Source organism: Opisthocomus hoazin, chromosome 23 (genome assembly GCF_030867145.1).
Source record: "Opisthocomus hoazin isolate bOpiHoa1 chromosome 23, bOpiHoa1.hap1, whole genome shotgun sequence".
Classification (NCBI taxonomy): Eukaryota; Metazoa; Chordata; class Aves; order Opisthocomiformes; family Opisthocomidae; genus Opisthocomus; species Opisthocomus hoazin.
Window position 1 is genome coordinate 6,335,053 of NC_134436.1, and position 243,793 is coordinate 6,578,845.

At 43.0% G+C, this 243,793-nt stretch overlaps 4 protein-coding genes across 9 annotated transcripts; all 4 read right to left on the reverse strand.

The window, feature by feature from the left end:
• Positions 1–18,447: 18,447 nt before the first annotated feature.
• On the reverse strand, positions 18,448–21,073 carry TLX3 (T cell leukemia homeobox 3). The gene is made up of 3 exons (XM_075442146.1): positions 20,659–21,073; positions 20,036–20,279; positions 18,448–18,658 (listed from the first exon to the last, which is right to left on the reverse strand). Exons 1-3 carry the CDS (start codon positions 21,071–21,073, stop codon positions 18,448–18,450), a joined length of 870 nt encoding a protein of 289 aa, XP_075298261.1.
• Positions 21,074–30,583: 9,510 nt separating this feature from the next.
• RANBP17 (RAN binding protein 17) lies at positions 30,584–191,747 on the reverse strand. 3 transcript variants are annotated; one of them, XM_075441994.1, is made up of 29 exons: positions 191,662–191,740; positions 190,797–190,886; positions 187,860–188,006; positions 186,823–186,913; positions 185,455–185,621; positions 181,980–182,045; positions 181,357–181,461; positions 178,509–178,674; positions 176,796–176,869; positions 176,215–176,334; positions 175,818–175,964; positions 174,499–174,671; positions 171,571–171,764; positions 167,400–167,505; positions 165,680–165,815; positions 109,632–109,705; positions 100,231–100,311; positions 94,947–95,010; positions 94,751–94,859; positions 89,588–89,691; positions 83,413–83,501; positions 77,137–77,244; positions 74,538–74,620; positions 64,668–64,882; positions 63,345–63,483; positions 56,688–56,854; positions 38,152–38,250; positions 34,127–34,254; positions 30,584–31,155 (listed from the first exon to the last, which is right to left on the reverse strand). In XM_075441994.1, the coding sequence occupies exons 1-29, from the start codon at positions 191,677–191,679 to the stop codon at positions 31,059–31,061; spliced, it is 3,357 nt and encodes a 1,118-aa protein (XP_075298109.1). In that variant the 5' UTR covers positions 191,680–191,740; the 3' UTR covers positions 30,584–31,058. The 3 variants fall into 3 exon arrangements, with proteins under 3 accessions (XP_075298109.1, XP_075298110.1, XP_075298111.1); XM_075441995.1 differs by lacking the exon at positions 190,797–190,886 and having other exon boundaries at positions 191,662–191,747; XM_075441996.1 differs by lacking the exon at positions 191,662–191,740 and having other exon boundaries at positions 189,795–190,878.
• A 5,166-nt stretch (positions 191,748–196,913) lies between these two features.
• LOC104334684 (kazal-type serine protease inhibitor domain-containing protein 1) lies at positions 196,914–207,083 on the reverse strand. Of its 3 annotated transcripts, none has more exons than XM_075442042.1 (5): positions 206,907–207,083; positions 205,326–205,814; positions 199,818–199,978; positions 198,299–198,443; positions 196,914–197,399 (listed from the first exon to the last, which is right to left on the reverse strand). In XM_075442042.1, exons 2-5 carry the CDS (start codon positions 205,780–205,782, stop codon positions 197,272–197,274), a joined length of 891 nt encoding a protein of 296 aa, XP_075298157.1. In that variant the 5' UTR covers positions 205,783–205,814; positions 206,907–207,083; the 3' UTR covers positions 196,914–197,271. The 3 variants fall into 3 exon arrangements, with proteins under 3 accessions (XP_075298157.1, XP_075298158.1, XP_009938644.2); XM_075442043.1 differs by lacking the exon at positions 206,907–207,083 and adding an exon at positions 205,992–206,087; XM_009940342.2 differs by lacking the exon at positions 206,907–207,083 and having other exon boundaries at positions 205,326–206,090.
• An 8,241-nt stretch (positions 207,084–215,324) lies between these two features.
• On the reverse strand, positions 215,325–243,436 carry GABRP (gamma-aminobutyric acid type A receptor subunit pi). Of its 2 annotated transcripts, XR_012766088.1 has the most exons (12): positions 243,193–243,436; positions 242,926–243,052; positions 230,583–230,672; positions 229,063–229,175; positions 226,770–226,837; positions 225,351–225,568; positions 224,386–224,468; positions 221,583–221,720; positions 220,123–220,275; positions 219,374–219,567; positions 217,788–218,390; positions 215,325–215,355 (listed from the first exon to the last, which is right to left on the reverse strand). XR_012766088.1 is itself a non-coding variant. In XM_075442014.1 (11 exons), the coding sequence occupies exons 3-11, from the start codon at positions 230,636–230,638 to the stop codon at positions 218,076–218,078; spliced, it is 1,338 nt and encodes a 445-aa protein (XP_075298129.1). In that variant the 5' UTR covers positions 230,639–230,672; positions 242,926–243,052; positions 243,193–243,436; the 3' UTR covers positions 216,322–218,075. The 2 variants fall into 2 exon arrangements, 1 of the variants encoding a protein (XP_075298129.1); XM_075442014.1 differs by lacking the exon at positions 215,325–215,355 and having other exon boundaries at positions 216,322–218,390.
• Positions 243,437–243,793: the final 357 nt, after the last annotated feature.

Below are 243,793 nucleotides of genomic sequence, written 5' to 3' on the forward strand. Positions count from 1 at the left end.
GCGGCTGAGATGTAGACGCAGCTCTGGGCAGGCAGCTGCCCAGCTTGCTCCAGCACCCAGCTTACCACTGACCTGTGCTCCCCCTCCAGCCACGGCCAGAGGCAACCCCCAGCTCTGCAGGGGATGTGCTGATGCTGAAGAGATACCCGTCCTCTCGTGCCACGTGTCAGAACATCACCCACAACAAAGTTTTCCACCAAAACTAAAGTACTGGCCAAACGAGCAGAGGTCGGGACCCATGCTTGAATGACTGGTACAGCCAGAAATATCTGGTCACTGTTGGGGCAGAAGTGAGGTGGTTTTCCATTTTTAACACTTGTATCCTTTTAAAAGCTTTCATTTGCCGAAACCTAATATTAATAACGATGGCAGATCCTACTTTCCTTGAGGTAATGCCAATTTTAATGCATTTTTTTTTACATAGCTATAGTATTATTGAGGAACAAGTAGTAAGTGATAGATACTTTAATGTAATAGGAGTCAATATGTATTTATATGTGCTTTATGACTTAATCAATATTGCTACATTAGCAAGAATAAATATGGTGTTTCCTTTTCTGGCCTTGGAAAGAACAAATAAGGAAAGTCACATTATGAAGTTTAGGAATGAATAAAATCTCCGCATTTCCCAGACAATTCAGTAAATCTCTGACATTCATTTGTTCTCCAGGGCACAGCAAGTACCTCCCTGCACAGGGTGCTGAGCAAGCGGCACCCAGAGAATCCGCTTGGGACTTCAGTTCAGGTTTTTCCACAGATAGCTCCCTAAAAGTAATTTAAGAGAAGGAAACAGGCGCCAGCACAGAGTCTACATCCACTTCAGCATCCCGAATCTCAAGAGGAAGGGCTTCGCACCCTGAGCAATGAAGGGGCTTACCACTGAAGAGCAAGAGGAGTTCACAGCTCGCATTACCCCCACGCTTCTGCAATCAGCACCCTCCCGAGCTGCGCATAGCCCCACACCCTAGCAAAAGGGAAGGAGAAAGCGCTCCTGATTTAATACAGCTCAACACATTCACTGCTGCAAAAGGCATAGGCTGTGACAGGCATGGGACATCCATTTTTATCACAGACAGAAACTTTTCCACCAGTTATTTGTTCTGGGGTACTGGCCTTACCCAATGCGGCAAAGAAGCCCAGCCACCCCAGCAAGACGTCCTACCACGTCAATCCTACACGTCCTACATATTCATCCTACACATCCTACATATTCATCCTATGGCTGCAGGCCTTTGGCTGGAGCAAACCTGCTGGGAAAGCTCATCCCCAGCTCCTCCCTGCACTTGCTGCCCCCGAGTCAGAGTCACGCTCCCGGCTCCTCCTTGGGTGCCTACCCCATATAACAAGTTAACTTTGCATGGTGCAATGCCAGGTCACCTTGCTCCTGATGGACCAACGCAGGGAGCAAGAGCTACCATGCGCAAGTTGAGTCTGAGCGCCTTGATGGGATGCGGGACAAGACTGGCTTCTGATATTTGCTTTGAGTATCCCCAGACTGTGCCAGAAGAGAAAAGCCCATTCCTGTCACTACTGCTGGGAGCCAAATCCAGGCAGCATCTGAGAAAAAAAGCAAAGATCACAGCGATTGTTCCTGCCCCCAAACCCCCAAATCCCAGCAAGCAATATGCATTTCTGCTAGGACTGCCACGAACGCTGGCACTTCTGGGTGGAACAGAGTATTTAGCGCTTTGCCTTACTCATGATCTGCCATCTGGGATCTAATGAGGCGGACACAGAGTGATACTGGTCTAAAGAAACCGCACTGGGAAGCAGCTTACAGTTCAGCCTTCTCTAATGGCACTGAAAATGGCCCAAGCTCCACCTCTTCAAGCTCCTGTTTCCAACACCACACTTCAGGTCTCAAAGACCCCAGTGAGACTCCTAGCCAGGTACACTCCAGGGAGTCTAAGGCAGGTTCTTAATTTATCTCACCTGACGAACGATTCTCAGAGCGGGGCTTGTGTCCCTCGATGTCACCCAGCACACCTCCTCCCCCTGCCACACCACCCACGCGGTTGCTCACTTAAAAACCTCATTCCAACACTAGAAGAGTTCTATCTGAGACGGACGATTCAGTGCCTTCCATCACCAGCACTCACCCGACCAGCAGCAATCAGCCCAACTCAACAAGGACGCATCCGTCTTCGCTTCTGGTCGGTCGCAGGCCCAGCCTTCAGCAGAGACCGTCCCTGTGCTACGTGAGGCTGAGCTGCAAGGTGAACCTGAGATGTCTGTGACCTGAGATACCATTTGATGTGCTCCTCTAGAGGTGTAACCTCTGGAAATTCAGTTACTGCTTATTACTTCTACCTTTGGATGGAGCCAAGCTGGTTCTGTCTCCATCCTCCACCGTTGGCCTTCTGAGCTGCTCAAAACATGGACTTTTTTCCCAGAGCTGGGCTAAAAGGTTGTGCCAGCAGTGGTGAAGCTCCTGCGAGACCCGCCTTGGGCCAGCTGCCGTGTGCATCTCCCAGGCAGGAGCTGCCTGCTCACACCCCAGTGTCACCAACTGAATTAAACGCAGCCTCTTCCACTGCGACGGGCTTCTCCATCTCCTCCCGTCCCGCCAGGATTACCCCCACGGCTATCCTCTCGCCATTCTGGGTTTACTCTGGTTTCCGTGGGGTCAGAGCCTGCCCTTGCAGATCACTGAGCCGGGACTCACAGAAGGACAGGAGCAGGAAAAAAAAAAAATCTCCTCTACCCTCAATTTGGAGAGTTTGGCAGCATTTGTTTATTTTTAACGGATCGCCGCCGCCACATTTCAGACCTTTTCCTGTTGTGATCGTTAGAACTTTTAACTGGATCATAAATCTTTTATTAACGTTTGGTATTATACTAATTAAAACTGTTCCATATATGTATTATTAATTTCTCCAGCATTTCTTGCGAGGGTGACGTTTTTAGCTGGCTTAGCAGAATGCACCATAGTAAATAAGGAGAAACTCATTTCCAGGCAATTAGGCTTGCAGAAAAATAAGTTTCTTAATGGAGGGCACGATCATTACAAAATTTACCTAAATAAACAGGGTTTCTTAATGGTAACTCTTCAAGCTAAGTAAACAGATTGGTGTGGTAATGTCCTAAGCAATACTTAAATGTAACTGTTTAATAAATTGGTAAATTACTCATTTCATCTTAGAACAAAATGGTAATACTGTAGTAATAACCTAGTATATATTCTGTAAATATGAAGCATTATCGCTTTAGCTCTGAAGAAATCACCACAGTGATATGTCAGCATTGATCTAAAACTGCAGCATTTTATCTCAAGTTTATTACCCATTTTTGAGAATCGCTGAGATTTTCAGAGCATAATGGCAATAAAAGAAGAATTTAAAAAGCGCTTAAATGTGCATAAGTTAATCAGAGGTATCCTCGGGGGGAAAAGGAAATTTGGTAAAACATGAATTATAAGCATCATTTAAACTTACTTTGGACACTAGAGATAATAAATGGCACCATAATTTAGAAATAGCTTTTAACATCAATGACTGTAAGTAGCACTTTACTGTTCATAAGAATTGCAAAGCAACGGTGCTGAGGCCAATTTTATTAGCCATTTTTTTCTTTATAAAAGCAATCCAACCATTTCCAAACTGAGCAGACAGGAACAAGAGTTACGCGTTAATATGCAAAATGCATTTGAGTTTTTTTTTAAAATAGCCAGCAATAAATTTGCCAAAAGATACAGTCTGGAGACAACTGAATCATCACTGAAGAAGAATAAAGCTTTCTCAGGGTTTACATATTTGGGAAGAGCAGATAGGAGGAGAAGGAGGGAGAGAGGCTCCTTCCTCCATCCCTATTTACTGGGGAATGTCGCGGCACTCCCGAGGCGAAGGGGAGCAGCAGTAAATCAGCGGCAGGCAGCGCCGGAGGAACAAGGCTTCTCCTTGCTAACTTTTCGCGACGGACGAAGCGTCCGAGGATCACAGCGGTCCACACAATGCCCCATTAACACGCCTCGTCCCAGTGACAGAGCGGCCCGCAGCGCATCCGTCAGAGCTATCAGTTATCAGCCCTCGCGCCATAAATGTTGGCCGGACAAGAGCCCCTTTGACCGCGTTCTCTGCGGGGGGGAGCTGCCTGGCTGCGGGGTTGGGGGGACGCCGCATCCGAGCCCGGGGAGCAGCCACCCGGCCCCCCAGGTACCTGGCTGCAGCGTCATCTCCTGCCGCCCACCTCCCCGGGGCCGGCCGGTGGGCAGCCAGCAGAACAGATGCGAGCACAGGCTTCACCCTGGCAGTGCCGTGCGCGCTCACGGAATCTGCAAACCAACCCAGCTCAAGAATTAAAATTTATTTTAATTGTTTTCAGACTAATCCGGTGACTCGAGAGTAAGGGAGATTAATATTCTCGAGACTTTCCGTGTCTGAAGCGTCCTAGATCCTTGACACATGAAGTAGCCCTGCTGAGCAGAATGGGTCGTTAACTCTGAAACTCACGAGAAGGCAAATATCTATATTTTAATTATTTCACTCCTGGCCACTTTAGCATAATCAAGATCTAACTACAGTAGTTATCCCACACTGCCAAACCGACTCCTCTATGCTTTCATGGCTGCTGGGAGCCTCAGCTCTCCAGTTTGTCCCCCAGTAGCTGCTGGGACGTGACGTGGTTATGCACCATCCCTAAGATAAAATAAGAACAAGGTTACTTCTATTATTTCCCGGTGAAACAAATTTAAGCCAGACTGGTAACAGACTGTTGCTGATTTTGTGTCGGTGCTGGGAAGATTAACTCACCCACCAAAAGAGGAGCCTCAGCACAGAAACTGCGGCTGCACAACAGAATACGTAAGACAGGGGGAAGCGTCACACTGATTCACGAGAGCATCCTCTGCTCCAGGACTTCGCCTCGGCCTCCAGCGCGGCACATCTCCAGCGGGAGAGACCCCTCTGGAAGTTAAGAGAGAGGACGGGAGCACTTCGCGCTAGGTTGAACAAAGGGAAAAGCAGGAGGTGAAGCAAACCTGAGTTTCCTCTGTAGGACTCTGAAATGGCAGCGTCGAGCAAACAAGTGTGTCACCGGTTCTGACGGTGAGAAGCTAAAATTTTACAAATTCATACAAAAAAAAAAAAGAACCCACAAACCAAAAATGGGAGCAAGAGATCCATTTTTACTGTGATTGGGCACTTAAATTTCAAATCGATTTGCCATCATCAGGAATGTTTCATTCAAGACTGGATCACTTTTTAGTTAACATCTCTTAGCTGAAATAAGGCTTTATTCAGGAGAAACATAATACCTGTGTTATTAGGCACTGAATTAAGATGAACTTGCCAAGGAACAACTGTATTTTCATTTACCCTTCATAGTTAAAAGCAAATCTTTGAATACCTTAGGCTGAATTTTTTAAGCATCCACTTAAATCTTCCTGTTCTAAGTGGACATCTTAAAACACCAGGGGTAGGTACCAAAAAAATTCTGAGATTCTCTGAAATCTGGCAACACATTTGTAATTAGAGAACGTGAGTGCTGTGCTCCGTGAGCCGGGAAAGCTCAGCTGAAGGAGTGAGCCTTGCAGCCCGTTTTAAGACTGGTTTAAGACTGGAAGCTGGGGGGGACGGGAGGACGGACAGACAGGCTTCCCAGCGATGCCGTGCGTCCCCCGGAAAGGTGCTGCACCACCGGCAGCTCCCAGCAGCAGCAACGCCCGTGAAACCAGCTCTGCCGTACCGTGTCTGGCACCAAAACGAGCAACGTGGAGCCTGGCTTCTGCATGACGACAGCGACGTTTCCAGCCACCCTTTTTTCCTTCCACATCAGTGGATATTTTGGCTTCTCGCTCCAGAAGCGAGCCTGCTGTTTTACTGCAGCTACAGAACCAGTATCTCTGCGTTCAGGTCCGTGTTTACTCACTGCGTCTGTAAGCGGTACAGACCGAAGGGATGATCACCAGCGCTGCACTCGAGTGGCACACAAAGCCCACGCTGGGGGAGGTAGGTGCAAGCCTAGCCAGCCAAAAACGTACAGCTCAGTCCGACCTCGTCGCTAGATCTGCAGTCCCGCTGCCTCTCCCGGCTCCCCACGTACGGCTGTCAGTCTAGACGAGCGTTTGCAATCAGGAAAACTAAATGCATGCAGTTATGAAGATGAGAACTCAAACCAGAAACGCGCGCTGAAGCATTTGGCAACCGACGGGACAGTTAAACGGTACCCGCGAGCCAGATTTTCAGTAAATCAGAACGGCTCCACGAATGCTCTGCCCCAGCGTACGAGCAATTATCGAGCGGCTCAGAAAACAGACTCGTGCAGCAAACGTCAGCACGCAGCGAGTTCCTCGTGCTGCCCCGAATCAGGCAGACCCTGTTGTTCCAAGCTGGCACTTACAGAGGGAAAGGAGCAAAAAAAAGCCCTGTTGGCTCTCCCTGAGTCACAGCAGGGCCGATCAGAAGTGAACGGCCCGAGTTTATTGGTGTTATTCTGAATTGACTTTGGCCTCTAAGCCACAGCTGACTGTTGTGGGGGTCCTTACTCAGCCCAGACACGGGAGGCTGGATCCTCAACTGCTTTCAGTTGCGCTCAGTCCATTCGCTCCCCGGCAAGAACGCTGCCAGTTCCGATCAAACCCCATTGTACGATCATGACATTTGGGCAGCACAAGCCAAGTGCGGAGAGCAGCTGAGCTCTCCCCCTGCCTGGTGGGTTCAGGAAGAGTTACAGGTGTAGGATTTGGCTTGGCTGCTTTATTTTTGACTCATCTGTTTTCATCCATGTTTGAGCCTTCCATGACACACTGCTAAATTCCAGACACAGAAATTATCTTAAAAACAGATTTATCCTTTTGTAACGAAGAAAAAAGATAACGTATTGCTCTCTAACCAAGTGAAGTCTATGCAAGGTAAAAGCACAACCCTTCCGCAACTCCTTTCAGAGCCCCTCTCCGACACGCACCCCATCAGTGGGTGCCAGCCCCATGCCCTACCTGGGCCAGCACACCAGCCATCCCTCCCCGGCACCGGGATGCAGCGGAGCATCCGGGCGGCCCCGGGATGCAGCGGAGCATCCATGCGGCCCCGGGGGACGGGCGCACAGGCTGCCGAGCAGGTGGCTGCGCACGCTGCCTCTCCCACCTGCTGCCCCGTGCCGAGCTACAGTGAACTTGTCAGGCCGTGCTACTGTCACCGAGCGCAGATGTCGGCTGGGCAGCCATCGCCCCGCTTCGCCCGGGCGCGCTCCGGCCTCTCGCCGCCAGGCGCTGCCGGGGCCGTTGGTGGGAGCTGCTGTTCAGAGGGGCATTCGCCCGGGATTCCTCACGCAGCGTTTCTCCTCCTGCCGCCCACCGCCTGCTGCTGTTTGTGTAACCACCGCTTTCTCCGCTCTGCGGGGCTTTGGAGTCGTTCTGGCCGTGTTTTAGTACGTTTGCTGGCTTCTGGCTTGCTCAGTGACATGGTGGTTTCACCACGGAGCTGTCCCAGCGCTCACTGTCTGATGGGACCCCAAAACACGACGCACAGAACCCGCTCCCTTTTGCCCCTCTGCACAGGCTCACCCCAAACCGTCTCCAATCCCAGGGCAGTACCTGGCTGCTTGCTCACATGCAGCCCCACTGCACTGCGGTTTCAAACACAAAAAGATTTCTTTTCCACCCGAAAGTCCAGCAGAGTCTCACAGCAGAGCTTGCTGCTGCTCCGGGCTGCCCCGCGGCCCTCCCCCACCGCTGCGGCTCTGCACAGCCCTTCCCTGCTCTCTGCCAGCCGTTCCCATCACTCCCACCTCCAGCTTTGCCTTGTGTTTCCATTCCTGGATTCCTCCCTCCTTCTCAGGCTTCTGTGCATGGACAGAGGTCTGGGATGTCTCCTCTTGCTGATCTTCCCTGCATCTCTCCTGCTTGCTGCACTTCCACCACTCCCTCCCCTCCAGCCCCACCAGCTCTGGCTCCATCCACCCTCCATCCGTCCGAGCTTTCCCGCCTCACTCACCATGCCGTGACCAACACGGCCAGAGTGTGAATCACACCTCAAATGCCTTTCTGCCTCTGCCCCGCTGATCACAGAATCACAGAACGGTAGGGGTTGCCAGGGACCTCTGTGGGTCACCCAGCCCAACCCCCTGCCCAAGCAGGGTCACCCAGAGCAGGCTGCACAGGACCTTGTCCAGGCAGGTCTGGAATATCTCCAGAGAAGGAGACTCCACAACCTCCCTGGGCAGCCTGTGCCAGGGCTCCATCACCCTCAGAGTGAAGAAGTTCTTCCTCATGTTCAGACGGAACTTCCTCTGCTTCAGTTTGTGCCCATTGCCCCTTGTCCTGTCGCTGGGCACCACTGAAAAGAGCTTGGCCCCATCCTCCTGACACCCACCCTTCAGATATTTGTAAGTATATATTAGGTCCCCTTGCAGCCTTCTCTTCTCCAGGCTGAACAAGCCCAGCTCCCTCAGCCTCTCCTCGTAGGAGAGATGCTCCAGTCCCCTCATCCTCCTTGTAGCCCTCCGCTGGACTCTCTCCAGTAGCTCCTCATCTTTCTTGAACTGGGGAGCCCAGAACTGGACGCAGTGCTGCAGATGGGGCCTCACTAGGGCAGAGTAGCCCTCAACCTGCTGCCCACACTCCTTTTAATGCACGCCAGGATCCCATTGGCCTTCTTGGCAGCCAGGGCACACTGCTGGCTCATGGTCAACCTGTCACCCACCAGCACTCCCAGTCCCTCTCCACAGAGCTGCTCTCCAGCAGGTCCGCCCCAAGCCTGTACTGGTGCCTGGGGTTGTTCCTCCCCAGGTGCAGGACCCTGCACTGGACCTTGTTGAACTTCATCAGGTTCCTCTCTGCCCAACTCTCCAGCCTATCCAGGTCACGCTGACTGGCAGCACAGCCTTCTGGTGCATCCACCACTCCTCCCAGTTTGGTGTCATCAGCAAACTTGCTGAGGGTACATTCTAACTCTTCATCCAGGTCATTGATGAAGAAGTTGAACAAGACTGGGCCGAGTACTGACCCCTGGGGGACACCACTAGCTGCAGGCTTCCAACTAGACTCAGCACCGCTGATGACAACCCTCTGAGCTCTGCCATTCAGCCAGTTCTCAATCCAACTCACCGACCACTCATCCAGCCCACACTTCCTGAGCTGACGGCCATAGCTGATTTCAAGTAATAAAAGACTCAAGACTGAGGCAGGTCATCTTTTTTCCACGTGACATAGGAAGGGACACAGGCTGCTTTATTTTCCCTACCTTATTCAGTACGGCAGTGAAGAGAGTGCGGTGATTTTACCCCAACCCCCCATACAGCAGCACTATATCCTCTCCCCTCTGAGCACCTGGCAGAGATCGAAACGGAGAAGGGCAACTTCATGAAGATCAATGTAGGAAAGCCACAAGCCTGACAAGGCAGAAAAAAAGCCCCTAAAACCCTACAATTTCTGCCCTTGATGAGTTTAGAGGAGGACCACGTTTCCGATCTCCAAAAAGGTCCTGCAAGTGTTTTTGGTTTTTTTTCCTGAACGCTTCACTTATTCCAGGTACTCAAACATATTTCAGCCCTGGAGGGGTGGAAAGGGCTTTTTTCCTGCTTGTGCTCTCAGGCACAATCGCCTCTTGCCGCACGGGGATGTAGCATGAGGCATGTACGCACTAGGCTTGATAACTCTAAAAAAGACGTTTCAGAGTGAACCCACTAACCCTGACGTGCCAGATCAGGCACAGAAAACCTCCGTACCCACCAGCCCCACGCTCGCCGTCGGCCTCCTGCTGACTAAGGGGGTCCGATTCAAGTTCAGAGCATTCCTGACGAACAGTCTGAGGACACGGGAACCTCCGCAGCTCGTGAGGAGCTGGAAGCGATGCCGGGGACAACAGCTGCTCCGCTGGAGTGCCGAAACGGCAAAGCTCCCCAGCGCAACGCGACAGCTTCAGCGAGCGAGTCCCCGACTGTGCAAACGGCTTTCAGAATCAATTACCCATCTCAGCCTCTTCTGGGCAAGACGCAACATCCCACTCGTTCTTTTTCTGCAGCCCCACCGAAAGAAGACAGGGCGACGCCAGGATGCCATTTTAGCAGTGAAAGGCGAAGGGAGCTCTTGGCTCCCCGCGGACAGCAGACCTGCGTCTGCGCAGAGGGGAAAGCTGGGAGCAGGGGGCTCAGCAGCTGCCAAAGGACTGACGGAAAATCACGGCTGAGGAGCTGCCCGAGACCGGAGAGACACGGGCTGTGACCTGAGAGAGGGCAACACGCGCCGCAGCCAGGACCAGGGAGGCAACATGGAGACAGGGCGCCTGCAGAAGACACAGATGCCATGGAGAGGAGAAAGCGTGGTTTAAGGAGCTCCAGGAGAAGCGCAGCCGAGCACTGCTCTGAAGGTCCGTTCAGGAGCACCGATCAGGAGAATCTGTGAAGCATGTGCAGGACTGCAGCTCCCCAGACCTATTTTCAGGTGCCGGAACCGAAACGAGAGGAGTTACCAACAGCTCTCTGCTGCCTACGAAGGAACCAGCTCCTACACATCCGCCTCGCAGATGGCCACGCTCCGCTGGTGCACCCACCTGCCCGCCCGAGCGCGAACCTCCAGGGTGTAAACGGCGTAACACCAGAGATGTGACTAAAAGGCTCAAAGGAGCACTGTTGTCTCCTCGCAGACCCACAGCTCTGTGACAGCTAAAGCATCCCTGTCCTCTCTGCCTCACATCTGCTCCCGGAGCCGGTGCTGGGCGCCCGTTTGGAGGGGATGGGCGAAGGGGTCTGCGGACAGCAGGCTTCACCTCAGGCCACTCCCGCAACGCCTTTTACAGAATCACAGAATGTTCGGGGTTGGAAGGGACCTCTGTGGGTCACCCAGCCCAACCCCCTGCCCAAGCAGGGTCACCCAGAGCAGGCTGCACAGGACCTTGTCCAGGCAGGTCTGGAATATCTCCAGAGAAGGAGACTCCACAACCTCCCTGGGCAGCCTGTGCCAGGGCTCCATCACCCTCAGAGTGAAGAAGTTCTTCCTCATGTTCAGATGGAACTTCCTCTGCTTCAGTTTGTGCCCATTGCCCCTTGTCCTGTCGCTGGGCACCACTGAAAAGAGTTTTGTCTGCACCCAGAAACATTCTCTGCTGTGGCAAAACTCCCCGTTTTCCCCATTCCCAAGGAAAACAGAGCTCACGCCACGGCTACCTGCAGCGATGGGGCGGTGGAAGGGAAGACATCCTGCTCCCCCATGCAGCCCCGGCCCCTCCTCGCAAGGTGCTGGTGCAGCGAGGGCTGCGGCACACGCTGAGCCCAACGCCGGCACCCTCGGTGCTCTCGCTCCTTCCCCTCAGTCCAAGGGAAAGATTTGAAGGCTTCTTTAATTATTAACTGCTTTGCTTTGTTTTCCCCTCTCCGCTTGAGAGCACGGGCTCTTTGGAGGCCGGAGAGCGGCTTCACGGAGCGCCAGCCCTGACGGGACCGGCCGCGGGACCGGCACCAGCCGTCCCAGGCTGCTCCCATTATCATTAATGGGAACGACGCGTGCAGCTGAGCGAGGGAAGAGAGTCTAATGCCTTTATGTTCTGCCACCAATTAAGTACTCGGGGTCGTGTCCTCAGCTGATGCAAAGTAGATGAGATCCACGGAACTTAATGGATCTCTGCTGGTTTACACCAGACGCGGAGCTGGCCCCTCTCTCGCTCGTATCAAAACGGCCGAAGCGCTCCAGCCGCCCGCGCGTTTAACAGCTTCGTGCTCCGGCCAGGCTCCGCTACCACCCCAGTCCGTAAACCACAAGCTTCATTAACTAATAGGTAGTTTTTCCAAGTGAAGCTTCACGGTGGTGTTTTGGGCACGGCTGCCCTCGGGGCGGGCGGGGAATCCTGCGCAGACGAAGCGCAGCGGAGGGGAGGCATCGCCGGGCTGCCGGGGGGCTCAGCCCCTGAGCGGGCTGGGGGGCTCTGCGCCTGCCGCCCCGTGGAAGTGCCTGGCAGCTGAGCACCCTGAAACTCCAGCTGAGGCTTTTCTCTGGCAAACATGGAGCTGATTTTAACGGCGTGATGGGCCTCCTGGATTTTAGCAAGGCTGCCGAGCTGTGCAGAGGCAAGCCTGGTGCAGGTGTCTGTCGAGAGAGGCCCAGTGCGAACGCTGGGCATCGCCCGGCTGTAAAGCGGTACCTGAACACGCAGAGTGTTCTGGCACGGGGCAAGCAGGGTGGTCTGGAAGGACAGGATAACGGCTCCCCTAGTTTGTTTCCAGCTGTCCGTAACTCCTCGTTGCGCAGAAAAATGGTGTGACGCTGGGCCACATCCTTCCCTTCCCTGCTGTTCCCTCTGAACACCCAGGGGTCTCAAACACCCCAGCCCAGTGAAGGGGCTAAGCCTGAGAAGCATGTCAGATTAAATGATAAATAAAATATTATTTCTGCAATCATAGATAATTTACTGTCATATTCAAATTCAGCTTCCCAGACTGGTACACGTTAGCTTCAGCAGGCACGCGGCTTGCTCCTTGTCTTCCTCCTGTAACTGGGCTGTATAAAGAACACTCTGCATTTCTGCCACCAGAAGGAATAAAAAGCTGTGTGCCGTGCAGAACTGGGGGGGGAGGGAAGCACGACAGCCTACTAACACAAATGTTCTCAGCGAGGAACGTAATATGGACAGCTCTTACAGAGACAGTTCTTGTGCAATAACTTAAACAGTACAGATTACTACTTGGGGAAATAAAAGACAACATAACTTTGAAACTTGAAAAGCTCTTTCTTCGTTGTAATCAATTGCAATAATCCATGTCAGTGATTTAGATGAAGATCAACTTTACCTTTCTTTGCTGATGACACAAAACTAAGAGCAATAAAAAACTTAAGTGCATTTGCGCACAGCTAATGGATTGGATGTGGCATGTGCCAATGGAAGTCGGTATGTATAATGCAGCACGCACTGGATGCCAAATTAATGGGATCATTTGGGCATTCTGGAACACTTGTGGCATCGAGCTTAAGTCATTTAAGGAGCCTGGCAAGGGTTGACGACCTTCCATTTTCGAAACACTGAAGAAGCCCAGCAATACCGTAGGCAAACCATGATAATGAATTTTACCCCCTCCATCCAGCTGCTATAGAGTCCAAAGCTGGAAGACAATAAAACCACGACAATGAGTCCTTGCCTGGTGTCCCTAATAACAAAATACGTAAAAATACAGCTTCAGCTGGACAGGGCGCCGAAGGCTCAGGCACACAGATGACAGACCGGACACTGCCAGCCGTGCACGGGCAGTCCGACCCTCCTGCTAAGCTCGAGGACCTGCACCGGGCCGCGGGGCTCGCACCAGTTTGCCATGGCATCTGCTGCCCACCTGGATTAGTTCCCGAAGGGAGCCGGTCATAGCACCCACGCAAATGCACCTTGCCACAGAACACACGTACCTGGAGAGGTGCAGAGGTTCGCTTGGACAGCTCAGACGAGTGACAGAGGGGACAGCAACAGCGGGGTCTAATCCCCGTGGTCCTCTCTCGGGGCAGAGCGGTGACGAAGGACCCAGCAAACACCACATGCTGGTAATAACGAAGGTCCCGCTCCCACTGACTCTCACGTGTGAAGGCGTGTGATGCTCCACAGCGAAGCGGAAACACTCCGCTGGACCCCCAGCAGGTAAACACTTGCAGGCTCAGGCTGGGAAGCTCACTGAGGATCAACACGGTACCGTCATGTCCGTACAGATACTCCAGTTGTTACTGGGAGATTCACAATCCAGAGGTAGATTTCACTTTTTAAAATTTTATTTTATCCTTTAATTTTGAAGAATGGCCTAAGGTCTGGATTGGTGAGGGCGTGGCAAGCTCAGGCCCCTACTCAGTGGCGCACAGCACCCGGGCATCCAGCACCGCAGCAGTTCACCGGGCTCAGACCACCCGCCGCAGCGCGCAGCAGCACATCGCTCCCCCAGAAGTGCCGAAACACTCATCTGTGCCGCCTAAAGAGCGCGAGACCCACCTCAAACGTCTCTGCTCCGCACTCCCCAGCACCCCCCTCTCCGGGCACGTCCTACAGAGGACGCGTCGACACTTCCGAACGCGCAACGCAGAGGTGCCTCTAGGCAGCTAGCGCCTGTTTTCCACCATAAGCTGGAAATTCTACTTCAGAAATCTTTAAGAAAGAATATTTTATCTCTTACCCTTAAACTGAATTCACGGGAGTAAAATGTCTAAATACCATTACTGCTCTAACCTTAACAGCAGATTTTTAGGAGATCTGAAATGCCCAGAAATGCAGAGACCCCCCCAAAAAAAGGGGGAAAAGCACTTAGGTGCCAAACTGCCACCAACTGTACGATAGCCCTGCCCGTCAAAGCTAACTGGGTGCCTCCAGGAGACAAATTCAGACCCTCAAAAACAAGCGGGCACCCAGCAGAAATATTTATTCCGTTGCTGTGAGTCAGGAAAAAGTCAGGAGCTTAACGGACTGGAGGGAGCGGGCAAGGGAAACACACAGCACTGCAGGGAAATGCCCCAAGTAACAGCCTAAAGCAAATGGTGCGCTTACCCCCTCTCCCACAAACACCCACCCGCACAGAAGGCAAACGCTTTCACCCACCCGAACCAACTTGCTCAGGCCACGTAAGAGGAGGGATTCTACGAACTGGGGAGCACCAGGCGCTCACCTGGGCGAGTCACGGCCCTTAAACCATTCCTCATCAGCGGTGGGGATGATTGGCGTGCAGAAATACATGCCTCAAGGAAAATTCATAGGCGTGAGGTGTAAATCTCTGTATTATTTATGTTAGCTATAAATGAGCTAAATTATGATCTAGCTGAGCATAACACTTTTGTAAACCAAAGCTTTGAATATTGTGTAGTTTGCATGTTTAACAGGCCTGGGCTTTCATCATGGAGTGGAGAAGGAGAGCTAACAACCCATTGATTTTAAGGCCCATTTAGGAAAAGAATTGCCTGTACAGATCTGATCACCATGCATTACTTCGTAACATCTAATACCCTGGGCACAAAATAATGCTGAGAGAAGCAAATTACGGAGCCATTTTTATCCTGAGAGGGCTCATGCGAGCGCGGTACGGGGGCTGCTTTGGGTTTGGGCTTAAAGCGAAGTCAAGAGGGGCCCCGAGGAAGCGGTCCAGGCTCCTCCACGTGGCTCTGGTTACCCCGAGCTCTGCCTTGCACGTCCACCCACGCCGCTGCTCGGCCCGAGGTGGGAAATCACTTATGCACGTCATTAAGCAAAGTTCAGAAAGCCATTCGCTCAAAGTTAAGTCCGCTGATAATCCTTAACTCTTGTTGCCTTTTTCCATCCCCATTCAGCATACACGAGTTTTCCTGGGCTTAAAACTTCCAGAGAGGAGGGAACGTGAGCACACAGCGTGGGCTTTCCGGAGCGCACATGCACAGAGACAGCATTTCACTTGCGGATTTAAGACTGCTTCGGAAAGAACACCCAAATGCTAAGAATTATCAATTCCATGGCAGCATCAAGCACCAGCATATTAAAACGTGGCTTGGTGGGATGTGCAGCATCCTCAGCGCTCTCAGGCCACGCCGTTATCACCAGGCTCACACCGCCCACGCTCAGATGACTCCCCGTGACTTAGCCGTGCTGCGATACAGTTACAGGGGCTGCTGCTGCCCTCACGCTGCCCGCACACCACTGCTCTTTTTCCTCTGCTAAGTGGAGCGCTCTCAGGAGTCTCCCACGGAGGTAAGGGACTCTAGCAGCGAGCGGGAGCATGGGGATAAGCCACGCTCCCCCACAACTAGCCAGAACCCCTGCTGCAAGCAGGCTGACGCCAAACTGCTGCCCATACGCGACAGCCTGACTCCAGTTGTCCACCACACAGCCTAAGCACAGCACGTGGATCAGGACACCAGCCAGCCCGGCCCCAAAAGGTGCCCTCTCCTCCACAGGGCACCCGCATCCCCCAGGATTTACGGCCCTTAGGACGGACAGGCTCAAGCCAGAAGGTCTAAAGTGCGCACAAGCCCCCGCGGGCAGCTTGGTCTGCGGATGGACCTTCCGAGGCACACAGCAGGGCCCACCGGACAGCCCCGTCACACTGAGACAGGCTGCCAGGGAACACCGCTGTCGACCGCAGAGAGGGAAATGCACGTGTGCTCCCACCCATGTTTCTCTGAGGTTCCTGTAAACGCAGCGGTGGGTTTACCGGACAGAGTAATTGGAGGTAACCCTCCCCTTCTGTCCCCTTCAGCACGACCGCTCACATCAGCACCCCTGTACCACCCAGGCACCCTCGACGCCGATGCACAAGGCACCCCATCTCCCTCGTACTGGGCACATCCCAAAACCCAGAGGCCAGCTCCTCCGAAACAGAGCCCCCAGCCGTGACCCCAGCGAGCCCACGCGTGCAGCTCCCGGTAGATACGCCCCGCTATCCGGTGGCGATTCAGGTGGCTGAGATGGAAGCCACTGGTTTCTGAGATCCAGCTGCCTGCAGCGTGCCCCACGGGCGAGGGGAGCCCGAGCCCTGCCTGGGCCGTCACTGCCAAGTTCAGACCTGCCGGTGCTGCTTCCGCAACCGGGCTGCGCACGCTGTGCGGCTTCGCGCTGGATCCTGGCCCGCCACGGCGCCGGTCGCTGCGATGCGCAGCATCGTCACGCTCTCTGCGAACGCGCAGCGCTCCGGCTGACGGCAGGCTGGGAAGGCAGGGATACAGAAGTTTACGGTCACGGGGCGCTCGAACAGCTAAAGAACAAGGCTGGCTCGAAAATAACGCGGGTTAGAGATGTTAGGGGGACAGACAAAGCGCAAAATGGGATGGGGTGCCCGTTTATTCCGCCCCCTGCCCCGGCGTTATCTGGAGCGTGACTGTTCCACGCCGCAGTGTTTTCCCCCGGCTGCTCTGCCCACGGCGGGCACCTCGCCCCGCTCCCCCCCGCGCTGCCTGTGGTGCCGGGGCCGCATCCCGGGCACCGGGGGCACCGGGACCGGCCGAGCCACGGCGGCTGCGGGGCTCAGCGTGGGGCCACGCACGGCGTGTGCCCGCACCCCGGCCGGGGATACATTTCCCCGTTATCCCCGCCCCCCGCCCAGTGTTTCCCAGCCCGTATTCCTGGCTGGCGAACGTTAACCGGGCGAGCAGCCGCCCGGTCCCAGCACCATCGCGACACGCGCGACAGGATTCGGCCCCGCTTTCGGATCGCCGCAGCCTTGCCCCGACAACCCGAATCCCGGCTGCGACCCGAGCCGGCGCTCAGCAGCGGAACGCGCCCCCCAGACCCCCTTTGCCGGGCCGGGGGAACGGCGCTGGGGGTCTGCAGGCTCCCGGTGACCGGGGGGGCCCGCGGCGGGGGTGGGGGTGGAGGGGGGCAAACAGCATCCCCGCGGCTTCCAACACCGCCACGCTGGCGGCTTCCCCCATCGCCCGGACGCGCAGAGTTTGGTCTTAAAAATAACACACACACACCCCCCCCGGGTTATTCCTACGCGGCCACACGCCGCCCCGCAGCCCACGCGTGTGCGGGAAAACGAAAAGCGCGGGGCTCGGTACCGAGGGGGGGAAAAAAACCAGCGGGGTCCCGGGCGGCCGCTCCCACGCCGTGTTTCCCCCCCCCGTCCCACCCCCGGGGCTGCTCCCGGCCGCTCCCCCCCCGGCCCCGGCTCCTCACCTCCCTCCCTCCGTCGGTCCGTCCGTCCGTCCGTCGGTCCCCCGGCTGCCGCCCACCCCGCAGCGGCCCGGGCTCGGCTCTCCCCCGGCTCGGCAGGCAGGCAGGCAGCGGAGAGGCGTTGTTTGGTTTTTGTTTTTTTTTTTTTTTAAAGAAAAAAACCCGTTTATTTACACGTCTCGGCAAGTACAAAGTATTATACATGGTCTGCGTCAACCCCAAATCTTCTTTATTATGAAACATAAGGCGCTTTCTCTAGAGTGGGTGGCGGGGGGAGAGGGTGCGGGGGCTGTTTCGGGGCGCTGAAGCTCGCCGGCTGGGAAAGCGAGGGCGAAACCGAGCGCGGGTTGCCTGGAAGGAGCCCTTATTACTACGGTGAATAAATTACAGCTGACATTAACTTCACCTGGGACAGATGGAAGCCACCGCTTTTCAGCTCGATGGGGTTTCCTCAGCTAATGAGTCGTCGCCGGCTCCTCTCGGTCCCCTCCGCTCAGCGATATAGGGAGGTTTATTATTATTATTATTATTTTTTAAACTATCCTCAGAACAGGAAGGAGGAAAAAAAAAAAGAAAAAAAATAGCCTTTTGTTCCAAAGCCAACACAAAATACCTCTGTTCAGATTTCGATATAAATAATCGAGGCTTTATATAACTCCATATTAATAGTGCCCAAAATCTCGATGCATAAATAAATTAAATTATTAACACTTCTTACAAAAAGTGACATTTTTTCTTCCCTTCCTAGCGGAACATCGACACGAATATACAAAGCGGAGCGAGGGCAGCGCCCGGCGGCTCCGCTCCGCGCCGGCCCCCGGGCAGCCCCGCTCGCCGCCCCCCGCGCCCGCCCCGTCGGGGGGCCGGGGTCGGTGGGGGGGGGGATGGGGGGGCAGTCCGCTGCGCTGCCGGCGCGCTGGGCTCAGACGAGCGAGGTGACCGGGGGGATCTTGGCGGTCTCCTCCTCCCAGGGCTGCAGGTTCTGGAGGGCGAAGAGGGACGAGTTGTGCAGGCAGAGCGGGTCGGGCTGGATCGACTCGTTCAGAGACTTCTGGAAGGCGTCGTGCTGCAGCTGCAGCATCAGCCGGCTGGCCTGCTGCCGCTCGGCCTCCCGCTCCTCCGCCGTCTGTCGCCTGCCGGGGGACACGCTCAGCCCCGGCGGCCGGCCACCCGCCCACCCACGGCCGCCAGCGGGGGGGGGGGGGTCCCGCCCGGAGGGAAGCGCCTGCGGACCCCCCATCCCGCTTCCCCGCCGGCCCGGCTTCCCAACGCCCCCCCCGCTGTCGCCGTGTCCCCTCCGGCGGCTCGCGAGCCATTCCCCCGGTTTCCGAATCGCCCCTCGGTTTGCCCAGCGGTCCCTCAGTTTTCCCAACGATCTCCTCGTTTTTCCCAACGATCTCCCGGTTTTTCCTACCGATCCCTCGGTTTTTCCTATGATCCCTCGTTTTTTTTTTTTTCCAGCGATCCCCCGTTTTTTTCCAACGATTCCCCGGTTTATCAAACAATCCCTCGGTTTTTTTCAAATGATCCCTTGCTTTTTTTCCAATGATTCCCCTTTTTTCAACGATCCCTCGGGTTTGGTTTTTTTTTTTCCAACGATTCCCCGTTTTTCCAGCGATCCCTCGGGGTTTTTTTTTCCAACTATTTCCCCGTTTTATCAAATGATCCCTCGTTTTTTTCCAACAATCCCTCGTTTTTTTCCAACGATTCCCCATTTTATCAAACAATCCCTCGTTTTTTTTCCAACGGTTCCCCGTTTTATCGAACATTCCCTCATTTTTTCCAAGGGATCCCCGTTTTCTCCAACAGTTCCCCGTTTTTTCCAGCAGTTCCCCGTTTTTTCCAAGTTTCCTGTTTTTTTCCAACAATCCCTCATTTTTTCCCAAAGATTCCCCGTTTTTCCTAGCAGTTCCTCAATTTTTCCAACAGTTCCCCGTTTTTCCCAACAGTCCCTCGTTTTTTTCCAACGATTCCCCGCTTTATCAAACAATTTCTCCTTTTCTCCAACGATCCCCCGTTTTTTCCAGCAGTTCCCCATTTTTTCCAACAATCCCTCGGTTTTTTCTCCAACAATTCCCCGCTTTTCCCCAAGCTACCCATTTTTTCGAACAGTTCCCCGTTTTTTTCCGACAGTTCCCTGTTTTTCCAACAGTTCCCCCTTTTTTCCAAGGATCCCTCGTTTTTTTCCAACAGTTCCTCGTTTCTTCCAACAATTCCCCGTTTTTTCCAACAGTCCCTCATTTTTCCCAACATTTCCCCCTTTTTCGAATGGGGGCTATAAAACCCGAAAATATAAAACCCCCAAACCAATAATAACAATAACAATAATAATAATAATAATAATAGTAATAGTAATAATAACAACGGGATAGCAATAAAACCCCCCGCCCCGAGCGCGCTGCTGCCGGGAGCCGGCGGGGCCCGGCCGGGGCTCCCGGGGGGGGGGGCCGGGGGAAGCCGGGCCGGGGGAGGGGGCCCGGACGGGGCGGCCCCGGGGGCGCGGGACTCACCGCCACTTGGTGCGCCGGTTCTGGAACCAGGTCTTCACCTGGGCGTCCGTCATCTTGAGGGACTTGGCGAGGGCAGCGCGCTCGGCCGAGGCCAGGTACTTCTGCCGGTGGAAGCGCTTCTCCAGCTCGCAGATCTGCACCCGGGAGAAGGAGGTCCGCGGCTTCTTGCGCTTCGGCGGGGTCCGGTTCTGGTAGGGGTGCCCGATCCGCCGCGTCACCGTGAAGGGCGTCAGGGCCGCCGCCGCTGCCCGGGTGGGAAGCACGAGGAGGGGGGCGTCAGCCCCGCGGCCGCACGGTGCCGGCCGCACCCCGAACACCCCTCCCGGGGCCGCGGCTCTGCCCGACGGCCCCCCACCCCCGTCGGGACTGGGTCTCCCCGGGGTCCCGCTCCCGCGCCTCACCGAGAGGTGCGGGGCCCGGCCGCCCCCCCGGGGCACCCCGCCGCTTCTCGGGCCGCGGGCGACGGGCAACGTCCGGCGGGCCGCCCGCGCTTCGATTCCCGCGGCTGCTCCCGCCGATATTTCGTTTGCCGCAATTATTCTCCGCCCGCCGGCTCGCTGCCGGTCGGGGGTCGGGGCGGGGGGTGCCGCGGGCCGGCTGCGGCGCCCGCCCCGCTGCCTTACCCGTGAAGCGGTCCTTGACGAAGCGCCTGCTGCTCTCCATCCAGGGGAAGTTGAGGCCGCCCAGGCCGGGGACGGCGGGCACGGCCGGGATGGCGCCGGAGATGGGCGGCGGCACGGCGCCGGGGATGGGCCGGTGCGCCGGCACCCGGATCACGCCGGCCGGGGCCAGGCTGAGGTTGACGCCGTACGATGCCGAGTCCTCGAAGGGCGCGGCGATGGCGGGGAAGGGGGCCGGCAGCGCCGGGTAGGGCCCGCCGCCGCGCCCGCCCAGGAAGGCCGCGCCGTCGGGGCCCCGGGGGGGCGGCGGGGGAGCCGCGCTCTCCTGCTCGGGGCCGTTGAGGATCTGGTCGATGCCGAAGCTGATGGGCTCGTGCGGGTGCGGGTGCGGGCCCTGCGCGCCCGCCGGCGGATCCATCCTCCCGCCCTCCTCCTCCTCCTCCTCGGCCGCCGCTATAAGCCCGCCGCCGCTCCGCGCCCCGCCGGCCGGGCCGGCCCCGCCGCGCGCCCACACCAAACTTTGCCGAGCGCGCGCCGCCCCGTCATCTCCTCGGGGCCGCCGCGCGCCCCGCGCCGCGTGCGCCCCCCGCGCCACCCCCCCCACCCCTCCCCGCACACCCCCACCCCCACCCCCCCCCCCACGCCTCCGTCGCCATTGGCCGCCGCCGCCCGGCCTCTGCGCTCCCATTGGTTCCCGCCGCTCGGCACCGGCTACCGCGCCCGGGCGCGGGGGGCCCCGCCGCCGCCCCCCCCCCCCCCCCCCCCCGCCGCCGCGGTGACATCACTGGGGCGCGCGAACAATGGGGCGGCGGGCGGGGCCGGGGCGGGGGGCGCGGGGGGCCCCGACGGCCGGCCCGACGTGCCCCCCCCCCCCGAGCCCCCCGCTCCCCACCCCACGCCGGCCCCGGCCGCGCTCGGACGGCGGGGCCGAGCGCCCGCCCCGACGGGGTCCCGGTGCCGGGCGGGCGGGCTCGGCGCTCCCCGACGGCAGACCGGGGCCGACGGCGTTAGAAATCAAATAACGCGCGGCCGCATTTACTTAGCTCCCCGCCGGCGGAGGGAAATGAAAACGGGGAATAGAATTTCCCCGTTAATGGGATGTAATGGCATTTGGGCCGCACCTGCCGGGACGCCGGCTCCGTTCCTCCCTAAGCCCCGGGAGCCGTTACCGCCGCGCCGTCCCCGGGGCGGACCCACCCCCCCCGCACCCCCCGCACCCCGCAGGCACCGGTCCCGCCCGGCCCGACGGCTGAAGTTTCCCGGCGCGTCCCTGCCGTCGGGTGGGGGGGGGGGGGCTTCCCCGGCTGACGGCCCGCAGGGACCCCCGCTAACACGGCCGGTAACGGGGGGAGAGGGAGGGGGGGGTGTCCCGGCCAGACCGTGTCCGCTCGGTGCGGCGGGGGGCGAGCGGAGCCGCCCTCAGACCCCCCGCCCCCGGAGCGCAGCTAATCCGATTGCTGCCATCCCGGCAAGATGGTGCGGGGCCGCCCGCGGCCACCGGGAAGGGAGAGCCCGCGGGGAACGGGAGGAAACGAGGGGGGGAGGGGAAGGGAAGGAGGGGGGAAACAAAAAAAAAAATCAAACAAAAAAACACCAAACGAAAAAAAAAAAACTAAAACACAAAAAAAAGGCGACCGGGGGAGGCCGGCGAGGTAAATAAATAAAGAAGGTGACACCCGGTCCCGACTCGGGGCGGGCTTTGTTAGAGAAAATTGCGGCCTGATCTGCATAATGGGAGCCGGGGCTGCCCAAGGCGATCTTTTTATTGCGCGTGTGGCTGCTGTTATCAATTTTGCGAACGATTTCACAGGGAGCCTGGCAGACTCGGGCTGGAATAATATGCAAAGATGAGCTCTGAATAATGAATGATGTGCTTTTAAACCAATTCCAAAGTGTCTGTGATAGTACAATATGAAAAGGGGTGGTAAGTAATAGTATATTTAAAAGGCGCTAGTATGTTTTTATTACTATATTTAAAAAGATATCTATATTATTTTTGTGAAATGGATAATATATCACGGAGTCTTTGATAATCAGCTAAACAATACATTTTTCTTTGGGAAAACTCTCCCGGTTTTACACAGTTAAATATAGAGTATCGGCGTACAGCGTAACGCTCGGCTACCTTATTAAATATTAACTCTATTTTAATATTAGCTTTTAAATTTAATATGTTGACGTTCTGCAGTTTTACTTTAATTACGTTTTATAATTAATAACCCGGGACGTATGGCAGCCTTAAACGCGGCTCTCCCGCGGCCGCCTCGCCTCCCCCCGCCCCGCTCCGGACCCGCACCCCCGCCCCGCACCCCGCACCCCGCCTTCCCGAGCCCCGCGTCCCGTCGGGCCGGGCCGGGCCGCGCCGCCGGGCCCCGCTCCCGGTCCCCTCCGGGACACCTCCCCCGTCCGCCCGACGCGGGGCGAGCGGAGCTGCGGCCCCGACGGGGCGGCCCGGGCCGGTCCCCCGCTCCCCCCCGGCACGACGCGGAGCTGCGGCCCCCGGCAGCGCCCGCGGTGCGGGGCTGGACTCGCCCACCCGACCCCGGGCTACCCCGTGCCGTCGGGGAGCCAGACCCCGCTCCGGGCTGGCCCCACGGGGAGGGGGGAGGCAGCGGGATCCCCGGGCAGGCGCGGGGTGCCGGCAGCCCATCCCCGCAGCAGCCCCCCCGCACCGGGGCACAAACAGCCCTGCACACGCCGGGGCTCCGGGTGGGACACGGGCACAGCACGGCACAGCCTTTGCATGGCGTGGCATGGCCTTCGTGGCACAGCATGGCACAGCATGGCACAGAATCACAGAATCCCAGCATGGTAGGGGTTGGCAGGGACCTCTGTGGGTCACCCAGCGCAACCCTCTGCCCAAGCAGGGTCACCCAGAGCAGGCTGCACAGGACCTTGTCCAGGCAGGGTTTGAATATCTCCAGAGAAGGAGACTCCACAGCCTCCCTGGGCAGCCTGTTCCAGGGCTCCATCACCCTCAGAGGGAAGAAGTTCTTCCTCATGTTCAGACGGAACTTCCTCTGCTTCAGTTTGTGCCCGTTGCCCCTTGTCCTGTCGCTGGGCACCACTGAAAAGAGTCTGGCCCCATCCTCCTGACACCCACCCTGCAGATATTTTTAAACTAAGGTCCCCTCGGAGCCTTCTCTTCTCCAGCCTGGACAAGCCCAGCTCCCTCAGCCTCTCCTCATAGGAGAGATGAACATGGCATGGCACAGCATGGCACAGCCTTTCCATGGCACAGCACAGCACGAGGCCAGCCTGCGAGCGCCCGCCGCAGGGGTGCCTCCAAGCCAGGCAGAGGGGCTGGGGCCGGCTGGCCAGTGCCTGGCTGGGCAGGGGGGCACGGGTAGCCCCACAGCACCGGTGGGTCAGCCACCGGGGCCACGCGGGCAGGGGAGGCCGGGAAGGGCGAGCTTGGGGCGGGGGGAGGCTGCTGTGGGGCGAGAGGTGGAACATGGCCGTTCCTGTAAAGCTCAGCGCGTTGTACAAGGACTGACCGAGGCGCAGTGCCGGGTGCGCGTGCCGGCAGCGAGGAGCACGGCCACGCTGCGGCACGGCTCCTTCTGCCGAGCTGCCCGAGCGGGGCCACGCGCTGGCGTGATGCTGGAGCGTGCTGCGCCCAGCTACCTGCAAAGGTGTGGGGGGACGTAGCTAAGAGGGGAAAAAAGCACCTTAACTCCATGGAAAAGGGGTGACCGCCTCCCCAGCGCCGCTGGGCAGAAAGGCCGCCCACCCAGTTTGTCGCTGGGGACAGAGGCGCAGCACCTTGCTTACCCGTCCCCGAAACCCAGAGCCGCTGCCGGGCCTGGCTGCCGTGGGGGGACGTGCCGCAGCCCGCCGTGGTCACCGGGTTTGGTCACCGAGAGCCCACGCACTGCTCGGCCCCGGGAACGTCTGTGGGCTTGAGACATGGAGGGCTCTGCAGGGAGGGAGCCCTTGCAGGACCTGCACCCTCGAGGACCCGCACCCGCCACCTGCCCGCCAGCGGCTAATGCCACCGGTCAGCTTTTCCACGCTTCCCGCAGGATGAGATAAGAACAACACGTGATGAAATACGCACTCAGCCCAACCCCGAACGCCTCTGCCCTGCACGAGCGAGGCAGCTCCAGCACCTCCTTCCGCTGCACCACCGGACGTTGCTGCACCTGCGGCCGGGGCAGGTTTGCCGGCGGTGACCTCGGCTGTGCCACCGGCACGTGCTCCGTGTCCGCGGCTGGGCCCACAGGCTGCACCACGAAGGGGAAGCAACGGAGCCAGCACCGTTCCTGGAAAGCAGAGGAGCGACGGGGATGGTCCCTCTTCCGGGCATGTCCCAGCGCCAGGGAAGAGAAAAACCCCATCGGGAGGGCGGCAGTGCCGGGACGTTCTTTGGTGCCTGGGGGTTGCGAGGATGGGGTGGTGGCATGGGCTGGCAGAGGAACTTCAGCTCCTTCCCACCAAGGGGCTGTGGAGGTTCCCCGAGGACGGGCACACCACACGGGAGCTGGGACGAGCGTTCCCCATTCGGACCAGACCCAGCACTGAGCAGCTGGGGACCAAACAGCGGAGGACCACCCCCCCCCCCCACCCCCCCCCAATCATCCTGCCATCATCTTGGGGCCAGTGATGGATGGCACAGCAGGGACCCAAAGCCACCCACAGATTTAAACCTGGCTGCACCCCAGGAGGGTCCCGTGCCACCCGTGCCAGCCCCGGCACAAGGCAGAGCCCCCCAGGGATGGGCTCAGCCCCACGGGCCGGGGGGTGCGCAGCCCCAACACAGCACCCCTCCACGCAGCCCAGCCGCTCCGCTGTAAAGTAGCCCAGTTAAATGTTTACTGTCAAAATTCAGTGTGGGCCAAATGATCCATTACACCTTTCTTTAATATATAAAAATATTTACCATTAATTATTTTTATAACGAGGCATTAACATGGCAGATGCTCTCGCAGGGGACCCGGGGCAGGGAGCCCCGTTCGGATGCGCGAGGCGATGCCAGCCCCCCTGCACCCGCTCGAGGGCTGAGCGGAGAAACCACCTTGGGACTAGGAGCCATCCAACCCCCTCCCGCCTTCGAGCAGCCTGAAAAACCTGCGCGTGCTGCGGCCATGCCCGGGACGTGCCTCTGCCGTCCCGCGGCTGCGGTGCCCGACGGTGCCCATGGAGCCCATCCCGGGACACGGCAGCAGCAGATTCGCCTGTGACAATGCTGTGGGCATCCAGGCTCGGGGTCTTCAGCGAGCCCAAGGCGGTCGAGGGGCTGGGTCGCACCCGAAGCCGCAGAGCATGTGCTCCCGCAGCCGAGCGCTGGCCCTCGTGTGCCCCGAGGAGCTCCGCGGGGCGTGAGCCAGCCCGCTGCGTCGGCTCCGCTGCCCTTCTGCGTGTCCAGCTCCGCTCGGCTGCCCCTTCCCCGACCCTGCCCACCCCGGCACGCTGTCCTGCCCGTCTCGGGGCCCGGGAGCTCCGGTTCCTCCAAAAGCTCCTTCCTTCGGGGCCTGGGACGGGCGATGATCACGGTGATCCTCACCCAAGGCGCTGCCCGACAGCCGGGAGCCGGCGCGTGGAGGCAGAGGGGTTTGGCCGGTGTCTGCCCTACAGCTCGGGGCTGCAGCGGCGGCGTCGCACTGCTGCGGAAAAATCCTCTTTTTTTAAAGGAAGCTCAAGGCCGCGTCAGCTCTCGCGTATCAAACTCTGCCGTTGTCCTCAGGCTCTCCTTTAGCACGCAGGGATTCACCGGCCGGGCACTGCTGGGGCCCGAGCCTGCCGTGAGCTGCCGCTGATGCCAGCGCCCAGCACCAGGGTGCGGGAGGCACCGGCGGCCGCGGGGACGTGCCGTCCTCCGAAGGCATCGCCCGTCACTTCGGGTTTTATCTCTTCCCGCAGGGTGACGGGGAACGGCGATGTCTCGCCGCTTGAGAAAGCAGCAGCAGATGCTGAGATGTTTTCGCTGTAGCTCCTGGCGTTGGCAGCGGATCTCAGAGCGGGCAGGGCCAGTCCTGTTCTCCACAGCCTTCTCCAGACGGATGCTGCTGCATAAACCCAACACGGTGCTGAGCGATTCGCCCATCACTGCTTACGTCCGACTCGCGGGGACGTCAGCACGGCAGAGGACCCAGGCCAAGGCACTGCCCTGGCTGCCACGTTCCCATGCAGCAGAGACCCCCTCCCCATCCGAAGCCGCTCGGGGCGCGTGCCCACAGCCCTGCCTTCGTGGGCAGGTCGAAGGTCGATCCCCTCTGCCCCTTGCTTTGGGCTCGGGAGGGCTGCACCCTCCCAGCTGGGGCTGCGGGGAGCTTCACCCCACCGCAGGCAGAAAGGGGGGCCGGGGGGCTGAGGTCCCCCCTCGTCAGCCCTTTCCCCACCAGCCAAGGCAGCTTTCCCGTCCTGCTCTGCGGAGGCTGGCCGGCTCCGCACGACGCCCTACACCTCCTTGTCCTCCGCGTCCCCATGAACCGGGTGGGAGCAGCCGAGGGCTGCTCACCCAGCAGACGGTTAACGGTGGCTCGCAGGCTGCGGCAGAGGCCTCGGTGCTTTCAGCTGACATTTCAAAGCACATCTTTATCGGGTTGGTAACCTTAACTGTTGTATTCAAAAAGCTGAAACTTTTAGCTCAGCATCTATGCGCTGGTCCCCGAACGCCTGAGACTAGACGAGATGGGGAGGGTACGAGGGAAGCGCTGGGGAAGGACCCTCCGCTGAAAGCGAACGCAGAGGCTGATGGGCAGATGGGGCTCAGTTTCCTCCTGCCATCTCTGATAAAATCAGGCTGTAGCGAAGCCGACGGGGAGCGTCCCAGTACCGCGGACAAACCCTGAAAGCTGCAAAGACGTGGGGTCTGCCCAGCCCCAGGCCGAAGGGGGAGGCCGGGAGGTAGCGCAGGTCTGTGCGTATGCCCGGGAAAGCAGCTGGTGTTTCAGCGCAGCTTCCTTCCCTCTTTTATTCTTATTTTATACACCAACAAGCAGCTGCTGCTAGATTTTTCTACTAAATATGACTTTTGTAGGGCAAATTACATTAGGATGGATGCCGCAGGTATCCATTAAGGTTTATTTATCGTGATAGTGTTTGGATCTCACGCTTATAAATAACTTATGTTATGGCTTTTGTTTGTAGAAATGTAACTTACATACTTTATTATGCTTTCTGTAAACCTCAAAAAGAACCTTGTCAAAGAAGCGCCTCTTAACAGCAGCCTAAACTACGGTACATAAAATCTACACTAACATTATTTTTTAATACGGCAAGGAAGCGCGTTATCCCTCTATAGTTTGAAAGGTTCGCTGTCATCATAAACTCGTCCTACAATAAAACATTAACAAGTCTGAGGAACTACTCTGTAAGGTGCGCACACGCCGGCGGCTGCGTTTCTCCAAAGCCTCCTCCTGCGAGCAGGGCGAGCTGCTGCAGCTTTGGGCTCTCCCCAGCGAGCTGCCCGTGCCTGGTCCGCCACGCCAGCCGGCCCGGCGGAAGGCTGCTCTCGGGGCCGTTCGCTCGCCCCGCAGAGGGGCAGACGCTTACCCGAGGTTCAGCGGCCGGCGCTTCTCCCCATAGCAATATAAAATGCACTTGGGGGAGCATCAGACCTATTTTACAGTCCCAAGCTGTTTGTGTTGTCAGATGGGCAGGCAGGGGTTTCCCGAGATGAAACCACTCAGGGTCCGAGCGACGTCTTTGTTCCGACGTTTCCCATGCCACGGTTCAATTACTTTTTCCAAAGGAGACTCCCCCCGCAGCAATAACGTCTTTTTAAAAAACATATAAGGCACGTGCTTTGTAAACACACGAGGACAAGGGGCAACGGGCACAAACTGAAGCAGAGGAAGTTCCGTCTGAACATGAGGAAGAACTTCTTCCCTCTGAGGGTGACGGAGCCCTGGCCCAGCTGCCCAGGGAGGCTGTGGAGTCTCCTTCTCTGGAGATATTCCAGACCTGCCTGGACAAGGTCCTGTGCAGCCTGCTCTGGGTGACCCTGCTTGGGCAGGGGGTTGGGCTGGGTGACCCACAGAGGGCCCTTCCAACCCCAACCATTCTGTGATTCTGTGAAACTCTGGGCTGTACCCACTTGGACAGCGCCCTTTTCCAAAGCTGCCAGTATAGACTCTCCACAAAGAATCCGGAGTCATAAAACACACTCGTCATTTGCTACGCTCCCCATCTCCTAACCTGAAAACTAACCCGTTTACACCACCAGCTACCTGGACTCAGATCCTGCTGTCAGTTGTTAACCAGGGTTGAAACGCTGTGCAAATACGCGTCTCGAGTTTGCCCGGTTTGCGAGATGCTCTTCAGAACCTCGCTTGTAACAAGGGACGTGTTGGAAGGGAAATTCCGGGAACGCACTCGAGCGCTGCGGGCAGTCAGTACCCGTGTAGTAACGCGAGCCCTGCAGTCCGCGTGCCGAGTTACGGGGCAGACGGTCCCCTCCCCTCCAACTCGCCGAGCCTCAGCTCCCAGCAGAGCAGCTGATTTACCCAGTGAACGGGCTCGTTCGTGCGCACGCGCTGACGGTGCGCAGCCACTACCACTGCGCGACAACGAAAACGGAGTCACAGAACCCATCAGCTTTCAGCCCAGCCCTCGATGCCAACGCACGGAGCTGCGAGGCTGCGGCAGGGTTTATACAGCCCGAAGGGAGCCGGCGCTGCTGGGCACCGCGCCCGGCACCCATCGGCACGGGGACGCGGAGAAACCTCTCCCCACGCCCAGCTCACACGCAGACCTGCGCACGCCTCGGGAGCTCGGTCCTGCCGCTCTTCCAGTCAGCCTTGGCAGCGCAGGTTCCCGTCTCCCCTAAGGACCAAAACAGGCAATGAGTGACCGCGCTCCTCCACACGCGTCTGGCTGCCGGGAACCATCGGACACTTTCCACAAAGTCTTCAAACCTCAGCCCACACATAGAGACACCCCAACTCTGCAGCCCCTCCGTCAGCCCAACTGATTATTCTCTGAAGTGCTCAGCACTCCTGGAAATCAGACCCCTTGGCCGCAGGTTAAATACTTTCTCCAGCTGAGCTTAAGCGCAAACAGAAAACTGAACAAAACGACCTCCCTTCAGATTTAGTTCCTGCCATTTAACGACGTGCAGGCAAGCAACAGTTGCAAAGCAAAAACTGGAACAAAGCTATAAGAAATACGGGTATGAACTTTTCCTCCCTGTTGGCCGCAATTAAAGATTCCTATTCTTATCCAAACAGTGGTAAAATACTACTAAATGTGCAAATGTAAGCAAGGATGAAAAACACACGAAAACAATTAATTACGTAAGGAAAAAAAGAAGAAAAAGCTCAAGCCAATTCAAAACCAATACCAATAGTTTCTAATTGCATGTAATAGCTCTTCTACATAATAAACTAATTGGCTTATTGCTTAAATTGTTCTAATTTTTATCAGATCTTGCTTCTGTTAATTTGCCTGTTTCCCCAGCCCACACAGCACCTCCTGCCCCCCCCAGCACTCCATCCAGGGGTCCCATCCCCCCCCCAACCAGGCTGGCGAGGGCGAGCTTTGGACTGGAGGGGGGATTTGGTGCTGGTACACACCGCACTCTTCACCATCTCGGAGAAGCAAAGGGAAATCTGCTGAGTTTGCTCTTTCAGAGGCACGCGTTCATCGTGCCACACGCCGTTTGAACACGGGCCCCAAGTCTCTGTAACTATCTGCTCGCTTTTTTTTGTACTGGTGGATACGTTTTATTCTTCTCAAACAGTGCTTTAACAACTGTATCTTCTTCTGTGCTTTTTTCAATTTCCAAAGACCTGGAAAATGTATACTTCTGAAATTAAAGTATCATCAGTAATTCATTAAGGCTTGCTCCATCACCTCTGATTTTATTACATGCAACGTTCTCAATTTTCTGGCTATACTTCAAGCCTAGAATGCTCATTTTTAGTCTTCTGCTTTGTTGCCCACATTGTCATTAACCGCCAGTGCTGAAAAGAAATATATAACATTTTGTAGAAAAATAGTAATTTTATTATTTCAAAAAGATGTCACATAAAATTTGTGCTGGCTTTCATCTCATTTCCAAACAAATATGACCTCAGAGTGAGCCTGGAGTTTTTAACTGATGAGATATTACTTACTGTTACGTGCAGAACTGAGAATCATTAACTGATACAAGTTTAGAAGGAATGCATATTTATTATGTTCTTTGGTTAAGTACTGTTTCTACACCGCTTCATAAAGATAAAATAACAGTATAATAAATTTCGATAAGAAAGGCTGAAAACGCCCTTCAAACTAGGGCTGATTTTCCACTGTTTTTGCTATTATAAATCCTTACATTTAGGCCAGAGAGATAAAAAGGCAGAAGATATCTTAAAAAAATAGTTTTCTCAAGGGTCGAAAATCTATCCAACAACAGAACAGGGTCCCCAAACTTTCCGAGTCGGTTTATTGCCAGTGCTGCGTTCCCAAGGCCACCGTCAACTCATCATATCCAAACTGCCGGGATCCGAGGCCCCTTCGCTGCGCAGAGCTTCGGCCATGTCTCTTCGGAAGACCGACATATTCTGAGTGAACCTGGCAAAAAGAGAACCCAGACGCTTGGTTAAAGGATGCGCGATGCTGACAGATGTATTTCAAGAATCGGTAAAACGAGTGTCTATAATGTCAATTAAATTGAAAGAGAAATAGAGGAAAGCTCCCAAACGAAATCACTGGGTGCCCTCAAAAACCAGCCCTATAAAATAACAATGAGCACACAAACGTGTATGGGGAGCATTATGAACTCTGCCTGCCAACAGTGTGAAACATTTAAAAAGTCATCTGGGAAACGAATGCAACAAGAAACCTTTCCTTCTCACGTGACTCCGAACATGTCCTTCCTCCCCAACCTCCAGCCAAGGGCTCTTGGGGACGCTGTCCAGATGGCCACCAAGGCCAGGCTCTCCCAGACCCACCTTCCTCCCTCCTGAGCGGTGTCAGAGTCCAGCCTGCCCCTCAGCGAAATGCCGCACTGTCACCCATCTGGCACAGAATGCAGTCACAGAAACATTCCCCACCAGTTCTCTACCGGCAGGTGCAGGACGTGGAGTCCGTCCGGTGGCATCACGCCTGAGACTGAACCACCACTCTGCCTCAGCTTGCGTGGCAGCACCAAGCTGATCTACCCCCATGGCCGGTCCTTGCGTGAAACGAAGAGTTCAACTGCTGTTTATCACAACTCGTCTATGTCTGTCAGAAACCCAAACAACCAAAATCCCCACAAAAATGATTTAGAATGTCAGAAACATAGACTGCGCCCTGCATTCAGGGTTTTTCAAATGTTCTTTTTTTTTTTGTTGCCTCAATGCTCTTCGCTTTGATCGTGTCGGACTTTGCTGGCAAACCATAGCCAGGCTAATAAAGCTTCCCAAAGAACGGCTCTTCTGGGCTCCCTCCTGCAAAGGACCGGTGGCCAGGTGGCCTGCCAAGCTGGTGGGATCTCAGCAAAGGTCTCGCTGCAGGACCCGGGGTAATAATCCTTCCTGCCTGCCTCCACCGTGCTTTACGGGTACGTGCAGCAGCAGTGTGGCAAACCGGGGCTTGCTGCATGTGGCAATACAGGATGCAATTATGAGGTCATTTTTTATTCTATTCATAATTTTTTACGTTTGTGCTTATTTCCTTACTAATGGAAATTGATTTCTGCCCAATTTTAAACAATCACAGTTAAAAGAAACTTCCTGTTCCACAGAATAAATCTGAGAAGGATTACAAATCAAGAGCTGAAAACAGAAAAGCCATCGTATTAACTCCTGCTGCTCGCTGGGGAAGCGATGGCTTGAAAGTCTTCCCAGGTGAGAGGGGCGGATGCTGCCGAGACAGACGAGCTGCTCGTTGGACCGAGTTAGCTCTGTCCCCCTCACACCTCACCCATCCCTCCCTGCCTGCCCCGCCACACCACTGTCCGAGTGCTCCGCAGCACTCTGAGACGACAATCCCCTCCAAATCCACGGATGTTTGAATCTAACGCTTCCCAAACCTGATCTCTGCCGGCAGCCCAAGCGATGGAAGCCTCTGTCCACGCCCGGAACAGGGAGAGCAGAGCGAGCAGAGCGCTGGACTCCCCGTGCTGCCCACCCACCACCCCTCCTGCCTGCCTGGAGGGGACAGGGAGCCGGCCCACCTTCCCCAGCCCCAGGCTGGACCCTCTGACCAGCCCCTTTCTGTCCGTTAGGTCTGCAGCTCTCAGAGAAAACGCACAGCAAAGTATAATGACGTTATCTTAAGGGCTTCTTGCCTTCAATAATTATAAATAGATACGAAACTCAGAAATGATCTAGTTAGAAGAACAAGTTTTACTCAGTTTTTACTTTTTTTTAAATCCTGAAGGACTGTTGAGTCAAAGAACCCCCCCTTGGCATTTACAGCTCTAAGGTCAGACGACGTGCCACAGGCTGCCACTGTCAGCTCCGTTTTTCTGTTTTAACGGGCGTTCTCTTCCTTCCCGCTGGCTCGCTGCCTTTTGCCCAGGTTTTCTGCTGATCCATCATACATCAGAAGTTTGACAGAAAGCCTGTCTGATTTATTAGTGCCTTGGATGTGATCTCTGCACTCCTCTGGGTCTGCTTCCAAATTCCCCTGTGTCTGGCTATCATCCACAGCCAGGCCACAAGGAACTTACACTTTTAATGCCAGAATTTAATAGGAGAATGAAACAAAACTGTGGAGACCATAATTAAAACTATTTAAGAATTAAACAAGTTGAACATAATTTTCATGCCAACAGAAGAAGCTGGATAAATCAGATCACCAAATGGTTTTAGCCATCAATTCTCTCCAAGCCCCTTTCCAGTTTGTTTCAACCTTTCCAGGAAGACCCACCGTCTGGACTTAGGTGGTGTCGCTGCACCTTCAAGGTTTGCTTTGGTTGAATAATGCACACAGAATGAAAAATGCACCTAGTTAGTAACAAAAAGTTTGTCTGAACATGAAACACAGACAGACTCGCCGTTTCTTTGGTGGAGGCTTCCATTCTATTTTTCAAATGAAGGCAAGACTGTGTGAATTTTTGATTTATGTAAAATAAAAAAAAAAAAATCCTTGCCTCGTTTGTCTACACTGTGTCAGTGGCCCCACCGGACCCCTTCTCGTTCTGGCAGTTCACCAGCAGTTGCTTAACCCCAACAAAGAGTACAGCACTTCTGGATGCTGAAAAGCAAGTGTTTTATCAGAGGGGCTTAGGGTTGGAAAACAGAATCTCTGAAGCTCACCTCCTGAAATGGCGTAGTTTTCCCCAAGAGAAAAAGCAGCAGCTGCAGCCTGGCAAGCCTTGACTTTGGGATTAAATTAGGAAATACATTTCTGACCAGGAAAATACATAATTATCAGATGTTCAGGCTCTAACTGGTAAGTCTAGGGATGAACTCTTTGACAGGGTATTACCTTCCTTTCAAAAGGAACTGCAGTTCAAGGATACCTGGAATACTTCCTATGTTCCATTTTTTTTCCAGTTAAAGTTTCCATTTGTCATTTATTCTTTCAGCTTACTTATGTGTTGCGGACTTACCTGTCTCTGTTCTTCACCAAAAGGTTTTGCTCAACTCTTTCCATGAGGTTCCTGAAGCACTGATCAAGGACTTCACGTTTGTTTTCAGGCTGGCTGGTTATTAAGGTCGCCCTTAGTTCACTGAAGTACTATGACAGAAAAGCGGAGAACGTTAAAAACAAGGTTTGGAAATTTAAATCCAGAGTTACTCATCTGAATCTGGAACACTCTTGAGCAGCTGCTTCACCCCTTGCCCTCCGGGAGAGGAGTTTGGCAAACAGCACGCAGAGGTCTAGCTGCACCGGGCTTCAGAGGCTGCGTCCCTGCAGCGCACCAGCTTCAGCCGTCCAGCACGACTGCAGTGCAGTGCTAACCACTGGTGGGCCTCTCACCAGCGGGTGCTGGCCGCCTAACCAGTTCCAACACAGCCAGCCACCTAGGAGAGGCAGCAGAAATAGCCCCGATGACTTCTCAAGTCCTCAGAACGGTGCAAATTTGCACACTTTGTTGTGGGCTCTGATCACTTCAGTGCTGTGACGAGACAAGACTCACCTTCATTTTTTTAGAAGCTAAGTAATCTGTATGATTTTCTATATTACTATTCCCATTATATTCTGGCAGATCTATAGACTAGTTAAAATAGAACTTTTTATCACCTTAGGAAAATTTTGGTTTAGTCTAGAAATACGGAGCAGGAGGGGTTCTCTAGTGTTATCCACTACCCTACTACTACAGCCAAGCAAGTCACATAATGTTTAGTCTTTATTATATCGGCTGTGTCAGTCAAAGTCTTATGGCCTTGGGCGTAAGCACATCCATGGCAGAAGGACTAATACAGCCAATTATTCAGAGGAGAACGAACCATCCTGACAAACCTGCGCCCAAGTACCTGGCAAAGCTTCTGAGCAGTCTGATATTGCAGTCAAGAGGAATATTGACAGTATTCCCCAAACTTCAGGTGTATAACAAGATAACTTGTTAAAGGTAGGCTGAAAATCAGATTTCAGTATGCAAAATTGCGTAGACTTTTGAAGTTACTGTAACTTGTAGGGTGTCATACAGAGTGTCAGAAAGCACAAAAGTCTGGGAGTTGTTTGCCAGACTTTTTTTTAAAACCTTTCATGCTTTTAAACCTGTTTAAACCTTAAACAAATCTCAAATTAAACACACATCTTTTCCATAAAAATCACAGCTCTTCTGTACACACGAAGAACATATGGGATAACAAAAGAAAATGTACTAAAACCATCACACTAACGCTAAGCCCTGACAACTCCACAGGATTCTAGGAAGTGTCTGCTTTAATGTCTGCTGGGCATATTATGCTTGCCCTCAACCCAGTTCCTCTCAAACCAGAAACATCCTGCGTGACGCATCTCTGCTGACCACTGCAGCAGTACTGGAAGCGAAGGCAGCAGCTGATCAAACAGCTGGGTCTCGAACTACTTAGGACCTCAAAACTGAAAATCACCTGGGAGCTGGTGGAAAAGATGAAATACCTGCCCGCAACAAAGACATTCCCAGAAGCCCTGTCTCAAGGTGACAAATGCAGAATTCAACGCAGAGGCGGCCACAACCCCAACATCTTGTCCAGCGTCCACAAGTTGTTTTTAGACATGAGGCATTCCAAGAACAGCTTCAGTTGTTTCCATAACGGAAAGCATTAACAGCATGCTCAAGTAACAGCAAGGAATAACATCTCTGCCGACCGTTGATGAGTACGGCATCCCACGGCATCTCCGTTTCAACACTACGGAGCTGTTCTGAGCCCTGGGGTTTCCAGGGCTTCTCTGCAATAACATCACTTTTGCCTCTACACTCGAATGCCTGTGTTCTTTGGTTGAAGGACAACAGCAAAAAAGAGACAAGGCTGCTACATTATCAGGATACAGAGGGCTTTTTCTGCCAGCCTCTTGCCCCTAGGATTTAAATTAATCTTGCCGCTGCACTTCCGTATGGGAACAGCGTCAGGAGCCACCTGCAACCACCCCATTTCATACTAAGCTGATGCCGTCTCAGAAGATTTAGCATTGCTTTAGGGTGGACTCTGAGTATGATTCCTGTTTTGCCATAACTACCCCTGTTGGTGCAAGCATGTATAAATCCCAATTTTGCCGAGTCCCAAAGTAAACCTGATGCTTTCCCTTTGAGATGAATTATAGGCAAAGAAGATCTCATTAAAACAAAAGAAGAAGAGAACAAGCTGTAAAACATGGTAAATGTGTGCTTGCTATCTCAGGAACCGCAGAGACAGAGACCCTACCTGAAGGAACCCATTTCCAATAAACAAACCAGCAGTGCGCTGAAATGAGCCAAGAAAAGGTGACTTTTACAGCCATATATAAGTACGTGTCCCACTTTTCTGAACATGAAATAAATTACCTTCATGCAAAAGGGGCAATACAAATATTGTAAATCCTATTTCCTGTTCTCCATCCTTCCAAAAGAAATGTAAGGCTTGTTCGTAAGTAAAGGTGCTTGTACATATCCATGTCTACTAAGCAAAACACATAATCACTAGAACTAGTCTAATTTCAGTAAAAAGAATATTCTGCCACTCACAAATTTATTCCTTATGATTTACAGCTCCACGGTTTTATCTTCAAGTGAAATATTTAATTTCTTCTTATACTGAAGCATCAAAACCACATAATTAATATGTAGTCAGGCTAATACTTAAATGCTATAAATCAGAAGCATTATATAAACAAAAGTGTCGTCTTGAACAAGATTGGGAATGCACAAAACTACTTATTTCCCACTTTTATAATGATGCAGTGACTCAGAGCAGATAGAAAATGATTAGTTTTCCTTCCAAAGTAGGAAATATTGCTTCCATCTGTAAAGTATAATATTGTGATGTCATAAAGTTTTCCTAAACACTGAATTTGCCCTTATTCCCTCTCAATCATTTTAAAAGAACTGCTCTCTCTTATAGAGCTTGGATTTAAATCACAATAACACACCAAGAAGATGAATGACAGTGCTATTGGATATGGCTAAAATTGGATCCTTCAGCACAGGTGAATGATGAGACAGCGCTTCTCTTCTTGATATATTTTCTTCTTCTATTAGTTTCCTTCCATAGCTGGGATTTCAGTTTGAATTTTAATGTATGCAGTTGCCGCTAATCTTAGTGTCTTATTTTTTTCTAGCACCCTCTTATTGTATAGACAATTCATTCTCCAAAGCAGTAATACACTGAGGCTTGTGACTGCCCAAGAGATAAAGCAATTCAGAATAAAGTTAGAGCTGGCTCTGAAGTATGACGAATACAACAGGTCAATATCTTCAGAAACAATGCCTTGCCATACAAAAAATGCACACATTTAGATCAACTCGCATTCATTTACCCAGATGGTTTCCATTTCAGACAATATTGTCTCTATTAAGTCACCAGGGAAACACGATGGGTATATCCAAATTCATAGTTTCAGATTTTATTGAAAGGGCAAATTGCAGAGTATTTCCTGGTTTACAGAATTTGCCACAGATGCACACAATCCAAACTGCAATCAATGCGAGTAACTTAACCGTAAGCGCTCAGATAATACCCCCCAAAGCCAGTTGTTCCTGTGAAACCTTTCAGAAAAAGAAATTGGTTAACTGTTCTTCTAGGAAGCAATTTTTCTGATGTGATTTCCACAGTGTTCTTGTTTCATATTTCTATCTAAAAGCCAGACGAGCTCGCATAACTTCTATTCTTGCTTAATTCTGGAAAAGTGAAGACATAGAATTTAATCAAAAAACGGTTAACGACACCCTTGCTCAACCTAAGGTTGGGTGTACAAGCTGGGGAAAGGTTTGAGAGGATTTTTCATCACAACGAAGCCACTCAGCCTCTGTGAACTACTCTGTAAAATACTCACACAGCACATGAGCTGAACCCTACTCTCCACTCCTAGCGTGGACATAATGGAGCGACGTCCCAAGGAAAGAGATGGGGGATTTGAAGGGCAACAGGCAGCTCTGTTCTACATGAAATAATTATTTCAACTATTTGCGCACGTGAAGCGTGGATATGGTGGCATTTCTTAAATACTCACTTTCTCATTGAGAAGTATAAGTCCAAGCAGCGGTCTTGACACAGACCACTGGTTTCTGCAGTCTTCAAAAATGATGGTGTTCATCAGGATTGACATCATCTGAAAGAAAATTCAGACAGTTTACATGAATATGGATACTGTTGTTACATTGTGTGATGTGGCGAGAAGCAAAAATTAACAAAACCTTTACTGACCATGCTGAAATAACCGAGATTTCATATATGACCACGGTATTACAAAAGTCATTCTTCCAAACAAATATTTCCATAACCAAAACTCCCAGGTGAAGAAAGTTAAAGAAAACGAAATGTCAAAGCTCGGCTCTGAAGAAAAAGTTGAAGTTAAAACAAGTATGAATTGAGATTTAGAGCTGTGCTAATTTAAGGTACGGGCTTTGACTTTACTACAGGGACTTGCCCTGTTGTCACACTACTTCTAGGAGAGCAATACATGTGTGGCCAGTAATCTATATTAGTTTCAGATTAATCCCTAGCTGCTCTGCAAGATTCTGGTTTTCTCACATCCACCTTTCCTCGTGCATGAGACTGCAAGGCATTTGAAGGGAGCACTCCCTGTTTTGATGAAGGCAATACTGATTACAGCAAGAAGCCTACAAATCTACACCATTTCCACTGCAGTTACAAATCCAGCCGCTGAGTTTAGCCATTGGACTTTGCTTCTGTGACTTACTTTATGGAGCTCTACAGCAGGGACAAAGCCACTTCATCAACTTTACAAAGCACTGAGATCTATCAACTCATACAATTAAGTTCTATTGGCACCCAAACAGAAGCTACATAATTCACTTTGCTCGTTGGCTGGCACGTCACCAGAGCCTTCAGCTAATGCCACACGGAGCGCTCTGCCTCTGAGGCCTCTTCTGGTCTTGCTGTGCTTCTGTGTCTCTGGTGTGTCTAGCTAGGGAGGGTAGGACTTATTTTAGGGACCGGCACAATTTTTGTAAAAAGAAATTACAAAATAACTATAGAATCCACTTAAAGATAAAATGCTCTAAGATATCCTTGAGATACGTTAGTCCAAAATGCCAAAGGCCACAACATACACGAACCTAAAAACATTACTCAGAGATTAAACAGGGTGAAAATTTGTAAAATGTCACCAGTAAGTAGTTTGACTCACATTTATAAAATATCTACACCCTAAAACCAAACATAGAGGAAGTAGAAAATCATTAAATCCTTTCTTCTAGGCCAATGAGCAGCTATGAGCAGGGTCTCCAGAGAGCTGCCACTCTGCAAACTAGCCTGTAATAACTGACCAAGGCGAAGTCAAACAGCGTGTTTCACTAAATGAAAAAGATGAATCCTCGCACTACAAATCACCTGGAACAGAGATATCCACAAATCATTCGAGCTCTCAGGTTAGGAACACACGGTCTGGCGTGGGAAAGGCCAATTCTTCACCTGACTTGACAGTTTATGTATCAGGCAAACTATTTTCCATTACTCGCAGGACAAAACCAGTTCTATAAGGCTTTGGAACCAATGTAAACAATCCAAACCCTCTGCACAAGTACTGACAGGGGATTGTATTCCAAACATGAACAGTAATTTACAACTTCTTAGAATTCATTCATTTCCAGGTTTTCTTCTCCGTAGCTTGCAACAAAGCCGGCTGTTAGGACATTTTTTTTAAGTAATTAAACAAACTCACTCAAGCTGTGATTTAGTCAGAGCACCACGACTGACATACGCGTGTTTCCTGGAAAAAGTGCTGTGCACGTAGAGAGGCTTTCAACGTGATGCTCAATCTAAAGAGGGCACGCGCAGAGACAAGTTCACACCTGACCCAGAGGAGAAGTGCCATCTCTTCAAGCTCCAGCTTTATCAAACAACTCCTGAGCATGTCCTTAAAGTCTCTACCCCAGAATTGCTATTAAATTGCCAATGAACTAAAAAGCACATATTTTAGGAAAGTTTTGGGCCTAAATATGGAAGAAGACCAAAACGTCCACAATTCACCTGGGAAGCTCTTATTTGTCTCTGCGCAGCAGCAGTACAGACAGTGCTGAAATAAACAGGGAATATGATGAGCATTACAACTCATAAAAACAAAGCCATCTAAAGCAATCCAAAGCAGTAACGATTAATTGTGTGCTTTGATATTGGCCAACCAGGACAGGCAACGGTGAAAGCCTCCCTCGCGCTCCCAAGCTTTTCCTCTGGCAAGATCCTACTGTCAACCATTTTTAATTCCACTTCTGACTGTAAGAATTAATGAAAGAGAACCCTTTTAGAAATCATTGGACGGGCAGGGAACAACACTGTGTTCAAGAGTCAGCTAGGTCTCGTACCTGGACATGTGCGTGTCTGGTTTCTTCACGGCTCAACCCATTCCTTTCAGTTCCACGAGACAGCTGCAGAACCGCCAAGCTCTAATGCTTTCCCACACAGTTGCCTCTGTTCAAAGGAACTGCTGGGACTAGTGGTACCACCGCACTGATACGACCAAGGCCAACACCTGCCCCGGGCTCTCTGCAACAGTGATTAATGCCTCTCGTGAAGTTACGTAAGGTTACTACTCGCAGAGGTGCACAATTTGGAATCCTATTCTGCTGTCTTTGCAGACGTCTTAGACATCCCGTTTCTTGCAAAGATTAAAAGAAGTAGTAATCAAGGTGTTCGGCTCAGCATTAAGAGTTGCGTGCATAAAACTGGGGAAAACCCATCTATCACATCAAGATCTCTGCTGGAGGTTGTCAGGAGTGCATTATGGCACAGGCAGAAGACAATCAGCAATCATTGAGTCTCATTCCACCAAGATGAATGGCACCAAAATCCCTGGTAAGAGCCTGAAACTTCCCTTTTCCTGTTTTCCACGTTTCTCCCTCACAACTATTGCTGCTGCTTTGTTTCACTCCGTAGCTTTGGTTTCCTGTGCGACTTCTGCAGGAGGCTACCGCGAGCTGTTCGCATGCCAGCTCCTTCTTTGTCTTACAGTGCTGCCGACACAACCCGAGAGCGGTCGCACCCGCAAACGAGCGCTGGGAGACCACTCCTGCTGGAAAGAACTTCGTTCTGAGGGAGCCAGCCTGCACGGGTCCATCTGCAAGGCAACCGAGCTGGCCTAGACAAGGCTCCTGCTACTTTACAATGAAGCTTTGCCTCAGCAAACAGCACATTTACTGGTGATGTACCAGACTTTAACTCCTTCTTGGGCAGAGGTATCAGGCGTTCATTTAATTTCATTAATTCTCCCTCTCCCGCCTCTCTACTATTTTCACGTAATATAGAACAGCTTCTTCCCACCTTGACAAGTGACATCTGCAGCCTCCTCCTTCAGACCTCATGTGATCAGTGATTTGGCTCTGCTGTAATCAGGAGAAACAGGTCGACCCAGCCAGGAAATAATTTCTAGACACTTTACACACAGCTCCGTATATATACAAACCCATTTTTATTGCTCCCTTGAGTTGCTCAGGTCATGAAGGAACTGAAACTCTTTAAGCTTCTGAGGGAGGCTCTGAAATAACGTGCCTTCTTCGTATATCATTTGCTGACACACATTTACACGCACTTGTATACATGATGGCAACTGGTACAGTAATGTCGTGGTTTAATCCGGCAGCCGGCAACTAAGCACTAGAGAGCCACTTGCTCACCTCTCTCCCCACAGTGGGATGGGGAGGAGAAAAGGAGAAACGGAGAAACTCGTGGGCTGAGATAAAGACGGTTTAACACAACAACAAAGTAAATACTAACACTACTACTATTAATGATAATAATGAATATGCAAAACAAACTATATACAATTTTTCTCACCACCCGATGACTGATTCTCAGCCAGTCCCTGAGCAGCAATCACAGAACCCGGAAAATCATGGATTTTGCAAAACTCCTGGAACAGATGGAACTCCTGGAAAAGTTCGAACTCTCAGGCAAGAGAGGATGTGAACCCATGGAAACGAGAGAGGAGGATTCCTGCCCCTGGGCCAACCCTCCTTATAAAGTGAGTGTGGTGTCTGTGGTATGGAATATTTCCATGGGCTAGCTTGGCTAGCTGTCTGGCTGTTCTCCCTCCCAGCTCCTGCACACCTGCTCAGTAGCTGAATAAGAGAAATTGGAAAAAAGTCCCTGATTTCATAGCAACAGCTAAGAATATCAGCATTACCAACGTTCTTCTTGTACTAAATCCAAAACACAGCAGCTACTGGGAAGAAAATGAACTCTATTCCAGCCAAAACCAGGACAAGAAACGATAACCGCAACTTTCTGAAGATGAGATCTTGCTCAGTAACACCTACAAACGAAGGGATGGCTGCAGTTATGCGGCCAGCACCGGTGCCCCAGAGCAACCCTGCCCACTCCCAGGCCATCAGCTGGACCCAGGCACACGAGCAAGCGTTCAGCTGCCAACAGCAGCAGCACTGTCCGCATTTTTACTTCACTTCTTTCGAGAACTGCAGAGCGCTTCCCAGATGTTAGTTAGCTTCAAAGCACGCCGCTGAGATACATCAGCATTACCGTCACATTTTCCAGAGGGGCTGACTGAGGAACCAAGTCTGTACGGAAAGCCGTTGTGATACAGACCTGGGGCATCTCCTCAGCTTCCTCTGCTCCTTCCAGCCATCGCCAAGCCCTGGCCGTGCTGTTGCTAGAGACCTGCTGTCCCTCTTACCGGGCAGCAGAAGCAGCTGGTGGGGTTCAGGTGGACGTGCCTGTACAGCGTGCAGGTGTCAGAGGGAAACCCATGCTATGGTACACCCTCCTTGCTCCCCTTTGCCAGAAGTCTCATCATCTAATTGGAGACCACAAAGCCACTCAATGGCAAAACAAAGCACAGAGCACAGAAGCAGAACTGATCAAACGTACGGAATTTTTGATTTCTAGGTGGAAAATACCACACTGGTAGAAAGTGAAACGCTTTGCTTCAGGAAAATGACTTCCCAGATGCTGGCACAGACCCCTAGAGCGGAGCGGCACTCCCGCAGCCGGGGCAGCTGCCGGAGGCGTGGGGCAGGCTCCAGCCCTCCCGCTGACTCAGGCAGAAAACAAGGTCTCAAGGTGGGGAGAGACACTAAAAAGGAAGGGGGCAGGGGAACAGATAATCTATGTCCTACTTAGTTCAAAACAGCAACCTTGCTGCTCTTCTCATCTTGAACACATCACTTTATCTGGTTCAATAAATGTTTCTCCTGACACATTTGTTCTCTACAAAAGGAACTATTGACAGAACAGGCAAGAACAAAGAACTGTTCTTCCAATAAATTAATTTTTCAGAGCTTCTCCTCCTTCAAAGCCTCTTTCTTTCCTGGGTGGAGGAGGAAGATGCTGGTCCAGATAACCCTCATTATGAAAACTAATTCTAAAGGAAGTTGGAAAAGAAGCTTCCTTTCCATTAAAAAGACTTTTTTTGCTGCTCCATGTTATCAATAAAGAGCACTTGCATCATTGCAGGTCCCATAACTCGTTTCTCTCTCCAATATGTTGGGATGAGTATTTTATTCTGCTGCAGCTAATCATATTTTACCATAAAGAATGTTATATTAATACCAAGGAGAGCAGTATGTATTCCGTTATAAAGGATTTAGAACAGTCAAGAACACGCACAGCTTTTAACCAAAGACTTTGCTGGTAATAACACTCCTTTTTTCCATTCAGATCTGAAAAAGATTCAGATTTTTTCATTGTTTAGCATATGAAGTTTGGTGGGTTTTTATAGCTCTAGCTTCAGACCATCCGCTCTTAATTTAGGAGCTGTGATTACTAATTTAAATGTTCTTTGGAGTTCTCAGTTCTTTCATCATCAAGTCTTCCTCTATCAATAGATGGATCATCATTTACTAGTAATACTAGGAAGATTTAAATGCTCCAAGATTATTAAATACCTTAAATTTTAATCTGTTGTTTTAAAATATTTATTTTACCAGAAAGCCTAACTTTCACATTGGTATTTTGCACGTTCAGAGCTAAAATTTCCAGATGAAATAAGACAACTAAAGCCTTTATTTATTATGGAAGTGAGAACCAGTCCATTATTCCTGAACTAAAAATATCTAGCTGCCAGAAACAGCAAATCAGTTGAGATTTGCAATATATGAGAGTTTCAGAATCAGGCCTCTGGTCGCCCTGCCTCACGGAATCACATTAGGCCAACACAGAGCTCTGAACAAGCTGTTGGGGAGCAGCAGAAGCGCGGCAGGCTGGCGCTGCGGCCGACGTGGGCAGCCTCCACCTCCGGCACCGAACAACAGGCCGCGTCCCACCGCAGCAGCTTTCCTTCTGGACACCCTCGCAGCTCTCTCCCGTCCTGCTGCTAATTTTTGTTGCATGTAGAGGAGGCGTTGTGGAAGGAGGGCGGGCGGGAGAGAGAGAAGAGGGCATCAGTCAGAAGACACAGGCAGCCCATGAAACCGGGCTAAGGCAACCACAGAGCTCTTTCCAACGGCCGCTCTCCAAGCCACCCTCAGACCAAGCTTTTCCTTCAGCCTGTATAGCCTAGATTGCTCCAGATTTCTGTCCACAGCATACAGCATTTCACCCTATTTATACCTACTTCCACTATATATATTTAAATAAACATTAATAACTAAAATGTCATGACTCAGCTGCTGAAGCTTAAAACAGTGAGGGACTCAATCTTGTATCTCCATTTGGAACAGCTCAATTGGGTCTGGCCTTTTTGCTTCCTTTTATGAAAAATTAAGATATAAATGGCTGAAAAAAATCCAGTCTTGGTGTCAGGACAAGGCACCTGGGGACGCACTGAACACCGTCAACTAGTATATGCCTGCAGCTGATGGACTGAGATATGATTTAAGTGTAACTTTCACAGGGTATTCCTATCAGTCGTATGCTATGTCCTGCTGGGAGAGTCCTTTCTCCCAGTGTTCAGAAGGAATGGAAAAGGGATGGATACAGATCTGAATAAGAAACAGTTCCAGGGAGCGTGGAGCTTGGTAATGCCCTGGATATGTCTTTAGAACTGGACAAACGGCTGAGCATGGGAGATTTACTTGAAGTAGGTCCCAATCAGAGCCAGCAGATATAATCGTAAGGTAAGATTGCACTAACTTCTGTCAAACCTGACTTTGTATCTGAAAGAGAAACATGAGTGCACACTCAAAAAGACACATTTAGGATGACAGCTTCATGCTAACAACAGGCACCTGCAACACGCCCATTAAATTTACTACCCCAGATCCACTGTAGCTTTCTATATTTTTCCCACTGTTAAAATAAACTGTTGTACATTAATAGCACAACAACATAGACACCAGTAGTCCAAAGTGGACTTCCCAAAGCTAAGGCTTACTTTCATCATTCCCCACCCAGAGCCAGCAGTGAGCTGCCTTTCAAGCAGTCAGCGGCATCCCAAAGCAGATGTTCTTGCTGCGCTGGGGAGTAACCGCAGCACAGCTGGAACACGGCAGCAGCTCCACCCGGCACACGAGCTACTCGCAGCCAAAGATTTTGCCCTATGCTGCTGTGTTTTCAAACAGTAATTTTAGTATCTTCTCTCTAATCTGAGGGCATATTCTAACACGACAGAACACGTCCTTTTCAAATTACAGTTGCATCTGAATTTTTATGTGAAGGCCTGTAATACTCGGGTCCAGTCTTGCCTATCAGAACTGGGTCTGTCTATCCTAAGGAGGACCGTACTCCTGGGTGAGCTGGCATCCATCAGGGATGGAGAAGAGATGCCAGCTGACTGCTACAGAGTCACCTACAGAAAAGCAGTAAGTCTCATGGGACGGAGCAGCTTTGCCTAGTCTAAGGGTTGGCTACATTAAATACTGGAAGGGGAACAGTTAACTGCAGCAACACTGAAAATGCCTCATGAATGAAATACCTCTTCTTTCTGCAGGGAGGAGGGGACACGTTTCATTAATTATTACCTTCCAGGGTGTGCTGACTTGCTTCTGTCTGTGCTGAATTTCATGTAAACCCTCTGTTGAATGTCACATACCCAAATACAAAATCTAGCACTTCAGGCAGCGTATGAGTATCTGGTGTAGCTGACAGATGTTTACAAACTTGTGTATCTGCACAGCTTCTTTTTGCCTATCCATCTGTGCTCCCTGATAGACAGCAAATTATTCCACCTCAGGCTGGAATAATTTAAGACTGTGACATCAAGCCTCAATCTGCATTTTTTTAGCTGGTAGCATTCAGAGATTTTCAGTTACAGATACTAGAGCATCACTTTAAATTAACCTAAGCTGTTTATTTAAGATTCATCCCTTTCTAAACAAGTGGCTGTAACTATACAATGTTACAGCTGTTTTTAAAGATGACAGAACTGTGATTTAACTAAAACTTTTGGAATGCACAACCTGCCATAATTTGTAACACAAACTTCAGGTCGATTTGGTGTAGGAGAAGGCTGAGCTCTTTAAAAACCTTATAAAAAATAATACACATTCCCCTCTGCTTTTAGCGGTATATGAAGAAGCAGCTAGGTTAGGTCCTTGTAAACCCAGTTAGTCTTATCTCAGAAGATGATCCTTAAGCATTTTTTCCAGTCCACATGGTGAGAGCCTCTCGCTTTCCTGCACAGCCAGCACTCTTATCCGAGAGGTGACACGGGATGAAGTCGGTGTCTACTACCAGCATCTTCAACCTAATGACTAGTTACAGATTATTTAACGCTCTTGGGAGGAGAGAACAGCAGTTTCACCCACACCAATGCCTTCCACCAAGAGTCTATCGACACGAACGTAAATGGCCCTATGCCTAAATCTTTCAGTCTTCCCCTTAACTAACACTAGGACCTACAGCGTGCGTCATCTTTAAATCCCTCAAGCTTGAGCCGTTACCCTTCTCCAGCTCCTGAGGCATTCACCAGTGCCTTCCCTTGTATCAAGTGCTGGGAGTTGATGCACAGAAACATCTGGGCAATGTTCAGTGTTGCACCAGGATTTCAGCACAGGAACTGGTATCTTTGCCTGCTGGATCATTAGTTTTCCGAAATCTCTGTTACAGGAAGGCCTTCCAAAATGTCAGTCAACTGGGGAGGGAAGACAAGGTCAGAAAATGCTATTACTGGAAAAATAAAATCATTTAGTCTGAAATCAATTTGAAACTAATCTCCACGTTAACCTACAGAAACGTTCCAGAAATGTAAAAAGATGCACACGGAGGGAAAGGCTGAGCGCGAGATCAGCTTTAAATCCCCTGTCCAAGGAACTTCAAGGTATCTCACACTGAGCGTGCGCTTACCCCCAGCTTGCACCAGACTCACGCTGACACTGAGTGGAAGCGCGCTCAGTGCAGCCCGCAGCGACGCAAACCCCACGCGCCAAGGAGCGGTCCTTAGGCTGGGCTTGAGCCTGCACTCACCTTCAAGTCGGGTCCAGCCTGGCATCTACCACATAATCCACCGGCCTTGCAGCAGCGCTGAGATCTTTGGACCCCTCTTCCAAGAGCCCTGCTGCTGCTTGCCACAAGGCAGCTGGGATCTGCAGGCAGCGTGAGCGCAGGCTCCGACCGCGGGGATGTCTGCCAGCAGCAGACCCAGAGGCATCCCCCACACAGCAACAGTAACCAGCAGCACAGACAAAATTAGAATCAGGGTAATTATTTTACCTGTATTTACCCTAGTTTAGCACCGATATGGAGATAATTGGGAGGGACAGGGAGGCGGGCTGGGCTTTTACACCACACCTGCAGGAAATCAGTGTGAGAAACCCAGAAGCTTGGCTCTAACCACTATGCAAGGACTGTCCATAAAGCAAAGGGACCTACTCCGTTCTACTGGGGCAGAGCAGCATACCAGCACAGAACTTAAAAAGCCTAATCCAAGTATTAATTACTGATTGCCTAACAGATTTCAAGCCTCTTCTGGTTTCAAACTGTTCCTAAATTGATTCTAATTTCTTCTGTGGAACAATTAAAAGTATTTTTGTTATCCCAATGAACTGAACTGTAACCAAAGCTATTGCAAATAAACATAAAAGACAGATGATGAAGATGGTAATAAGAATATTGCTACTGTGTCCTGAATAGTGACCAACACTTCTTAGTGAATATCATCTTTCACAACAACAACAAAGGATAAGAGCACAAGGCTATTTCATGCAGTCATCAAAACAAAATGCACTGAATATTATATTTCATACTAAATACATTACCCTGGCAGTTTGACACTCAACATTTCAATAGATATTGCGTCTCTCTAACATTCTGCCTGAATTTCTGCAGATGGACTTTTAAGTATCAATGGAAGATTACTTTACTTGTCACACTAAAAAGATTTTAAAGAATGGTTGCACACACTTCGTTTTTAATTTTTTTTTATTTCTTTTTCTTTTTAAAGGGAAACGAATCACGAATTCAGAAACACGGTTATACTGAAAGGTCAAATCCCATGTTGTGTACTCGTCCTTTATGCATAGTGCTCTTTCAATAGCTAAACCGTCTCTTCTCTGATGTGCCCAGCAAAGCATTGAGAGGATCTGCTCAAGTTAAACTACGCTAACCTGAACTAGGCTGAGATCACTGGAGATAAACTAACAGTGTTCCCAAATTCATCAACCTGTTGTGATACTGTTTGTTTTTTTTTTAAAATGTATTTTATTTTTGAACTGTGCAGGATCCTGGAGACATGTAAACACACAAGAATCTCAATTTTCAGTAAAAGAAAACACAAAACCCCAAACAAGTAAGCACCAGGGAAAAAACGAATCCCATCAAACTAAGTTTCTGGATCTCACAATTTCAGAAAACACCCTGAGCACAAAGGTATCTCCTAGGATCACAAACAAACAAGAACGACAGCGATTTAATAGCCTCGGAAAACACAGGGATTTTGAGGTTCCAATCCAGAGTCCTGAAAAGCGGAAATCTGTCAAGGTTAAGTAGGACACATTATTGCGTGTACGCCAGTCATTAGAAGTTTTCGGCGACGCCACAGCCCTTTTCACCTGACACGTCCTCTCCGTTCGCGGAAAATGAGCCCTGACTAGGTCAGAACGCCGCAGCAATTGCCTCATCGAACACTGGATCTCTACACAAGCAGCATCTCACTCGCTATCAGCTTCGACGGGCCACTGCTATCATATCTAACAGCAATTAACATCCTTGTAAGCCACTGTTATTCTAGAATTTTAAATTTGCTTTTTTTTCTTTTTAAATGGGGGAAGAGGAGGGTGTTTGTTCACTGCGAGCGAGTTTCATTACTCACATGGCAAATCTGCCAGTAGCAGATCATGGAATGGATTGTTACCTTTCCCTATCCATTTTGTAAAGATATTGCTTTCTTTCCAGACTGCAAGCATCACTTCTAACTGGATTTTGAATTATAATGTGAACTTTACAAAATTATTGGTGCTATTCATATCACTAGTTAGATTCTAGGGAATGGCAATATTTTTTTGCCCTTCCCTAAACCAGCACCTCTTAGTGTTTTATATAAAACAACCGCGGCCAGCAGAAATCGAACATTTCCAAGTAATGTAAAGTATTACATTGCACCGAGTAAACAAGGAATAAAACATTTTTATACTTCTCCTTAACTTATTTGCTTTTGGAAAATATTTATGCAGCGTAGAAGACACGAGGTTATTGAGAAATACAGCCAGTTTCTCTTCTTTAATTGAAACATTTATGCTTTCTGTTCTGCTAGCAAAAAGCAATGAACAGTAATAATGCAAGATAAATATACAAGAAACTTATAGATACGATTGTAAAACAACATCATCCTAATGCTTTCATTTAATTACCCTGAAATGTATTCTATTTAATATTCATTACTCAAAAGCCAATTTAAAAGGGAAAGAGGTGAAGGGACTTATTCAGAAAGACGGACTGTCATTCACTGCAATAGTTATCTAATATACAGAAGTTAATAAAGCAGATTAATCTACAAGTCCCTTTAAGCCATCACTGAGTTTAGAACAACTGCCTCTTTGACCTCTAACCCTCCCGCTGCGCACCAGTAGCAGGTGCCAGCTGCACTAAAACGATGGCTGACGCGTTTTAAGGCAAAGTCTTTTCTTACTTTGCTTCTGACCAGCAGCTGACCCTGTAGGACGATTGTTTCATGTGCTGGCCTAAAGGCTACATAAACCAGTAAGGGATGAACAAAAGCATACATACACCAGCTGCCTAGCCCGAGGGTGCACATCCAACACTGACACCTCCAGCGGTCCGTGCCGCAAGCCGACTCGCCGCTTTTTGTTTCCATACATGAATCCTCCACAATACTTGTTACTCCGCGGAACTAAACTTCTCTCCACCCCCAGAACTGTTTGTGTAAACTACAGCACAGCTTGGATGATTAAGAGGAGCTTCCCAATTTGATTTAGCACCATTATTAAGAGCGTGAAATCTTCAGACTCATCACTAATGATGATGTATTTTAACATTAAAAGTCTTAAAATTAAATTACTCGATTCACATGACAACGAATCACAACAAGGCTTTAAACAAAGCAGAATTAGAGAAGACACTAAGCTCATTAATATTTCTTGATTTCTTAATTGACAGCACTCATAGTGAGAGCTATAGGTTTAGCAATATACTTGCGACCGAGGCTGCTGCTGCCTTTATACGTGTGCAGGAAGAAGTACGTATAAAAGAGAAGCAACCATGTTTTCCATGAAGATAAGGTGGCTTTGACATCGCTATTTTGCTGATACAAATTACACAACCACAAAAACAATCAAGAGTAATGATTAAATGCAGTTATGTACATGGGAGACTACTAGTGCAAATGTTAACATATTTAAATGGGTTCCCTTCATTAAAAAAATTATATATGATATTAAACCATCAATCAAATCGAAACACTAGAGTCTAAACGTATTGTCACTGGTTAAAATAAATGACTCTGAGACTGAATTTTGGCTCGCTCAATATGGTGCCTTTTCTGTTGCTTAGCCACCCAAGTCTCTGCTGGCCCGGGCTACAGCTGGTATATCTCCATCCCTTTCAATTAATAAAGAAAGTTATGATAGTATTGGATAACGTTTTTAAATTGTGCTAAGAGGCTGAAAACAGATGTCCCAGGGAAAATCCCTCTCACTGCTGGTATCAAACCTTTCAAGGCTCAAGCCAGCAAAAGCTGAGCGCTCTGGTCCCGACTCAGCTGAGCCTTTACACACACCTCATTTCAGGCACAGGAACCACCGCACCTGTGGGTTTGATCAGCTCTTCAGATTAAGCACATGCTCACATACGTGGCTCAACGGGCTCAGGTACTCAGCATCTTGCACAACTGCCCTCTGCCAGTACAATTCAGACTCCTTTTTGCGAACTGCTTATATGCAAGTGCTTCTGCACGGGCTACGGAGCGTGCATTATAAACACATCCCCTCGACTGGTTTTTATTTCAATTACTGCGCATAACTCCACACTAGCTGTATATGGCACTGAGGTTTATCTGAAAAACAAAAACATCACTGTTTTTATTACATAAAAGGGGAAAAAGGAAAGTAGCAATTTACAATGCGTTTTTATTTTAGAAACACCACTTGATTTTTCATTGCAACTGGCATCTTAATTTTCTGTTTCACATTTGCTACGCAGTGCTGCTGCGGTGCTTCATTTCGCGCACCTTCGTCACTCGGTGAAGCTCTTAAGTCACAAGCGCTCGGCTCCACCGAGCAGCCTGGTGACGTTCGACCTACACCGCTGAGCCACGCACCCCGCTGTCACCACAGTACTGCCCATCCCATCCTGCTCCCTTGTGCAGCTCTGCCACGCTCGCTATCACCCACGCCCTCAAAGCTCTTTGTTCACCTTCCCACCTGCCCACTGCAACGCTCCTTTCCCACAGAGCCCTCCCCAGCCCACGCGCTCCACCGCGTTCCCCTACGGCAATGCACGCCAGCTCTTCCCACGTCCCTGCCGCGGCGTTCCCCACCCACTGCCCCCAGAAATGGTGGACCCTCAGGAGGGCTCAGCACAGGCACAACATCATATGCCAGGCACCCAGCCCAGTGCTCTGCTGGCTGGCCGTGTGGAGGCATCCCGTGCCGCTCCACCGCCGGGCAGGCCAAACCGCGCTTGCTGCCGCGCTGACACCAGCGAGTCCCAGACTGCTCCGGCTGCACGCTGTGTCTTGGGGCAGGATCTACTCCAAACACTGGTACAATGTTCAAACTCACCCCAGACCCCTCCTTACTCTTATCCACGCAATCCTCCTGAAAATAACGCGCAGGACGTAACCACCACGCAATACCCTTCCTTGTTCTTTGCGCAAATCTCCAAGCAGTGCCCAGGAAAGGAAGTGAACACTGCAATGTCACCAAAATCCCACACCAACCATTTACCCCCTTCCACATCCAGCACAGAATTATTTCAGAGACGGCTGCGCAAGCAGAGTTCTTTACTTATCGTGCACGGCTCTTACAAATATTTGTCAGAACTATGGGTGAAAGATGCTACAAAACTGATTGATTTTTGGAAAAAACTAACATGAATAGCACTTAACCACACCAAAACTGAACTAAGAGCCTAATGTGTACAATTCAGCAAGATATGCATTAACAGAAGATAAAGGTAGCATCTTAAAACCAAAAATTACACTTTCATGTATAAAGCAGAGCAAACACTGGCTTCACTTGTCAATCCTGCAATAACAGCATAGAAAAGTAGGAGCCTTTTAAAATTATTTATTAACGTACTTACAATACAACATAATGCAACAGCAATAGTTGAATGTAATAAACTTCCTATCGCTGTCTACCCACGGATCTCAGCGTGCTTTGCCCCTGTTCACTCAGTCCAGCTGCCAGACGCCACGGCGCAGCAGCAGTCTGCAGAGGAAGCTCAGGCCGAGCAGCTCGCGGGGGACCAAAGCCCGCGGCACAGCACCAAGCAGGGCCGGAGCCGGCAGCCACCTTGCACCTGCCGTGCTCCCAAACGTCGGGAAGTTGTTTCACCCCTGTGCTCCTGTCCCTGGACGGTCACATCAACCTGCCGAAAACACAGAGCTGCTACAGGACGCATGTCAGCAAGCAAAACGCCAATTAACAGGGCTTAATTAGACGATTCTGCTACTCCCGGGGCTGCGGCAGCCGAGAGCTGCACCCGGCGGCCGAACCGCCCCAGGTAAGAGCGAGAGGGCCCTGAGTCCACCAGTCCGCCCCGCCTGCAGGACGGCTCTCCCGGGCGGGCGGCCGGGGGTCCCGCACCGGGCCCTGCCCGCGGGGGACGCGGCCGGGCCCGGGCCCTCTCCGCTGCCGCGCGGCCGGCAGGGGGCGGCGCTCCCCCCCCCCGCAGGCCCGCTGCCCGCCCGGCCCCGCCCGGCCCCGCGCGGGAGGGGCCGCGCCGCTGCCCACCCCCCAGGCCCGGGAGAGCCCGGCCGGGGGCAGCGGGGAGGCGGCGGGGCCGGGGCTATCGCGTAGCTCCCCGCGCACGGCAGGAGCGGGGTCGGGCGGCTCCTCCGCCGGCCGCGCCGCGAGTTCGGAGCCGGCGTGGAGGAGCCGCTCCAACCCGCGGCTGCAGTCAGCGCCGCGGCGGTCCCGCGCCAAGCCCCGACGCTCCCGGTAGGGATCAGGGCCCAGCTTTTCAGCGCCGTTAAGCAATTTGTAACCCATTCCTCTTAACAGGGTTACGCATTACCCGGCCGACACAGATGTCTTGAAAACCGAAACCGCTGGTTACGGAGCGCACCCTTGTTCATTAGCCTCCATGATAGTCAAATCATCTCTAAAACCAGCGTTTAATGGCCAGCCGATGAATGATCAATGTCTCACTTTTCATCCGAGTGTGAAAGTGAGAATAATCTAATAGGCTGTCGTCCCCCTGGTGAAACGCGGGGCCCTGGGTTCCGCTCCTCTTCAGGGCTGATTTATAACCCGGTGGAAACCTGATGTAAACATATGATCAATGAGCCCCATCATTGCTGATAACGACCCCCAGCCGGCCCACTCCCTCATCGCCAAAGCCATCCCTTTAGGCTATTAGCTTCGCCCAGCTAATCCTCTCCACTGCTCCTGCCTGCTGCTTTTACCTTGGCCATCCGTTCAGTCCGGCAGACTCAGAAGTAATTTTATACGCAGCAGAGAGCGGGTGGAATTGATTTTTCACTCAGTGCTCAGTTCCCATCTGAATAATTATCAATTTTACTGCCTCATAAAGGGAAGAGTCAAAATTTCAAATCAATTCAAAAGAGCTTCTGAGACTACAGAAACTGTGCACGAGAATAAAGGTCAAAGTTGTCAGTGACCTCGGGAGATGATGTCAGGTATTAGTACACTCAGTAGTTGACATCAGAGGCACTCAATATGATATGACTAGTGCTAATGCAAATCATATTTATGCTGACTACTGGAGACCAGCCATTAATATTTAAAAGAGTATGTGAAAGCCTGCATTCAAAATAAATATAACGTATTCCGCAGAATCTGAAGTTAATAAAGACAGATCGCCGCCTAGTCATACACTGCGAAGTGAAAGATTACTGCACATTAACAGACAAAGTATTACATGGAGATTGCCACAAAAGCAGGAGCGTCCGGAGCCCAGGCTGCGGCTCTGTCCTTCACGTTCCCACCACTGCACGCAGGGTACAACGCTGAGCAACCTGACCTACCCAAACGCTCACTTCCTCGCTAGCTGCCAGGAAACCCCTGTCAGGCAAGTCCAACATCAGAACCTGTTGTGTGACGAGGGAATCATCATATTCTGATAATGATGTCAATAATAAACATCATTAATATTCTCACAGTATGCTATATACTGCCAGGAATAGACTAGCTACCATTAGATACTTTTCACCTTCAATTAGAACGGTAAACAAATGACACCAGTAACTGCGGTGACTCTACGCGAGGCTTTTTCCCCATGGCAGCGTACCTATTAGGGAAACACAAAGACGACCGCACCGGTCATTTGCATTTTGTTAATAACTTCCGTTTTCATTAAAAGCCTCCAGGCCTGTGAAACACATCTCCTGAATCGGCATCTTTGCAACTGCATTAGGAACCCAGAGCTTCTTGTAAATACGCATTTTCAAATAGTTTAATGAGATTTTAAGGGAATGTGGCGCAGAGCAAATGTGGAGATACATAGCCATGAACATCCTGATCCACCCGCAACGTACGTGGGCTGTGATAAACCTGATGGAGCCGGGAAGGGAAACCTCTCCTAAGCACTGCAGCGGCCACTTCCTTCTCAGGAGCATGAGATTTAATTTCTATTGTATTTACCCTTAACAGAAAAAAAGTGACCTACTGCAAAATAAAATATTCAAACTCAATAGCACACAGCGATTCAATTTACACATTTCATTACCAAAATGTGTGGTTCAATGCCAGAATTTGTTGTCCTTCCTCTTAAAATACTTAGAAACATAGTATCGTTTAGGTTGGAGGAGACCTTCGAGATCATGGAGTCCAACCATTAACATAGCACTACCAATTCCACCACTAAACCATGCCCCTAAGCTCCGCACCGATACGTCTTATAAACACCCCCAGGGATTGTGCATCAACCACCTCCCTGGGCAGCCTGTTCCAATCCCTGACCACTCTTTCAGTAAAGAAATTTTTCCTCATATCCAATCTAAACCTCCCCTGGCACAACTTGCGGCCATTTCCCCTTGTCCTATCGCTAGTTACCTGGGAGAAGAGACCAACACCTGCCTCACTACAACCTCCTTGCAGGGAGTTGCAGAGAGCAATAAGGTCTCCCCTCAGCCTCCTCTTCTCCAGTCCCAGCTCTCTCAGCCGCTCCTCATCAGACTTGTTCTCCAGACCCCTCACCAGCCTCACTGCCCTTCTCTGGACACACTCCAGCCCCTCAATGTCCTTCTTGTGGTGAGGGGCCCAAAACTGAACACAGCACTCGAGGTGCGGCCTCACCAGCGCGGAGTACAGGGGCACGATCACCTCCCTACTCCTGCTGGCCACACCGTTCCTGATACAAGCCAGGATGCCGTTGGCCTTCTTGGCCACCTGGGCACACTGCTGGCTCATGTTCAGCCCGCTGTCGCCCAGCACCCCAAGCTCCTTTTCCGCTGGGCAGCTTTCCAGCCACTCGTCCCCAAGCCTGTAGCGTTGCATGGGGTTGTTGTGACCCAAGTGCAGGACTCGGCACTTGGCCTTGTTGAACCTTGTACGGTTGGCCTCAGCCCATCGATCCAGCCTGTCCAGATCCCTCTGCAGAGTTGTCCTGCCCTCGAGCAGATTGATACTCCTGCCCAACCTGGTGTCATCTGCAAACTTACTGAGGGAGCGCTCGATCCCCTCATCCAGATCATTGATAAAGATGTTAAACAGAACTGTCCCCAGTAATGAAGCTTGGGGCACACCACTCGTGACTGGCCACCAGCTATGGAAATGTACTGATGATCTTACACACCTCCTTCTATGAGGAAAAATGAAACACCAAGTTTTAAGATGCTGTACAGCCACATACAGTCTCTACTCTTTTCAGTATGACAAAAAATATCTTCAATCTTTGGTTGTCATGAGAACACAGCTGAAGCTACTCTGGGTTGCATACCAGCATCGGGAGGTTTGTCCTGCTACTAAATAGCCCATGCTATCCTCGTGTTCAGTACCACAAGAAATTAGGAAAATTCAGAAATGTAATAATACCCCATAGAAAAGACTAATTCACCTGCTGTAGAATTTCTGGGTTCTGCTGCATGAAATGAAGCAATCGCTGTCCATCCTGTGAAATCTCTCTACATCTTAGAGTCTTCTTGCCTTCTTTAGCGAGGTGCTTGAAGAGGTAGGTGACAATGTAGTCTAAACTAGCGCAACAGCTGGAGGAGACAATTGTATCTGTGTAAAAAATGAAACAGTTTTGAAATTGTTTCCATAAAATAATAATCAGCGATGACATTTTGTAGTACTTAGAGAGCTCAACTTTAATAATCTCTTTGACATTAGGATAATCAATACATCGACAAGTCTATTTTTGATAGATGAGTTGACTAGCTTTTATTAACGCACAGCGGTATTAAACCTTTGCTTTCAAGTAACTGGATAGCTCCATGTACTAAAAATCCTACCAACTCCAGTGGAATTCATTCACTCCTGTACGAATGCTGCTGCCCCTCTGCGTACTGGAAAGTGCAGGATGAGGGTGGAAATGTTACTGCTATTCAGTTTCACATTCAGAAGGCTCCAGATTCCTGGCAACTAAAATTCTGTTTTGATCTGCTTACTGAAAGGCCAAGGCTAAATCAAGTAGAGCTGTCCTCCAGGTTTTTCTTAAGGAGTATTTCACAATGTTTCCCTGCCCCAAATAGCTTACAATCAATGTCAGGTAGCAAACAATGAATGAGGGCCATTAAAGCTCGTAAAAGGGTGATCACAGAACAGCCAGTTAGTCATTTTGCTTAGCAACTAACAATTCAACTCGGTTAAAGTGCATTAAATACGGCTGGGAACAATACAGCAGCAGTCACCAACAAATACTTCATCAATGCCCCCAAAACTGAAAGTCATGACAGCAAAGGATGACACTGTTGAACAGCAGAAGCAAAAGCCACTTCATATCTTTACTTACTGTTTCTATAAGTAAGGGAGATTAAAAGCTTAAACCTATTTGCAGAGTAAATACGTCCGTCTGATTTATGTAAGTTATTTTGTTGCTAGGTGTTGCCTGCCGTTGAAGAGGATTCTGCTGGCTTCCACGCATCAGCACGATGCTAACAGCGTACGGGTCCCTGGTGCTCACGCACGCTCCTCTCGTGCTCCTCCTGAGAGCAGGGGTGCACCCTTCCCCCTGCCCAGCTGCTGTCTCCTTCGGGCCTGACACCCGAGACCCTCCTCGGCCCCAGGACCAGCGCTGCGGCCGGGACACCCGCAGCTGTGCCGCAGCCCTGGCCAGAGCCACACGCTGGAACTGCCGCCGGCTCCTCACCGTGCGACCCAGCGGAACCTCCTCGTCTGCCTGCGGTGGTTTAACCGGCCGGGTGCAGGGTTTAGCCCTAGCTGGTATTCTCCGCAATTTCAAACATCGGATCCAATCGAGGGTTTAGGGCTCCATCCTGCTGCCACTGGCTTCGGCTAGAACTTGTCTAGGCCTTTTATAGTTCACAGTATTTATTTCAGATGGGCCGCTGGAGTAAGGGATGTGTGGGGGTTGCAAAAGGAATTAAACTGTTAAAATGCGCATTCTAAGGGAAAAGGGATTAGAAGGATCCAATTAAATGTACCTTGAATTCTTTAAACTATGCTAATTTGGAGGCCTGCCAACCTTGCAGTGTTCATTTAAACACATCCCTCTAGACACTGAAGTATTTTGATCTGTGTCTGTTTAACTCCTTAAGCTCTGTGCTGACACTGTTAACCCTTTGCCATCCAAAACCTTATCGTATTTTGCCAAGAGGGTTTTGAAGGAAACACCGAAGAAACATTTATAGGCAAAGAAGATACAAGTGGTCTCCTAAGAGTCCATCTTCCAAAGCAACCAGCTGACTTTGCAGCAGGCGTTGAGAGTGATCTAACAGCTCACAGAAATGAGCTGGAGCATCTCCACTCTGCCTTCACTGGGCCAGCGAGCTTCCCAGGACTGAATTCAACAGGGCAGGATCACACAAAGCTGAGTCCGAAGTGATGAGTCTCGCCAGAGTAAATACCGCAGAATCTGGCACTCATCGTGTTCTCAACCAAAGCAGTCCCGCATAGAAACTGGAAATGCAATTCATGGTGGAATTGAATCACCATCAATAACAAGTGAGAGATTTGAAAATACATATTTCATAGGAGGGCTCTGCTGTTTTTCTAAACCAGTGCTTAACTCTATTTCTTTTTAAATTGAATAACACAAAGTAAATCACTATCATCAGTTTACAAAACAGTAGTAGTTCTAAACATGCTGATACTGTACAAGCAGATATTTTACATTCGACAGTAAGTGATTTTAGCAGGACAGCAGACAGGTCTATGCTATCATTTGCTCATGAGAATCTGATATGAGTGTTAAGAGCTACTTAAATTTGCCCATAACTATATATCAAACGTGCTTCCCTATGCTCATTTTTCCTTTTGATTGCAAGGATATAACGGACAGGGAGCGTCAAGCAAACTCCCTTGAATGACTCTTCTGGGCATGTGGAACCTTGTGCTGGAACAGAACAGTGTTCTCACTAAATCTTGGCGAGACAAGCCAGCCAACCAAATAAACAGAACAAACAAGAGCCGCAACGAGCTACCAGTTCTGGGCTACGGACAGAAGAAATGGGTGGAGAAGACAGAATAAAGATAGACTTATAAAAGAAACAGAGATAAAAGCTTGGGATAACCGGGAAGAATGCAGTGAAATCGCATTTCTCGTTTCTGGTCAACTCAGCTCTATGACCTGCGAACTAATCACTTGGGTCACAAAGCAAGCAGGCCACGGTTACAGAAAACGCCCAAACCAGCTCCACGTGTGTCAGCACGGATCCAGTAACAGCTCAGTAGTGCTGTCAAACAAAACAGCTCTCTGGACTTACTTGCTGGCGAGGTGGGTGCTGGTGGTGGGCCGGGGACAAGGATGATGACCCCGGCCCCAGCCACCACCACACTCCGATGGCTCCTCTGGTTTCTCCCCCCATGTTTTGGGGGCTAACTTTATGTGCGTTTTATTTTTATTACCTGTGTGGTTTTTCCTTATGTAGGCAGTTCCAATCAACCATTAGCTCAAGTAACTGGAAGTTGAGCACATACGTTAGAATGAGTTACGTTATTTTAAAAAAGCCACAAAACCTCCAGAACAACTTGAGGATGCCTTTTGGTCTCAGCAATATGACAACAGCATGCTAAAGGGGAATTATCTTTCAACAGTTTAATGACATTGCTGAATCTCTGCAAATTAAAAGATTCTGTTTTGGTTTTCACATCAAGGGAAGGAGAGAGAGTTAAGTGTTATTTTCCCTGTCCATCAATTGCTTACAGTTCAATACCGGCATTATTTGCCTTTGAGACTAAACCTGGAAGGCAAATGGATTTAGCAATTTAACATCTAAATTAGGCAGCAATACAGAAAAAATGTTTTACTTTTTCCTCAATGAATAGCATACTATACTATTAATCATATGAGAATTAGAAAAGCTTTGCAGAGATTAGTGACAACATGCCAGGCAGACTGCATTAAAAGGCTCTGATCCACTGAGTCAGCTGTGAAAAAGCCAGGTAAACACTTTAGAAGAGAACTATTGGAGTGTTTATCCTCGCAATAAAAGCTTAGATGAGGGCTTCCATTATAGCTAATTTACAGCTAGGGGCTTCCGAAGGAATACATATTCTTTCACAGTGTTTATAAAGCATGGAATCAAGCAAGGTATTTACTCAGCAACAGAATGAACACTCCTCAGAAACAAGGGTTTGGGGAATGTTTATCCTACAGCTGACAACAATGAGAGTCTCAAAGGTTTCAAGTATGTAAAGGGAGGAGTGAGACAAGTCAGATATTTTTTTCTGTGAAAGAGAACTGATCTCTTGGTATTTAATTTTTAAAATAAAAAGACAGCTATTTCATTTTTATAAACATTTCTAAAAATGACTTGTATGTTCTAATCAATTTAAAACATAATTCCTCTTCAGATGGCTTATAGCCCTGAGCCATACTATTCTGAGATGTTCCTGTGGCACTGATATAATTCAGTGAAAAAGGCAATGCTTGGATCTACTTCTCCATTTTCCAAGGGCAGAAAGATGTATGTGACCAAGTAACACCTAAGAAATAAACTTGTATTTCACTGTCTGACAATTGGTCATGCCCCAAATACCAAAATTTTAAAAGGGAGAAAAGTTTTTGAAGAATGAATCTTAAGAAAATACAGTGACAGGTAACTAACTCTTGAGATGATTACAAATAAATAAATAAATAGCTACAAATTGACCAAAGAGTAGTTCATCTGGACATAAGATGTGGAAAATTATTCAGTTCACTACAAAAAAACCCCAACCTTCTTGAACACAAATGAAGAATTTAATGGCTGACATCAATATCAGTTCTTGATATACGCAGTAGTAAGAAACATGGTATTAAGGAAAAATAATCACTTTTTCACTTTCACATGAAAGGTTAAAAAAAGCATTTTCCAGCTGGCTAATCACGGAACCTAAGTATTACTTTTAATGTGCAAAAGACATTAACAGAAGGGGCTGCACAGCATTTGGTCAATAACAAACGGTTTTAGAAAGCTAGAGAATGCAAGTGGAAAATGTAGGAAAAATACCAGCGGGAGCCTAGAGGTGGTGGCAGAAACCAAATGGGACCATCCTCCAAGCCCAGCCTCTGGCCTGAAACAGGGTCAACATCAGACAGGTGCCTTGAGACCTTGTCCAGCATCTGGGACCATCTCCAAGGACGGAGATTCCACATCCTCTCTGGACAATACGGAAACAGCCAGGTCTTAATGACAGACAGATGTGGCAAGTCTCGAAGGCTGAAAAACTACTCAAGTTTGGAGGAATCGGAGTAAAGAAAGAAAAAAATGGACATGGAAGCAGGCAGAATAGCTTTTGATGGACTGCCTCAAGCCTTCACTGAAGTTGGGTGAAGTTAAAAATTCTTACACACTTTGTTGTACTCTGTATTTATTTAGGTGCTTTAAAGATGTTAAGATGAACTGAAGGAAAGCACTGGCTAAGCAAGTCTACAGTTTATGAAGTGGGCAAAAAAAAAGTGAGCTGTTCAAATTTTTGCTGATACTTTTCTCAGCAGAATACCAGGAATTCCACCAAATGAAAGTTTTCTAATAATAATATAAAAACCCCAAACTTACATTACTAAAATTTAGTAATTCTTCATGATTAAACTCCCAGATACCTAAACCACGAAAGTTTAAAGCTGAAATTGGAAATGCATAATTTTCTTACTCCTCCTTCCCACCTTGAGTGAAACAATTTTTGAGAGGGGAAAATAAACATAACATATGAAAGCTGAAGTTCTACAGGTTTTACATTTTCTTCTCTCTCTCACATGAATTCAAATTGGGTTTCAAAGAGAAGGGTAAACTTGGTATGCTAGTGAATTATCAAAACGAATATATCCAGTATCTCAAATGGAAGAGATGTAACGCGGAGTGATAACAGAGAACAGGAACAGGGCTTGTCAAACTGGCAGCTGTCACTCCAGCTAACACTCAGTACCATACATCCATCTGCAGGCGATCAACAGGCAGACTCCCAGCAGAACCAGCCTGTAGGCAGAAAGTGCTCTACCATCATCACAGGTGACGAAGCACTCAAAATCTCTGGGAGAAGAGGGCTTTCAGCATTATATAATAAAATGACCCGAATACTTCTTTACTACTGCTGCTTAGCTATTCACTACCCATTTCCTCTCTAAGAGTAGTTTCCCTCTCACAGCAAAAACTGCTGAATGTGTCTAACATTGCAAATGCTTTGTGAGCCTCGGTGCATTCCTACGTTCCTGTGGGGCCTGACTGACACATGGCGGTAATGAGAAACACCAGCTATTATACAGTAACATCTATACACGCTGATGTTATACCTTCTTCCTCCCCGCCTCCCCCCTTAATAACCACCCTAATCAATAAATACTACTGAAGGTTTGAACAGCTTCTCAGTGAAAACCTTTATAAATGCATGGCATTCCTAGGCAATCCGAATGTAACTAACTGCACGATTTATTTTTCTTACCCCAAATGCCCCACTCCTTCTCCATATCCCAAATGACTTTAGGCTACCTTCATCCCCAAAAATGTTTGGAAAGTGATCTGGTTAAAAAGCATACACTGAACCATGCAAGAGAATGAAATGAGCTGCCATCAGACTGCTACATTTTTATCGTTACTACAAGTATGCTTCTGTTACACATTCTCCTCTAAAGTAGATTTAGGAAGTACTGAATAACTAGTTCCTTTTTTCCATGGATAAAGATACCTTTGAATTTCTCAAATCACATCACAGCTGTGCAGAACAAGCATTATTTATACGACAGCTCTGCTGATCAAATAAAAACAAAACCCCACAGATTCCTGTACACATTTTAATACATTTTACTTTTGAATAACAAATGCATGAATTTTCAGTACAATCCTAGCAGAGGCACATTAATAATGTTAACAATTCCGGCTTGCAAGAAAACACAATTTAAAAATACTACCTGTAAAAAGCTACAGGCTAGATGTTTAAAAGAACTTAGCTCCATTAAACAGAAATAGTCACATTCCTAAAATGCTCAAAAGCCAGCATCTTCCATTGTCACTTGATACTCATTTTTAAAGATATAAATGAATGTGCTTCTTTGAAAATCCTATACGTCTAAATACTTGAATTCTTTCTTTAGCCGAGTGAAAGTAGTTCTTACCTACTGCAGTAAGTCCTTCAGATATTGAGGTAAGAATGTAGATTAGGACGTGAGGTTCTAAACTGGTAATGAAACTCATATGGTCTTGGGTCAGACACTCCAAAAGCGGGTAGTAAGACTGGCTTAGTTTTCGATATTGCTGAAAAAAGAGTACACATTCATAGTAAATACAGATTATTACCATCGACTAATATTAACGACATTAACAGAAGTTAGAATGATCTGTATAGTTTTTATGATGTGATAAATTCTAATTTAGCCATTAAATCAAAATATTTATAGAGAAAAAAATATTTTCTTGTCTTTGGTAGATTTCAGCTTTTCAAATTTACTATAGGATATAAACTCGCTATTAGCTTAAAATAAGCTCACAATAATATAATAATGCTATCACGCTTTGATGTTCTACCCATTCTATCAGTCTAATAAAAGCAATACAGCAATCTGTCCAGGGTGTCAGTCTGACAGGATTACAGCCCATATCTTACCTTCTGTGGGAATCTTATTAGGATTTATCACAGATTTCCCAAAATCATCTCAGAGATGGACTTTTTTTTGTGCTTAAGTGAGGTCCTGTAACGGGCTCTGCACAGGCAAAGGCACTTGCCTGAACCCACTGGGCCAAGCAGCGTCTCACTCTGCAGGACTCTTGCGCAGCGCATTTATTGCTGGATGGCTAGGAACGTGCCAAACATGCACACTTCACATACAACCAATACACCCATTTCAACTCAGAGCAACTTTTCAGTTCCACGGACTTTATTTCCGTTGCAGGCACAAATCTGGGTATTGACCATCTTTACCCCAAATTTGTCCCTTCCTGCAAGAAAATGACAGTTCTGAACTAAAGTATCATGAAGAAAAATGTCACAGTTCAAATTTTGACTGATATTGTGCAAGATTTGTTGTCTTTCCACAGAGAAGTGGGAACATGGTGTACTTTAAAAACAAAGTTTTAAATTTTATGGTGAATACACAGTGACAATTTAAAGATTGAAACTAATTGCAGAGTGGCTGAATATGTCAGGATGTTTTATGTTGCATGCAGGCAAACTAAATGGGGTTGCAAGTACAGAAAGGAAAATAATTTTGCATTTCTCGCTTTCACAAGCCTACTGCAAATTCTGGAAAAGCTCCTGTGTCACATGGCAGGTCCATCATACCTGTATTTTAGATGTTACTATATAAATAAATTCAAGTAATTGAACTGAAAACTGCATTTGAGCTGTTCTAGATCCCTCTGTCTCATTATAACAATACAAAGCCTGTGGTGGTGTTATTTCATATTTCACGTAAAGACTCCCAAGATGAGTAATTGCTTACTAGCAAGTCACTGTGGGATACTGAAAGCAGCATTTTGACAAAGGCCTGAAGTACATTGTCAAAGTGGTTGTCCCCGTACAACTTGAAGACGCCAAAGCTGACATAATTTCCACATAAGGCAGATTTGAGTGCAGAGTAACAGATGGAAATGCCCTTGAGTTTCAACGGATAAACCTGATCTTTTGACAAAGTCCCAAGAGAGAGGATCTGATTACCTGTTTTCATAAAAAGAAACAAAGAAAGAAAGAAACTTGTATAAGCAGCTGCAAATCTAAAATATTTTGATGGCACTATCTAAACTTATTTTTTGTCTTTATTTTCATGACTATTTAGAAGAAAAATTGTTTCTGCGTTTGATGTAAAAGATCTGTTACATAATCACGACTAGAGCTTAAAAGCCACCAAGGAATTAGTATGCAAAATTTAAAATACAAGCTATGGAACTTCCGTCACTGATGTACAGCCAGACCATGACTAGGTCTATCGTCACGAATTCTTTAATCTGAGCAGAGTTGCAACACATGGCTTTATCGTTTCTCATGCTGCAGCAAAGCCTGGTTTTGATCCATTACCATGACGGCCTCTTGGGATGGTTGCTGATGTATACACACGCTAAATATATCCCTCAGAAAACAAATATGTCCATTACAAAAGCCTCTATTTTACCAGTCACAGATGGGAATGACTTTTTAATTAAAATCCACGTTTATAATGTAAAAATAACAGCTAACTGTAAATATTTACTGCTGCTATTAACAGGCAATAGTGACTTTTGGATCCACTGTGCAGCAGTGCAGTAGATACCACTGCAATTCTCTGCACAAATCTAATGATTCACAAGGCCTCGTTACCAAGTTTTCTAAGTATCTTATAACAACTTCATGCTCATCTTCACTGCACCCCAGAGTCAGTCTTCATGACAAATTTTTTTTTAATCTGAAGTCATTAATGAAAATGAGCTAAAATAGGCGAATGAACGCAGCAAAGATTCAGCACTTCAGTCCTACCATGCAGCAGCCCTACTAGGCTGTCCCCCTCTGATGTCGACCTTGGCAAGCTCGGCCTGCACAGAACCCAAGTGCCAGGTCTTCCCTCTGTTACTACTCATCATCCTTGGTAGTTTTAACAAGAGGAAAGTAACATAAAACTGTACATTTTTTTGAAGTATTCCTACAATTAAAAAATGCCCCTAAAAACCTTTCTTCAGATCACCCAGATCTCATGGATTGCGTAGTATTGTTTAATATATATTGAGGTCTAATATTCAACTGGGTCTTTCTCCATACAGCTCTCCTTTCTACTCATGCAAATTTCCACCTGCAGATCATGTAACTGCCTTATTTTTTCTGTTAACATTATTGATTACTCACAATGAGGAATTTATGTCATATAATTGGAAAAATAAGGGGGAAAACCTTGTTTCTAAACACCCAACGCATCAAAGGATCACCCATTTGGTATCATTTATACAAAGAGGGAAAGTTGTAAGTTACTGTTTAAAACATTAATGTTGTTCACCACTTCTAGCACGTACAAGGCAATTTATCCATCAGGTTGTAAAGGAAAAGCAGATTTTCAAAAAAAGACTGTGAGTACAATCAGGGATGGCATGGAAGAAGTAACTGCGGTCTGTAAGGGGCAGGAATAGCGCCACTAGAATTATGGAAAGTAAGAGAAGAATTAAATATTTAGCTAGGAAACATGGTCACTTACAACAAAAATCAAGCCCTCTTAATTAAAAAAAAATTATGAGTGAAAATACGGAATGGTTTTCATATTGTAAATGGTCACATGAACACCGTTACTACCCCAATTGCTGCAGTCATGAACGCAGTGTAACTGGGGAAGAGAGTACAATTCCAGTGACTGCTACTGCATAGAAGTTAATTCTAAATGGTGTTAAATTGCTCTTTTACTAGAAATTACCAGTATCCAAAAGATCCTCTTTGAAAAGTAAAACATAGCAGAAAAAGAATGTCTTCCAGTGTGCCTGGATATTGATTTATTGTAATACTTCAATTTTATGTAAACATCATTTCTCAGTAAAGATAAACTCCAAGTACCTTCCTACAGTGTCTCATTTAAGATATCCCAGTCAGGTCATCTTAATTAGTGTTAATCTTTTTGGTAAGACCTAGTCTAGCTACTGAGATCAGTGAATTTCAAATTCTGTGAAAACACCAGTATGAAATACAAAATTCTGTCCGTGAGATAAAGTGGGAAGGTGCACGCTATTTTCAAAAGCCACTATGTAAGCAGCGTATGATTCTTAGGGCAAAAACGAGACAGAAAGGTAAGCCTGCTGTAAACTCACCTTACCCGGTCTTCTTCATGATTAAATTCTCTGCTGAAAATCTCTACTTTGACAACACAAATTTATATCTGGGTTCAGAAACAAGCAAAGACAAAGTTCTGGATCTAAGAAAGTAACAGCCTTGAGTCTACAGCTGAGCTGTCCAAGCACGACATTGTGAGGTTCTAGGTCCTTGAAGTACTCCGTGTAATATGCAACAACAGATGGAAAGAGCTTAGTAGTTGTCAACAAGGCAATTATGTACTTAAGATGGAAATTAATTGGAAGTCAATGGAAAAAATGCACGATGAGGAAAGAAGTTGAAAAAACCCTAGGAATCGCTTAGCCTGGGAATATGAATTCTAGGAGTTATCCACCAGTGCTGATCTTCTATCTTTTTTATTACTTCACAAAAAAACCCACTCTATAATTAAAACTTTAAATCCATTGATCAGCATAAAGCATTCAATACAGGAAGGCACAATCCCCGCTCCCCCATGCTCACCCCGGGCAGGCATGGCAGAAGAAGAATTCAGTGCCTATCCCTCCTAATGAAAACACAGAAGAATTTGGGTCTAGTGCAAGATTAAAAGCTGCTTTTTCCAAGTAGACAGAGTCCACAGAGAACTCTTCTGTGTTCACGGACTCATTTTAAAAGGGCCTAAGAGTGGGAACAGCTGATTTCAAATTAGCAGCAGAGGTGAAAGACCACGCGGTGCCTGCTACCAATGCCCCGAGCCATCAGCCTATGATTCAAGGGATGCGGTGCTAGAACAAAGACCAGTGTTTTAGCATTAGTTATTGAAAAAAATATGAAGTACAGTGCTATGCCTGACTAGATAAAAAAAGAATGATCTGCTTGTAACATTTAGCAGGAGCTTCAGGGGAATATTTTTACACACCATGGATACTACTGAACATAAACTAATTTACTGAGGTACTTGGAATCAGGTCAAGAACAACTCAGCTGCTGAAGATATGCTTACATTTATAATCCCTGTAGCAGAGGACCAAAATACAATTTCATAAACTCCCATTGTTAAAAGAAACAATTTAAAGAAATTAAATCAACTTAAAAGTGACCTTTGACATGCTGAATTTAAAAATTGTGTTTCAAATTCATAGCTCCTGTCAAAATGAAAACTCTGCAGAGATTAATCAGTGAAGTTTCAGTGTTACTAGTGCGTTAAAAATAAAATGAAAAAGAAATCCAACATGCACCTTTTTCTTCTTAATGTGGGAGAAATTGTATCACAATATTAAAATATACCAACTTTAAAAATTCTCAATAATTTCCTTTAAAACAACTTTTTGCCCTGCTATTGGCAGCAACGTCACTTATAAAAATTATATGCTCTCTGACCTTCAGGGGCGATACAACAATTCTGAGAGGAATAAGAAAAGGATTTTTAAAGGTATTGGGTGAAACTGCTAGATAGGAAATAAGTGCTTGAATTTGGCTGACAATTTAAGCATTTCATTACCAAAAGACTACTTCGTACATACAAAGAGGAGCTGGAAGAAGAAAGTGTGTGCATGCAGAGGGGGGAAAACACAAAGCCAGCAAAAACCCAAGCCGGGATGCTCTGACCGAAGATAACATCGCCATGCCTCAGAATCCCACAGGCAATCTGCACCAGAGCTCTCCGCACGGCTCATTCCCTCACTCCCTCCTAGATGCGGGAGCATGTCAGGACAGGCAGCTTCCCTTTCTGTTCTCCTCCTTAATTGCTTTTACAGTAGAAGCCATAATACAAAAATTATTTCCTTATGGCTGAGTTTCATTTAAGCAGGGCTTGTTCTAGATTTCAGTCCAATAAGCGCTATGTATAATAATACAACTAAATCATGTTTTAACATGTGTGAATGAGATGAAGATAAAAAAAAGATGTTGGTGAGATTAAACAAAGCTTGTGAAAATTTATCACATTTATAGAGAAAAAGTGTTTTTTGCCTTTTCCCCTTTCCTATTTTTATTATTCACCACTGCCCCATAAAGATGGGTTTGAATGTATCCTTTCCAGGCTTTCAGAATGCTAGGGCAGTATAAAGAAGTGGCCATATATAGAAAACGAAAGGAAAACATGAATCATAAAGATGAGAGCGAGCTTCAAAAACTAATTTTTTAAAGCTTCCACAACAACAAAACATGCATAAAACCTTTCAAATCAGCACAACAAGCATGCATAGTGCCAAGATAAATTTGCCAAAAGAAACCGATTATGAAATCTGAGCCAGTAATGAAGAGCAATATATTCTGGAACCACTGCCGCAAAAGAGAGCAGACCTACGGCAACTGAGACCGGTGAGCACTCCACTTTTAAGATAAGCTGCTGATTAAAAATACCTGTTCTACAGGAAGAATCAGTTTAACCAAAATTTTGAAGAAGAACTGTTATCTTATGAAGTTGCTGACACTGAATGGATTACCACATGAAGTTTTGAAATACATGTTCTAGAAGCAATTTAAAGCTCATTAGAAATAATTGTGTCTGGCTACTGGAAAATGTGGTAAAATTTAATCCACATCCAAATGCTACCTGGGCTGCGAGAACAGGAAATTGTTTTGTGCTACTGTGGCTAACCTCATCACTGACCTTGAGCAGTAACTGCTACAACAGCTGAAAGCTGAAGCAAAATTAAAAACTTACATCAAAGTATATCATGACAGAATGTAGATAAATAAAAACAGCATATTGAAAATATTATTTTTATGTCAGTCTCCTATAATGAAAGGGAAGAGGTTTACTAAAATGTTAAGAAACCACAAAACAAAAATAGATGGTCCCAAGCTGCACTGAAACATCATTCCTATACATCTGGGAGTTCAAAAAACACATAGTAAGGAGACTTGTACATACAGAATTAAAAGTGAAATATATTGGGGATGAAGAATGGCAGACCATACTATTCCAACTCCTTTCAATTTTCTCCTCTCAGTTATTTTAAATCACTCTATCACGCAGACTGGCTCTAGCCATAATGGACAAGACACCACACCCCTTGCCAAGCAGCTGCAGAGCCCTAACAAGGATAATTGACTATCTAAGTGCTTTTTGCGTCCTGCGCCAGGCTTTACATCTTGTGAACATATAGCATTTGTGAAGACATCTTAGGATCGTCTTCAGCACTGTTATCGGTATCAGCGATAAATAAGCAGAAGGACAGGACACACTAGTACTACCCTAGTCGCAAAGCTGCATCTGTTAAGCAGAATTAAGCACTTGCTGAGGTGCTAATTTTAAAAAATAAAAATAATTCACATTTTAAATTTTATTAAGTGACAACTGAAGATGCTTAGCATATCTTAAAAATAGGCATTTTGGATTTTTTTTCTGCTTTGCACTCAAACGTATGAAATCACCATATGCCAGTCTAGAGGAGAAACGAATATATGCTTTAGCCTAGAATCAAAGAGATCTCGGCATCCACACTCATTCACACCCCAGAAATACAATTCTACCCTTTTCTTCCCCTTTTTACTTTTCACCCAAGCACAGATTTTGCAGAGCATGCAGACAGTAAATGGAGATACCATTCAGACATAAATGGACATCACAAACTTTGGCAAAATTTAAGATGGAAAGAAAGCAACATGCTAGGTTACCAGATGTTTGTTTCAAAGTTATTCCCACGTAGGCAACAGTACAGGGTTTACACAAAACAAACCCACATACAAATTCTACATGATTTTCACCACCTGAAGAGGACCATATTTGCAAGGTATCTGTGTGTTATCCAAACCTGCTCCAATCAGTGTAGTCCAGACTTCAGAAAAATCAACATTACGTCAATAATCAGCAGTGCACTGTGCTCTTCTTGGCAAGAAGAATCACTAATTCCTTGTCTAATTGTTGACAGGACACAGATGTATTTCACATCACATTTTTATGTACCTATAGCTTTATATAGCAAGAAGACTCCCAGTGGACCTAAGCCATAACTCAAGATTGTTGTGTTTAATTTGGTGCAGGTGAAATTTCTGAAAAGAATACATTTACTAGCATTTTCTGTATGTCATTACATGTGAGAGAGAAGAAGGAAAAATCCTGTTCTAAAACAAATTTAAATTTCACTTACCAATGAAAGTACAATATAATTAAGCCATATTTTCATTTTTGTCTGCATGTTACATCCTTCTAAGCAAGAGAAGCAACCCGGCGAGGCTATACCATCTGCAAGAGAGGGACCAAGTCTTTCCCTGGAGAGCTGTGGAGCTACGGGAAGGGAACTCTCACTGTCCAGGCCACGGCAAGGAGGAGAGGTGAGAGGTAACAAGCAGAGCTGGAAGCCTGGTGTTCAGACAGGGACTTCCAAGAGGAGCAATCAGAGCCAGGTCTCCAGGTGATGGAAAGAAGAACTTCTCAAGGATGAGAGGAGTCTGGGAAGCTTATGGCAACCCACTTGGTCAATGGATTAACTGAAACTGAGACTGAAAGGAAGGATCTTCCCACAAGGACAGTGGGGTGGGAGAAAGATGTTTCCTTCTATTTTTCCACCTCTGTCTCATAACTTTGTGTTTCTCTTAGTTTGAAAAGGCAATTATTACAGTATAGGTTTCAATCAAATCTATCTTGAGTTTCAAGCGTCTTTTTGATCAACTTCGAGGAGCTCTCTATAAGCTGCAGGCATATACAAGGGGTTTGGCTGACTTGGTAAGATAAATGAGCATATATTGTCTGTTGGCATCTCTTGACACTTACTATGTGTCTTCTCTTATTAGCTCTAATGGTTCAGCCATAAAATGAGGCTGAATGTGAGAACCTCAACTGTTTTCAGAATTTTAAGTTACCTGCAGTAATGGTACAGCAGAAAAACTGAAAACTGAACCCAAGGACTAGAAGGCATGTACATACTCATTCTTTTAACTGAATCACACAATTTTTCAGAATGTGGGTCTGGAAACATTGCTCAAGAACACCAAAGTGAATTTTATAATCATCACTTGGTTTAGTTGTTTATTTTTCCTGAGATGTTTGCCAAGATTACATATGCTTAAAAGACAAATACACTTTAAAAAAGTCATAGATTATTATGGATTAAAGTATTGCTTAAAAGCATAATTCAGGTATTAAGATCTTCAAGAAGGCATATGAAATTAATGCAAAATCCCTTAATATCTGTATTTTTATAGGAATTTGTATGTTCAAAAGATTATACATAACTAAAGTAATGAATCCTTACAACACATTTCCAGAAGACTTTTATCTTTCTGTACACTGGAAAGGAAATCTCATAAACTAGCAACTGGCCATAAAAGCTAAAAATGTTAACAGCAATTATTCAAAGCTGATTAATCATAGTATCTTGATATACTTACAGCAGACAGTAAAACCTTCCCAGACCGTAATCCAGTGACCACTTCTGAAATAGCTGTAGCAGTTTGAAATAGCGCTAATCTAGGATGTTTATTACAGTGCCCACAGCTGAGCCACGGTGATGGCCAGTGCTGCCCATCTGTGCCCGTGCAGAGCCAGCTGGATTATTTCAAATCTCTGCTTTTAAGGGGCCAACTCATCCGACTGCACTGGGAGGTGCTTCGTGTTGACTTTGCAGCGAGTCCAGTCCCAGAATAAATACTGGCAATCACTCACAGAAAAGAAAACCTGAACAGTTCCTCTAAATGTCACACCTAAGTAGTGAAAAGATCACTGATGGGACCCTTTCAGACACTGATGACAGTATGTCTTAAAAGCAAAATGGATCAAAAAAACACCATACATGCATTGAGTGGATACCTTCTCCCACATCTACGTCCTTCCTCCACTTTTACTCGATAGGTGATTTAAAATTTTTGTTTTGGAGGACGTTAAGGACAGTCCTCCTCTTAAACCTGTGTTAAGTGAAGTCATCCTTCCACAGAAAAACAGTTATGAAAGCCACAAAATAGAAGCGTAACAGAAAGCTCTTACGATCATTTCACTGTCTGCTATGGCACACATCTCCAGATAGATGCCACACACCCCGAAGTATCTTTCACATAATTTAACAAAGAGGGCTGTTTGCACACAGGCTTCAACAGGCTCTATGGCTCCACTGCTTAATTTTAAAAAATCTGCACTGACCTGAAATTTCCTTTTACGTTGTAAAAGGATATTTCATAATAATTAAATTCTAACATGAGCCAGAAAATGTTGTCTGGTCCTTATGTGCAAGAGCTACCAATACTTTAGAGCTGAGAATTTTATGAACTTCACATACACATCATAAAATTTGCATTTGCAAGCAAAAGGTTTCTTTACAAAGTGGTTTTTTAGGCATGAATTAGAACTGAATTGGGTTGAAACCAACTAGCGTGGTTTACTCAGCAAGGTTTAGAAACTTGATGCCAACAACTGAGATGAACGGATGCCCAACAATCCCCCATGTTTTTCACAAGTGCAGAAAGGATGGTAAAGGCTGATGGAAATAAAAAAAAAAAATTAAAATGGAAGAAATAACTGCAATGGGATCAGGTACCATAAGACAAGTAGGGCTGAAGCATCATCACGACTACAATTGATTTTATTTTTTTTTTAAATAATCAAAACAAAGCTTACAGCAATTAAATACAAAAGGCTAACAGAAATTGAGTAGTAAAATCAAAAAGTTTACCTTTTATGTTCTCCTACATGGAAAACCTTATGTCTATTTTGCTTAATCATTCTAACAAATTTACTCACGAACACAGCTGAAAAAATGTGCTAGCTTATTACATGGTATATTTGAAAAAACACAGATGATTTTGCAAGGAGTGAAAGTTACTTTGGTGTAGTTTTTTCTGTCATAAGTAAATACTTTCTGTCTTCTGCAGATACTATCTCCATGCCCTACAGATCAAATGCAAAATAACATTTGAAGTTTTTTATACAGGCAGCCATGTAACACACAGTTTCTAGACCCAAAAAGCAACTTGAATGCAGTAGAAGCAAATTGAATGCACTAATTTTCTTTCTTTCAAAGAAATCGGACATTTATGCTCTCCCTGTTTATACAAACTACAAATGAGGTTGCTCTATAAAAACTTTATAATGTTCCTTTCAAAACATTTAGAAAGCAAAATAGCGAGCTACAAAGTTAGTTGGAGTGTAATATAAACTGCTGGTGCCAAAGACCTGTTGCAGTTGCATGCGTGAGTGGGAGTAGTAAAATGGAGCAACTTATTATAAACACTTTTAACAGCGCTCTAGGGTAAAGCTGTTATGGTCCTATTATGTTTTGGAACTGCTGGAATATAATTTGAATACATAAAATCAACCCACACCTATCAATCAGCAGCCTAGACCAAACACCTCGTGAGTATTTGTATCTTTGCTGAAACACATTTACAGCTGCTGGAAGACACGCATTCAAGTCAAAAAAGCAATACAAGCAACAACACTACATGAATGGACCCTGATCTATGACAGTAAATGAGCTCCAAAGGTCTGCCACGTAAGCTCTGCACTTCACAGAGGGATGATACTGGCTGTAACACATTACGTCCTGCTACATATTCCACAAATCCATCAGTGCTCAGCAATATGAACCAACAGGATTTTTATACCACTAGACAGGCAAGGAATTACACTGCAGAGGAAACATCAATGAATACCTACCATATGTACAAATCATTTTGCTAGCTTCTCTGAAGAGAAGAATTCCATTTGGAGATGACACATCAAAATTTAAACGTTGCGATCTAAAAAATAACAGCAAAAATATTCAGATGGTGATCGAAGCAGAAAACTGCAATGGATTCATTCCTAAAACAAAAAAAAACATTTGCTGATTATGAAGTACAATTATTTGATAAACTAATTCTAGCTTTCAGTCCAATGACATGCACTCTAGTTATCACCATATGTTGCCAAAGAAACAGTCCTATGACAAAAGACAAAACAATTTTAATCAGAAATGGTGATCAGACAATCCAGACGCAGCTTTCAGTGACTGGTGAACATCCTGTGCCCATATACAGTTCAGAAGGACGTCACAAAGGCTCCATACTCCAAACAGTCAGGTTAACTTTTACCCTGCTTCTGCATCTGTGTAGTTTTTAAAACAAACTAATTCCCACTGGTTATTCTGCTACATAAAATCTGTGGCAATCACAAGCCAGTTGTCTGAGTGTAAATCACAACACATGCTTTTTATGACCGTTCAGACCTGCAGAAGATTGCAGCACGTTGTCTTCCCTGACGCACACGTATTGCCACAGCCAACAAGAACCACTTTGTTCCCAATCTGGAAACGCTAGAGACTCCTTGACAAAGTCCCTGTTGCGTCTTTCCAATTTGTCTTCGTGATCAAGAAGCCTAACTCCTGGTTCAGGCCTAAAATTAACTTTGAATATAGATCTCAAGCTTCTAAGTAACTAGCAAAACTTACCCTTAGCGTTTATCTGGACTGAAAGGGAAAGGAGTCATCTCTGAGGGATGTAAACCAGCGCATGCCCTGGCTGGCCTATCTGGCAGCCATCCACTCTGCCTCAAACGCGGCAGCACTAGGCATCCTTTGCTGCAAGTCCATTTTTTTGTTGTCTGAGTCCCCATTTGCAGGGTCCTTTGCTGCAAACTCTGGAGCAAATTCGGGTGTTTATAAATGAGTAAGACATGCCCTGTATAACATTTGTGTATTCCACACGCAGAAAATGATAATGGCTGGCAGAGACAAAAAAACCCAAACCAGCACACCATCTCAGTATCAGAGTGGCATAACGCACAATCTGATACTCTGTAACGTATTTTAACCATGTCAAAGAACATTGTATAATGCATTCTAACCTGTAAAAGCTAATGCAGTACACAACTCGTGAAAAAACACCATCCCAGATGATGTTTTCTAAAGGGAACAAGGCAGATTCTCTGAATATCAATAGGCAGAAGAGTAACATGAATATGGAAAGTAGCTTGAAGAGCTGTCTTTTGCATAAGATTTATTGTTCCAGTTCCTCTTTGCTTTTGTTTACCATTATTAGAGTTCTATGTTTATGCTTTAACAATCTCCTCCTTGTAAGAAGTTGCAGCACTATTAGAGTATGCTGCTTGTGCATTGTATTACGAATAAAAATAGGTTAAACTTTTCCAGCAATTTATTACACTACTACCAGGATAAAAGACATAATTAGCCTACAAAACCAAAGAGGGAGTCATGGCAAGCAAGTCGACACAAACAAGAAACAGGGAACTCTGCCTTAAAGTCTGTGTAGCCATTCAGGGATTAAGAGCACATCATACACACCAGCGTTTGACTGGGAGCCAGGTCTGAACTTTCAGGCACCAATTTCCAGTCCCTAGTTTAAATGAAATACTTTTTTCAAAGTTCAAATATATCAACTTTTTTCCTTGTAAGCTTGATTTGCACGGCAAAATGAGAAATGATGAGAACACATACTTCTTCACTGAAAACTCTAATCACTTTGATCATGAAGATACCCAGCACAGAGTCTTTTAAATTTTTCATTTTAAAATGTTTGTTGGTGTTTTTTTTCCTTTGGGCAGTACATTAAATACTTCCAAGTGTAATGATAATTTCCCCCCAAAAATTGTTCTGTTACTTGTGGTGGAACAGGAATTTCATTCTAACTACTGCAAGATCAAGTACTGAAATAACCTCCCAGAATCATTCTGAGGCCTTTTTGTTTAGCCCGCAGAGAAGATTTAAGATGGAGATTTTTTAGGAGAAGTTACCTACATGCTGATTATAAATATTGCTGTATTAGATATCATTCTTTCCTATTTTGGCTGTTAAGAGTTGAGTTGCAAATGAAACTGTAAAGGGAGTTGTGGTTTTACAGGCACATATGTATGCTGCTTGGCTTCAGGCAAAAATTCAGTCTGTAGCAATTCTTGACAGCAGATAACTTTCTGATATTTAATTGTAGAGTATGTATTTATTCCGGGTTAAAGCATACACTTTCACTAACATGGAATATAAAAACACAGCAGTCTCATATATTTTCTTGTAATTAATCCTTATCAGCTGATTTTGTAACATCTGTCATTTTTGTAAAACACCACAGTGACACTGAAAGTTGAGTTCTGCTTGCAAATTTTGTTCCAAAATAGAAAAGCAGCAGTCTTAAAGTCCAAGTCAGACATCATGAGAGTAAGGAAAACACAGAAGGATGGAACACAGAAAGAAACAAAGAAAACACAGAAGGATGGAACACCACTGCAGTATTCATTGCTTATCTGTTTTTCACGTGCTTCTTACCTGTTTTGCATGAATTCTGCCATCAGCTTCAAGATAGGGGTTGTACACGCAGGTTCCTGGTACCACAGCTCAATGGCTCTTTGCAGAACAGAAATGTATGCAGGGTATCTTCACCAAAATGAGTTAAAGAGTACGCTGATAAAATAGCATCTTGCAGAACAACTTCCCCTAAAACTGTACTACACTATTAGATGGGTGGGCCAGATACAGACCTTGGCAGCTCATTTTGACAGAGGGACTGCCAGAACCCATAAAGTTAAGCACGTGTCTGCTTAGAAGACTAAATCCTTTGGAAACATTAATGGTTAAGTGGGAAATAGTTAATACACCAAAGCAACAATGAAGGAAAAGGAAAGCAGTTCGTAGATGTGAAGCTAACCTGTAAGTACATATATAAAATGAGCTTGGCTTTTTATTGAATGGCATAAGTGACAAATGGCAGTTCAATTTGAAAACTCCACACGTTTACATATTAGCAAATCCTGGGCTCCAAATTTCAGTGCCACCTCATATATACTATATTTGCTATATACATGGTTGGGAACAACTTGATTGTATGAAGCTGTCGCCAGAGCATTCAGGAAGAGAATTCAGCCAAACTGCGTGGGGGAGACCAGCAAAGTTAGATTTCTAAGAACTCTTTCAGGCGAGCTGTTTGCTTGTCAACACCCAGCAGATATCCATTCTTTTAAAGCAAGATTTGAAAGACTGCTATAGAGAAAAAAGTTTAGAAGACTCTGTAATGCAACTTAAAAAAAAAAAAATCTTATGAGTTACTGACTGTATCAAAATATTTCCTGCAACGATTTGATACAAAGGTGACCCCATGTCTTCCCAACATGCTGGAAAAAAGAGTTTGTTTGGATAAGAATGCAGACTGGTAAATGGAAATGAGGTAGCACAGTCTAACTGGGAAAGAATTAAACAGGGTTTTTTATATTGAACCAAGAGATTTTAACTATGCAATCTGCTATTAAAACATGATCTAGCTGATCTAGTCAATGGTTTTGTTTAATAAACTTATTTTTCATTTTTAACTTTGTTTCATGTCATATAATTCCGGTTTATTTAATCACATGAGAAATAAGTGACTATTCTTAGGAAAATGCTATTGCCTATTGAGACAATAAAGGCAACTATTGTGAATCTTATAAAGCAGAATACAGGCCAAGCACTCAACACGGGAATGTGAAATAAAAGTCTGAAATACATAAAGGTTTCACACCCTTCTAGGATAGAGGTACACAGTCATGTCTCAGTTTGCTATAGCTCTTCTGGTGGAGGCTAAAGCCGTCAGACATAGTGCTGCAGATGAATGACAGCGCTGTGCAGACAGACGGAAGGCATTCTGGCTATTGCTGTCTGTCTGAGACATCTCAAGACTTGCTGCCAGCTGCTTGAGGCACCGCAGGCATGAACTATACGTAACAGAAGAGGTGGACATGAAATACACTTTTAGACCTTGTTTCTCTCTCCTTTATGGGGTTCTCTACATTTTAAATCAGATAAACTAAACATACCATGAAGAGTTATCCAGTAATAAACTGGGATTTAAATTCAAATCATACTTGTCTATGACATCCTCAAAGGGCACAGATGATCCACGTCATCTCATACCTTTAAAAACTCACTAATGCCAGTTCCACTTTTTCCGAGGTGGACTTCCAATGCAGCTCACTCTCAGCAGAGGATGGTCAATATACCCCAAAACGCAGCAGATGACATGTAAGGTACAGAACTGAGTTGTTCTAGTAATTCTCTTAAGTCATGCCTCTTCCTTAGCCTTCCCAGAAGCCTCGTGTACACAAAAGGGAGATGGTGCAATGCTGCAAAGCCCCACTGAGGAATTCTGTGGGGTAGAAAGCAATTGCCTTTTCAGATTGTATGGTGAAGAGAGTAACCTGACAGTCAAATCCTAAAACCAAAATGTTAAGTCAGCAGTATATCCAATATAACTAGCTCTCTTAATCAAAAACTTAATCACTGAATCCACATTCATTGACAAGGAAAGAGTGGAGACTATAGTCAAATTTTATAAAAGCTGAGGTCAACAGAAAGGCTTTGGCATTTTTTTTTTTAAATGAAAGGAATAAAGTGGAATACATTGGTTTTAAACAGAGTATTACTTTTAAGTGTTTTTAACCACACGTTCAAGGAATCTGGCTAATTAATGAACTTCGCCTGAGCAGTCAGTTCAAGCTCAAAGGAATTCAAACTGCAAAAAACGACACTGAGGTCTGAATCAATGCAACTGGCAACAACAGCTACTACAAACAGGTTAGCGATCAGGGAGCCTTGTTTCATAAGAAGATGTGTCCCTCCTGCTCTCTTGCGATTAGGAAACTGCAATCCCTACAGCTGCTTGTTGGGTTCTTTCAAGTTTATACCTAATCCTGAATCCTTAAAACACAAACTTAAAAACGTACTTCTTCAAAAGAGAATCATTTTGAATGAGCCATCTTCTTGCTGCATGTGGTTTTATTTTGTTAAGAAATATGACACGGATTTGGATAAATATGTAACAATGGTAGTTTGGTGAAAAGATTGTTTTGCTTGTTCTAGTGATCCACATCTGAAGCAGCATACGATCAGACATCTGAATGTTTAGGTCAACTGGAACTTTTAAACGACCACTAGATAAAACATCTCAATGGCACATCGCTTTTCTACAAACTTACCGTCTATGTATCTATACACAGATACTTTTATATAGGCAATTTCATGCACTCACACATACACATCGTGTGCTATCTAGCTGACTGCAACTCTGAGTCAACCTAATCATTTAATTCTTGCAACCCATCTTCTTATTTCAACCTTTTTCTTTTACAAACAATGGAAGTCATTAAATACTGAGAATCAACTGGGAAGAACACAGGAAAAATTGCCTGCAGGTTACCACCCTAAATGAAAGTAACAAAAAAGTGGATATTACCCTGAACTCACAGCTGAATCTCCATGGACGCAAGGATCTTAGACTACAGCCTAATATTAGTATGGAAGAAAACAGATTAAACATTCAACATCTTATCCAGGCAGTCCTGAAGTGAACAGCAGAGTGAAATACATATGGAGAATCATCGCTGTTAAGAACACCAGGTTTTGACTCGACTCAAACTGGTACACAGGTTTTTTTCGGGCCACACCTGGATGTTCAGGACTGACCTACAAATTACAGAGACCACATGTTATGAATACAAAAGGCAAATAAACTTCCCAAAGCTGTGGTACTGGAATCATCATTGACAGCTTGACATATCAATATTTCAGGAAGAATAAATGACTTTCATATCCAGGGTTTGGGGTTTTTTGTTTTGTTTTGTTTGTTTGTGTGATGTTTTTCTTCATCTTTCATTACTGGATACTTTGGAAAGACACTATACTTAACACCTGAAGCTGCTTAAAATATTTGGAAATATTTTAATGAAGTCTTTTGAGACATCACCTAATACAACTTTAAAACAAATTTTACTATTATTATAAGTATTTTCTCTTCATCCTTTGCCAGAGGAAAACTATAAATCTTGTCTCAGCTGAATGAACACCATTTATCATATTCATTTTCTTGTCAATACAATTATGAAAAGCCTTTGGCCTTTTTCCAAGGAGCCTGATTTGCTAGAGAAACTCAATTAGTATACGCAAGCCTGCTACAAAACAGCCCTATTTGGAAATCTAGTGCAGCTTCAGCATACCTGACGATTCACCTCTAAACCATGATCTTAATAACTCAATCATAATGGTAAAATACAAGATACAACAGTGTCCTCCGTGCCCCCCCCCCCCCCCCCCCCCGACCAAAAGGACTTAAAAGAAATTACTTCTGCTCATTTTTGCCATCTACTGGACAAAACTTATATCCTAAACATTGCCACCAGAAAAAGAGAAGAATCTCTCGGGTGAGAGATAACCCAGTGTGATTTGTTTTGTTACGGACAGGGCTTAGACTCAAAATATTTCCTGGAATCACTTGAAAGTTCATCCATATATTCTTCTACCAATGATTTACAAGTGCCTATTTCTGACTATGTCTTCAGTACAGAATAAACACCATCTTAAGGTATATTAAAACTTAGCCTTTTGTCCCTTACTTCTTTAGATTCTTTATTTACTGAACAACTGTAAAAGTTGTAAATCAGATTTGTTTTGGCTAATATTCCGTATTTGCCATTTTCAATGTTGAAATACTAGGGCTTCCAATATTACAGCATAAAATCTGTTTGAAAAACAGCTTTTCTTTGCTATTAAAACCATTTTCTGATGACATAGTTGAAACTACAAAAGACATATGTTAATCAAAGTATATTTAAACTTTATATGGTAAAATTGGCACCTGACCCTCCCTTCTCCTCCCATTTACCTTTCTGTCTTTATACACAGTAAATAAGAGTTGCGAAGATAGCAGCTTATTCTGCTCTAATGCTTTGGATCAATACCTGGATGAAGCTGGACCCAGCCAAATGAGGTGAAATCCACTGAACAGAAGCATGCCCTCTGCCTTTACAGACAAAGGTGGCGAGGAAGAAGAATTTTGAATCTATGCAAGGGAAAAGTAACTGAGCAGGCCAAAGCTTTGAATTTCACACAAAGCTACATTTCAATCTATTTTTAATGTTAAAACAGAATAATGAAATCCAAAAGTTAGAGGCTGTTTGAAATAAAATTAATTCATAAACTGCAAGGAATAAATTAATTTAAAAAAATCAGGAAAGGGTTGTGAAGATTACACATCCTGGATCCTTGTATAAAAAAACACCTCCATGGATAAATCCATTTCTTTCAAATGGAGAGGAGTAAGTCTCTGTTATCCCTCCTCCTACAACTGTAGATCTGCAGTTCTGCACAGGAGAAGAGTGTGATAGTCACGCTGTAGTAGGAAAAACAAACTACAAAGAACTTGAAATGGAAGCAGCACCAATCTGCTTTTACACATCTTCCTGATTTTATTATTAAGTTTTAGGGTAACAAAAGCACAAACAGTACTAACGAAGTTAAATGTACCCAGCGGTGCCCACTAGAAAATGAGATGCTAATTCACAGTCTGGCTTCAGTAGTTTGGTGTTTTGTTTTGGTTTTTTTTTTCTCCAGTCCTTTAAAACTGAAATTAAGGGATGATTTCCACTGATTTTAAGACAAATAAAGATTGCACTGCTTTATGTTTTGGACTTACCTTCTGCAAGCTGAGCCTGCACACAGAATCACTGCAGGCTTGCGAAGGTCTTAAATAGGGCTTACCCAAATGGTCATCAGGATCCTGCTACCCACCACAAAAGGATGTCTGTCAGATCATACCTGGCTCTGCTGTGCAGCCTTTCAGTCCTGAGAGGCTAATTTCCTAGTTGCAATTCTATACTGATGCATTCCTCTTTCTTAACCAGAAAAATTATTAGTAAACAGTAAGGTTATTAATTTAAATAAAAATATTTTTAAAAGCTTGACTTCTAGTAAAGCACGTAATTGTACTTGAATGTTAATTTTTCTGTCCATAAAATAAACAGATACGTAATTAACTTCCATAGCTTTGTGAGATCTGAATTATAAACCAAATATTTTCATGGTTACTTCACTATATATTTCAGCTGTTTGTTACTAATATGACTGTGTGCCTGAAGAGAGAATTACAGCTACTGTATCTATAAAAATACAAAAAATTTCTCTATAGTATTAAGAAAATACCCATGAGTATTATTGTATTTTAGGCATAAAAACATACACAATATTTAAAGCAAATAGAGTTCCATTATCATGACTCATCGAAGAAAACTACAACCCAAAGATTCTGATCTTGTTTTCAGATGTCCATTTTCTTCTGGATCAAGAGGACTGCAGGTGTTGCGATATTAATAGAGTTGACATAAATAGAAAGTAACTGACTAAATTAAAGACATGATTCATACCAGGGAGAGAAATCTCCCCAGACAGCACTTGCATAGTATTTTTTAAACACTTTTGATGTTAAACAAAATGTAGGTACACTGTGTTTGGAGTTAAAAGCCACAGCTTTCTTTTATGAAAACATTAGGGATTTACGAAGGGAAGAAAAGCACTTGGTAATGTTTTCTAGATTAGTAGTGTGACACAACAAAAAAGTGACCTCTCTGTGGTCCCTCCCAGTTAACTGCATGGTTGCCATTGTGCTGTAATTTTAGCTGATTACACATTAGTTCATTTAGCTTTGTTTCCTCTTCCCCACTGTGCTATACTATTAAACTAATGCAAGGGGCCTGGTATCCCTCTGTGCACAGAGCTGGTATTGTCATCGTGTAATAAGGATACATCCAGTCAAACAGCATGGTGTAGCTGGTCTTTGTGTTTAGTGCAAAGGCAATCCCTCGAAGATCCCTTGCCAGCCCGATCAACATACGCTGTCAGTGGGAAAGAGACACAGTAATTGATTTTCACGTTAGCACAGAGCAGATGGAGTAATAATCAGCCAATAATGACCACATATCTGATTTTGATTCATTAGTTTTTAAATGTCTCGCTCAAATCTTTTTTTTATAAAACCCACAAAGATTCTTTTATGAATAATGCAAATTAAAACATAATATATGAATACTGTGTATTAAAAGTTTAAAAGTGCTTCCTGTATTAATACATTTAAAGTAATAACAACAATAAAACGTTAATTTAAGCTTGTAATATTTTGAATGAGGTGTAAGACTAACTGATACTCATAACTAGCTACAATTAAGGTTGCACTGATATTCTCACTGTATTGTTATTTTAACATATATTTTGTTTTGGGTTTTTTTTTTTAAAAGTAATTTTCCAAGTTGGGTTTCCTCAAAGAGCGACTTTTTGTTTACAGAAGACCATGCAAATCTCTATCTATATTAACATTAGTACTGAGATGCATTTTTTTTCCCTTTAATGACTGAAGTGTGGCTTCAGAATCCTTCCAGCTCAAATGCAAACAATATTTTATGCATAGATAATTAGCCCCACTAAAGGGATGTTTTCAGGATAATTAATAGTCATCAATAAGAAACACTAGTGAATGAAAAATATTTTAACAATATAAACAAACTTTTCAATTTACTTAGACATAAATATTCTTTTAAGTAGTTTTAACAAATTTTATCCGTGTGTTGCGGGTGGGGTTTGCATTTTTTTTTTCATAATAAAAGATCACAGTACTGTGGAGTCTGGTAAAAAAAAAAAAAAAAAATCATAGAAGCGTGACCAAAAAAAAAAAAGGAGCTCGCTCTTTAAAACCAGAGTTTTCAATAATGTACCGCTTGGTTCTAACATTGTAATGTTTATAATATTGTGAAATACAAAATATAAGATTCACATATTAATTTTAATTGATCACATAAAGAGCAAGTTATGGCTGATGCCTTGTTAAATTGCTAAATATAATCTCACACAAGGGCGAATTTCCACTTTTCATATACAGACCCATTAGTCCATCCAACTTGGATGGCATGCACACAGATTTATCCAAGGATAAATTGAGTTCTCTACAAAACACTGGTGAGTGTTTTAATATCTGCATGTCCTTTCTGTTGTGCACTGAAATGGCCTGAACTTGCAAGACGCTGAGAGGTCTCAACTCTCATTAACTTTAATAGGACTCTGAAATCACTAGAGAGGAAGTGTTCAATACTGAGATGATGCAATGTAAAACTGTAACTTTATCTTTATATTTATATTCATATTTATCTTCATATTCATCTGTATTTTCATACTTTGTGTGCTGTTTTGTCCACACAGAAAATAACTGCTTAGCAGATGTGGCAGCCGAAACATAAAGAATTCAAAGAACTGGGCAGCAACATTTCATACTTCTTTCGGAAGAGATACAGAGATGCAACAACACATATAAGGAAGTGGAAATCTTCCAGATTCACTTTGGCTCCTTTACCTATTCTAGCCACAAAAAAGGAGATAAGCAAGACTGCACAAAGGAAAGGCTGGAGCAGGGAAGAAGGGGAGCTGTAGCCCCCAGCAAGACATGAACTTGCCTTTGTTTGAGGATGCGCTCGGAGAGAAAGAGCTCACCATCTTACTGTGGTCTCTAGAACACAGCTTAGAAAAAGACAACCAGCCAAACCCATGTTCCTCCAACAGGCTTATTCTGTCTTTATAAAAACAACTGATCATTAGAAAACACTCTTTTGCAAATATATTTAAGAAACATTTTGGTTGTGAGACTTTAAAAACCTATCAATAAGAGTAGATGTGCAACTTTCTTTAAACTATGGTCCCAGATTTTCTGGGAACCTACACAAACACCAGGCGAGTTCAGATAGCGCCGGACCTTGAATTCTACAGAAAGGAGAACAACTACTATATAAACTGCATTTCTTGGTTTTCTATTCTCTAAATTCAGGTATTCTTATTAAAAAGCCCATACAATTAACCACACTAGTCTTAATAAACGACTTCAATCTACAAGGCACCATAATAGTCTTGTCCTGTAAAATCCCAGTAAACTCAGTGGTTTAGCTATTACCTATCAGAACTCAAACTTATAAAATAACACTGCCTACAGTTGGCAAATAATAGCCTACAGAATCCCAAAACAATACTGATCCATTTAAATCACTGGTAAAAATACCTGTAAAGTCAAATAGGAGCAAAAAGCACCCTAGATTCCATGCTTGCTTAAGTCACATGTAGCAAGACCCTGCCCCAACCCCTCAAATCCCAGGACTGTCTAGTTTTAGTCCATGATGAGTTTTCAGATAGCACCTATGTGCAAAGAAGTTGTTAATGACAAACAACATCATATGCTTATACATCCACTTTTTGTCTGACATCTTGTGGGATTCCAAGTGCCTTGCAAACTTCACAGAGTAAATCTGAAGAAAACATGAAGCCACCGCTTCAGTCACAACTGAACACCAGCCATTTCTGGGGCAAAGCGACAGTTACCACCACCACCGGCAACTGGCAAAACCAGTAAGATGACAATTGAAGCACAGTAAATACAAGAAACATAGCAAGAGGAGCTTGTCAGTACTATATGGGTTTATACATTGCTTTTCTTGCTAATGAAATAATTTTGTTCAAATTTTGGTTTCCAAATACTCTTCCCTAAGTGTCAGTGATAGGTTTACTTAAAATTAATTAAAACAAAGCAATTTTTAAAATAAATTCAAGTATTATTTTTCAAAGTCCCAGAGAAGATTTTTTCAATGGATTTTTCAAAGCAAAGGAGCTGAAGATTTAAACATTCAGAGAAAAAAACCCTATGACCTGCCAAGATGTGCCAAGTGTCTGACTAACGCAGTTTAAAACAGACGAGACTACTCACGCCACCCACCCCCAAAATGGGGCTTGTAATGGAAAGTCTGACAGACCCTTAACTATAGTGGCACTACTGGGTGCAGCTATAATATTACCCTCATAATTCTACTATATAATAACAACAAAGGAAAAAAAAGGTGAAGGGTCATTGTGCTTTGTCTTTAGAATTAAGATGGCTGTCTTCATCCTTACAGCATACTCTTAATTCTGGAGACACGTCTTAATAACCTCTAAATAGTTCCAACAAAAGAGCCGTGTCAGAGGAATGAGCAGGCCCCAAGGTGTTTCAACTGGAGTGTTTTCATCTGCCTTTATTGCTCTATCCCTCTCCAGAATTAAGGCAATAACCTGTGATAAATTATTCAGGAACTGCTACAGGGATCAAAGCAAAATCATTCTGTTAAAGTGCTGTTTGCAACATTTGGCACTTAGTGTGAAAACTTTTAATGTGTGCAAGCTGAAAATCAAGGATTTTAAATAATTTAACAGCATGGAGTTTCTACAAACCAGCTAAAGATAGCATGTTGCTATTTAACTGCTTTTTCCTCAGATCCTTTTTTTCATGCGTTTCTAGCAAACCTGATGATGTCACAACTACAAAAACAAAGTACTACTGAGATCCTGGCTACCCAGTCGACAGATTACTTAACCGGATTGTAAAGAGAAACCTTGAAATTCTTGGGAGAAAATCAGCCACTGTTATAATACTGGACATTTTTCCTATTAATACAAAAGTGAAAAATAAGTAGCCAAAAAAAAAAGAAAAAAGGAAAGCAAAGCACATAATTACCTAAGCCATCTTCAATTATATTTGATCTCCCTGGAAAAGAAACCTAAACATATGTTTTGTATGCAGATTTAATGATTACAAATGTATTTTAAAAAGAAAGAGCTCCCTTGTTGTGACTGTTTTTCACTGGTGTATTTCAGAAATATTAAAAAACCTAAAAAAACCCTAGCCAGTTAGAAAGTCCTAGTAAAAACCACAAATTAAATGAATTTGGCAGTCCTGGACCATTTTCATAGTGATATTTTAACGGTGTCATCTCCCTGTGGATTGGAATACTAAGCATTTTATTGAAGAACTGAACTGTTTTTGTTTTCCGTACTTGCAAAATGAAGTACCTGAAAGCACTTTTGCATGTATTATTTATTCATCATGATAGAAAAATAGATTTAACCTAATAAATTATGTTTAAGAGAATTTAGAGCAAAAGTTTTGTTTATGATAAAGCAACAGATTTAGTTCTTTATCAGTAGCTTAAAGCACCAAGTTTTCTTTATACAAATTAGACAGATGGTGCTTACAGTAGAATTTACTAAAGGTCTGTCACAACAAATGCAGCCAAGCTGCATATTTAATCACTGCAGAACCTTGTCTACCTGCAGCTGCCAACTGCTAATCCAATTTCCCTGATAAATGTGGCAAGAGACACGATCAGCAATAAAGAGCATCTAACTCCATTTTCCTGCAGGGCGTCTTTTGATGAACATTTAGGACGGAAGCACGGAGTGCACTGTGTGGCCCTGGCTTGTGGCAGCTGCATGCATTTTGAAGACACAGTTCTCAGGTTACTCACTTAATTCTGCCACTATCATTATGTTGCTATTGATCTCAGTAGCTCTTGTCTACACAGCATTACTCTAGATGAAGCTGAATCAGGCAGTTATCATGCATCAAACTTGCTCAAAAGCCTGGAGATTTCCCCTTAATTACTTGTGATTTTATTTGCAAATACCGTTAAAGTGTAATCAAGCAGTCACTTTCCAGGGTCGTTAAGAACTTGCTAGTTTAGGAATATATCACTGGCACTCCATTAAAATTTCTCTACTAAGATGGTTTCAAGCAAGCCAGACAGGACAACAGCAAAATTATTTTAATAAACTGAATCCTCACATGAGATAAATACAGTTTCCTACACAAAGGATAATGCTATCAAATGACCTCTTTGTTCTAATTTTTAGGATTTATAACTTGAAAATATAAGGGATGAATCCAAGATAGATGAACTGCATATATTTAATAAACAAAAAGTTATTAAAATGAAATACATAAAGCAACAAGAAATGAGGAATCTAGAATTACCCTTAAGTACTATTTTAAAAAAAATTAGCTTAATTCAAGTGATTATTGTGAACTGTGCATCTCCTGGTAACATCAGAGACGTACTGCAGACAAATTATTTACAAAATATTTCTAGCATATCTGTTTATTTGCTTACGACAGGAAGCGGATAAATATGATGATGTAGTATTTCAGTTGCCATCATATTTTAAAATGGCAAATTAAAAATTACTGTTCGGTTTTCTTCAAAATTACCCTGTGTAGCTGAAACGAGCACTCCAGTGCACATTGTTAACTATTTATGCAGCAACAGTAGAAGGGGATCTCTTTAATGCAATAGTGCTCTAATATATTATCATTCCTGATGATGCAGCTTCTATCTAGCAAGTCTTTTTCCTCCCTAAAATATACTGTTGTTTTGACACAAACAGCTTGCTACACTTAAGGATTTTACTAATAAAACATAATGTTGTGTTAGATATTATGACTGTTGCCACAGCTGAACTGACTTGTCAAATCAATCCTAATATGGCTCCCACAGGCACATAAAAACCTTATTTAGCTATCAGTTATCCTAATCACTTTGTTCAGTTTAAGGGTGCAATACTTCAAGACCAGTTCCTATTTATACATATATGCCCAGCCATTTAATAAAGTCCTGATTTATATAATAAATTCTTGTTTGAAAAAATACTTTAAAGCAGCAGTGTTTTATCAAGTGGGTTACAACATGTCTCCTCACACCCCCAAATAAATATGTTAATATACACAAAGTGGATACTTGCATGGCAAAGGGGACTATTACATATGAAACACATAAGCTACCACTGAAGACAAATTTGTCCCTTTTATTACTCATGGGGATCAAATGGGGCCACTTGATCTGGAAAGCACTGCAAAATCCCAAGGCTTTTATAAAATCTTTGTGCAAAGTTTATTTAGGATAGTCATTCATAGCCTTTGTATCTATGCTGCCTACATTCCTAATTATATATATGTATACAGGTATCAATGTAAGTATACGGGTATATACATGCCAAGAGAGACAGACAGAAGAGATGATAAGCTTGTTGCTAGATTAGTTTTTCCCATCAATAATTTCTTTCCCTATAATTGAAATGAACCTACCTTTGCTTCTTCTTGTTCGAAACTACTGCTGAATATCTGAGTCACACTTTCAAACGAAACTGTGAGCGGGAGCATGAAATTCTCAAACTCATCCTCGTCTTCACCTACAGGAAAAGAAAGCAAAACAAACCAGCAAAGCATCGCATCATATTCACATTGCTGTTCGGAAGGGTCAGTCTCTTAGGCTCTTACAGGAAAACCTCACTGACATCACGGGAACTTTCATATGACCTACAGGAACAAAAACCTGAGGTTTCATGTATTTTTACTGAACTGTAGACAAAGACAACAAATTGTTGATCACAAACAACTCATATCTGAGACTGGCACGTCTCTGCATTTCACATCTTCCTCCTTTTATATTACAGTTTTCTCTGTTAATCTGACAGCATTTGTTCAGCACCCTGGAAGAATATTCACATAAGAAAGTCAAGACTCAACTGTTAGAAAATGTTAAATTTAAAACTGCAAGAATAAATTAGATCCTTTCACATGTGTACTTTATAGTATGATGTTTAAATATGTCTTACATGATTGTACGCTATTTTTTCTACCTCTTACCTATTTAGTATATGTGAAAATAAATCTGGACCGTGTTGGGGGTATTTGTGTAACACTATTGCCTCATTTGTTTCAGAAGGCATGAATTTAGAGTAAAAGAAACAAGATGTTGTGGGTAGGGAAAACAGAGATTGTCTTGGTTAGACAGCTGGAAAGATAACCTAGAAGTCTGGATTGTTTTAGTTTTGTCATAATGCTGAACAAGTAACTATAAACAACAGCAACTTCTTAGAAATGGCAATCTGCATGAGGATTGGTACTCACACTACTTATCTTTAGGCCCTTAATGATGGTAGCTTGCCTCTCACATGCAGATTCCCCTCAAGAGTAATTCAGAGTAGGAACTTAATTTATGTTCTTTAAAGAGCTCTTTGCTATAGGGCTTCGCCCTTCATTGGCAAAGTCTGGCAAACTAAGCTGCAACCGAAGTTAGGAGGAGTCTTTTGTGTGTCAAATTGCTTGTGCAAAGCCAGTGTGAGCTTTACAGTTTAGTTTCCACACTTCATATACCAATCTGTAAAATGGGCCTAATTCCAGTCTCTGATCTCTAGGGATGCTGCAAAGACCCAATCGCTCACCCCAGTACAGCAGTAAGAATGACAGAAAAGGCCAAGAAGTAAAAAGGCCAGGAAGAAAAAAAAAGTCACAACAGAAAACAAAGCGTGGACTAATACATACACCCAGATGACAGCACAGAAAAAAAAAAAGAAACAAAATACTCAGTAGCTTCTCATTAAGCTCAGATGACACATCTTCTGAACTGAAAGAGGCAAATACCCTCTGAGAGAAATAATTGTGATCCTGCAATTAAAATTGCCTCATAACAACATAAATATTTACAATGGAGAAAAAAGAAAAGTTGCAGAGGCAATCCCAATTACAGCATTTCCTCAGTTCTGAATACTTCGCTTTGTGACCTGAACTGCTTCCCTTTAACACAGGGCTTTCGTGCCCAGTTTTCCAGATTTATTTTAAAAGCATAGGAAATACTTTCGGTAACTTACTGCTACTGCGCTGGTCAGCCACAGTTACGGAGCTTTCAGATCACAACCTATGCTCAAGAACGTCCTTAAACTAGCAAAGTGACTGCCCAGATCCGTGACCTGCATCCTGCACCTGCAGCAGAACCCAAGAGAGCACGATGACTTGTGCCAAATTTCAAAGCTACTGCTGGCAGCAATAGGATCTGGTGGACTTTGGGAAAATCCAATCCTGTACATCTTCGCCTGTCTCCTCTGGTATCTTCTCTCTGCTCCTTTCAACCGCAGTCAGTCTTTTTACTTGTCATTTCTGGATCCTTGTGTTCTCTTCCAATTACTCACAGTAACCCCAGACTATTCAGCCAGCTTTTTATTTCCATCTCCTTCCTTTGCCAACTCCAGCTCTCCAGGCAGTTTCAATACAGTGTTAGTTTCTGTGCTCCCAATCTCTTTGGTTGACCAGCAGCAGCTTCCTCTTACCCTCCTAGGACCTAGACCATTTCTATATGCATTGTATATCTTGATGCTTTTGTCCTTTTAATTTCTTATCAGATTCTTCTCGGAGCAAAAAAAGTTAATAAATAAAGACCAACCATTTAGAAAGAGTCCCATGCTAGTACCGTCCCATGCCCGCATACAGACTAACACAAGTCATTTGGACACTGCTCTGTGAAGGATTAGGGTTCAACTGACATTTATAGAGTTCTCAGGAGAAGCCTGAATTGCCACAACACAGCAAAAGTAACACTCACTCTCATCTAGAGTGTCGTGTATCATTAGAGGACAATCTCCATGAAGATACTATGTACACATCTAAATTCCAGATGAACCCTTCCTGAAGGCAGAATTTCAAGGATACCTCATTAAAAAGTTGAGAAGACCAATGAACAACCAGAATGTCCAATGCTGATTGGGACCAACACTTCAATGACAAACCAGCTAGTTCTGGTAATGGGGTAAGGGGAAATCTTCTGCACTATTTCTGTTCTAAATTTTGATGTAGGCAGTCAAAAAAGGATATACAATTACAATCCTATGTAGTATTGTCCTATTAATCGAATTGTAACTTCCAGAAAAGCAACACAAATTACTACCTATACATTTCCTTTGCATTCCTGTACAAGTCAGGTTCACATTCCACGAACAATACAATGTTAATAAGCAAATGAAGAAACTATCCTGAACAAACCTACCATGTTAAATTGTTCTTCTTCTATAATTCAAATTATGGATACACATCCTTATTCTGCCCTCTGGAAGACAAGAGATGCCTCACTTGTAAGCTACAGTAGATCTGTGCGTGGCTCAGAGCAACAGTGTTTTAAACCTGCTTCACCTGGGGAGGTTTGGCACTGAGCATGACTGCGTGTACCGGTAAGTACAGGACACCGACAGATCGTGCTGAATGGCTCCTGAAGGTATTTTCTACAGCTTAGATCTACTCCTTTTGGTAGCACAGCAGAAAAAGTTATTAAAATTTATCAATCCTAGTAGAAACTTTTATTTAAATGTAACTTTTACTGGTGTACTTGTATTAGTTTTGGTTACTGAACACTTCACACAAATATTCAATTTACATTCGAAATCTTTGAGAAAATGATGCAATTCTAAACGCCAAAAATTATTAAAACCACAGCCTGAGGTACATAAGGAATTCAAAGTCTAATTATATTCATACAAAGTTAAAGTAATTCAACAGAAACCAAAGTGCATTTTGAAGCAAATACCAATTAATATACTACTGTTCTTTCCTACAATTAAATTTTGCCAGTCACTCCAACAGCACATTGTTTAAAATGTAAATATTCAGAATTTACTGTATTCAACTAATCTCCAAAAATATTTCTACATCTAACAAATTACTTAAAACAACCCCTACCAATAAAAATTCATTTACTTTTGTTTCCATGTAAGTTATCATTCATATAATAGGACTTTATATAAAGCTCTTCATTTAATTTGAAAAAAACTCAGAGAAGACTACTGGTGCAATGCTTTTTTGTCTAAAAACGCCAGTTTGCACAGTTTGAAAACATCTTTTGATTCACAAGGTAAGAATGCTGCCATTTAATGCTTGTACAAACACCTAGAAAGGCCAGTTTGTATACACCTTATCTTTTAAATTTGGATCATAAACTGCAACTTCTATTTGTTTGTGTCTCTAGATGTGCTTTTCTATCAGTGCAAACCCAAACAAATTTCTTCCAGTAGGAACACAAAGGACAACAGCCAAAAGACTCATGCATGCTTTTTCCAGATATTCCTCGTTGTTTCAGATCTTGTAGAGCTGTTAATCCAGAAGAATCACCACAACCTCTACCAGCTTGTAGCCAGTCCCAAGTCACGTGCCTGCATTTTGTCTGACATACATTTACAGTACCTCGACTTTGAGATGTAATTAACACCTGTGATCTTGTTTTTACCAGATTCTACCCCCCCAACCAGTTACTGAAACTGCATGTGTGACCCATTTTATACTAGAAAACGTACCTATTGCCTATGTTATACAACACTGAGGCAGTACTGAAAGCAGTTTAATTGCAAGTACACACAGGTCCAGCTCACAGCTCCCATTCTTTAAGAAAAAGCCAGTAAGTACGGTTCGGTCTTGCCTCGAAGTGGACTTTTTTCAGCACTGTTCAGCAGTAGACATCCAGGCACTCATTAACAGTAAGGGAAGCAACAACTACTGTCGGCTTATGACCGTCTGTGCCAATCTCGTTTGCACACATCTCCTAGTTAAGTCCTTGCATGAGGGCTGGAAATGAGTACACAAAAAAAAGACTTGCCTTCGTATGTTTTGAAGGCCCTCATCAGCGGCCCCCCTCGGAACACCTAAGGCATCCATCCTCACGAAAGCAGTCTGTAAGGCTGGTCCTCAGCAGACATAAGTCCACAACTCTGCACGGGGCCTCGGATCAGAACAGAGGCAATTTGAGACGTGCTGCATTCTTCACCATCAGCTTCTCGAACACACGAATTGTTTCAGTGTTCATTTTGCCAAGCCCAGCCTTCCCCGCTTAGACAACAGAGAGTTAATCATGCAGAGTTCCGTGTTTTACTCTGGTGGCCAAGGGCAGTGCCTGGATTCCAAGTGACAGAGTCCTTTATCACATCCAGTTATTGAGGCCTGCACTGGGTTTTACACGCGTCTAAGCTCCCTAATTTCCCAAGGACGACTCAAAAGTACACATTTAAGTATTTCTGGCTGAACTGCAGAACTCTTGTCAACTTGGACAATCTTGTATATTGGATGAAGAAGTGAAATAAAAAACCCCTTCTACTACAACCTGGAAGGTTCTGGCATAACCTGTAAGTCACCTGGAACCTCAAAGTACTTACTCAAGCACTTGATGTGGTAAATCCTCATACTTTACACAAAAAGTGCTTCTGTGCAAAAAATAACTCATCTTGCTTATTTCTCCAACAGAAGGCAACAAACAAATACAGTGTTACTGCTTAATAACATACATCTCAAAAGTTGATAGGCAGTGATTTAAATATCAACTATAGCATATTTACTGTACAATTAAACTGCTGTTTGATTGGTTTAATAACCTTAAAAGTTCACAGGATTACACAAGGCAGCAAGGTGTCTCAGGGACATGGAGGAGGACCTTACCTAAATCTACCATGAGAAGACGAGTGAGAGCAGTGTAGAACACCGTCCGGCACCTAAGGTCACCGAGGCTGTAATTATCACTGATGCCCAAGAAAGGGAAGTGCTTACTCTGTTGAAACACAAGTGTATACAAAGTTAAGCGTTCTACAACATTTACTGCATGCAATGATTTTTTTCAGGCAGTAAGGAAACTTACTGTGTGATTCTGAAGCATGAATTTCACAGCCTCTATTTTCACAAGCTTTTTCAGGAGACTATAAGTAGCAGGTGTTAAGGAAAAATCTCCTCACAGCATTATGATTACATTATTAGGCTGTACAAACTTTCAGGAATTTTTAGTATGAAAAAAATCCTACCTGACACAACAACAAAAATACTTTAAAAAAAAATCTGAATTTCATCTAGAAATACATGTCATGGAGATATTTTTTAGAACATTAAGGACCATAATCTATTATTAATTAAAGCAATTACTTTTCGTGGCATATATTCTAGTCACAAAAGAGATGAATTAACTAAATGACTTTTATAATTAAACAGAGAGTTTCTGCTAATAAACGACGCTGGTTTTTCCCCAGACAGACCCATGTTATCTGTATGTAAAAAAAAAAAAAGCAGTTTTGCAACTACCTGTGTTGAAGACGACTGGAACTTGGCAATGGGACTGGCAGCAGCCTCAAGCAGCTCTGAAGTAACGGCCTCAAAATCACAAAGATGATCTTTCAGACCCATCAAAAATCACATTTAATTTGTTTCAGTTACAACAGATAAAAATGCATCTCATACATACTAAGCTACACTAAACACTTAACCAAAGCTTTTTCAGATGTGTAACAACTGAACAGAAATTTCTTAAGAACCTACAAAGTCTCAGAGCCAGAGCAAAGCCCATAACATGGTGGCACAATTGGGAATTTCGGATGTATCTATGGACACTTCCACAGGATCCGCAGCTTCTTCAACTTTATAAAATACAAACCCAATCTGACTGACTACGCCAAGCATGGACTGAATCTCCCACTCCACAAACTGGCTGAATTCAAGCCAGTGACAGTCCTGGCAGCAGGTCACTACAGCGGTTGAGCGTCGACGCCCGGCATCACGCTCTGCTCTCAACGCAGACCCCCCAGGAAGGTCTCCTGGGCTGGACTGGGCTGTGCACTGCACCAGCAAAGCTCCATGACTCCAGAGCTGAAGCTCCGGGCCCTGGTCCAGCAGGACAAGTCTGAGTCTGTTTGCACCTGCTTGTACACAAAGGCTCCCAGAGAGATGCACACTAAACGACACAGAAGCAACGTGATCTCCTGGACCCCACATATTCTCCAGATCACACATTCTAGCATGACTTACTAGGCAGTTGCACCTGATGAAATGTAGTATTTTTCTTAAGGTTTCTTTTAAAAAGCATGAGCAATCATATTAAATCAAAAGTTGAGTTTGAAAAAACTATGTTCTAGAAGCCCTTAAAGTTCAGACAGTTAATTCAAAACTTGAATCCTTTTCTAGCTGTGTGAATTATGAACAACTTCAACAGCACGGGGACACATGAATTCCCTGTCTCAGATGACTCAGACATTTGGGGTTGGGAGATAACACTGTGTATTCCAGTAAGAGCCAAGCTGACATCTTTGTGAGCTTTTGTAGAGAGGGACGTTTGCAAACAAGGAGCAAGAGAATGGGCACAGCCATGGCCTGGATTTTCTGACTCCTTCTTTGACATAAACTTGCTGTATGACTCTCAGCAAGTCTGTTAAATTCCAGTTCTCAGTTCTGCATCTGTAAAACGGGGATACAAAAGGCTTTGTGACATCCAAGTACACTAACACACTTTTTCAGGAATGTCACAGAAAAATTAAAACCCCAGAAATATTCACAAGCATTGAAGGCATCAGATGAATGACATTACTTACGGGCTTGTACAGTCTGCAATGAATATTATAAAAACAGGACTCATTAGTTTGCTGAACACTGTTGATTCCTGTCATTGATGAAGTTCTTTGAGAAATAATCAGTATGACTGCATAATGTAGATTGTACAGTAGTGCCTACAGTCATGTACAAACACAGCAGACTTTACAAATACCCATAACAATATTATTGTTCCTCTTTTTTTTTTTCTTTGAGTGCTTGCTTCACTCTGCCATTCCTGCACTTAATTGATAGAAGAGTAAGAGTTCGATTACTTTTATGGGAATAAACAATTTCCCTTTTCATTTTAAATGGATTAGATTCTTTTTAAACAGTTAAAAGTGTAAGAATAGGTTTTATAGCTGCTATTGGAAAATCTCCTAATCTAGTTTTAAGATGATGCTCCTTTGTCAATCTATTAACATTCGACATAGCATTACCTGGTTTCATATTGCAAAGCTAGATAGTTGGGTTTCCCCCCCCTCCGTTACAAGGGAGAGCCTTTCGTAACATTATAAGGCTAAAAAAGACATAGATACACAATTTTCGAGAGACTATAAATGTTTTACCCCAAGTTATTGTACAAAATAAAACTGTAGTTATTTTGATACAAGAATACACAGTGAAAAAGTTAATTACTAGAAAGAACTAAACATGCATCAGAGCACTATGGCTTCAAAGACATAAAGGAATGACTAACATATTCCATTATGTAAATGAATTCAAGGATATTTCACAACTGATCAGCTAGGAGGGACATAATGATTTATAATTCAAATAACTGAGCTTTGAAATCAAATTGGGCTAATATATTTCGAAATATGCAAACCTGGAATAATTGTGAAAGTAATGTAAATCATGACACCAGCTCCAATCGTTTGTTGTCTTTGTTTTTAATACTGTCTTACGCTTATTCTTTCCTGGTATATAGTACAGTTGCTGGAATTACGGTTTGCTTTTAATTCTAGACTACCCTTTAGAAAAAGGCTAATATACACATAAGAAAAGAAAAATACCGATTTCTAAGACTGTGTAGAAGCTGATTGACGTATAGGAAAGTACTGAAATGAAATAAATTATTATTTTAACCTTTCAGGCTAGCCACAATTTAATCTATATCAAATACTGAAAATTGATCCACTGGATCCAGCATCTTAACAATACACTCTTTCAAAGCAATATGTACTTAATGCCTTTTAAAAAAAACCTAATATAATGTGAAAAGGCCAAAGTTTGCAATGCCAGGAAGTAGTTATAAACTACTTCATATGTTTGAAATAAAAAGTACTTCAGTATTATTATTAAAAAAAACCTATTGGTAGAGTTTTTTATAGGGAAAAAAAATACATATCTTTAAAAGCCAAAATGACCAGTGAAATTGGGTTGTACATCATTTTCTGGGAAAAAGGAAAAACAGCCTCGACAGGTGTAATTTATCATTTTTCTGATTTAATACCAAAGAAATATATTAAAATAATAAAAAGAATCCTGAAATCCTCAAAATTTGTAGTGATAAATAGCCCTCCCTGTCTTTATTGCATTATGCCTACTAACAGAAATATTGCATGGTGGATTTTGCCAGACAAGGACGATTATTTTCCAATAAAAAGTTGCATATTAAATTCCAGCACAAAAGTGGGTGTCTAATACTTCTGAAATCTTTATGGTTTGCCAGGGAACACAATTTTAAACTTAACTAATACAACATCACGGTGAAGTGAACCAGCACTAAAGCCGTCTTTGTACAACCCCACCCATCTAAGCGGAAAAGCTACTTGTTTGCAGAATTTTTGTCTGAAGTATTTCCATTCAAAAGTAATTGAATAAAATTTTGGTATTTATGTTTTTAGTTACTCTCTCTTTTTACCAGTCTTTAAACATTTCACATTGATGTTTAAAATGTATATGCATGAAGGCAATGCTGCTTTACAACCCGACTGAAACTGCTCTTGCTACAGTTAGCAAGTTTGTGTGAAGAAAAATACCACAATTTCATCACAATTGTACTTTTCAGGAGAACTTAGGTCATTAAATAGCTACTCTTTTTATCCTTTCTAAGTCCTGATATTATTATATCTATTTCATGAGCAGAAACTCATTTATTGGATATATAATTTGAGTAATTTGAAAACTAAAACTATCCAGACATTTCAGCCTTGGAAAAGCATTATTTGCACCAATAGTTTATACTGACCCTCCTTTTTGAGAGCCATCATGTGGATACATGCCTTTGAAAGCCTCCAGAAGACAGTATGAAATGCTAAATGCTTGTTGGCTTCAGCAGTAATATGAGGCTGATTATTTCAGCAAGTATACACATATAAACAAACAAGGAAGCACTTTAAGTTAGGTGCACCATGTTAAATTTCTTGGTTATTTTGAAAGTGTTTTGAACCCTACTGAAGCAATAAGTATACGGCATAAAAGAGGAGAAAGCTCATTAGACTCTTCATAAATCTTCTTAATGAAATAGATGTCTCCCCTTCTGTTCTTGTCAAATTCCTTAGTAATGTTTCACTTTCAAGTCCTTTCCAGTCCTATTTCTGTGATGCCACAAGAACATAAACACATGCATATTTGAAATACCATGTTAGCTGCTTAATGGTATTTCAAGTAAACATATACAAGTACACATTGTATGATTTTCATTAAACTAAATTCACTTACAGAATGTGGAAACCCACACTCATCTTTCAACCCAAGGAAATATATTAAAATTCTTCTTACATGATCCGAGTTCTATGGACAAGTAAAATGATACCAACTGTCACATTCCAGGTGCCTTTCGCTCTGCTTGTCTAAGAATCTGCCTTCACAAAATTACTGAAAAGTTGTTCATATTTTAAAATAGTGAAGGATTTCAATACTGAATGTTTTCATAAACTCCAGTGGTTTCTTATCTATCGTATACCTTTAAATGCTGTGTCACATCAAAAAAAGCTACTACTTTTTTCTAAATCTTCTTGCTCGATTGACTGAAAATTTAAAGAGCAGACATTCTTCTCCAACTCATGATAACTAAGTGAATATTGGAACAAGATACAAAAGGTTTGCAATGGATACCAAGTTAGCATGCATGACTTGGGTAAGAATTTCACAAAAATACTTGAACCCAGACAAAAATCCACATGCAAGGTCATGGCTGTTTTATCAGTAGTAATGACGACACTGACAGATCGAGGAACTTAGAATCAGGCAACGGTAACACATGTGAAGAGGCTTGTGTTGAAAACCTAACTCATGCTTCATGTCTTAGCTGACTCATACTCAAAGTAGAACCAATTCTGTTCTCAATATTGTTGAACTCATCAGTGTTATTGATTTCAAGATTAGGAATGTGATAGATGCCCATAAGCAACTAGTTACACGATTGCTCTTCTGTTGATAAGAAGTGGGTAGAAATGAGCACACCTTTTAAAAAGTATGCACAGAAAAAGATAAGCCAAGATAAATAAATATTACTATCCTAATTGGTTTAAAAATGTGGCATAAGAAACAACAAAAGTCATGTATTAATTTTTACCTTATTATTTTCATATAATATGTTATGCCATATACAATAAAAAGGATATCCAACGGAAAGGTCATTTAGAAACTGAAGAGTTCTTGAAATCACGGGCTCACATCTTCCCCTGTATTTAAGATTTGTAACACTAGAACAAACAAAACAAGAGAGTGAAATTTTATGCCACTTTTTTCTTTTTGAGAAGCGCAGTGCAAAAGCTCAAAGTAGTAGTGCATTATACTATGAACGTATTCCTGTGATATGTCTTAAGATTTCCCATTTATGAGACAGAAAATGCTATAAAAACACAGCGTGTCATTTTCCTGAGCAAGGGATTCAAACGTTTTTTGTAATATTGTAACAAATATGTTAATTTAAAAAAAAATCCACCACCTGTCATAGTGAAATAAATTAAGATAGATATAAGTAGGGGTAAGCTTCAGATACTTCTCAACACAGTACTGGCCACTTACCTTCTGTAGTATTTATCTGCCCAATTCTTCACAAGATAAAAACAAATTGCTATGAATTCCCTAGGAAAACATCCATAGCAGAAAAGGACCACAGAAAAACTAAGGGCCAATTCACAGAGCTACTGATATACCCAATTCCCAGTAAAACTCTTACCTTGCAATTCTCGTACTAATCCTTATTTTAGCTCTTCTCTACACCAAACACTTAACTGAAGATACATAGGGGATACTGCCATCTCCCTAATTGCAACCCCTCTCAGACACAGGCATCCAGGAAGCATACTCCGATTAGTGAACCAATGCATAAATTACGGTACAGGATAACACGAGACCTATTATCAATCCTTGGGGAACACCACATAAAACGACTTCCCATTTTTGACAGCAAACTTTTATCGTCAGGCTTTTCAGTGAAATTCTGCAGCTAACACTAGGAGATCACGACTTGCTCTACTACCTTGCAAGAGGTTAAACATGAAACACGGAGTACAGAGCCAGGACCCTTTACAGCTTCTTCTGTACTGCGTGCAGGCCAGTGCAAAGACACCTAAGGGACTTGGAATGGAAACCATTGTGTTCACCTACGAGATTTATTAGGAGGTGCAGAGGCAGCAGCAGGAGAGGTTGTAGTGAGGCAGGTGTTGGTCTCTTCTCCCAGATAACTAGCGATAGGACAAGAGGAAGTGGCCTCAAGTTGTGCCAAGTGAGGTTTAGACTAGATACTAGGAAAAATTTCTTTACTGAAAGAGTGGTCAGGCATTGGAACAGGCTGCCCAGGGAAGCGGTGGAGTCGCCATCCCTGGAGGTGTTCAAAAAACGTGTAGATGTGGCACTTTGGGACATGGTTTAGCAGGCATGGTGCTGATGGGTTGACGATTGGACTAGATGATCTTAAGTGGTCTTTTCTAACCTTTATGATTGTATGAAAGGGGTAAATTAACGCCAGGAAAATGGAGGAACAACTCTTCTCAAATGAGGAGTGGTTACAACAATAAGTTGAGAATCACTGATCTTGTAGTCTGGCATTTCCTTGTGTTCTTCGGGGAATGTCACGCAGGCCAGCACCAACAATGTTACTGAAGTATCAGTGTCTGATATTTGCTGTTTCTGTTGTAAACTTCAACCACTGAATTCAAGAAAAAGTTAATGCCCTAGAAGTAGCCGGAATATATTTATCACTTAATGATACACTGCCCACTAGTAACCTTCCCTAGTACTCCTTTGAGAATCCAAATGGGGATGATAAGCTTGTAACAAGTTGCTTCCTCCTAGTTCCCTTTCTTCAAGGCAAGTACTGTGCCCTACTCCTGTGGGACATCCACCATCACCCTTAACCCCTCAAAATCCCAAAAGAAAGTTGAATGTCCCCCTTTCTCCAGACAGAGTGATAATGCTGCGCAAGAGATTCACAGCGGAGTTTCTGGTACTGAATTCATCCGGAGAAATAAAAATCAGGCCATCTCAGCCTTCTGAAACACAGCCCATTCAAATGAAAAGGCAGGATGACTTCACGTTCAGGAGCCCTGACCGCAGTACCAAATTGCTAATGTGTATCTCAAACTGCCAGGTGATCAAGAGTAAGTAATTTCAGACTTGTGTGCCCCAGTTTCCTTGTCTGTAGAATATGCATAATGATTCTGACATTAAGCTGTCAGATCTATTGACAAAAGACCACAACATAAGAGGATTTCAATTTTGGGAATATAGAACTCGAAGAAGAAATTTTAAATGCCTTAAAATCAGCATTGATTATTGCATTTTCACATTCACATGTAAAGGAATGTACACCACCACACAAACTAACTCTTTTTCAGGAAGTTATAAACTCAAGAATGCAGTTTAAAGCATCTAACTGTTTAGTACTATTTGCTCAGGAAAAGGCAAATAACAATGCAATTACCAAAGCAGTATTCCTCAATTTAGATTTACAAACAAACAGTGATTTACTTTATAAAATCTCTATGAAGAGCTACAGAGGTTCAGACTGCCTTAAAGAAATAGCCCGTCCTAGCAAGTCCATAATTCACAGTTTATCCCTACTATGGGGAGTTCTGGAGATGTTTATAGTTGCACTAAATCCTTAACAAGTATATACCATATCAAGCAATAAAAATGAATTTGGACTACCCAGATTTGACATCAAAATCATAAAAAGGCTATTTTGCAAAAGAGCGAAATCTTTGTCCTTCAGTAGGCAGATATAAGACACGTAAAGAAAAACAAGAAGTCACAGCGACAGCTTGAAGAGAAAATTAAAACTGCTTAAGGAAGGGTCTTCATCCAACATTCAGGGTACTTTTGTATACATCTTTTCTTTCAGTTCATGGTTGTATTTGGATGCTGAAAGATGGAGTAATAATATAAAAGCTAGAAAGTACTTGTGAGTGAACAGAGGCTGAAAAATTTCAATTATAACTGTAGCAATTCCCATTTCTGTTTCTGCCTTATCAGTATCATGCAAGATCAGAGACACATGAAATATAGCATTTTAAGAAACATCTACAAAACATCTGAAGTATCTGAGAAAATTTGTAAACATCTAGAGAGGAATCTCATAATACAAAAAGCAGTTTACCACTATGTAAGGAAGAGAATCCAAGGAATGAAAGAAGAGAAAAATTTACAGCTCTCTGAGACATCATGGCAAGACAGCTCTTAAATCCAAGTGCTATTGTCCTTGCTTCTTTCTCTCCCAAGTGGCTTATAGATTAAAAATACGAACTAAATAAAACAAAGGAACCAATCATCAAAGTTTCAAATGAGTCACAGAAAAGAAGAGCTTCATAAAAAGCTACACCAATGCCAAATTCACCAAAACATCTATGGTAGATGAGCACTGAACACATTTCAAAGGCGAATACAAAAAAAGTGGAAATAAAAAATGGCAGATTATTTCCATTTTTGGTAACAATATCACTACAAAAATAGTGAACTATACACACACACAAAACCAAAAGAGCAACAGTAACACTGATCCATGCTGAAAAGCTATGAGACTTTAAAAAATTTCGATGAAACAGCATTAAGAATCCAGTACACTTTCAAATATTTGATTTTCTTTTGCCTTCAGTAAGAAAACCAGGACAAAACCTTAGCTTCTAAAAGCTGCACCAAAGAAGCTTCCCAGCTTTCCAACCTCCAAACCCTCCAGCTTGCTATGAGACTTTGTCTGTCACCATGACAGCTTATTGACACAGTTCCATCAGCACACCAAACATCTCTTCCCTTAACACAGTGGCTTAAAAGTATTATTTTCAGAGGCTTTGAATTTTTAACCTAAAATCTAAAAGGGGAAGGTAAATAATGTTTGTATACTCCATTTTACAGTTCTCTGGGAAAAGGGTTACCATATCGTCCACAGACGAATCAAAACTCTTTAAATGTATCAAGTCCTTATATTTGGGCAGGGAAAGAATCAAGGCAAAGATATCAATTTCCAGCCTCTTAAACCCATTTAATGACTTTCTCCCACCCTTCTACTGTCCACAATTTCCTGTCGTGTCCTCAGTTGACAATTTGGAGCAAGACCTCCTCAGACACATGGACTGTATCACACTGCTCTTAAAAGTTCTGTGTGGTGCATAGCAAAGGACAACCTATCCTTATGCCAGTAGTAGATAGGAAATGGTACTGCTGGAGCGTAGGAGTGGAACGCCCAGCTTAGACAAGAGAACTGAAACACATTCAGTGAAAGAAAATTTTAGAGCAGGAGACAGAATGAGGGATACAAGACAGACAAGCAAAAGCAAGGCGTAGTCAGCACAGACAAGGGAGTGCTGAAGAGTGAGTATATACTGTACAAAGAGAGAAAATCCATTTGGTCGCACAGATGGGTGGGCACCTTCTCCATTTACCACCATGCCAAGGTGCTCAAATATTGCTTAAAGTCCATCTGTAAGTGCCCAAAGAATTCATCCATTCTCTTTCCAGGAGGCCTTAAACCCCTTCTCTGAAATGTAGTGGGCAGGTACGTTATCACAATAAAGCTGAGGAATCCCAGCAATGCTACACGACCCGCACGCGCATAGGTTACTGTACCTCACACGCACAGGAGTTCTGGTAACATGACAAAGCAGCAGTTGGAAAAGACAAGCTGTGACCAGCCAGCAGAGATGACAACTTCTGCAAGCAGAGATGACAGCTTCTGCAAATCAGCAAGTTTGGGTGTGGGGGATTGTTTGTTCGTGAACCATGTAAATTTGGGAAGAATCCTGGTCTCAAGTTATGGATATTACAAATGTACACGAATTATAAAAATCATAAAGATAAAAAAAAAAATCATACATTTTAAACAAAACCCTCAAAGTTGCTTAAGGTGTCTGCTATCCAACTTCCATTAAAGTGCAAGAAAAATGGGTGTCCAAATCCCCTAAAAAGACTTCGAAAATCTCTTCCTTACGTGGTACTTAAGTTTCAGTAATAACAAAGCTAGCAATTTATTGGCAAGAAAGCTCTGTGCGGTCATGTTTTAATTATTTCTTGTAGATTATCACCATTTACAATGAAAGCTCTCTGTGGCTCAATGACAGTGATTGGATATATACTTTTTATTAGAGCCGGACAAAGGTGAAGAGTTACAAAAATGCACATTCTGCCATGAATAAAAGTGCCAAGTTTTAGTTTGCTACGATTCATGGAGTCACACAAGTATGAGTGTTCAGAAATATATTCAGCCATCCAGACTTTTTATACTTATGTATTACTTAAACATTGCCACACAGAAAATCTCTCTATTTGCATGTATGTATACGTGTATACACCATAATGAAATCCCTACAGCGGTAAAAAAAAAAAAAAAAGAGCAGAAAAAAAACATCCAACAGCAATGTCTGGAAATCCATCTTTCATTCATGTTTCAGTTGTTTTATCATGACCAAAAATACTAAGTATTTGTGCAAATATTTTGTAAATCTACCTAATCACTTGCACATGCATTTGATAATAATTGAAAGGAACCAGAAAAGGCTCACTAAGAATAAATGAAGAAAAGGAAAGGTGCTTGCAGCCAAAATAAAGAGAAGACACTTTTCAGCCAAATGCCCAGGACAGGCTCATGGAGCAGATGGAACTAAAACTGCTCCAGTCCAAGCATTTCCTTGCCTCTTACCTATCTAGGGAAGGACCAAGGCAGGTAGGTCGCTACTGCTCAAAGGGATGACCAGGGGAAGGAGAGGACTACTGCTGGGCTTGGGTACAGCGCCACATTCCTTGCTTTAAGAGTCCTCACCTTGATTTGCTTTCCAGTAGGCCAAGAGGCATAAGAACATGTGATGGGGCTGGTCTGGGGGGAGGTAGGAGCAACAAGGTTACTTGTTAAGGGACTCCATAGAGACGCAGAAATAGCCTGTGCCCTTGACAACCAGTACCTCAGGGCAACAGGCTAAGAAGAAAGTCTAAGGAGACAGGCTGGGACCTTAAATCACAGTCCTTCTCCAGAATCTCGTCATCCACTGCAACCGCAGTAGCTCCTTCAAAATCCCACTGCTCCTTCTTACTTGTCTTCACACTCATGTAACTCCTCCCAGCTTACCCCTCCTTGAACCTATTCTACTGTTGCTGCGATGCTGAACACAGCTGAGAAGAATTAAGATGCCTTCCATACTTGAAAAATTTCTTTTGAGATGAGGTATTTTTTCTGTTGGCCTTTCCCCTTTGACACACGCACCCGTACAAGCTGATGGTCAAAGCAAGCAAAGACAGTGGATGCTAAAAGAACTAACCTCTAACATTTCTGGCAAGACCGCAATGAAAACACAGCCATTAATGGATATTCCGCCTACATAAAATTCCATCCCCTGAGAAATGGCTTAACAGGAACTCACTGAAGGGCACATTCATTAACTTCCAATGAAAAGGTGATAAAAGGTCTAGGATCTGATGTGACAGTAGTACTTTAAACTACAGTCAGAAGGTCTAGAGGACACCTATTACATACATATTCTTCAAAGTACAGAAATCTTATGAGATTTGTCAATTTCATACGGCCTTAATCCACAAACTGAACAGTGGCTACTGCAGCTATGATGCAAGTATTTAAAATTGTTTTCTGTTAATGAAAGAACTCACTGAGTTTGATCACCAGCCCTCCGCTGCAATGAATTCATTCACTAATGAATTCAAAGGAACAGACTAAAGCTACATACAGGAAAGTGAACTACTGAAAACAGAGAGATCTGGAAAAAGACAGCTCAATAGAAAATGTGTTCAAAATCTAAAGAAATTAAAGAAAAATTGCAATCTATCCATCTAAACGTTACTGAGCTCACATCGGACTTCAGGAAACCAGAAACTCCACGTGTCAACCAGTAAGTTATTACAAGAAGAGTTTACATCTCTAACAGCAGAACAAAAAAACCAATTAATATGTCCTGGTAGACTACAACTTGTTTGACTACTATAAATTCAATTGCAATGTTTACTCCTCACACCACGTATAAAGTGCTTCCTGCATGCATCCTTCATCAGATTCTTTAATGGCAAGGTGGAAGAAAATAACCTGACATTGTCTTTGGATCATCCCACAGTGCTAATAGCAGATTACGATAAGGTACTTTCTCCAGCACTTTCTGATTTGAAAGACTGGTTGCCGTTAGCCAGGCAACAATACTCTTTCAAGCATAACTCCTCTATTTCACATCATGCTCAGCACCGACAAGCCAGAAACTCTACAGTCTCAAACACTGTTGTGCAGTTACTATACGAGAAAACCACCACTTTAACAAGAGAGTGCACACTAAAAACTCCCTAGCATTTCCTTTTAACCTAATGTTAAGGAGTAAGATATGACATATTTCACCTACTTCAAGAAAAAAAGGTGTCTGTAGGGTAAGACAGAACAACAGACTAGTGGCCTTCTAAAATAACAGTGCGGCTAAAAATACAGACTACAGCCACAAGAGAAAAAGGTGAATGGTCTCACGGTCAGGTATCCTGCCCACTGCTGTTACAAATGGGCTAAGATTATGCACAGTAACGGAGCACCAGAAATGCTGCCAGACTGGATTGCCCCATCAGACCCTAGTTCTTGGATTACGTATCAGTATGTTACAGTTTCACACCCACATTTTCCAACTGGCATGCTATCCTGGCAAGAAGCTAATTTATTTTAATAGACAAATATGAATGTGTTTATACAGCAGTTTCACAGCTAACTCTTACAGCTACTGACTGAATTGTCCATTTCAAGCTGTAACATCTATTCTGTAAAATGAAACTGATCTTCAATCTAATCAGTGAACAATTCATGTTTTTAGGAAAATGCAGTAAGCCACAAGAGAAGATAAAAATATAGTGTAATCTAAAAAGCAACACTGATTTTTGCTTTTTACATACCTACTTTTCTTTCAAAATCTTCCATGTAACATTAAGACTCTAAACACGTTTTTTCTTAATTTACAGTACTTGTGCAAATAGAGCCCTTTCCAATCTAAACACATGTAGTACTTATCATACAACTTGTTAAATGATACACTAGTATTTCCTCAACTGCCAAAGCCAACAGATTTCATCTCAACGGCAGCAACAAGTGGAAAAAAGAGAAGCAAACTGATGCATCTCGTCTCCAAACAACAGCCCTCTTCCCCTCTTTTTTCCCCCTCAGTCATTCAAGTTTCACTGTCATTTGAAACAACAAAGGGAAGCCTAGTGCCATGCAGAAACCATGCAGTCAGCATCCATCAATATTTTTCCATTCATCACCCTCCATTTACCTGTCTTCAAACCATACTCGAGACTGACAGCAAGGTTTGATGGGTACTACTGTTATCCTAAGGTAAGATATTAACACTCAGCTTCTGGTTTCGAGGAAGCAAAGCATTTATGCCTTGTTTTCCACAGAAAAGTTAAGTCATATCAGAAAATGACCTTGTCTTAATTGCTACTATTTCTCAAGGCTGGTAGTCATGGTAGCAAGAGACAAACCATGTTTAATACTGTCCGAACAGGTCACGGCTAACCTGGCAACATCAGTCGAGATGTTTCTCTAGTAGGTCAAAGTCTACCGAAAGTTATTTAAAGGTCTTGTAAGTCAGAATTAGAAGACATGAAGTAATTGACAGGATGCAGCATCTTCCTCACCGTAGCATAAAGAGGTGAGGTACTTGTTTCTCTTTATCCAGGCACACAGAGAACTCATTGTCTCCCGGGCACTCCCAGATTTTTTTAGTGGATGTTCACGATTTTTCAGAGGGACCATTTCATTTTGCTTCAAGAGCAAAAACGATTTTAGATGAAACTCTTTCTGAGTCAGGAGAAACTATCAAATCTCATGAAGGACATAAGTAATAAAAGACAAAATCCTGGTAATTTTGCTGACACCCAAGGAAAGTGGCTGCAGCGAAAGCAAGAGAAAACGGTAGCTTCTCCAGAGTCATTTCCTAGCATTATTCTTAAGAGAAAGTATTGCAACGCTTATCTGCCAAATGCTGGAGACGAGAAGACAGCTGACAATAAAGTCCCTTGTCTCCTTCAGTATGAGGCCTTAAAATCCTCCTCTGGGAATCTGTATTTTTGAGAGAGCAAGTTTTGCCAGATCTTGCCAAACCAGCAATCCAAGAGAGCCTCCCTAAATCAAAGAAAGATGAGCTTAACTTGGTCAGTTCCCCACTGTAAATTGCCGTGAAGCTTTACAGGCAATTCCACTGACATCTGAGGGTGCCAGGAATGAGGAGTGGGGAAGGGTGGGGACTGCTTATGCCAGGTTGTCACTGAACAAGACTCTATGAAATCTCAGCTCTATCCTCTGATAAGCCATTTCCAGAGGTGATGCAGGCACTGTGGAGGACATACCTAGCTGTAAGTGTTTATTTAGGGGCTTGCAGTACCTTCAGAAAATAAGATATGGGTGATGGTTATCCTTTACTTCAAATACTTAAAATTTACAGAAGACACTTTCCTAGCAAAAAGCAAACTTAATGACAAAACAAAATTCATATTTTACGCAAACATTAAAGACAAAACAAAACACGTAAAGACTGGAACCCAAGCACCAACTCACATTTTTGTCATAAATGTTTCCAGAACTTGGTTGTCATCTGTTATTCCTAGGACTTCTGACATTCGGGAATACACCTGGAAATAAACATTTCAACAGTAATGAAATACAGACTCTTACAAGTACCAACATTTTCACTTAGTTTAACACCTTCCCTACTTTGATTTTGCATGAGAAAAGTACAGGCACAAATGCCTGTCCCTCCAAACTAGCTGAAGCATTTGTAAGAGAAGGCTTATGGTCCAATGGTGTTCTGTGAATGTGGGACTGATAGGCTTTTACTCACCCTTGCATACATTTCTTCCCACAAAGGAGATGGAAGTTTTCCACATTTCACAGAACAATACAGTCCCTTCTCAGAAAACCCTATTTTATTATAAAAAACTGCAAAGAGACAGGGAAAACATTCTTCTGTTGGTCTCTGTCCTCAGTGGGATGTGATTCCACACTGCTGTTTAGCTTGCCTTGACAAGTTGGTGCACTGTCACTCATAAAACCTGGTCAATCAGGTACTTTTCAGATATTCGGTTTTGTGTTCTCGAAGGGAGGACACAGGCTGTGGCAGCCAAGGAACCTGCAGCCGTATGCCCTTCCCCGTGATTTCAGACCCAAGGCTCACATTACCAGCCAAGCCTTCCCAGCACCTCCCCGTCACACCAAACCGCCGTCGTGAGGCAGCAACAAACACACAGCACACATCAAGTATGTTTTTTCCTTACTGTGTGATCTTCATAAAAGGTTTAGTAGCCTAACGTTTAGTCTGGAGAACAACATTTAGCTGGGTTAACTCCAGCAACGGAAGGGAGACACGCACTGCAGAATTTCTTTACGACGCTCTGCCAGCAGACTTCCCTCCGAGCTCAGGCCACTCTGCTGTTTGCTCACGACGGGCTGAGGGCCGATCCAGCACTCACGGCCTTTGGTTTCAGGGACACCAAATCGAGCGCTCCCCGCTACCCTCCCGTGGGCAGGCAGGCCCGGCCTGGCCCAGCCCCGAGGCCCGGCCCAGCCCCGAGGCGCGGCCCAGCCCCGAGGCGCGGCCCGGGGCGGGCGGCGGCCGCCACCCAGCGCGAGAGCCTGGCGCCACCTAGCCGCCAGCCGCGCGCGCTGACAGCCCGCGTCCCGCCGAAACCGGCGGCCCTCGGGCCGGCCTGGGGCCTGGGGGGCCTGGGGCAGAGGCGGGCGGCAGGCAGCGGTGAGGCCGCCAGCAACGGAGACCGCGACAGACGTGTCCCGAAGGCTCCCGTTTGAAATGGGGGCCTGTGGAGGCTGGTAGCCCTCAGCAGAGCTCGCACCCCCATCACGGGTAACCTCAGTTGCGAGCCGACTGACCCGTCGGTAATGGCGTAAATCAGCTTGTAAGCCAAGCCAGTGTGGAAGTTAGCGTGTAAACCTTTTAGAATTGTATCAGTGTAACTTACTGTGACGAAATCAGTAGTGAAGGGACAATCAAAATGTGAAATATTGTAATATGCAGCACAGTCCTTCAAACGCTGCAAAATACTATGCTCACACTTTAAATGGGAAGTCATAATTTACAGTAATTAAATATAGCTACAATAATATATTTGAGTATAAAAATAATATATTCTGATTGTTTAAAAAAGTCTCTGTAAACAGGGCACTGCTGAGATGCTGCAGTAGCAGGGCTGGACACCCCCCCCCCCCCCCCCCCCCCCCGGCCCTGTTGTCAAACTGGGCCCTCCCCAGTTTAACCAACACACCGCCAAAACGGCAGTCAGCGCTGACAAAGAGCAGTGCTTTAATCCACAATTATCCTTGTAACTCTTACTACTCCTTTTATCATCCATTAGCTTTGATTCCCATTATCCCATCAAGAACTGTGTCAACGCTTTTGTCCCTGGGGATTTCCCACAACTACCAGGATCTGACAGCCAGGCTTGAGTGCTAAGCAGGATCATTACCTCTTAAATCCACTTATCTGATCCACTGAATAGTAAATTGAAAAGCTCATTAACAGCAACAATCTGATTTGTTTTCACATGTGACAGGGTCATTCCAAGTCAGCGTGAATACAGTGCTTGCAATAAAAACTACCACCCATTCCGTAATGTGACAAATTGTAAGCTAAAATAAATGTGATATTTTAAACACCTTCTTTAGAATCATCTTCAAAACCAGCATGTGCTCCTAACATGTAAAAACAGGAAAGCAAAGAACCCCCAACCACCACAATGAAGTGCCCGTAGACTTTTAAGCACTATGAAAAATTAATGCTAAAGCATTTTGGACGTACAATAACCAAACACGCTTCAACAGCAGGGACCGTGTTACGTATTCCAAAGGCAGAGGAAAACCCGCCACTGAGCACAGTCGTGGCAGGGTGTGGGTCACGCGTGGCAGTGACCTCATTTCCACTTGGTTCTGTCACAGCAGCCCACGGCCCCGGGACCCCCCCGCTGTTGTCATCCCCCCCTTTACACAACCATTCCCAAATCCTTACGGCTGCAGGATTTGTACCTTCTGAAACAAAGCCTGCATCATCACACAGCACGACGCGATCACGCCATGACAGCGCCAAAAACGCAAGCTTCTCCACAGTAACATGTCCCATCACCACCATCTCACTCTTACAACAGTTCTGAATGTAAGCAAAGGTTTTTTTTCTTAGTAACAACAGGGTACAATGTTCGATGAGCTTCACAGGCACCAGGACAACTCCAGGTCCTCAAAGCAAGCTGGGGCTGATACCACCACCGCACCCAACACCCACGTGGCATTGCCGTGGTCAAAGGTGACAGCAACAGTCATGGCAGTGAAGAAGAGACCAGCAAAACACCTTCAGTTACACTCAATAACAATTCCAAACATACTAAAGCAAGTGTCAAGATAAGGGATCCAGAGATCCTTCTTTTTGTCCTGTTTGTACCACCAAAACCACCTTGGTGGAATCGGGACATTAAAGAAAGCCAGCAGGTTCACAAGCTCTGGTGCCAGGGAATTTTTTTTATGACCTAGCAGATTTACCAGTGGTTCAAATTACATAACTGTGTACTTCCCAACTACCTGAACGGCACCTGCTGTGTTTCAAAAGGACGAGAAAATCAAATTGTGAAAGCGATGTTTTAGAAAGTAAACCAGTTGTATGTAAATACAGTCCAAGAAAACAGAGAAATAGCACAGTAATCACACTAAAACTTTACTTCCCTGACTTCTCTACTCTTTGGCCTTAGGTATGTTTAACTTTGCTTTGTCTTTTGAGGTCTTCTCTTTTTGGTACTATCATTATAACTCTGAAGAAGCTAATTATGTCAATTCTTAAATGTGAAGCAGATTACAGAACTGGGAAGCTCAGAATATGAGTTCCTAAAGGTTGTATGGCTATATAATGACAGTCACAGAAATTCAATAACAGCACTGTATGGAATGTACTCAAACGCACCCCATGAAACAAATTAAAACAGAGCAATGAATCTCTCACACTGTGCAAATAAGAAAGCACAAGAAAATTTTGGTTTCTATATGTTTCATAAGGGCTATTATAATGAATTAAGATTTTGGATAATGAATCTTCAGAAAATTACAGTAAAGTTATTACCCGTAGGCACAGCATAAATGCCTGAGATATTATAACTTCCTTGAAGCTCTCCAGGCCTTGCTGCAGAGAATTATCACTGCAACATTAAAGTATTTTGTCACGAGCACTGAGGGCACAACCAGACCTTAACCACGTTCACCCCAACCTGAGAGCAGCTGAGTGGGGACAGCTGCTGCGAGCCAGCGCGGAGGAGCTGGGCTGGAGGAGAGCATCTCCTGCCCGACCGCCCGCCGGGAATTCACGACAGGCAAATTCACGACAGGCAAATTCCTCAAGCTGCCAGCGCACCTCTGGCTAACACCCCTGTGCGTTGCCCACGAAAACGCCACTCTAATAATGAGTTTCTTTCTTGGTGTTGAGTGCCATAGCACTTTTCATAATTTCCACTGCTTTTTAAATCAAAATCAGATATTTTGAATTTTCAGCACTTAAAAGCTCCATTACAAAACGCAGCAGAAATCCAAGCTACCAAATTCCACAGACAACTTCTGAAAATCTGAAGTGCATCCCCTAATCAGTATATCAGGGTGCCAGATCATTCACCTTTACCTCCTGACCAAATGAAGGGCTTAAAAAGCCTTGGCTTTTCTATCCTCTCAGTAACAGAGGAAAACCTTGGTCACTCATAAGCCCTCCATTCCTGACCAGCTGTCTTAAAAAGGTGAGATCTCAAAACACCCTTAACCCAGAGTCTACACCAATGGGCTAACCTGTTGTTTTATAGTTAGCTCCCAAAATGAAAAAATGCCCAACCAGGCCATAAGAAATTGCCTCAGTTAGTTTTAGACAGGATCTCTGAAGTTCAAGTTGGACTTTGTGCTACATAAAAAGTAGATTACTCTCCAATTCGCTGCTACATGCGTTTGTAAGCAACCACAGGAACTACACCAATTATATAAATTATATGCTCTCTACTGTCTTACCTATAAACCTAGCTTAATTAAAATACTGGACAAAGTTACCCTCAATTGAAAGAGACCTACTATAAAATAACATCTAAAAAACAGGGTACTGTTATTACCACAGATTGTTATTACAACCAAGTGTAATTTTGTAGGGGAAAGGGTAAATCTGCTGTGTGGCTCGGAATCATTGTAACGGAAGTTATTTCCTTCATAGTCCATTGAAACACTCTGTCATCACAAGTTAAGGGAAGAAGAGGCATTAACAGTTTCAGCGAAGGCTGTTTTCCAGGTCCCTTCCTCTTCCCCGGTCCCTTCCCAGTCAGCTCAACGGAGCAAGAGAATTCACAGCAATCCGGGGTGCCGGAGGGATTAACTCCCTGCCTCCTGCTCCACAGAGTGCCCATATGATGCCAGCAATAAACCTTTTCTTAAATGGAAACGGATCTCTGTTTCAATGACTTTCTCTCAGCTTTTATTTACTTCTTTATTTCTTCATTTCTGAATTCCTGTTTTCTGAAAATCTTGAAGGAAAGATTTATAATTCTGGTGAACTTACTATGGAAGACCTACTATGAACTAACTGCTGTTATTACTGGTGCAGCATGAGAGGCATTCTCTGGGAAAAAAAGAAAAAGAAATTGGTTTATCTGCTACATCTTCAGTTTGCCAATTGTTAAAAAGGTGCTTAGCTTTAAAAGTCTTGTTTAGACTTTCATTTTTGTAAAGCACCGTTAGAGATTTTTTAATTCCACTGCCTCTTTTGTTCCCCTCCAGGGCTTCAAGTACAAATATTATAGTGAAAACTGAGAAATACTATTAACAGCTATTACTTTTTGAACATCATCCTGAAGATTTTTAGTTTTCGAAGCACAGTTTTGGGCTGCTCTTTCCATCAGAGCTACACACTGCACTGCAGAGATTCAAGCCACATATGCAGTCAGGTACTTGCTTAACAAGAAGCCAAACCGCTACTTTTACATCCTCTGATGACTGAAATGAACCAATATTGTACAGATTACAAGAGCAGATTTGTGCCAGTTGGAAAAGTCCAAAAGATAAAGTATTATAGGTACTTTAGTAGCAGTAATTGACACTCTTACTTGCCCCTGTAACTATCAAAAGTGTCCAGCTCAATTTTATTCAGTTGCTTAACTGTATTTAAACAAGCGGCCCACTCAGCATGCTTATATGCAATAAACCTCAATGCTAAAGCATCAAGAGTAGTTTGGCACTTAAAAAGAAGTAATAAAAATCATAGCTACTTACTATAGTTCTAAAATTGCTGTATCAAAAACTATTTCATTGTACTAACGTAGCTGCAGGTGTTCCGCATCTCTCAGGATCAAGCCTTAAGCACACAAAATTTAGTGATCTCGCATATTTTAAGCAGGTTTTGCACTGGGCTTGTACATGAGCGTGCTTTTGCACATTTATCCCACGGCATAAGGAGACGTGTTACAGCCACCACAGCCAATACTAGCAATTTGAACAACCCTCTTTGGCAAGCCAGAAATAAGATAATTGTTCAACATAGGCTGGCTCTTCTGAAATACTGGAAGCATTGCCTGTAATTATAGACATCTGTCATTGCTAGCCACTCAGTAGTAACCCTGACATCAATATACAACTATAACACTAAACTGCCTGCAGGCACAGCAATGGAAGCCAGATACGAGAGGCGGGCAATCATCTGCCTCATCCAAACTATCTGTCAAAGGTTCCTAACCACAAATAGCTCTTACGTTTTGTATCCTTAGGATAATATGTTGATTTATTTTAGATCCTCTAATATTTACAGTCTAGGCAATCTACTAAAATAAAGAAACAGACCTTATGGCTAATGGAGGCAGTTACTGCTCAAAATCATCACGGAAGGTCATAGCTCACCACGCCGATGTTAAACACTGATGGCTGCTTTGGACACGCACCTGTGTACAAACGTTCCCTCCTTCAAATTCATACACGCTCATTTCCAGCTACAAGGTACAGCGACTGCTATTCTCTCATCAGCCAACCAACCCAAAGAAATATTTACATTTTTAACCCCAAGAATATCTGTGCAAAAACGTGCACATGGTAAGCTCCAGTATCCTGGAGTTCACCGTGTCAGTACAGAAAAGAGAAGCGCTCTGCAGCATGATCTTCAACATACAATTTTGAAAAAGGAATTGCATTAGTGATACAAAGCATGGTTATGGATTAAATACGTCACTAGTTCTTAGCAGGCAGCTGGCGTACACCCTTGACCACGGAATAAAGTTTCTTGAAATTTATGGATAAGCATGGATAATTCCTTTTTAATTCTAAGGCGAAAATGTTGTCGAAACCCTCAGTCTCTACGTTTTCATCTTCATTTGAAAATCAATCTCAGAAAGGGGCAAAAAAGATTGTAGGTTTAAACTAATTAGGAATTAACACCCTTACAATTATCATAATTTGTTATTAACAAAACTGAGATTTCTTAGTACGATTCACAACAGCCTCTGCTGAAGAGAAACTATTAATTACTAGACAGACAGTTAGCTTACAAGTGAGCTGCATTTTAAAAACCTCCTTTAAAATACAATTGCTAAATGCCTTACAGTGCTGTAATGTGAGACAGGTTCAAATCTTATTACTTCACTGAAATTAAAACCTAAGTTTTAATACTGTTCAAGTCGAACAATGATTCCACACTTTATTGCTTTTGAAATCCCTTGATGATCATAGGAAAAAATGCCCTCGAGAAAAAGAGACTCTGTTTTCGATAAACAGAAAATACAGTTTGCACTCTTAGCCTCTTTGTCATCACAAAAAAAGGATTTAATGCCAATTCTTTAAAAAAAGACTTTTTTCACAAAATGTGCACCTTGTGTGCCATTTGTAAAATCAGCTCACTTTCTTTTATTTATTACTGCAGCGCGGCAAGGCAATAAAGCAGCTACTGATAGCTAATAAATTACATGCCTTTTAAAACAATTCTCCAGCTACAAAAACTTGTAACTACAAAGGCTTACATTTACATGGTACATCGTGTGAAATGTCTGTATTTATGTTCTACTTAACCACTTAAATAAAATCTGACCCTTTATTTAACAGCCAAGCATGAAACAGGGGCTACATGTGAGATTAAACAAAGGGTAACTTTTTGAGGCTTTTCTACAGATTTACATAATTAAACATAAAATGTAAAAAAAATTTGCCTCAGCAGTTCAGGTGCAAAGTATTTTTAAAATAAAACACATTTTAAAATATGCCCTTTAAGCTACCTTCAGGAAAAAAGTGATCACCAATTTCTCTTATCGTATGATGACAACAATTTACTCCCGAATCTAGAAATTACATAAGGTTTTCAATAATAATTGCAACATATTACTGTAATACAAAACAGTAATTATCCATCAGATACTACGAAAGCCAGGTTTTGTCTTTTTAATTAAATGTCAGAGCTTTGGGAAAGCATTTTTTGGTTAGAACAAAAAAACCTTGCAGTCTTATTTCATCATGTATCTCTCCAAGAAATGTTTTAAATCTATACATATCTATTAAACTCATTGAACTGCTCTTAAAATATTTTCTCTCCATGGCTGGCCCAGCAATCACAGCTAGTCACCACAGAATGCAGAGGGGCATTGTCTCTCACTTTTGTACTGCATTATTTTTAGGCTGATGTGCTAAACTATTTTCATACATTTGTTCCTTACAATTTGATTGCCTCATAAATCATTAAACTAAGCATTACATTCTTTTTCATTGTCTCTGTACTATCATGCATCTAAATTTGAGATGTGTAGTTCTAATATTAATTTCCTCCACTCACTGTTATTTTTATAGCATCTGTGTGGCTTTGGTTTTGCTTTGCTCACACAACTTTTCCTCGTTGCTGTAGTCCCAAAATGGCAGTTCTTTAATTGAGCATGAAAAGAAACCTTAACTCCCTACTAATAAATAAAAACATTTAAAATACTGCTATCCAATTTTAAAATAACAACCCATGACGTGCTCGCAGAGACGCTGCGTGATTCTGAATTCACCACCAAGCACACCACCACCATGACTATCAATCACCCGGAATGGAGATGCTGTGGGGCAGATCTTTCAGTCTGACTGAGCATTGCTTGATGCAAAATGAGACGGGTAATAGTTTTCAGACACTTTTCTACTCCCTGAATCCTAGGGCCACCTTTCCCTATGGTAACCAAAGGTTTGCTTTGCTAATATGTGTTTTCTTGTATTTTGCACGTCATCAGCACTTACAAAAAAATCAAGACAAAGACACTCATTGTCTAAAGCAGACAAAAAGGAGTTTTAACAAACCAAGCAGCCAGGACAACAAGCCATGCAAACCCCATGGTTTCCTAATTTAGGTTAGTATGTTTACTTGTGGGGATGAAATACAGGTGCAATTTTAAGATGGTAGAGAATAAAGAGTGAATGGAGCCTGGTGTGTCTTCTACCAGGAGAGCGTCCTTTGCCTAACGGGATACGTAGAAAGCACTGCAAAGAGTGGAGAGAATTTCACAGGACTCTTACAAACAACAGTTTGGTTCAACAGCAGTTACAGATATATTTAAATACAAAAATAAATGGTGATAGTCAGACACTGAAAATTCAACAACTCCTAATTTCACCCAAGAATTTAAGCTAAAACACAGGACACTGAAAAAAAAGCAAGAACTTAGGAGAAAGGTGCGACATGGTCTGACCTATGAACACAGAAACTACTTGAGAGGTGTATTTTGAAGATAAAGTTATCAATATCACGTTTTTGTTGAAATTAAGCAACTATAATGTAGTCAAAATTTGACAGAGCATACTGTAAGTTCAGGAATTCCAAACACAAATATACTGAACAGATAACGCAGAAATAGATCCAATTCTGGACCACCAGCAGGGATCAGATTTATGGTTACAGGAGTATTTATTGAAAAGCTTCCAAAACTAATAAAAAATAATGAAACTGATCAATCAAAACGGGTCAAGAATCTTGATCAATAATTATTCTCAGTAACAGAAGAAGTCTCAGACTTCAGCTTCTGATGTTAAAGTCTTCTGAAGAAAAGGGTGACACCCTGAAGTCGTGCACAGAAGAACAGACAGCCTGAACTGTCTTGGCTCTGGCTGGAGAAACACTGGCTATCATGCCGGCTGAGAGGGAGAAATACAGAAATACAGAAAAAAAGGCCGTCTCATCCAGCATTTGAATTAGTCCCAGCAGAGCGAACATGGGCAGGAACAGCGTGGTTCACGTCACAGAGTGCGGGAGCAACGCCAGCCGACCCTCGCCAGCAGCACCCGCGCAGCCAGTGCCGCACACGCGCGTCCAGGGGCCCGCACGGCCACATCACCCTCCTCCCGCACGCAGGCCGTCACGCCACGCCATCTCATACAGCATGACTGACAGCAATGGCCTTTCGTAATATACAGACCGGTATTTCAGTTTGTTTTGCTGACCTCTTAAGCAAACAAGATAATCAAATCTCTGCAAACATGCTAGATAACAGCACCCTGTCAGACACGACTACTCTCGCAGTCAAAGAATCTGCAGCCCTTCGGAAGCCAAGCGATCTGGTAAGGCGTACTACCAGGTGCTGACTCATGCTTATCTCAAAGGGTATTGCAACACAAAATTTTTAGCTCCAATGACACATATATTTACATGATTACATAAAAATCTAAGTAATATTCTGAATGTTATTGCTATTCAGCAGACTAGGATACAATCGGTTATTAAAGAACATGCGTAAACTAGACTGTACTTGTACTGTTCAGAGCTCATTCAAAGATGCTCTGTTACATTAACGCTACTTAAATCATCCATTCCTGCGCGCACTCTTACAAAATCTAAAATAGTATGATTTTAAATCAACTTACATACAAAAGTTTCTACGTATCTTGCAGTAAGCCACATTATTGTGTAGACAATATCCATACAAATCATTTAATACTTAAATTGATATAAAAACCCTGCTTCAGAAAGAAAACTTTTGTTCCCAGAAGACTTCTTTCTTAATAGAGCTACATGCCTCAAGAAACAACTCGTCAGTAGTGAGAATGCTCTGGAGAAATAATATGGAACCTTCCTCATGGCCTTCCTAACTGCAGCTCTTGATCCAAATTGATGCCAACTAGCAACTCGCCCAACAAAGGAGATACAGATGAAACCTATGTGGAACAGATCACTGAAATACTGGCAGGTTTTCTTCCTCCTTGCTTCAGAAGAATGGCAAGTGGCAGGAGGCAAACAACTGTTCGCATATCTATTGATGCTTAACAGAAGTGCATTTAAGTCTGAGAAGAGCACTTTAAAAACACAGTCTTGTATGTGAAACAGATCTATGCCAGAACAACATTACTAACAGTTTTGGATTACTCTACAAACAAACAAACAAAAGCAAACATCAGAAAGGGCTCTGAATAGTCCAATAAAAATAATTTTGGGAGGATGTGCGTACCTAATGAAATACAAAGTACAGCCCAAATGCTGTATGCTCTGCAGATTTGATTTCAGGATATGGAAAATGCTTACACACAAGATAACAGTCACCACTGACCCAGCCCTTGCGCTGCTGGGCTGAGACAGCTGCATCATTGCTCTTTCACTGGTCAGGTGCATGAAGATGAACTGGTTGTTCTGCCTTCTACTAATGCAATCAAGTATGAAAATCACATGCTGGTACACAAGATATTGACCAAGTCTAACACAAACCTGAACTAGACACTCTGGAGAAAAACATTTATTTGCATTTTTAACTGAAATAAATGTTTGCATAAGGGGAAAAAAAAAACCCAGACCCTTCCTAGTTCAGGCACTCCACATACAAACCCAAGCTACACTGCTTTAGGTATTAACGCTGTCAGTCTCCCATTGTTTGAACACATTATACACAAGCTAAGGAAGCCAGGTGGCTCCTGTGGCAACACTAGATTCTATAAAAAGGAACCGTTCAACAATTAACAATGAATTAGCGCTTGACTTTGTTACATGAAAGCAGCGGAGCGCTGACAGCTGTAGAACATCCATGAATAAAGGAGACAGTTGGCCGTAAGGTGTTCCACTAAGTCATCATAAAGTATGTCAGTAATACTCAGAAAACGTTTCTCCTTTCTCTCATCCAACTTCATATTCAGTGCTTTTGGCAAAATATGTTCAAACAAGAAGAGTTTCCATACTATTATTTATTACCTATCTTCACTCATCTGTTCTCAAGTTGAAGAGAGCTAGAGATTTTTTTTCCAGAGTGAAAGTGCTGCTATGATGGGTTATATTCCTAAAGACTGCTGAAAGAAATTTATGAAATGTCTTAATTCTGCTGTTCTAGTTATAGAACTATAGATTAAAACAGAGCATGGGATATTTTTCTTTTCCGGCCCAAAATAAACAAACACATACTCTTCTCATCTCGCTCCCCAAATTTATTCCCAAAGCCACCGTTATACTAAAAATGAGCCAAGACTTGACATACGTATGAGTAACATCACAGTAAAACAGGCATAACTATAATTATCTCAATTTCAGCCTGATGAACTCCAATTCAAGTTTGCATTGCACCCTAAATCCCAGAGTAAGAAAAGATTACAAGTTATGGAATATAAAGTGGTGGCAATGAATAGTAGCATGCCATACTCCATACTATTATAGCTGATGCCTAATAGTATGTGTGATTTCAGCTAAGAGAAGACTCTGCTTTGTAAGAAACATTTGTAAGTAGTCTCTTCTCCTTCCCATCAGCATCACAACGTAATTTAGATGGCTTTATAGGCATTTCCACCTCTGAATGTCTTTTAAATTAACCATACCACGCACGAGCCAGCGCTGTGCCCTCACAGCAAGACGACAAAGAGCGTGCTGGGCTGCACCAGGCAGAGCATCATCCGCAGCAGGTCGAGGGAGGTGATCCTTCCCCTCTGCTCAGCACTGGTGAGACGCAGCCCGATGTAGCGATTAGCACTTGTATTTTCTTGTAATATTTACTTTTAAGGTAGTTCTGTTTTAAGCATTATGAATTTTAAATTTAAATCACTAATGGTGATTCAAATTTAATTCTATTTTAAGTTTTTGCTCTGAGAATTATTTTAATCTACCTTTACACTGAAAACTAAAGAGAGCAAGAAAAAAAGTCCACGTGGATTTTTAGTAACTGAAGATACACACAAATTAATAAAAAGTGGGTTTTTTTCCACCGCTTTCAAATGTAGATTCACAAGTAGCAAGCTTTTACTGGAGGATTAACCTGCATTTTCAGCTTTCTAGCATCACCGGAATGGCACTGTATGCTGAAATGCTGTATCACTTCAGAAGTCTGCGTTACTAAGAATAAAATGAAATAAAATAAAAGGTGAGGAAGGCCAGTTTTTACATAGCCATACTCTCAGGACTCTCCCGTATGCCCCTGCTTTACTTCTCCCGGCGCTGTTAGCAGGACTCGGGCATCGGCATCAGGCAGCCTCCCGAGTGCCAGTGCCCAAGCCTGAACGCAGGTACAGATCGTCAAACGGTACGGTGAAAAGACAGACCTATGAACACAACACGACACGTTACCCGTCGTGCTACTCTCCCTCCTTCTATTCAGTCTTTACAACCAACAGACTCATGGCATACAAACTCAGTGTAGGGGAAGGAAGGTAGGTAGTTAACTCTCACACTCCAGTAAAACCACGTTTACCAGTGCTGCCCTGTAGCCTGTCTACACCCCAAAGCTACATTAAATTGCTAATGGCTTACTTAAAATCTACTTTTGTCAAGCTCAACCTTTGTGCAAAATTTTTTCTTTTACTTCACGAGGTGAAGGGTTTTTCCCTTTAAATCTTTTAATCTTTACTCAACATAGCTTTTAATATCTGCAAGGTTAAGTGCTGCATCTTTCGATCTAAATACGATCAAATTGGGACCGATGGGTCCTAATAAGCCCATTTACTGTGTACGCAAGACCCAACGACTGGAGCTGGTTAGAAGTTTTACGATTTTTCCCCTTGCAAAATGCAACTCCATCAGCATTAAAAGACTGACTGCGACTCTCTCCATCGCCCCGAGCGCCGCAGCAGCAGCCTGCCTTCCTGCCGTCCCTGCCCCGGGGCCAGCGGGCTGGTCTTCGCCTTCGACGCCTCGCCACAGGAGGTAATCCTGTTCTGCTGCTGGACCTCCTGCCCAGCCTGCGCGCGGCCGAACGCTCTCGGACACAATCAGCTGTCTGAGCTTCCAACGCGGCGAACGCCACTAGAGGGCTCACGTATTGTTATAAAGCTATCACATCGCTTCTATGCATTGCGGACGTTTACGGAATCGGCATTATTCCACTACAAAAATGCTTTTAAACATAGAAAAAAAAAAATGTTTTTGCCAAATATGTTATTGGGCCACAGTTTAACTGAAATAGACTGAAAACGGTCAACAACCAATTGTGTAGCTAGAGGGTAAAGTCAGCAGAGGCCAGCTGTATTTTCCATAAAAAATAAACAGTTGCAAGCCCTGCTTTCTGTACAACATAATTTACCACGAAATGCAGGTCAGTCAGTGACATGCCATAATGACACACTACAGACAGCCTTACACACTTAATGGTGACTTTATCTCAGCATTTTTTTTTAAATGCAGGTTTAATTGGAATGATTATATTCAGTAACTACAAATGTGACCGAGATGCTGTCTCCAAATCACTCCATTTAATGAGAACCTTCTAGAACTCCATCCTGCAACACGATGATCACTTCCAGAGCTGTGAGGTGCCATAAGTAGATGGTGCCAAGTCCCTGGGTGGGTCAGGCCTTAATTGCCCAGCATCATCGGTTTTCCACCTACGAGACCAACACCCAAAGCAACTGCAGCAGTAGAGTAACTGCTAGGATTGACGTTATACTGCTCCCACAGGAGAGGAGACCTAGCTAAACGGGAATCAACAGGAAGGAAAAGAAATATATTATATGTGTGCAGTAGATACTCACAAGATGTTTTTATTCCTGTCCACATTAAACTATGCTCCGAGACAGCAAAACTGATGGGAAAGAAATATAGCTATCAATTATTAAAAGGAATTAAGTTGAAAATATTTTGATGCCAAGTGATAGGACTCTAAACAAGTGTTTAATTTTAGGGCTAAACTCCAGTACTATACATTTTAGACAAAAATAGTTGACAATGCATCCTGCTCGACTTAAAAATCAACTAAATAAAAATTAACACAACAGCGTGAGAACAAAATTAACAGTTTATAGCAGATGAATCCTCTATTGCACCTGTCCTCCACTGTGGAAAAGAACATCAGCCTGCCACTGATTATTTCTTTTTGACATGATTTATCGCCTACTATTCTTTAAACTTGATAAAGCAAATTAATCTTTGATTGCAGGAGCCACTGGAGGTTGTCATTAGTCATGTAGTTTGGTGAGGCTGCATGTGTTTCATTTACCAGTCACAAAGAAATGAAAGCCCAGCAGCCATCACTGGCTGCTTCAACTGTTTTCCTGATCCACCCAAGAGAAAAGATAACAGAATTCAGTACATGGGATTTTAAGCAGCTACTCTAGAACTGACCCACATAAACAGAACAGAGTATTTGCTTTCCCAGAAAGAATACTGATGCCTTAAAATTTATGTTCATAGGATGAAAATAAGTGTTAATGAACAGCAATTTGATCTGATAAACATATATTTCAAACTAGCAGTCTACTGAGTTGTATGAATAACGTAATTTTACGTATTAAAAAATGAAAATCGAATCCTCAAATAATTGTGTACTCATCTAGAAGACACATTGGAACAATCTGAGCAAGTCTAACAAGTGTGCACAGACTGAAAAAAGCCCTTAAATTTGTGGACTAAAGCTGGACTGTTGACATCAGATCCCTTAGCTCTCCTGCCCCTGCACATTTTCAGCTGTCTTTGCAACCATGCTCTATCTCACCACAACTTTCTATGTCCAGTTCCCTCTTGTGCCCACTCCTACAGCTCCTAACGCACCCTCTCCTCCTCTTCCACTGGGGAGGGTGGCCGCACCTCAGAACAGGGACAAACGACAAATCCAAGTGGTTTTACTGAGCAGCCTCTACAGAATGGAGAATCACTCTGGCCAGAAACCAGCCCTTTCGGATGTAGCTCCGCAACAGCCGGAGCGGTCAGGTGGGAGCTGTGCCGGCACGGCCAGGCAGTGCCCAGGGGTGCGCCCAGGAGAGTGAAGCAGCCTGACCACAGTTCGGGGGATTTTGGTTCCTGAGCTTCAGGAACCAAAATGGAACACCGTACAACACTAGCCGGGGAGGTATTGCCCCAGACAAGGTCAGTAATTATTTCAGTGAAAAACAACAAAACAGCCTTCCGAAACAGCTGTCCGAATGCGAGGAACGGTTCCGAACCGCAGTGCAACTGGATGCTTGGTAATCCTGCCTTGAAGTCCCAAACGGAAGGCAGCATGCGACAAGGAGCTACCGGCTGCCACGCCAGGTTATTCAGTGACACTGGTCAAAACACAACGGAGTTTCAGATACCATACGCACACGGATACAAGACAGACAACATTGCTGTATTAGGTAGTAATATAGTGCCGTACATATATGTTAAAAAAGCGTTCAGCTCATTTATTTCTATATCGCTATATTTAACACAAAACTCAAACTGTCTAGAGTCCTTCCTTCAGCAGCTATTATAAAGGCAAGTTCTACATTTTAAAGCAGCTTATTAACTGGTAACACAAAAAATTTTCTACTTTTGAATCCAGTCAGAATTTTGACGTATAAAACCCAAACAATTATGGGGCTATGCTGTCTACAGCCTTAAGTCATGTATTTAGAAAAAAACAGTGTAATGTGCTAGGAAGTTTACAGAAGCAGGAAAGAAAGGAACATGATCAAACAACTCAGGGTGCTCCTGAAATTTAGTGTTAGCATTATCCTAGTCAACATTTATCATTATCAGCATTATCATTAGTCAACATTTTATTAGTGCAACTTTGTATGGTGAAGAAAAAACTCTTGAGCTTTTTTCCTGGTTCTATCTGCAGCATTGAAGTTACATAAAGATTTACAAGTTGTTGTGGGATGCTTAACTTGATGCATTACTATAAATTTTTATTTTTTAAACTGAGTACTTGAATTTGGAAGTATTTATACGAAATCTACATTTTGCTACTCGAGATGAGTTTTGTATTCTAGAATTAATAGTAATAAATACAGACACAACTGTAGGAAAAATCCTCAAAAATATTGCCACATGATTCTCTGTGGATACTTGAGAATGCAGAATGAAGTCACTTAACTGTGAACTATGAAGAGTAGTTTCCCATATAAAAATACATTTTAAAAAGGTGCGAACCTCTATCTTCAGTAGATGTTCTGTTTTTTCCTTAGTTGCACAGATAATTCTATGTTTATTTAACAGAAATACAAGTATAATAACTTACTATTCATATATAAATACACACTTACTGTTTCACTCCATTGAGAAGCTATAAATTTCATCTATTGAACATCAGCTAAAAAATTACATGTGTTTATCATCTGGATTATTCTCAGATTAATAGAGATAAATGACAAAACATAATCAGCACCAACTCTGCAACTTAATCATTGCATCTGAGCTATAGGAAACACTTAATTACTCTCATTTACTAGGTGCAATCTAATGAGAAGACATTAGCCAAATGAAAAGAATGCAGTACAAACAAACAAAATAGTTATACCATCATTAAAAAGAAACTCTGACAGTGCAGGTGACAGCATATGCAGGATAAATTACCATAATGTCCTAAATGCTGAGCTGTCAGCATGCTAATGCAGTGATCAGATACCCTGGGAATCTCAGCACTATAGCTGTCAGGAACAGGTATCATAAATCACCTCTCTCTACTGTACTGCTCATTATCACAGCTTTCTTATACACGTTTCTCAGCACAATTCAGTACAGGCAGGAAAGAAGCAGGCACCCTCATGCAGCACTACCACATAGCTGCTTTCAGCACCCTTCTGAACAGACAGAGCACTCCTACACAGAAGTCTATGTGCTGAAGCATCCAGTATCTACCTGAGCCTTTAGACTCAGTTTCACAATAACAGACTCAAATTCACTGCAAATTCTTACCTTTTGCTTAGAACAAACTAAAGCCACCACACCACAGTGAAGGAAAGGATATTTTCTCCTACTTACAGAGCCACTGACTGACTTCACACTGAGATCGTTATTTGCACATACTTGTATCTTGGAACCTTCAAAGGAACACACAAATTAGGAAACAACCACGCTAGAATTGCACACCCAAGCATGCAGGTGTGTCAGCTCTGCCTGCTGCATTCCCCATGTGTGCCAGCTATGTGAATATAGGAAATAGCACACTCATTTTCTTACAAAATATGCTTTTTCCTCCACTACATCACTGGAAATACAATGAAAAGATGAAATCAGGAAATGTAAAGGTATGTGTTTATGCCTCCCCCAGATACTCCTACATTTAATGCTGGGTAATGCACACATCCGCTGAAGCCATAACCCAGGCTAGGGGGCAACTAAAGAACATCTTAAAATGGGCCTAACATTCACCAGAAAATAAAAAAGATGATACACAGTACCTTGGGCTATTGATATCGGAGCATATGCAGATCAAAATATGCTTTAGGATCTTTTTTTTTTTTTTTACGCAGAGAGACAGGCAGAAGTAACGCATTTATAGCTCAAACTGCAGATTACGAGAGGTGACTTTCCTAGCTGGGAGGCCGACTGCTCGGTGTGGGAAGCATGCTGGGCACGGCACTAAACCCCACCTTTAACCGCAGACACAAGTCACGGGATACGCAAACAGAAGGCAACAATAAGAGAACTTATGGTCACCTTGCACCTCGCGTTGGAGACCTTTGATAGCAGCAGAATCGAGTGAAAGAATTTTTAAGTCCTTCTCTAGAGCTTTTGAAGACATGCACGTACCAAACACTAAAAAGCAGAGCTGGTGAACAGGGGAATTTGCATATTCAGTCAAAATCTTCTCGTGACGGGGTTTTATCTGACCTCTGGAACCAACTGAACACTCAAGTATTACTTATGACTCCGCTAAGTTTTGTTTAGGTCATACCAAGTTTGTGTTCCCCTAAATGCACACTGAGATCAGCTGTACTACCAGAAGGGGACAACTTACAAACACAAAACTGTCTCTTGTGTTGTTTCTACAGCTATTTTCTAAAATGGAACACAATTTTTTTAACCACACTAGTAAATACACTTCAAATACCTTCAAAATTATGATTTAGGATTGAAAAGTCCATTGTGAAGGAACAAATAAAAAATCTAGTGCAGAGTTCTTGTAAGTGACCGTGTGTCCATCTGCACAAAGCACCTCCCAGGCACATTTTGTGACGCACGAAGCATGAGTGACCAGTGCTCAGGGGGGTTTGTACAGTTCCCAGCACAGGAACCCCCATGTGAACCGTGGATAAAACCTCCCAAGTTTTAAGATTTAGGGTTTTTTTTTTCTTTCCCTTTAATCAGATAATGCCACTTTTGACAAAAGTTTGCTTCAGATTTACACAACACAAAACCACAGTATCAGTCACAAATTTTTGGACACAAGGATTTTCTTTTTTTTTTAATTTTTCTTTTTTCTTTTTCTTTTTTTTCTTTTTTTACCAGTAGTGGCACAGTGATGAAAATCCACGAAAAGGGAGTGGGATAATACTTCTGGTTTTCATTTGACCTTTCAGACTTGCTATGCTGAGCACAATAAGCATTCATTAAACTTTGAAAACTGCAAAGTTTCAGACACCTGTGGGTGGGTCCAATTGAGAGTTCTTATCTACAGACACATTCATCTTCCCTCACCTTTATTTTGAGAATCAAAGTCGTAAGTGATAGAAATGCTAGAGAAAATGCAGCAAGTTTGAAAGATGAAACTATTTGATCTATAACAGAGCAACCATAAATCACCCTCAGATTGAGGGAAGAAATGAACTTTAAGAGCCTGAAATGATAAATCTGAGAATTAAAGAATTTTTAGGTTCCCAAATGCAAGAGAAGAGATTCTATTATTAAGAAATCTGATTTTCAGGTGTGTTAAATTTCTGCTGATTTCCATGACATTAATAATGCTCATTTCTTCCAAAAATTACGCCAACGGGCTTTTCCATTCACGCATCTTAAATACTGTAGCAGAAACATGATACAGAAAATATTGTTCAGATATGGAAGCCTAGTGTGTATTTTATACATGTATACTTGTGGGGAAAACTCTTCCCCTTTCCTAATTAAGATGTGGGGGGGAAAAAGCATATTAAGGAATTCTGTTATATCTGAGATTTTGAGCTTGTGTCTGCACAAGCTAAAAAAGAAACCGGAAGGTTTTTGTCTGTATAATGCAGATATCACCTATGTGCAAACGTGTTTGAGAGGGATAATTACTTTAACACTGCACTTCATACTATTTTTAAGCAACTTTTCATAATATCTTTCAGTAAATATATTATGAAGTCATTCATTCACCAGAAAAAGACAGAAGGAGAGGACAGAGAAAGGACTAAGAGAGGAAGAAATTCAATCGGTAATAAAATATTTCTGAATTGGTTTCAAAGGTTCAGAATTGAACCATTTCGTGCACTGGTAATTGGTAACGTCAAGCTTCTGTGAATGCCTGCACACAGCCCTTAAAAATTCTGCCGGACATATAAAATCTAAACTAACAAATACTGATTTCCCTCAACAGACTTCAAAAAGAACAGCTGCACAGGATATATCATGTGGTCACAGGCTTAATGCGTTTGCTTTAAAAAAAATAAAACAAAGCACACATTCCCCCCCTGCCCCCAATTCACCACTGTCATCTCACTCCCAACACATCCCTCCGTTTGCTCAGGAAATCCTGCAGTACCTTATGCAAACTGCAATACGCTGCTTCTAAATGACAGTAATAATAAAAATAACACTCAGAGTGGGCAGTAAACTTTTGCAGAGTCAGAGTACGAAAATGTACATTGTTAAGTACTGACTGAAAACAGAATTAAATAATTTTCTTTTTTTTTTCAGTAAAAACTTGTCTTACTTGAATTTATAGTTCAGGTGTTTTTCCTGTGTTCTACATAGGAATCAGCAATTTCTTTAAAGAGAATTAAACACATTTCCCCCCCCCCCAAATCTAACAAGTAAGGATACAGAAAGAGATATAACATTTTGAACACACGTACCATGGATGGACTACTCCTACACAGGGTTCATAGTATTTTTTAAATAAGACTGTGTTTAAATTGTGGGCTGCTAAAAAACCCCACAACTTCATGATGCTCCTTTCTGGCGAGGACAAACGGTCTCCTAAAGGCCCCATACTTGGTTGCTGATGGACAAACTTCATTAAAAATATGACCCAAATATGTTTACACCAGTTAACAAATCCATACTTACAGAATATGAAGTAAGGAGAAAGATTACGGGAAGTTTAAAAAAAGATTGCTCCTGAGTGGAATATGGGTATTATTAGTAAAGACAATAACATGTGAAAGACCGAAAGGATGTTACAAGTCTTCTCAAGAAAATAACATTTATTGCCTTTCAAAGATGACATATTCTAGTAATTCTGTGTGTATTTGTTTAAGTGGGTTTTAAAATCGAATTTTCAGCACTAACAAGAGAAAAGAGCGAACAAGAATTATTGAAGCGCATGCTAAAAATCTTCTATATATTATGGACATGTAATAGGATTTTTTTCTCTATCATAAGATATTGCAGGGGTGGACAGATAAATTACTGTCTATATTCATAGAGAAATAATGAAAAACTACTCTTAAAGGGAAATCCTTCCAGATCTGTAAAGCACTGGTGACAGCAGCAATCAACCTAAGAAAAAGCAGTCAGTCCTTGACTGATGGCCCCATTCATTTTTGTGATGAATGAAGTATATTACAGGGAAAACAAATGTAAAAAGTTTATTTAAAAATACTCTGCATATTCATACAGTACTGTACAACAATAAAAAAATTAAATCTGACTAGAATATCCTTTGCTTTGTAAATAACAAAGTAAGTAACTATAAAGCATTATCATTGAGCGCTAACAGAAATAAATATATAAATTCAGTTTCTCTGAGGACAGTTAATAGACTTGAAGGATAATAATCTCAAATATTGTTTTTAATTAATTATTTTGTTTAAAAGTTACAACAAATGTATGGACTCTGAAGTCCTTAAAGTATGTGAAATTAGTTTTCCCCAGACTGAAGGGTTAAGCATTTCCAACATGCATCAAAATGTTCATACTAAAATCTCAAAACATTAACAAAATTATCTCATTTCAAAAAATGCGGATTTCTTTTTATTAAACATTTCCTAATTCAGGTTTATAACAAATTGGTGAGCCCTGTTAACGCCAGACGCAGTGCTGCCCGTGACCTTCTGTGTATAATGCACCACAATAAGGTGATATTAAAGCTATGAATTAGATATCACTTATATTTATTATTTAATGAATCGTAAGTACTGTTGTTACTTTCTGAGGAAATGAGCAAATTATAATGTCTTTCTCTTCATAAGAAACCCTCTTTGGGCAACTATCAATTGAGCGTGACTGTAATTGATAACCTAAGCTGATTTTACATTCTGTTACAAATCCAGGTTCAAAAGGTTAATGATGGCCCGGCCACAGCTCATCCGGAAACATGAAGCTGCTCGCTGTACGCCTACTTAATGAAGATGTACTGCATCTATTACAGCAGCTCCCTGACAAACGAGCGGGACCTCCAACATCCCTGCAACCAGCATTAACATTCTCTCTGCCAGTTTAACTGTCAACGTCGTAGTTTACAACCCTGTCACTCTTTCATTCAGAAAAATATATTGCTCTGTCCTTTCAAGTACTTTTTGCTTCACTTTAGGATTCTATTAAATCCATGGATCAATAATCGTGTGTCAATCCAAAATGTGCTACCGATTAATAGCCAACAAACTTCACGTGAGGAAGGATCACCACTCTGCTACTTCTTCAGTCGCCATCCTCCGCAACACCGAATTTCATCCCGCATCGAAGCAGTCTTGGTGTCTTTTAACGATACGCATACACAACATATTTGCATTTTAAAGACATCTCAAAATTTCCACAGCAAACCACTTACAAGGCAAGCAACGATGTAAGAAGCATGACGTTAGGAACTGTTAAATAATTTCATCCAGAAGACCAGCAAAAGTAAGACCCTCGTACACATCCCACACACAAAACAGTTTCTAGCGCAGAAGAAAGGGGCTTACAGCTCAACTCAAAAATCCGAGATGACAGAGCAGAAAAGCCAGCAGACCAAACACCCCGCTCAGCACTCCAGTAACTGTACCACATCTCGCACTTCTAGCCACACGTCCACTTCCATTCCTCACGGAAAGAAGCACGCGGAGATTTACTGCAGATGCACAGTGTGCTTTTTTTGGTCTGCCTTTCCTCGCAAGCTGCAGATAAGGCACCACAGCGATCTCGGGAAGATCCTTGGCATCACAGTCACCTGCTGGGGTGCACTGGAGAACAGCAATAGTGTTTCCAAACTTAACTTGACTTATATTACAGAGCACTGATTAATAAAATCCTCTTTTGACCCACTGTATCGTACTCCTTGTGCAGAAGGCAATCACTGACAGTAGCTCAGAAAGTAAAATAGAAAGTGAAAAAATATCAGCCAGTTGCATTTCTGCAGCTAACTCAATGAGGATGTGCCACCTACAGAAACACCACTACCTTCTGAAAAAGTCCTACCTTCTCTCCAACCTGAAAGTCTCCAAGTTTGACATTATTTTCATTTTCAGATAGAAAAAGGAGACAAAAATCTCATTAGTTATACTCTATATGCGTAGATTCACAAGCATTAACATACGATTTTAAAAGGGAAATCTAAAATTAACTTCTATATGATTCAATCGTGTTAAAGAACAGTTAAAGTATATAAAGAGACCTAAAATATATAGAAGGGACTTTGTGGATGGCCAGTACAGTTTCCTACCAATACAGGCAACCACGTCACTTAATCCTTTTATAAATTGCTCAAACTTCCATTTTAAAATCTGTTAATAATTTTCCCTCCCTAATTCCCCCTCTGGGAGGCTCTTCTCGATCTCTAGATGAGTAGAAACCCTTTTTAAATTCCTAGCCAAAGGTTATTGATAGCCATATCCATTTGTCCCTGTGCCAACAGCATCCTTAGTTTAAAAAGCTCTTTTACCGCCCCAGCATTTTTAGCCCTGTCCCTTCCCCTCTCCCATACATATTTATGGCGATCAATCACGTCCGAGCTCAGCACTCATTGCCAGGGCTCACCAAAGCAGCACGACAAGGTTTCCATTTCAGATTTACGGCCTGTCCGCACAGCCGTTCTGTTCTGAATGAATCTCTCTCGAACGGATGTAGCTGCAGCTGTGACAGAATCTCTGACAGTCCACGCAAAGGTGGGTAACGTTCACATATTTTTTTCACTTCACATTTGCAACGGGACAGACATTCTCAGATAACAGACTGCTACACCTCGGGTGGCGAACAATTAAGCCACCACTATAACACAATCTTTTGTCATCATCTCACCATGCCACTACTATAAAGACAAACCAAATAAAAATTCTCAGCCTCCAGGCCAAAGGAGGTGAATTTTTTTAAGGTAACACAATCTTCATAAATGGATATAAAAAGGAAAAAATTAAATAAATCAAGAAATATAATGTTTGCAGCTTGCTACTGAGGCATTCAATGGTTAATCAACCCACAGAGAGCTTATTAATCTTTAGGAAAACTCCATGAAATCATCAAAAAAAGGCTAGTACATTCATATTCAACATGAATACGTTGCAGATACTAAAATGCTAAAAAGTATATGATGCTGAAAGGCTGACAAACATTAAAAGAAGCGCTTGCTGATCAGGGAGAAACGCCAGAGCAGCCCAAAGTTCTGGCCCTGAACAAGTCAAGTATCCAATACCTTTCTTAAAATAATGAAAAAGAGCTAAAGGTAAAACTTCAGCCTGTCGTGACAGAGCAAGAATTCCCTGAATGTATAAAAATCTACTACGAAGTAAACAAATTTAGAACACAATCGGCTAAACTACTTAATATGACCTAAAGAGCTGGCATATTATACGCGTATTTCCCTTTTCTAGGCTTCTTTTCTGTGTATTATTAGTTATTAAAAATGAGTATTTTGAAAGATATCAAAGTCATCTGAAAACAAGGTTCCAGTGCTGTAATGTCACTACTATTTCTGTTAGTTTAGAGATTAGCTTGATGTGAAATGAAAGCAAGACTACCTACTGCCATCAACCACCACATACTGGACCATGTACAGGAAAATGTCTAAAGAGCTGTCTGAGAAGGAAGAGTTTCCGTCTTCCACGCACTGTTCTCAAACGTGGGTACTCGGCAGCGCGGTCGCTGGCTATCGAGACAACATAAACGCTCGCTGCACGCCCACGCTCTGCCGGCGGGTAAATCATCCCGCAGATTTCAGGAGGGCTGCAGCTGCGCCTAAGAACGAGCCCCCGCTTCGGCAACCTGCTGACGGAGGTCAGGTTTCCCAGCCCCTGCAGAAACCAGGCGTTGAGCCGATCCGGCTGTATCGCAGCTCCGCCGCGGCCAACACGCGGCCAAGCACACAGCTAAAGGCAGCGCAAGCAGAGCGGCTGCTTCACCAGAGGCAAGGAGGAACTGCTTTAAATGTTTCTCGCCGCTCTGTACTCAATATGGCTAATCAATTGAGATAAACTACCAAAAATATTCCACCAGCTTGCATGTAATAACTCCAGTTTAATAATCATTGAACACAGTTGTAGCCAAAGTACTGCAACCTTAAATCAAAGATCACTTCATATCAGGAGGTCTTAAGGGACGGTTTTGTCTAAGAGTATATGTGGCATGCTTGGATATTAGCATAAAACTCCAGTCGCTACAGTTATTTTCAATATAAAAGGTTGTCCACAAATCAAAATTAAATCCCCTTCGCTTTATTCAGAGTAAATGGCTGCATAAGGATGCAAACAAATTAACTGAAAGCTTGAAAGTCAAGTTCTCAATTACTATTTAACAGCAACTTTACTATATTTGAATATAATTTACTGTGTACTTAGCTGTTTTAAAATGGAATCCAATACTGTATAATAAAAACCCAAACAGCACACCAAATGATTGATGATGATGCAAATGTATGAATACTTGGGTCTGAATAGTGCTGTTTGTGGACAGATTGCTAAATACTGTATCATCCTAGCGTCTAATAAATCATTCATGAAAAGCAAAACTATACAATTTGTTGTGCAACCGCTCCAAACCTGCATCGTTTCTAAACGACTGCTGAGGCAATGACTTTAGAGTAGCTTTTATTCTCGGTTATTAAAAGCAGCGGAGAACTTTCACTTAAATAAAGCTATTTCTGTTGACACGGGGAAAACAGCTAAACCTGAAAAAGTTATAAACAGCAGCCGTCCCAATGACGGAATAAAGACAAGTTCATCAGTTTAACTGTTATCAAATACACATAAAATTATTTGGCTGACCCACACCATCCATTAATTAGCAGTGTTATGGACCAGCACCACACCTCCACGTGTTAACATACCCAACATGGGCATTATCACGGAGAGACAGAGATAACCTCATCTTTGTAATCATGATGAAGTGCTCTATGCAGAGTGTTCTATTTGCAGCGGTGATTCATTGTGCTAGGGGAAAAAATGCTGACACCCGGAGAAGATATTTTCCCGTAAAAGGTTGAAGTCCTTAAGCAGCAAAAAACACCAACGTCCATCATCTTTAAACTCTATTGATTTCTGGTGAAGATTTAAAAGGCTGTTTACTTATTTCCCATCATTTCTGTCAGAGCTGTAACAGTTCTCTTCCCACTGAATAAACCTCTCATGATCCTCTTGGTGATTAAGGTCAGACAAAATGTCAAACTCCTAATGCTAAGTGCTTTCACATTAAAAATTAATACCAAATCACCAAGTAAAATCCAAACAAGAAGTCAGACATGTAAACAGTACACAATAAGGGTAATACTGACCATTACAAAAAGGAGCTATAATGCATACATGAAGAAACATTTCGCAACAGGTAAGAGCACATTCTTCCACTTTTGCATCTTTAACCCTCTTTCTTATTTTAGAGTTATTGTACTATGTTTGACACAATCCTTTTAAAAATCCTTTTTCCATTAAAGCTTGCAGCCGTCTCCTCTATTTACCCCCAAATGCCATTTACTATATGACTGAAGTATTGCAAACATTGTTTTTATTTTATTCTGAACTTCACCCAGGAAGCCAGTAGTATTTTTACAGCTGCTGCTGAACACAAAGCCAGTATGCAGGCAACTAAAAGACATCCGAAGGACTCCCTACACCAAACCCAAATTAATTGCTAATAATCTATACAGTATTTTAAACTAGAAACCATGGTATGCTTGAATATATACAAGCATGAAGGGAGGAATACAGAATACAGCCCTGAAAGAGGTTTCCCGGGGCTTCTTCTCCAGACTGCTGCTACTTCAGGCAACCAGACCGCATTACTTCATTCACAATCTTCTCAAGTTCAAGCCTAAAACTAATTACTTTCTTCAACCTTTTAAACAGGTACTTGTATCCCGAGGAAAAGCATGAAACCACCATGGGTAGAGCCAAACTTCCAGTGAACTGGAAGCCTGCAAGTATCTATGTGTGCAGGGAAATCTTAGGACAAGGTAGAAAGACGGCCATGGGTGAAAGTACCGGTTTTGTGTAACTACCCGGGAGCTGATTTAAGCAGGTAACTTTTAAAGTTTTGGTCTGGCTTGCCAATCTAACTACAAATGATTGCTCTAGTTTAGAAGACAGTAAGAACATCAATGAGATATTCACAGGCATTAGCATGAGGAGAGAATCTGTTCGTGCTCAGTGGGTTCTAAATAACAAAATAAGCCATTTTTGCTTTTGTAATGTAGCCTATAAGCAGCAGGGGACTGTTCAATCTTGCTGTCTTTGAGTTGATCAGCCAAGCACTTACGCAGTATTCCCAGTTTGCAGTGCAAATAGCTCCATTTATTTATGCACGCTTACCTACGTAACTATGCATGTATTTTGTGCACCTGCCTAGAAATTAACGAAGAAAATAAGGGTATGGGTTTGCACAAGCAATATGGATTTGCTTAACTCTTAGGAGAGTGAGCTCACCTACCAGCAACAACAACTGATTTCAGACCAGCTCTTGTCAGAGCTGTGCTACATACACTGATCAGCTACCTATCGCTGCCTGCAATTTTACTGTACTGAGACGGGACAGGAGGTACGACCGGATGTCACAGTGGAGAAAAACACAGATAATTCTGTGGTAGGGTTTAATATCAAACTAGGAATATTAGTAAAATGCGATCAGTTTTCACCACAGACCATTACAAATCACGGAGCATAGCAAACCCAAAGATGTTGCTCTTCTAATTAATATTCAACTGGTTAGCTTTTAAAATAAATAATAACTACAAAATAACTACACAGGGAATTACAATTTGTTATAGGCCTTTTTTTTTTTTTGACTTCTACCTTGCTCTCACCAGACCCTGATGTAAAAAGAGATGTCTGCGAAGGATCACAATCCTTCACTGTAAAATACAGCATTAACACAAGTTGTTCGCTTCATATGCCTTGTTTAGCAGACACAAACGCAAGGACAGAATATTAGACATGCTTATGGCCTGGCAGTGACAGAACAGAGAAAACCCAGACTGCAGAGAACCTGTAAGATCCCCCTCAGTTCTGCAATATATTTAACAAGGAATTACATATGTTCCCATAAAACACTCCTTGGGAAGCACAACGAGCACCACAACGCTACCCAAGTGCGAGCTGAAACTCCATAGCTGAAACTACCAGACTAAAAACATTTAAAAAGCTTAAAAAAAATTCACTATTACTTTTGCTATGCGTTACGGATTGTACGTTAACTGCAACACCAACAGAACATGGAATTTCATACATGGTTATCTAACTATACACAGTATGGTTGGCTAAACATATAAATTACAAATATTTAGCCTACATCGCACCTTAAGAATTTGTGGGTCAATGAAGTGATACACGCGTATTCAGAATACTGACTATGGTAACGAACAGCATGTAACCAGAGTTAAGCATATTGCACATCTCTGCATTACTACAACTTTAAAACTTGATCTGCAAATTGTATTTATCCTTGCTTAAAGATTAAGCATTATAAAACACAAGTTTAATACAATTTTAACACAAGCAATTTTCATAATTTACCTTAAGTATTTCAGATATTTCAAGATCACTTCTTACATTAATGTGTATGCTGTTTAACGTTTCCTAAATACCCATTTCAGATACCAACACCTATATGCTTTAGGAAAAACTTTGCATTTCTGATCCAACTAAAAATACTTCTATGATTTAAACTTGTTCTCTTCTTTATTAAAAATCACTAACTATCCTGAATCTTAAAGGCTTTCAAAAAGTATACGAATTTTTATTTCCTGTAAGGCACAAATTCGTATAGGGTTTTCTTCTTTATTTTAGAATGAGTAAAATTGCCTAAAGAAATAATGATTAGAACAGGAAAATGTTATAGTTTACCAAACAAAAGAAATTATTGCTAAGAATTTATAAAGTTACAAATATTAGTTGGAACCGCTATAAAGTCTTGCTACACTCTTTTCCTTGATGCCCTTGCCTTTCAGGATTGGTTAGTACATTGATTCTGATCCCTGCCTAAGGATCATTTGATTTTATTTGTAAACCAATAAGCGTTAAATACAGATGTATAAATAATCTGCAGTGCAACAATGACCTCCCTCCATCCCAAACAAGGTAACTTTCACGTACAGAGGTGCTTTCTCACTCTCCTTCGAGTCCATCATTCTTGTTTGCATAACGGCATTGACTGACGCAGAAGAACAGAGACACTTCAGCAGAGCGCAACGCGCAGTCCAGCAGCGAGGGCACCCACGTCACAGGTACGAGACGCGACCTGACCCCTCACAAGCTTACCACAAACTTAACAGTCTTCCACTCCTGGGGGAAGTTTTCTAGCTGCTTACCTGCTGTATACAAAAGAGGCGGCACAGAACATGCTGTGAGGTTGTGGAAGAAATTCATATCACAAGGATTTCAAGTCCAGAAAAAGTATTTATTAAGGATAGACCCCATGATGAGACCCCACTTGGGAGTCCTGCGTCCAGCTCTGGAGCTCTCAGCACAGGACAGACCTGGAGCTGCTGGAGTGGGGCCAGAGGAGGCCCCAGCAATGATCCGAGGGCTGGAGCCCTTCTGCTGGCAGGAAAGGCTGGGAGAGCTGGGGCTGCTCAGCCTGGGGAAGGGAAGGCTGCGGGGAGAACTTAGAGCAGCCTTTCAATACTTAATGGGGGCCTACAAGAACGCTGGAGAGGGACTTTTGACAAGAGCATGGAGTGACAGGACAAGGGGTAGTGGCTTTAAACTGAAAAGAGGGGAGATTGCAGATTACATATTAGGAAGAAATTCTTTACTCTGAGGATGGTGAAGCCCTGGCCCAGGTTGCCCAAAGAAGCTGTGGCTGCCCCCTCCCTGGCAGGGTTCAAGACCAGGCTGGACGGGGCTCTGAGCAACCTGGGCTGGTGGAAGGTGTCCCTGCCCATGGCAGGGTGGTTGGAACGAGATGGTCTGTAAGGTCCCTTCCAGCCCAAATTGTTCTGTGCTTCTATGGATCAAGGAGTCTAAATTTTTACACTACATGCTCAGTATGAAAATAAACTGCAGCCCTGTAATACACCCTATTTCCTTTGTTTTCCTGGCTCTCAGAGTCCTTGCAGTTTGCAAGTCTCATGCTACTGTAGGCTGTGAAGACCTCTCATCTTTTTGGAATGACTCAAGCTCCTGGTCAAGTTTTCAAACAAGAGATTCAACTGCCTGGCATGACAGGGCAACATAATGCAGTATTTTCAGCAGAAAGACGTTCACATACTCAGGAATCTGACGTTGGGATTTGATTCAGTGGCCGCATGGTCTCTCTACTGCACTGTGGAGTCACAGCAGGAGGTACACCACTGGGTATGAGGAACAAAAGTTAGTGCTTCTTAGTAGATACTTGATGTTGATATTATAAAGATACCAAACCAAAATTTTAAAAATTGTAATGGTGAATTTTTTCCAAAGCCAGAGGAAGAAATTCTGTTGATCTGAGCAGAATAGCAAGGTTTAGTTCTGGATCTCCAAAACCAGCACAGAATTCCTGTAGTTTCTGGGTCGTGAGAAATTCTTCTGCCATCACGAAGAAGGAGACATGCTGTATAACGAGAGCTCCCCAGATCCTGGAGTGAAAATGCTGGCTAATCCTCAAGGTAGCTGTGAGACTCTCACTGACTTAAATGAGATTTAACTGATACAGTTTGATACCTAAGTAGAGTCCAGGGACTTGCTACAGTTTACTTTTTAAGTTCACCTTCATCAGTCTACAATAGTCCAAAGACTACTACATATTCACCATGTCTTGCTCTCAAAATCCTCTTTGAGACTCACAGCATGCCATACTAGAGACGAGCATACATATACCCGTGAAAGAACTATTCTTCAGATGCCTAGATAATCAGGAGATAAAGAAAAGTAAAGCAGCCGTATATCAGAAAGAATTCATGAGACTATGTTAATTGACAATACAAAGTTTTTGTCTGATACTGTTCCTGCTCCAAAGGTATGCCCAGCTTGCCATTTTCTAGCAGTTTTCTGTCACTCGAATAGATTAGACAGGACAGTCATCTTCACAGCAGCCATTTATGCACATAAAACTTTACTTTTCTAAGTCAGACCACAAACCTACATACAATGACTATACATAGACAAAACAAAATATATGGTCCTTATTTCCTCACAGGATTTTCAGTCATCTGTAAAACTAAGTTTCCCATGCTATCTAAAGAAAACTAAGATAACAGACTGTCAAAATGAAAGTTTCATGCGCGAGAAGAAACAATAAAGCAGATTAATTTCTGCTTTTATAAGCCCGAGATTAATCATGAAGGAATATAATTAAGAACATCTAAATTACTCTTCACTAATGTTTTGCTTTCCACACTTACTCAGCTTCAAACAACAGCCCTCTCATGTACATTTTATATTAAAATCTTGTAAACCTTCTGCAGATGCTTTGAAAAATTATTTTTTTTTTAAAGGAAATAGGAAATTATTTACACTAAATTAACCGGAACCCTTTAAAGACCAACCCTTCTCTGAATGTGCAGATTTTAATGTACTAATGCAATCAAGGATGTGCTTAACCTTGGAAAACAGTGGAATTTAACTGTATTTGTGGTTTATATTACATCTGGATAATCTACTGATCTGGAACCACAGAGAACTATGTTACTCAATGATTTATGTTTAGTTTGATCCCATCTCTGAGGAAAAGTGATTTGTCCTTCACTTGACAAACATTCGTGAGTCTTGAACTACATCAACTTTTCTGAAATTGTATTTTTCAGAAAAAAATTATTCTACCTCACATTTCAAAAATCATTCTATACTAAGAACTTCATCATTTGAATACTTTGAAAACAGAAATGTGTTTTTCAGAGAAGAGTCCATTATGAGCAATACAAAACTGCTGAAACTGTTTAAGTTATATATTCTAATTAGTTTGGCAGAGCTAATACAAATTACATTTGCAGACTAACAATAATAAAATTGAAGTACTAGTTAAATATCTAAAATAATTAAAGGAATCATTTTTAGCCTGGCATAATTAGCTAATTCACTTTACAAGCATTTATTAAAATGAATTCACATGTTATATTCCATAGGTAGTTACACAATAGTGTTTATGCAGGAAAAAAATATAATGAACGAAACTCTTTGTATCCAGCCCTCCACAATTAAAACGAAGACTCCCCAAGTAATATCAATCTAGGATAGACTAATTAAGTTTGGTTTGATAACCATTCATTTCTTCTATTGCCTCTGAGCAAATTGTTTATTAGAGAAAGTTATTTTACACAAATCAAATCAAACTGGGTAAACCATTATATTTGAGAGAAACCTTAGCCATCAGTCAATTAATCCATCATTTTCTCCAGACACTTTTGTTTAACGAGCAGATCATATTATCAACAATTTAGATATCCTATGATTCAATTATGACAGAAAATTTATTGACAGCTTCTCTAATACTTTTGTTATGAATAAATATTAAATGTTCTCCACTTTTGATGAGTAAACCAAATGCAATCATGTGTTAAATCTAATAGTCAAAACCCGAGTGATACTTCCCAATGAAATGTTTTAAAAAAATATTTTAAACCAAAATAATTTTAAGAAAAAAAAAAAATCAAATGTACTTCACAATTTCTAAGAAACTAGCAAACACGTTATTTGATTTCCATTAACTGACTAGATGAAAACACATATACAAGAGTATTAACAAATATGTATGAAGAGATTTAACATAAATAAATGGCTTCACATAGCGTTCTATAGGACAAATGGCATTATTGTGTAAAAATGGTATTACCACAACATGAAGTTAAGAGACTCTTTCTGCAACTACATGAAAGAGTTGACTAAACATTAATAGAAAGAGATTCTTCAAACCTAATACAGTCATATTTGCTGCCAGGAATCATGTCTATTAAAAAAACAATTTGTGAGATGTTTATGATTACAGCTGCCTTAAACTCAAGAAAAGAATATTGCCTAACAAAGCTTACTCCCAGAATATTCAAACCTCTTGACAGACATCTCTCTTTGCAGAAATAAGATACTGACTCATTTACAACGGAGCTAAACAATTCACGATGAAAGGACCAGAGGACAATGGAAAAGCTCTATCTAAACTAATGTCCATTAAAGAGATAATGGAATTACACAAACTTCTATCAATATATTAGAAGATCATTATTACTTCAAAGTATTTTTCCTTGAGACAAGGAAGTTGCTTTGATAATGAGGGGGACTTTAAGCAGGTTTACAGCTATAAAGGAAAAGTATTGCAGCTGAGTATCAGAGACCTAAGTATCCACATAATGAAAACAGAGCACACGCTTATTGTCTGTCAGCATTTGAACAGTAAAAACTGCTTAACAGTGGAAAAAAAGCAAGCGGTGTTCTCGTGAACGTCCAACAAAAGCTCTTCTTCAGGTTTTCCAGGTCTAACACACCCTATTCGTAAGAAGCAAACATGTTTTTGTATGTAGATTCTGTATCAGCAATATCTTGTGACCATTTCTGAACGTGGAATGCTCTTATTGTATATATCCTAGTTAAAAAGATCTTAAATGCATGTTTATGGTCATACATCTGTAAAATACAACAAAACCATCATTTCCTACCCTATCCTTACCTCCTTCTATTTGGACTGGTACATAATAATGTATTGTGGTTTACAGACATTGCCTCTACTTCTTTAAGAACTGAAATCAAAGTGAGAATTTATGCCAAATGGAAGCAAAAGAAAGATCAAATGTACTTTATTAGAAAGCACGTACTTCCAAAAACCCTGGCAAAAGTGGTTTCACATCAAGTCACTCACTGCCTCTCAGTAATTGCACGCTCCACACCGATGGTTTCACTGGTACCTATTAGGAAGGCCAGATGCTAGCATGCATGGAATATATATATGGAATATTACCATTATTTTATGTTATTTTATGTTCTGAAACTTGAATTGTCAGGTACACAGCAGTACATTAAGTTACAGTAAATATACTGTTTCACAGAACTCAACAGGACTCCTTACATACTCAGAGGCTTTTGCTCCCACAAACACAAAACTCCTCATGTATCAATGCTGTAGCACACTTTATAAAAAATGGGCACCTCAAAAATTTTTTTGTTGCAATAGCTGCTCAGCTGTGACGCACTCCACAGGAAGAACTGCCTAAGTTTTTTCAATATAACTGCTAAATTAAGATCTGTTGCTTTGATTGGAATCCCTTTGACACATGCACGTGTGCCTGAGAACAGCAGTACAACGTAAATAAATGGTAAAGAAGAACAACTAAACGACACATGTTTTCACAAGGCTGATGGCTGGCAAGACAGTCCCATCTATGGTAGTTCCCACTTGCTTTCCTGCATGGACGCTAGAAATTACGCAGTCAGGACCAAAAGCCAATCCTAAAAAGGAGACACAGTAACAGCTACGCAGCCATACAAACTGCAGCAACAATGCAAGCAGACAAAAAAAGCGCAGAATTATCTTTTCAACAGCAGAGTGGTTCTATATCAACTTAAATGGACCATGAAACTGTACTGTCAAACTTCATTAAGTGTGATTTCTGGAGCTGTGACATCTACATCAATTCCCCTTCCAACAGATCCTCTTTCTACCATATGTGCATTTCAAGCACAAAATTAGCTTTTTAGTCAAATGAGACCACTTACCAGTACCCAGAACTCCCCGCAGAGTAAGGTCCACTTATGTGTCTTACTGCAGTTGTAAATATACCCTATTACTTAAGAATAGGGTCTTTTTCCCCTTTGGTACACGTACTGTATCTACAAGATTAAACTTAAACCTCGACTGCTGTATGCATGTCAAGACTAATATTTAATGCAAAGTATGTCCAGCACCATTTCACTGAGTGCTTGAGATAAGCGAGCTTAGAAAGGGAAGACAGATAGGAAGTAACTGTGTATTTGGACTATGCATCTCAAAAATTCCTTTTACTGCTAAGTAATTCTTTTTTTTTTTTTTTGAATAATAATTCAGATGGATATTCATTCAGTGAGAAAAACCAAGTAATAACACAGAGATTCATATTTATGTTACAGAAAGCTCCAGGTAGCTGCTCAGCAGATGAGAAGAATGAAGAAACTTTTCTGTGCAGACACAAATGCAGATTTATCTCTGGAAGAAAGGATTGGGATAAATGGACAAGGCTTCGTTTTGATAGCCTCCGAGAAGTTTTAACACTGCCTGTTACCTTTTTCAGCAATCTCTGCGTGGCAATAACCAAGCCCTAAGGAGTCTGCTCACCCAAAACCTCAGCATCCAAACGCTTACAACTCTTGCTCATGCAAAAATTCAGCTACTCATAAATTCCAGAAGCAACATGCTTCTACCTTCCTAAAATGAGAAACGCTTATCACATTTTGTTGTAATATTCTAAAAAGTCTAGAAGGGAAGAATTGACTATTGATGAAAGATGGCATAGACTACAGTACGAATTTAGAAGGGTGTGAAGATTTGGATCCTTCTGAGACTAGAAGAAAGGATGTTACAACTTCGCTGAAGGATGTTAACACCTTCTTGTCACCATAACAGATTATTATGTCTTTTTCAGAATCTATCTTCGAAATCTCGTAGTAACAAATTTACTTTTGTTACTTTGTATGAGGAGTATGAAGAGAAGCTTCCCTCTCTGAATGTCGCATGGCCACAAAGCCTAAGTACTGGTCACCAGTAAATAAGGAGGACTGAAATGTATTTTTATTTTTGACCTTGTCACACCAAGCCAGATAGGTGAAAACACATCCATCTCCATCCTGAAACACCTATTACAATCAATACTGCCCAAACTGGCTTTGTCGGGGCTTAGCTACCAACCATCCCTGACATGAGCTTTCAGGAAAAGCAGGGGGATACTTCAAACTTTAGGTCTCAGACGGCAAAACATTTCTGACTAAAGACAGGGGAGAGAATTTTTTTGATGTAACCTGCCATCTGAGAGAGCCAGCAAAGGAATGCAAGTTCAAGACCTGGTTGTCCATGCTGACCTCAATTTTTCACTTATCTACAGTAATCAACACTTTTCTAAGAAGAAATTCCCAAAGATTCTCTTCCTGCTCACAGCAAGAATATGGTTTAATGGACACGCAGACCTTAAAAGTGGAAAGAAAATGCACTTACATTCCAAGTGATATGCCTCCCACAGAACGGGCAGACAAAAACTGCCTTCAGTTGGGTTGTCAGTTCAGGAGAGGTGACCAAGCTGGAACACTTTAATGATATGGAAGGCCAGAGGTGGAATTGAAAGAATACATGAAGAAAAGCTTTGTATAAAAAAAGAACTTAAACAGAGCTAAGAGTATTTTTGCCTTTGCACTCCTACTCCTGCAGTGGCGATGACAGAACAGGGTGTGAGAACACATCTACCCATGTTCTACCTGTATGACTGTAACAGCAGAAGTACTGTCATAAACTGCTGTGGTGAGAATATACTATTTGTTTACAGGATAGCAACACATGCAGAAATGCAAGAAGTTAAAAGGCTATTTGTACTTTCCCTCTTTAACAACAAAGATTCATAAAGAAAATGTTTTAACACTTACTAGTCACACATAAATATATTCATAAGAACTATAGAGGAACTTCCCTTTATTGGGGAAAAAAAACAAAACAAACACTTCTACAAAAGACTCGCTTATACAGTCAAAGCCTTATTCACACTTGCTAAATTGAACTTTTAATAAAAATAGGTCATGAGTCACGATAGAGTGATTGGCAGGTTAAGTGTTATTTTAGGTAAAGAAACTTAGCTGAAAGCCTTAAAAAATGTCATGTATCTCCAAAATGTACCTACCTGAGCTTGACTGTTATAAAAACTGTTGGACTGACAATGCTAAAATCAGAAATATGTTTGACAAAAATGAGATATCAAGCAGCTGTGTGTGGTGAGAAAGCTCTGAGTAAAGATGTATTTGACTCCAGTATCTTACTAATCTGACTCTGGCTTTCTGCTCAATTATAGTGTTGGCAAAGATAATTGGAGTACACTTTAAAATGGTTAAACACCTACATGAACAATTGCATTAACATTTAAATACTCTCATTCTGTCCTGTAGTTTTTATAAAGAAAACGGTATGAAAAAAAGTCAACACATTTGTAACTAAATGTTCTGACCAAAAAGTTTGACTATTTTTCAAATACAACATCCAATGCAAGAAAACTGAAAATAATTACGCATATTTATTCTCACACACTGTATGCATTTATATGATACCAGCAGTACAGTTTTTAAAAATTAACTTTGCTTGATTCTCTTTGTCTTCCAACTCATTCAGTTCTACACAGCTAATGGGACAGATGATAACAGAGCTCTTGTATGGTACTGCCCAGTGAAGTGAATTTTATGCTTACATTTAGATGATTCCTCCAAAAGAAAAACATGAGATGTCTGGTTTTAGTAATAGTTACTAGAATCAACACACCTACTGCTACATGAGAATAGAAACGAGTCAGGAGCACACATCTGACATCCCAGCCAAGCTACACGGGGGTAAACCTGAAGATCTGTCATCACTCAGCAGGCCAATCCTTCAAGTCTTGCAACAACAGAATACTCCTAGACATTGAATCCCCCTCCCAGCCTGTACAGGGGTACATAGTCACACTCTTATTTTACTCTCTATTTGTTGTAAGGATCTGCTGTCTCTCACTGAGAGGTTGCCTACAAGCTCTCAGAAGCAATAATTACATTTTCACTATGGCTGAGAACACCCACTGCTAAAGCAAACCATGTTTCTACATACCTTTTCCAAATGTACACTAATAGCTTGGTACTTGAACACAACCAAAGCTTCTGATCCTACTGAAATACAAGTAATTGATCACTGTAATAACCTGGAACCGATTCAGAAACTCTGAATACTTCCTTTGCTCCTCAGCCAAACAGTGCCTGCCTGCCCTAGTCAGAATAAATCCTGTAATGGAGTACCTGGAAGTCCACATCAAAACCAAAAAAGCTCTAGGAATATGAATGAATTATCTCAAATATCACTTTGAATTCACTGAAGAGCCACATCCAAGATGGAAATCATTGTGAAAGCAGCAGGAGAAAAAGTGAGAGTGAGCAAGAGGGGAGAGAAAGGCCTGAGCAAGAATGTGGGAAGGAAGTGGGAGAAAAGAAGTATGAGAGTGGGCTTGAGGTATCTCCAGACAGAAACACAAAACTTCTTTTGGAGCTGCAGTTCTGTCTCCACCAACTCTTTGGGATTAACATTGGGTGACCTATGGGCCTAAATTCACTCCAAAGTTTAGCAAATGAAAGTAAAACTGCTTTTTCTTGTAGCTGAGAAAGTAACACCTTGAGCATACCCTGCAAGTCCTCGTGTTGTACAGTAAAGTGCCCAGTTCTGTCACGAGAGACTCTTAAATTCCCAAAGTCCAAATTCAGTGTGTTGTCTCCTCTTTTAAGATCACGTTATCATGAATTCTTTCACTACAGCTCCTAAAATTCCCAACCTACTTTGCATCTGTCTGTTTGGAGAACTTCATCACTTCGTAACAGCCAACCTCTGTTGATGCACTTTTTCTTCTCTGTCTTTTTTTCAGCAGAATACAATTAAATGTGCATTGCTATGGCTGCCCTATCGCCCACCCCACCACCTCCACAGCCACGCCAGCACTTCAGAAGCTGTCGATCTGTCTCTGGGGTTGAATGCTGCACTGCGGTTCCCAGGTTTTAAATGCTTAAGTAGAAAAGAAGGCGTATTTCAAATATGAAAAGGGCATGATTCATGAAATAAGGAAACAGTAACTTGATCATAACAAATATATTTGACCTTTAAAGTAGTAACAACAAACATTAAAAACACTCAAGTTCTCCTCTGCTGCCAAGTTTATTTTCCTCATAAGTTGTGCCCCATTATGCTACAATAATCCTTCATTATTCCAGTACAATAATGCACAGTCTATCGTCTACCTATAGTTGTCTGGTGTCTATTTAGTTTTATAGCAAGCAAGCAATTTGAGAATATGGTAATAAAGCCTCAATCACAGTAATGATGTATGATGGGCTGTAATTTCTGTGTGCTAATGGGTTACAAACAGTATCACAATGATAACGGGAATCTCATTGATTCATTATATGAGTGCAATAATATCAAAATGACTTAATATAGATCACTATTTACTCATGCACATACTGATAACAACCTCTATATATTTCTATATACAGATATATAGAAATAAAATTAGTATTAGTCTTTCCACATAAAAGTTCACACGGCACAAAACATTTTGTGTTGAGTTTCCTAAATCAATGTTTAAAGTTGAAATTACTGCATTGAACGGGTTCTTTGAAAAGCAACCCATTGATTTTAATCTGCTTGAAGCAATCAATTACTCCCTGTCCTCTTTATTCCAAACTGTAATGAAAACTAAACTGCGTTGTCTTGAAAACTAAATGTGAAGATGATCATAAACAGAATTTAAACTCCATGGATTATTCATATCTACCCATTTAGATTTGCCATTTCCATTATGAGTACATTTGCCATGAGCATTTAATGGACATCTAAAAGGGAATTCATTAAAGCAGGAGCTGTTGGCAGCACTTATGGGCTTCAGACTGCTTTATGTTTGCCTTTAATAGCTCACTATTATAAAAGTGATATATTGTGTTCATCCCATTAGTAGTTTGCAGAAAGGTCTGTAAGACATAACAAATCCTTTTGAGTATTGTCAGAATCAAAACTAAATCACAGGGTATTTTTTTTTTCAAGTGGCATATTACAGCCCCAACAATGTACCATGTTAGGTCGATCTTAGCCAAGTAAGGATTTAATGACCCTACAGACAGTTTGTTCTTTTTTTTAATGAAACACATATGAATTATTAATGCTGTCTCAAATGCACAGATTTTAAAGACTTGTCATAACTATTCAGGTTAAGCATGCTTAAAAATGAAACATGTTTTCTCAAAAGTATTCTCTCACTTGTTCTGAGCCAAAGTAGAGTCAAGGCAAGCACGAAGCTTAATGCTACCAACCTGCAGGTGAAGAGCCCGAAGAGTAAAAGCAGCCTTCACCCACCTGCCTCCTTTCCCCCAGCCCTCTGCAGACGAACACAAGGGATATATTTGCAGAAGGCACTTGCTTATTGGCAACTGAAGAAAGCAAAAGCCAGACTAGAACAAAGTCAAACTGCCTCATAAGGAACTGCTACGAGAAATCCAAGGTTCATGATAGAAACACCCCTCCATGCCATAGCTCAGTTCTACTTGACAGTTCTGTACGCCTCTAGAAACAACATTACATAGTTTACCATCTAAGTGTATTCAAGCTCACAGTATGAAAGTGCTACTGTGATTAAATCTTTACAGAGTACAAAACAAATAAGTATTTGATTATTCACTGCTTGTTCACCAGAACCATTACCACCACCAGTCCACCACGCTGAATACGTTTCTGTTTGTTAACTCGTGCTCCCTCTGCTGACTTTCTGGTTGTAAGACATATTATATCTTTATCTTTTCCCAACAGATGCTATTTATTTATTTATTTGTAAAGAAAATGGTGGATTTCACAACGCGTACAGTTAAAACTCCCTACTTTTAAAAGGATCATCACAAGCACTAATAAATATGAATCATAAATTGTCTCTTTGGTTCTAGCCCCAGTTGTTTAGGAGAACACCTTTTCTCCTTAGCTTCAAAGGGTACTGGCAGCTTTACAAAGCAGTCCTCGTACTATAGTAAATTTAAGCACAGTACCACCACACTCAGAAATCACTTCTAAAGAAGGGCTGTATAAACTTAAGGCCGTTGCATAGCCTGCGTAGTTGGAACAAATCTGTCATATGACGAAGACTATCTCCATACTTTCAGCAAGCAGCGTCTCTAAAAGATGATGATGTTGAGGAAATAAGCGGCGTTTATCAACTATCAATGAATTTCAAAAGTGATTGACACAGAGCAAATCACTTTATCAAGTTCAGAAATTCCTGATTAGCATGAGAATAATGAAATCAGTAGTAGTAGGAGAGAATCCAGAGAAGCAACTGGCCATTCTCGCTTCATCGAATTTGAAATCCCAACAATCACAATTTACCATAATTTGAAGGATAGTAAGCTAAATAAATCTGATTCAAAAAGCTACAGACAGTAATATACTAACATAGGCATCTGCAAGAAAAGATAAGAGATAAGACATACCTATACCTATGAGACAGAGAGGTAGAAGGAAACACAATTGCTGGTAAATAATTTCCTCTGTGGCTGTTGTCTAATAAAAACTCTAAAATCCCTTCCTTGACGAAGGAACAACTAATTGACTTCAGTGAGTTAGTGTGTGATTATTTTAGATAAATCTTCATGAAATCGGTATTCTTTTATAATTCACAGGATGCCTGCACTTGTTCAAACATATAATTAGTTTGAATTTTTTTTTACCAGCTTCCAAGAAAATGTGGAAGTCTAAAATGATGGGATAGATATGTAAGAGCTTCTTGGGTCTGTATTAGACCATTAGAAAACCCACATCTGGGACTTAACGTCTCTACACTAAAAGATTGTATTTTCATACCACCAATAGGAAGCAGTACATCTTACTGTCACGCAAAAGAACAGTAGATTTGGAATGACTCTCAAGAAGTCTCTGAAGAGCCTCATTTGGATGTGTGGCTGAACATGGGCAACAGGGTATGGGAAGAAGAATGATGTATATGCGCTGCAACTACTACAGGTGCTGGAATCTCTAGGTCATGGCAACTTGCCAGTAAACTCACTTTCTGCAAGGAGATTATAAACTGTCATAGATTCTAGTTGGAAAATTATCCACTGCCCTGTACAGCCAAGATCACAGACAGTACAAACAGAAAAAGCAAATGTATCATTTTCAATTCTGACTTCAGTTGAAATCATTGATTTCATAGCATGCTATGAACACCTTCAAAAGAGTCTCATTAGTCAAAGTTACAGAATCCAATATTCTGTTTGAAGGAAGAGCAGAAGACTGTATATTTAAGGAAGATCATGGGAATTCCTGAATTTCAACATATTCATACTGTAAACGTATTCAGCATGGTTGACAAGTGACGTGACAGGGTTTCCAGCCTACACAGTTTTGCCTTGCTAAAATAAGCTCATGTCAATGCCCTGAAAAACTTCAAGAAACAGGCTTCTTCAAAATATCTATACCAATCCTGCTACAGATTTCTAAACTGAAGTTGCTCATCTCTCATTGCTTAATCCTCATTAGCTTATCTTAATTGGATGGAAAACACACTTTGAGACATTGACCTGTCGCCTGGATCTTTATGAGCAGTCCTGGGTCTGAAGGCCAAATCTTCCCTAAGGAGAAGAATGACCCAAGGTAACCTGGTTTGCCACAAGATCTCCCAGAAAGATGCCAATCTTCTGTGCAATGCAAAAACCAAAATAATACAGTAGCAATGTGCTCATTTTCCTTTTGCTGGAGAGAAAAATCATATATATATAGCCTGTAACACCATGCCTTGCGTGCTCTTTTGATTGCGACCACTAAAGCCAGTCGCATCAAAGAAAAAAGTCTCCATGTCTATTATTTAAGTATTTTCCCAGTTAAACTTGAAATTTCTTAAACTTTAAGACAACAAAAAGATCTGGTTTATCTGAGAAAACTTCACTGCTTTTCCTAGTGGTACAATAAAATGGGATGAAAAGTGCAAATGATCCAGATATTTAGTGGAAAGGGGAAAAAGAAAGATTAGATTTCATCACCCAGTTGGCCTGCCCACCTTCACCAACCCATTGCCAAATAGTTTCAGAATACTGCTGGGCTAAAAAAAAGCCTCATACCAACTCCATTTAATTGTCTTGGTCTTTCAGTCTCTATGTTAGCTAAACTTTTGACTTTAATTTTTGCTCCAGATTCTCAAGGATGTGCAATCTCTCTCTCAGACTTTCATACCAAGAGCCTTAAAGCAGAAACTCCAGATAATACTGGTTGCCTTAGTTTCTGAACTTACTAGGTCGACTGAATAGAAAATAAGTTGACCAAGTTTCTCAGAATTGCTAGAATTCTTTCTGTCTATTTGTAAGGAAATATATTTGCAGAAGGAAAGATAACTTCTGAGTACATACTTAAGTATCTTATGCAAAAGAAGTAGTTCTGTTCTACTGAATAATCACTCTACACATTTTCTACGCTCAACAGTATCCCATCACAAATAAGAAAACCTGACTTACGAGTGATTCAACCTCTTCCTTTCACCTCCACTTTTACGACAGTTGAGCTGTGGAAAAAAGCCCCCATCCCTATTCTGCTTTTTTGGTGAATGACTTTGCTGTTGAATCTCAGTAAATATTTCCAATGAGCACTGAAGCAGGAACAACTCTAAAAACGATGAGAAAAATAGGTTTACAATACCCATTGAAAATTGAAATGTCCATAAAAGTCACCCACAATTTCTCTGCAGTGATCTCTGTTTTTCTTTTTCTCATCCTTTCATTGATTAGTTTTAATGACAGGAACAGAAGAAACTCAGTTTCTGAACTCCCTGGGCTTGCTATCGAAAAAGCAAAGCTTAAAACAGTAACTCATAAGAAACTCACCAAAGCAGCTGACTTAAAGATCCCACTAGCGTATTGAAGGAACCTGAACTTAACTGATGTTTGGATAGACATTTTGAACTGCTGATTTCATGCCTTCTTGGCCCCAAGTCTATCCTCTCAGAATAGTATGTTTTAGAGATTTCACATGTCCACCACGTAATAAAAAGAGGGACTAAGTGCAGTAGCCAGAAAAAATAGTATTAAGGTAAACCTTTCTGTCACAGAGATTTTTTCAGTTATAGCGTGAACCTTTAAATCTCAACTGAGAAAGGGAAAATCCCCTGCACAGAATTACTGATCATCTGATCACCAACTACCAAACAAGTTTGTTTATTGTCTCCTATTCTTATCAGGAATTAACAACTGTTGTTTCTTCAGCATCCTTAGATCTCTTCAATCAACTTGAAGCATTAGACTGTCTATTGTAGTTATGCAGGCCAGTACAAAAATATTTTCAATATTCTGGGAAATTTTAAAGTGCTGAAAGAGTAACATTAAAGGTCTAGCAAATACCCATCTTACAGCTGACGACTGATAAGTCTTCAAGACTGAAAGGCCAGGGCTGACCTGCTTGTCATCAGTAAGCAGTGCCGCTGAAAGCATTTGGAAACACAGATGTAAATTCTGAACTGCATCATGTCTGAAGTTTAATTTATTTGGCGTTAGTAACAGTATACACAAGGTAGGCAGATAATGATAAAGAAAAAAAATCAGACTGTCCATATTTACATTAATGGAATATGGCAGGAGCAAGCTAAAACCCCCCAATATCAACAGCAGAGACATCAAGAAATACCTCACGGTTCAACTATTTTTCTGTATTTGCAAACAACTGCCACTAAATTTAACTTTGCCTGGATCATCTTAATTCACTAGAGTCTATCTGTCTATAATTTGCTGAAAGCACTGGAAAAAGACAGTGTAGGCATTATCAAAATGTTTGGACAAGCCATGATTTGACACACAAAGAGCAACAGGAGTGCATGCTGGAAGCCCTTTCCTCGACTGAGCAAAATGCAGTTTCTGCAGAGATTTCTATGCAAATCTTTCTTGGTAAAAGTTATTGTCATATAGATGCACAAGGAGGGACACAGGTACGACCTCTCATCTGTCTTGGAGGAAACTTTTCACTTTATCCACCTTGAAGCATTTTACAATGATGTGGATGTTTGCTTTACTATGCTCATCTCAGTGTATCGGGCCATTTCCATAAGGCATGTGAAGCCAAGGGCAGTCCAAATAAAAAACAACTTGATTCAGAAATCTGATGACTTCATCAACCTGGAAAGTTTCCAGATCAAAGGAACTGCAAAATAGAGGAAGCAGCTGAAGCCTCATTTATATCTCAAAGCCCAAAAGGTTTCTTACACTGTATCCTGGATGTGACTGCTGCTGCTCTGCAGGAAATGGTCTTTAGCAATTCAGCTCCATTGACTTAAAACTCTTCTAGGGTGGAAATGATGTATTGCTGATTAGACTGGATGGTTAGGTGACAACAGCTCGATGAAAGAGACAAAGTTTTCTGTATGTGCTGATCTGCAAATGCTTGTCTTCTTAATTTTTAAAGGATCAGGTCAACATTGATCATTCAATACAAATACTTGTAAGTAAGTCTAGAAAGTGTGGAAAAAAATATGAATAAACCATCATAATAGGAATGCAAAACTATCAAATCCTGTTTAATTAAAAAAACAGGAGTAGTGATATGAGAGGAAAAGCTAAAAGGAGAAACACAATGTTCTCTGCAATTCTGGATTATACCAGAACTTGTGCCAGTAACAAAATAAGCAGAAAATACTCCAAGAGAACGAACTGTTTACGTGCAACGTTTAACATAAATCAGAAACTGCTCTTTTTTCTAAGATCAAAGACAACTGACCTTGAGCTCACAAAGAGTGGAATTTTGTACTTTATCTACTCAGTTATCACATTTGTTTGCGTATAAAACCAAAATGTGAAAAAAGGGCATTTCATTATAGATCCAAACACCTCCACAAGTGTGGAAATACTTACAGGTGACTTAGCCTAGTTTTGCAAATGAACAACCCACCTAACTTCACAGCAAATTTCAGGTTCTTCTGTCAGCATAAATACTAGAAATTTTCAGAAAACAAATCAATGAACAGAGTCCAGGGAGGTTGTGGATTCTCCCTCTCTGGAGGTATTCCAGACCCGCCTGGACATGGTCCTGTGCAGCCTGCTCTGGGTGACCCTGCTTTGGCAGGAGGGTTGGACTGGGTGACCCACAGAGGTCCCTTCCAACCCCGAACATTCTGTGATTCTGTGAGTCGATATCACTCCTCTTTAAAACATACTTGTAACATTATCAGGAAAGACTTTTCCTTATTCTCTTCCTAGCATGCAACGGGGGTTTTTGTTGTTAAATTGCTATACTAAATTGTCTGAAATGCAACTCTACTACGAGAAAATCATGTTGGCAGCATTCTGTGACACACTGTACCACTGTTTTATGAGCATTTTGGTGTTACTACAGCTTCTCTCTTCTGCCACCAGTTCAGTTTGTCCTGGGCACTTGCTATTAGAAAGACAGTAGTCTCTCTCAAATCACAAATTACACTCACATCAGAATAACCCAATAATATATTTGCCAAACACTTAAGGAGTCAATAATTTGGAGTGGAAGTAGGATTAGTTTTTAAGTCCTCAAGTGATGGTATCAATTCTGAAATGTTTAAATATTAGTTTACAAATATTGCTTATAGTTTAATAGCATCACAGACGTAACTTCACAAAGATATTGGCTCTAGACAGTAATTATATCCTCAGCCTAATGTTGCAGTTAATGGACATACACATTTCAATGATAATTGCAATGCCTGAACATGATAATGTGCCTTTATTAGCAGCTACAAAATAAAGCTCAGTTACAGCCAAGTGCAGAACTACTCTAATTATTTATTTTTAAGATTGCCTGATTTGTGTTATAAAATTCAAAAATAAAATTGCACAGCACTTAAGCCAGAGATTTAATTGCAACATATGATTAAATAATATCTATGTAAAGATTCATGCAGGTTTTAGTTGTCATGAGCAATGAGCAAAAAGATAACAAGTTAGTAAGATGAAGATGTAGGTAACTGAACAGCAAACACATTGCACTTAAGGAAAAAAAAGGAGACTTTAAGGATTTAAAGATTTTAAACAGCATTGCAAGAAAAGGAGAAAGACTAGGAGTATATAATGTAAAACTGGAAAAGAGAAAGCAAAACAAAAATTCCCCAAGGAAACAGAGAAGAGAAAGTGCTGTGTAGTCAAAAAAGAATAACATAGATTCCTGCATAAAACAACGAAGTAAAAAAAAAAAGACAGAATTGAGAACATGTAAAATGAATACTTTACAACTCAACCTGATGAGAAAACCGACATTTATGACTCTGCAAAGTTCTTTTAAATTAAAAATACAGAAGTAAAAAATTCTGCACTTAAGTACATCAATAATCCTTCAAAATATTAGATTTCTTCAAAGGAAATCTAAATATTTTTTCACATGAAGCAAGATGGTTGTCACTGCACACCACAATCCAAAATTCAAAGTAACGATACATTTTCATAAGCAACAGCACAATCAGCTTGTCCAATCGTTAGGCAATTAAGTAAGATCTAGTAGTAGATCAGGAATACTTGCTGAAAGTTCTTTCTGCTCACGGCAGGACAGGAACTATTACAGAAAACATGAAAGGAGATCTGAGTAACATTTACCGGAGTAAATCTTCTCCAGCTCCTGAACTTGATGGAATTTGCTAAGTGAGTTGAGAAGTCAGAAAGAATCAAAGAGGAGGGAACCAAAGCAATTCGCACACTTATGAAGCAACATTTTTTCCTGAGTGCTATTAAAAAAACAAACCACAAAACCACCACACTGCCAATTCTTTTGTCCAAAAAACTGGTAAGTTCTGAACATGAAGCTGCTGCAAGCCAAAGTAGCAACTCCAATCCCACAAAAAGATCCCACACTGAAAAGTCTGAGCTACAGATTTGACTCGTTTTGCGGTAGTCTCCATGCTGGAAGACAGATCTTTAGTTCAAGAAACAGTACATGTTCTCACTGCGTTTTTGCTCTTTAAAGCTTTGGAAACAAGATTTTTCTTTAAAGGTACAACTAAAATCACCAGGAAACTACATGACAAATAATACAACTGCATTTGACTGTTTCAGTCTTACCTTTTCAAGCATTTGGACCATACTGAATAAGTGTATGTAAAATGCTCTTTGAAATTTAAGTTGGTACCTTGTGACCTCTTAAGTTCTGTAGGTACACATAACATCTTACTTGCTCTATTTTAAAGCTAAAAATGTTTAGAAGAAAAAATTTACCCAAAAAGTCTTTAATAAGATTTCTTACGATGTTTGTATCAGTTCTACAGATCTGGAAGAATCCTGCAATGCTGTGACCACCTGCCACAATATCATCTGCGTATTTTGATTTCTGTGCTAGTAATCATATTCTGTTTTATTAAGCATCGGCCGTTACACAAATTTGGAGGCTTTTATGACCAGCACTATGTAGTGTTTCCCTCCTAGCATTTATCTGGAAAAAACACATACCTGTTATGTTTGAGAAATCAAACCCAGCTCTGCTTGTGACCTTCCTTTCCTGCACACGAACCTCAGAGGGACAGCTACACACTGCCTGGACAGGGAAAGACTTCTGCAACAGCTGTTGAAGCTTTTCATCAGCACCAGATGGATCCAGGCCCCACTGAAGTCAACACCTACTCTCTTTTCCTATACCAACTGCAAGGAGATTGGGTGAGAACAGTGTGGTTGGTAGCTATGAAACAAAGTATAAATGAGATTTGGCCCAGTAAAGTGAAAAATACCAGTGACAGTATTTTTCTTCTGAAACAATCGTTCTTTACTCTTCCCAGAATATGCCATAGAAATAAGTTGTACCCAATCCTCACTATGCTTCCTTAACAAACTCTAAATGTTAAGCTTAAATGAGAGGCATTTCATGCAATCTGAAAAATATTCGGTTCAATTAAAAATAATTGATGCATGGTGAAATAATTCTTCCCAAAGCTGCTGTAAAATCTTCAAAAAATAAAGCTACTTAATAATTTTCATCTCCTACAGGCTAGAGAGAAGCATTATTGCATATTAAAAATTGGAGTGTGGTTTTCCCAGAGGTAAAAGAAAGTTATTAAAACAACCTATTTATTGTTGATATAACTATCCATTTGTGCTACACAAAAAGTAACAATTTCAGTACATTAAAAGAAAAGCTAATTAAGGCATAATTAGTATTTTCTATGTTTTGATAATTAAGGGTTAGTTGGCTATTTCTTTTCAAATTTCTATTTGATGTACCCCAACAATGCCTTTAATGAGCAGCTAACAGTATTGAATCCCTGATGGCTGAGGAGTTTAGTGACCACTACTACATTACTTTCATTTATCACTGCCTCTTTATCTATAAATTAAAGTAGCCCTGTAGCTATGCTGATCTACTTTATATCAATTTCTTCATCCATATCAGCTGAATATGTATGGCATTAACCTCATTTACTAGTTTGGAAAAGCTGAATTAAAATGAGATCTAATTTCTGGTGCACAGAACAATTTCAAAACTGCCTGCTAATTTCCAGCACCTGTCAGCGTTGTGATTTTCACCTCATTGTAATGAAATAAAACAGTATATATATTTTACAGCTCAGAAAAGGATAATCATTCATAATTGTTACAATATCATTAATCATGAAGACGCTAGGACCCAGAATCTTTTATGAGACGCACACAGATCAAGACCTTTACTTGCAGAGATCCCCACTGCAGTCAGTGGGACTCCTGCAGGTCTCTGGCTCTTAAATTGTGTAGGGTGAAAAGCAGTCACTTTCTGCAGAAGTACTTTTTTTTTTTTTCTTTTTCTTTTTTCCCCACTAGGTCCTGCTTCTGTGTCTGCAGGCAATGTGATCAAAGAAATATACATACACTGAAGAAATATCAAAACAACGTAAGTCAACAGAATACACCTTGCACATTAGAATATAAGCCCGTGTTCAGTGGTTAGACGATACATGGTTACATGCATTTTTTGCTTTCAGCTACTGCAAACAACAGATAGCAAGGAAATTATATTTTTCCTCTCCTCTAAACACACTGTAGTCTAAATTATAAACCATCCAGATTTTTTTTATCATAATGCGGTTCTACCTCATTTGTCAAGTCTATGATTTAAAAGCTTTAAAAACACATACAGGTGCAATCGTAAGTGTTAATACAGTAACTTCCTTATATTGATCACATTAGCAAATAAAATATGTGCAGGATACAGTAAGAAATCCCATTTGCATCCCCCAACCCCACTTTATAATCATGCTTCAACTTGTATTTGTAAAGGCTTTTTATGAAACAATAATCCATAGTCCTCCTTCTTTCTTCGCTCTCACCTGCCTTAGATTGAAAACCAGACTGGATTCCCCAGGCTCCTCCACCGATAGGCCTGAAGAAGGTGATAGCTGCATCTCTTCATTTGTACAGTGGGATGTTTCCCACAAACAAAAGAGTTGGAATTCTACCTCCTACTTTTCTACCTTGGGTCTCTATCACTTCTGCTTAAGGCTGGGGCAAACCACAAGCATGGCCTGCTGGAACACCCTGTTGCCAGTGATCTCCACTTCTGGAGGCATCTCTCAAACCAGGGCCACCTGGTACAGATTAAAATTACCTCCAGACTTCTCTAATCACATTCAGGGCTACTGTTTGATTAGAAGGAGCAGAACAGGGAACCACTAAATGCTTCATAGGGGAGCAAAAGAGTTTACCTAAATGCATTTTAACTAACACATGATTGTTAACATACAAACACCAACCAACCTTACAAGCGTTAACTATTGTGGTTAAGATTATGAGTGGACACTCTTAAAAATTGCTCTGTTTATAAAAGCTGAAAACAGAACTCCAGACATAATCTGTGCTCAGGCTCTGCTGAAGAGCACATTTCAGCCTCAAACCCTTGCTGTGACCAATGTTGTTGTCACCACACTACCCCCATCTAACGTGTGAACAGGGTCCAGGTTGGACCGCGGTGTTTCAGGACTAACACCGCGAACTGAAGGGATAACTCTAGTGAACCAGCACCACATGCTGTAGAAAGAAAACATGGAGGGGCAAAATGAAGATAAATTCCTTAATCTCAGTTAGAATGCCACAAAAACCCCAGAGTGTAAATAAGTGACATGACAGACAGTTCTATACTCTAATTCTAAACATACGTAACACTTACTAATTACATTAATATTTTTAACGTCATTTTTCTCACATCTAAACCCACTGTAACTGTCCACTAAACACTTGCATTTTCAATCACAAAATATTTAACAACTAAAACTATTCCCCCAAAAAACTGCAGATACAAAGGAACTAACAATAAAAAACTCCTTATTTATGTATGCACACATTTTTCAAGAGCACAGTCTTAATTATATCTCAAGAGGAAGTCTTCAACCAAACCCACCTTTTTTATAAAATTACTATAAAGCTGTACAGATACGAAAATCTGAACTGAATACTGTTGAAAGTGTCAGGACTGCAGATTATGAAGACGCCTTAGTGTTAAACTTGGTTTAAGATACAATTCTAAGTTAACATAAGAAATTTCAGTAGTTAACTCAGCTAAGCTGAATTTCCTGTAACATATTAAGCAGTAGAACCTACCCAACACGTTCCAGGTTGATTTACTCTTGCCAGTCTCTCACTACCAGTTAGAGACAGCCAGAGCCAAAGACGCCGGCCCATGCCACCAGCTGCCGATCCAGACTCTCCCCGGCGGGGGACGGAATCAATGCACTTCGAACCACCCCAGCGAAGGCTACGGACCCCTCCTGTCACCTTTTTTTGCCCTCCACGGACAATCTCTGATGTGCTTGGAAGCAGGAAAAGGTCCTGGCTAACGAGTTTTACCTTCTTATCCTTGTTGAGCCTAAATTCGTGTTCCAAGTGCAAAAATGTTGAATTATATTATCTGTGTTGACAAGTACGCTCTGCAACACCACAGGCAGCGTTCAAGTGCGAGGAGCAGACCTCAGGATCTGGTCTACCTGCCACAAGAAGGTAAGAACTTGCATTGTAACTTGGGAACCACCTGCTCATTAAGTGCCAACTCTTCTCTAACGCACTATAAAAAAGGCAACTAAAATAGATTCTTAGCACCCCCAACTTATTTTTCGCACTTGCCATGGGAAGTTACGCAACCGAGGAGAGATGTCACCAGGCAGTTTCTCTAAACTGCAGGCTATCCAGCAAAAGTCCCACCTGTGGCTGGATAACTAAGAAGAGATCTTCCTTAGCATGGATAAAAGAGGAGTGAACTCATGTTTAGAGCTGGAAAAGGAGTCAAGTCTCCTCTGCCAAGTCTCCATGTTCACAGATACTGTTATTCCTGTCACTCTTAGTACCCGTACTCTTCTTCCTTTTCAAATGGCTGCAATGAGTTACTTGGAAGATGCCAGGCTAAAAGAACATCCTGAAATAACAGAAAAAACTCCTTATCGGTGGTTGATCGACGTAACACACAATACAAATAGGAGGCCTCGTTTTCCCCCTAAGCATGCTTTCTACTGGATGAGCCACAGCAAACAACCATGACCATTTATGATAGTCTTACTAGGAAGCATGACATCAGACCGGCAGGACTTCTGGTTTATTCTGTACTTTATGGAACAAGGAATTAAGTACACCTGGACATAAACCAAAAGCCCCCATAGCCTCTTCGAAGAGCATGCAGCAGTACTCTGTTACTGGCATAGTTAGAAAGCTTTCCCTAAGTCTTCGTTGCTGTAAATTAAGCCAATTACAGCCTGTCTTTCCCTTGAAGGACACTGGAAACACCTGATCTCTAGCTTTTCTAAAGCAACTCTTGACATCCTTGATTTTTGTCCCACCGCAATATTCTGTTTGCTGAACTAAACCAAAGCAGTGTCTTCTGCATCTTCTTTGTGGTGGTGTACTCGCCCATTTGTCTACAGTTTTCTCAAAAGTGTGGTGCCCAAAACTGGACACATTACTCCAGCTGAAGCCCAGTCAGGACCAAATACTCAGAACTCAATAACAAACACCAGCACCTGACACAATATTCCTACTACCACATCCACAAACATGTTGTTATTTTTCCTGTGTGCAAACCAAACCATACTGTTAGTTATCCTGCTTGCAATACACTCCTCTCCGTAGCATTTTCTGAAATAATGCTGCATGGTCAGAGATTTCATATTGGTAGATGTAAGCAGGAATTTTCATTCCTAAGCATGCTTTTTCACCAGCATGTCAAACTTTCCAGTTATTTCTCCAGATTATGAAGACCTTTCAGAATTCACATCCTGTCCTTTGTGATCTCTTGCAAATAGAAATAAGTAATTGTATAGCTGTTGATATGTTAAGAATACCGGAAAGGAAAAGTCTCATTCAAAACAGCAATGTTTTCTCTAATAAATAACGTGTTTGATGTCAGGAAACAGATTTCAATGCAATATTACACCACTTGCAGTAGCAGCAGTGGCACACTACAGTAATGCGAGAAGTACAAAAGCTGAGACTACAATTTCAGTTAAGCACCTAGCCAACTAATTTTCTACCACCTTGCCAGCATCCAAATCAGCAATATGTCACAAAAATATGGCTCTGTGAAGGCTAAGTCATATCAGCATTAAAATATGTATTGATAGACAAATAGATATTAATAGTGCTGTACAGTGCCAGAGAATCCAGTCTAGTATTCAACAGAAATTTAATATATATATTCAAAGGTCTATCTGATCCAAAAGACAGTATCTTGTATTATTTTTGTATTGGAAATGTAATGGTACTAAAAGTGTATTATAGTATCATGGGAGGGATTGCCAAGATTTTGCTATTCTTCCTTAGACAGCAAGCCCCTGTGGACTACTTAATAAGAACGCACTAATTTACCTAGCCAATTTTCTTTTTCTATAATGAGTTTGCTTTTATTATATGCACATACTTAAGAATATGAGTTAATTAATGAACAAAATGTGTATATTTATATAGAAGACTTGTACTATAATTTCATTAGACTATTCAGCCTTCTCTAACCATTGTCTGTTTTTCTGTATGCAAGCACACGATCAAATACAGAAATAGTCTCAAAAATTATTTCAATATGGCTGAAGCATGCAGAATTTCCATTATGCATTCTGTAAATAAAACAATTCAAGCAGTCCTGAATATTTATATAAATGTGTATTAACTTAATCATGTGATATATGTCCGATTTTTCTGCTTCCAAGTGTGAGCCTTTTTATTGCATATTTGTAGATAGCTGCCAGCAAGACGCAGTATCAGAGGATTTACAACTGTGAGGGTAGAATGCCATCTGCTGCTACAGCAGGATAAAACAGAAGAATCATACAAATGCTGCCTGCTGCCTTCTGCCTTTCCCTGAACTGTAAAATGTATACAAACATCTCATTTTGTTTCATCAAAAATTAAAAAAAAACCACCAAAAGTGGAAGCTCAGATGCCTTTACACACAGCTTTTGTTATAAGATCTGGTAAAAATAATGTGATGTGGACCACCGGATTCTACCAATGCAAATGAGAGGCCATTTTATCAGGCCTACCAGAACAAAACAAAAAAGGAAGTGTAATTTGACTGCAAACTAAATTATACTGGTATATAATGTAATCAAGCCATAAAAAAACCCCACACTTTAAAAATGCATTTGCAATGAACTATGGGGTTGCTAGACTGCGGCTAGAATTTAGAAACGCCCCTTGAGCTGTTACGCACCATGCAAGCCACCGCAAAATTCCCACTTTGCCAGTGCGATACATACAAGACACACGTCATAAGCAAGGGCAGTATGCGGAATATGATGTATTACCAGTCTGATTCATGTCTGCTTCTTGGGGCAGGGGAAAAAAACCACAACAATAAAAGAAAACAACACAAAACCGTTTTCTTAAATTCATCCTACAGTTCTTCCCCAGGTCCTTCCAGTAAAAGTTAGTTCTTCCTGTTCAAAGTGCTCTTCAACAATCACATGAAACATTAGCCAGCATTTTGCTCAATAATTAACCATTTAACCTTCCACACACAATGCAATCATAGAAGCACTGTGGTTATTCAAAACACACTGAGGAGCTGGATAAATTCCGATGTATTGAATTCTGGTGTAGCCGGCAAACCTTGAAGTTTCACATTTTTTATACTGACAACGGAGCTCTAGGTGATTAAGTATACATAATGCATTTCAGTTTTTTGCACACTGCTTCACCCCCACACAAACACTTCTTCCAGCTTTCTACAATGATGAACCCAAAAAGCTTGGGTACGCAATCTCCTATAACAATCTGTTATAACATACTATACATTGGTAGGGCTTTTCCACACAGTTACACCACAATCAGGCAGAATATGAGGTGAAATAAAACCCCTCAAAATCAGATAGAAAGAAAAAATAATCTGGGAATTACACATCAGAATAACAACTACTGTACAGCCATGTTGCCTTTGAATTGCCATCAGCAGGAGTTTTGCTAATGAAAATACCAAGAGCATGACCACATTTTTACTGTGTACCTTCTGTTACTTGGCATTAAAGCAATGCACCGCATTTAAAAATAACAGATCAGCTTCGACAATTGAAAGGAACACATTGCTTTCAAGAGAAAGTAATTCAGGATAGTATCAAATTTTATTTTTAATATTAAGTGAGGAGCCATTCAAAAAAGTTGAAGTACAGTTCAAATCTGAAGGGATGAAAGAATTCTTGCGACTGGGACCGTTCACCAGAAAGCAAGGACAGAGCACTTCACAAGTAAAACCCAATCTCAGTCACTGTCACAATCCTTGCTAAAGATTTGCTCGGGGCTCCAACAGAATTCTTTAAGTCTTCCTCAAGATCAATTGATCTCATCTTACTGACGTTCTCTTTATAACATCTATATTATGACTGTCCCCTACAGTTAAGGTGAATTAACCGCTGCTTCTTCAAAAATGCATCTTACTTTTCCCTCTTCCCTATTTAAAATGCAGAAAAGCCAAGTAATGTGAGAAATACAGTGGAAACCACATAAATGAGTAACTGTCAAAAGAACAGAACTATTAAAAGAATAAATCTTGTGTACCCAGCTGTGAAATATAACACAATATAGCAGAACCCAGCTAAATGTTTGAAATAAAAAATTGAAATGCAAAGTAACCTAAAATTGTTAACGAACATAGCTGTTAAAATATTAACTCCCTGCACGCCAAAACTCCATACATGGTAGGAAGCCTGTTCAGATGAACAACACATTAATAAGTTATCTGTCTATCTATCTCTCCATCTAGCTCATCAGCCACCAGCTAAGCTCAAGAGCTTTTATGTGTGAGATATATTCGCAGCTCAATTTCTGCTCAGGCTTTTTTATTTCAAATGTTGTGCTTTACAGCAAATATTTACCTTTGAGGTGTGCTGAGGCTGGTCTCCCACATACGTTTTACGGAACTGATCCAAGAACCACAGAACTGCCAGTTCTACTTTTTCATTACTAGACTGTGGCAACTGGGCATCCATCAAAGATATCAGCTGAAAAACTCTTAATAACAGAAAAAAAATATTTTCAGGAAGAACTCTAAACTGAAATTACATTGTCATAACTAATTTCTTTAGGAACCCATCATCCATTTTTTGTTTGCTTAAGTTTCTTCTAAGATTTTGTTTTGTTTAGATGCCAATCATGCTAATTGACAACTATTAAACATAAACATCACATAATGATTTTCTAATTACTTTGTAACTTGAAATTTTCTCAGATACGTATGTTAGACTGTGGTGAGTTTGTAAAAATGTTTTTTCTTTCTTAGAGCATCAACTCCATAACGAAAGAAACAAAAGACATTGGAGAAGCATGGGTCTCAAACTGCAGGTGTAAGATAAGAGCTGTTCAGGTTCCCTGAAAATTGAAACTATCGTACTTAGAAAGAAGTTTACAGACACAGTATAAACTGAACTGTCTGCCTTGATTCTTTGTGCTTCTGTCTGTCCTAAAACACCTGAACAAACACGTATTTTCTGACCTACACCCTTACATGGTATATATCTCCACATTACCAGGACTGATTTCAAAGAATCAGTTTCAGCCTATGTCAGCTAAGATAATGTAATACTTTTTTTTTTTTTTTAAAAGGTATAGTCCTTTATTTAATTTCCCATATTCTTCTGCTGTCTGTTCCTTGAAATCCTAATTCCTTGGCCATTCAAAAAATTATTCTCACCTTTTGCCAATTCTGCAGTACATAGTCACTGGATTAGAAGTCAGTAGCTACTTCATCTGTAACCCTGTATATTAAAACCTCTCACTTTTAATAAAAACATGGTGGAAGATTGCTAACACCACAGAGCCCCAGGGCAGATTAGGAAGGCAAGAAACAATGGAGAAAATGTAAAGCTTTTTACCCAATTCGAAGTTGTATGCCCTTTTTCATGTGTTAGCTAGTGGATGTAAATAAATCCGTATGTTACTTTGGATCAAATATGCATGCCTTTACCATACTTGTGGGTAAAAGCAAGCATTAAGGAGGTGTTTGCCACATATTTTGTGTTTGCCACAAGTAATACATGTCATTCACAACAATCCTTAGTTCACCCCTTGCCCTAAAGCTTGCAGAAAGAAGACTCTAGCATCCATATTTCTAAATCTAAAGCCGCCTTTTTTATTCCAAGCTCTAGTCTAAAAATAAGCCTAAATTTTCAATGGTTGACCAGCAGTTCTTGGGCACTTCTTCACCCCTAATAGTTAAAGGAAGTAATACAGAAAATAATCGCCATAACTGACAACTAATAAAATTAACACATGATATGACGCACAAACAAAACCAGGTAGCTACAAGGGCATATCTATACACTGCGTATAGTGAGACATATTTGCCTTTAATTCTATTCCCTTCCACTGAAACAGTTTTGAAACGCTAGCTTTAATGACTCCGTCACTGTTCAGGGTGATGACACAGGAAAGATCAAAGCCACTGGAATGATCTCAATCCACAGAAAGTCAGTACAGTCCTTGAGCACTCACCATCCAAGAACTGGACAAAAATCGACTCGCTCAAATTTAAAATATCTGCTGATACTAAACGTCATTAAAAATCAAAATAAAGAACTGAAAGCAAGTCGTGCTTACCGACAGGATAACTCTCCATCCATGGCATCATGTTCCTCAGTACTAGTGTATGTTAATCGTCCTCCCACAAAAGTACCCACAAAATAGACAAGCCATGCCAGACGTCCTAACATTAAAAGGAAAGAACAGTTACTGATTACAAACCATTATGCTAGCACAATACACCTCCGTAAGGTATCAGCACTTCTGTAACGTATCAGACTGTGGAACACTGTGAAGAGAATGGTTCGGTTTCTCCCTTCACCACATTTAAAACCCACCCAGACAAACCAGCTAACAAAACATTCTGAGCAGAACTGGCAGATATAAACTAGAACAGCCTATTAACCTGGACATGCTTATAAATAAAACGCAAAAGAATTAACCTAAAATATAAATCAAGCAAACTCAGCCTGATAAGAGAAGATACACAATTAATCTAGTATCCTCAGTTGCCTACTACAAGTTACTTCAAGGCATGGCACAATTTTACCTGCAGTGGGGCTGTTACATCTACTTATCGTAGCATTAGGAAAAAATTGAGACTCACTACAATCTACTTGTCCTATTTCAAATACAGAATTCTTTGTAATACTAAATGAGTATGTTGTAATTTTGAAAGTGAGAAGAGATTTGCACCTAATAAAATATTTACATCTTAAGTCAGATACATTCTTCAAGAAACGAGATTGTGAACTACCACATAGTTTTGAAAGTCTGGGTGGACGGTATTCTAGAACGGTTTGAAAGACAGGGCTCAGCCATTCCAAGCCATGCTACCACGCCTTCCAATCTGGCAGATCATTCCGCTGTCAGTTTCCATGACAGCAGTTGTAGGATCCACTGTCAAAGTCCTTAGCAAGTAAAGCACAATGTAAGGATCTTGATTTCTGTAAAGCTGAGGTGCCATAAATAATTCCTTGGGTCTGTACGCAGTGTATTACGTACAGGCTTTCAAATAGTGAAATCCCGCTTTATCGACAAGGAACTCTTAAGTTTACAAACACTGAACTCAGGAGACTTCTTTTGGCCTCTCTGCTGCAAAACCCCTGCCGGGACGCAAAATCTGGATTATTTTAATCTCTCTGGCACATTAAGGTGGAATATCTTTAAATTTGACCTACTGATACCTACTCAAGCAACGTAGATTCCTGCTTCAGCTTTTTAAGCTGTCAATCCAATAACTAATGGAATCCTCTCTCAGGAAAGGTGCAGTATTTTTCCCTAAACTAAGATCAAAACTAAGACCTGAACAGCAAAGTAACACACAGATACGTTAAAATTTCAGGATACCGCTAAAGGTTTCTTCCTCTACTGAACGGCACTGATACTACAGAACACAAAAGCTACTTTTAGACTCCAGCTTCATTTAGCAATATACTTTGTGATAGGTTAAGAAGAATTGCTTGAAAATAACATCACACTGAAGACAACTTGGAAGAATTTCCATGTAAGCTACATTAAGTTACAAACAAGGCTTCTCAGTAAGTGAGATATTTACATAAACTAGAAGATGTCTTGTCCTCATTACCAGGATTTTACCAAGTGATGACAACATAACTTACAAAAGTGAAGACAATACCCTGATGAATAAAGTCTTCTGAATGCATTTTGAAGTTTAATATAAGGGATAAACTACAGATAAAGAAATGAGGTCACGTTATGACTGTAAAACAATATTTTATTTTGGATATTTCTATGTACGTATTAGGACATGAACAGTATCCACCAAAAGTCTTGAGGTTTTATTTCATGTTTGTTTCAAATCCCTGATAAACTAGTCTTCATTTACAGGACATTAAACGTCACTTAATTTCCCTCATGTTTTGCATTGTTTTATTTCGAAAAACCCAGAACTGAGAGAGCACTGAATGCTCTACTTCCTAAGCTCCTTCAACCAGCAACGATTAATGGTTCAGAGGTGTTCCAGTATCCTTATGGCCTGAATCTGGTGACTACACATCGTAAGCAATTCTGTTTCAGTCAGAGGTATATAGTACAGTGGGTTTATACATAAAAAAGATGCTGAGATCAAATATATATGAACAGATAATGCACAGTATACAATTACATGCAGATGATTTCAGCACACGTACAGGAAAGCATTCAGGTTTATCTTAAATTTCCATCTTATTTTTTAAAAAACATACCACATAAGTAATATAGTCTGAGATCTGTAACACAAAACACTTTATGACAGGGAACAAGTGCTGACTAGACAAGATACATAAGGAAGACTTCTAAGTATTTTCTCATATTGTTCCTGTTCTGTTCCTAACAATCTGGAAGGACAGTATCAGCTGTCCAACAACCCACGTACTTCCCTGTTTCAAGATCTGTGCTTCTTCACGAACAGGACACTTCCAAGGAAAGCCCCATCCAACGCACCACACCTTGCAGTACAACAGCTGTTCATTTAGGACCCGATGAGATTGCACCATCATTAGCAAAACACCAAGGAGCTGAAGTGTCTAAGGGCACAGACATCGCTCAGATGAATTCAGCATTCACAGCTACTAAAGAATGGCCATTTGAAGGTGGTATCAAAAAGACACTGTGACATGGTGCTCGCTGGTTCAAAGAGCAGAGCCACTATTTTGGCCAACAGCCTTTTTTAAAATAAAAAACCTGTCTTTCTTATTACAAATTGCAGTAGCCCATTTTTAAGTATGTAGTTCTTTTTCTGATGATAGCCCTCTCCTCTTAGCAGAATACCAATTAATAGGTATGACTTCTTTCCCTCTTTTATACCTTCACTATGTAAAATTTTCAATGCATTTGCTTCTGCAATTACTGAGGCAGACAACATCTTTTCTTTTAGAAAATAATTATTGCTGTAATAATCTGTAATTATGGTTTATAACAGCAATAATCCCAAAGAAATCAGTCATTACCGTAGATCACAAGTAATCATTAACTACTGTTAATGACCCATTTCTTGGGGATTATTGTTTTAGTAAACCATGACCGCATCACTACTGATACAGAGAGCAAGACAGTATAATAAAATGAGATCTTAATATTACATTAACTTATTTTGTAACATTAAAAGCCATTAAACATCTAAATTTAACTATGTATATCTAGGGGATATAACAGTTACTGTTCAATGAGCACAAATGTTTCATTTGCAGAAAAGAAACACAATACTTAAAACTACATCAAATGTTTTCTACCCATAGCGGCAATCCCCAGAGTGCTCACACTGAAAGACTCCAGCTGATTTGTTTCCCTTTGGCACCCCATGACCGGGGAATGGAGTATAAATTCAGACTGCACCTGGTCAGCAAAATCAGGTCATTAATGAAAATTCTCCCAAATGATAGGTGCATGTAAGAAAGTGGAATTAATAAAAAAAAAAAAGTAGGAGGTCTTATACAAAATAAGTAAAAAAATGGCTCCTACATAGAAGAAAATCAGCATGTTCAAACTGTCAACAAAAGAACAGCAAAATAAATCACAAACATTTAATAGCATGCAAAGAAATAGCTGTATTATGCAGCAACCTGTCTCACCTTCTCAAAACAACACCATTTATCCATGTAAAGATGCAACAGCCACAAGACAACTATACTGGGAAAGAGCCAGTAATTATAAAGACAATTTAAGTGAGACACAGAGGACTGAAACAGGTATACAAAAAAAAACCCAGTACTTTTTATTTTTACAACTTGCACTACAATAAATAACTTGAGTTTCTTGGAAATTAGGTAATTCATCTTAAGAGAGCCATATAAAATAAATCAAGGTTTTTAATGCTACAGACAGATAAACACAAAACGAACGGAAGTTTACATCTTCATTTTCAAAACAGGTTCATCAAGTTGCAGCTGGTTCCCATGAGGGCACCTGAGGCACTAAAATGTTGATTTTCAGAAATTGAAAGTTTTTACAGCTCTCATGCCTACACTCCAAAGATGTAACAAGATGTTAAAACAAACACATCAACTGCCAATGTATCCTATTTAATATAAAGACAATTAGTCTATTGCCAATGTTTCCTGTTTAATACAAAGATAACTAATGAAAATATGGTGCAAGGTGACTTGGATCATTAATTCCTAGTTTGAGAAAAGGTCTAGTTATATCTGCTGTAAGATCGCCACTCTTTCATATGCAAGTATGCCACACACGCACGTGCCACACACACTGGCACATAAAACACAGTCTAAAAACTAAATTAAATACTAACCTTCCTGAACTGTGATTTCTAACGGATTCCTACTAGAAGACTGCAATAGTTTTTGGTAGTTTTGTGCATTTTGGTCAAACAACTGTACAAGAAGTGTACAGGTCTTTTCATATTCACACCTGCTAACTGTGCACAGTTGCTCCAGCTGTTGGAAAACTGTAGCTGCATCATCCAGCGGATCTTCTAAGCCATCTCTGGAATAGAGACAAAAAGTAACCACTTAGCCTCCATCGCTTAAAAGCCGATTCTGTTTTCCCATCCAGATCTTGTACCACTGTCACTGAACTGCTGAGCCATAAAAGCCTTAGTAGCTGGTGAATACAGACAGACATAAGAACTCCTTTTATTTACACACATACCCACACACATGCACACAAACACAGAACAGTATTCTATTTGTGCCTTCCTCTTAATACATTTTAAAAAGCAAAGAGAGATGAAGTTGGCAGTATGAACACAGAAAGATAAATCCTGAAGAACTAAGGTCCACTGTGCCCGAACTGAATATTAACAAGCAGTATCCTTCTCAGAGGATGATGGGAGGAAAGAATGGAATGCTCAGTAGAAATGGATTTTGCGTATTCATCAGCTTGAGCACAAGACTGTAATACCAAAGCCAACAAGCAAGCTTCAGTAAAATTCCATGCAACTGCTTTACACATCTCTATTTTATTCTGCTGTAAACGAGTTGTGACCCTAAGGAATGCCTTTAACAAAGAGACCAATAGCTCTTGCCATAAAGTGTAACTACAGTCATTTCACAAATTACAGTAGGGAAAGTTTATTCATCAGCAGGTTACCTTTACATTGCACAGGCAACAATCTACAGATAAAGATAACCTCCAAAAAGCTACCAAAGCTAACAGTGCTAACATCCAAGCTTCGAAAGATATACAGCAAAAACCCTAATTTCAAGAAGGGGTGAAACAGACCTCATCTCGGGTATTTACAAAAATTTGAAATAAAAGTCCTCCTTCTTGTTCATAGAAAAGCATCCTCTTGTAGACCCTTTGCAGAAGAATCACTAGTTCCTCACTCCCCCTTACTCAAAAGGGAGAACAGGTACTCAAACTCCCCAAGAGGGCAAAAGCGACTTTCCTTCCATTGTTCCAAGCTACTTCTTTCTCTGTCTGAAGGAACCAGCTGAATGGCTCCTGAGGGGAGGGTGATCTTACTGACTGTAAGAATTTGTAAGAAAAACGGTCGTTCCAGAAAACAGGATTTGTTTGCAAAGGTATCAATTACTCTCCTTGGAGCAAATGGATGAGGTCTTACGAAATCAGCTCCCACACATCCCATGTTCCTCAAGAATGGTCTGGACATTTGATGTTAAAGTCTACATTTGATATTGCTGCCTACAGAAATGCCACAGCTGAGGATCTTCATCACATAAGAGAGTAAGACAACAGCACACCGGGACAGAAATCACTTAGAGCTAGGAACGGATACATGCCACCAACCAAGACTGTCTTAAGAATGATACACACTGGCAGAAGATTTGCACTTAGAGAAGAACAGTATCATAGAATGGTAAGGGTTGGAAGGGACCTTAAAGATCATCTGGTTCCAACCCCCCTTACCTTTTCCCTGTTGGCTTTCTTCACAGATTAGAAAGCTTACTCCTCCACAATGTAGCAAGGACATCCAGAAGAATCTCTCATCAGTGCCAAAGAAACAAACTGAATTCTCAGTGCTGATGGTGATGCTGATGAAGACAACAGCACATTTCAATGGAGCTGGTCATGCCAGATGGTTTGACCCAGAAGTTCAGCCCTACTGAGTGCTTCAAGTCTGGAAGTTGATATGGAATGTACCACTCAGTAGAGAAGAAAGCTAAGAGATGAAGGTTCAACTCTGAGATTCCATTACAGATAACCTGAACAGAGAAGGTATCTTAAAAATGCCAGAAGAAGTGTAGACTGGTTGAGAGAAGGCCCAGGGGAACTGACTGCACCTGCCATCAGCTGCTTGTCCTTCCCTGTCCTAACGCTGGAAGCTCCCCTAGGCACTATTAATTCTTGTTCCTGAGAAAATGACAGAGACGCTCACGATTTTGAACCATTCAGAAGTCAGCCTTTAACACATCTATGATGGTAACATAAGGCAACTAACACCAACTACAGCTTAGTCACTAAACAGTAAGACGACTACTGTTACACAATGTACAGCCATGAGATTTTGGCTGAGACAAAAGGACAATGATGGTGATGTCCTTTGACAAAAGGACAATGAATGCACTTCCTCACACAAACTGAACAAATGACATCATCTCAGTAATGTAAAATTGAAAATGAAAAGCAGATGTCTCTTGTTTTGCAGACCCATAGTTTGACAGGAGATCCTACCAGCAGGAATTCATAAAAGCCTTTGGAGAAAATTAAATCCTTTCGGCAAGCTAAACATTTTTTTCTTATTTGCTATATTACAGCGTGGACTGTAAGGTCATTTACTTAAACTATTAAAAAGAAGATTGGAACTACGAAATTTTAAATTAGCCCATTTCAATTTTGCCACTTCAGCTCGTTCTGTTAGGTCTCACCCTTTCTTGTGTGGGGGGTTCATTCTGCTTTTCCCCATCACTCTACCCTCCACAGCCCTAGAAACTGACTCATCAAGAAAACTTGTCACAGCTGAACAATATAGTTAATTTAGATAGTCTTTTAAAAAAGGGGGGGGACACACAGGCTTTTTTTCGAAACACACAAGCCTGTGAGAAGATAAACAATTAGAATTTACGTTTGATTTTGGCTTAGATTTAATAAGCAGGAGTTAAAATGATGTCAGCCAATTAAGATAACCTAAAGAAATCGCCATGGTAACCAGAAAGAGGGTACATAGATTTTAAACATATCCAAAATATAATATGCCAACAAATCAGAAAATTATACATTCTATATTACAGTTTTAAAGTTGCAATTACAAGTTTACCTTATAACTACAGGAACACATTCCAGTCTAGAAGTAATATAAGCTTTTGTTATCTCAGGTGCATACGTATCTAAGAGGTGGGGTTCTGCCGTTTTCACGAAAGGTACAGATGCTACCATTCTTTGCCACAGAGTTAGCAAATAATGAACACTATTTGGAGCGAACTCCCAGTGCTATAAGAAAACAAAACATACTTCTGTTAAAGCATCCCAGTGTGAAATTTTAGCTGCAAAACATGATGCTTTTATCTTAAGTAGTCTTATTAATTCGCGTAACTACTGAAGGACCCAGTCAGAACTGAAGCACACTACGGCACACATTATAGAGCAGATCCAGAATTGTTTGTAGGCACTCTCACCTCCTTCAAGTGAAATCCATGAATCAAAACTGAGAGCTAGGCCCAGGTTGTTACACAGTGCACTGTGAGATTGAAGTGCTGTAAAAGGGCCATTCAAAAATCCTAAATGATTAGTAGAAAACTGTCTAGAGCCACCCGAGAGGAAATGTAACGACCAGAAATGCATCTCAACTTTCTTTTCTCTTCAAAGCTTATGGAGCTGCCAGTGGCAACTCAGCAATTCAAAGGTCAAAAATCTTCTCCTAAAGGTCTCTATCTTCAGGTGTTACTCTGAAGACCAGAGAAAGGCATTGAAAGAAATCCTAGAAGAACAATTGCAGTATTACTCAAACAGTGTGCACACCTTTATCTTGATGTGTTTCAAAAATAAGTCTGTAAAATTTTGCACACTGTGAGAATCTTGATCCTATGATATGTGCCCTTCTCATATAGATGTGGGTCCCTCAAAAATTTATACATTATTCCACGTAGCTTCTGAATTCAGCTCAGATGGGAACTTTGGGCTCAGCATATAGGCAACTGTGTGTGTACATACATACATACATACATATATATATACACACACGCATAAAAGCAGAACTCAGGAACCTCATCAGTGTAGGCATTTCAAAGTTTACACAGGAGCACAGGTGTAAGTTTTAGGGTTGGATGAATGGTTTAGTTTGTTGAATTTTTTTTTTTTTTTGAGGGTGAGGACTAAGGCTGGAGGATTAACATCCATCTCCTAGTTCATCTGTCATTTTGTTCTTTAAATCTTCTCCCATCACAAAACTTCATAGGAAGAGTGGGAACCAGTTCTGAAGCATTTAGAAATCTGAGTTACATCACTGACAAAATATATTTTTACGTAAAGACGAGCCTCACCACCTCCTCAAAAAACACCAACACAGCGAACCAGGATCAATACTCCCTGTCATTCAAGAACCAAAGAAAAAAAGAACACTTCTGTATATATTCTTACCTGTAGGCTAGTAATAGTAAAATTTGCTATAAGTTGAATGACTTCTGGGTAATCTTTCACCATTACAAGCTCTCCTAGTTGATAGTTTGTCTTTAGCCGAGCCAAAAACCGACAGAATTCATGGTAATTACCCGGATCGGATAAACCCTAAATTTGAAGAAGAAAATTTTTAAAAGTTAACAGCTTAATCTTATAGAAATTTTATGAGCACTATTACTAATTGGGTGACAATTGTATTTGCATAGGAGTTTCGCTTTGTTTTGTACAGAAAATCAAAGCAAACAGATGTCTGGCTGGAAGTGCTTTTGACAGATTCAGTAAATTAATGAGGACTAATTGGAGGAAACAAACCTACAGTTGTTTTAACATTTCAAATAAATAAAAAATAAAAAGATACCTGTGGATTTTCAAGTATTTGTTTCACTCCTTTGATTAGATTACCAAGATATTTGGCACGTTCTGGATTGCTGAATAAAGATCTCCTTGTAGAAGCAAACTGAACTAAACAAGAAAGTGCCTGAATAATAATAAAAAAATATCAGTAAGATTAAAAGAATTTAAACTTTCAGAATAATCAACTCTTACTGTTTGGAGCAATCCAACCTACTGATGTCTGTAGTACATTCTGTGGCTGAAGATTTTTTTGCAGCAATGTCTATATGATCATCGAACACAAACACGGTTCAGTTTTAAAATTCCCTTTTACAACAGCGTCTGACTTCATCAAAATAATTGGGTGGATGTTTTCTTCGTGGTTGAGCAGTGCTGAATTGGGGGAGGAATGGTTTGAATGCTTTCAGATTCAGAAATGAAAACTGGGACTTAAGTTCAAAGAAAAGACATCGTGACTGGGCACTGAGCCAGGGGACTCATAACAAGCTAATGCACAGCATAAAACAGGGTCTTTTGGACAAAGTATAGATGTAAAAAGACTATTATCCGTAATTACTAGAGTGTAAATCACTACATGTCACTTACTAGCTGAGACAGCATTGGTGGAAGGGAATGATACAAATCAAAAAACAGGTCCAAGGTCTCTGGCTCCAGGAAGACTACGGAAAAAGATAAGTTGGTTTTATCACTCTGTACGAGCAATAATTAAGTATCTTTAACAGAATCATCATCTTTTTAACAAAAACAAGAAGAGAGAGATATTACTGTAGCTGAGAATAAACTATGAATAGATGCATTAATTAGTTCATTGTACAATATTAAACAAAGCATTCTTCCCTTTTTATCACATTTAATCTATCCTATAGCTGATAAAGAACACCTCCCTCAAACTGCCAATGATGCAACACTTTGTCAGTTGCTTACAGAATGCTGTTCTGTAATAAATGTAGGTAAACAGAGTCCTTCAGGTTACTACAGTAGCACACTATGACAAGACAGGGTCCAGATACCAAGGATTAGTGGAGTCTGTATTTAAACAAAGGCAAGTTTTTAACAGAAGTTCCACAGACCGATAAACAGAAAATAATACTTTAAACACTGAGTTACCAATTCACTGTGGAATCAGATCACATGAATTACAGTACCATCCTATTATATGAAGGGGTAACAACGAGGTAGAAAAAGATCACCACTAACTCATAATTAAGTAATCCCAGAAATTAAGCAACATTTCAAAGTTGCCAGTATTTTATAGGAAGACATGTAAAATAAAGTGTCACATAACAAAGGTTAATTTCCTTAGGGACTCGTGTTTAATGACTAAAGGGAGATCCCTCCATGGACAATTTAAGGTATCTATACTAAAATCTTGGGAAAACCTATCCCCTTCTCCTTCCTAGGGGGTCTTGTGAAATTACAGTCGCTTGCCCAAATTCAGCTTTTTGTCAGCATTCCCCTGCTTGCCATATATTATTGCTCTTCATCCCTCACACTGTGATCAGGGGCTACTGTACATCAGCAGAGAAGGAATGGAGTTACGCATGGAAATTGATGAAGAACCGTATCGTTGAAATAAGGAGGAATATCAAACACTACAGAGTGTCATGCTATACAGGTAAACCAGATTTAAACCTCCTACCTTGGGTATGGGAAACTGTGTAGCTGCTTCAGCTAGATGTAACAGACTTCCAATCAGGCTCTTTTATTTCGCCAAGAAGCAGGATAAATTAGCCTACAAGGAGCTCCATGCTGCTAGTGCTAAACTGCGCCCGTTACCCAAGATAATTTCATTAAAGCTAGCTTGGACATATTTATACTAGACTGCCATCTGCACTGTACAAACCCAGGAAGTCAAACCTCTAGTGTCTAAGAACCAAGACGCCACCCTTCTGCTGCCTTCATTAACAAGCTCATATACTAGATCAAACAAGAACACTGAAAAAAAACACTCACACAGTTTTCTCACCAGGAAGACAAAAGAAAACAGGCGTGCTACAAATGCTGTACTTCAAGGTGTTCACACGCCAGGGATGAGAACAGTATTTAGTGTCTAATTATAATAATTTTATTTAGTGTGAATATCTATGCTATAGACCACAGCTGTTATTTGTGTCTGTAAAAATAACAATAGGGAAAGTGTGGGAGAAATAGCAGAAGAGGTTTACAAATAACTCACCAGCAAAAAACTCCATTCCACATTCAAAATTATTTATATATTAGCAAGTATTGTGAAAAAACAAATTACACAATCCACTGAGTACAGACTTCAGCATATTAACAGCTATGATCCTTGCTTACTTGTTCTCCAGCTTGTTGGAATCTGTACAGTGCACAGGTCATCTGCAGATTCATCAGCTGAATTTCCAATGAAATCAAAGTTAAGACAGCTTAGTACAAGCTTCAAAAGTTGCATTGCTAGACTTTGTTGCTGTTGGTCCTGAAGGGTTACAGGTTTTGCCAAGAGCTATGGAGAAAAGAAATCTTGTTAGGTCACCTACACAGAACATGCTTTAAAAACAATTTTGAAAAGGAAAACGTTTGGATATAAAACTGCAAAGTTCAGAGCAGGAGAACACATACTGAGAGAAAAATAAAGCCTTCAACAATAAAACGTACAGTCTTTCCTTAAAGGCAAGGGGAAAATCATTATTACCACCGCAGACACATCCTCCATGTCAAGCTAAAGCTCCCAGACTTCCAAATAATTTTTAAAAGCCTGGTGAAATAATCCTTTTGCATAAAATACTTATGGGTAGAACTCAGCATGTCACTGATACTGACTGTTATAACAGTGCTAACGTTCACTGCAAAAATTAAACTCTAAGCTTTGATGTTTTTCTCTTTCAGTTACTCCAGACCAGCATGGAGTATGCATCATATGCATCCTATGGGTAAAAAATATGGCAAGAATTGGTTTTTTTTCAGTTTGATGTGCAGGCTGCTATGCGTTTCCCAGTATGCATACTCAAAGACTCTTCCGATGGTAAGCCTAGAAAACCCTGGCACTAAAAAACAATGAAATGAACAGTCTGTAAACTGAATGTAGCCATTTACAACACCCCTACAAATATAGCTGTCAGTGCATCTTCTGCTTTGTACCACTGCAGTGTCAGAATAGAAAGGTACTTCGTAAGCAAAACAAACCATTGGGACTGGGAAGTCTATACTCCACATACTGTGAGTAAGAACACATTTTTATTGATCCCCTTTTGCAATCATAATAATTTAAGTAACATTTCATCTTAAAGATATTACTACCTCAAGATTGCACAGACAATGCAAAGGCACTGAAAACAAACCTCAGATTCATTAGTCACTGATGCAGTCTGTGAACATTAAAAAGAAAACTGACATAATTTTGTCTAGAAAAATAATAAAATGCATGCAAATACAACTTCAATTCATCTGCTCCTTATTTAGAGTCAGTCACATCTCAAGTTTATTAACAAAAAGTTTTTAAATTCAAATAATAGCAATTAAAATCAACTGTCTGTCCTTAGCTGCCTCATGAACTTGATAATAACTGATATGCACCACATTAGAATTGACACTAAATTATAAATTTGGCTTTGAAATCAACAGTGAATTTCTGTATGTCTTGTATAAACATAACCTCTTTTGCTACCAATCCGCTCTGTAACTTTTATGCTCTTCACATTATCTTAGTGATTCCGTATCTGTTAGTTAAGTGTATTTTTCAGTGTATTATAGACACTGAAATATTTCTAAAACCAGCTTCCTATACTAAAGCTGGCATTATAAAGATACTTGTTACAATTTTCTTGTATTTCTGTCTGGAAATGTGTGCGATGTCACTCAGACAAACCTTTCAACATATGACAGACTAAAAAAGTACCTGCAGAGCAGCCGAACTTGAAGAAAGCTAGAACTTGAAGAAAGCTGCCGCAGGATACAGGTTCTCACAAATGCATTCACTGTTTTGATGTGTAGTGCGGGTTTTCTATACGTAAGAAGATTCTTCCGAAAACATCCAATTCTTCTTTTAAATTTTATATGATTTCTTCATCAATATGCAATCCCAACACTGATGTAAAACATCCTGTGTACATTAGCTTACACATTATTTAATTGCTCTATGTATTAAAAAAAATATACTGCCTGTCACCTGAGCACTGGTAGCTGACCACATGCACCATTTAAACTTCTCGCAAACGTGAGATAGAACATGCTAGTTAATACTAAAAACACTGTGAAAGAAATTTAAGCTAACATAGTTTAGTTTTTACAGCAGTACCTCAATCATATACCTCAACCTTGAGAATTACACCTTTAGCCAAAAAGATCCCTACCATTATCTACTGACCCACTGTGATGGCATCTGTGTTTAAACTCTTTGCTTAAATGGCTGTGTCTAAATTTCAACAACTAATTCATTTGGTTTTCAGAAAAATTGAATAAACCAGCACTCCAAACAAGTCAAAGGACAGACATCAGGCAACATTTGAAAAATACACTGCTCTCAAAAGCAAAGAGCTGCTGGAGCTTAAGAGAAGTAGAATGGTCCCTCATGGTGCCACTTCCACTGCTACAGCAGGCCTCGGTCAGCACAAAATGGAAAGTGCAAATTCTGGCTCTGATCTCAGTGCAGCCTACCTGGTCCCATGACACCTAGCTTACAGCACATTGTTCTTCACCGCCTCCTGTCAAGGCTCTTGAGAGGCTGCAGCCTGAATTACCCCAGAATGTTACACAGAGGATAACGGAACTAATGAGGGAGAAAAACACCTTGGCCAGATTTGACCACTGAGAAGACACAGAATTTGTCTTTCTTCTTGGTTGCTCCTAGTCTAATAAATAATTCTTTAGCAAATACTGAGATGGTAGGCCCAGCAAAACTGAGATACAATTAAATTAAGAAAAACATCAAAAAATAAATTTAGATAGTTCATCCTTTACGGCGAGATATAGACAGAGATGGCACAGAGAGACAGATTGAGAGAGCAAGAGAGACATGGAGGACGGAAGATCAGAAGTTTTGTCTTTGAACGTTTCTTGGTCACTTGAGCTTAACTGGGTGCCACGTAACCCATTTAAGTACAGAATTCACCAACTCAGAAGATATTAAGGACTCAAACTGGGACAATTATGATGTTAACAATGTAGGTGAAATTATAAAAAGCCTCACCTCCTTCAAAAGAGAGCACGCAAGCATCAGTATGTCCTTTAGAGAGGTGTCACGGAATGAGGTAGCTATTTTGCGATGTTTTGCCGAAGGTCTTGAATAATCAACCTAAGAAAAGTTAGGACATAATAAACAATGCTCCTAGATGATAGGTGTATCTGGCAGATTAATTATTTGACACTAGAAAGGAAAATTATGTTCCAGCACTAAATATGTATCTTGACAGCTTCCTGAAGCACGTCCTTTTTTCCCTTTAAAGTTGTCTCTTTTTCTGGATGGAAAGGTCTGAGGTACTTCCTCAGGTTAAGGTGTAGGCAAGAGAAAATCATTAGCAGAAATACAATTGAAAAAGTTGATCATTCACTTTGCTTTACTAGTTCTAGTGACTATGACGAGAGAAACTTTACCCCGTATCGCATATGGTATACATCTGGCACAGGCAGAGTCCCTGCACTAACAATTTCTTGTCTCCATGTATTTTGGCAGGAGGAGGAAGGTATGTTAATCCCTTCATGTCTAAGAAATGTTTCTCCAGTCATTTTTATGCAGGGCAGAAACTTTCAACACACTGCTTTATCAGCAATACACACATCCCTTGCAGAAGGAAAAAACCCAAACATGCTTACTAGATTCATTTCCTGAGTCAGTTCTGAGAGAATCATTACTCCTATTATACAATGGTCCACAGTGCCCTACGAAAAAAACAAAGAATTGCTCAAACATCACAGCTTGCATTCAGTATCTTCCAGCATTTCTAAAATCAGATGTTATTTAATATTTTCCAACATTTCTAGACTGGAGGAATTTTTAGGCTGAGATATCCCAGGCTGTTTAGAAGGCTTTCATGCCAAATCCTATTAACATTACTAGAACTTCAAACTCCCTAATGAGCTCTGAAAAAAACCCTCATCATAAATTTTAAGAATTGTATGGTAACAAAAACCTGTCTGAAAACAGACTTTAGGTAACTGCAATCTAGAAATTCACTATTACTCATTTCTCAAAGGTCTGTTCAGTATTCTAGAACTTGTAAGGCAAGCTGCATGAAATTCAAACCATTAAAAAAAATTAAGCTGTGCACTGATGAAAAAGATCACAGAGCACTCTTGGAAAAGAAAAATAGTTTTGAAATGCTATCTATCAAAAAAAATCTAATTCTCTTCCCTCCACAGTAGCATACAATGCATTGATTTGAACTGAATGATACATTCCATCTCTGAGAACTTGTGTCTAAAGATGAGGCAGTAGGTGTTAAGTATTTGCACCTGAGGGTGCAATCTGATCATCAGTATTTAAGTTCTTTGGAACATTTTGAAACTCATACAATGCAGAATTTGGCATTTAATTAATAAAACTTAGCTGTCTTCACTGAGCTACTACAAAGCATTTACAGAAAAATTAAATCTGCTTTGTTAAAACCAATTAAAATCAACTGCAATCAGGCCCTGCCATTGAGTTGGGGGCAGATCTCTGCATCTACTTTCACAGCTGCAGTTTGCAGCCTCAGCTCCCCTGGTGTCCAAAAAGCAAGGTCAGCCTTGTCAAAATTTTTTTTATATTTGTCACAACCACACTCATTTTCACAACTCTGAAGAACACCCAAAGTTCAGCTAATGAAGAATCCAGCTGCCTACCAAGGGGCCTAACTTTTCACTGTCATCTAGTTTGTATTATGGCTTGCACCAGAGCAAATCAGAAGTGAAAATTTCAGAGAACTCTCAGGCAAAATTTCTACTGTTGCCCCATCCGCAGTCAGTAAGACTAAACATCCTATACTGTAATATCAACACAACTTTGTTTTATGTTTCAAGTTCTTAAAACAGTCTATAGGAATGCTCCTTCAATCACACAAACCTGCAAAAATGGAAAAAGCAACCTCCCTCTTCTCATAGGTGTGAAAAGCTGTGTGGTGAATTATAAGGGAGCTGGGAACAGAACTGCAGATCTAGCTGCTAACCCCTTTTTCTATATTTCTATATTAAATCACACTCAAATTCATACTAGACAAACATCAATCTGGAATGCTACTGCATATGTATTTGAAACTACCATATGCTAATTATAATACATATTAGTATTGTTTAGGGATTATTTTTTCAATTTTTATCTAAAATTTAATTTACTAGTAGATCTATGGTTTAATTTTCTTTTCTACAGGAATTCTTAATTTAACTAAAGAAATCTCTTAAGAAGCTAAATTTTGTATTTAAATCTCTATTTTTAATGAGCTACACACTCAAGAGTCACACTGCAATCATTTTAATAATAAATGCAAAATCCAATTACAGTACATTCATAAAAATAATTGCAAAATGGTGGAGAAGTATACTTGAGTTTGTTTTTAATAAACAGAATATTGCAACTTATCTTTTATTAGACATTCCCAATGTAACTCAAAAAGTACATTAACTTGAACAGTATTAGAAACATAGTAAGACTGAAAAACATATGAGAAACTCCCTGGCAAGAAACATAAACTGTTAGCTTCCTATTTTCTTGCTGAGTTGCCAGGATCACAAAGACATACACGCATAACGGATCATTTTGGAAGTAAATCTCAAAATAGCTGAAATTTTCAGATTTGTTTATCTCAAAATAAGTACTAGGCTTTACATTCACATAGATGCTCAGAAAGACTAACCTATATTACCTTTCAGGGCAGATTAGCCACCTCCCAGAAAAAAATTTTAAGAACCCTCATATACATGTTCAATGTATGAGATAACCAAGTCTGGCGAATAACCCATGACATCCAACCACCTTCTCCAAATTTACTTCCCAGAAGGTGCTGTATATCCTGTATCTTTAGCCACCGCGTCTAAAGTACTTACTCTACATTTGGCATGTAAATTTGCATAGTGAACAGTCCATAGCGAATGACTGCACTCTGACATTAGGAGAAATTACTTCCAATTTTCAAATACTATGTACCAAGATCACCTCTCTATCCTGTAACTCACTTCTTTGTAACGGTGACCAATGCAGTGGGGGAACAGGAAATAAAGTGGAAAGAAATCTACAACAAGAACATTCCTGTGTCACCTAGTGTGAACTTTCCTCCCAGACTTCCCCATATTCCTACCTAGAATCCATAAGTTTTGTGGTACATTAGATTTCAACACATATGCTAATATAGGTAAAGTTATAAAAACACTCTAAACATATTATCTATCTCCCTATATCGTACACCATAATCCTAGGAGAAACAGAATGTATTTTTTTTTTCTTTCACTCCTCTTTACATGTATAGAGAGAGAATGTACATATATGCAGGTATCTAAGTACCCATGCACACAAATATGAATCACCAATTTCTCATAAAGTGAAAAAGGAATGGGGCAAACAAGGACTGTAACCACATAACAAATATATAGTGTCTTGCAATTTTGTGTACCACTATTCTATCTTTACACAAGCTTTCCTCAGGAGCAGGGTTCTCTAGTGATTTCTGCTAAAAATTACAGTGCAGGTGAAGTCCCATTGCTTATACAGAAAAGCGATTCTGTGAAGACCGTAACAGCGAACGTTTCAACAAATAGCTTACACAGGCATCTTTTTGATCAACCCTCCATGACAGGCACTTGAAAAAATACATTTGAATTAGATCTAGTGCCGAACAGTTCGGCACAACTTCCGCAGTCATTATTACAAGAATCACAATCAGACTCACGCTGTAGAACATGTGACAGTCGAACTCTTCAGATGGCGCAGTACCAGCGTTTCTAACCAGGTAACTGGAGCTAGCACTATCAGAAATGTATCTCCACATCAGGTGAAAATAATTAAGACATTAAATAGCATAGCTTGACAACAGGGGCTGATGTTTTATAACCACAGTACAAAAAAGTGCTTTGGGAAAAGAAAACCATCAAAAAAACACAACAGCGCTATGAATACTGTGAGGCATCAAAACCCACAAACTTGCACAAGTATCAAACCCGCCCTGGTTCTTCACTGTACAGCGACCTTCTGTTTTAAGCAATGCTCTTCACACTTTTTCCACCCACATGTATAACAACTACGTGACTTAACATGCCAAAAACCAAAAATGAAGAGGTCCAAACAGGAAAAAAATGGCAGAAGTAAACAACTGTTTCCTACCTGCAAAAATTTTTTTACATCAGCAATAATGTCTCTGAAGATGAGCTGATCTTTTAGTACCTCAAACCATCCTAATTTTGTAATTTTAGCAATGACTTGAACAAGAGCTTGGATGACAAAAGGAGCCAGTTTGGGTTGAGATGCTACATAGTTCAGAATGTAATTTCCTGTAAAGAAGCATTTTAAAATCAGCAACACAAGTCTTCTGTAAAGAGAATGAATTAAATGGTTGTAATAGAAAATTAAGGCATGGATTTTTTTTTAAAAAATATATTCTTATGATTAGTACAATAACTGTAAGTTACATTACATCATTCAATACAGCTAAACATTTAGTAACACAATGCACATTATATACGTGATCATTATTCTAGGACACATACGACAGTGGTTAGTGAATTCAGAGAACACTGGCAGGTAAAACAAAGCAATTTTTCATTACAGTCCTGTATAGTGGGCACTGATTATTTCACTGTGTAACAGTAGCTGTCACAGCCAACTCAAGATACACAAGTGTTTTTCAGACAAGCATCCCTACCGAATGTTCTCAATTCAGTCTAGAACATCCCTTCGGGTAATGCACATTGCAGCTGCAGAAATTCCTCTCTAACTAGAAGGAAGTTAATCTGTTCCAAAAGCTGTTGAAATGTATAAAGTCTATTAAAGTTTTTTTTTACCTAAAAGAACATTGAAATCTTCTTATCAGAAGAGGTGGGGATTCTCAGCCATACATTTCAGAGTACTACTATCCACAGAACTGACAAAATAGTGCAGATTTTCTAAAAAAACAAATTGAATCATACGCTCCTCGTGCGAAGTCTTTCACTATTAAAGACCTAACCTTAGGATATAGCAATGACTTTAACACAGATCCTAAAGAGTAAGGAAAATTTTGTAGGATCGCAATACTGCAAGTAAGAACCTGCCCTGGCAAGACTTTTACACGTGTTCATAGCTGATCAGGAGCAACGTTACATGTAAGCAACTGGTGGGTGTATGAGCGTATCTTCAACTTTCGTCCTTTACAAACATGAACTAAATCTCTTTAGCATCTTGTGGATAAACACAAAGTCTGTCTTGAAAAATGAGTATTCTTCTTTAAATATGAAGTAATCTGAGCTCACATATTTATTTACTTAAATTTTGAAACTAAGAAATGTTATTTGTGAGCTAATTGCACAGAAATGACGGAAGAACTCACAACCACCTTTATGTTCAGTCTCTCACAATGACTACCTTCTGCAGAACAGGCTCGGTAAATTGACAGAACTAGAGAAAAAACAGACTATCTGCTGAACAGTTACTGTGCTAACATGAAGTTTCAGACCCAACTAATACAATGAAATTTTAACCACAAACGTTACTTACGAATGTCAATCCTTTGCTCAATAGGTAATGGAGATGCCCTGCTTACAAGCTTAGACAGGCACGTTGCTGCTAGAAGCTGAGCATAGGACGTCTACAAAAACACATCAAAAGATATTATTCAAAATTAGGCTAATTAAAGGCAGTGATAATAAGTCAAAACCTGACAAATTATCAATAAACCAGACTGGTTATCAGGTTTTGGTTATGTTTGTTAAGTGTACCAAAGATGTGTTTTAGTAATATCTTTGTTTTATTGTAAATACACATAAATTACAAAACACTAATAAAATAGTGCAGACCTAAAAATATCATCCCTTCTAACAGAAACCATTCACCTAGAAGTAATTTCACTATTCAGTGGAGTTCTTTGGTTTTGAAATCTTTTTTTAAATCACTTGATAATTTAGAGCCATGAGATGATTACCACGGGTCTAGTCCTGAATTAAAGATATTTTCAAGTGTGTTTCCTCTTTTTCTTTCTCAATCTTTCTGAATGATTTGAAAAACACAGAAAGAGTTGTACTGGACTCAGCTTGGACTGTCAAACCAGAATCAACTCCGCTATCATTTTATCTAAAGTTAACCATGAAATTAACACCAAAAAAGAAACCTAGTAATGATAACAGAATGCTTTAAACTAACTCAGTTTAAGGATTTTTTTTTAGTCCAATTTTTTTTCATTGTAGCTAATAGTAGAAACAAGAACAAGGCGATGTTCTAACATCAGGTTATACCACACTGAGTCCCAGCACTGCTCTACAGATGACACAACCCCTGCTCACAACCCTTCTGAAAGCTAAAATGCTTTCCCTTTTTGTCCCTGACATCTCTAATGCAAGGTACTGTCACTTCTACCAAGACCACCTCCAAATGAAAAAAAATTTAGAATCATTTAAGACACAGAATTACGTACAGATAAAGGAAAAAGCATTTTGCCTTTATTGTACTGACATGGGACTGACCCACGACTAAGAAATCTACGCGAGCTTCCATGAGCATGATTACATTTATGGATAACACATCTTTCAGATATTTACCGTTCCTTGTTCTAATAGAAGCTGGCATTGGCTGAGACATTCTGGGCTATCAATAAGCTCCAAGAGTACCTTCTCAGCTTGCACTCGCTGTGCTAGATCAGTTCCTTCGTATAGGTGGTTGCATAGTACTTCTAGTTCTGCCAGACTCTGTTAGGAAAGAACACAATTGAAACTTCCATGAAGACTTTTCAACCATTTGCAACCGTAAGATTTCTGTAAGAGATTATAAACCTAAATATCATATCAATAACATGAACTGTTAACTATCTTAAGCCTTCCAGTTCATTTACATTCAAATTACAAGAAAACAGGAGGCTGTGACAAGCAGCCAAAAATAACTCTGAAAATTAAGTTGCCATTTCTTATTCTCTCAGCTACTGAAGTGTTTTTTTAATACGGTTTAACCCATCTGTTTTTCTGAGTCTTCAGATGGGAGGTCCATCGCTTTTCCAGAGAGAGATGAAAAGACAAAGAACAGTGAACAGTTCAAGCTATGCTACTTGGAAAACTTCCAGCAAATTTCACTTTAAAAGCTGTAATTACTCATCAAATTACCACACCTGGAAAAAAATAGCATTGCCTGTAACTGTTGATGCAAATATCAGTGAAAGATGGGACAACTCAGAAGCTATAGTAGCAACAGAAGAGATGAAAGTCTTCTCCACTCAGAAGCTGAAACAGCTCTCTTTGGTACAGAAGGTGGTGGTGATGGGGGAATCTCTTTCTCCTATGTGAGGGATACAATTTATATCTACTAGTCCCTGACTCACAGGAGAGATGAACCCTTTGAGCACGTTTCGAAAACATTACACAAACAGAAGTTTTAGATCCACTAGGTTCCCACAGCCCATGGAACTCTCATCAAGAACCAGCCACGTCACCAGAAGGTACCCAGTGAATATTTCATAACTTGACTGTGGCCTAGAAAGAAGAGCAAAAGAGAACACGCAATATTTGACCGGTCTTATTTAAAAGTTTGAGTCAAAATCCGGTTCGTGAGCCCTTCCTAAAAGACGGTTTGTACTTGAAAGAAAAGATTTGGTTTAGCACAATCTAGCATCACTTTTACTGTAGGCTCAAATGCCTTTTAAAAATCTACGACAGTAATAGTGCCTTTGGCAACCAAAGTACTTCTTGGTTTTTGTCAATCAAAGCATGTCATTTCCTAAAGACACACTTCTTATCATAAAAAAAAAGCCACACCAAACCATGGTCTTTTTCCCAATTTTGTTCTTGTGCATACGGAGTTCCTGGCTTCGATCTGCTTCTTGTGAATTTCAGTCATAATGACATTTTAAGGGTCTCTGATTTTCAGTTGAAAAGTAGCCATGTACTTGTTCCTTTGGAGAAATTTTAAGAAATAGCACATCTGCTTCTGGAATGAACAGATCAAACATCTCAAAGACTGAGCTCAACAGAGACATCTGTTGTTTTTGATTCCCCTCCCCACTCATGTTCAGAGAGAGTGGAGGGAAGATAACGAACAGGTAACAATCCCAGTAATGTATTTTTAAACAAAGCAAGATCCACGCCAATTAAAGTGAAAATTAACTCATAAAATGCAAGCGTACACTTTCGGGAAAATACAATACAACACAAAACCCACATAACTGGGGTAAACCATGGGAATAAGGACATCTAGCCTAGAGTCTTCAGATATAAATTACAACACATCTTTCCATAATGGAATCATTCCTTTATAATCTGAGAAGCATGAACCAGCTTATCATGTCATAACGAGCAAAAGTTAAAGACCTTCAATCAAATAATGATTTGATCCAAAATCTGACTTTCAAGTCTGGACAAACTTGGCAACAAGTTTGATAAAGTCCAGAATAAAACTGGGATATCAGCCCAATCACCAAGGTCTAAATCATCTGTATGCTAACTGGCATTAAAATAGCAAACCTCTGAAGGAGAACGAGGGAAACCCACCATAAATCTGTTAAGCAAGCCTGAATACAAACAAGATAATGATTTCAAAAGAAAGCTGGTTTATCGGATATTGAGATCGATGACTTTCAGCACTTTGAAATGCTTTATCTGGACAGGTTTTGTCTCAGGACAAGGTTGTAACAAAGTTTCTCATTGGTAGGCTTGAAGTATGGCCAAGAATTGCTCAGAATTCTCAGACTGACAAAGAACTTGTTAGATGTTCTCTGGGTTGTATTTTATGTATAGCATGGAGGAAACACGCTGATTCTCCTTAATTCAAACAGTGAAATCAAAAAATAACCTGAATTCAGCAAATACAACCATCTTGCGTATGATGGTAACTCAGCTGAGTAACAGAGGTATTATTCAACTTAATCAAGAAAAAAAATACTTGGAGAAGCCAACAAGAAGTCAAAAACTAGCACTTTCTATATTAGAGACATTTTTTCTTCAAGAAAACAGAAGAACGTCACAATCCCATTTTTACTGTGAGACAAACCACGTAAAAGTGATGCCTTCAGATACTTCACTGAAACCCTTATCAACAGCTGAACGGCGATTCCTGCCAAAACACCAACCGCAGCAGTGAACAGGACCTAGCAGTCAGACGCTGGCTGCTTTAAGTGAGCCAGGAGCAGAGCAGATCTCTAGCAAGAGCGGCAATTTCGATCACAAAGCAGTGTTTTTCCAAGAAATTGATTCGCACCCCAATGAAAAACGTCAGATACAGTGGGGGTTTTTTTTCCCCTGCTTGTCGCACTTCCGTGATATTCCAGAACAAGCTAACCAAAATTCTCCAGGTCCTTCTGGAGCCCCCTCTGCAGCTCTCGAGGTCCCTGGCAGCTCTCCTGGCAGCCCGTGGCAGAGCCGAGGGCCAGAAGCGGCGGGGGCCCGGCCCCGCAGCACCCCCGGGCAGGCAGCCAGGGCGCCCAGCGAGCTGGCACGCAACCAGGTGGGTTCCCGAACAAAGTTGTGCTGACACGGACAAATTCCCACAGACACTGTGATTGTAACCAGCGTTCTTCTGACTGAAAACGTTCTACTGAGAAAGTTCCACCGGCTCCAGGCGGCGGAGCAACAGGATGGGTATGGCTGCAGTTTAGAGAAAGGAAAAAAAAAAAAAAAAGGAAAAAAAGCCATGAGGTGATAACAAAAGATGGCTCAGTGGGCCTTTCACGCAGCACGCCTGGTACCCAAGTATTTAAATAAACGCCTAAAATGGCCTCTCTAACGCTGCCACCGCTCCGGCGGCAGCGCGGCGGGGTCCGGGGAACGCCGAGCACCTGGGCAGCGCCCGCCACGCTGCTCCCGCCGCCCCGCTCCCGCCCTCCCTCGTCGGAGCCGCGGGGCCGGCGGATGCCGCTCGCCCGGGGCCAGGGGCCGCCTCCGGTTCCCGGGGCAGAGAGCGGGTGCGGCTGCCGCGGCCTCACGCCGGGCCGGAGCAGCCCCGAGCCGGGCGGGCGCTCGCTGACGGGGCGGGAAGCGCGACCAGCCGCCCGCCGCCGCCCCGCACACCGCGACGGCACCGCTCCAACTTCCACAGCGGGGCCCGCGCACCGACCCCCCGCCCGACAGCAGCCCGCCCGGGACCGCGACCTCGGGTTGAGCGCTCCGGCGGAGTCCGCCAGCCCCCACCCGCCTCAGCGCCGCCCGCAGCTCCCCGGGCAGCGCCGCGCCTCACGGTCCCCTGGTCCGCTCGCCCCACAGCGCCCCGAGGGCTCCCCCCGCCCCTCAGGACCTCCCTCCCCGAGCTCCCGGCCCCCACGACAGCCCCGTCGCGGGCCCGCACGGCCAGGCCAGGTCCCAGCGGCCTCCCCCGCTCCGCCCGCCCTGCCCTGCCCTACCCTACCCCGCCGGGTCCACCGACCTGGAGGCGCAGCGCCATCTTCCCGAGCGGCGCCGGGAGCGGGCCGCCGGGAGGGAACGGGGACAGGGGGCAGTGCCGAGCCGCGCCGGGGCCGGCGGGCAGCGAGGGGCGGGGCGGGCCGGGGCCGGGGGCGGCCGCTGGGGCGGGGCGGAACCAGCCCCGCCCGGACCGAGGCTGGGGGCCGGCGGGGCGGGGGCGCCATTTTGTGCTTGAGGGCCGCAGGGAGGGCAGCCGTGGTGCGGCTGGGGCTGCGCGCGGCCTGTGCTTCGCCTCATGGTGCCCGCAGCGCGGCGGCGGCTCTGTCCTGACTGGAAAGGCCATGTTTTTCACTAGTCACCGCGTTTAAGTGCTGCTGTAAATCTGTATTTGGCTTTGCATGATGCAGATGAAGCTGCAATTTCCAAAGAATATGTTGAGATGGTGACAGCACCCGTGAAAGGAAAGCTTCCCTTAGTGAGCGTGGGAGCTTGAGGTCCCACAGTCCATGGGCTATAACAATATTGCCATTATGCAGCTGGCAATTGACCAGTTGCATGGAGGTAATTCAATGTAGCATTAATTCCCTGCGTTTATAAATCAATAAATAGAGAGTGGAAGAAGCCAGGAACACTGCTTCAGTCCAGACGGCCACAGAGATGGTGCTGGGACCGTTACAGCTGCGTCTGAAGGGACAGCTTGCTCAGCAAGCCCAGAGAGCGGGGAAGCCCCCTCTGCAGGTGCCTGTTCTAAAGGAGTGAAGAAACTGAACATAGAGAATGGAGTTGTCTCAGTTTCCATCTGGATGAGATGAATCCCACCTTTGCCAGCCACTGGTTCGGATAACAGGTGGAGTCTGTGACATCAAAATTAACGTAAATATTTTACTTCTTAAGTGCAAGCACTGCAAAGACAGAATCTCATCCAAGGCATTCGTTTTCTGGAGTTTAAGAGTGGATTTAGAGTTCAGGGTTAGTGAGGGAAACACACCGTGTAAATCAGAGACGGAAGAAGGTCAGTGTGAAGATTATCCACGTTCAGGACAGAAAGTGACTTCAACAATGTCCACAAGTATCTGCATGGAAAAAAGGTCTTCTAGTGCAGCCAGCTGCTTCACTTCAAAGCAAAAGGCGTACTTAGAATCTTCTAATGGCTGTAAACTGCAGCTGGACACACTCGGAACCGGAATAAGCAATGCTGGCAATCGTCTGCTGGAATAACTCGCACCAAAGGATGGAGCGCTCCTAACTAAGGCGAGAGCAGTCGTTTTCCTAAAAGGTGACGCTTGTGGTTACGCGAGCTGCCACCGTGGGCAGAACTTGGTGAGGCTGCATGGTGTGGGCTAAAGGGCCTGTCACAGCTTTGCATCATGTACAATCAGAGAGCAATGAGCTTTTGTCACTAACAAAGAAACCTAAGAAAGACTAAAGCAGGAGAGGCATCTCTGTATTCCTTGTCCTGCTAAAGGTGAGCAGTGATACTGTACAGCATGGAGCCAGAGCCCAGGGTAAAACTCAGCGACATGTACATTAGTTTAGGCTTTACAAGACACTTCTGGAGTCAGTGGCGTGGGGAAGAAGGAGGATGAAGGAACAACAAATGCAGCGTGACGGAGGGGAGCCAGCGAGGACTGCTGATGTAGCCAGCTGACAGCATTTATGAGTATTGCACCCAAAAAGCTAGAAATTTTTGTTGGGTGCACTGCTGCTTGATGTTTTAAAACAGTGGGAAGAATTTTTGCCCTGACCTCCCCTGCTCCAAACTCTGTGGTGATTGGTAGTCCGTGTCATTTTTATTCTGGTTAACAGATGATACAGGGCCTGAGCCGTTCATGCAGAATTATTTGTGTTTCCCCACTGCTCCATCATCCACATTGCAAAAATTCCCATGAGAAGCCTGGTAACCCCAGAAAAAATGTGGAATGAGGACTAGGCAATGAAATGGTGACTTGGGGGTGAGAAACGTCAGCCATAAATTATAATGTGGAAACTGCGGGAGACCTTCTGATGCAATATAATTGTAAACTACCTGAAGAGCCAGAAGCAGCTTGCCTGTGTAGGTCAAAAAGGTAAGAGGAAGCTGTTGGATATCTTGCAAAGACCTTGACCCTGTGAGCAGATCGTCAGCTCTAGCAATGACTATGAACCCTGCTCCAGGTGAGGGGCCATTGCCTAGGCTGTGCCGCCAAGCTATGCAGACATGCAGAAATGAGTTAAATAATTCAAAAGCTGAGCATACTCTGTGGACAGCATAGGTAGCTGAGCATGAGTGAGTGTTTCCCCATAGTCAGAAACACCCTCTCCCCTCTGGCCTGGGTCTCCTCTCTGTGTCAACAGACGAGCATGGGCAGAAGTCGGCAGCACAAGACTTGTACCACAAGGTACGCGGGGAGCACAGGCTCTGCTGCGTGCTCAGCTCCACAGCGCAGCCGTGTGACTGTTTGTACCTTATTTAATCATCAATTGAATCATTTAATCTCTCGGTTGCAAGCAATTGCATTTCTGTATCCGATTTCTGTCAACTATAGCCTGATTATTTTAAGGAGAAAAAAATTGGTCTAGCTAAAGGATTAATAGATTCCTAGACTAATACTTGACAAAACTCCTGAGGTTTAACACAGCAAGTAAGAATGTTACCTTGTGAAACTACTCCAGACTATGTCAGAGTCCTAGCCCAAAGAACAAAGCTGCATTAAGGAGTGTAATTTATTTAGGAACTTTTATACAATTCCTTTATCATTACATGGGAGGGGGAAATGACACAGTGAAGACGCTTCTGTGACAGGCATCGACAGGAAGAAATTGTACTGTGAAATTCAGACTTGCTTCCATAGAAGGTAACAACAAAATTCTTGCTGCATTCAGTGGAAGCTGAATTAAAGAAGGGTTTTAGGTCTGCATCGCAAGATACAGTACTGAGACCTCCCTGCAGTATTAATATACAGTTTCCAGGTCAAGTCTGTCTCATTTTCTGCTAGGTGGAATAAAATCAACTTTCTGGATTTGCTGTTACTTTGGATTATGTGAATAGATCTGTTGCTACAGGCAATGCATTCAGAATTAGATCCATTCATTTGCCACACTGCTTAGAGAGGTCTGAATCTTCTGCACGCTTTTTAAATTTCATTTTATGTGAGTTGATTAAAGCATATTAACAAAACCAGCCATTTCTGTCCACTCAAAAAAAGAACTAGCAAAGTTCAGGGTATCAGTGTTCCTTTTTTGTATCACATCGGGATTTTTCCTGACATGCAGTTTTCTTACTGAAAGCAATGGCTGATAATTTACAACAAATTATTATATATATATAGAAAACCCCACATACAGAGACAAATGCAGTATATTTAATTTAGAACCTTTTGTTCGGGGAAGGTTAGCTTTTTTTTGATAGGTGTAGTCCATTAGGCCAAACAGTTGCAGGCTGGTGCTGGATATGGTTCTGCTACACATTTTCTCAAACATTTTTTCCTTTCTGTCTTCCATTTTACATTAACAGCAGCACAAGGCCCTGAAGAATTCTAGTTTATTTCAATGGCTAATGATCTCAAGATTTTTTTTCTGTGCCATGTACTAGTCTATGCCAATATATTGCCACAATTTAGTGCTTGTTTTACTAATCTAATTCATTCATTTGCAATGCAGATTGCAATTGATCTTGAATATATGTCTGCAGATTAAATAGTTCTATAAAAATACTCACATTAAAAAATGTGATTTCTACCACACAATTTTATGTTCAAATTAATATATAGCGGATAAGCAAAAAAATTATTAGACATATCACTAAGAAGACCAGGAAGAGCCTGAAACAACCAAATCAGAAGCTAAACATGAAGCCATTTGATACTCCTAATTAAAACTAATTAATCTTTTCAGTGACACGGTGGCATGCTTTCTACTTATAAGTTGACAATACTTCAGGAAGTCTGGAACAAAAGAAATTATTTTTTGCTTGTTTGCTACCTGGACTCAGATCAATAATACCTCGTGGCAAACACAGTCTATAACCAATCTCTGAATGTAATTCAAATTGAAAGGAAAAATCTGACTAATGGCAAAAAAGCACAGAGCAGCATGACATTAAAGGAGGAGTTTGTGATGCACTGTATATACATTAAAAAGTCTACGCGGTATGTTTATGCATACAGTAAGATTACCCTTAAAGCTTCTTTGATACCATGAAGTTAAATTTGAGTTACCTCAGTGTGTGCAGTAATCACTACACAGTTTTGTGCATTGGATAAAGAAGACTGCAGATACGAAGGCTTTCTATTCAGATGCCTGAACTTTTGCTTCCTTAGTCATCAGTGTCGTTCAGTAATTTGCTGCTATTCATCTGTCCTCAACCAATGGGACCTGGTAGGTGTAACTGCCTCCCGAAAGTGATTTTCATAGTTTTCATAGTATCTTCCATCACCCATTAATGCAGAGCCAGTCTTCGTGTAATTAGTTAACAAACGCAATTGGAGATATTTTACTGGGTGGTCACTTAAAACTTTGAAGTCTTGAGTTGTTGAATTGCATTTCATTTGCTGTCTGGTTCATGCTGATCAAGAAGTGGTTGAGATAGTTTGAAAAATTTGCGTGTGTTCTGGTGGTTTTCAGAAAGAAAAAGCCTGCTCTTCTGTCTGCCATTTCCAGAAGCGTGGCAATGCTGAACACACTTTAGTTGGACTTTTAGTTTAGATGGGTCAGATATAGGAGCAAGTCTTGGACACTCAAGACAAAGGACAGCTACTGGTTCTGTCATGCAGATCCCTGTGTGTTTGAAGGGCATGCACTGAGCTACAGAACAACAGCCTTCTTGAAACTGCAGTAATTCTCACCAGACATGATGCTGTTCAGAGTAAAAATAATGATCCCAAATCTTGAACCATTGCCTAGGCTGGTGGGAAGGAGCCACCACTGTTAGGAGTAGTGCAAGAACTGTTACAAAAAGAAGTCAAAAGGTGTGCTCATCTGTTGGAATGCACAAGAAATCTTTTCTGGGTATTTTTGAGTATTGCTTGTAAAACAGCACTTACTTGCTTTGGACTGTGATTGCTTCATATATGTATTAAAATGAACAAAATAACCCCCCTGAAAGACAAATAATTTGCCTTTGATGAGACTAACGATGGAAAATTTCAAAGGAGAAGGAAAATCTTTCTGAAACTTAAGAGAAAACATGAACTAAGGAGATTAAAGACTGTTTTGCAACCTTCATACTTAGGCTTGTTGCCATGTGAACAATCTCCTGATATTTCTTAGTAAATTATAGAAAGAAGGAAATTGATACAAGGTAAAAATTTTGTTTATGGACATTTTTGCTAGACAAATTAGAATGAAGCAAATAATAACACAATTTACATTTTAAAAATGAATATAAAATTTGATTCCTTCAGTATATGTAGTAGACAGGTGCATGTTTAAGAATTTTATTTAACAGTCTAAATGTATGGATTTACAACTGTTCTTATTTCTGATAAGTAGCATAATACACTTCAGCCAAAGTTGAAGTTCAGGAGAGTGGATACACAAGTGAATATGTTTGTTATCAGAGGAGCCATTTACAGCACAGAGACTAGTACTAAATATAACAGAGTGTGAAAGGTATTGGACAACAGATGTATGAAAATTGTTATTCAGAGTTGTTTCAATTTTCATAGTCCCCGGATTCATATTCTTCCTCATCTTCATCATCAGAATGGTCATAATAGTCCCCATATTCAATGCTGTAGCTTGCACTTCTACTGCCAGCAGTAAATGCAAATGCAGATGAGCCTACAAGACATAATTGAATCCGGATTAAATTAGTTGTAAAAGGGGAATGAAAGGAAAGGGTAGTTTTGGATCTGTATGGCAAACAGCCTTTCTGAATCCTTGTTAAGTCGTCTACTAGAAGGAGAGGTTTTTTTCCAATGACTTGACCTCATACCATCAAAGCTCATGGTATGTGAGCAAATTTCTATATCCTTCACATTTTAAGATGTTGAAAGTACATTTAATTCTGAATACTAGTGAACTATGAGTTCAGTCCTCTGCAGACCCTATGCACCTGAAAATATGACCAGAGTCAATAAAGGTTTGAAAACCACTTGCTGAAACAAGGTCAGTGACAAACCAGACCAGTGACAAACTCCCCGAGACCGGGAGGCAAGTATACGACAAGGCATCTTTATCCTGCATTTACCAGGAAACCCAGTTTTCTCTGTCGGAAGAAGGATGTTATTCTGCAGGACTGGGCCCAATGCACGACAACAGTAAAGCTATTTCTTAGCTCAATCCAAACACTCTCATTAAGGAGCAACAACGGTTTCCTTCCTAACTTTTTGAAAAATAAACAGCTAAGTAGAACTGCCATGGTTCAAAGACTCCCTCAGCTACAGCAGCTGTTGTTCCGGGTGCAGAGCTCCTACTAACATCAACATAATAGCAAAATATTACAATATTAACATGTAGGTATTTTTTTTGCCAGAAATCATAAGCACCGACTTTTGAATAGCTAGGACTAAATCTCCAAATAGGGGATAAAGTAAAAGAAAAGCACACAGGAAAGTTAAAATATGAACATCTTTTGGTAATCTCTCATACTCTTCATTTGTGTTCTGACAAACCCACCCTTTGCAGCCTGCTTGTATACATTTTTATATTCTTCACATCCAAATAAAAAAAATAAATACCATCAATGACTTTCAATCTTGCGGAGGCGTATGTTGCACCATACTTATTTTTGGTGTGGCAGATGTAAACACCTTCATCTGATTTTTTGAGGCCTTGAATCTGCAGCCAGCCTGTCACACCATACTTCTGAGGCCCACCTCTTGCCTTTGAGAAGAGAAAGAAATAGTTGAAATTAAGTAGCTAGGAGACATCATGATATTTGTCAAAACAGTTGTGGCTGGATTAAACAGTGTTCTAGTCTTTGCGTTTTCTTTATTGCCATCATGCTTTGATTCTCTTGGATTCTGCCTATGGCCTCCACATTCATGCTTTCCCTGCTCTGCTCTTTATAACTCACTGCCCTTCACAGTGCTCTGATTCCTGGTCCTTATGATGCTTCTGCTTCCCAGCACATCTCCTGTCTCTTCTCCCAGCACCACTTCTTGCTGCAGCTTCAAAGCGTTGCCACCTCTTCTCAAGCTCGTAAGTTTCTTCAGGATGAGAGTGGCAGGTGGGGCTGGGTGAGCTGTCAGAGCCAGGGGCCTGGCCAAGCTGGCCCTCCTCCAGGTTTTGATGGGCTGGCATGACATATCGTGAGCTTTCACACTTCTGTGACAGTCAGTTTCACCTTACTCAGGCTAAAGCCTCTTCAAGGGTTGAGCTTTCTATTTCCAAACAAATAACACAAACACAAAACCATAAACAAATGTTAATAGAGATGCTGTCGTGCTGGCTCAATTAATGAGATAAGTTAACAGGGTTCAGTTTAGCCTCTGAGGTGACCAGCATTTGGATGTGGCTGCTCGCACCATTTTTTCTGAACAATTTTAAAATCCACTAATGCCACTTGTGTTTATGCTGTCTCTGGAAACACTTCTAAATAACTTGGACTTTAGTACCTCAGTACTTTTGGTACTTTAATTAGCTTTTTCTGTGCTTTTTCTATCTATCTTTTTGTTCAGGTTATGCCCCATGTCCATTGGATCGTCTCATTTGTCCATTGGATCTTCTCATTTTTGGGTTGTGTATCCAGAAAGCTAGATTCTCCATGCATTTCTCTGCATAGTCTCCACTAATGTTCCTTATCCATTGGAGAAGGCATGCGAATGCAGGTGTCAGCCTTGCTGCAGTCTGCCTGTACAGCTGGCTTTGTGAGCGCATCTCCCGAGAATGTTATTGTCATTTAAAAGAATTAGCATTTTGATTTATTTAATTTCAGCTCAGTCTTTCAGGCTGTTTCTAGATTTGCTTGAAGCCTGTACTAATGCCATTCTACGCTTTCCCCTGAGATTAAAACACAGTGTCCTCCACAAAATGAGCAAGTTTCTTTGCTTTGCTTTTGAATGCCTCAAGGACTGAACCCAAACGGCAGGTATCCAGAAACGGCGTCTTGCAAGGGAGAAGTTTAGATACATAGTTATAGAGCCCCTATTGGGAATCTATTTATTGCAACAGTATTGTATCCTGTAGGAGGAATTCACAGATTAATCACCCTACTCCTCATCCCAAACCGTATCACGTGGAAAACTCAAGTTTTACCTGTACTGAGATGTGGGCATCATCTCCTGGCAGAAACATTTTATTCCCTTTTTTTTTCCATTCAAGGTGTGGCATAGGGTAGGCTGACACCTCACAGCCAAAAATGACGTCATTGCCTGTGAAATTCTGGACGTCCTGAGGTGGCACAGAAATAACAGGAGCTGCAAAGAACCGACAGAACGGTGCTTTAGAAGACAGTGAGCAAAATACAACACAAACACAGAAGCAGGTAACGTTAATTCCTATTTTACATGATAAAACCAGTTTGCCTTTGCCGTCTTACACATTATGAAGAGCCGCATGGTTCCAAGCAGCTTTTAAAGGTCAGAACGCTCTGCGTCTCATTAAAGGGTGAACAGGCTTTTTAAAAACACTTATGTCAAAGGACCCATTGCTCCTTCCTCTTGCACGTGATCATGAAACAAGCTGAAATTAAAAGTTTAATTTGTGTCCCATGAGCTATCAGTGTGGACTAGACTCAAGGCCCATCGTTCTAGCAGCCAGCACTCAGCTACACCTTCAGAGGAGAGTAGGAGAAATTCCATAGCAGACAATCACAGAGTAACTTGATTGCATGTGATAGTTCTTAATTTCTGTTACATTTTGCTTAGCTTAAAAGCTAAAACAGTTAGATTGCTAGCTTGTAGAAATTGGTTTTCTGAGTACATCATTGCCTTGAACTTGCTCAAATCTCATCCCCTTCGGTTACCCATGGAACTCATGGCAGCAAGTACAGAGTAACAGCATTAATGTGTTTCGCATTTATTCTCAAATGCTATCAATTTTGTCTGATGTTCTTCTTATCAGACAACTAATAAACGTGGTTGAAATCTAGTTATAAGGTTTTATGTTATGTTTATTATAATTATTAGACTTCCACTTACTTGTTTCCTACAGTTCTCTAACCCTCATTGCCCTCCACTTTTCATTTATTGCTTCTGAATTATCCTCTCCCACTTTTTCCCAAAGAAAAAGCTGACCTTAACCACGAGAGGGAGCCAGTCCAGGGATTCGAAGACATTAAAAAAATAAACTATCACCTGATGCATTCGTACATGATTTAAACACATATCCCTCTGTAAGCATGTAAGAACATACTAAATGTTAACAGGAGATAATGATATTTAGCAGCAGAAAGCAAAATAAAATATTTACTGTTATCACAGCTTTCTTATTTTGGAGATCTCTGCTTTTTTCCTGATCTATTTGTCCTCAGCAAGAAATGTTTTGCCTTCCAAAGTCTGTTTTCTTTCTTTCTATTTCCATACTAATGTTTAAAAATGAATGCATTTTCTGGGCCGTTAGACTTGTACTTAATTATTGCCTTTATTTTTTAACAGATCCCAGATGCTTGGAAATAGAAACTTACAGTAAATAATTAATATATTTTTACTTGCAATATTTGAATCAATATGTAGGTACAGCATTTATGCTTCAACGTTTGACATTGTAACAGCCTGTTCCCAGGTTGTCAAGCAAAGTTTCTAATACATTTCTCAGTTTTTCAGGATTGATGTCTGTGCAGAAAATATCAAATGCATACTGATTAAAATTAATCGCAAACAAATTATATAGCAAAGTATCAATTTCTCCATTTATGAATACCTCATTAGTACTTTTCTTTTGTGAGAACTGTACATTCAGACTCTGTATATTATTTCAAAAATCTTGTATTCAAATCAGCATTAACTCAGTATTTTAGATGAGATTTTTTTTGCCTCTGAGCTTATCGCATAGGGTCCAATATTAAAACATACTTTGAAATATTGAAACTCAGTGCAACCACACTCCTATTAATGATACATCCACTGTCATTAAGCTTAAAGTGTAAAAAAGAAACCAAATGTCTATGTTTACTCAAATGAGTTCTTTAAGTCTTTCCTGCACAGAGTCAACATGAAAATCTTTTTAAGTAGGCAGACGTTGACTGGTTAGTAGTTTTGTTCTGGTGCTAACACAGGTGTCCTGCGGATACACAGACAACACTGAAGTATTGCCAAGAACTGAGTCCTGCTTACGTGGCTGTCCACAGCCGGCGCTCAGCCGTGCGATGCTGAGGGCTCCGGCTTCACCGCGCCGTGTAAACACATCCGCAGCTTCCAGGACATGAGGGTCTGAGTCACAAATCTGCATTATAGCTGTTCGCCTATGGGAAACTTGTCTAGCACTGTCTACCATACACCAAGACAAATTCCACACTGGAAATACCCCTTTCTCCATTAGCCGTAAGGAGAATCCAGATGATAGCTTAAATGGAAATGGCTATAGTCCAAGTCCCACCAGAGATAGTTAAGGCTTTGCTGGACCAGGGCTGACCTGGCATCATGTGAGATCAAACTCATAGCAAGTAGGAAGAACCACAGTTTCGATCTAACCAAACTGCCTTTTCTGAATCTGAAGACACAATAAATACTTGCATTATCTATTCAGACTTTAAGTGCTTCCAGAAATAAAACAATACGTGTCTCACAACACCATTTTGCTGTATTCTACAGAAGAAAATTGAAGTAATACTGTCTCGTTTTAACAGAAATTTACAAACTTCAGTTTTGAATGTTTCATATTTTGTGTTCAGCCAAATTCTCCCATGCATATCTGTGTGTACTTTTTTTCCATAACTGTGTCTTTAGAAACAGATCTTCACTGTTATGATAACCTGTCATTTTGATTTCTGAAGTAGATAATTTTCTTTTTTAATAGCTCTAGAAAGCATTCTGATGTTGCAGTGTCTGGAGATGAATGTGCAATAGTTGCTCTTTTCCTTTTAAAGTCTTAGTCATGAATTATCCTCATGTGTTACAGGAGACATAAAACAGAAGCCAGGAAAAGTCAAAATACTGCTTCACCTTTTACAATCAACATTAACCCAGTATCACTCCAGACTGATGAATTAGCAATTGGATATCTTTTTGCCCCTTAACTCATTAATTTTTGATAATCTATGTCTGATTTGATGAAAATTGCAGAAAATTTCGTGGCTTGCTTATTTGTTTTTTACTCCAAAATTTACATTTAAAATCAATTATGTGACAGCTAAATGCAGAGAATCACTGCTAGCTTGTTCTGTTACTTTGTTAAATCATCAGCAAGAGAGGCTTGAATGTGAATGGGGATGGATTAAGTGTGGAGAATCTGTATATAACCAACGTACTTAGTAACCTTGGTAAATTATTACATAAACTGATCAAAACTAGCTTTCAGGAAAAGAAGGGCTTTTTCAGTGTTTCTTTAGGGAGCTAGGCCTTTTTCTTCCCCTGTCTCTGGTGATAGACGGAAGATAAAAGGCTGTACTCTTCTGATGAAAAGAGTTCATTGTTATTTATTTATTCATTGGTTGCTGTATACAATTAATCCATTTGGCATCAATAGGAAACAGCAGATGCTTTGAAGGAGAAACAACAAAACAAAGTACTTGGAGTTGAGTGAAGGTTGTATTTATAGCTTGGTACCAAAACCCCACAGTGCTCAGTGTTTGTTTCTCATGCAAATTGCCGTCAGCAGAAAGCGAGTGCTGCAGCGAGGTTGCTACTCTTAGAGCCAGACTCCCTGTTGCCTTTTGTCATCAGCTGCATCCAGGAAAAACCAGTCTCAGTCCCAGAGCACTTTCACATGCCCACTGTGCTGCTTCAGATAGCTGCCGTGGCAGAGAGGGGCTGACTGGTGGGCTCTTACGGGGACCCATGGCAGCACCTCTGGGCCCTACTGCTTGCTGAGAGGCCCGGGCTCCTTCCCGGCTCTGGAGTACAATCTGCAGACCCAGCGTGGTCATGGCTATGAAGTTTCCTCCAGGCTTCTGTGCAATTCAGTAAGCTGAGCCATCCTAGGCAATTCCTCTGCATTCCTGGCGAGAGGGTCCAGGCTTTCTGGAGACCCGAGGAAGCAGGGGGAAAGTGGTGGGGGGTGATGCCTGCATGCAGAGCAGCTGAGCTCATTCCTCCTGCTTGATCAGCAGTGTTATGTGCCTCAGGAGTGACTGCAAGGCCTGGTGGATGACAGCACTAGCAATTAAAAGCGGTAGTATTTCCAAATTAAAGGTTTTTGTACGTGGCCAGTTGTGTTTAATTAATTAGAGCAGACCATTGCTTTAAGCCTGTATGCCTGAGCAGCTACCTCTGCTGCGACGTTAAGATCAGTTGCTGCTTGAGTGGCACTTCTAACTGAAATCTGCCTGAAGGGGTTATGCCGCAAGAACTAGTGCTATTTTAATCCCAAATAAGAACACCTACCCCAGGGCTAAAAGGCTTTCAGTCACACTGTGGACTGGTATGTACTGACTTCTCTGAATGTCTTTTACTGACAAGCCTCATTTCCCAGCTTAATACCCTAATGGCAAATAAGGGACTCTTTAATGGACATTTCTCTTGCAACTGGAGAAAGAGGAAAGAAGTCTGGTGTTAGCTATTCGTCACTTTTCCTTTTAAGTATTCAATATCCAGTGTTCATTCAATATAAAAGCACAGCATAGAGTCTAAGTTGGAGGCAACAGATTGCTAGCAAGGAGTGGGTAAAATGTACCTCAGTTACTCTCGCATGCGGACCTTTACCAGAGATGCAATTTTTGGATTCCCAGAACTGTGACCCTTTTGTCACCCAGAGACCTCTTCCACTTTGTTCATTTGAGAAAATATTTCATTAACTTTAAAGAAGATAATAATTTCTCCTTCAGAAAACAAAAATCTGTTCATTGCTTCCTTTTCATTTTATATTCATGTGACTTAGGTGAAAGGTGCCCGGGAGTAAAGTCTTGTAATAATGTGAAGAATGAGAACAGCATATGAGCAGGAGGCAGGATTCCCCCGTACAACCCGGCTAAGAATCCTTCCACTGACAATCATTGCAGAGAACTGTTCACGCACTGTAGTGTTTTTAGGGAAATTATTTCAGTTGGATTTTGTTCTAATTCTGGATTGCCATTTCATGGGTTACCTGGATTTTATGATGATTCTGAAATTTGGTTATTTTGGACTTTTTTTGCAAAAAGAGCAGACCTGTTGATTAAGCCTTATTGCCTCTGCTTCACTGATTACTATATATACACAGAGGTGGATACACACATTCATATACACATATATACATACATATAATGCGTGTATATATAGGAATGAGATCTGCCTCGCTATCACCACTGTAATATCAAGTCAGTCCTCATAATAATTTTTTGTCCAGTCCTCCCAGACTATTGTATCTGTTTATCTACTGCCAACTACACATACAATCTTTGTAGAAAATATCTCATACTCTGCTTATTCAGAGCAGATCTAGTCTATACATCTATGGCTTACTAGTCACCATGTGATTTACATCCACTAGTCTCATATAGAGGCTTATAACATACAAGATTAAGTACCACCTGCTGAACCACATGTTTAACACAAAGTAGTATTACGACAAAATAATGATAACAAAAATGCAGTATTAGTTCAATGACGTTAAACTAGAACATGTAGTAACATATCTAAAAATAAGTCAGATCTTTTTTCAATTTGAAAGTGCCTCTGTACATATTACCTGATTCACATGGTCCTTTATGTTTCATGCTGATATTCTTTTTCATAGCATAAACCTTGTTGAATTGACAGATGTTCTCGTAGGTTTTCCCTTCAGGTCCGCAGATGCTCTCTTGAGACTTGCACACACACTGTGGTTCAGGGACTTCCCCAAACCTTGCTTCATCAGCATCCAGCCTGCACTCAAGGTTATCCCCACATTGCCCGTAAAAATGATTGCCCTGGTCCAAGTCGCAGATCTGACCTTCCGCATTTCCACACTCAGGACAGCAGCCGCAGCGGTCCAATACGGTCCCAGCTGGACAGTCTTTAGGCTCAGAACAAAGTGCCACATCGCATTTTCCACAACTATCTGCTTCCCTTAACAGCCTCCACCAACTTTGGTGGTACAAGGCAGGGAAACTCTGAGAAACCTGCACCAGTACTACCAGCACTGCTGTAACCATCGGGTGCTTCATCTTGAGAATGTAACAAACAAGCAGAAAAGGTCCTTGGAGTAAAGCCAGGGGGGGAAAAAAGGAAAGAAAAGAGCGAGCTAGTGAGAGAAAAACATCACAATCCTTTTTTTGTTTTAGAATATAAGTTCTACTGGAAGCACAGGCTTTAAGAAGAAATCAGCATCAGATTCCTAATCTGGAACTGATAATAAAAATGCATACAAACCCACCGGCTTTTCTCTAACGCAGTTTGGAATGCAAGTATTGCTTGCACAGAAACCGAACTGCCCCTTCTGACAGCTGAGTTGAAGCTCTCTGAAAAGCTGTTTGCTCAGTGTCTCCTTGAGCCAAATTTGCAAAGTGTTGCTCTACTGAAACAACAGTATATTGCAGCTATTGTAGAAAGGGGAACAGCGTAAATTAGTGTAAAATGAAGAAATTAACTGCTGTCAGAGCTCCCCCCCCATCAGTTGAAAAAGACAGTCACAAAAAGATAAATGCAGGTACAAAGTAGCACCCAAGATACCAGTACCCTAGAGCTGAGCCACTGCTTTAGAGACTGGAGCAAGGTTTAACACCAAATTTCATACATTAATGATCATAACTAGGGAGTTCTGAATTAACATTTTACTCCCAGGCTCTTTACAAGCAAGGGACCATCCAAGACAGCTAGAATTGACTTTAAACTCTTGGATTTAAGATGAGAGGTGCCTATACCCATTAAAGAACCCATTGTTCTTTCTACATTTAGTTTCTTTTCAGTGTTTATGGGTGTCTGTGGTTTGCAACCCAAAGTAATGTGGTCCACGTTTGGCTCTAAGAACAAAGTGCGAAAGGTTTAGAACACGGACAAATACGAGCAAGCTGGCACAGCATCTTTAGACACACCAGAAGGAGGTTTTCCTGAAGTATTAGAAGCATCGCTTACCTTTTCATAGCCCTATTCTGTCTTCGTTTCTTAAGATGTACTTGCACTATGAGTTATGAAGGAGGGTGAAAGAAGTAACTCTTTGTGTCTTTTCCCACTTTTTCTGTGCCTAAATTTCTGCCAGTTCAGGGAGATGGGTTTGCAGGGTCATTTCTCACCAGGTGTTGCACTTTTGTTTGTATGTCTCAGGATTTAGGCATGCTCCCTACTGTCCTACCTCATACCAGAAAACTCCTCTCCCTTGCAGTGCCGAGGAAATTTCTTGTCCATAGACCACAGGCTGCTGTTACCGCTGTCCAAACCATGTGCAGCTCAGCCGAGATGCATCTTCCTGTCTGCTGGAGGTGGTAGTGAAGCATAATGGACTTACACACTCTGCAAGTATGGCTTAATAGCACGGGTCAAGGATCACCACTCCCTACGAACGAAGCATCTTTGTGTGTTTGTTAGCTTAAAATAACTATGCACATCACATTTTCAAGACAGAAGTATAAGACGCTGTTAATAAGAATTAAATAAAAGAGAAATCATGCTTGTGCTTACCTGAAATCATCCACAGGTATCTTTTTCTACTCTTTTTATATGCATGGTGCCTAGCTGCTGACATAGGTCAGTGAAGGCTGCGTTTTGTTATACCAGCCTTACCTCCTCTGGTCATGCCCATAAAGGCAAATCTTCTGGGGACATACGTTTGCTTTCCATCTCAAACATCTCCATGGATTTTCCCAAATTCAGCTTCATACCTTCTGCACCAATTGGGATTGCCTCTTGCTTTGAGTGAAGCAGCAGGCTGCGTCAAAGTCACTTCTTCTCCCAAACTCTGTAGAATGCAATTTCCCTCTGGCCTGCATCGCTGGAGCACTGCTTAAGGCCAGCCTGGAGAGACCTGCAAGGCACTGCTTATCTCCATGCGATGGCTGGGCTGATTCACATTCTGTAGTGCGTGTTTTTTGCTTTGAACACAGAATCAGACTGTAAAGGAGTAAATTATGTGTGTAATTGATGCTTTTAACATTGAGAGTCAGAAAAAAGTAAACACTGAATTTAATGGGAAATTGATTTCTTGTCCCACCTTCTTATTCTGTTTATTGTGTTTTATTTCACACCTCCTCATCAAATTCTAATTGGACATTTAGTTTTGCATTACAGGGTCTACTCATCACTGCCTATTTTATTATTTGTGCTTAGAGCTGTAGGGGATGAGTATCTAGAGGACAAGGATTTGCTAGGCTCATATACAGTAAAAAAACATTTATAGTGGTGAAACTATGTCTGCAAAGTGGAGCCAAATCAGGGAGGGGCTGCCAGCCAGCGCTGCCGCTATTAAAGCTGAGCTTTGCCTGTCATCTTCCAGGAACGTGAGATTCGAGGGCTGTAAAACAGAAGTATACAAGGAAGTACCTCCTGTGTCCTGGCACTAAGAAAACCCTGTCAAATATCCTAGAAAGCATTCTTGGTGTTTATCTGATTAATGTAATCTGAGTTCATGGTTGGCTCAGTCTCTAAATTAAGAACTGGGTATGCCTGTGGTCTCATTTAACAGCTGCCCCTTGGCAGGTGATCTACAGCTGAAGGTTATTTGGCCACTGATCCCTGAGCTCACCTGGAACAAATTGGAGCAGGGAGAGGTTAAACCACTGCAGTATGACCTGGAGAAATGGCCTGACAGCTGTCTAAAATGTCTTTTGTTACCAAGCCAGCTGTGACAAGCTGAGAAGAGCATTGCTGTAACTCTCCACACTGGATGGGTGCGTGGCAGGGTTAGAGCAAGGGGGATAGAGCAGGAGCAAGGAAGCAGAGTGGGATGTGCAGCTGGGTTTGAAGCAGCACATCTAAAGACGTGGTCCCATCTGGTTCAGTAATAAAATATGCATTATTTCAGTATGTCTCTAATTTCTGAAGCATAGTTTGGTGGAAAAAAGTGTTGATTTTCATCATGAACCTTGAATTATCTTAACCCTAATTATCTCCTAGAACGAAACACAAGCAGCAGTGGATTAACATCACTGGTGGAGCTGCAAGACAGACATCAAAGTACAGTCTGCTTTTCAGAAGCCATGCCCCAAATGCTGCCTGGAGAGCTAACAAGCAACACAGATGAGGCCTCTGCGACCCCTCCAAGGAGGGGAGGAGGTAAGCAGCTGCAGTGCATGAGGGGAGCTTTCTACATCAGCTGTGAAATAACGTTTTGGTGAATAATTTCCTTAACAGGCAGGTTGAACAGCATTAGTGTCCCCTCGGTCTCAGCAGCCAGGGTAGTGCTGACCATACAGCAATTTTGCGAGCTTTTTCTGGATGTTTCCATATGGCGTGATCAGCACAAGGAGTTCTGCCACCATCTCGTGGAAGGGGCAGTACCCGAGCTGGATGATGGGCAGTGAGGGGACACGGCAGGGTGGCTCAACGCTTCCTGTACTCTCAGAGCGCATCTTCCACCCAGACATAGGCAACGTCTGCAGAATAATTCCTGTAAGTGAATTGTTAAGGAAATTGTATTCCTGTTAATTTCCTGCTTCTTGGGCCCGGTGTTACGCTAAGCTGCTGACTTGTATTTCGTTATTCTACTTTAAATGGTAATAGATAAGGTACATGGCTGATGTAACTTGAAATCCTATTGCTAGTGATTCTTGAGGTACTGCTCTTTCGGACATGGCGTGGTTCAGCTCTTTATTCTTTTTTGTGTAAATGTGAGCTTTACTTAAGTAAAGATTTCTGAATCTGCTTCGTGCCAGACTTGCAGCTCTGGTTCTTACACAGACATGCACAGGAGCCCCGTGAGGAATGACGGCAAAACACAAAAAATTTTGAAGTGTCCCTTCTACCTTCTCTGTGTGCAATGGTTCCTCTCCTTGAACAGGTGAAGTTCAGAAACTATAGTGCTCTGTCTCTTAAGTTTTAGTAAGTACCTAATCTTGAGGCTCTTTTAAAGAGAGTAAATCTTGGCTAACTCAACGTGTTTCTGTCAAAGAAACTGTATACTTGTATTACATGCACAAAAGAAGCATTAAAGAAAATTAATGTTTAGTCTGTTACACTGGGGAACAGCAGACTACACGTGGCTGTGCGTACTGGGTGTATGCATTGCCTGATACTGTACCAATCTCCTAGGATAATTTTTTCCCCCACAGTATCCAGAATTGAGCTTCAGTTGAGGTGCTCAGCTCACCTGAAAATAGTATTTGGTTTTGTAGAAATAAATGGCAAATGGTGGAGATTAATGATAGGTGAGGCAAAAATGGTCGGTTGCCATTTGTGGGTTCGTAACAGAGCTGCTGACCAGCAGCGATACAGGCACGGGCAGTCCTGGATCTCCAAACATTGCCATTTTTGGTGGCAGTCTTATTTGCTGATGCATTGCTTTCATGAATCTCATCACTAGTGCTGTAAGCACATGAAGTATAAGTTAATTCAACTGTAACATGATTATTAAATCCATTAATCAAAGGCAGGAGATCCGTAATTAACTTATTCTCCAGCATCAAGTAAATGATTCTGTTGTGAGCTTTAAGAAAGCAATTGTTCACTGATATGCAAAATACAGTGGGGCTCTTTGACGATAAGGCTGTGTAATTATATAATTATAAATTTTGCATATTCTAATAACATATATTTTAATTATATTCTTTGTAATTAAAATGGAGGATCATTATTTTATTTTTGCCCCCCCCCCCTTTTTTTTTTCAGCTTTTACATGTAGTTTGCAAAAAATGGGGGAGCAGGGAAGTTAATGTGTGTCTCCTGCCTGAAAGTTGACTGTTTTCATGTAAGGCTTCGGCTAGGCTTTTGGTGACTCACCTCAGACCTATCTCTAGCCGTGGCTGACTGTAGAGTTCTGCTGTTTCACATTTCAGCATCATCATTGTTGGTGACCGTAGGCATTGAAATTTTAACTTGCAAAGGCAAAAAAAGGGCCTGCTTGCACTATTCTAGCACCAAGTGCTTAGGTTTGATATAATATAGGCTTATTGATTCCTTTTTGCATAAACAAGTCTGGAAATCCCCTTTCACAAGCTAGTATTTCCTTCCAAGAGGCCAGATATTTCAAGGGTTCTTTTCAGGGCCTGCCTCACAGCCCTGCTATCCTTTAAGTAGACCAAACTACTGAAAGCTTTGTAGTTTTACCCAGAAACACCCAAGCCTTCTGTCCCAGAACAGGAAGGTGATACTGGAAACATTTCGGGAGCCAGCAGTAGGTGATCAAGAATCTCTCTGAAGCCATTCTTTTGAGAGGTGAGAGTTATAGTGAAGAAACTCCAAGCATTTGTAGAGGGGCTGGAATAAAACAAAATAAACAAACCCCAAACTAACACAATTCTGGCCTTGCCAGTGTTTTCAGGTGCTTCCACCTAACAAAGACCGAAAGGTAACATCAGCCCTGGCCAGTGGCTGCTGAGAGCTGCGTGTGTTTGTGTGTATTGGTCTGTCCATTTCCCAGCAGAGAAACAGTGAGAGGAGACGCACAAGAGCAGGTCTGCGCTGGACATGGGTGGTGCTACTAGTTATCTGTACCACCAAAGTTCTTAAAAAGAGCAGAACACAGTGATTCCTAGGAAAGCCTAACAGAAAGAGGGAAATCGCTGAAACTTGCAGACAATGAGTATAGAATCATTTTTCTTGGCAGCCTTAATGTTGATGGATAGGACAGTTTGACTTGTCCAGTTTATATAAGAGCAGCTGATATAAAATGACTTCATAGCTGGATATTTATGAGAAGTTTCATTTCAAATAATACAGTTTTTGCCTCTGGCAGTGCTGTGGTTTAGCCCTGTTATGACTGGGAACTAAATCTTTGGGATATTCTAACTGTAACTGCAGGGCTTGTTTGATCTACCCAGCAAAGTTAATATTTTCCAAAGCAATAGAAACTGTATAATGGAAGGTCTCATTAGCAAAAACTACCTGTCCCTAAAAGCAGCCAGGAAATCAGGCACAGGGAGGAAACTTGGGGGATTTTCCTTCAGCTTCACCTGTATTCTCTCACACAGCAATACTGAAGTAGCGTTTTCCATTACAGCAAATGTGCAGATAGACTATAATGATTTCTTCTCTAGAAAAGAAACTAGAAACCAGTTTGTGATATAAAGTAAAATTCTCTCATCTTGTCTCTGCTGCATGTGGATCGTGCATAAAATACTCTTATCTCTTGAGGGAAGAAGGATTTATCCCCGGTGCCAGACCGTGCACCCAGGGCAGCATTGCTCCGAGATCTGTCCAGGAGAAGGGCTGAGGAGGAGCTACTAGTACCCCGACTGAAACTTCCAGGGTTGGTTTTTGAAGTCCGAGTATTTCCCGTTTTGAACCAGAGCAGTGGTATAAGTGGGATATTCTCAGATGATTCACTTGCCCCTTTGGAGCATGCAGAGCCAAGGGCTGCAGTCAGTGAGGCCCACAGCCTGCATGGTGTGAGTAGAGTAGGACCTCCTGGAGCTGCCAGCTGGGCTGAAGCCTCCCTTTCCTCAGGCTAAACCACAAATTGGACTCCAAGCCTGCTTTCCATATCTCCTTCGAAGACATAATTAGCTCTGACCATTGTTACAGAGGGAAATAAGTCTGCAATAGACACAGGTTCAGGCTGCGAGCTTTAGTAAAACAGCTTCCAAAGAAGTCTTGCAAAAAGCCTGTTGCCTGGACAATAGTGGTCGGGCCAAAACAACCCAGCAAAGAAGCTGGAGAAGAGAGCAGGAATCTGTCTCCCACCACCGTGCTTCAGTTGGAATTGTTCCAGCATTTAATGCTTCTGACAAACATTTATGTTCATCTGTGACCAGAGAGCTTGAAAAAAGACACACTGTGCTGTTCAGTGGAGGGGATGTGCAGGTTGTGTGTGGGGAGACAGCATGAAGTGAGGGAATAGGAAAGAGAACTCTGCGCGAGCACGAGTTAACAAGTGAAGGCCTGAGTCCATTTAAATCAATAGGCAGACTCCCATTAACTTAAGTGGGCTGAGGCTTTCACCCTGTCCTTTTAGCTTAGCCGGCTTCCTGTTTGAGTTGGCAGGGCAAATGTCTTTGTCCCTGTCCAGCAGAGCATACTTTGAATTGTTTTTCTGTCCAGCCTGATGGAACACGCTTAGAAATCTCAGTCTGTTCCAGCCATGGTGTGGCTAGAGATACCAAACGTGAACATCTTGCATGCACTAAAAGTGGCAATGTTTTTGCATTAAATGCTGATCTGCTTGTCCTAAAGTAGATGTCTGAAAGCACGAGCTGTCTTGAAGAGCTGCTCTGGTCTTGTATTTGTCATTACATTTCATGACAACTGACACGTATCTAAACCTGCACTAGAGAGGCTTTCTATTAAGTGACTACCTCAGCTTTTAGGAAATAGCAGTTAAATGGTACCTATTGATGCTGCAGGAGTGGATCGCTCTTAGTAGAGTGGAAAGGATACTGCTGTCCTGCTGCTCTCCTGTACGTTGCAAAGGTACACACACTCATGTTTGTGCTTCAGAGCTGGGGGTTGTGGAGTGCAGGGAAAGAAAATGGCAGGATATGTCTGGGAAAATCTGATAGTATAAAGCCAAAGCTTACCACTATCCTCTTCCAGGGTGGGGGGAGGGAAATAATATCTGTATTTAAAATAAGGCACTGCAGGTGGGCGTATGACTCAAACTGGATAAACTTAAAATTCTGGACTGGTAGGAGGACTTGGTCCTACAGCAGTGATGAGAGCCATCTGCATGATCTGACCCTACCTGGGGAGCTTTCATTCCACGTTCTCTGAAGTTTGAGGATTTGTTTTCTGGGGGTCTTAATCCAATAAAAACATAATAGACTACCAAATGAATAAAAATCTTTTGTTCATTTAGCTTACTAGCAGCGATGATCAACCAAATGTTAGCTCCCAAAATATGGATTTCTTGTTTGCAGTTGTAAGTACCTGCATTAATCTGATGAAGAAAGTAAGACGTAATACAGATTTTTCTGCCCAACCAAAGCAGCTTGCAGTTCAATATTGAATTCTCCTGGTGTATTGCTAAGAGAGTAAAACACAATTAAAAAGAGTTTCGAACCACAGGAACTTTGAGGAAAACTGCAGTTTGTTTGAGACACAGATCTCAAAAGGGGAATGAGAAAGAAAGAAAATCCATCAAATTATTCATTACAGACTTAACATTCACCTCATATTAACAAGCAGCCCATTGTCTGATCCCAAGTGTAACAACAGGCTGTAATTTAAAGCAGCTTTTATTCATTAATGAATAGAAAAGTTATTTCAATGAGAATTTGGAGAAAGCCTATGCCAATTACCAGCACTAAAGTCTTTGCTTGTAAAGACATGGCTTGCTGGCGGGCTGTGTGTTGTGACACTAAATACAGTAAGCAAATGAGAGTGGTTTCTCCTACCAATTCAATCAGTAGGTCTGAAATGGAATTAACCTTTTAAAAATGCAAAGTATTCCTTACAGCAGATGGTAGCGTTTGCATATACAAATACTTCTTGGCAATCATAATGTAAACCACATGCTCTGAAACAATAGGATTCCTGAGCTGAACCCTTCACCCCCCTGAAAATGAAAAATAACACTGTCCAAGCTCAGACGGGTGGCTGCTGCCGCAGGACCAGCTCCTGCTCATGCCGGGGTGAAGTGGGCACAAGAAGACTTAGGGGAAAAACAAGGGTGGGGGGCACAGAGGGAAGCAGGGGGATGTTGGGATGTACTAAAAGGTGGTATTTCTCTATCACTTGCTGCTACGCTCTTAGACTTCTATGTATTGGCTCTAGAGGGCAGCTGCAAATTAGCTGTGTTAGCCTGCTTTAGCTCTCCTCTATAATGCAGCTCCTTCGTATTTTAAACAGGATAGATTAATCCCCAAAATGCTTTATGCTACTGCTGCTAGGCTGCTTCTAGTCCTTGTGCTAACTAGGGCGACTCTCCATAGCATGTTACGAGGCTTTATATGCCTCTGGGTTGCACCAGATAGAAGCATTTGCATCTCTTGCAAGCTCCTCAAGTTACCCACGTTGCCTGACTGCTGCTCGCTATCCATCGTGCTTTTCTATGCTAACGCACGTTTCCCAAGCATTTGTCCACAAACACTGAAAGTAAGAGAAGCGTTCTTAAAAAGTGACAAAGATTCCAGAAGCTGCAGCTTTAGAAAGTACGTGTAAGGAAATGTTACGGCAGACCAGAACATCACTGTAAAGCAGAATAATCTCAAAAAACAAGTCCGTCCTTTGCTTCATGCTCACTTTCTGCCAAGAGCACAAGCTGGCACTGTGGTGGAACAGTAAACGCTAGGGGTGACTCTGTCCTGTGGCTCCCCGGACTCGTGGTGCCAGGTTCTCTCAGAGATATAGGGCAGAGGTGGCTGGTGGGAGCTGAAACAGCTCCCAGCTCAGGAACCGTCAGCCTGGAGGCTCTTTCGGAGAGGAGGCTGCTACTCAGAACCCCTCCTGTTCCCCGTGGAGCCTCTGCAAGACTGGCCCCTTAAGCAAAACAGAGCTGTGGGCACTGCTTACCTGTGGCTCTGTTCGCACCTGCAGCTGACGTGTTACATACCAGTCCTTTGGGAGAAGGGCTGATTTTTGGTAGGTGTCTGTCAAGATATTGGGCTTACCTTTGCACACCGGTAACACAGAAGCTGCTCTGCGCTCCACTGCTACGAGGAGATGGAAGTCTCATCTCTGATTCAGTGGTGCTTCTAGCTTGTGTTAGACAACACCTGAAAGAGACATGAAAGACTTGGGATTGTGCAGTGCACCGTCCTGACCGCTCTGAAGAACGCATCTGGGCTCTCAATGCTTGTCCATCACTGCCCAGCATCACATGTGTGACAACAGCAACACCACTACCAACACCAGGCTGCTCCAGGACATCAGCACAGCTAAGCTGACATGCTTCACTGTAGGATGTATTAGCAAAAATTAATTTTGGTCCCTCTGACATGCCCGATATACCTGCAGCAGGATAGAGGCTAGGTGGCTTGCTTACATTATCTTACTTTTGTATCTGGTCCTTGCTGAGCATCAGTTTGACCACTGAAATGGCCTTAGGACCCTCTGTGTGCACCCTGCTGAGGCCAAAGTCAAAACCTTGTGTTACAGCAGGACTACATAGGGAGACAATCATGTGTGAGGTGTATTGAAGTGGTGAAGTCCATCAGTGAGAAAGAAAATTACACGTAGGAGCAAATAAAGCAGGAGTTTATACTTTCTAGATTTTAGAGTTTCTGAAGCAAGGTGTTTCCCCTGGCCAAGCCAACAGCTCTTTAAGAATATTCTCATAAGATATCTGAAAAAAACCTCTCCTTTCCCTACTACCTTCTGTCCCTCCCTTCCTTCTTGCAGTTACCAAAATCAGCAATAAATGAGAATAGACAGAGCGGACACTTTGCAAGACAACATGCTGTTAGCTAGGCCGGGTCAATAAAAAATGTTTCATTGCACAGAAGCATAACTAAGAACAAGTCCTGAGCAACTTCAAAGCAGCAAAGTTGTAACAAATGCTGCATCTAATGTAAGCAAGCCTTGAGAGTGAAAGCCTACCATAGTGTAGAAAGAAATTCCTTTTGTTAACATTAATATTTCACGGCTGATATAGAACACATTAGGGCATTTCAGCTGGGTTTTAAAGCAAGAAATTGACACAGAAAGAAGGTAATGATTTTTTTTAATGTAGGATCTCTCTGGGGGTTTGTGTTCATATCACAAACATTCACTTTATTACATTTTGTGGAATGGAGTTTAAATGCCAGTATATACAAGCCAACATTTCATTATTGGAGTTTGTGTTTATTCACTTGCCATGTCAGTCTGTTCCCCTTTGTCTTCTTGTGCTGCTCTTTGTAAAAACTATGATTTATGAATATGTGGTTTAGATCCTTCACAATATAGTGTGAAGTGGTTCAATAAAAAGTTATTAAAGTGGAAAAAAAAAATCTATAGTTTCGCAGTGCTTTGCCCACCTTCTGTAGCAACCGCCAGTAAGAGACTCTTACACTAAGCAAACACCGCGTGCAATGAGACTGATGTAAGCTACACGCTGAGAGGCCTCACTCAGCCAAAACTCCTGCTGAATGGTAGCCACTGCAGGCAGTTACAGTTTTGACTACATAACTGCAGGATTACACCCTCAAAGTTATGAAAGTTGCACAGACCAAAAAAAGGGGGCGTGGGGGGATGGAATCTGCTGTAAAATGTGTAAAACGTTCATTTTAAAATCGGGAAATAAAGACTTCCAGCCTTAAGTTACATAGTACTAAACAGCATTTGGTTCTCAAATTTAAGTGTGTGGGTGCCACATACTTTATTTTTAAAACAAAGCTCTCGGTCCTGCTGATTGCAGGATAAACAAAGCTGACTGGCATTTTCCAGAGCCCACTTCGTACCTGAATTTCTGCAGAAATGAAATGCGTTTCAGCCTAAAATAGAGCCTGAGAGGCTGATTTAGGCCATCGTACCTCAGCCCATGCATGGGTTTTTCACCCAGCAGCACTGCTGACTTGTCACAGCTGCACAGCCTCACAAAAGAGGGGATGACAAATCAGCTGCTCTTATGCATGTCTGGCAAGAAACAAGAGCTGCTTATAGCGGTGGAAGCTGGCGGAGGCACTCTCCAGGATGAAAAATAATTTGTGAGGAAGACGTGGAAGGTGGTACAATCCGTTCAACTGCAGCACGACATGAAGAGCATAAGACATGGGTTACAACCTGCCTGTATTTCGTGTTCCCAAATCTCTGACAAAATGCTGCTCTACAAATAAAAAGCCCTCCGTCTGTCTCAGGGGTGGATACCTTCAGCGAGAGTGACAGGTATTAAAAACACTGAGGCCTTACCACTGCGCCGATGCCAGCAGCACCGAAATCACCAGCCTGGCACCACATTGCCCCTGGGACAAGGAAGCACTGCGCGCGGGAGCTGTTCCCCTGCGCACAGCACGCTGGTGCCATCGGGTTCTGTTACGTGAACAGAGGCACTATTGAGACAGCCATCACAGCCCCTCTGTTACTGTTATCTCTGGCAAACAAAGAACAACAGCTGTAATCCTACATCCTCTTGGAGGTCGAAACTAGAAGGTTCCAACCCGCTTCAGACTTCCAAGATAATCTGGCCACCTGCAGTGCTCTGCGGCCTGCCACGTGCAGTCCTACGCACCTGTCTCTGGCCAGGTGAGAGGCCGGATGCCGAAATGAAAAGCGGGTACGAGCACAAGAGCCCAGCACAGCCACTCAGCTGAACAAGCAGTTGTCCAGAGTCAACGCTGCTAGTGCTGAAGCACCAAGGCTTTGCATCCTGCGTACCTCACACACTCTTCTGCTCTGTACCTCGGGAAATACAACAGAGCATTCTGTCCATGTTGCATTCGCTGAGGTTAGATACCTAGATGCCCATTGGCAAGATTCGTCTCCTGCTGAAGTAGGAGGATGAAGCGGCTCATTTCTACTAAAAATATAGGTAATAAGCCCAATAAAACACATTAACCAGCATGAAAAACAAAGGGAAAAGCAATTTGGAGTAGTGGTCTACATTGCTGGGGTTCTGAATTGTGAAATAACCAATAATCCTGTGCATTTTGTTTCTCAAGACACGTTTGATTTTCTCATGAGTTTTCATAGTCAAGTCACTGCAGTTAACATTATCGGTGGAAATCTCAATGCTTGTAAAGCTGATTTTCCGTTTATAGTTGGTGATGGAGCTGTTGAGGATGTCAGCGATGTTGACTTCTTCCATTTCTTTAGTGAGCTCATTTGCAGGCCCCTAGGAAACGAGAGTACAGTTAGTTTTAGGGTTTGTCTTTGCCTGCAGGGGAAAAATGCTTTAATCAATAAGGGGACCATAAGGATAAAGATAAAAGAACCCAGCTGCACATGCGTTCATCCTGATATTCAAACATGCCTTTGAGCTGCTGCCTGTTGTTAGGAGTGTCTGAAGTCCCAGAGATGCCTGTGTTTCCGCCACTGTGTTCCTAGAAGTGTTTTGAGATCTTTGAGAAAGTCTCACTTTATGTCACCGGGCAACCCAACATCCATCTCCTACAAGACAGCCATCTCTTCACATCTCCACAATAACTTAACGGCTGGGGAACTTGGCAGCAAGGTAGGAAATCTCTTTTCCCTCTGACAGGATTTGGACCATTGATGACAACTGGACTATAATCATACTTGACTATTTGTTTTCTCCTACTAAAGCAGAGCACTTTGAACAAATCACTCTCTCTCGCACTCCCCCCTCCCCAAATGTTTTGGGACCGATGATGCTGTGTTCTGGAAAGGTGGGAAGAAGGGTTCAGCTCTCCTCTGGTCGAGGAAATTACCTTCCAGACCAGTGTCCTAATCAGAGTTATTCCATAGAAGAGCGAAGAGGTGTGTTAAACTGGCTCTTCTTTGGCTGCGCTTTGAGGGGAGCAGAGGTGCTTCCTGCTCTCGCATGAGCTCAGCTCAGGGCTACAGACCCAGTTGTAGTGGTGGGCGAAAGTGCCTTCCTGAACGTGGTCCCATGAATCTAACGTGACTGTCAGCTACGGTGGCTGCTCTTTTGGTTGCTGTATAGAACTCTGTCAGAAACACAGCAGCCTCGTGCTGTTCATGCATTTGTTGCACAAAAAAATTTAGATTTAGTGACAATTAGGAGAAGCAATTGTTACTGTATCCATAACAGGAAGACAATTTGTCTTAGTTAATGGAGGACTAATCATTGTCGATTCAAGATAACTATGCTTACTAAGGTAGGTCCGGCTTTACCTCTTGAGGTGCTTTAGCTGCACACTTTTGTGATGAGCTGTAGTGAGCCACTGCATATTCCACAAGGGCACCAAAGATGAAGCTGAAGCAGATGCCGAGGTAAACATCAATGGCCTTAATGAAACAGTTGGTTTTTGAAAGTGAACTTCGTGAGCCGATCATTAGAGTTGTCATGGAAAGCACCGTCGTTACTCCTTGGAAAGCAGAAAAGGAGAGATCTTCACTTGTGGACACTTTGTAAAAGGCTTGGCCTATCCTTCTACACACGTTGTCACTCTCTATTGCTAGCCAGACAGAGCACATCTCTTTTTTCCTAAATCCAAATCATCCATCAACTGAAATGCTTTTGTAGCAGTAGCTACTAACTTCACACAGGCTCTCCCTGCCTTTAACAACTTGGCTCCAATAGGCACTTGGGTCTTTTAATTTTTCTTGTTTTCAGTAAAAAAATCCCCCCTTCCCCTCCCTGCCCTCTCCAAAGCATGCTACAAAGAACGTGTGGTCTGTCTTCTGTGCTGTGTATCTGCCTGGAGCCTTGGCTGTAGGCAGCTCTGCAGGTGGGAAAGTGTGCAAGCCACAGTGTATCTTCCACGCTTCACACTGCTGAGCCAGCTCTGCCACAAGTAGCAGCAGAACAGGAGCAGACTGCTTACCACTGAGCGGAGAGCTCAAGAAAACTACTGTCTACCCAGCCCTCAGAGGCTCCCCTGCCTGCTTAAATCTTCTCCTTTCCTCAGGCAATAACTCACCAATGCAGGTTCTTGCGGGCACCGAATCCAACGTGATCCAAAAAGAAACCCAGGACAGCATGACAAGCAGCGTGGAGGGCACATAGGTCTCCAAAATGAAGTAAAGGACATTTCTTCTCAGCTCAAACTGCAATATCAGTCGTGGGTAACTGCCTGTTCATGAAAGGAAGAAACACAGTGAGCATGAGATTCCCAGAGACGCTTGAACTGAAACTGGGACAGCTCAGCACCAGCCCTTCAGCTGAGGCAGATCAGCAGAGCTGCACTGAGGCCGTGGGAGATGCATTACTTACACAAGCTGGGCTTCTTGTGTCGGAGGTCTTACTTAGCTAACATGTCCGAGACAAGATGACACATACACACAGCCTGGCTGGACAACAGACATCTAAAGCAACGCGTGGCTTGCAGGGGGGCTCCTGAACTTAATCCACAGTGGAAACATTTTATACCAGTGTCTTAACCCAGAGCAGAGAAGGGCTGGTGCTCTCACCTATCCTCTCACACTTGGCACAGCACGTATTTCCTAATAACCGCTTTGAAAGGACATTGCCAAGTTCAGTTGTATCTGATGGTTGAGAAATAAACAAAAGATTTTTCTCTTGATTTCAGCAGGCTCTAGCTCACGTCTCAAAGCATCCAAATAGCTTAGCATCACAGGAAATTAGACCCCCTGTATTAATTAATAGTTGGTGATCCTTGATAACTGTCTTTTTGTGCTCAAAAAAATTCAGTCAGTGTTTTACGATCAGTTTGTCGTAATACTGACATAAGGGTTCTGGGGCTGGAATACGAGTATTTTCAGGAGACATTTCTGCTGTTTAAACAATAGTTCCCTTTGAAATGTAGAAACAAACCCCATGTTGTTTGTGGGCTGTGTACACTACAGTAAACAACAAAGCATTGTTATTTTTAAAACCTGGTCATTGTAAGGAAGTTTTACCCCCTTTCATAATGCCTCTGATCAGAGAGAAGAGTATTTACAGTGATAATGAAAAAGACGTTGAATTCTGAGGTACAAAGGGATCTTATTCCACCATGATAGAATTGTAATTTACAAACAAAAGTATATTTTAAAGTTAATTTTACTCCCAGTTACTGTAAACATGGCTCTCTGCAGTATTTATAGTCTGCACACCTGTGAGGAAGGGAAAGAGTTTCTTTGCATGTGGATGTGGAAAAGTGGAGATTAAAAAAAAAAAAAAAAATTGAAAATCCATGAAGTGACTATAGTGTGTTAAACCCCTCATCTTTCCATGGATTTCCATCTTACATAATTCCCTGGTATTGTCAACTAATTGGATTTCAGCATCTTTCTGTCCATCTCTTTTTGTGAGGTTAAGATTTGCTGAAGACTTTGATGGTTCAGGCTTGAGTCAAAAGATACTGGCCCATAGAAGGGAAGAGGGGTGGAAGGGGAAATACTTGAGAGCTTTTCTTGTTTTTCTCTTTCACCGATTTACCTGTTTCCTGCTGTGACTTTGAGACCAAGGTATAGTAACGCTCCACCGTGTACTGAGAGAGCCTCAACTTTTCTATGCCATGGACAGAGTCATTTCCTCTCAGCCACGTGAAGATGACATCGTTTTCATCGTATCCCCCTAAGGAGAACATAAAGACCCATATTACTGTGGTTTAGCCAATAAAAACCCAGTTATTGCCCTGGCCTGTCTCCTGGGTGGGAACAGAAACACAATCCAGGAATTGTAGGCTGGACAAAGACCCTCTTAATGGTGTCAGACTACGGGTGGAGTTTGGCTGTGCTCTCACTGCTGTGCTTTCAGTCTGCTGGTTCAGATTTCAGCAGGAACACGTGCCCCTGTGAATGACGCATAACATGCAATGCTGCCGAGAACCGGTTTCAATCATTTACATGAGGCATTTCTATTTTAAAAAATTTTAACATTTTAAAAGATAATATATTCCTGTCATCTGCAGTTTGATTGCGTGCAGCAGGATAGTAGAATCACAGAATCATTAAGGTTGGAAAAGACGTCTAAGGTCATCAGGTCAAACCATCAACCCAACACCACCATGCCTGCTAAACCATGACCCAAATTGCCACATGTACACATTTTTTGAACACATCCAGGGATGGTGACTCCAGCACTGCCCTGGGCAGCCTGTTCCAATGCCTGACCACTCTTTCAGTGAACAAATTTTTCCGAATACCCAATCTAAACATCCCCTGATGAAACTCGAGGACAAAACTACTGCGGCAATCAACCCTCGAACATAGTCTCTTCAGTCATGAGAGGAGAGCAGGAGAAACGCAGTGGTTAAAAAAAACAGACTATCGATCCCATTGAGCCCCTTACTAGGTAGCAGAAGCACATTTCACCGAATTGTCTATTCAAGTGCTTAAAAATACCAGAGATGGCATTTTCAGTTGGTCAAGAGCTTGGAGCTGAGACTGTTATGTGGTTATGAACCAGGCTCTTCTGACTGGGTGTGCGTTGTCCAGCAAACTTGCTCATAAAAGCAGCTTTTTCTACAAGTCATTCCTCCTGTCCCCAATGGCTTTAAGTTACTGAGGACAAAAAAATGCATCCGATGTTTAGGTAGCACTGAATTCCTGCCTCAAAATCATGGGGCAGATGAGATCAACAATTCAAGTAGTTATCAGTAAACTGTACATATACTGTCTGAGTAATTGCTTTCGGGGATGTAAGTGACGGCATAACATGTGCTCAGGCTGGACTGAGGAATACCTCAGTCTGAGGGATAAAGCTTGCACTGAGTCACCAGCCTGCCATTCACTTAAAAAATTTCACTTAATTTAGGAAACAAGCCCATCAATCTCACTAATGTGATTCTTTTATTAAGTGTCCTTCTTTGAGAAAAGGAGTAGGGATGCTTTGATTCTGATAATAACCTGTCCGTCCTGGTAGAAGGAATAAGATGCAGTTGCAGCTCTGTTTTCATCTAATTGTGTTTTCTTATTAGACCCAAGCTCTGGTAATTTGTGTGTGATGAACTCCTAAATGAGGTGTCCAGGGTATGAATCCCTGCATAGAGTCCTAAGCATGTGACTTTTCAAAGTTGCTAAGGGGTTTTATAAATTGTGGTTACTCAGGAACATTTTTTAATAAAAGATAGATTGTTGTTAATTCATCTGGCATATATTTAAATAGCATTATTTCTGGGCACTTATCGTAATGAAATCTCCAGTAGGCAATGTGCATGTAATTTCACTGGAATTACACAGCAACTGAGTGTGATGGAGGACCCAATCACTGTTAAAACAGGCCCAAACAAGCTTTGCTTTAGCAGAAGAGGCCAATCATTATTATTTCAGGAGCTATTCTTTGTAATAAAGTTAACCATGGTGAACTAATATCATTTTAATGTGAAAATAATATGTGCTTCCATAGGTGCTTCGTGCTGCAACCCCAGAAGTTAAAATCTGGTCTTTTCGGTTTTGAGATTTTAGCCGTTTCTTTTTGCGACGTGAAGCAGGAGATGGCTGCGTGCCTCCTGTGGAGCCTCACAGATAAACAACAGCAGCGCTGCTCTTGCTGAACTCCTGTGTGAAAGCCTTGTAGCATCCTAAATTTTCCTGGAGTCTTTCCCAGCCAGCTTTGCCATGGATGAGCTTTTAATTTAATCGAGAGCAGAACTTACTGATTATTCCTTTTGTTGCTGCTTCCAAGGCTGAGAGCCCTCCTGTTGACAAGAGTCCCTTCATGTGCACCCGCTGTAGCAGACAGCCCTCCTGGAGAAGCATTTACCACAAAGCTGGGCTGGCCCTTGGTTTCAGTTCATGAGTTCGAGAGGCACGTTTGACTCATACCCTAGGCAGAACCACCCTTTCACACTGTCTTGGGAGATGCAACGGGTGGTAGATACCTAAAAATGTGAAAAGTTGCTCCTTGCTGTACTCCATCCCATGCACTTACCCCACAAGTGCTTTTCAAGAAGCTACGTATGCAAAAGGGACCAAATTTGGAAAACAGTTGTTAATACTTCAACATTTCTGTGCCAAATTGATATATCTACTCTTTAATGAACATATAATTTATTACCACTCTTTTTATATAAATGGCACAGTGACAGGAATCCCCTAAGCTGTGGATTACAATGCCAGCATTTGAAGAACGATGAAGCAAAGTTGTTTTCTTTTTGGACATTTTTTTTGGATATTGCGGGAATAAAAGTGTACTCCAGAAAGCCACTGTGATGAATCCAAATACTCAAGATGCACAGTTACATATGAATAAACAAATTTAAACGGAAGGCAGTTGTTTCACAGAACGTTATACTTACAGCTTTCTAGCTGCAGTCTGCATGTTTGTGTGTCCATGGGGTATTTTGACAGGTCCATGTTACAAGCAACAGTAGTAGTGATTCTGTAGGAGGAAAAAGAACTCTGAAAGTTGCAATTAAACCACGTAATGAAATATCTCTGTTTTTCATAGCAAACTGGACCACAAAGACTCTGCTCTGTCATTTAGGTCATTTTGACCTATAAAATGATACAGTCAGAGAGAACCCTCCCGAGGAAGATATGCTCTGTGCCGCCACACTGATGAAAACTTAACTGAAGGAGGAATTTTGCTTTGCTGTGGTGGGAGATTTAATGTAGATTCACAGGTTTTCCAGTGCTACAGTTTGCACAGCTTCAGAAGCTGCCACTTGTCACCTGAGGCACGGTAACTAACTCCACACGTATGCTGGCTTGCTCTGCTGTGGAGGATAAATGAGTTGGTTTATAGCAGCTTTGCTTTGCAGTTAAAGTAACTGGGACACAGTTGAGCTGAGAAGAGGTGAAAATGTATGAATTTCTTACACAATTACAGTGCACGTTTCTGCAGTACATGTACAAATATGTTTTTTGCTAAAAAGCAGAAATCATGGCTACATGGCACTGGATAAGCCAATAGTTCCCTGCTATCTGCTAAATGTTTACTGTTATGACGTCCTCCCTCCATTCTGCCCCTGCCTCCACCCGACTCGACTTGACTTGTCCTGGGTAACACCTAGACTTGGGAGCTTCCGGAGCAGGCACTGTGCTCAGGACACAGCACACATCATGGTGGGGGATATCCCGATCCTTGGCTGGCATTTCCAGGTGTCCAGAAGAGGAGGCAATGGATCAGAAGAGTATGCTCACAGTTGGCTGGTTGGCCCCAAACTCATAACCCGTTATGGCTGGTATCTGCTCCTGTCCAGCGTAATTTTGGAAATCTGTTCTGAACCATAACCATCATCAAAGCCAAAGGCTGATTTACCTTAAGGCGTACAAGATGGTGCCATTAGAGAACAGTCTGATGAGACGGTTCCCCACAGTGACGTCGTGCAGGAAGGACCGTTTTGACTCCACAATGTACGTGTCTGGTACCCAGAGCAATTCCACTAGACGAGCATCTAGCGTGAAGCTCTTGTTGCCGTGAAAGACCAACCGGGGGTCTGTCCAGCGCTGCCGCAAATATATAGTAGCTGTGTAATCCTGGGAAAGAGAGGGCAGCCTGTGAGGACGCACGTCCAGGACACCGGCGCAGCACGGCTGTGGGTACGCCACGTGCGACAGCAGGCAGAACGCGCATTCGTTTAACCTGTCAAAGCTCAGCTTCACACCCGTGCAGTAAATCAGAGATTGTCGTCATCGTTTCATTCACTGTGTTACATTTCTCACATACTTACGCTCTAAGGTGTAGTGTTTGAGGACTAAAGGTTATCCTTGTAGTACTTTTTTTTTCTTAAATGAGCAATTATTGTAATTGATATTTTTATGTCCATTTTTCAGGTAAGACAACAGATGGGAAGGGCACAGTTGAGGTCACTCAGCAAGTAACTGACATGAAAAATCAGTCATTGTCTAGAGTTGGAAAATTACACATGTAGTATAACGTGATCATGAAAGAGACATTGGCTCTTTGGAGAAAAAAGGTGAGCAAACTCAACCTGTTATTTCACCCAGGTCTTAAAAAACCCCAAACAAATGAAAAAAGCAAAACTTGTAGCATCTTTTTAAATAGGAATTTTGAAGCTAAGGATACTAGGATTAACTTGAGTTTAGCCCACCAAAATCTACCTGCAATGACTGAAGTATTTTTAGAGTGCCCTATCATAAAAGAATAAGCTGTGCTCAGCTCGAAAGATAATTTTTTACTGAGACTTCTGGACAGACACAGGGCTCTGTTGTACTGCTCCGCTTCCTTCCTTATTGATGAAGTAAACGCAGCCACTCCTTTGAGCCTCAGACCGTGTCGCTGCTCGAAGCCTCATCTCTCCTCCTTGAGCAGCAACCCCGTCTGTGTCTTCTGTCAGCACCAGCACGCGACAGAGGCCACCCCAACCCTGCACAGAGAGCTCCCACACGGAGGAGAGGGGAGGGAGAGGAAACGTCGCACAGGATTTTTTTTCTCCATTTGAAAGGGGCCTGATTTCCAGAAGGTGCTGAGGTTTGACCAGTAGGACCTTCGGAGCCAGCTCTGTTTACTTACAAGCCCACATTACTGTGGCATCTACGTGGTCTGCAGTCATAAATGAGCCCCGTTCCCATCACACCTCTAAAGTGGTCAACAGACACACAAAAGCAAAGCAGCCTGAACATCACTGTTAGTTTCTGTGCCAAACACACAGGAACACGTGACAAGTCTCTCGGCCGATCCTACTCTTATCTTACAGAATAAATTTGAACGACTTACCATGTCGCTCTCTGATATACTAGAAATACTCGCGATGTCCAGACTCATTGCAATTTGAACAGGTTCTCCTGTGGAGAGAAAGAAAAGCTTAAGGAGAGAGACAGGAGAAGTGGAAAAGCTTAAGCAGAGAGACGGGAGGAGCAAGAGGCCCCGTAAAACCTCTCGGGACGGTGTGCGGCGCGGGTACTGCTCGCAGCGTCCCACGCGCTCAACGCTCGCTCTAAAGCTGGAGGAGCACAAAGGGTTAGACGCCATTTTAGAGCACTGGACTCACAAATGACATCGTGATCCAAAGCAAAGTTGTCCCTGCCAGGGAGCTGGAGCCGCGCGCGAGGTGACAGCAGCAGAGACAGGCACCATGTTGCGGGCAACGGGCCAGCACCCATGGCCGCGGTGTCCCTGCAGCGCAGCCCAGCCCAGGACACCCACACGCTGCCGAGCGCCCTGCGCTCCATACGAAGCGTTTCTCAGGCGTGGCTCCCGAGGGCTCTCTGCAGGCATCCCTGTCTCTCAGGGAGGAAAATCTCAGAGGCAGAGGAACTCGGGGACGCCCGGGACCGCACAGGTCCCAGCCCAGCAGCGCGGCAGCCTCTGCCTCCGATATTCACAGCGTTACCATTCCGTTTAGGGGACCTAATAAATGCTTACAAATATCTGAAGGGTGGGTGTCAGGAGGATGGGGCCAAGCTCTTTTCAGTGGTGCCCAGAAACAGGGCAAGAGGCAACGGGCACAAACTGAAGCAGAGGAAGTTCCGTCTGAACATGAGGAAGAATTTCTTCCCTCTGAGGGTGACAGAGCCCTGGAACAGGCTGCCCAGGGAGGCTGTGGAGTCTCCTTCTCTGGAGATATTCCAGACCCGCCTGGACAAGGTCCTGTGCAGCCTGCTATGGGTGACCCTGCTTCGGCAGGAGGTTGGACTGAGTGACCCACAGAGGTCCCTTCCAACCCCAACCATGCTGTGATTCTGTTTCCAACCGAACCCCGAGCCCCGGGGTCCCGGGTCGCTGCCGGTCCGAAAGCCGCCAGGAGAGGGCAGCTCCTCCCCGGGAATGCGGGGGGTCCCGGGCTCGGAGCGGGGCTGCGCACTGCCCCCGCCAGACCCGCAGCTCCGTCCCGGCGCGCTGCGGGCAGCCTGCGGGACGCGCAGGCTCTAAAGCTCCTGCCGAGGGGGGCGATTTGGGGTTTTTGGTTTCTTGTCTTGTCTGAAACTGTTCCGGATTCTCAAGTTAACGACCAGAGGGCGGATCTGTGGGGGCTCGGGGCCTCTGGAGGACGTCAGACCAGGGCCCTGACCGTTTTTATTTAACCTGCATGGCTAGTGTAGATGCAGTTCATCTCCATTACGTGCTTCAGAAGCATCTGTTCACTGGTGTGACAGGATAGAGAGGAACTTTCCTGTTCCTAAAGGGGTCAGGCATTCTAGGCATAACAAGCTGGTAAATTCTGCATTGTGCCAGAAATTTATCACCGTGGTCAGAAAAAGAAGCTCGAAGCTGGAGTAGCAGAAGGTCAGTCTGCAGGAGCTACAATGGGACACATCCAAGTCCTGCTGAAAGCTAATGGGGAATTTTTCTGTTAAGCATAGCTTCATTAATGGGTTCTGGCAGAAAAGCAAAATTAATAAAAATTATCATAGCTGTTTTTTAAACTGTCATCGCTATTTTTCAGGTGCAGAACACCATTCTGAGAAACCCTTTCCTAGGAGCTGTTACAGCACTCACCTGGAAAGTGGGAGACCTGACACCCAAACTGGACAACAGCCTCAGGTTAGTTCCTACATACCCGGCTGTCCTTCAGGTGCTCCCTACGCCCTAGAGTTTCACCAGGGTTTAAAGCAGGTTTAGTCTGTGTCTCAGTGTGAAGTGAAAACATGTGTCAAAGTATTTCTAGCAAGGAGAACGGCTTTATTCCTCTCTAACCACAATCTACTAAACAGATATACATGAAAAAAAATAAAGCAGAAAATCGCAACGATCAGATTCTAAACAAAATCATGTACAATTAGAGCAGAATCTAATTTCTCTGTCAGGTCTTTCACAGAGGTATCGATGTTTATAAATTCCCTGTTCTTAACCGCATAGATGGACATGTTCTCATGCCCCACGCGTGCACAGTCTATTCAAGACAACAGTGGATGCACAGAAAGGAGGGCAGCCTTGGCTACTAGCTAATTTGAAATGAACACAATCTTTTAAACTGGGGCATCCTGAAGAAAGCTTAAAGCATGCTCTCCCCTCCCCACAAGCTTTACCAACTATTCTTCAAGTGGTCAAATGCATGGAGCCAACGTACCACCAAAGTAGGGCCTGAGGTATTTGTTGTATCCCATGGTGAGGTTCTCAAATCCAGGGAGGGATGTTCTGTCGCTGCCGTGCAAGTCAGCTGTGTGACCCAGGGAGCACCTCCTGGGGACACAAACAGGTATTGTTACGTGTGGCTGGGCATGCCGGGCACCTCTGGTGTGCAGCTGCGGCTGCCTTTTCAGCTTGTGCTCCAACAAGAAAACAAACTGCATAAAATGCTTATTAAAAGTAAGTAGATCATTGAAATCATGAGCACGTGCTCACGTTGCTTATCTTGGCTTAATACTAGCACCTTGAAGAGGTGGGAAAATGTCACATTACCTCAGCTGGCAGCTACAGGTTGGCACACATAGTAGCTTAAGGACATTCTTAAAACGTCCCAGACAAATCAAACAAGGTCTATACACCACGAGTCTTACTAACAACCCACAATCTCCCCCTTCCCACTCCTCCTTATATAAGGAACATGCATTTCTTCTTCCTCCTGCTTACGACAGCCCAAGACAAATCTTACTGACCAACAGCTCCTCCTCCCTAATCACTGGTCCCCTCAAGAAGCGTTCATCCTCGTGTGTTAGCATCAGGCAGCATCCCTCCTGCTGCCATCAGGAGTAAAAGCTCTGAGTGCACTGGAAGGAGAAAGGCAGAGCACCGAGCACTTCACAGACACCAGCAGAGCTTTGCAGGCTGCACCGGCCCTGGCTGCTGTGCACACAGAGGGTTCAGCTCTAATTTACAATGTCAAAATTCATCTTTTGAGGATGGACAATAAAGCCAGTACTGACATTATGAGGCTCGCAGCTCTGTACCATTGTATAGACAGCTAGAGGGACAGGGGGTCTGGGCTGCAAGAGGTGAGTTTTATGGTGCAGGGTCCCTGTGTGGTCAGGTGCTCACTTGATGAAAATGTAAATGAGTGAATCGTTAGGAGTTTGTCACTGCTTTGTGAAGGGCTGAAGGAGGTGGAAGGCAGTGCCTCTGCCTCTCCCCAGAGTCTCGGGACCACCGGTCCGTGCAGAAAGAAATTTAGCAATGTAGTTACTCAAAGCTCTGATGATCTTGTTTTTAGTTCTGTTCTCTTCGAAGCCAGGTTAGTAGTCCTTGGAGCTTTGCTGCAGGTTTTAGACCCAAAAGGTCCTTGCAGCAGAACTGAGCCAATTAGTGCACAGCATAAGCATAAACTGTTCAAAAAATTTAGGACCTGTAGGTTCCAGGGATGGTAATAACACAGCTGGGAGTCCTGGGGGGATAGAGGGGGGGGGGACATTTCCAGCAAAACCTGCAAACTGTCCTGGTCCTGAACACGAAATAAGGGTTTGCACTGTTAATGTACGTGTTGCGTTTTAGGGACTTATGCAGGTTGCTCTCTTCTGTGCCACATCCCTTGCTGCACCCAGCTTCCTGAGGATAGGCCGGATGATTAAAAGCATAATTTCCTTGTGACTCACATTATTTATATGAAACATAATTCAAGCGTTCCCCGTAAAACAAAACAAACATTCTGCTTACCTGTGGGTTGGAAGGAAGAGACACAGACTGAGGAAGCAAAAATATCTGCAAAACATCTCTGGAAATTATTGCTGTATTTTCTCTGCTCATCTGTGAAGCAGAAAAGAAAGACAAAGTTTTGTTGTTCAAGAAAAAACTATTTTAAGGGAAGAGGACAGGGAAAAGAAATCCTGCACAGTCAGAACCACACACTGACATTTAACATTCCCAGTGTGCAGTAGCTCCTGCCCTTTTTTCTAATTTGTGTCACTTTTCAGCACTGTGCTGTCTTAACATTTTCCACATAAAGACACCAGTGACAACTCAGGTCCTGAAGTCCTTGACAGGGTCACCGAATTTTAGCTGCCGCTTTGTTTTAGATAGGGCTTTTCTTCTTTCAGCACAGGACGGCAATTAGCTGATGTTGAGAATGGCACCACGAGAAGGGACTTATTGAACAGAAAAACGTTTAGGCAGTTCCGAAAGGCAGTCAGACTCTAAAGTCAGGTGAGATCCTGCCCCCCCGCACATGACAGATTCGGCATCTTTTAGTCCAGGGCTCCACTAATCAGCTACACCGAAATGCTGCAACTCTGCGCTCCGTTAGCTTGTACCTGGGATAAACCCCTGCTGTTAACAGTAATACTGGCAAGTCACTCAGCATGCAGTACAGGATGAAACCATTCCGCTTTAAATGGGTTTCGTTGACTTTTCTGGGAGTGGAACCAAATCTTGGCTTCTGGCCCGGGACTCCCACGGGCTCGTGCTGGCCCTGGCGCAGGCGCCACGATGGGCAACTCGGAACCGTGCACGGCTCCGCTCGGCCTTTTCACTCCCTGCCTGAAACGCTGCAGCAGCCGCGAGCTTTTCTTGAGCGCACAGACGTGTGTTGCACAGCAAGCTGCTGCAGGATGGGCTGGTGAGCACCACGCTGCCACGGGGCCATCGTCACTCAGCCATCGTTAGTTTGAGCTGGAAGCACGATGCTGCTCCTCCTGCTCTGCTATGCTGTTTGAATTGTAACCTGTGTGTCAGGGTTTTCCTGCAGATACTGGCAAGGCAGCATCATTCTTGGATGGATATGAGTCTTCCTCTTTATTACACTGTTACAAATGGGAATGACCATGTAAATCTTCATCCCCGTCCCTTGGCAGCAGTGAGAGCACGATCCCAGCTCCACATTCAGCACCTTTCTCATCACACATGGCAGTTAGGGCCTCAACTTCAAACCTGGCTGTTCCATAGTAACCCAGATATGAGGAGTTTTCTGCCTGGGTTAGATTCTTCCTGTGGTAGTGCAGAGGACACTCTGCCTTCTCAGCTACTTGCACGGTTCTGGGGCTGTGCCGTGGGACAGTAGGGCTCCAGGCAAGGAGAACGTCTTTGCCCATACTGACCCAGTAAAAACATCTGGACTTTCACCTGCCACAAATGCAGGGCATCTGACTGGAGAAAGGATGTTTTTCAAAACAAAATATGCTCTAATATCTGCCCAACATCTGAATTCCTAAAAAGGCTTAGCACTTCTAGCCCTTTCTCTGAACATGATGATCAGATGTTTCCAGATGTTATCAAGTGCTCCTCACTATAATGTGAGCATGCAGGGCTAGAGAGAAATTTACCTGCTCACAGCAATGTTAGACCACAGTTCTGATGGGAAAGAAGAAGGATTAGTCCAGGTAGATTTAAAGAACTTCTAGGAAGAAAAAATAATTCTACAAATTAGCATTAAGTTGAAGTATGAGAATTCATGAACTTCAGCTGAGGAACAACTCCTCATGAGCATCTGTTTTGCAGGGGAGCTGCGGTTGCTAGCATTTTGGTACAACAGAATAAGTTTCTAAAGAGTTTTATTCTATCTCATCCTAGTTACTAAGACCTTATTTTAAAAGAAGCAAGCCAAATTCTATTTATTTTGATGACTGACTAAGGGATGGAGACCTCCTATGTAGTAAGAAGCCTTCTTGGGGCACTGTTGTGTCTTCAGTTAACAGAAGTGAAATGCGCACTGCACTGTGTGCTGTTGCTATCTAGTGAAGACAGCCGAAACAAACCAACTCAGACTCATTTACAGCTGCTGCTGCCACAGACCTGAGTGAAGCGCACAGTCCCAGTTTCTCTGCAACTGCTAATTCTTTGCAAAACAAGGAAAATCTTGTTTTCCTCCTTCAGAGAATGGCTGGGAAGATAATAAATACATCAAAGACTGCGAGTCAATGAAAGGGGGATCTGTAAGTACCTAAGAGAGCTAGAAACCAGGCATACCAAAGTACTCAAAGGCAAGAAAAAGGTGACGCCAGCACCCAGAGCTGCGTACAACCCAAGTGTTTCTTTACTCTTCAGCGTGTCAGCTAATACAATGGCAGTTCTGCTTCTATAGTGCAGGAGCAGCAGAGGTTACCAGCTTCGCTAGTACAGTATACTGGGTAGAAATTATAAGATTGTATACTTATGTTTCTCTGTTCAGTAAAGCATTTTGGTTTAACGGAAAAAAAACCCCTTAATCACTGTTTAATCTGGGCATTTTTCTGTAGTCAGTGAAAGCACGGCACAGGCAGTAGCAGTCATGAAGGCAGGACTAGTACAACTGGTGGAGAGGTTGCTTCCAATGCCAACGTTGTATAAAAATCATTCATTATGCAGACTCAAAATAATGAAAACCTTGAGAACATAACAGCTCGCTCACTCAGCTCTGTGTTCTCCCTACTGGCCGTGAAAATTACACAAAGATGCAAGTATTGCAGTAAAACGGATCCAACTAGAGTCCTCTGCGGAAGCCTGTGTCTGCTTCTGGAGAATTTAATGGAAATAATGCGTCTTTCCCCCAGCCAACGGCAGCGGTACGCATCTCCACTGCAGCTCAGTCTGCTTCCTTAATTCTGCTTGATGCCTCCATCTTTGAAGGGGTGGTGAGAGCGAAAACACAGAAGGAGGAAAAATCACTGGCAGCCTCGGTAATTCTGTTGGCAGGCAGCGGGGTGCGAGGTAAGAGCCACACACTGTCACCTGATGGGGCCCAGCACAGCACCCCGGCTGCTCTGCACCCCTGCCAGTGCAGCCCGCAGCCACCGGGCCCTGTCTCCAGCAGTGAGGGCTGGGGGGGGGCTGGCAGGCACCGCCGCAGTCCCCCGCCACCTCCCACTTACCAGCTGGAGGCACCGGCCGTGCTCACTGCGCCCAGCTAAAGATTGGCACGTTCCCCAATTTTCTGCTGGCTGATGACACCCCCACGCCAGGCAACACAAGCATTTACGAGAAGCTAAAAAGCCACCCAGAAAACCAAACCCATGTGACAGGTTTCCTAAGCTTAAGGCAATAATTTACAAAGTCAAATTTTACTAAAGCCAAGCTGCTACAACTACAGAACCTGCAGCACAGGCACGCGCACGTCTCGGAGTAAAACCTGGCTAGAGAAGACAGAGAAAACAGAATAAATGCTGAAATAAAACTAGATGACATTTAATTTTCCTACTGAGGTGTTGCCTCTGTTTATTACACAAAGTGAAGACTTTCACGATGAGCTGAGGCACAATTTGCCTGTCGTGCTCCCCTTGCGCTGCGAGTGAAAGCTCTGCAGGGAACGCCGCGGGCTGCCCTGCTGCGGGCAGGGGGTTCAGGAGCTGCCCCAGGGCAGCCTGCGTCCCACGCCCGGTCCCGCAGCACCCAGCCTGCCCTCGCACCCGAAACCTCAGCCTGCCCCAGCCACTCACCAGACAGACCCTATCTGAAATTTTAAGCAACCATTTTCACTGTTTTTTTTTCACAAGTGCTTTGAGTCCCAGGACAAGGTTTGATGGACGTCCCGTGAGGACGCTGATTGTCGTCTCAGCCATGGAGAGACGGGGATCGTTTGACTTTGCCACAGCTTGGCTCTGATGAGGAGCAGGCAGCCCCGGCAGCAGCTTCACCACCTTTCCCCCGCCCAGGCACGTTGTTCATCCTGTGTCAGCACGACCAGCTACAGAGGGCGGACGGAGCCAGGGACTCCCCTTTTGCTCCCTGTAGTCACTCCTGAGGAAGTCACAGCCCAGGAGAAGGCATCGCTACAGCATCGCCAAGGGTTTCCAGCTTCATGACCAGCTTGGGGCTGCGCCGTTCTGTGCTGAGCTTTCTTTGGCCACTGACATGGACGCAACAGCCACCAAACGCAATCACCAAATGATGAGCGAGGCAAAAAGCATCATACACCCCGGGACCAGGCTTTGCCAAAATGTCACCTCAAGGTCGATTTATTTGTTTATCTAGAAGGGGTTTTGAGTGATTTAAGACAGATATAATCTGTCTTTGCTTTTTTAATGTTTCTTTTTTTAGCCCGGCCCAGCCTGAAATGCGAGCAGTTGTCTGATCTTGAAAGACAACTACTTTGGGGGTGTGCGTGGGCAGGGGATTTTGTAAGGAAAGGTTCATGGCACGACAGCTGCTGCGAAAGAGTCAGGTATTCTGATGATTTATTATGAGAGCTGTTCAAATTTAAACTTACTGACCAAACAAATCACTGAAGGCTTTAATTTTCAGTTCATCCAAAATCATGTGCCTCTCAATTTCCCCAACTTTAAACTTTAACTTGAAATTTTTTTTTTTAAACTTTAAAGCTTGTTCTTTGCAGGGAAAATAAAATAAATAATTGCTTTCTTTTTAGTTTTGAAAGTTGAAATTCTATTTTGGCAGGCTGGGAGATAATCTGATGCAACTACAAGAATAGAGTTAACAACAGGAAAACATTTGTGCCCAACATTTTTATGCGAACCCGTCTTAACTGGAAACCTTGGTTATTTGATGCTAGAATCAATTCATACAGAACGAATCCCGTTATTACAGAACTAAAGAGCTAGTGGGGTCCCGTCACGTGTCACGGGATACACGAGCTCGCTCCTCGGCTGGTCGGGACGAAACGGGACGTTAGGGGCTGATGGAGAAAAAGGAGGCGGGAGAGTCCGGCACCTGTGGCAGCGGGTGGATGACACTGAAATGAGTTGTTCCTGATCTTTCAGCTTCAGAAATCTCTTTTCTTGCTTATAACATTTTCTGACTGAAACAAAACATTGAGAAAGGACTTCACATGTGTTAAATAAGAGAAGGCACAACAAAGCACATAATTCTGGGTTGAAAGGAATGTCTCGTACTGACCCAAACCTTTCATTTTTTCGGATTCTGTCAGAAGCTCAGAAAGTTTTTGTTGTGGTTGGAACTGAACCTTTTTCTGTCCTGCTGGTTTGCCTGCCTGAGAAAATCTGAATTCAGCCAGGTTGTTTTATAGCTTAACCAAGTCTAGAAGGCCACTATTGGCTCCTGGCAGAGCAGGAGGAGCGGTCCAGAGCAGGCGCTGGGGGAGCCCAGGCCCCAGCAAGGCACGTGCTGGCCATGGCGGGGTGTGACACCAGTGCCGAGAGCCGGCTGCTCACTGACGGACACCAACCGCTTTATCCTGCTCTTTGGGTTTTTCAGCTGCCTTGAGTGGTTATCTGGAATGACGGACAGTAAACAGGTGACACTGTGGTACTTGTAGAAATCCTTCAAGAACTATGAACTTCTCTTGGTAAAAAGCAGATTTTTTCCATCCACGTCACTGTCATTACATCACATGAAAAATGACCTCTCAGTTCCAGAAACGCTGGAGGTGACTCGCTGAGGCTGTGGTGCACACCTGCGCCTGCTCGAGGCCACCCTCGCTGCACTCCAGCTCTGACCCTCTCACCACGCAGGGACCAGCCCCCGCGCCCACGGGAGAGGGAGTCCCAGGCACCAGCGCCGGGCGACTCAACCATGCCGAGCCCACTCCTCATTGCACGTGTGCCGGTACCACCAGTGGAAGACACATTTGTATACAGCCTTTACACACAGCACTACTCTTAGCATGAGAGAGGGGGGAACCAGGCCTACGACTTATCAGACACCCCATAAACTGCGGGCCTGACTCGTCTTACGTATTCCAATGAAAGTCAGAAGTAACTCCAAGATACAAGAAGGGTTGACAAAAAATTTGCTTCAGTCCTTCTGCAAGAATGTTAAAACCACGCCCGAGCAACACATTTATGTTTTCAAGATGTACACTCTCATCCTTCAATCTGCTTGTGGGAAGTGGCAGCTCACATCTGCCCACCCAACACGGTACACAGGCCTTCCTGCAGCTTGCAGGGCCCGAGTTCTTTAAAAACATACAGAAAGTCTTAAACTATATCAGAAAGGAGGTTTGAGAGATTTACTTACCTGAAATAAATTCTTCCTCCGCAATGTCAAGTTTGGCTTCTGTTTGGTCTATTAATGTACTCTGTTTCAGCAAATACAAGGTACATAAAATATATAAATAACTAGTTTTATACAGAAATTTGGCATGCTCCAGGCAGCTTTTTCTCCTGCACTGGGCACCTTAACCCTAGCTCTGAACTTGCCTGCAGCTGTCGGTCTCCTGTGGCTGCAGACCGCGAGCTCGCAGCTGTCTGTGCTCGGTCACGTTGGGCAATTACTCCAGGTTTCATTCACTCGGCAAACCTGCCCCTCACCGCAGGCAGGGATCCAGGGCGGGGTGCGAACCGTCCATCTTCCCTCCTCTCGCGGGCAGGCAGCTCCCAAGCCCGGCAGCGTCGCTTTCTACGATTCTGCTCTCTACTTGCCAGCCCTGTAACCGTAACCCTATATATACGGTCCCTCCCACCTCAGCAGTTCCGCTCGCCGAGTCTCCTCCATTGTCTATGTGCAGGTATTTTATGCGAGACATAATTACTCTTGTTCCTATCAGCTGAGACAAGCATGCACAAGATTAGCTCCCTCGCAGGGTACAAAATGGTGCACCCCGAGTGCCTTCCGAACGGCACGTGTAAAGAGGAGGATCGTGACTGTAGGTACTGGGTACATTAACAGCAAGCAAAGCAAAGGTGATTTACTGAGGAGCTTCACCGAGTGCTCTGCTAGGTTCTGGGTATGCTAGAGGAGGAAAGGGGAAACAAAATGTAATTATTATGGAAAGATTCTCCTGCGAGTGACATTTGGAAATAATGAGATTGTGTCATTAGGGGCACAAAGGTAAAGGAACATATAGAGAAGATACATCGGACATTTGGATTCTAACTGTTCTCACGTTCTATCAGACCAAGGGCACGGTCGATACACCAGAAGGCTACAGCAGACACACAGCTGCAAAGTCCACAGTCAACGGGGAAATTTATCTTCCAAGGTGCCAGGTAAGAGGTAAATGTAAAAAACGCAGCCTGCAGGTGTGCTGGGTACTTTGGGATTGCTTTCCTCGGTCACCTTGGATGGCCATGACAAAGGGAAGCGGTTTCCCTCATAGCGCGGTGCTGGCAGAGCTGCCCGTGCCGCCTCCCGAAGCGTGCGTCGCGGCAGGCCCGCAGGGCTGCTGAGCAAGGAATGTGATGCCACCGAGGCGCTCCTGCGTGCCCTGGCTCACCCCGCCAGCAGGGACTCGCTGACCTCTCCGAGGAGGAAAGGAGCCATGGGCAGAACCACTTCATTCTGTCTGCCTTCTCGGCGGGCATCTGCCGCCTCCGAGCAGACGGGTGTCGTGGTGTGCCAGCCTCCGAGCACCTTGCCCAGGAGGGGCAAGGACCCTGCGCGGCTGAGGGCGGGGAGTAGGGATGAATAGAGCTGCCAGAGGCTCATTAATTGCAGGCCTGACAGCACACTGACAAACGAGCACGTAAGAAAAAAATATCAGATGGGGCCCCAAGGAGCACAGTTCAGACATAATCATTCATCTTACGCATACATTAGTCTGAGTTTCTGCAGGGCAGTGAAACACTCCTCACCGCAGTAAGTTTTGGGGGAAAACCAGCCATGTAACGTCCTGAATGCCTCCACAGCCCACTTTCCCACTTTTCCCCACACACGTGTTTCGCCCTTGCAAACAGCACGGTCAAAGCTGCACAGCAGCTGCGTGTCCTTCCATGCCAGCATTCATTTCTCCTCAATAAATACTCAGTATCCACAATAAAGCCATGCACACAGAAACACAAAATGCCAGCATTTGACTCGGAGCAGTATTTAACATATAGTAGATAAATGATTTTACCTGTTGCATTAAGAGGAATAATTTATACCTGAATAAGTAAAACCTTAAAGCCAGTGAACGCAGCCACACTAGGCCACTGCAGCTTAATATGAACAATTTTGCTTGCTTTATAACCCCTCTAAAGCCATCAGAACGCTTTGGCATGGCAGGAGTGCCTGGCTGCAACGACTGGCAGGCCAGTGCCCACGTGCCTGCTAACTGTGTGCCCCTGCCACCACAAAGAGCTTGTTACACGGGAAGAGTCGTGTTAGAAGCAGACACAGCACTGAAAAAGCGCGACTGACTTGCCCACAGTGGCTGCGATGAAGAAAAGTGGATCTGAAACCAAGGTCCCCACGTGCTGTTTGCTTTCAGCTTGCTCCATGCAGCGAAGCAGACGCACGCCGGTGTCCCGGGGGTTCCGGGAGCAGAGCCGTGGCCCGCCAGAGCCACGTTCCGATGCTGCACATTTTGCTCAGGTCCCTGCCTTCAGTGCTTCCCACCAGCCAGGCGCCTCTGCGGGTGAGCAGGAAGGTTCAAAGCCAGCCCACCCAACGCACCAGACACGAGGCGACAGGCTGGGAGGCGCCTCGGCAGCCTCTCCGGCGCGGCAGCTCTCGTCTGGCAGCAGCTTTGTGCCACTTGCTCACGCTGTGCCCCTTCCCGGGCCGCTGCATTGCCACGGCCGGCGCCCGCAGCCTGGGCCGGGAGGGTTTGGACACGTCCTGGCAAACTCTGCCCGGCCTCAGTGGTCCTGTCCTCCCCACCCTGGGACCAGCCCCACCTAAAGGTGTTTCATCTGGATTCGATTCTGTGTTACCTTATTTAAAGGCCGTTCAGCACCACGCTTGGTAGCGCAACGTGCCATTTAATACAGCAGTAAACCAAACGAGAAAGGTTTTCTAAAAAGAAGTTCAAATAAAAATCACTTAAGAAACAGCATAAATGTTTGCCATTTTTAAGAACAGAGAAATTAAGGTACTTGGAGGTCAAGTTATTTGCATCTTAACTATTATCAGTAACACTCAGACTGCCAAGATGTAGAAGCCTCCCGCAGAACACGTGCCAACACCTCCGTGGTTAGATCAGCACCCATTCCACATCTGCTGAGGAAACCCCGATCGGCAGCAGGACCTGCCGGCGCGAAGGTGTCGCGGGCTGTCCCCAGGCTGCTCTCCAAGCCCGCGACAAACCCTGCGGGTTTGCACCGTGTTGTTTCCCCTCCTCATTTCATTCTCCTCCGTTTACCCAGACCCTGAATCCTGCTCCCAGCCGGCGGGGTGATGCAGCCCCGTGGCAGAGCTTTATTTAAGATCATCCTTCATAGGAGCACTCATCAATAACTGCTAACCTACTCCCTCGAAGACACAGATCAATTGACAGAGTATTATAACCCCTTAAAATATTAATGCCCTATCAGGGAGACAATTTCACTAGGCCTACAGACTCTTCCATTATTAGAAATTATGCCCCAGCCTTAAATAAATTAACTCAATAAATGTCTTACCATGAATACAAATTCCTGCTTAGGGCTTGCAAATAAAATGATTTAGAGCTGTTCTCTGAGGAAAGATGAGGTGTTTAAACTTGCAAAAGAGGAAGGGCTACCATATTCATTAGTCTTGTTTTAAATGGACTTCTTTTTTTAAACTGAAGGCATCCCTCTGGAAGGGAGGGGAGATGTTCAGAAAACCAGGCTGTTACATTTTCTTACGCTGGGCCGTGTGGTTCCAGTCCTGTGAACACACAGAACCCTGCTCAGCCCCGAGGCCAGACCACACCAGCCGTGGGCAGGGGCTGCCCCGCGCCGTGGGCACCGCACCGCTGCGGGGCACAGCGCGGGTCGTGAGGAGCAACAGGCTGGTGTCCGGGACCCCGGCCACCAGCTCCGAGACAGTCCGGATCCCCGAGGGTCCCGAGGTTCGATCTGGGCAGAAGGGAGCTCTTTCACTGGCCTCCTGCAGCGGTGACCGCGTGCTGCCAGCGTGGGGACGGCACCCGGACTGCCGAGCAGTGGAACCTGAGCCAGAGCTGCCCACCAGCAGCGCAGATCCGCCAGGAAACGCTGCCTGCGCCGGGAGAGGCCGCGAGCTGCTCTCGGGGCACGGGGTGCAGCAGCAGCCTTTCCCATCTGACAAGCTGTGTTCGTGCTCCTGCCAGCCCAGCCGGCCATCCCTTATTCAGGGTTAGGTAACACGAGCAGCATTTAGCGCGACTGCTGCTGTAACGTGCCCTTAACGCTGAGAGCAGAGGCCAGGCTGGACCACTGCGCTGCTGTTCTCCCAGCTGCCCCAGCTCACCCAGCCTTCAGCCAAGACCGTGCCACGTGAAAACCAGGAGGCTCGACCTGCCAGGGGTGCATTCGGTGGGAGTCACTCCGCCTGCAGCCCGCCACCTTCTGCTTGCACGTGCCCAAAGACCCCACACAAGTTCTCAGGGCATCCGTTAACAAAGCTTCAGCCTTAGCAGGAGTAACCTCAACACCACATAAAGCATGCACAAGCCCATTAACCATCCCAAGCCTCCTGTCGAAGCATTTGCTCTCTTCGTATCGATGAGCTGACTGTAGCAACGTGAAAATCACACCGTCACATTTAATTGCAGCTGTATTTCACACCAAAGGCCCCTGATGTTTCAAGAAGAGTGTTACTGCTCTGCACCCCCTGATGACTCTGTGAGCTGGCAAGACAAATGTGGAGCGTCAGCAGAGTAATGCCTTGGCTGTCCGTTCTGCATACTCCCACCACTTGCATTTTTGGACACAGCTTCTTGGAGAAGTTACACACACCTCGCTTTTTCTGTGCACTGCTGTACCACTACCAATGCATCACCTGAAAAACTGGACTCCCTCAGGTGGGCACAGCCTGTTTTGCACTCTCTCTGCTGTCCTTAAGGACAGGACAGTCCTGGACAGGTAGTCAGCAAGATCGGGAGATGTGTAGGCAGCACCCCATGGCTTCGTTATCTTCGTTATCTGCCTGGTAGCAGCTGCCAGATGTCCCTGCCTGCCTACGGGATGCCCAGAGCCACCCGTACAGCAAAGCGGCGTACCTCGGTCTGTGCTGCAGCAGAAGACTGCACGACAACACTCTCCCAAAGGACAGGCCTGAGCTCAAAACAGAGCGTGAAGACACGCACGTTCCTAAGACACCGCAGGTGAACTGATGCCTTCTGCAGATGATAACCCACACGAATACCACGGGGAAGAGAAATTCTCTGTGCTCAGGCATCCATTTTATGAGGTTTTGATTTCTGGTAACCAAAGCACTACTGTTTGCTGGTTAAGAGCTCACCACTTCCTTGGTCCTGGCTTAGCAAGATCAGAGCATGCCTTGAAAGTGGATGCAATGTTTCCAGTTCTTACAGCTCAGTCTCAAACAGAAAGGTACACATAAAAGTCAGGGTGAAAAAGTAGCCACACAGATTCCACTGGGCTGAATCAGAAAGGTTTGTCAAAGAGACCGTAGATTCGACTGACTTGTTTTGCCTTAGAGAGAAATTCCACCAAAAGCCACCCACAGAGACATGTAAACATGGGGAATTTTACGAGCGGATCAGGGAGATTGCCTTGGCAGCACCCTTCTCCTCGGCGTCTCCTCTTTGTTGCACCGACTTCGCGCTGGTACCTGTTGTGTTCCCAGCTGATGCATCAGCGAGCTGTCGGGCTGGCGACGTGACCCCCCTCCCCCCGCAGGAACACTTATCTGCTGTAGCTTTTACCCACAGCATCCGAATCCGCTCCCTGACACCCTTGAGGGCTGGGACAAACGTAACCCCAGCTCACACAAGCGAGGAAGGGAGCGTGTGGGCACGGAGAGGGGGTGCAGCCTGCCTGGGGGTGGGGGGAGAGAGGCAAGCAGAGGGAAGAGCAGCTCACCCTCCTCCCCGAGGCCCCAGACCCCCAGGACTGGGAGCCCACTGCTGCGCCTGTGCTGTCATGGGGCCTTCCCGAGGGCATCGCTTCCCAACCGCTGTTCCCGGGTCAGAAACGTCCCACCTGCCTCAGTTTCCCCACAGACCTCGCATCCAGCAGGTACGCAGGCAGCGGCTGTCCCCAGCGCGAGATGCCCCACGCGCTGGCCCCGCTGCCCAGCCCCCAGCCCCGGACAGCCCACCCAGGCACCACCACCAGGCAGCACAGGGCTGTGTCACCCTTAGGGCCCTTAGCTCTTCAGATAGCGGGAGAGTGTACCTGGGTGGTAATACCAAGTTTCAAAGCCACTGGGCAAGAAGTCAGGTCAGAGCAGCGGCTCCCCAGCTCTGCGCAGCCGGGTGCAGCCTGACGGCTGCCTGGGAGCGTGGCGGGCGGGTGGGCACCCCGCCGAGCCCCTGCTGCCACCTCCCTCCCGGCCCCGGCACCTGAGCCGTCCCGCTCCGTCTCCAGCCGCCGGCCAGGCTCTGCTCCGCTGCGGCGCAGCTGGCGATGATCCTCGCTGAGGGCAGCTGATGCTGTGGGAAACGATTCCTTGAGAGGCTGATCTCTGTGCTAGCAAAAGACCGAGGAAGGGAGGAATACATTACCAGCTCTGATCTGGCATTACAGCACGCTCGCTGCTTTGGTTCTGCCTCCCAAAAGCAGAATTAATTGCTGGGTTAGAAAATGCAGATAAATCAATCGGCTCGCACCACGTTTATTTTCCGTAGCTCCCGGCAGCTTCCGACAGCAGCACCCACGCTCGCTCCACAGAGCGGGAAGGGTCGGTCCCTCGCCGAAGGCCGCGAGCAGAACGGAGCGGCTGCCCGGCGCGAGGCAGCGCACGGCGGTGGCACAGCTACAGCAGCGCCCTGGAGCCAGGCACCACCACACCGGCAGGGTTGCTGCCCCGTTTCAGCATGTAAGGCAATGGTCATTCCAGACCCGCTGCATAACTTCTCCTTCTAGCTTTTCTAAAATAAACGCCTGGAAGCCAGGATAGAAAGAGGCGGCAGAAAACAGATACTGTGAGAAAAGAAATGTCATTTTATACCGCAGACTTATTTACAGCAAACTCCGTGACTTGACAACGGTGTCTACAGCAACAAAGAAAATAAAACACTCCGTCGTTACCAGTACGCTCTTTTTGGGTGCAACAATAAAGCAAACACAAACCTCAAACCAGGCTCCTCGGTCTGCACAGGAACCTCTCTCTGGGCTGTGTTTCCCACCCAGGGTCTGGTCCCTGGCTGTGCTCCCCAGCCCGGCTGCAACGCTCACCAGCCACGACCACAGGCTGAGGACTTTTGCCGG

Bases quoted from the DNA above. Each gene is read 5' to 3' on its own strand.
- RANBP17 (XM_075441994.1), bottom strand. The intron at 185,622-186,822 runs GTAAGTAACGTT...GCTTCTTTACAG, and splicing joins TGAGCAAAGGATTGACATTC to GAAATTACATTCTGAACTAT. The intron at 95,011-100,230 runs ATATCCTTTTTA...AACACCTGCTAC, and splicing joins CTAAATGACCTTTCCGTTGG to TTATAGTCTCCTGAAAAAGC.
- TLX3 (XM_075442146.1), bottom strand. From the start codon at position 21,073: ATGGATCCGCCGGCGGGCGCGCAGGGCCCGCACCCGCACCCGCACGAG. The intron at 20,280-20,658 runs GTAAGGCAGCGG...CCACCCGGGCAG, and splicing joins CGTCAAGGACCGCTTCACGG to CGGCGGCGGCCCTGACGCCC. The intron at 18,659-20,035 runs GTGAGTCCCGCG...GTCCCCCGGCAG, and splicing joins AACCGGCGCACCAAGTGGCG to GCGACAGACGGCGGAGGAGC.
- GABRP (XM_075442014.1), bottom strand. From the start codon at position 230,638: ATGTTTTGCAGATATTTTTGCTTCCTCAGTCTGTGTCTCTTCCTTCCA. The intron at 219,568-220,122 runs GTGAGTTATTGC...CTGCTTTCCAAG, and splicing joins GCCCGCAAGAACCTGCATTG to GAGTAACGACGGTGCTTTCC. The intron at 218,391-219,373 runs GTAAAGCCGGAC...CTCGTTTCCTAG, and splicing joins CAGCTAAAGCACCTCAAGAG to GGGCCTGCAAATGAGCTCAC.
- LOC104334684 (XM_075442042.1), bottom strand. From the start codon at position 205,782: ATGAAGCACCCGATGGTTACAGCAGTGCTGGTAGTACTGGTGCAGGTT. The intron at 198,444-199,817 runs GTAAAACTTGAG...CTCTTCTCAAAG, and splicing joins ATGCCCACATCTCAGTACAG to GCAAGAGGTGGGCCTCAGAA. The intron at 197,400-198,298 runs GTATTTATTTTT...TATGTCTTGTAG, and splicing joins AAGATTGAAAGTCATTGATG to GCTCATCTGCATTTGCATTT.